The sequence below is a fragment of the Ceratotherium simum genome, chromosome 3 (genome assembly GCF_057802395.1).
Source record: "Ceratotherium simum simum isolate JZ-2026a chromosome 3, ASM5780239v1, whole genome shotgun sequence".
NCBI classification, from domain to species: domain Eukaryota; kingdom Metazoa; phylum Chordata; class Mammalia; order Perissodactyla; family Rhinocerotidae; genus Ceratotherium; species Ceratotherium simum.
This window is the reverse complement of record NC_141902.1, coordinates 12,011,167-12,244,307: the sequence shown is the minus strand read 5'-3', so window position 1 is coordinate 12,244,307 and position 233,141 is coordinate 12,011,167. Positions and strand designations below refer to the sequence as shown.

General features: G+C 39.1%; 2 protein-coding genes across 2 annotated transcripts; one reads left to right on the top strand and one right to left on the bottom strand.

Annotated features, from left to right (window-relative positions):
* Positions 1-5,175: 5,175 nt before the first annotated feature.
* On the bottom strand, positions 5,176-10,304 carry FOXA1 (forkhead box A1). Its single transcript, XM_004436387.3, has 2 exons — positions 10,192-10,304; positions 5,176-7,840 (listed from the first exon to the last, which is right to left on the bottom strand). Exons 1-2 carry the CDS (start codon positions 10,261-10,263, stop codon positions 6,503-6,505), a joined length of 1,410 nt encoding a protein of 469 aa, XP_004436444.2. The 5' UTR covers positions 10,264-10,304; the 3' UTR covers positions 5,176-6,502.
* A 26,402-nt stretch (positions 10,305-36,706) lies between these two features.
* TTC6 (tetratricopeptide repeat domain 6) lies at positions 36,707-226,006 on the top strand. Its single transcript, XM_087429089.1, has 31 exons — positions 36,707-37,612; positions 85,271-85,363; positions 92,473-92,682; positions 98,348-98,481; positions 104,100-104,294; positions 116,961-117,102; positions 127,628-127,732; positions 135,566-135,661; positions 137,768-137,842; positions 147,118-147,491; positions 153,075-153,537; positions 153,848-153,977; positions 154,865-155,037; positions 156,985-157,121; positions 175,571-175,740; positions 178,376-178,496; positions 179,910-180,060; positions 184,999-185,081; positions 186,090-186,166; positions 186,864-187,024; positions 191,770-191,904; positions 193,175-193,324; positions 194,153-194,293; positions 195,894-196,007; positions 199,057-199,176; positions 204,721-204,794; positions 211,910-212,120; positions 215,188-215,340; positions 216,189-216,359; positions 225,047-225,272; positions 225,720-226,006. The coding sequence occupies exons 1-31, from the start codon at positions 36,707-36,709 to the stop codon at positions 225,854-225,856; spliced, it is 5,628 nt and encodes a 1,875-aa protein (XP_087285215.1). The 3' UTR covers positions 225,857-226,006.
* Positions 226,007-233,141: the final 7,135 nt, after the last annotated feature.

Below are 233,141 nucleotides of genomic sequence, written 5' to 3'. Positions count from 1 at the left end.
CACGCAGTGAGGGTCTTCCGCCGGTGACTCGAGGACACCGCGCGGCGCGACCGGGCTCCGGGCGGGGCGGGGGCGGGGCGCGTGGGCAGACACAACCGGGGGCGCGCGGCCCGCTCGGCCAGTGGGGCAGTGTCTCCAGCGTCCGTGGCGTCCGGCGTCGCGGTCCGGAACCAGGAGAGCACTTCAGCATCAGCTCACCTTTTCTAAAAACTTGTGCGGGCACCTAAGTGTGCTTTCAGCGCCCTCAGCGTGAACTTTCCCCGCCTCGGTTCTCCTCCCGCACCTCCCACCCCGCCCGCCCGCCTCTGAACTCTTCGGCCCAAGGGTCAGCAGCTAGAGCTGTTCGCTTCCCTTCCCTCCTTCCCGGTCTCCAACCCCTCCACTCCTCCTCAGAGGATCCGGGTTATCCGCCCCATTAATATGTTAGCCAGGCATAACACAAAGGAAGCGCGTGTCAGCAGCAGGCGGTGTGACTCCAGGGACAGGCGAGGTAACCGGCGGTGTCGGGCGCCGCACGGCTCACTGCAGCCTGAGCTCGCGAGTCGGCCTCCAGCTCGGAAAGAGCGGTGGAGGACGCGGTGGGAGTTGGCGCTCGGGCTTGAGCAGCTGCTGGGTTGGGCCTTGGTAGCTGGGCTATGGGAGTGAAGCGCAAGGCTCCCAGGTGGGACCCAGAGCTAGGGGAACGTTCCCAAAACGCCCCCAGTCACCTGAATCGCCCAAAGAAAATCCGCTCTCCAGGAGTGCAGCCTCCTTCCTCCCTCGTACATAATGGGTCCTTAAAATTATAGAAACGAAACAAACCACCACAAAGCCCCTTACATTCTTTTCATTAAATTGCTTGTGTTTTACAGTGACAACTCCTTGGTGTGAGAGAGAGAAAAAAACTGACCTGGAACATGATTAGACAAGCAAAGGAGTAACTAAAATTTCACGGGAGAGAGGGCGAAGAAACTAAGGTTTCCAGTTGAATGCATTGTTCCCTATTTCCAGGCAATGCTTTAGGGGGTATTTCCAGGTTGTTTTTCTTGGTTTCAGGAATTAGAAAGAAAAAAAAGTCCCTGATGTGTAATCTTGAGAGGAGTTGAGGAGAGAAGTAGAAAGTCGACCCGAGGCAACCTCACAACTAGAACTCTGAGTCAGGCTTGTGTGGCACTGGCGGGGTTCTGAACTTGATCGCCACGTGACTTGACCAGCGTCCCAGCTGCATTCCGAGGTCCTCAAGCACTTATTCCATGTAAGCCTTTTACTTCCTGGATTTTGAGGGAGAACATTCTGCTTTTATACTCTAAATTGACTAGAACACAGAGAACCCTAAAATATCACGAAGTGGCATCTAAAAGGAGAGATGTTCCTGGCTTTCCGGGGCTGCAGAGGGGAGCTCACGCTCACCACGAGCTTCGCTCTTACACTGTGCAGTCACAGCTAGCATAATTGGAGAAATGAGGAAGTTAGATAGAAAAAGCAAGGTAGCAGGTGAGGATTTCCCCCTTGTCAGAGTCTTTAAAAATGTTTACAGTAGGAAAATGCATGCGTTTTGCAAGTTAAAATTGAACTGCATGGGTATTTTCCAGCACCATATTGCTTGCTAGAATGATGGCTAGAGAAAAAAACAGGTGAGGGTGCATCTGAACTGTCCAAAGTTCAAAGAACAGAGCTAGACTGGGAGCTAAAAAAGAGAAACACCAATGGAAACATATGGCCTCAAATTTAACTATTCGAAAGAAAAAAACCCAGAATATTTAAGGTACTCTGTAATTAAATGTTATTTGGATACACCAAATAGGATCATCAGTAGAAAATAAAACTTGATGAATGAGTACTGTTAAAAAAAACCTTCTATCTCCCCAAATGGATTCTCTTTTTAAATAGGAAGGTTGTAAAATCTTCTAAGTTGTTTCATTTTATTACATTCTTCCTCTCATGGGTTTCTGTTGATGCTAATGATTCTTTCATAGCTTGGGAAAATCGTCTTTCTGAATTTCAGTATAATTTAATTACATATTTAGCCCGAGGTAGCTTACAAATAATCACCTTTTTGCACATAATTATCTTGAAGTAATTAGACATTATCTTAATTCCATTTCGTTCCAAAACACATTACAATTCAAATAAGCAATTAAAATTTAATTTTTTAAGTAAAATATTTTTACAAATTTATTAAACATCTATTAAATAATTTAAGCAATTTTATCTTTTTCAACGAGTTTTTCCTCTTGACATATTGAGGTATCACATTAAAATACGTTATTGCTATATGTTCTACAGTATTACTGCTAAATCCACAGAAAACCAATTGATCTTGAGGAAAGGTTAATTAATTTGGGCTACAGGTCTCCTACTTTAGTCTGCATTGAAAGGAATTTGTATTGATTGCAGAAGTTTTTTGCGAAGAAATTTAATAAGCATTTTTGTGGAATTGAGATCAATTTTTTAAACTGCCAAAGCAACGAGGTTTTTAAATTTTGTCATTCCAGGAATTCTTTTCTTCTTTGGCTCACTCAAATCTGTTAGACTCCTGAGAAAAAATAATGTTTTTTAATACTTTCAGTGAAATCAGTCAGGTATCTAGCCTTTAGAAAATGAAAACAGAAGTTATTAGAGCTTTAATAGGATTCTGTTTGTTTAATCCCTCCTCCCATCATAATTTTCACCAGTTTATTCTGCTATGAGGGGAACATGAAGGGGCAATGGAAATTAAATTTTATCTTTGATTTCAACACTGTATTAGCCATCATGTAGAAAACACTGAGTTGCCTTCTACTTGGGAACACTTCTAAGTTGTGTAGTTTCTGCTGAATACAGCTGGTGAGCTTTTCTTCTTCCCTATCTATAGTTGTTTTCTCTTTATATCAATTCAGAAAATGTTTCAGGCCTGCAACAAGGTGAAAGTAACATTTGAAGTTCTCCTTCCCGGCGCAATACTCACTCCCGAAACATTTTTCTTTTTTCCTAAAATTTTTGCTCGGTGGTGTCGTCAGTGGATCGGAGGGCCTCCAGGGCTTTGCACTTGGGTCTGCAAGAAGGTTTGCCCTTCTCGCTCCCTCCCTCCCCCTCCAGAGCCCCCTCCCCCACCTCGGGCGAAATTCCTAAGAAAGCGAGCCCGGCGGACCGCGGCTGAGCGGTCAGCATCCCCTTTCCGGTCCTTGTCTCCTGGAGCATCCAAAGTGAAGAAATACAGAAACTGGAAGACGCAAAAGGGAGTGGGGGCGTCGCGGGAAGGCGGCGCGCTCCAGGAGGGTCCCAGCAGCCCTCCGAACCACAGCTGTTTTCGTCCTGGCCCCGGGCGCGGCGCCCCAGCCCGGCGTTCGGGCGTCTGTGTGTCCGGGTTTCCGAGGAAGGGATTACGCAGCGGGAGCAGCCGCGGCCGCGCGGGCCTCGGGGCCGCAGGAGCGGTAACGAGGCGCCTGGCCTTCTTTGTTGACTTTTAGGTCTCGGGCTCAACAGAAGATTTATTCGCTAGGAGGGGAAAATGCCCGAACAATGAAGAACTAACTGCACTTGTCACCTCGAGATGCTGGCGGTCCTGCTCGGCCCCCTGCCCCGGCAACCGGCGGCCCTGGCCCCAACCCGCGCGCGTCCTGCCGCGCGGGGCGCAGATCGCGTGGCCCGGAGGCGGCAGAGTCGCGTGGGAGGCCCACGAGGCGAGGCCCGCTCGCCCAGACCCACCAGTCTAGCTTTCCAGGCGGGTCTCCAAAGTGGCCGCGGCCCTAAGCACAGAAAAAGCCTCTGCCAAGTGAGAGAGCGAGAGCTAAGGCCGACTTAAACCTGGTGGCAGAAGGCAAGACATTGATATTGTTAACATGTTTAAAGAGAGGGAAGGGTACATCGTGGAATGGAACGCACGCAAGTTAGACGATTTAGGTTCAGTGGGGCCGGGTAAAATCGGAGGCCCAAGCTCATGCCTTTCTATTACATTTGGAATTCGCATTTGGCAACGTTTGTTTACCCGCTCTATAAGTATAAATAACTGTAGAGATTGGAAGCTTTTTCCTCTCTGGGACTTGAACGTCCTTCGAGGCCTCCAAATTAGGGTTTGAAATTACTCAAACCAGTCATTTCCCTCTCTTTCTTTCATTAGCTGAAGTGAGATCCGGAGTTTGGGATTTCTGGATTTTTCTCAAGTGCTGCATGGCATCCCTTCTCTCATCTGGGGGAGGCAATTACGCGATAATTAAGGGACTCACACAGCTCTTTTTATCTTGTCCGCCGTGTGGAGTGGGGCGATCAAAGTAAAGGCTGTCCAAGTTCAAACCCTGGCGAGGACTGCGTTCATACACAAGGGCTCAGTCAGGCCAGCCTTTGCTTGGGCTGGTGTTGTTATTGTTGATGTCAATCCGAACAAGACTTACAAAGAAATAGGTGGACTGGAAAGTGAGCCTACTATCAAAAGAGATTAATGATTTTGTGATCTCAAGCAACTGTGGGGGTGTGAAGTTGCATTAAAAAGCTTCTTAGAAGCCAAACAAATCATCAGCTTTAAGTTCTCGGGGGAAAAAATATTTTTAGAAACAATATTTTAAAAAATATCTTCACAAAATACAAAATAGCAGCTACCCTGCAATGTCGTGGTGGCACAAAACTTCCCCTGCAGGAGTGAATTAACTCACCTCCCCAGCCCCTCCAAAGCTGCCAGGATGGTTAAGTTTTGTTTCTCTTTTAATGGAAAGAGGGTTCAGGATTCTCTGTTGTAGACAGCTTAATTTTATTAGCCACATCTGATATTTTATTTTGACTCAAATACTTCTCAGAAAAGGGAAAATGATACATTGGGGAAGGGGGAAAGGTAGTTAAATTAATATTTGATTTCACTGTGGAAAGATTGAAAGAAAACACAGGAGGTTTAAGCCCATGTCAAAAATCGAAGTATTACTGGGAATAAAGCATCTTCAAAAATCTCAATTTTGGGGATATTAAATCAATTTATCTACCCACTTTTATTGAATTTCTTTAACTGCTTTTTACTAGCTACACGTTCATATAATAAACATAAACAAAACAATTTCGTTTTAGATTATTTTCCTTTTTGTCATTTATATTCTGTGCTGGACTTTGAAAAATATCATGTTCAGAATATCTATTTTGGATTTAATTAAGGAAAATAACAGAAATCTTTTTTGTTAACATTTGATTTATTTAAAGTCCTTAACTGCAATTGATCAAGAACATATTCCACGGCTTAAAATTTATCATTTTTTGTTATTTAAATCAAAATATTTTAATTACAATCACATTGATAAAAATTAACACTTTAATTTGTAATTTTAACCATCATTTAAAGCAATTTTAGCTGTAAAGAAAAAAAAAGAATAAACCATGCAATAAATTAACATTGAGAAAGCAAAGAAGAAGAAAAATGAAACCCGTCTGGCTATACTAACACCATGTCCAACTGTGAAAAGTGCATTAACACTGAATGAAACAAGCACACAATGGCAATAATTAAAATGGCCACAATCAATTGGATTTTGGAATTTTGGACAAAATTTTGAAATATGGCTCCCTATAATTTCTCTCTCCTCCAACATTGTAATATTCCCTTTTATCTGGAAAAAATATTCTTTAAACGGTATAGATACATAGAAGCTAATTTTATACATGTTATGTGACCTCAGAATAACATGACCATGGCACTCTGCAAAGCAAGGAGCAGAGTCATTGAGGAGGGCAATTTTGAGGAATTGATTCCCAGGGCTGTATGTGGGTGGAGAGGACAGGGGCGGGGGCATGTCTTTGTAACTTCTTGGTCAGGCAACTCCTGAAAATGTAAATGTATGTCACCTACCTGTTACCTCTATATGTTATATAAATATATGGAGGTTGTCTACATATCTGAGCATGTGCATAAGTCCATACATAATATATATGTATTTCATTTTAAGACATCTGCTATCTGAATGTATTGGAAATGTAAGCTGAAAAACAAATGGCTCTGACGTTTGTAATCCGTTTATGTTTTGCTGCATCACAGCGGTATTGTCCCTCAGTACTATTAACAGCCCCTGGTGTCTACTTGTTTCTTCAGCCTTTCAGTTCTTATGGTTTAGAGTATTGCCATAGACCTGTAAACTCGTGGAGGGGTCAGGTAGGGCGGGAAAAAAGCACAAACATATTTTACAAGCTTGACCATCTTTCTTTTTTTAAATAAACCCTGCACAGACTAGAATGTGTCTGGAGGGGAAAGAGGGAAGAAAGGGACAAGGGGCAAGGAAGTAGGAGGATTTTATATATACACTTGTGGATCATTCAACTTTGCAGGAAAACATTTTGCTGGTTTGGGGTTGGTTTTCTTTGTAATAATATACACAAGGTGTTATGAATAACAATAACAAAGTAACAGTCCTTCGCACTGGGGGAAAGATTGTGCACAAAAAATGAAATAAAAATAGTTGGGATTTTATTATGCTGTTGTCGGCTTGGTGTGTGTGGTTTTGTTTGCTGTTGATTTTTTTTTCCTCTCCTGCTACCAGCATGGCCACGCCAGACAAATCCCCAGTCCCGGGAGCTAGGAAGTATTTAGGACGGGTCTGGAATACACACCTTGGTAGTAGGCCGGCTCCAGGGCTGAGGGCTCGATGGGGCTCCTGGCGGCCACCGAGGCGCTGCCGAGCGGCAGGCTGGCGGGCAAGGCGGCGCCGTACGGCGAGTACTGTAGTGCCTGCTCGTAGGCTTTGAAGTCCAGCTTGTGCTGCTGCTCCGAGGAGGACATGAGGTTGTTGATGGAGAAGGGGTGGTTGAAGGAGTAGTGGGGGTCCCCTTTCAGGTGCAGCTGGGACTCGTGGGGTGCCAGGCCATGCGCCGGGTGGGAGGGGGGCACAGATACCAGCGCCCCGGGCCCGGAGCTGATCGGGGGTGCAGCCGAGGATGCTGGAGTCTTCAACTCCGAGGCGCCCCCTGTCGCCGTCGCCCCGCTGTGGTCCAGAGTCTGGGGGCTGACGGCGGGCCCGGGGGCCGGCGCGCCCTCTAGCTGGCCGGCCTTACCATGCACGCCCCGGTGGAGGGGCGAGTCGGCGCTGGGGTTGGCGGCGCTCGAGGGGTCCTTGCGGCTCTCGGGGCCGCCCTTGGCGCCGCCGCCGCCGCCGCCCCCGCCCCCGGACCCTGGCTGCTTCTCGCATTTGAAGCGCTTCTGGCGGCGCAAGTAACAGCCGTTCTCGAACATGTTGCCGGAGTCCGGGTGCAGCGTCCAGTAGGAGCCCTTGCCCGGCTTGTCCGGGGAGCGCGCCACTTTGACGAAGCAGTCGTTGAAGGAGAGCGAGTGGCGGATGGAGTTCTGCCAGCGCTGCTGGTTCTGCCGGTAGTAGGGGAAGAGGTCCATGATCCACTGGTAGATCTCGCTCAGCGTCAGCATCTTGCTGGGCGCCTGCTGGATGGCCATGGTGATGAGCGAGATGTACGAGTAGGGCGGCTTGGCGTGCGGGTAGCTGCGCTTGAAGGTCTTGGCGTCGCCGCCGCCAGCAGCGCGGCTGCGGCCCAGGTTGGACGGCGCGTACGCCATGGGGCTCATGCAGGGGTTCATGGCGGCCGCGTAGGGGCCCAGGCCGTTCATGGAGGCGGCCGGCTGCGCGCCCATGGCGCCCATGCCGCCCGGGCTCAGCGCCGTCCCCATGGCCGCCACGCCCGCCGCCGTCATGCTGTTCATGGCGCCCGCCGAGCCGCCCGGCATGCCGGCCACGGCGCCCGGGCTCAGGCCGGCGCCCAGGCCCGGGTTTGCGTAGGACATGTTGAACGAGGCTGGCGTCATGTTGCCGCTCGTGGTCATGGTGTTCATGGTCATGTAGGTGTTCATGGAGTTCATGGAGCCCAGGCCCGAGTTCATGTTGCTGCCCGGCACCGAGGAGTAGGCCTGCAGCGGGGACAGCGAGGGGAGAGGCCCCGAGGGGCGCGGTTAGCAGGGGCGCGGGCGGCCCACCGGCCCGGGCGAGCCCGGAGACCAGCGGAGAGCGTTTCTGCAAACACGGCACCCCCACCCGGGGCAAACCGTCAGGCGCCCTCCCCGGAACGAGCAAATGTCTTGCCCGGCAGGGGAAAAATCCTAGCGCGGCAGGCATGAAAGACGAGCGCTGCAGAAAATATGCCCCCAGGAAGATGTGTAATCGCCTTACACGCCAGGCTCACGGGCCAGCTTCTAGGACCCTCCATCGCCTCCTCCATCCACGCCAGGCAGTATCCGAGTCTCCACCTCAGACCAGCCTCGGCAAAGCGCCCTTTTGGTTAAAAGGAGTTAAAACTCCGAAAATAGAATTAATCTCTGACTCAACTGCTTATTCACTCTACCTTAAGGGTGAGGTGGGTTCCGTGGCGCAGCCCCCAGGGGCAGGCAACAGGGCACCAGCTCTGAGCCCATCTCGCCTAAGCCTGCCAGGCCCTGCTGACCGCCAAGCGGCCTCAGCTGTGCGGGGCGGCTGTTCAGCTCGCCCCGACAGAGCAAATCATGCATGCTATACGACCATCCATTTCCCAACAACTGCCTCTACTGCCTTAGCAGTTTTCTCCCAATGGTGATTTTTTTGTTGTTTATTATATGTACAAGTAGTGTTTTCCGTCTACTTGTAGCAACTGTAATATTAAAAGAGAAAGAAACTCAGAAGTTAAATGTTTTGGAAAAAAATTAAAAATAGATCCACAACAGGAGAAGGGGCAGGGAAGAGTGCATAATAATATCAATGCACTACGTACGTTTAACTGTAACATGACTTGACATGTAACGTCTTGAAGCCATTCAAAAACTTGGACTAATTTCATTGCCTATTTCTAGCCCCCTAATGTTTGAAAATGTTGGCGACACAATTTGGTGAAATCATCATCTGTTTTTTTCCCAATACTGATAAGTTGCCGCTGATCATTTCAAAGCCTGGATTTTGAAACTATATGAATAGTTTCAAGTACTTTAAAATTCCAAAATCAAAGTCTACTTATTTTCTCTTAATGCTATTCTACTTCCTATTTTTCAGCTTTCACCTGTAAGGAAACTCTTTCGAAAGGAGATTTAATTGACTGTATCTGAATTAAACGTGAGGAAGAGTTCTGAGCTCCTTTTTAAATCAACAGTAGGAGAAAACCCTTATCAACAGCAATTTGGGAATGCACTAGATGTGTTAAAAATACAGAGTCCAGAAATATAAAAACTACTTCTCTGATAATTAATGAAAATAATAATACCCTTAAATTTATGTTCATCATCAAATATGACTTCATTTGAAAACATACAAGATGAAAAAACAGATTTAACTAGGAACACACTCTGCTATGGTATGCAAATAAACTCGAGGTAAGTTTGTGAACACATATACACAAATCTAAATACATTCATTACCATGAAAATATCTCCTGATTCTAAATTTTTGTGTCCATGTCTTAAAGTATTTTTACTTTTGGTTTTCATTTTTTGTTTTCCTGTCTCCAAGATTATCCAAGGCAGTTTCAAAAAGCGTTTTCCATAGTGGTAAAGGTTTGGGGGTAATCGCCAGCTGTTTCCAGAGAAATACTTATAGTAGGTGGTGGTCCTGCCTGTACCTGGTTTTCCTCGGAATCCCTTTGTGCACATTGTAAAATAAACCACATGAATGTGCCACCAAGGGGACAATGAAGAGAAACAGGTTCTCCGCCCGGAGTGCTGGAGGAAAAGTCAGCTCGCACCAGCGCCACCCAGCGGTTCCAGAGAAGAATGAACACACTTCTCCCTAAACAGGGCTTTTGAAGAAGTTTTATAAAATTTCGGAATCGTTTCATTATTAAGACGCTCAATGTAGCTGCAGCGCGCTTTCATCAGAAGACTTCTGCAAATTCAGCCGCGGGAGGAAGGGGCCGCTCTGCCGGAGAACTCGCGCTTTCTCAGAGTTGCCTCCAACTGGTGCCGGCACCCGCCCGCCACCCCGCGCTACCCCGGCCCGGCTCCGGCTCCCGCTCTCCGCGGGGAAGAGGCAAGTGCTTCCCAGAGCCGGTGCCTTGAAACCCAGAGCTTCCTAAAACCCTCTCGCCGGCTCCGAGCGCCGGAGGCCAGTCTCCCCCGCGGGGCGGCAGATCTCGCTCCGAGGCCCGGCCGAGGCCGGGCCGGGGCCATCCCGGGTGGGCGGGCAGCGGTGGCACGGAGAGGGGCGCCCCCAGCCCGCCGCCTCCCGCCCTGCCTGGCGCCGCCTCGCCTGGCCTCCCCCGGCACGGGCTCCGGGAGCGTCCCGCCCGCTGCCCGCCTCTTACCTCCTGCGTGTCCGCGTAGTAGCTGTTCCAGTCGCTGCTCTCATGCCCTTCCATCTTCACAGTCCCTAACATCCTGGAGCCAGCCTGCCCGATGCAACCATCCAGCCCTGTGCGAAGCGACGGGCGGCCCGCGGCGCGGGGCGGGGGAGGGGAGCCGAGCGGCCGGAGTCTCCCGAGCGCCCGCGCCGCCCCAAGGCCACCCTAGCGAGGAGGAAGCCCGGCGCTGCGGGGCGCGGCGCGCGCGGCGGCGGCGGCGGCGGCGGCGGCGGGGGCGCGGCGGGCGGGGGCGGGCGGCGGCCGCGGAGCGCGGCGCCCGGGAGCGCCTCCGCGGGAAGTGAGCGGGCGGCCTCTGCGAGGCGAGTGCAGTTGAGCTGATGTGGATCTTACGTCGCTCGAGTGCCCACCTCCTCGTCCTCTCCCCATTTGTCCGCCGCACAAAGACGCTCGCACCTACAAAGCCCGAGGTGCACCTGCGAGGCGGCCGCCCGCCAGCCTGGCCGCCGCGCCTCCCGCCCCGCCGCGCCTCCGCCGCGCGCGCCCCCCGCGCCCCCTCCCGCCGCGCCCCCTCCCCCAAACCCGGCCCTCACTTTGTTTGCAAGGCAGCGTAATTGGTTTAAGCCCAGAGGCTGGGGGAAGAGGGAAATGGGGTGGGGGGTGTAACCCCCTTTGGAAGAGGAAAAAAGAAAAATAGGCGGGGCTGGGCGGGCTGGCGTGGGTTCTGAATGAGAACCGCGCAGCCGGAGAAGGGCAGGGGGCGGTGGCGTTGGAGCCCGGCTCGCGGGGCAGTGCGGGCTAAATGATCCCAGGATCCCTCCCCAGGGGGACCCACCGCCCTCCGGAGACCTGGGCTGCGGCCTCGGCCCGCGCCCCTGCTGCTCTTCTGCCCGCTTCCAGCCCCCACCCTCCTGATTCCTGACCTAAAGTTCAACCCCGGGAGACTGGAGTATACGATACCCCCCGCCCCGTCCCCCTACCCAACTTCAGGCTTGAAAAAGGAAAAAGCCCCACTTTTGTCCCGTCACTAGAAACTCGGCCATCTGAGTCAGCCGAACTAGTGACGTTAGGCCAATCCGGGCTCCTGGCTAGCAGAGAGGAGACGCTGCCACACACGAAACCCGTACCTGCGGCTAAGAGCAGGTGAGTCACAGCACCGTTTTATATCTTTATGACATAACTTTTTTTTTTTTTTCCGCCTCGGTCCGCTCTACTCCCTTGTCATCTGTAGCGATCACGAAGAGGAAGAAACTGAGAACAGATGTCTGTGTGATAGGGCAGGCGGACCAGAGGCGGGCCGTCCTCCCTCTGCCCAGCTCCTCCTCCCGCCCCCCTTCCGCAGCCTCGGGGACTGAGCTAGAGGCGACCGTCTGGTTTCTGATAGGGAAAGGTCAGGGGGAGGGGACATCTCCCTAAATACGCGCGTTAGCTGGGAGAGCCCGGGAGCGGGCGCGGGAATGCATTTGCTCGGCTAGAGAGGTGCCAGGGCGAAGCCATTGGTGGTCTCCGGCGGTGCGTGGTCCCATCTCTGACCTGCGGGGGCCGGGCTAGGACCCCAGGCGCTCCTAATCGGTCCTGGACATCGGTGGGAAGTTCTTCCTCAAGCCAAGCCTCTTGGCTCCCAGGAGGCCGTGGGTAGTGAATTGCCCATAAGTCCTGGGAAGGACCAACTGAAGTGACTGGGTGATAGACACTGAGTAGGTGATAGGTTGCGCGATGGTGCGTGTGTGTTTCTGAGTGTGTGTGAGTTTCTGAGTGAATGTGACCATGTGTATTTTTGAGTGTGTGTGTGACCATGTGTGTGCTGTAGCCTCTGTAGAACCACTAGGTTTCTTTAAGTAGCAATAAAATCTTTCTAAAATGACTAAGAATCGCAAAATATTCTTGTTTGGCAAAGTTTTAAAAATGTTATTAATCTCATTTTAAGAAATATGTTTTAACTTGTCTTCCAAACAGATACCTTTTTTCCCCCTGTGCTTTGTTCTTTTAAATCTTTCTTCCTTGAAATCTGGCAACAGAATCACGTTAAATCCTTGAACCAAACACATCTCTTAAATCAGCAGGGGAGCATGAGAGGGTGAAGATGTGCAGTTAAGGAAATAAAAAAGATAAAAGCATTGGATTACAATTCCTTTTTTTTTTTTTTAACAAAAAGGAGGGGAATGTCACATTGTAAGGAAAGGAATGAGAGTGAAATTAAATCCACCTGGAACTCAGTAGAGCAGGCGCCCTCCCCGACTGCAGCCTGCCCCTGTGGCTGCGAGTCAGTCCATCAGTTTGTGTAAATGTATCTGCAAATGTGTGGGTCTGCACATATGTCTCGGGGCGATAGTCAGAAACTAATTGTTTTGTGCAAAAGTTCCCATCAGCAGCGGGACCTTAGTTCCATTTGTAAAGTACCCGGATGCTTAGCTTCCTCAGCCTGATCCGGGGGGACTTTCAGTGCTAATGAGCTTCCTTGTTCCTTCCCGCCGTGCTCCTCCAACGCCCTCTTGGCTCTTCAACAACGTCGAGCATGACTAGGGTCTTTTCTACGGGTAGTGACAACTTAGAAATAGCTTCTCTGGTGCAAAAAAGCCAGTGCTTTAAGGGGAAAAAACTGCTTAAAGGGGGTCAATTAAAAAATCAAATATTCTTCCTCTTTTAACCCACTTCCCAAACCTACTAGGCCTCATCTTAAAAAAAGAAAAAAAAAGTCAACCTAAGGGGGAAAAAAAGCCCACTGTTCATAGCGGAATGGCCAAAGCGAAGTTTATCCAGGGCTTCTTCAAAGCCGCCTAAGACGGGTAGTGAAGAGTGGACTCGTCAGCTTTAGATCCAGCTTGGGGGTTCCCGGGTCCGCGGCCCCAGGAATTCCCGCGGTCACAGCGCCTCCTGTCGTGGGGAGGGAATGTTGAATCCTCCCGCAGGCGCCCCCAGCGAGCACCGCCAGGCGAGACTGGAACCCCGCACGCCTCCCTCAGCCAGAGATTTTGGTTCATGGAGCTGACTCCCAGAGGCCAAGAAGAAGGAAAGGTGGCAACTTGGTTAGCTCCCAGCCTCTCTCCATCTCAGTGGCGGTATTCCAGAACACCTAACAAATTTCAGAGTGAAGTTCTAGTGTACCCAGATGCCAGCCAGTCATTTCCCCGAGGTTTAAAAGCGAATCATCAGGTCCATGCCGGATCTTTGGTTTGGAAAATAAACAACAAATAAATAAAACAAAGCTGCTACCTCCGGGTTGCTGGCTGCTGCAGCCTGCCGGTTTCCAACCTCTTCTCCCAAATTGGCCCTGTCTTTACGCTTTGGGAAGACTGTGTTGCGCTTCCCGGGGAGCTAGCCCTATCTTCAGCCTCGGGGAGGCTGGGTGGACCTGAGGCAGGGGAGCTACGAGGGCAGCCTCGTGGCGGCTCTTGGGGCGTCCCGAGCCAACTCGTCCGGGCGAGGACGGGTCTGCGCGAGCGTGGGGTGGCCCAGGTGGCGGGGAAGGCAGGCTCCTCGGGCGGAGGAAGCCGGGGCGCTCAAGACGGTGGGGTGCGCGGGTACTCCAGTGGCAGAGGGCGTTGGAAGCGGCTCCGCCCTTCCCGGAAGCTTCTACGCCCTCGACGTCTGTTCCCGGTGCAGTCCGGCCGTGGGAGCGGGCGGCGCACGGCCCAGCCGGCACACTCGGCCACCTCCGCTTCCCTTCCACCATTACCCGGCTGCGATCCCCTCCCGCAGCTCTTCGCCGGGGCAAGGAGGAGCAGAGGGTGACGACGGCGAGAGACGGAAGGAAAGGCCAGGGGCTCGCGCCTCGGGCCCAGCAGGCTGCCTGTGGCGGCGCCGGGGTCCTTCCCGTTCAGCGGGACCGCGGGGTGGGCGGAGAGCAGGGCCGGGGCGCCGGGGCTCTGCGATGACCCTGGAGCCTCCCGAGGACTTCTCTTTCTCTGGTTCTCCCTAGTCTGTCCCCTCTCCCCGCTGACCCTATCCCCGACGGCGCTGTGGCCACGTCTCGGCCGCCGTGGGCACAGCCACGCTCCGGGCAGGGTGGTCCGAGCTCCTTCGCAGGCCCCCATCCGCCGCACAGAGAAGAAACTTAAATCCTCCGCCTGCGGGGAGAATCAGAAGCGACGAAGCTAAGACCTGGTGTCTTGATCGCGGTTCGAAGCGGACCCGGATCAGTTTAGCACCGAGGAAGGCCTGGGACGCTGGAAGCAACTGTTTGCACTTGCGCGTGCCTGGCCTTCGCCGGCCGAGGTGTGTGCCCGAGCTGGGGAAGGGCCGGCGCCCGAGAGGACAGCCCCCACCCCGTCCCCCACCCCGTCCCCAACTGCGGGAGTCGGCTGCCCGGCCTTCGGGGGGCCCCCGCCGCCCCAGTCTGAGGCAGGGGGCCGGGAGAGGAGAAGCACTGAAACAGACCTTCCTTCCTCTGCCCTTCCTTCTATCGTTAAATCATTAGTCAAGAAATTAATTGCCAACTCAGGAGGCGTCCTACCCGCACTAGGTAGGGCCCTGGGACCACCCAACCTGCCTTGTGGGCAGTGCCGTGCGGAGAGGTCTAAGGTTCCCGGCCGCACCCCGAGCCTGGACCAGCACAGACACAGAACCAGGGCTTTCACTTTACTGACAAAACGTTAATGTAAAATTTTAATACCAATTCTTCACCACTGGGTTTGTCCCTTCCCCTGCTGAGCCGCCGCCGGGTTTCTGAGCGGCCCCGGGCGCGGGCCTGGCTCGCCCGCAGCCGGATGTCGGAGCCGGAGCTGCTCTCCACCCGGCCTCGCCCGCAGGCGACAAAACCGTCCCTCTGGCCGTGAGCGAGAGCATCGCCTTGCCAAAATCAACTCGCATTTTAATGCATTCAAAAGAGAAACGTTGGGAAGGGCGACTGGCCCTCCAGGGCAATCACTAGCCTTGGAACGAAGGAAAAATTGTCCCCTCGGTCCCCACAGAAAACGGGAACCTCACTCCCTCGAGGCCGGGGCGGCGGACATGGTGTCCCCCGTCCTCCCGCCCCCCAGGCCTGGGTCCTCGCGGTCGTGGCGCGTCTCCAGGCAGCTGGGTTCCCCGAGTTACCGACTGCTTTATTCACATTGGTCAGCGCCAGCTTGGGGAAGCGCCCAGTCCCAGCTAGTCTCTCCTCACTCCTGCGCGCCTGCTGCGCCGTCTCTGCTCAGTGGTGCCCACACCTTCCTCTGGCTACTTGAACCCCCTATGGTTGGGGTCCTAGGGGAGGGACTGGAAATGCACGCTTCAGACACAGAGTTGGAAAATTAGTGAGAAACGTGACAAGCTTTAGGCCGGAGAACAGAAAGGGACTAGAGCGTCTGAGGCCCTACTGTGTGCCACACACTGGGCAGGGCGCTTTGAGATCACGGCGTTTCCCCCACCTGCTGCTCCGGGTGTACAAGAGCTGGGAGGCTCGAAGCCTGGGCGGGGGTAAGTCAGAACCTCGACTCCTCCCCAGGGCGGAAGCTCGCGCTAATGGGGAGCAGTGATGGAAACGGAGGGCCTCAGAAAACTGAACGAACATCATCTCTTGCCTCGAGGCTGCCAGCTTAAACCTAAATCCTTCCTGAACGTCGTTGAGTACTTAGCTTCTCAGTCCCTGAACCACCCCCTTCCAATACCACCCACCCAGCCGCCCCCGTCCCCGCCCCCGCACCCCACACAAACACCCAGAAGCTTTCCCACGGCCCCGCAGAAGGCCCTGGTAGTTTAACTTTGGCTATTCAAATGTGATTACCCTCAAATTTACGTAGTTCTATTTAACAGATGCTTTTGTAACAATCATATAAATCATATCCTACACATGGGAAAAAAAAGGTAAAAATGCATTCTAGCCAGGCTTTTTTCACTGTATTGACCTCCTGATTTTTTCCCCTAATTTTCCCTAATTTTAAAATTGTACTTTGGACTAACAAAAAGACTAACTTATCGGCATGCCTGGAGGGAGGTTACATTCATTATTTAAAATTAAAATTTGATTAGAGGACACTATTGAGTGGCTGCTTCTGGGACTTCCAGCAGCTGTTCCAGAGCTAATATCAGAGGAAAGTTTTGCTGTAAAAATAGTGTATTGGTTTGAAGTTGTTTGATTTTCCTTGTCCTGTGGGCCACAGAGAAAACCAGGACTTAACTCACATTGCAGGCTGGATGCTTCTAAATAGACACCCCAGGAAGAGGCCTCCTTGGCAGCTTTCTCTGTCACGTGGATACCAGCAAGATTTGCAGGTACTCTGGCCACATTCTGAATGCTGCCGGCCTGGCTGCCCCTTATAAATGGATTAAAGTAAGAAAAGGCAGCTGCCAACGTTGGGCACTACCTGTGGTGGCAAGCCCGGCACAGCCTCCCTGGGTCTGTGGTGAGGACTTTGCAGACCTCCCCAACCAGCTGAGCCCTGCCTTCCCTAGGTCCACACCTCGCTCTAGATTTCTGCCAGGCACTTCTCACTCCCTGACAGCAAATTCCATTTATGTCTTTTTCATTTTTTTTGTCTCCCCTACTGGACTAGAAGCTCTTTGAGGGTGGGGACCACAGTGGTCCCCATTGCCAGAGCAGAGCCTAGAGCAGGGTAGACATTCAATAAGGATTTGTTGACTCAATGAATTAACTGCCCCGATTCAGAGACTGGCCAGGCTGGCGTTACAGGGGAGAGGATGCTGGAATTCAGAAACCGTTTCCGCCAACTCCAAAGTCTCCGAGTGAGAGGAGGGGTCTCAGCCTGATGGGCTTGTGGAATGAATGGACTGATGGACAGATGCTTCTGGAAGAATGGCCAGGGTCTCAGAGCCCTGGGATTACTGGGCTTCCGGCCCCAGGGCATGACTTTCCCCCTGGCATCGATGCTTGATTTTAACACAAATCTTCAGGGTTACATGATCAAATCGGAAATGCCCACGCCTTACCAGTACCTGGACTTGGGCAGAATGAGGGCCGCTCTTGCCCATCTAGGGCCGTCAAGGTGTGACCCAAGGCAGAAAATACCCAGTGCAGAAAATACTGCACTTTTCTCTGCTGTGAAAAGGCAGCAGCCGCGCCTTTCAATAGCAATTATTGATTAACAGTTAAAGAACCCCATCAACTTTCCATCAAGCAAAATGTTTCACTAGGAGCTGTAAAGGAAACGTCCATGTTTAAATAGTGTGTTTAAATTGGCAAGCAAATGAAGCCGAGCCCACGCACGGAGAAGGCAAAGCCTGGCAGCAGAGCTCTCTGTTAGTCTGGGGTTGTGCGCCCGGGTTTCCAGCGCGAGGCGCTCTGCGTGCCCGCCCTGGCGCCGGGGGGCGCAGGGGGCACGCGGGCCGCGGGGCGCCTGCTGGGCCGGGTTTGCGCAACGAACGTCACAGGCAGGATCCTCCCGGGTGCCCGGCTCTCAGCGCGCCATGGCGGTGGCAGCGAGCTCGAAATTAACAAGCCTTTTCTTTAATTGCCTCCCTTCTTTAATTGTCTTTAGGATCCAAAGCATTTCGTTCCACATGCCTTCTCCGTGTGATGTAATGACTTTCTTAAAGGCCCACCAAACCTCTCAGAACCTGCCGTGTTGTTACAAGGTGTTAACTGGAGACCCCTCGTGTCACATTCTCCTCCTGAAGTTTTATTTGCATGAAAGCATGCGTGGGAGCCCTTGAGAGAGGAAGCACGTCTGCCTCCTTCTCTTCTGGGCTGCTGTCACTCGGGAAGCCACCTGGCAGCGCAATACCCCAGCCGCATCTGGTGTCCCTAATGTCCCATCCCCCTACCCCTCACCCGCAGCGGGCGATGTGGGGCTCGGCCAGGGCTCGGTTGCCGCCGGGTATCTGCGCCGCAAGCTACCTGCTTTCAGACCACGCTTACTTCTCCTGGCGGCTCTCCACCTTCTGAAACCCCATCACCGAGGCCCGGGCAAGGGGCTCAGAACTCAGGTCGAGCCTGATCCGCCTTGGAGACTTAGGGTGCTAGCAGATCTGGGGGAGGTTTGTTTTCTTTCAAACGCTTTCGATGATGCGGTCGGCGGGCTGGATCCCACTCTCCTCACCCCACTGGCCTCCTCCCACCAAAATGCCTTCCATTGTGAATCGCTGGTCTCCTCTGACCTCCTCATGACCCTCCCCTCACATCCCGCCAAGAGAAGTGGTTTCAATAAATGAAGCACAGTGCTCGGGTTGAAGGTCAGTTTACACTGGGGCAGAAGCTTCTACAACTCCTGCAGGTGCTGGAATGGGAATAACCCGGGGCCGGGCTGTAGTCCCAAGAAATGCGAGAGAGAGGAAGCAGGACTAGAAAGGATGAGAGGAGAGCAGGACAGGGTGTGGGGGGTGGGGGGTGGGGGCTGTGGTCAGGAGCTTGGCAGCGGTCCCACCGACCTGGAACTTGCTGGGGAACCCCGACAGATCCTTCGGGCCTCAGTTTCTTCCTTTTCCAAATGAGGAATTTGGACTGGACGCCCAGGTTCCGGCAGGCGTCAGTTGTAGGAACGAAGACTGGAGTGGCTGGGTGACAGCCAGACCTGATGACCCCACCCAAGGGAACCAGGACCTATGTGAACCTGGGAAGGGAACAGTTACGGCGATGGGGGTGAGGCGGTGGCTCTGTTCCCCCCGGGCAGCGAAGCATCTCTCCATCAGAGGCAGAAGATGGGAGAACAGGTACCACGAAGAAGTCCCCACCCTTTAGCTCTCGTTTTGTGATCTAGGTTTCCTGGTAAATTTTGGGCAAAAGACTTTCCCTTTCCACTTCCCAGCATCTCCCAAGACAGCAAGCCGCAGGAGAGAGAGCAGAGCCTGTCTTCCAATGTCCAATCCCAGGCAAAGCCTCCATAGCTGAGAGGCGGCACAGCGCTCTTCACACTCTCTTGGGCAGAGCTGGAGCCCCTGAGGCTGAGGGGCTCTGAGACTTAGTCTCTTTCCTTACACAAGCTCCAACCTGGCTTGTTCACGCATCTGACAAGGACATTAGGGTTTATGTTTGAGAGCACAGGATTTGGAATCAGATCTGGATTCCAATCTGTACTCTGCCGGAAACTTGCTCTCTCTGAGCCTCCGTTTTCTCAACTAAAATGGGCACGTTAGTACCTCCCTCACACCAGTTGAGTGCAGAGTAGGTGCACTAAATGGTAACAAAAACAAAGAGCCTTCGCAGAACTCTGGGAGACCGGGTGGTGCTGGATGCTGGAACACGTAGTGGCAGGTAATGCGGACCAGCAATCTAGGCGCCCTCGCCCCTCCCCTTGACAGGTCTTTTGCAGGTGGTCGCCGGCCCCGCACCCTGGACGTCGCGGTCCCTCTTGGCTACAATCTGCGAGGAGGAGGGAGTTCCCGTGTGGGGACTGAGCGCCTGGGCTAGCTGCGCTCGCCTCTCAGAGTCCATGGCGCCCCTGCCTAGAATCCCCTCTCAATCTCTCGACCCGCGGGGCTGCTCTCTGGGAAGTCGGCGACGGCAGAAGAAAAGCGTCACCTGAAGAGGGCCCGGAAACTGCGTCAGGCACAAGTTAAGGACCTTCTGGGAGGAGGCCCAAGGGGCGAAGAGATGAGAGGTCCTGCGCCTCCTGCCCCCTAGGCAGCATTGCCCGCCTAGAGCGGCAAGACAAACTGTCCTTCCCCTTCCCTTCCGTGAGAGGAGGGAGGTCCGTGTGCGTCTCCCCAGGGCCCCCGAGATGGTCCACCGGGCCCAGGCGCACTAGGTGAACTTGCATCATCGCCCTGGCTACCGCGACCTCAGGCAAGACCTGGGGCCTGGATCCAGGAAGCCGCCCTGTAGGAGAGGTGAGGGGAGCAAGTCTGGGCTTCCAGGAGGTGGTTCTGGCCTCAGCACCCTAACTTGGGGAGCACTGAGATGAGAAAGCAGGACTGCTGATTCTCCCAGACACATTCTCCTTTCTCCCTCGGATCCCCTTCTCCACTTCCCCTTTCACGGACAGAGTTAGAAGAAACCACTTAGGACTCATTTGGAGAAGTATTCCTTAAGATAGTTTCTAAAATCCTCAAAACCCAAGAGGATATTACTGCAAGGAAGCTTTAGTTGCTGTCTTCTAGAATTATTTGATATAGATTCCCTAAAATAGTGTTTCTTCCCGGGAGTCCAAGTCCATCTGAAATGAAGCAAGCACACCAGGCTTATGGTGCATCCTTCAAATATTAAAGACCCCAAACATTACCTTGCATGTGCAAGAAAGCTTAATGGGGTGCCAAGACTTAATTAAGACAAGCAATACAGTATATGAAAAGACCAAATCACAAAAGGGTCTGGCCAGATAGAGATCCATCTGCTGCGGTGAAGATTCATGAGTTGGTTAACCTCTCCTACTGAGGAGGCTTGGAAGAGCTGGAGTTTCGGGGTGAATCCCTGGGGCTCACAAGAACAGCAACCCACAAATTTCAGATAGGGCTTTGATGGGCTAAGAAGGTCCTGTGTACAAGGCTCTAATAAGTTTTTGAATTCTGCCTCACTTAGTAATCAGAACTAGGTGGATAAAATAAAATGTTTTCCTCACTGAAGAATAGAAAAACATCTTCAAAACATTAATTTTCCTTGGATTGGCATTGGGGGAGGTGCCTTCGTGAGAAGCGGGCTGGACACAGAGGTTTCAGGCAGTGAGGGCTCTCTGGCTAAACGCAGCTTCCGTTTTTACAGCTTACTTAGGGAGAGCTGTTAGTTTTTCTAAGCATAAACTGGGCATTGGTTCTCTAAGCTCAATGTTTAGGCTACAAAGCATATCCCACAGTCTTACATGCTTACCTTTAGAAAAGGAATGGTTCCGACCTCAAACTCAGCAAAATCTCGAGTGCATTACCGTACTTGGAGAACACCTAAGCAAAGCCCTTTGGAAGTGTGCAGTGTAACTGGAATGCCAAATACCAGCCACCACATCCAAGAAAAACAAATCCCTCATTCTCAGCCAGGTACACCTGCTTTGGACCAGGCTTATTAGTGTTATTTGTATCTTTTCTTTTCAAATGGATAGTTTTACTCACAGTTTTCTTTCTGCTCAGTGCTTGCTATTTTTATCTTACCTTAAAAACCCTGAGAGCAGGCCAGGCGCCAGACTTCTGAGACACCCCAGAGAAGGGTGATGACTGGTTTCCCAGGGGTCCATTCCTGAACTCCACAAGCTCAGATGTTAGAATCACGTCAGAGTTCCCTCAGGGTCAGGAGGGAAGCCTGGTGTATGTTAGTTAGGTCACCACGGGGAAAATAGGGTGAGCAGGGTGGGGATAAGCAATGCCAGGGGAGGACTCTAAGGCAGGGGAGGCTGCACAGTACATTTGTTCCTGTGGATTAAGCAGTACAAGGAACTTTGGTGGTGGATTTTGCTGGTTAGTCTGTTATTTTTCTGAGCCCCCTCCTCTGCCCTGTTCTCTGCCCCAGAGGCCAATCGCTGTGGGCCACATTGCCCAACTTTCCTTGCCTTTGGGCTTCCAGTTGGATTTGGCCAATGTGGGGGCAATGGTGCAGGAATGGAGGGCGGGAGGATAGAGCAGTAGGAGGATTTATTCCTCCTGCTTTCTCCCAGCCCTGGGGCTTTGTCCTTTATTGCCTCTCTGTGCCTACAGCTCCTGTCAGGCAGCCCCTCTTCCCAGCTTCAGCTCAGCTCTCACCTGGATCTGCTGACATCTCCTTTTTCCCCCTTTCCTCTTCAGATCAAAGTTGGTAACACCTTCCTGCTGTTGCTAGACCTTGAATGTCAGTTCTCTTTAACCCCACCCATACCTATGTAAATAGTTCTTTTAATTCTCTCTGCATCCCTCACGCCCCGCTTAGTTAGACCCTTTTGAGCATGCCATCTGTTTCCCATGGGGACCTGACTGATGAAGAGAGGAATGAAGACTCATGGAAGTGAAACACGACGTCTTCAATTCTTTCCAGAGGCATCTTCATTCTGTAACTCGTGGAAAGGCTCTACTCCTTCCTGTCACCATCTTGGAGTGCAGCTGTGAAGGCTCCAGGGTTTCTGTGGTGGCTGCTTTCTGCAGGCAAGGCTGCCTTTGGGTACAGTGGGTGAGCAAACTCTGAGTATATTTGCCACTTTAATTTGCTAATTTGCATTTGATATCATTGTTAAGGTAATTGATGTTAAAACCAAATATTGATAGTGTCCAAGTGTTTTTTGACCTTTGGTAAACTGACCTTTGCTGTAAACCAAGGACTGAGACTTTTGCTAGTGGTGAATTGTGTTAATATAATCAGACACTGAAGTAGGTCCAGTGAGCAAGGGAGATGTTTATGTGCATTCCCCAAGGCCTGAGCATCTGTGGTTTCCTCCTCTCTAGAAGGTTAAGTCTAGAGCACTGTTCTCTGCACACCTGTGTTCTGGCAACAACTCATACCTCTACAATTAGGAAAAGTTAATAAAAGTAGATTTCTAAGTCAAAACACATGTAAGTGTTTAAGGCTTTTGAGACATTTTGCTACACATCATCTAATGGCAACAGAAATCTACGAGTGATCCTGTTCCCACACTGCCATGCACGTACTCCATTACCAACCTTGTAATTTGATCAGGCAACAATTGCATACCATTGTTTTAATTTGCATTTCTGAGATGACTATTGAAGTTGGGTATTTTTAGATTTCTATTGGCCATAAATATTTCTTCTTTTGGGAACTGCCTGTTCACACCTTCTTTAGCCAATTTAAAATTTTGAGTGCTTGTCTTTTTCACCTGAAGAGTATTGATCCCCTGTCTGCCGTAAATATTGTGAGTTTCTCACCAGGCTTCTATTTGCATTATAATTTTGTTTACTTTTAAGTACATAGATGTTTTTTAAAAATATCCATCAATATTTTTATTTATAATTTCTGCTTTTTGTGGTTTAATGCTTACAGGTCTTATCTACACCTGCTCCTCTTGTATAACAAAACCTTTCATCCAGCTGGAATTTATTTTGCACAACATGAAGTGAAGATATAACTTTATTTATTTTCCAAATAGTTAGACCTTTGGGCAGGCCCTAATTGTGAGGAGCCTTGAATTCTCTTTGGAGAATTTTGTTTGGAATTTGTGAGGATACTCTGGAGGACTGGAAGCTGAATGTCACGTTGGGTCTTCCCTTACTTGCTATGCAGTGAACCAAAAGGGGGCTCCAAAACCAGATGACAAGAGGACTGGCAGGTGGTGGTTTGAGAGTGACAAAAACTAGATGAAATCATAGTGTTTCAATGATTGCGTGAGTAATTTTACGCTGCTCTTTTGAGTCTAATTCCTCTTTCTTTAAGATAGTACCAGGGGCCAGCCCAGTGGCACAAGCAGTTAAGTACGCACGCTCCGCTGTGGCGGCCCGGAGTTTGCCAGTTCGGATCCCAGGCTCACACTGATGCACGGCTTCGCAAGCCATGCTGTGGCGGGGTCCCATATAAAGTGGAGGAAGATGGGCACGGATGTTAGCCCAGGGCCAGTCTTCCTTAGCAAAAAAAAAAGAGGAGGACTGGCAGAGTTAGCACAGGGCTGATCTTCCTCACAAAAACAAAAACAAAAAAAGATGGCACCAAAAGTATTAACATTTTTCTTATGAAGGCATTACGATATTAACAATGAATCTGAAATGACTTTAGATCACTAACTACTATCCCTCCTCCTCTTCCTTCTTCTTCCTTTTCTCCTCTTTCCTTACCTTCTCTCCCTCCTTCCCTCTTTCCTTTCTTTTCCTTCTTTCCTTTCTTCCTTCCCTCCCTCTTTTTTCCTTTCTCTCTTCCTTCCTTCCTTTCTTCTTCCCTCCGTCCCTCCCTTCCTTCCTTCCTTCCTTCCTTCCCTTCCCTCCCTCCCCCCCCTTCCTTGAATACAGTTCCTTAAACAGCTTTAATTACTACCTAGGAGACCTAAGGTAAATCCTTAATCTCTTTGATGATGAGTACTTTTTCTATAAAATGAAGCTAATAGTATATAGCCCATGGATTATATTATCCTATGATATAGAGATCTGAATTCTTAGTCACTATTTTTGATTATAAAAAGTATTAAGGAACAAATATTTATTTATCATTTAAATTGTTTCCTGATCATATGATAGACATATTTCAAGGTTACATTAATTTTTAAATTTTTCCAGTTTAGGAACTTGGTCTATATGTCATCTTTGTGCAGCATCCAGGATGCTACCAAGAATAATTAGTCACTTCCCAAAGCACTTTGGTTATTTGCTTATTATTTTAATTAGCACAGAAAAGTAATTCACTTATTGTCTGAAGGGGTTACTCCCATGCTTAGAGTGAAGCTGCCCTCATGGAGCACCCACTGGGCAGTGGGATGTGATGTGGGTGCAGTGGAACTTCAGAGATGGCAAGTCTTCCTCTGTAGAATGCTCCTCATCTTGTGGGCATTCAGTAACCATCTTTGAACTCATTATGTTAGGGAGTAAAGCAACAAACCTTCGAGGTAAGGATATTATCTCCATTTTACAGATGAGGTTGCAGTAACCCGGAGAGGAAAGCAACTTGCCTGAGTAGCAAAGCTGGGTGTCCTTACCTGTCTGTGTGCCTTTAGAGTGGGAGCTTTTTCAGGGAGGCTGAGGGGGCCTGAGTGCATCCACCTGCTCTGAGGCCTAGCACCAGGGGACTGTGCAGCACAGAGCATCCTTTCATCTTGAACTTCTGGGACGCATGCTGCCCCCTTCCAGCATCTGGAGTCTCATGGAGGACTTCTGGAAGGTTTTATCTGCCACTTCCCTGATTTCATTTATTAGTTGCCTGACTATTTGGAGAGAGAGAGAGGTTGGTGGAGAGTAGAGGGATATAAACTAAACATTTGACGGCCTGCAAAGTGCCAGGCACTGAGCAAAGCACTGTCATCTAAACTACTTCCTCCAATTGGTTTTTCTTTTTGCTCTTTTACACAATGGTGAAATATAACACAGGAAAATCAACAAAATAGAAAACAGTGGCTTATCACAAAGGAAAAACTCAAGCAGCCATCACCAAGGTTAAGAAATAGAACAGTGCTAGTACCCCAAGACCCATCCTGTGCTGTTCACCCACTCACCATCACCTTCCCCCGCCCAACATGACTACTGTCTTGACTCTTAACGGTGATCACTCTCTTGTGTTTATTTGTAATATGTCAGCTGAGCATGCATCCATAAGCACTATAGTTTTTGCTGGCTTTGGTTTTAAACTTTATGTGAATGGAATGGTACAGCACGTACTCCTTCATGTCTGGTTTCCTAGCTCAACGTTGCATTTGTGAGAGATTTGTCTATGTTGTTCTTCACAGATGAAGTTTGTTCATTTCCTTCATATATAATATTGCATTATATGACTATACCACAATTAATTTATGCATCCTATTTGATGGACATTTGTGTTGTTACCACTTTTCAATTATTATGAACGAAACTGCTATGAATATTGGTGTACATGTTTCTTGGTGCATGTGTGCATGCATTTCTATTGGGAGTGGAATCACTGGGTCATAGGGTATGCATATATTCAACTTCAATAGGTAATGCCAGTTATTGCTTATTATAATCTTTCTTATCTTGGACATCAGAAACTCTGATTATGGCCGAATCCAGGATCTTTTTATTTTTTATTTTATTGTGGTCATAATGGTTTATAACATTGTGAAATTTCGGGTGTACATTATTATTTATCAGTTTCTATATAGATTGCATCTTGCTCACCACTAATAGCCCACTATCATCCGTCACCATGTATATGTGCCCTTTTACCCCTTTACTCACCCCCTTCCCTCTTCCCTTCTGGTAACCACTAATCTGTTCTCTTTTTCCACGCGATCATCTTCCACATATGAGTGAAATCATGTGGTGTTTGTCTTTCTCTGTCTGGCTTATTTCTTAAGCCAGAAATAAGCTTAAGATAAGAAATTTGTTAAGAAATAAACTTAACAAAATACCCTAAAGGTCCAGCCACATTGTTGCAAATGGGACAATTTTGTCTTTTTTATGGCTGGGTAGTATTCCATTGTATATATATACCACATCTTCTTTATCCATTCATCAGTTGATGAGCACTTGGATTGCTTCCACTTCTTGGCTATTGTGAATAATGCTGTAATGAACATAGGGGTGCATAAGTCTCTTTGAATTGTTGATTTCAGGTTCTTTGGATAAATACCCAGTAGTGGGCTAGGGGGATCATACGGTATTTCTATTTTTAATTTTTTGAGAAATCTCCATACTGTTTTCTATAGTGGCTGCACTAGTTTGCATTCCCACCAGCAGTGTATGAGGGTTCCCTTTTCTCCACATCCTCTCCAACATTTCTTCTTTTTTGTCTTGGTTATTCCAAATCCGGGATTTTAATAGAAACTCTCCAGAAGTCTGAATCTCATGCCTTTGATTTCAAGATTTTCTTTATGAGTTGGGGTCTAGGTGGGGAGCATGGAAAATACCCCCTGAAATGTACCCTTAACTGATATGTAGTGCGGACATATAGTTTAAAAACATGCCCCCCCCCCAAAAAAAAACGGGCTTCAAGTCTCTCGGTCCAGCATCATTGGTTTAAATCTAGAAAGAACAAGAGTGCCAAGTAAGCAGTTAGTCAAGATGGGCTAAAGCGGCGGATCTAGGCGACGCCGGTCCAAGAGACACTTTGGGACCAGGGTCTTCACCACCGAGAGAGCGCAGGCTGCTCAGCCTGGGTTTGGGGTCCAATTTCGAGGCCGCACTGCAGCTGGTCTCGCGGGGCAGAAACGCGCGGGCTGGGCGCCCACAGCCTGGAGGGATCCGCGGGGGCGGGGCGGGGACGGGCGCGCGGCTGGTTGCTGGGCAACCGAGCGCGTTCTTGCTTCCCGCCCACCAGGTCCCAGCCCACCCGGCCGCTCGGCCCCCGAAAGGCCGGTTGGATACTCGGCCGCGCGGCGGCGGTGCCAACCTTCCCGCCTCCCGAGTGGGAGCAGAGGCGTCCCCGGAGGAGGGTGAGAGGAGGCGGCGGGCGGGGCGCGGCGACTCCGTCGGGAGGTGTGGGAAGGAGATGCTGCGAGACGGGGGCGGGGCGGGGCAATCGTGGCCTCCTTCCGCCTCTCTCATCTGCGACCTCCGCGAAAAGCTGGGCGGAAGATAGGGCTCGGGGTGGAGAAGGGCTTGGGGCTGGAGAGCGCGGCTGAGGGGGAGCTGGGAGGAGGGAACACCTGGTGGAAGGGACAGATAGGTAGATTGTGACGACCAGCCTGTGGGGAAAGGAAAAGGCGTTAGGAAGGCAAAAGAGGGGGAGGCGTCGGGGGCTGTGGGGAAGGTGAAAGGTCACAGTGGAGGGAATTTAATTTCCGTCTCCCCTACCTTTTCTGCTATCCCTTGACAGGGGCTGGTTGTTTGGGGCAAACCTTAAACGCCATCAGGTGACCTCCCCCGCTGAGGTCAGTGTGTCTAATTTCGGAATAGGGAGCTGTTTCCTGAGTGTGGCCTTAAAGCTCTTTGGCGGGACCCTGTAGGCTTAGTGCAAGGAGTATTTGGCCTCGGAGGCCACGGGTCCACACGAGAGGACTGCGGACTACCATTGCAGGAGTTTAGAGGAGTTCAGTCGTTGTTCTTATTTTTAACATGCAAATATAAAAGCGTAAGAAATTGATTTTTTTCCTATTTGCAACTTTCTGGAGGTATGATTTACATTCAGTGAACTGCACAGAATGTCCGGTTTGTGTAACGAACAGGTGTTCAATTTGATGAATTTGGACAGATGTATACACCTTTGAAACAGTTACTTGAAGGTACCTGGACCTTTGCATTCCTCTGCCCCCTTTGCTGTCCACTCCTGCTCTCACCCCCTCCTACCGCCCCCAACCAACTACTGATCTGCTGTGTGACACTACAGAATAGGCTGCATTTTCCAGAATTTTATATAAGAAGTGGAAGTGTACAATATATACTCTTCTGTGTCTGGCTTCCTTTACTCAGGATTGTGGTTTGCCAGGACCTTTGCCTAGATTACTGTGGTTTTATAGCACTTTTGAAATTGGGTAGTGTAAGTTCTCTAACTCATTCTTTTTAAAAATCACTTTAGCTATTTTCATTCATTTGAATTTGTGTATACCTTTTAAAATCAGTTTGTAAATTCTATAAAAAAGCCTGCTGGAATTTTGTTTGGGATTGTGTGGAATCTATACATCTATTTGGGGAGAACTGCCATTTTAACAATATTGAGTCTTCCAGTTTACAAATATGGTTTATAAATTTATGTAGGTCTTTCATTTCTGTTAGCAATGTTTTGTAATTTTCAGTGTAGAGATTTTGGACATCTTCTGTTAGATTAATTCCTAAATATTTTATGTTTTTTTTTGGGGGGGCATTATTTTTCAATTGTTTGATGCTAGTATATAAAAATACAATTGGTTTTGTATGTTAACCTTGTATTGTACAACCTTGATAATTCACTCATTAGCACTAGTAATTGTTTTGCAGATTCCTTAGGATTTTTAACCTAAAAATTATGTCATCTGCGAATAGGGACAGTTTTACTTTTTCCTTTTCAATCTTCATTCCTTTTATTTCATTTCCTTGCCATATTGCAATGGCTAGGACCTCCAGTACAGTGTTGAATAGATGTGATAAGAGCTGAGGCATTTTTGCCTGGTTTTCATTTTAGGGGGAAACCAAAAATATAATGTTAGCTGTAAGTTTTAAAAAAATTCTCTTAGTCAGATTGAGGATGTTCTCTGATTCATAGTATGCCCAGACTTATTTATTTTTATCATGCATGGGTGTTGGATTTTTCAAATGATTTTCCACTATGTACTGAAATGATCATGTTTTTTCCTCTACTATATTCTGTTAATATTGTGAATTATATTGATTTTCAAATGTTAAATGAATTTTTCAACCCTGGGATAAACTCTATGTGATCAGGATATATTATCCTTTTTAAAAATATATTTTTAGATTTGATATTCTAATATTTTATTAAAGATTTTTGCATCTATGTTAATGAGGGGTATTGGTACATGATTTTTCTTTTTTAAAAAAATGATTTTGGGCCCCGCCTGGTGGCGTAGTGGTTAAGTTTGCACATTCAGCTCCTGCGGCCTGGTGTTTGCAGGTTTGGATCCTGGATGCGGACCTACTCACTGCTCATCAAGCCATGCTGAGGCAGTGTCCCACATAGAAGAACTAGACGGACCTACAACTAGGATATACAACTATGTACTGGGGCTTTGGGGAGAAAAAAAGAAAAAGAGGAAGATTGGCAACAGATGTTAGGGCCAATCTTCCTCAAAAAAAAAGAAAATAAAAAAATATAAAAATGATTTTGTCAGGTTGGTATTAGGGTTATGCAAGTCTCAGAAAATGAGTTCCTTTCTCCCCTATTTTCTGAAAACATTTGTGTAAGATTGGTGTTATTTCTTTTTTGAGTGTTTGAGAGAACCACCTTGGCCTGGAAGTTTCTTTGTGGTAAGACTTTTGGTAATGAATAGGTTTATTTAATATAGGACTATTCAGATTTCCTGTTTCTTATGTTAATTTTGGTAAGTTGCAATTTTCAGAGATTTGCCCATTTCATCTAAATTGTTGGATTTGTTGGCTTAAAGTTGTTTATCATATTCTTTTATTATCCTTTAATATCTTTAGGATCTGTAGTGAAAATCCTCTTTTCATTCTTCATATTGGTGATTTTTGTTCTCTCTCTTTTATTCTTGAACACCCTAGCTAGGAGATTTTAAAAACTTACTGATATTTTTTAAAGAACCAGCTCTTGGCTTTAATTTTCTTAATTATTTTTCTGTTTTCTATTTGATTGATTTATGTCCTTATACTTATATCCTTCTATTTAGTTTGAGTATACTTAACTCCTCTTTTTCTAGATTCTCAAGGTGGAATCTTAGGTTATTGATTTTAGACCTTTCTTCTTTCTGATTTAAGCATTTAAGCTGTACTTTTCCTTCTAATCACTGCTTTAGTGATTAGACACTCCTCTTTTTTGCCGAGGAAGATTGGCCCTGGGCTAACATCCGTACCCATCTTCCTCTACTTTATACGGGACGCCGCCGCAGCATGGCTTGACGAGCAGTGCATAGGTCCATGCCCAGGATCCAAACCTGTGAACGCCCCCCCGGGCCACTGAAGCAGAGCGCCCACTTAACCGCTATGCCACTCCGGCCAGCCCCTTGCCTTCATTTTTTTTAAAGAATATGCTTGCTAGATATATAATTCTGGGTTGACAGTTTTTTGTCTTTTAGCATGTTACAAATCTTGTTTTACTGTCTTTTGGTCTCAGTGGTGTTTGATGGAAACTCCATGGTCATTTGAATTGTTTCCTATAAATAATGTGCTGTTTTTCTCTGTCTGCTTTCAGTTTTTTATCTTTGTCTCTAGTTTCCAGCAGCTTACGTGTGGTTTTCTTTGACTTTATCCTGTTTGGAATGTACTGAGCTTCTTGAATCTATAAATTTATGTATTTCTCCACATTTTCAGATATCATTTCTTCAAATATTTTTTCCTCCCTATTCTCCCCTCTCCTTTTGGGATACAATTACCCATATGTTAGAGCTTTTGATATTGAGTCACAGGGCTCTGAGGCTTCTTTTTTTTCTTAAAGCTTTTTACTCTCTATTTTAAATATTGGATAATTTCTGTTGATTTATCTTCCAGTTCACAGATTCTTCTCTCTGACACCTCCATTCTGCTAGTCAAATTTTTATTTAAAATACTGTGTTTTTCAAATATAAAATTTCTGTTTATTTTTATTTCTCTGCTAATATTTTCTACTTTTTATTCATCTTGAGCATATTTTCCTTTACTTCATTGAGCATTGTTATAATAGCTGCCTTAAAGTCCTCGTTTAATAATTTCAGCATCTCTCAACTGGTATCTATTAATTATCTTTGCCCTTGAGAATGGGTCACATTTTTCTGGATCCTTTTATGCCAGGTATATTTTGGTTATATCCTGGGCATTGTGACTGTTTTGTTGTGTAGACTCTGGATTCTGTTATATCCCTCTGAAGAATGTTGATGTTTTTCATTCAGCAGGCAGTTCACCAGGTGTGACTCACTCTAAGCTCTAGCTCACTCTCTGTGTTGGAGGTTAAGTTCAGCTAAATCTCTGTTCAGCTCTTTAAGCCTTTGCCATGTTGCCTTGAGTTTGTCCCACATTTGCATACTTCAGAGGTCAGTGTAGACTTGTGAGGGGTTTAGACACAGAATTGGAGGAGTCCCTTCTCTGGCTCTTTCTCCTCTGGGATTTCTCTCTCACTCCTCGGTGATGGTTGTTGCCTGGGCTTTTTTCTCTGAGTCTTCTGGCCAGAATGAGGAAGGGCTTTCTATCAAAGTTTCTGCTACTTGTACTATGCCATTCTGCAGTATGGATGGCATTTAGGGAAAGGCCACAATAAGCTTGGAAACTCACCTCCATAAATTTTGACTCTCCTCCACAATCTGCCTGCTTTTGTTTACTTTTAAGAATCCTCGGGTAGTTGTTTTTTATATTTTATCTAGAGTTTATAAATTATTATTAGTGGGGGATTGGTCTGTAAGATGTGGAACTGCAACAAATTGCTTTTGAAATTGAGAGCCTGCAACATTTAACATGTCAAAAGCATGATAATAATAATAATTTTAAAAAATCCTTTCATTTTGCTATTTTGGCCATTTAAGCAATTAGATGAAGAAAGTCCAAGAAGGAAGGATAGAACATAGGAAGAAGAAAACGGCAGGGAGAATGTTTTGTTGTTTCATTACCTGTTCTGTATGCATGTATGTATGTATTTTTGTATGTGTATATCTATATTCACAAGGGGTATGGGCATACTCTAGGGACTGGGTTATAAAGAGTTGAATAAGTTGTTTTATAGTCATTGAAATTTCTGTGAGCTTCTGAATAGTTTAGAAGAAAGTCTTTTCTGAGATTGAAAACAGCTTTGCTCTACTTTCTATATCATTTTTAACTAGCACAATATAAGGGTTAGTTACTATTATTGATATTATTATTATGGATACTATTAGGATTAAAGGCAGCAAAAACAAGTATTATAGAAAGTGTGGAAAAATAGAAAAAATTACTATTATCCCATTTTCTTAGCAGAATTCTTCAAATGTTTGTATATGTCTTTTTAGACTTTTTCATAAATTATAATCAGTGCACAAACTGATCTCGTTTCTAACACTGATATTTCAAAAGCAAATATTGCTTTCAGAATCTTTTTATTTTCCTTGCAGTGCTAAAGGTTTTACTAGACGAGATGGACTGTGCTTGGGCTTAGGTGTTTCTGTTGGAACTTCAGTGTTGTGTATTGGAAGTTGATGTTGGTGTGAAATTTAGGAAGTGAATTGAGATAATATCTGGCCATGGACCAAAGAGAACATAAATCTTGCGCTTAATGGGTCACCCTTCCCACTGAGGGGACCATATACAGGAGGAGGTCAAGACCAGGTAATCCGTATAACCCTCTGGGGCTTTTGCTCCATTCCCAGTGTAATACTCTGATAAGCTAGGCCTAACATATGAAGGCCTCCTTTCTCTGTGTGAGGTGTTCGTGTAGCTTGGAAGCAAGTCGTTTGGTGGTCTGCTCTATTTATTTCTACTTTAGTTAGAATCTAGAACAGAGTTTTGGTTCTTCTGTTCCGATAGGGGGAGCAGCCACACCTGCATGAACCAGAGAGCAACCTAGCCCGGAGTCTAGAGAATTCACACAGATCGCCCTCCCTGGGCTTTAGCCATTTTTGACCAGAGAGCTCCCTCCTTACATCTGACCAGGCCAGGGAGGGGAGAGAAGGCTGGCTCTTGGCCCTTCTGACTACCTCACTGCTCAGGCATTGAGCCTCTTGGTAGAGGAGGAAGGAAAAAGCACAGAGTTCCAATAATTTGGAAAGAAGAGGAGAGTGAAATTACTGCTCAGGTTGCAAAGGTTTCAAGCACATTCTGTCCCATTTTAAAGTGTAGGGTAAACGTAATCAGCCTGGATTGTGAGTAGCAGGCTTGACATCTTATGTAGATTAATACTTTCTCCTTTTGGGACAGCTACATTATTTTCCCTTGAGTATCTCCAAACCAGAACTAGTCTCTTTGTTTTAATAAATTGCTACCAAGAAAAAGAGAACATGTTATTTTCTCCTGAGACTGGATATTTAAAAATCATTTTACATATTTTGTAGTGTTGAGGGGTGAGTGGGGGCAATAAAGGCACCAAGCTTTGATGGACTTGCCCATTTAGCATTGGGATACCACCTACCTTGAAAACACATAGAAGTTTCTGTCAAATTTAGAAGTTCTATTTCCTATTGGTTTGTTTTTACATGTAAGGAGCAACTTTCCTATGAAGACCTCAAGGGAATGTACTGAGAAACGTTAAACACTGAACACTTGTTAAACTGCAGTAGCAAACCAAGGGCCTGGGAGAAGTTGGGAAGGGAACACAAAGCAGGAACTAAGAAACAAAGGGAAGTGCAGTTGGGGGTTCTCATCAGGTGTCAATGTGTTTCTGGGCTCTGCTCTGTCCCAGTCACTACCTCTCACCCTTTTGTAGGAAGAATGCAGATGGTGTCACTATGAACGTATTACCACCTGTGCCAAGAATAACAGCCAAACACTGGGAGGAGCATTACACAGCATTTTTTAAATAAGCAAACTTCCTTCAGGGCTTTAGAAATCATTTCTAATGTTCATATACTGTGGCCTGGAAAAGAGGCAATGGATTATTATTTTCAATTTTTAGTATGAAATCTTGTTACAGAGAGCACTGAATTCTCCAAGGTCTAGTCAGTGGTGGAGCTGGGTAGAGAAAGAAGGTCTATTGATTCCCAGATGAGAGCTGTCATGTAGCAGGGTCTTGGGTCTGAGAACCAGCAGCGATATTTTACAGATTAAAAGCAATATGACTACATATATTTAGAAGCTAAAAAGAATGTTTTCTTCGTATTGCCCATATTACATGATAAATAAAGAAATCTAATTGTTAAAATAACAACTCTTTTATAAGCTGATATAAAGAAATTTAACCAAGAACTGTGGATAGGTGATAAGCAAAGAAATGCAAAGTAAAATAAAATATTTTCCACATTTAAGTCTTAAATCCATCATATTTTGGTGCATGGCACAAAATGAGGTGTGATTCTCCCTCCAAATAGTCAACCAATTGCCTTAGCACAATTTCTTGAATAATAATTCTTTTATCAGCAATTTAATGTTGTCTTTATAATATAAGCCATATTATTCTTAATTCTTTTGCTCACTCAGTCTACACATTGATTCTAACAGCAGTGTTTCAGTTTTAATTCTTACATCTGTGTAAGTTTTAATTATCTCATAGGACAGGTGCATCCTCATTTCCCTTTTCAAAATTTTGGCTAATCTACCCTGTTATTTCAGATGAATTCAGAATTAATTTTCAAAGTCCAGAATATCATTTTTAGATTTTAATTATGATGACATTAAACCAATACAATATTTCAAGAAGACCTGATATAATTAAAATATTTAGTTTTCTCACCAAAAAACATTAACTGTCTCTCTCTTTAGTTGAGTCTTTCTTTTATGTCCCTCAGTAAAATTTAAAAATTTTATTTTCCAGTTTCAGCACATTTCTTGTCATGTTTATTCCTAGATATTTACTCTTTTAAATAAATTATAACTGGAATTTTACCATTATGCTTTTGAATGGATCATTTTGGTGTAAAGGAAGTTATTGGTTTTTGTATAAATTTTTTTAACTTAAATGCCTTGCAGAACGCTGTTATAATTTTAAATAGTTTTTTAGTGCTTATGTTTTCTGGGCAGATAATCATATTTGCAAATAATAATGATATTCCATAGGTGTTTCTGCTTTACTATTTTATTTTATTTTCAAAGAACCTTGGGCTTGGATTTTCTAAGAAATAAATTAGTTTTTCCAATTCATTATTTTTTGCTTTATTTTCATTGTTTTACCCTTGTTTCTTGAAACTCTCTTCTTGGCTTCTGGGGAACTCCTGGGGAACTCCGCTCTCTTCATTTCCCTAGCTCTCCGCTTGCTCTTGCCTCTCCCACCTCCCGCAGGTGAGGTGCCAAAGAACCTGTCATTGGCCCTTCTCTCTTTATATTTTCTGTTAGTCCGGCTTTTGGTAATGACCTTAGAGCTCTCAAGATCTCAGAATCCAGTTATGATCATAGCTGGCCCTGCTGAATAGCAGAAGTTTTTTTTTTTTTTTAAAGTATGATAATACACATAACATAGAATTTACCATCTTAACATTTTTAATTGTACAGTTTAGTGAATAGCAGAAGCTTCATTATGCACTTGGTTATGACCAAGACTTCATCAAGGCAATCGGAAGTTCCTATTTTATGAAGAGGTGTTAATTGCTCCCATTTATTCCCAATCATTGGCCAGATCCTATCTCTTACCTTGTTATGTCTCTATTTTCACTCTGCTCCATTACCAAGAGGACACCTTAGGCACAAGCTCCGGAGACCCTTATTTGCCCTCCCTCCCTTTATTCTTTCTCCCACTCAATGTTAATATCCCCCAAGCACTAGATCTTATCAACCCACTTTTCTGTTAAAAGTTTTTAAGTGGTTCCCAGTAGCCGGCAGAAAAAGTACAAACATTTGGCATTCAACGCCTCAGGATCTCTCTGCAGCCCACCGTGTCTGATCACCTCTCTCCTTTCATACACTCTGCTCTAGCTCAGGTGACACATTGAGGGAAGTGTGCTGGGTGTGGGATGGAGACCCCAGGACCAGCTGAAGGAAGGGGAAACTGCCATCCTGCTACAGGAGTAGGGATTAGGCCCTTGCATTGCCAGAGGCTTCATTTTTTTTTTTCCCCCCAGAGAAACTGCAAATTTGGATTTTTATGTGCAAATCTCTCAATTTAAAATTGTTGGCTATGAATTAATATTTTTGAAAAAGTCAGCAATTGAAAAACATGTTTGTGGGCTGCATCCAGGTCACAGTCGATGGCCTCTATTCTCTCTTAGCAGGGTTACTTTAGATTTTCTATGCCTAGGCAGACTGTGGTCTCTCTTGCCTGGAAGTGAGACACTACATTATAGTCTAAAGAAATGTTAAAATAAATCCAACAGTGGTTTCGGAAACTTCCAGTGTAAACTGCTTTAAAAGTTTTTCACGGTTCCTGTGAAAAGGCCAGTTGCTGCTGTTAGTGCCATTGAGTGGATTTTGACTCCCAGGACCCTGTGGACAGCAGAGGGGAACCCTGCCTGGTCTTTTTGTGCCATCTTCTCACCTTCTGGCGCTCTATCAGACGATACTCCACTGCTATTCATAGGGTTTCCATGGCCAATTTTTTTGGAAGTGGGAGGCCAGGTCCTTCTTCCTAGTTTTTCTTATTTTGGAAGCCCCACTGAAACCTGTCGACCATGAGTGACCCTGCTGGTATTTGAAATTCCCCTGGCAGAGCCTTCAGCATCATGCAGCTGCCACAGTATGACAACTGACAGGTGGGAGGTGTGGGCCACTGTAGTAAGAGCACAGAATCTTAACTACTGACCAACCAGGGCTGCCTGAAAAGGCCAACAGTTGGATTTAAAACTATTATATATAAATTCTATAAACGACTACTACCCACTCCTTCCTCAGGAAGCACAGTGAGCATTCTACCATGATAAGTTTTTTTTTGAGCTGTAATTTTATTTATCAACAGAAGTTTTGTTTTAAAAAAAATATATATTAATATATTGTTATTTCACAGGACGAATTAGTCAAGATGTCCACGATTTCGAAGCACTTTGGACTGAAATACAAAGAAGAATCGTACATCTTTAAAGAGCTTGAGAAGGTTCGCCAGGAGACTAAAAGGGATTTCCTCCGATTCAAGCAGTTGGCCTCGGAGCCGGCCGGGGATGAAGACGGCGTCTGCGGCCGCCAGGCGCCCGGCCCGGCGCGGCCTGGGGCGCAGGAGGGCGTTGCCCGGCCTGGACCCCGGAAGCCATGGGGGTGCCCTCGGGCTAAAGGCGCTGCGGCCCCGCTGCAGGCGGCGCGCCCCCCGAGCGCGAGCGAGGCGGCCGCCCCCGGGAGGACGCGGCCCTTTCGGCCGCAGGCCTTCTACCTGCGGAGCTCGGCGTTCCTGCGGCAGCGGCCCCGCCGGCAGCCGCCGGCCATCGCCTCTGGCGCCGGCACGTCCAGGCCGGTGGTCCTGGGGCCGCCGCCGCACGCGCCCAGGGGGAGGCCCGAGGCGCGCCGAGGCCCGCGGAGCCCCCCGCCCGCGGGCTGCAGGCCGCGCGCCGCGACCCGGGAGGCGGCTCCGGCCGCAGAGGCCCCCAAGGCCCCGGAGAAGAGCAGCCCGGCCTCCGGCGAGGAGCGCGGCGCGGACGCGGCCGGCCGGCCGAGGCGAGTGAGGCTTCGCAGCCGCTTCCTGCGCGAGGGCTCGGCCGGCGAGCTGCGGGAGGCCGCCGGCTCGGTTTCCAGGCGGGGCCGCGAGAGCCCCCGCGAGAGCGCGCTGCCCGGCGAGGGGCGGGACGGCCCGCAGGCCCCCCAGCCCGCGCGCGCCGTGCCCGCCACCATCGAGGAGGTCATCGCCTCCCTGGAGTCCGAGGCCCAGCTGGCCTCCGACCAGACCGTCAGAGAGCTCATCCAGAGCGTCCTGGGCCCGAACTACGACCTCCAAATGGAAGTAGGTGATCCCGAAGGAGAGTAATATTGCTCCTGGGTAAATGCAGCCTTGGGAGACGTCACATCAGATATTTCAGTGCATGCTGTGTGTGATAAGCTAGACAAAACGCTGGGGTGTTGTTCAAGTTCTTTGAGTTCTGAAATTGAATTTTTGAATTTTCCATCGAGGGAGTGTGAGTGTATTCTCTTTTCAAAGTGAAAGAAACTGAGAGGTTACTTCAAAAACTGGTTCAAAGAACATTACTTGTAGACCTGAGTAATATATCACTGGTAACCTTTTCTTTCAAAGTCTTTGTGATTATTTAGTATTGAAATGACAGATGTTTTATATGAAAGACCCAGTCTTTTTCTGGTATAGCTTGGCATTATTAACAGTGAATTTATATCCTAAGAAGATCAATGTATTACCATCAAGAAGTTGAAAGAGTTGTGTAGTATTTCCAGTGAAAACCATTCTCTTAAAATATTTTTTAAAAATTTACTTTCTAGGCCTTCCCAATTATAGAGATTATTAGGTGATTGTTATGTGACAAGCGCCATGGGACACAGTTTATGTGCATTTTTGTCCTGATGACAATCCCCTCAGCTGGATACCCCTAAGAGCCCCATTTGACATGGGAGGCTTCCTATCTTTCATGAGGTTAAAGGATTGGCTCAGTGTCCTGCAACCAATGCATGGCAGAGCTGGGATTCCCCCCAGGCGGTCACACCCTGGAGATGACTGGACCTAGGCCAGGACTGTCCATCTCTTGATTGTGATATGTCCCTGGCAGGGAGCAAAACTAGATAGGGTCATAGTTTAAGATATTTTGTCCATTATACAGACTTTGCTCTGGCAGGGGCATTCAAAGGAAAAATAATAATATGGTAATCTGAGTACGGGGGGGGGGAGGGGGGGCAGAGAGAGAGAGAGAGAGAGGCATAGTCTTTAGTCTTTTTTGAGAATGGCAATGAGAATGACAGTAAGGGGGAAGAAGATTCTGTTACTGTTCTTGGCTGCAGCGCCAAACCTCTTGTTAATACACAGAATACTGCTGCCACATTATGTCTTGAAAATATTTTCAACCCCAGAATACACTCTTGGCTGTGATTTAAGGAATGTGATCATAAAACTCGTTACGGAAACAAAAACATGTAAGGACAAGAGTCCCCAGTGTCGCCTTTGACCCAATGTTTGTCAGCAGAGTAGGACAAATGTTTTTGACTAAGACCCACACCTCCCCACGCTTACTGAACGAGGTCAGTGTGACTGCTCAGGCCATTTCAAAATGGGTATTTCTCATTAGGTCTGTGGGTCTAACAGAAAAAGGAATCGGAGATGCGCACTGGAGAGCCTTAGCAGAGAGAACAAAGGCCTTGGTGTCTGCCCCTGTGAGGAGGAGCTCGATGACATAGTCAACGTACTTGACATGAAGAGGCGCCTGAGTTAGACACTGACTCTGAGTCCTGTCCAGTTGTGGAAAGTCACACTTTCAGAGCAAGGGCCCAGAAGACAGAGTATATTTTGAAGGGTTCACATAGAATAGAATATAAGAAGGGAAAGTATCGAATGACAAATGAACACTGGGACAGTGAATTCTGTTCTTTCTCATATTCCATTTCTCTTGTGTATCCTTTTCTGATTACTTGAATTGTTTTATGTAGGAGAGCGGCCTGGAGCATTAGAGTCAGGAGCCAGGGGCTCTAGCCCTGTTTTATAAGACTTGGCCAGTGCCAAATGTTTCAGTCCCATCCCTGCCTTCCATGATATTGATTTTTAGTGCAGCCCAGATTTCGTTCTTATTTTTTAAATTTTGCCTCCTCCTGCCCCAACAATTCCAGAAGATGGAGCTTTGCGTTATTTTGAATAAAAATGGTTTCAGAAGTTTTATTAGGGCGAGAAGGGAACAATGGGGAATTTGTTGCAATGGCTGTGGCTGGGTAGGTGAGAGAGAGCAATAAAAAGGCAAGTGTAAAAGTGGTCTCTAAATTATGATTTTAAAAATCTTAAGATTAGGAGCCAGCCTGGTGGTGCAGTGGTTAAGTGCACGCGTTCCACTTCGGCAGCCCGAGGGTTCGCAGGTTCCGATCCTGGGCGCACACCAACGCACCGCGTGTCAGGCCATGCTGTGGCGGCATCCCATATAAAGTAGAGGAAGATGGGCGTGGATGTTAGCCCAGGGCCAATCTTCCTTGGCAAAAAAAAGAGGAGGATTGGCATTGGATGTTAGCTCAGGGCTGATCTTCCTCTCACACACACACACACAAACTCTTAAGATTAGAATAAGGACATTTATTTTAAACATTTTATATAAACAACGTTCTCTCCAGGATAAGCCAGGAATATGGTTCTTCTCTTTAGACATCCTAATTTGTAGCCATACAGCAGTCTGGAGAGGGAAAGCCAAAGGGTAAGACAGTCTTGTCAGGGTGTGTTGTCTCTGTTCAGAGGTTGAGCAAGGCCATTCCAGACCCAGTGATCAGAGATCCACAAACAGTTACATAGGCCAGAAGGTGCACAGAATACCTGATGATTAAACTTAGCTATCAAATGTAGATCAGCCATGTAAACCAGGGTTTCTCAACCTTGGGACTATTGACATTTTGGGTTGGATAATTCTTTGTTGTCGATAGCTGTCATGTGAATTGTAGGATGTTTAGAATTATCCCTGGCCTCTACCCACTAGATGCCAGTAGCGTGATTCTCTTGCCTCCCCCCATCCCACGTTATGACAATCAAAATATCTCTAGATGTTGCCAAATGAGACCCTGGGGAGAAGGGCAAAATCACTCCTTCACTAACCCCCACCCATTGAGAACCACTAGCCCAAACAGAATGCATACACCATGGCAGGAGGAATAGAAATGTTATAAGGTCCTGTGTTTGTTTTACTGATGAGTTCAATATTATCACTGACAAAATACGTCCTAATTATATGAGACTGGAGTTCAGAGACTACCTTCCAGATGTTAATTGAGGATCAAGGAGCCAGCCCATCCTTGCTTCTTTCATGTGTAGTTGTTTTTGGCCATACAGCTCAAAAGGAAAATGGCTTAACATGACCTAGGAAGGGGAAATTCATGTTCCAAGGTCTCTTATAAACAAATAATGTATAGCTCACAAAAAAAGTTAACATTATAAAATTGATAATTTTAAAATTTATGCCTACTTCCACTTCAGGGAAGATGAAATAGATGTGCTTTTCTCTGTTCCTCCTGTTAAGTACAGCTAAGTACAAACCCTGGACATTATATATAAGACAAACATGAGAAGACTCCAAGAAGTGGAGAGAAGAATACAGACTGGCTAGGGACTTCAGGATCCGAGGATTCACGTAGTGATGAGTTCATAGGTTTTCTTTTTGCCTCATATCTCCCAGACTTGGAGCTAAAGAAACTGGCAACCTAAGAATGTCAATGGTTACAGAAAGAAAAAGCCCCAACAAAAGCCTGCTCTCTTTACCAAAGGATCAAGAAAGGGGCAGCCTAGCGAGACAAAACTTTTAGACAATAACTGCGCTATTCTAGTCAAACGTGGAAGAAAAACGTATGGCCCCATCCCCACCCCTACTGGCCAAGGCTGGAGGTGGGGGCTAGATTTTCAGTCTCACTAGGCTGTAACAAGGTACCCCATCACCCCTGAGGTGATGTCAGTGGAGAGTCAGGACTTTCAATGCTGCCCAGCAGTAAAGAGGCTATGGTGGTGTCCCTGCGGTGTCACTGGAGGCCATGTGGGGAACAGTAATGAGACACTCATATCCCTCCCAACCAGGAGGGCATCATGTGGGATGATGTGGGAGCCAGAACTCCTACTCCCACCCAGCAATAACAAGGAGGCCCCCACCCCTGGTGTCAACAGAGACTGAGTTGGGAACCCAAACTGCTATCCCTACCTGGCAATAATGAGGCAGCTCCTGCCTCCCTCTACTGTCCCTGCTAGAGCAGCAGCAGAGGAAGCCAGCTAAAACAGAAAGTTTAAATAAGATCCAGACTCCCATAGCGTAATATCCAAAAAGTCCAGGTTTCAATAGAAAAATCACTTGTCATACCAGGAACCAGGAGCACTTAGCCTTGAAAGAAAAAGAAAGACCGTCAATACCAACATTGATTGGACAGAGATGTTAAACTTAGCTGACAAGTGTTTTAAAGTGGCCCTCAAAAAAAAAAAAAAAAAAAAAGGCTTCAATGAGCACACTTGAAACAATGAAAGAATAGAAAGTCTTAGCAGAGCAATAGAAAGTCTCAGTAAAGAAACAGAACATATAAAGAGGAATCAAAGGAAATTTTTAGAACTGAAAAATACAATAACAAATAAAAACGCAATGGATAGCTCAACAGCTGAATGGAGAGGACAGTGGAAACAATCAGTGAACTTGAAGATGGAATACAATTTACTCAATCTAAACAATAGAGAGACAATAGATGGAGGAAAAAAATGAATAGAGCCTCAGGGACTGTGGGACTATAACAAAAGATCTAACCTTCATGTCATTGAAGTCCTTGAAACAGAGGGAATCCCAAACCAAAGAAACCCACACCAAAACACATAATAGTCAAACTTTTGAAAATTAAAGGAAAAGAAAAATCTTGAATGCAGTGAGAGAGAAACAGCGTGTTGACTATACGCGAACACAATTTGAATGACAGTGGATTTCTCATCAGAAACCACAGATGCCCGAAGGAATGACAACTTTTTTCAAGTGCTGAAAGAAAAGAACTGTCCATCCAGAAGTCTGTATTCAGTGAAATTATTCTTCAAGAATGAAGAGGATATTGAGACATTCTCAGATAAAAGAAAGCTAAGAGAATTTGTCGCTTGCAGTTCTACCCCAAAAGGATGGCTATAGGAAGTTCTCTAAACAGAAAGGAACGATTGGGACAAGGACTCTTGGAACAACAGGAAGGAAGAAAGAACACAAAACAAAAACTATGGATAAATACAATGGACTTTCCTTCTCCTGAGCTTTCTAAATTGTGTTTGATGGTTGATGCTAAAATTATAACACTGTCTGATGTGATTCTAAATGTACATAGAGGAAATATTTAAGACAATTATAAATAGGGGAAAGTAAACAGACGTAAAGGGAGGTAAGGTTTCTATGCTTCACTCTAATTGGAAAATGACAATACCAGTTGATTGTGATAAGTTGTGTATATATAATGTAATACCTGGAGGGACGACTAAAAAAGTGTGCAAAGAGATTCACTCAAAAAACACTATAGATAAATTAAAATAGAATTCTAAAAAATATTATGTAACTCATAGGAAGGCAGGTAAAATTAAACAGAGAAACAAACAAACAAAAAACAGAGAGAACAAAAAGAAAACAAAAAATAAAGTGACACCCTGAAACTCTAACATATCAGTAACTACATTAAATATAAATGGTCTAAATGTGCCAATTGAAAGAGATTGACAAATGGATTAAATACATAACCCAATTATATATTGTCTACAAGAAACTTACTTCCAATGTAATGATATAGGCAGATTGAAAGTAAAGGATGTGTATCAGGCATACGTTAATCAAAAGAAAGCAGGAGTGGCTATATTAATTTCAGATAGAGTAGACTTGAGAACAAAGAAAATTACCAGAGACACAAAGGGTGTTATAATATGATAAAAGGGTCAACCCACCAAGAAGACAAAGCAGTCCTAAATGTGTGTGTACCAAACGACAGAGCTGGTAAATATGTGAATTAAAACTGAAAGGAGAAATAGACAAATCTACAATTATGGTTGAAGACTTCAACACCCTTCTTTCAACAATTGATGGAAAACTAGACAGAAATTCCCCAAGGATATAGAACTCAACAACACCATCAACCATCAAGGTCTAATCTACATTTATGGAACATTGCACTGAACAAGAGCAGAATGCACATTCTTATCAACTGTCCGTGGAACATATACTAAGACCATATCTGCATTGTAAAAATGAACTTCAATGAATTTAAGGAATTCAAATCATACAGAGTATATTCCCTGACCATGATGAAGTCAAACTAGAAATTAATAACAAAATGATAATAGGAAAATCTCCAAACACTTGGAAACTAAACAATACAGTTCTAAATAACCCATAGGTCAATGAGGAAGTCTCAGGGAAATAAAAAAAATTGAACTAAATTAAAATAAAAATACAACATATCAAAATTTATAGGACACAGGTAAAGCAGTGCACTTATCCTAGAGAAATGAAAACTTAAGTCCAAACGGAGACCTGAGATGAGTGTTCATAGCATTTTTTATTACTTAGTAACCAAAAACTAGAAACAACCCCAATGTCCTTCAAGGGATAAATGGATATGTTACTTAGCAGTAAAAAGAAATGAAGTGGTGATACCTGCAACAACTTGGATGAATCGCCAGAAAATTATGCTCAGCCAAAAAAGCCATTCTCTAAACAATAGATACTGTATACTTCCATTTGTACAATGTTCTCAAAATTATAGGAATGGAGAACAGATTTGTGGCTGCCAGGGATTAAGGAACAGGTTTGGGATAGGGGAGAGTGGGAGGGAAGTGTGTGGCTTTCGAAAGGCAACATGTGAAATCCTTGTGGTGATGGAAACATTTTGTATCCTGACTGTATCAGTGCCAGTATCCTGGTTGTGATATTCTATTAAAGTTTTGCACAATATTACCATTAGGGAAAGCTGGGTAAAGGGTACGTGGGATATCTCTGTATTATTTGTTACAACTGAATTTGAATCTACAATTATTTCAAAATAAAAATTTTAATTTAAAATGTTAGCAGATTCCTTATTAAAGTGTATGCTTCTTTTTACAAGTTATAAGAAGAAACATAAGGAAACAATAGTATGTTCTCTTCTAGGCCCTCCTTCCAGCCCTGGTGGTCTAGTGGTTAAGGTTTGGTGCTCTCACTGCTGCAGCCTGGGTTCATTTCCCAGTCAGGAAACCACACCACTTGTCTGTCAGTTGTCGTACTCTGGTGGCTGTGTGTTGCTTTGTTGTGGAAAGCTATGCTACCAGTATTACAAATGCCAGCAGGGTCACCCATGGTGGACAGGTTTCAGTGGAGCTTCCAGACTAAGACAGACCAGGAGGAAGGATTCGAAAAAATTGGCCGTGAAAATGTTGTGAATAGCAGTGGAACATTGTCTGATAGAGTGCCAGAAGGTGAGAGGATGGTGCACAAAAACCAGGCCGAGTTCCACTCTGCTGTACACAGGGGCACTAGGAGTTGGAATCCACTCAACAGCACCAACAACAAACGCCCTCCTTAACTCCCCAACAGTAACCAGTACTTGTTGTTTGTCCTTCTACACTTACCTTAATTCTTTAGTACAAATGTGTACACATATATACACACACACACAGGGTTTTTTTCTTTACCAAAATAAGAACATATGGTACACATTATCTTGCAACTTACTTTTTCACGCCTGTCAATGGACATATATCAATATGTATAGCTTCTAATTTATTCTTTGAAATAGTTGCATATTATTCCATAGTATTGAAACATTTCCTTGGCTCTTTGCTTTTCAAATTTCATCTTTCCCTATCCTAGGAACAAATTTTTGCTCATTAGAGGTCTAAATCAGGGAACCTACTGAGATCTGGGCAAAGACAAGCAATCTATATTGTTTGAATGATGCCAGTACACTTGGGAGGGACCAGTTTGGGCAAACCTTTTCTATTGAGAATGACAGACACATTGATTACACTTTTCTCTCACACATTCCTTTTGTACAGTACTTTATTGTCCTCATAGATGTAACCGCTTCAGCTGGTACATGATATAATGATTAAGACATTTCTTGATTTACAGTTTTTTTTTCTGTGAAGTTTTAAAATCTGTCGGATAACATTTGCATACTTTCAACAAATACAAAATGTTTATGTATTTAGTTTTCATTCATTTTTAAAAGATGGAAAATAAGATATTTGTATTAGTTCTTGAAGGAAAATTCCTATTCCTTTAGCCGGTTTCTTGTGGTAATGATTTTGAACCAAGCTAGAAGTTGTTCCTTGAAAATAAAGTTATTCTTTGTTGGATACAAGTGCAATTTATTTTCCACGAGAATTTTTTTCCAAGATTGAAACACAGAGTTACTTAAAAAATGAAATGCTAATTTATTGTAGAATTCAGATGTATTATTTTCTGATTCTTAGTACAGATGCTGCCCAGCAATGATATTTTTTCTTTTGCCTGTTTGTATCGTAAAGTCCCTGAATTTGGATTATAAATGACAACTGCATTTGGATCTTGAAATTGATCCATTTTCACATATACCAGTGTTTAAGCACATGTGAGGTAAAGTGAAGAATTTTTAAAAGTTGGCAAAATAATTGCTTTTTCAGGCTATTTCATGTACAATTATTTGAATATTTAGGATAAAGACATTTCCCCTCCATGAATTGTTATTTCAATACATAACTCAATTTCAACTTTGATTTCCTAATGTAGACCTTTTTTTTTTTTTTTTTTTTTGGCTGAGGAAGATTAGCCCTGAGCTAACATCTGTGCCAAAAGTCCTCCATTTCTTTTTTTGTGTGTGTAGGACACTGCCACAGATGACTGGTGAGTGGAGTAGGTCTGCGCCCGGGATCCAAACCTGCACACGCGGGCCGCCGAAGTGGAGCGTGTGGAACTTTAACCACTCGGCCATGGGCCAGGCTCTGTAGACCTTTTTAATGCTTTTAAATTGTAAGGATTGGTCCAAGGGCCTAGAATCTCCTTCACTGGGAGGTGAGGTGGGCACTAGCTGAAAAACTGCATATTTAAAATCCAGCACTAATCGCCACCTTAACATTGTAGAGTTTTAGTCCACTTTGAGGGTAATTTTTGTAATATCTTTAAGTCATGGTTTTCATCTGTTTTGTGTAAAACGAGAGGAAAGAGTTTATACAATTTAAAACAGTTTTTTAAAATGTAAAGTTGATATCAGGGTTTAGAATAATATGGCTACCTTGACAGCAGATTGAACCAACTGAATATCCCAGTTAGGTTACATAGTGACTTATTGTACATGGGAAGCTGTTTATTTTTTATTATTGCAAAGTACAGTATTTGGTTGCGATTTAAGTCAGTCATTCTGTAGCTGTAAACAGCCTGAAGCTAGGCAGCTGTATTCTTTACAATGCTTGTTTTAAAGCATGGTAGGTAAACATGTGGGTTTTAAGGATGGATAGATAAACAGTTTTGACAGTAAAATCAAAATCTTGAGAACTAGCCAACCACAATCATGTTTAAGCATCTCTCATCCCAAATGAAAGCAGGACGATAGACTGTGCAGCACATTTTCTAGTTGTGCTGAATATATATTTCTGTTTTGGGGGAATATTCTTTTACAAGTACCTGGTTTCCTTAGCCCACTGCAAAGTGCACTGAATCTTGGTCTCACCTTGGTGGAGAAGGATGGCTTGACAAAATCAGCCATATTTATTATCTGTATGAGTTTTTATGAGAATAGTAGGAGAAAGGTTAATTTCTTAGTTTATTGCATTAAAACTAAAAATAATAAATTATCATTTAATAAATTTTCTTTGAGATATTTTACTTTGTATTCTTGTTATATGGAAGAGAACTTTCAGAGTTCTGGTGATAAATTTTTCCATAGTGTTTCCTTATCCTCATTTTTCATTAAAATAGTTTCTGGAGCTGGGAGGTAACCTAGCTAACTTTGTATTATAGATAACAAAACTGAGACCTAATGAGAGAAAGTCACTTTTGCAAGACCATACAGCTAATTAGCATAATTGGGACCAGAACCCATTTAGTTCTTCTGACAGCCAGACCAGAACTGTTTTTGTTGTTATTATGTCATGTTGGTGGCACTTCCTGTCTCTCTTTCCCCGCATCTTCCCTTCCTGTCTTCTCTCACTGTCTTAAGATCTAGACCCCAGGTATCCAGAAGTATTTCTCACTGTGACTTCTCCCCTCTCAGATCTCTGTGATGACTCTGCATTAGTGGGAGGACCATCACACTGTCTGTCCTGGGGTGGCCACCCATAGCCCTTTGCTGGTGACTTCTGAGCTAGCACAGTTAGGCCTGGGGAAGTTCAGCAATAAACAAGAATTTGCTTCTCACAGAGCCCTGTGGTGGTGTTAGAGATGGTGGGTGTGGAATGGGACTTGGGCTGGGCACCTAAGATACCACATTGTGTCATAAAGTAAAGCTACAGGTGGGACGAATTACAGGTAGTGATGACCTTAGTAGTTGGTTATATGATCACTAACCAGTTATATTCAGTCAAGTATCACTGATTCTGCCAACTTAGCTTGCTGTTAATATGAATAAAAGATAAAATCATTATCTGCCATCTTTCATGTCAGATAAAGGCAGACTTACCCACTTCTACTTCATCTTATTAGTTTTATTTTATTTTGAGATCTATGAGCTATTCTCAGAGTGAAGAAATACCCACAAGTACTTTCTCTTCTTAACCCAACAGGTATAGGTTATGAGTCACCATCCTTTTGGGGAAGAAGAGCTACTTTTGACATACTTGAAATCTTATTATCTGTGGTGGGTTGGGGTCTTGTTGAGAATCCTCGACTTGAGAGAATAGAATGTGTCAGTGGCCTTAGCAAGAACTCCCAAAAGCCAGAAGGAAGAGCCAATGCTTTGGATGTTATCTAAGTAAGGCTGCAGGATTGCTGTGCTCACGTGGTTAACAGTGAGTCGGCAGACTGGTCATCCAGTTTGACCAGTCTTGGTAACAAGTAACATCCCCTGCATCTTCCACTCCTTCCTCACTTTTTAAATTGGTAGTCTATCTTCTCTTTAAATCTCACAGATAATACAGTAAATAAAATTCCTTTCCTGTGCTTGGCTTACTAAAAATTTATTAGGCACACAGAAGAAGATTATAATAAATCCAGACCTCATCATTTCAGCCAGATTTCCCCTCAAGAACATCTCCAGTCTCAAGCTCTTCATCTCTTAATCATCAGAAATAGGGTTCAGAAGAAATGAAAGATTGAGACAGCTGAGACACTTTTCATTGTTCTGATTTCATTATGCTGTTGAGACCTGCCTAGATGTACAGTCTTTGACAATCAATTATTACTCTGGAAAGTGATTATTAAACAGTTCACTGAATTATGGCTTTTTATGCATGACTCTGTGCTATTGCTCTTTAGGGTTAAGTGAAAAAGCTTATTAAATATCCATTTACAAAGGAATCTTTGAAAATGCCATATGGAATGCATAATTCATATAGGCTGTCACAATGCCAAATCAGTTTAGCTAAATATCAAGTAACAAGGAAATGAGAGTAAGTGGCAGCCCTAATAGAACTAGTTCTGAGCAGCTGATGAGTGCAGATAATCAGAAAACCCAAAATAATAGTGACTTAGACAAGATGGAAGTTTATTTTTCTTTTGTAAAAAGGTCATGTAGAAGGTAATGTAGGACTGATATGGTGTTTTGCAGAGTCAGGGATCCAGGATCCTGCCATCTTATTGCTTCACTGACTGTGACCCTCATTCCTAAGGTCATCTCAAGGTTTAGTATGACTGGTCCAGCCATCACATCTGCATTCCAGCCAGCAGGAAGGCTTTAAACGAGAAAAGATTGTATTTGAAGTTTCCCACTACTTCTGCGTATATTTCACTAGCCAGAACTTAGTCACATGACCACATCTAGCCAGAAAAGAGGATGAAAATGAAGTCACTATTCTGGGCAGCTGTGTGCCAAGGTTCACCTTCTATTACTGTGGAATACGATAGATACTGGGGCAGTTTCTATCATTGTCTCCACACGTCATGCACCTTCTGTGAGACTTTTGTGGCTCAGAGAGTTATTCTCTCTTCCAGCGAAGGTTCAGTGAACACCTACAATGTTTAGCATTGTACTAGGCACTAAGAATTGAAAGATTTTGTATGTGACACAATTTTTAGCTTTAAGCAGTTAGGTAATAGCAGACATTGGAAAATGGTGGAGAAAGCCCTGGGATTGCAGTTCGATGACCTAGATAGGGGTCTTTGATTTGTAATTTATTTGTTCCTTAAAATTATTGGTCCCTCAGTTTGTTCATCTGTGCAGTAGAGTTAATAATACCTTAAAATACCATGAGAATAAAATGATATTAAATAAGACAACACGTGCTAAATATACTGCATTTTTTAAAGGTTCTTAGTACATACTTCTACATTGCCTCCCAGTAAAGCTGAACCACCTACATTCCCACGAACAGTGAATACCAGTTGGTTTCCCTACATCCTCACTAGTACTTTTCGGTTGCGGAAACCTTTCTTCAAAAGAAATATTCAATGAACGTTCAATATCCCAAACATTTAATAGCGTGACAGCAGTGTCTCAGTTGGCAATGAGGGACCTGGAACCTACCTGCTGGATTCAGGCTCCTACCAGCACATCCTTTGGCCCTTAAGACATTCATCTATCCATTCAGTTTTATTGGGTGCCTATTGTGTCTGGCACTGTACCAGACACTAGAAAACAGCAACGGAAAAATGAAGTCCCTGCTTTCTTGGGGCTTACATTCTAGAGAGAGGAGGCAGAGAGAACGAATCAGTAATGTCTCAGGTTGCAATAAGTGACATGAAGAATAATGCAGGATAAGAGACAGAGAGTGCGATGAGGTGGAGAGAGATTTAAATCAGACGGTCAGGAAAGGACTGTAAGAGAACATGGCATTTGAACAGAGGTCTGCAGGAAGTGATGGAGTGAGCCATGCAATTCATGTATGGTGGAAGATCATTCCAGGCAGAGGGAAGAAACATTGCAAACTCGCACGGCAGGAATGTTCTTGTGGTGTTTCAGGAACAGCAAGGTGGGGGGCTTTCAACCGGGAGTATGGTAGGAGATAAAGTCAGAGAGAACCCAAGAGGCAGATCCGCAGGGCGGTGGTTCTCAATACAATCAGCTCCAGAACTCCCTTCTTATTGAATATGCTTTGCCCCTTTTTCTATCCTAAAATAATAGATAATTATCATCTTCCTACCCATGCAATGTCAAAAATTAATATAATGCCCTATTGTAACATAAAGGAAAAATGAGAGTAATTTATAATTAAATTATAATTGTAAATGACTAAATCGGAAGACATAATGAGGTTGTTAGCTGCTTTTGTCTACTGATAATGAATGTGCTTTGGGTAGGAATATAAGCAGCCATCATTTTCTGTATACAAATGACCAGAAAATGAAGAAGCAGTTCAGGTGGCACTAGAATACACACTAGGATAAATAATAGCAGACTAGACTTAAGTGTATAGGATGAGAGACAATGGGAAGCAACCTTAATGAAGTAGGGACATATGCTACAACCAGTTAAAGACTTTTGAAATGGAGAAAATGAGCTAGGCCTCTTTATAAGGGTAGTGTCAAAATAAATCCCTGTTGTGACGTGGGGCAGAGTGACAAAGTGTCAAAAATCCCCCTATGTCTCCCAACTTGCAATCCCAGCATATGTCAGGACACATTCAGTCTCTGGAACTTAAAAAGACCTTAGAAGCCATATCTTTTGATAGATGATGAGACTACAGGATGGACTGGAAAAAAGAAAGAGAAATACAAGAAGGCATGGAGAAAGAGCCTCTGTGGACAATTTGAGAGTAAAATAAAAATAACAGGCCATTCAAAATTAAATACGTAACTTCAAAATGTAATTTTCATGACAAATTTATCATCATTTTGCTAAAAGTATTTAAAAATTATACTGATTGACAATAATATATATTTCAAACTTTGCCTTTATTAGTTAAATATTTATTATTCCTGTGTTTCACACATCTTTGCTAAATTAATTATGTTTGGTTCTAAGTTTACGAAATGAACTTCGTATATCCTCTGCACATAATTATATGCAACTGCTACCAGTGCAGAAGGAAACAGGTGTGTTGTTGGTGAATAAACTGCTACTAGCAGCATTGCCTTTAGTTGACTTGATATTCTAAAATGGTAAGGAACTCTTGTTCAAATTCCCAAGAAAACAAGGTACGATCTTCCTTCAATTTATGCAGTAGTCACATTCCTGGAAAATATAGTGTGGGTTAAATGAGTGGAATATTTTGTGTTTAAATATATAAAATAGAGTTAGATTCTGGTCATAGATATTTATAAAATGTTTTTCACTGACATGAAAGACTTTCCAGACATCTGCAATTTATGCAGGATGTGGGACATTTCTTTGTTTTGTGGGACTGTCCTGTGAACTGCAAGATGTCTGCTATATCCCTGGTCCTTCCTTGCCCACTAAATGCAGGTAGCACTTTCCCATTGTAACAACCAAAAATGCTGCCCCCACCCCTCAGGCAATTTATAAATGTCCCCTAGGGAGCAGTATTGTCCCTGCTGAGAATCACTAACGTGTAGAGTCTTGTAGGCCATGGTAAGAATTTGGGATTTCACTCTGAGTGACATGGGAAAGCATTGGAGGGTTTTGAGCAGAGGTATGACATGATCTGACCTTGTTTTAAAATGATCATCTGACTACTATGTGGATGATAGATTATAGCGGGAGGAATGGAGGAGGAAGGAACACCTATTAGGTGCCTATTGCAATAATCCAGATGAGAGATGATGGTGGCTTGGGCCAACTATGGTGATAGTGGTGGAAATGAGGTGAGAAATGGCCTGGTTTAGCATATGTGTTTAGCATTTGCTTATGGGTTGAATGTGTGGAGACAAGAGTCAAGAATGATTCTATGGTTTTTGGTGAGTGAAGCTAACTAGTAGAAAAATGAAAACTATAGTTTTCATTTTTTGAGATGGTGAAGACCAAGGGTGAGCCAGGTTGTGGGGTTGATTCTGCATATGGTAAGTTTGAAGTGCGTAATATACTTCGAAGTGGAGGTGTTGAATAGGCAGTTAGTTATAATTCTAGGGTTCAGGGGGAGCTTAGGGCTAGAAAGATTGGGAATCATCAGTGATCAGATGGTATTTGAATTCGTTAAACTGGAAGAGAAGGGGAAGAGTGTAGCTGGAAAGGAGAAGAAAGCTAGGAACTAAGAGCCTGGGGGCACGTCATTTGTTTAGAGGCAGAGAGAAGAGGTAGAATGAACAAAAGAAACTGATAAGGAGAGCCAGGTGTAGGGGAAAAACCAGAAGGTGTATAGTGTCTTGGAAACCATACTTTGAAGAAAGTATTTCCGGAATGATGCAGTAACTGTCAAATCCTGCTAAGTCAAGTAAGATGAGGACTGTAATGTTTAACCATAGCGTTATAACTATAACATTTAACATATACACACACATACCTACCTTACAGATTTTATTGCTCTTGTGAATGGGTTGTCTTTTCTATTTACATTTTCAAATTGTTTATTACCATATTGGTTTTAATATGTTGATTAAGTATCCCATAACCTCTCTGAACTCTCTTATTGGTTCTAATAGTTTGCCTGTAGAATTTCTTGTTTAATAAAATTGGTGTTTAATGAAAGTAATGATAGAGCATCGATGTTTTATTCCTGACTTTAAAACAAAGGTTTGGTTCTTAGTCTCGCCACGAAGTACGATGTTTACTATAGCTTTTTGATAGACATCCTTGATTAGGTTCACTTCCTTTCTCAGCTTGCTAAGAATTTTTTTCATGAATGAGTGTTGAATTTTGTTGAATACTTTTTCCATTTCTACAGAGCTAATCGTACCTTTTCTCCGTAATCTGTTATTGTGATGTACTAGTCCATCTGAACTATCCTTCCATTCTGGGAAAAACGTTCTTGGTTACGTTACAGTATGTTTTAATACGCAGAGGATTTCTATTAGGGTTTTGCACTTGTGTTCATACGTGAGATTGGTGTACACTTTTTTTCTTGTACTGTTCTTGTTCATTTTTGGTATCAAGGTTGTACTGGCTGCATAAATTGGATGTGTTTTTAACCTTTTATTTTCTTTGAGAACAGTTTGTGTAAGAGAGGGATTATTTGCTCCTTGCAAGTTTGGTCATTTTCACCTGTAAGGTTGTCTGGGCTGGAGTCTTGGGTAAAGAGAGATTTTTTTTTATTACCTCAGTTTCTTTAGTGATTATTAATTTATTCAGGCTTTCAGTTCCCTTCCTCTCCCTAGGTCAATTCTGTGACATGCATTTCTAGACAATAGTTCTTTTTATCCAAGTTTCCCTGTATTTATTGGCATGAAGTTATTCATAGATTATTTCTTCTTATTCTGAGGCTTAGTCTTTTGATTTTGTAGCTGTGGAGTCTGTCTCAGCATGTAGTGCATATGAATCTCAGTCTCCAAACACAGATGTGCAAGAAAAATGTTTATTTCTCTAGAACTCAATTTAGTCTTTATTTGGAGTTCCCATTCCATCAGGATCACAGAAATTTGATCTTAGGCAATTTGGGGATTCCCCTCCCCATCCCTGGGATATTTACAGAGTTCCTTAAGGTCACGTGCCATGCTGACCTCTGCTGAGACCTCCATACTTCCATCTGGTAGTCCACTTAGGGCTTGTTGGGAAAGGGAGTCTTGTGCATGCAGTCTTTTGACCCTCACTTGTCATTTGAGAAGGGGCCTAGAGCCTGGAACACCTCCTTCCCAAGAGATAAAGAGTCCTCACACTTTGTGCTGGGTTTGTAGCCTTGTGTGGGAATATCTTTACCTGTTTTAGACTCACTGTGCGCTTCTTTGTTGTGCTTAAGTGTGTGTGTCATATGGTGCCTGGCCAGCCCCACTACTATATTTGTCCCCTGCAGGGAGGGGACGGGGCCCTTCGTTCTGCAGCACAGGAGGGGTGTGTGAAGGCCAGTGGTCTTGTGTCAGCTGTTTGGAGGGACCTGCTGGCCATGGCGGACCAGCAGCCCATACTGAAGCTGATCTTTCTCTGTCTCTTCTTTATGTAACGTTGTTCCATTCAGTGCTTGACTGTGTTGTGTTTTCCTTGGCAACTCCAATACTAAGATGCAGTGGGCAGAAGTGTTTGGACTTCTACTATTGAGGATAGGCAACAGATACCACTTGCTCGACAGGTCTCCTGTCCATCGTCAGTCCACACAGGTCCTTGCTGAGTTGCCCCTTGTTCCCATCTCTAAGGCTCCTTCAGTTTCCCCAGCTCTCACATCATGTTTGCCATTCTTGGGCATATAGAAGTCATTTTGCTGTACTCAAGCCATGCTGGGGCCTGGTAAACTCTGCGAAATTGTATAGTGGGAACGTTGAGGACCATCTGTCTCCGCATTCTCACATGGCCATTTCTTCTCTGGGGTCTCGCTGCTTCTTGGATTCTGCATGGGAAGGGGTCCCAGATCTTTTCTGCTCTGCATTCCCACAAACACATCTCCTTGTTTTCTTTGGGTCTAGCCCTGGGGAGCTGGGTTCAATCCCCTATCCCAGGGACCCAGCAGCATCTATGTTTTCATCACCTCCCCACCAACTTCCTCTGCCCCTGGAATTCTATTCTTCTCTAGCTGCAGAGGGAGGAAATGTTACTCAAACAAGCTCATCTTGTTTTCTCCCAAGTCATTGTCCTGTGTTCTTCTGTTCCACAAGATTCCCAGGTTTTTGAAACCTGAAAGCCAGAAAGTCTCTTGTTTTATCACTTTATGTTCTGTGATTGCACCTTTTACCTGAGGCCATGAGCCCTGGATGGCCAAGCTGAGTAAAGGGAGAATGTTGGGTGTGTGGGTTGGAGGGAAACGTCAGCAGATACTTCACAACTATCTCTTCAGACCCTTTATTGGACAGATGAGGAGCCAGAGTCTCAGAGAAGTAACTGATTTGCCAAGGCCACATACAGTGAGTGGTGGGGCAGAGAGACCAGACTCCAAACGCTTCGCCTGCCACTCCTGTGCTCTTTGACGTTCTACATTGTCCAACAGGTATTTGAAACACTTGTGGAGTTTGGGTTCTACAACCCAATATATATTTCACCTCGATTTTTAAATACATTGTAACTGCCATCATGAGGGTCCCTTAGCAAATGAATCATTTTAGATGCTGAATTTTCTTAATAAGTATGGGTCAGTCCTTGAAGGACAAATATGCCCTTTTTAATGTTTACTCTTTCAGTAGAGACATTTTCTAAAATCTGTTGTGCTTTTTCCCCCTTGTAAAAGCAGGTGTGACTTGTTGCTCCTTGCATTCCCGTACCTGGCTCTGGTATGCCCTAGCGAAGGCGCTGGGTTGATCCTTTTCTTGAGGACAAAGGACACATTTAGGATGTCCGTTCCTTATTCTGTGCTGTAATATAGTGATGCCTAAGGTCTTATTGGGTGTGAAGTGTTTGCCCCACACCCTAGATTCAGCTGTGCTCTGAGCTCTTTTGTTTTCTTTTTATAATTTTGTTTCCTCCTTCCCATTAGGCTGACAGCTGCCTCTGCTGTGTAGTCAGTATTTCAGTATGCTGTAAGGAGCCCCTCTCCCACAGCTCTCTTCCTAATATCTTATTTCTATTCTGCCCTAGGCTTCGAAACTAGGTAAATAAGCCTGGTAATATTGTTTGTGGAGTGAGAGTAAACAGCCTCTGAGGGAGGGCCTCAGAAGCTTTCCTATGGGAAAGTGTGTGAGCTGACATCTCCTTTGCCTGTTCTAAGGCCTTTTTCGCTTACATCCTGCTTCCTGTCTCTGCCAGATCCGTGAGGTTGCAGGATGTCTGCACACTGAACAGGTGACAAATAACTGCTTTTTTTTCTCTTTCTTTTTTTATTGATTCAGAGATACTGTAAAAATATTTTGCATTTGAATAAGCCATGTTCTTAGCAGAGAGCTATTAACTAGATATGTTGCAAATCAGAATAAAAAATAAAAACCGTAGAACCACAGAATACCTTTGGGCGATTTGATTATTTAAGATGCAAACTATACTGCTGACCTTGGGGGCTTTTTGAACCACAGCTGTCAGTTTAAACAAAACTCCAAACCTAATTAAACTTTTGTTGGATGGGGCACTAGTTTGAGAACTGGTTGGACAGCTTTTAAGACTTAATGACGCACTTCTTCACCTGACAACACGTAGAAATACTAATAGTATATTTTTTAAGGCTAACCATAACGTCTTAGTGTTATCACTTTCTGGAAAGCAAAGAACAATTTCCTGCCCACAGGTTAATTGTAATATTTGCAGATTTTCTTCTCGTAGTTGTTTTTTTGTAAAATTGAGGTGAAGCTATTTTTTCCAGGCTCCTCTCCTCCTTCCTTTCCCCTCTCCTCTTTTCTTTTTTTTCCTCTCATTCTTTCTTGCTCTCTCTCTCACTCTCAATACAATTTATAAATTGTTCCTAGTTTCCTGTCAGTATGCATTTGACTATTTAAATAAACATAGTCAGCCTTTTCAATATTCACTTGGCCCTTAGAAACAACTGAATCTTTATATTTTTTTTCATCCACGATTCACTTTTGGGTCATTTATGAAAAAATTGAATTTTCCTTTCATAAATATTTATCAAGTGCCTTCAAGGCACCAAATATTAGGGAGATTATAATATATATATATATAAAAATAAATATATCAACATAAAAGGAACATTTCTGCATGTGAGTTGTTTAGTATGACTCTAGTATAGAGGGCAAGGTTGGGGTCAAGCCAGGGTGGCTACAGAGGCTGGAGGGAGATAAAGCTGGAGAGGTCAGCTTGTGGCCATGGGAAGGAGTTTGTGTTTGATTCTGATGGCATAGGATTGCCACTGAAGGATTTTAAGTGGGGGAATGACATGATACAACGAATGTTTTAGAAAGATCATTCTGGCAGCAGTGCCAACATGGACTGGTGGGCAGCAAGAGTTAGAGGCTGAAGCCTTAATCCAGAAAGAAATGAAGAGTGTCTGAATTAAAGCAGGGCAGAGTGTCTGGAAAGCATGGCACAAATGAAACAGACAGCAAGTGATATTCAGGTGACGGACTCGGAATTTGGTGATGGTGATGACAGTAGGCCATTAGGTTGAACTGTGTGAAACTGATATTTTTCAAGGTAAAAAATGATCAAATCAGGGGCCGGCCTGGTGGCGTAGTGGTTAAGTTCAAGCGCTCTGCTTCAGCGGCCCGGGGTTCTCGAGTTTGGATCCCAGGATTGGACCTACTCACTGCTCATCAAGCTATGCTGTGGTGGCATCCCATATACCATATACAAAACAGAGAAAGATTGGTAGGGATGTTAGCTCAGGAACAAGCTTCCTCAAGCAAAAAGAGGAAGTTTGGCAACAGATGTTGGCTCAGGGACAATCTTGCTCACCAAAAAAAAGATCAAATCAGCAATTTCATATGGTTCAACTCAATTTAATCCATTACAGCAGATTGAGGAGTGATAGTGAGGACCTGATTAGAAAATAATTTGAAGTAAGACTGGCTGTGATAGAAAGAAAAGAAATTGGACTATAGCTGTAAGAGGTTGTATAAAGATTTTCTTTGAAAGGATGTTTATATGCTGAGGGGAAAGACCTAGGAGAGAGAGAGATTGAAGATACAAGAAGCTATGTATTTAATGTTATTGTTTATTTTATTGCTTTATTTTTTGTTTTATTTTAATTTTTATTATTATTATTTTTTTTGTGAGGATGATCAGCCCCGAGCTAACATCCATGCCAATCCTCCTCTTTTTGCTGGGAAAGACTGGCCCTGATCTAACATCCATGCCCATCTTCCTCCACTTTATGTGGGAGGCCGCCACAGCATGGCCTGACAAGTGGTGCGTCGGTGCGTGCCCAGGATCCGAACCTGTGCCGCCAGCAGCGGTGCACACGCACTTAACCACTACACCACGGGGCTGGCCCCCTTTTGGTGAGGAAGATTGGCCCTGAGCTAAAACCTGTTGTCAACAATCCTCTTTTTGCTTGAGGAAGATTGGCCCTGAGCTAACATCTGTGCCAGTCTTCCTCTATCTTGTACGTGGGTCGCCACCACAGCATGGCTTGATGAGTGGTGTGTAGGTGTGCAACTGGGATCCAAACCAGTGAACCCTGGGTCGCTGAAGTGGAGTGCATGAACTTAACCACTACACCACTGGGCTAGCCCTGTTTTATTTTTGATTTAATTTTTATTTTGGTCAAAGTAATACACAAACAGTTTAAAAAGTCATATAGTATTACTAGGCTTATAACAACAGTTCCTTGTCAAACCTCTCCATACCTCCCACTCCTACTCCCCATAAACAACTACTTTGCAACCGTTTAGCTATGTCATCTTATATATATCTTTATATTTCTGAATCATGTTTTTTTTGTGTGTGTGTGTGAGGAAGACTGGCCCTGAGCTAACATCTGCCAATCCTCCTCTTTTTGCTGAGGAAGACTGGCCCTGGGCTAACATCCATGCCCATCTTCCTCCACTTTATATGGGACGCTGCCACAGCATGGCTTGACAAGCAGTGCGTCGGTGTGTGCCCGGGATCCGAACCGGCGAACCCTGGGCTGCTGCAGTGGAGCACGCGCACTTAACCGCTTCTGCCACCGGGCCGGCCTCTGAATCAAGTTTTAATGCTGCTAGTTTCTGATTTTCTTCCATATTAGACAGCATCTCTTTATTTCATACTATGGAATATGACCATTTAGCGCTTTTACTACCACTCACCCCCACCAATGTTACATACACGTTCCTTTCCTACCTTCTCAATATAGTTAATCATAATTTTTGGTATTTGCAATATTATATTTAGGAAGATATCATAGGTAACGTTTCCTTTCTTGAGTAACTGCTTTTTCCTAGAGTTGATGATTGCAAATTTTTTTTCCCCTCAATTACTTAGTTTTCTATGTAAACATCACTAATTTATCCCTAAGCTCTTTGATAACAAGTATAAATGTCCTCTTGTCACGCTCAGACACATCAGATAATCTCTCATGTTCTTCTTTTAAGAGCTCTTTGATTTCAGGATCAGTTGCTCTCTGGGCTGCCACTTTGCTGCGGCCCTGGCATTTGCCTTCATCATCTGTTGATTGGATCCCATATTTTCCTCTTTCTTGATTTATTAACTCCCAGGAAAGGATACATGGGACGTACATTTTTTTTAAGATCTCACTTCTGAACATTTCTTTATTTTACCTTCACTTAAAATAATAGTTTGGCTGGTCATAGAATACTAGGTTGGAAATAATTTAACTCAGAATTTTGGAAGCATCACTCCATCTTCTAACCTCTGTGGTTGCAGGTGAGAAATCCAATGACGTTCTCATTTCTGTTCCTTTTTAGTGACCTTTTGTTTCCCCTCTCTAAAAGCTTTTTACTCTGTGTTTTATGGAATTTCACAACGAAATGACTCAATGTGGTTCTTTCTCATTCGTTGTGGTGAGCCCTCAGCAGCACTTTCACCATAAAAACTCATATCCTCCAGTTCTGGGAAATTCTCTTTTACAATTTCTTTTAAAATATGTTCCCCTCTGTTTTCTTAATTCTCTCCTCTTGGATCTCCTATTATTTGGATGTTGGTCCTCCAGAATGATTCTCTTATTTTTATATATTTCTCTTCTATTTTCCTCCTCGTTGTCTCCTCTTTGTACTGGGAGAATTTTCTCAATTTTAGCTTCTTTCTTTGTATTCAAGTATTCCTTCTTGCCAGCGTTTTTATTTTCAGCACTTTCTGTCTTTTGCTCTGGTGGGAGAGGGAGTTATTTGGCTGTGTGGAGGGGGATCAAGGGAGGCTGTTTTCAGCCTCACTTGCCCCCTCACTTTTGGAGATTGGTACTCCCACTTCCTCAATCTTTGTGAGGTTCTATAGTATGACTCGTTTTGCTTCTGGGCTTTCATTTTTGTAAACTGTGGTCACATTTCATGGAGAGTTTTGATAAAATAATAAGAAAATAATTTATAAGACATTCTGTTGTCAGTTTATCAATATTTATTGTTGTTTTTAATGTGCACCTTTATTTATTTGTTTGTATACTGGCAACTTACTATATGCATTACAGTAGTAAAACACAAGAATAAATAACTGTCTTGTAGAATACATTTTGAGGTTCTTACTGTCTATCAAATCACATCCAAAGTAAACTTCCTTTAATATATTTGTTCCAAATTAGAAGAATGTTTATTTCAAGTAATGTCTTCTTATGGTTAAATCTTGTCTAAGATAATTCTTTCTATAGATGCTTTTTAGAAATCCTCTTATTTTTGAGAAGATTTTAAATATAACTTTAAGAAAACAGAAGTCGGAACTGATAGAATTGCCACTCAGAGAGTAAAGCAGCTCAGGGATAAATAATTTTTCTCCTTTTTATTTAGCCTTATGAATTTAAGAGAAAATATATAGTTGGTATCCAGCTAAAGTTAAATTAGCTTAAATAACAGTACTCCCAGAAATATGGGTAAGTCAGGTACTTGAGTCATTGAAAAATTTTTTCTAGTCCGTAGGGAACGATGCTAGATTTTATAGTTGACTGTAATCTACTAATGTTAATCTGGAGATTATACTTTCCCATTTACCAATTTGTTCCTTAAGTAATTTCTAAATTCATACTAAGTGTATGACTTCATTACCCTGTGGACGAGTTTGGGAACACTATGAGTAAGCTGTTTTGGCTGCTCTTAGGGTGTGTGTTACGGTTACTGCCACTGAATCCCCCCTCCATCCCCCCAGCTCTTAAACCACTTGCTTGTCTAGTGTAGCAGGCCCAGAGGTTTTAACATAAAGAGTGGAAAAGCAGGAGTCATGGCGAAATACCACCCCTGAATTTTGATATGTAAAGATAAATAGTTACGATAAAACATAAATTGGCAAATACGTTTATCTAAGTAGAGAAACTGAATGATACCCAGAAGAGCAAAGACTAAAAGAGAAAAGAAATCAAAGTACAAAATGGATAGTTTTTCATATTAATTCTTTTATTTTCACTTTAACATTCTGCATTTTAAGCTATTTCCAACAATTTTAAAATAAAACTTTATGTTTTAATTTCTATATTGCTACTTAGCTACATGCTACTAATATGAGTCATGGTATCTTGAATTTGTAGAGAATGAAGAGCCAGTCAGGTTTAATCTTTCCTTCCAGAACTACCTTTGTGTCAATTTGAAGGAACTTGGCTTTCCCTTGAACTGTTTGCTACATCTATAATGAAGACGTGATATTCCTATTCTAGATTTTTATTTTCCTAACAGCTCCTCCGAGCCTTGTTCAGCATGACTCAGCATTGTGAAGGGGCCCCAAACACTTTGAATAGAGACCAACAAAAGATAATAAAGTAATGAAATGAGACTGTTTCCCAGGAAATGCAAAGACAAACATTAATCTGACACTGCCACCGCTCAATATTTCATTCACAGGCATTCATAAGGGACTTTGCTACAAAATCACTCCTCTTTGGATTTCACAGTTGAAGGCTGCATATCTTCTGACTCTTAACCACCTTTCTTGAGTTCAATTTGTTGGTTTTTTTTTAAATCTGTAAAGTTGGCATGATAATAGCAACTACCACATGGGTGTGTTGTGAGAACTAGATGAAATAATGTTTGTAAAGTGTTCCCCAGTGCCTGGCACACTGTAAGTGCTTGGTGATTGTCCACGTACATTCTCTTGCTTATCTCTTGTCAAGTATCTAGGCTTTGGAGGTGAGTTGGATTTTTTGGAAACAACCAAATGTCATTTAAAGCAATGTCTTGGTGACATTGGGTGAATACTTTGACTGGAGTAAAGCTACTCTGGGTCAAAAATCCAGGTGTAGCAATGAAGAAGAAGAAAAACTTTCTTATGTGGATGGCAAACTGTCTCTGGAGGCAGTTCCAAAAATTACAGAAGTATGTATAGAACTTCCAAAATGGACTCCTTTAAAGCAGTTGGCCACCTCAAGGAATCAAAGAAGACTAAGATGTTGGCCAGCCTAAATCTAATCATGAAACATCTTCGCCTGTGCTACGGGTAGATGAACTGGTCAGGGATGTCAGTGCATGTATATCGATGAGGTTTGATTTGAGAGGATTACCCTGACTGTAGTGTGATGAATGAATGGCTGTGGTGGGAGGTAGTTAGCCTAGTTGTGCGTTATAATAGTTAAGATGCTACAGTGGGGATTCTGGAGATATTTAGGCAGCAATTTAATGATTTGGTGATGAATGGATTTGAGAGGTAAGGGAGAAGAGAGATGTCAAGGATGGCTCTTCCTTTCTGGCATTGCACCTTGGGTGTGCATTCTGGACATAAGGAAAACCAGAAGACAGCCAGCTTCTTGAAATCTGTAAAGACTAGAGGTGATTGATTATAAAACCACCTTCTAATTGGATAGAATGTCATAAATGCTAAATAGAAGTACAAATAACGTGTTGTGGGAACAGTGAATTCTGAGTGAACATTCAAAGAGGAGACGCATTTTAATAAAAAATTATTTTCAAAAGGTTTGGAAGGTTTGGAAGCTTTCTAATAAAAAAAGAAACATTCCTTTCTTCCCCCCCAACCCCCCCGCCCCCCCAATATCTTACTTATCTACCTATGCTACCTGGAAGAAACCACCAGGAGGGTGTTTGGGAAGAGAATTTCTGATGGAGGGACAAGCATAAGCAAGGACGCTGAGCCAAGAAAGGGCCCGGTGTATTTGGGAAACTAAGTGTTGCATTGTGAATGATTTTTTGAACGATCTATAAAGAAAAATAAAAAGATTATTCGTATGCTTCATGAATTGAAAATTATTTAATACATTGCTTGTCATCAAGTAGATTTTTCACAGATATCAATTTTGTAAAATATTATTTTGGTTAATAAAAATCTTGTCAAGTTAAAGTGGAAGGGAAAAGTAGAATGGCTGCTTCTTAGGCTTACACTTGATGACATTAATTTTGAGAGGAGATCCCAATTTATCTTGTTTTTCAGACAATATGGTATGTAATGAGGTGATAAAATCAGTGTAACCCATATAATTCCACGTAAGGAGATAGCTTGATTTCTTTGACATGTACCAACTCTTAAAACTATTTGTTTTGTCTGAAATTCCAGAGTGAAAAATTCGTTCCTCTCGTCCTCTTTACAGATGCATTTTTCCCACAGAGTGGTGATTGCTTATCACTTATCAGTCTTTTACATCAGGGTCACCAAACTTCTCGATAAAGGACTAGAGAGTAAATCGTTTTAGCTTTGTGGGCTAGGAGGCAAAATCAAATATTGTATGTAGGCACTTATATAGTGAGAGAAAACAAATTTCCACAAATATTTATTGATGAAATTAAAAATGTCATTAATGGACACTGAAATTTGAATTAATATAATTTTCTTTTATCATGAAATATTACTCTTCTATTGTTTTTTTTAACCATTTAAAAATGTAAAAACCATTCTTAGCTCATGGGGCAAATAGAAACAGCTGGCTGGCCGGATCTGGTCAATGGGCCATCCTTTGCCAACTCTTGAGTTACATTATATTGTGAAAGAGGCTGCCAGTCATTTTATGTGATCATGTTTTCCTCTTTTGCACAAAAGAGAGAAGGTGAGGACGTTGGCTATTGTTACTTGAAAGTGTGTGTGTTGGGGGCCTCTGGTGGGGGTACTTTAGGTTTGTCTAGTCTGTTTTTAGAAAAGCCCTGAATAAGTAAATGTCTGAAAAAGTTTTTATTTCACCTTCATTTTTGAAATGTATGTAAAATGAAATTATTATGGAAATTCATGACATTTTTGAGAATTATCTGTGCTTCCACTCTAAAATTTAGATCTTGGTCTCACAAAACTGTAATCATTGTCTGGCACAGTTAGAGTTTATTTTTCTTTGAAATATAAATTTCATGATGGCTAATTACCAATATTTACAAGTTGATTTCAAGGGTTAATCTGAATCCTTAATTCTCTTACTCATATTATCCACCTGAAACTTTTTTACTTTATTAGTTATGCCAATTACTTCAGACATGATGTTCCTGGTATTAACATAGATAATGGTTTGAGAAAACAGTGGCATTTCTGCCACTGTTGCCTGTCTGAAAATCAAAGAATTGCCCATGATAAAAGTTAATGTGGAGTTTCATCTTATGAGGGGGTTAGGTTCCCAAATCAGGACTAGGATTGAAAATGATGAACAATCAAAGTTACCCTTGAACATCTCGAAGGAAAAGGGGCTGTGTGAGATGGACTACACAGTCTTCTAGCAAGCCCAGGGGAGCTGGGCTGAGCCCAAGATGACCTGGCTAGTTAATGTTCCGAGGCGGTACATCTCCTTAAAACCAGAATTGCACTCCATGGGTGAGTTGCTCATACTCCAAGGCTGCACCAGGAGCTGGGACTGACCTAGGCACTGGCGGAGTCAAGCTTGTCATCTCATGCACATGCCAGAGCCTCAATTTAAATAGATTACGTCTTTTCCTTCCCCTACTCCGGGTGTATATAGTTGAATCTATGGGAGCTTAATGAATATGTGATTACAAAACAATTTACAAATGAAATGAATTCTAAATGTAAATTTGTTTATAGATCAGCCCATCTACTTATACTGTAACTTAACAAAAGCAGTGATCTCCGGTGTCCCAGAGAGTCCTGGGGTCCTGTGGAGTGGAGGAGGAGTGGGCAGGGCTCTGGCCCTTCCAGCACTCTCCATCAGCCTCACCTAACTGCAACTTTCTCTATTGATCTGCTTTATGTGGTGGACCTCCAAGTATGAGTTTGTTTGACAAAAGGATCCTCATTAAAAAAAGTTGACAGCCACTGATTTAAAGTGTATATCCAATACTCTTAATTCTCCAGTGCCTAGCACCACACATGGCAGTTTTCTCGAGCCATGTGGGCAGAGTGCCTGTTCAGGCCACTGGGGAGACTTCTTGCTTCTCTTAGGCGGTGGGTCTTTTGTCATATTGCTCGTGGGGTGCCCTGTCAGGGGGCAGAGGCTCCCTTAGGAGAAAAGGGGAAAGACACCCCCAAAACTTGTTTGCTCTCAATCTGATAAGTCCCCTCCCCACTCTAGACCAGATACTACTCATATCTTCTGAGGGGTATGGGGGAAGGACGATTACTCAACCCCTGTCCTGGTAATGTCCCCTGCAGCTCAGGGCTCCCAGGGTTCCAAAGTTACACTGTGGTGGTGCCAGGGCTGCATTATCACTTTCATGGGCCCTAGGAACTTTTGCCTTTGGGGCACCTTCTGCCATAAAAAAAATTTAAAAATTATATTTTATGACTGTGTTTGTATAAAGATAAATATCCTCCAGGCTGGATTCATTATTACATGTTCATTATTATTATATTTATTTTTTTTCTGATTTTAAAAGAAATTAAAATGAAAATATTTTTGTAGGTCCTTAAAGTATCACGTGCCACAGGTACTGTACCTGCGAGTCTACTGATAAGTCAGCCGTGGTTAGGGCAGGGGATTGAGTTGGGCGAGAGGATTCTTCATCTCTTAGTAGGACAGTGTTAATTAATTCTTTCATTGTTTACTTATAGCACCCATCCTCGTTTTCTGTTGTGTGCCCCCCTCCCCTCCCCCAATCACATACCTATTGTGTATCAGACGTGAGTCCCACTGGGCTGGACCAGGAGACAGATCTGAGAGACAGAACTGTCACCTCTCTGAGAAGACCAAGGCTTTCTTGTGGAGTTTTGTTCATCATGCCTAGCTCCTTCATTCTTTGGGTTTTTTTCTCCAAGTGACTCTCCATATTCACGGAAATGAGATATTTGAAAGTCTGTCCCATCAGACTTTGCCAGACATGCCCAAACACATCTGAATCTCATTTAGACTCTAGATGGGGCTCCCCCATATTTCAAAAACTTGAGGGTTATTTTTATTAATCTTTTCCTTTGATCTGTAAGAATGTGAATGGAGAGTGAGAATTAATCAAGAATATTCTTTTAAACCTCCTTATTTCCACTGACTGTGCCTTAAGTCAGGCCCTCATCAGCTTTCACCTGGATCCTTGCAACAGCTTCAGGACCAACTTCCAGTTTTTACCTCACTGAAGTTAATTCATCAGACACTTGTATTATGTTATTTTCTCACTAAAAATTTGTCTGGGTCCTTACTGACCACAGGATAGAGTCCAACTCCAAAGCATAGATAGCATAGAGAGTCCTTCATCACTTGAACTTACTAGCCTCATACTTTTCTCTTGCTATCTAATGTCATTCACCAGTTGTGTCAGTCATCTAATGCTGGGTAACAAACAACTCCCCAAACCTGGTGGCTTAAAAAAATATTATAGCTCTTACATCTGTGGATTGGCTGGAGTCAGCTGATCTAGGCTGGGCTTGCATGTGTGTCTGTGGATCAGTTGGCCTTTTCATGTATCAGTGAATCAGCTGAAGACTTTAGCTGGGGCAGCTCTGCTCCATGTGTCTCCTCTCTGGGGCCAACATCTAAACTAGGCACATCCATGCATGTTTTTACCCTGGAACCATTGATTTGACCAGGCATGCTTTTCTCATAGTGGTGGCAGAAGCTCAAGAGAGCAACATGCAAGACCTCTTGAGCTCTAGCCTTGGAATTGGCACATCATTACTCCTGCCTTAAAGCAAGTCACATAGAGGAATCAAGAGTCAAGAGGTAGGAAAATATACTTTGTCTCTTGATGGGAAAACTGAAAGGTCACATAGCAAAAGATGTGGATAGAGTGAGAAGTGAAGAATCGAGGCCATTACTGTGATTTACCACCCCAGCCATCCACTGCACTTTTAAAACTTCCTGTACACACCATGTCTGTTTAGGAAAGGGATGGTAAGGATTCATTTTGAGCCATTGTGTCATGAGGAAGCCCTGAAAGTCTATTCTTGCTAAAACTATTATGATGCTCCTTGCTTCTTGATCCTGTGACCCCTTTGGTCCCTCTCCTTCTGATTGTGTGTCTTGCCAGCCTTTCAGTGCCTCCTATGTGACAAGAGTCTGTTTATGATGCTCTCAACTGAGAATCTTGATTGAATTTCTTGATGACTTGAATAAGCACCTTGCTTCTGCGCAGAGATGAACTTTCTTGCTTCAGGAATTCACAAAGTAGGAGGGAAATGGCAGACAAGTACAAGTTCTCACAACTTCATATAAACCAAATTAATAGAGTAATTTCCCTTTTGAATTGGAACCTGGCTGTCAGCAAAGCCATTTTAGAGAATCAAGTAAGCACATACAATCATAGGATTCATCTCAATCTCTTGGAAGTAGACCTGGGGTTAGGGAGTGAGGGAGCCAATATGAAGGTACCTTCCATCCTCTCCTTGCTTATCTGTAGTAAGTGGCGTGTGTGTGTCTCCCCCAGGGAAGAGAAAGGACCTGAAAATTTGCCCAAGGAGGCTTTTTCCACATGGAATGCCCTTTGTGTCCATTGGACACATTTAGTTTCTATCTTTCTCTTATGGCCCATTTTAAGAAATACTGCCTTCTATTCTAAATCTATTTAATCTGCTCCCTCCTTGCCCCAACTCCATAGTACAAATTTACTTTCTGCCTCTCTTATGACACGTATTGTTGTTATTTGTGTACATACCAATATATATGTTTGTCTAGGCTGTGAATACATAAGTGATCATAATTGAGTCTTACTCATCTTTCTATTTCCACTCCAAGATCCATATGAGAAAAGTTTGGAAGAGCTGGAATTTAGTATAGAGAAGAGATAACTGAAGGCTGATTATTAATGCTCCTTTATGGATGATATTAGTCATTCTTTATCTTAACTAAGGAAGGAGTATACATTGCCTAAAATATAAACATAGATTACATGTTATTTATAGATTTGTGTTACTCAGGGGACTTACAGAATTTCCCTCATTGATTTTGTTTAATAATAAGACAAAGAATTGTGTTCTTGGTGTGGGTTTATCACACATCCTGCTTCTAGTAAGCTCTTTAATTATTTGTGATTCTGTAGTTTTCACAAATGCTGTAGCAATGGTGCATGGGGTGTGTCTTATAAAGTTGCTGACATATGTAATGAAATGTTAGATGATAATATTTCATAATGAATGGGATAATTATGTGAGACAAAGAAGGGCATCTTAAGTATCACCCAGTATATATTGCTAATGCACATACCTATTGTTTTGCTTAAGCATCTGGCACAAAATGTTTCACTTTTTAATAGATTTTCTTAAACAATACATATCTTTTAAAAAGGCTAAGAAAATTATGCAATAACATGTAATAAGGAAGAAAACACATACTTACCTAAATAAATAATAATTATGTGATTTTGAGATCATAGGTTCTCTAGGAAATGCCATGAAATATCCAAAGAGCTTGAGTTTTGCCTTTAGGACCTCTTTTAGTTAGTTATTTCTTTGTAACAAATCACCCCAAAACTTAGCAGTTTAAAATAATGAACATTTATGATTTCATATAGTTTCTGAGGGTCAGAAATCTAGGAGCAGCTTAGATGACTCTGGCTTGAGGTCTCTCATGGGGTTGTGGTCAAGATCATATTGGGGGCTGCTGTTATGTGAAGGCTTGTTTGGGACCAGAGGATCTGCCTCCAGGATACCTCAATTACAATTTAGTGCAATTTAGTGCTGGGTGTTGCCAGGAGACCTCAATTCCTCACCATGTGGACCTTTCCATACAACTGCTTGAGTGTCCTCATGACATGGCAAGTGGCTTCCCCCGGAGCGAGGGATCTAAGAGAGAGCAAGGTGAAGTTAGAGTATCTTTTATGACATAACCACACACTGTCATTTCCGCTATATCTTATTGATTACACAGGTCAACCCTATTCACCAAGGAGAGGACTACTCAGGGGAGTGAATAGCAGGAGGTGGAAATCACTGGGGATCATCTTCGACACTGACTACCAGAGCCTTTTCTTAATAAGATCTGCAAATGGCACTACAAATGTTTTTGCTGAATATTGGTATAGGTTAACTGTATTAACTGGCTGAGTTTTATTTTAGTTAAAATATTTTGAATTATTTTTACAATGGGAAACATTTAAGACAATTAATTGAACTTATTATTTGATTTAGGGACAGCAAAAACTGGGTGAGTTTTTCAGATTTATTATCATTTGAGAAGCCATAACAAATATGTTTTCACCCTTCTTCCATGTGTGTCTCGAAAGTTTTAGTTTTATAGATTCACGTTGACCAAAAAAACAAAAGAGGTATAAGAACTTTCAAAATGAATCGACACAGGCACATAATGATTTTCAGTGGTCTTATATTAAGATATGAAGTGAGAATTGCTGTTGTCCCTTCCCTCTTCTCCTGGCCCCCAGCCCAAGAACCCAGCTCTCACCCAAATTTATTTTTCAATGTCATAAGTGGAACTGGTGCATTTTCTGATGTTTATACTCATCTTCATTTCTCTCTATAAACTGAATTCCTAGTGAACTTAGAGCCTGTCCATAATAATTTATCTTGACTGGGTACATTGCTTTGCAATTAAAAAAACATTATTTCTAGTCTGTTGCTTTCGTCTCTCTAACTAGATGGTGAACTTCTTGGGGAAAAGAATTTTGCCTTGTATTTCTCTTGGATTCCTAACTCTGAAGTGCTGTAGCACAGTGCTGCTCACATAACTGGTCATAACTCACTCAACAGTTGGGCTTAGTTCAAAGGAATGTCATACACGTTCCTGTATGTATGTAAAGATACAGCAGATACTGTGACCTAGAAGCAGGCATATTAACTCACATTTACCTATAGGCTTCTGAAAGGAAAAGCCCAAACTTTGTGTTGTCTTCTTTGGTGTGAATGTCAAGGAGTCAAGGATAGTGCATTGTCTCACCATAGGCAAGATCATGTTCTGGAAATATTTTTCTGATTGTATCTGTTTTAGACGACCTGTATTAAACAAGCTTTTCATGAATGCTTCGATAATTTCTTTCTAAAAGTACTACGTTGTTTTATGGTGTAGGGTACCAATAAGAAAAGTGATATAAAAAGAGGAAATCTACTTGAAATACAGTGATTCTGGAAATATTTTGTTTTTTGAACAGGCTTAAAGGATGAACTGTATTCTGTTAGGACTTTATGGAAAAGTTACCATGCATATTTAGGTATAGACAGTGTCTGTAGCAATTTTGATGTTTCAATTTATATGGCAGCCATTCAAGTTCTGTTTTTTTCAAATCATATTTTTTTTTTTCCAAATCATATTTTTTAGAACTGACAGTTTACTGAATTCAAGGTCTAGCCATCCAGAACAATCATATAAAATGTTTAATTAAAAAAAAAGGTCAAATGTGGTTAAGAATGAACGCAGAGCAGCCCTGACACGTTCTTGTGCCTGTAAGCAGGATTCTACAGGTCAATGCCAGCAGGGTTTTGCCTGCGGGAAGCAAGAGAAAGTCAACGCAAATCAGGGCAGTTTCTCGAGAAAATAACCTGTGTGGACAAGTATTTGTTTAGAGCCATAAAAATGTCTTTTCTTTCCTTCTTTCTGAAAATTGAACTTCATAGTAAGTTATTTAAAGGCAGTGCACCTTGAATAAGGGCTGATGAAACCATAAAAGGGTATGTGTTAGAAACACTCTTTTGACCCATATCTTTGCAGCCAGCGTCATTTGGGGAGAACCTGGATTGCATGAGGAAGAGTGAAGGAAAGTTGCTCTCCCCACTTCTTTTAAAGACGATTGAAAAAATCCTGGGCCTGCCTGACAAGCCAGAGGAACACTGCTGCTTCTGTTGCTGGTCCATCTGCTTGAAGCGGTCGAGGGGAAAGACCATGGACTCTATTTTGAATACAACACACACACTTTGGGGCTCAAAGCTCTGGTTTCAGTGTCTATGAAATTTGGGCTTCCTTCAGACTTTATTCATTTTTCAAGTTCCTTCCAGCCCTGACATTTTGGATTCTGTTAGATGCCACAGGTAGAGACTGCCCTGTGTAACACATGAAGAATGTATCCAGGATCGTGAAGCTGAACTGTTCACGGCTTTATAAATTTTTGAGTATTTAAAAATTTGTTTAACACTGTGCCAGACCCTGTGAAAGATGTAGAAATATACTACTCATCATAGTTTCTGACTCAGTTAGGGAGACAAGATAGAATTAATACGTGTTAGGCAAAATACTAATTATATTTCTTTAAAAAATTCTCTTTGATTTTCTTCTTAGTCCCAAATCCAAGATTTCTGATCCAAGGCAATTTTTATATCTCAGTAAAGCTTTTTAGTTTTCCTCACATTTCTTAAGGCACTGTTTGGTAGTTTATATTTTTTGTTGCTTTTGTGATTTTATTCCTTTTTTAATTTTCTAAATTTGGTTTTTGTGAATTGATTTTCTGTCTAAATTACCTTGTTCTTAATGCTTTTGCAATAGATTCTTTGGGGTTTCTAGGCATATGGTCATAGCCTCTTCAAATAACAGTAATTTGGTTAAATCATTTCTTATAATTATATGTTTTATTTCTGTTTCATATCTAGAATTTTCAGTATAATATCAAATGATGGTGACAATAGGCATCCTTATTTTGCTTTTTATTTTAATGTGAATAGTAATAGCTATTATTATATATAAGATATTTTCTCTGTTCATGTATTATCTCATTTATTCCTCACAATAAATATATGATGTATATACTATGATTATCCCCATTTTACAAAACTGAGGCCCAGAGAGACTAAGTAACTTGTTCAAGTCTGCCCTAAAGCGACTGAGTCAAGATTGGAATCCAAGCAGTCCAGCTATAGAGTGTGCGCGCTCAACCAGTTTATCATGCTGCCGTCCATGTGATTTTTATTTGAGACTACCATGGAGATGACTATTTGTTTTTTTATTTGACTTATAAATTAACGAATTTCCTAATGTTAAATGAAGCACTTTTTTTACCCTTACCTGTTACCTCCACATCCATTTATGTGTCTTTGTTACTAAAATTTAGATCCAACACTAACAAAATTATTGTCAATAAATCATTACTTTTTACATTACATGTCTGTTTTAAAATGTCAAATGTGAATAGTCTATGAATTTAGTAGAATACAGACAAACAAAAATAAGTCCTTTTGTCATTGGGCAATGTCTTATAACTATCAAGCATAAATTTTACTGCTATACTAGTAAAAATGTCAAAAGAGCAGGAAATATTTCCAAGTGCTCATCACATCTAATTACTTTTTTCTTTACATTGAGGTCAAATTCACACAATGTAAGATTAGCCATCTTAAAGTGCACAATTCAGTGGCATCTAATACATTCACAATGGTGAACAACCATCATATCCATCTGGGTCCAAAATGGTTTCATCACCTCAAAAGGATACCCCACACACATTAAGCAGTCACTCCTCATCCACCAACCCCCCCTGCAGCCCCTGGCAACCAGTAGTTGGCTTTCTGTTTCTATAGATTTACCTATTCTGAATGTTTCATATAAATAGAATCATGCAATATAAGACTTTTCATAATTAGCATAATGTTTTTGAGGTTCATCCACGTTGTAGCATGTATCAGTACTTTATTTCTTCTTTTGGCCGGATAATATTCCATTGTATGTATATGCCACATTTTGTTTATCCATTCATCAATTGATGGACATTTGGGTTGTTTCTACCTTTTGGCTATTGTGAATAGTGTTACTGTGAACATTGATGTACAAATATCTGTTTGAATACCTGCTTTCAGTTCTTTTGGGCATATTCTTAAAAGTGGAAATGCTGGGTCATATGGTAATTCTAAGTTTAAGTTTTTAAGTAACCACCAAACCTTTCCACAGTGGCTGCACCATTTACATTCCCATCAGCAATATACAAGAGTTCCAATTTTTCCACATCCTTGTCAACTCTTGTTATTGTCTTTTTTTCCCCCTTTTATAGCCATCTTAGTGGGCGTGCAGTGGTATTTCATTGTGATTTTGATTTGTTTCCCTAATGACTAAAGATGTTTAACATCTTTTCTTGTGCTTATTGGCTATTTGTATATCTTTGGAGAAATGTCTATTCAAGTCCTTTGCCCATTTTTTTCTGACTGTGTAAAAATGAAAATTTATTGTCTGTTTTCTCTACTGTGATTCCCTTCTCACTTTCACCAAACAAATCACAGGGTTTTCTAAAGCAGAGAGCTAGTGCTACAACTCCCAGAAAATTCTTGTTGCATGTTACTGTCAAGACTGTGCCAAAGGAAAGAATATTAGACAGTTTTCTGCTGCGTGGTGACATTAATGATGAACAAATGATTCTGAGAGGAAAAACACACTTGTATGAAAAATGCTAAAGTCATTGACACTAAACAATGATTAGTAATAGGACCAAGGTCTGAAAGACTGGGGTCGTCAAGATAGTTACAATGTCCTGAGGGAGGGAGGGAAATTCTTAAGCTGAATAATCAGGACAGCTCCTTTGATTCCCTCCTCCTGCTTTTCTCAACTTAAAAACCACTAGTTTTATTGGCAAAGAGTATTAATAACTTCAAAGCCAGGAGTCCTTTGCTCATTTTTTAATTGAGTTTTTTGTTTTTGTTGAGTTCTAAGAGTTCTTTTTATATTCTGGATACTAGACCTTTATCAGATAAGTGATTTGCAAATATTTTCTCATATTCTGTAGAATGTGAGAATGTAGTGTCTTTTCACTTTTTGATGCACAAAAATTTTTAATTTTGATGAAGTACAATTTATCTATTTTGCTTTTGTTGCTCATGCTTTTGGTGTCATTTCTAAGAATCTGTTGACAAATCCAAGGTCATGAATATTTACCCTTATATTTTCTTCTAAGAGTTTTATAGTTTATAGCTCTTACGTTTAGGTGTTTGATAAATTTTGAGTGAATTTTTTTATATCATGTGAGATAGGGGGCCAACTTAATTTTTTTGAATGTTGATATACAGTTGTCCCAAGCACTATTTAAAGAGACTGTTTATTCTCTATTGAATGATCCTGGCACCCTTGTCAAAAAATCAATTGACCTTAGTTGGATGAGTTTATTTCAGGACTTTCAGTTTTATTCCATTGATTTAGATGTCTATAGTTACGCTAGTATCACAGTTTTGATTACTGTAGCTAGATAGTAACTTTTGAAATAGGGAAGTTTGAGTCTGCCAACTTTATTTTTCATTTTCAAGATTGTTTTGCCTATTCACGGTTCCTTTCAATTCCATATGAATTTTAAGATTGGCTTTTCTATTTCTGCAGAAAAAGGCCTTTGGGATTTTTGATAGGGATTGGTTAAATTTGTAAATTACTTTGGAGAGTCTTGCCACCTCAACAAGATTAAGTCTTCTAATCTATGAACATGGAACGTCTTTCCTTTTATTTAGGTCTTCTTTAATTTCTTTCAGCAATGTTTTGTACAAGTCATGTGCCTCCTTGGTTAAATTTTTTCAAGTATTTTATTCTCAATGATGCTATTGTAAATGGAATTGTCTTCTTAATTTCATTTTTAGATTGTTCATTGCTAATGTATAGAAATTCAATACTTTTAAAATATATTTATCTTGTACCTGCAACTTTGATGAATTTGTTTATTAACTGTAACTTTTTTTTTAATGTTGGTATTCTTTATGGTTTTCTATATATAAGATCATGTCATCTGTGAATAAAGATAATTTTACTTCTTCTTGTCCAATTTTGATGTCTTTTATTTCTTTTTCTTGCCTAATTGCTCTGACTAGAACTTCCAGTACTATGTTGAAGAGAAGTGGTGAAATGGAGCATCCTTGTCTTATTCTTAATAGTAGGGGGAAAACTTTCAGTCTTTCACTGTTGAGGATAATGTTAGCTCTGGACTTTTCATAAATATCCTTTATCAGGTTGAGGAAGTCTCCTTCTATTCCCAGTTTTTTGAGTTTTTTTTTTTTTAATTATGAAAGGATGGTGGATTTTGTTAAATCCTTTTTCTGCATCAATTGAGATGATCTTGTGGGTTTTTTTTTTTTTTACCTTTTATTCTATTAATGGGGTGTATTACATTGATTGATTTTTGTACGTTGAACCATCCTTGCATTCCTGTGATAAATCCCATTTGGTTGTGTCCTATAATCATAGTAATTTGCTGCTGGTTCAGTTTGCTAATAATTTATTGAGGATTTTTATGCCTATATTTATAAGGAAAATAGTCTATAATTTTCTTTTCTTGTAATGTCTTTATCTGCCTTTGGTATTAGGGTTTTGCTGGCCTCATAGAATAAGTTAGGGAGTGTTCCCTTCTCTTCTATTTTTTGGAAAAGTTTGAGAGAGATTGATGTTAATTCCTCTTTAAATATTTGTTGGAATTCACCCTTGAAGCCATCTGGTCCTGGACTTTTCTTTCTTGGGATGTTTTTGATTACTGATTCAATCTATTTACTTGTTATGGGTCTGATCAACTTTTCTGTTTTTTCTTGGGTCAGTTTTAGTAGTTTAAATGTCTTTTTAAATGTAATTCTTGACATTTGCTCTCAGTTCTATGAGGCATTTTAAAATTATTTAGACTATTGCTTGTATTTAAATGGTTTCATTACATACCACTTTTACTTATTTATTTTTATACTTTAGCTTCCCATTTTGGAGCCCTTACAATCATGCATCACTTACCAATGGGGATATGTTCTGAGAAATACATCATGAGGTGACTTTGTTGTTGTGCAAACATCATAGATGTACTGAAGGGAAACAAAATGTGTCTCTTTAACATGAAGATTATTTTAGGCTGATTATTTTTAAGAAATAAAAGACTCAGAAAGTTTTTCTTGTTACCTCCCCATTAACTGCCTAAAAGAATTCAGATTAAAAAGCCTCTCTCAGGAAGCGAGCTATCACCTTAGCATAACATGAACCAGGTGGTAGACAGGGAAGAACCTAGAAAAGCCTGTTTGCTGGGTTCCCTTCTGTGTTCTTCTGTTTCTGTGTGGCCAGACGAATACTTGTTTTCCAAACATTTGCTCCTTTTCACCTACCTGTGAATTACCTTCCTTCCCTTTGAAGTCCCTGACATCCTCTGTGCCCCCAACATTGTATTTTGTCTTTAACTGACTATGGTTTTTAAGGTGAGGGCTTCAGTCATTTTGGTGAGTTACTCAGTTTTCCTGGGTTTCTCCTGTGTATACATGTTATTAAACTTTTGTTTGTTTTTCTCCTGTTAATCTGTTTTGTGTCAATTTAATTCTTAGACCAGCCAGAAGAATCTGGAAGGGTAGAGAAAAATTTCTTGCTCCCCTACAGTACTTACACAAACCTAGATGGTAGAGCCTACTACACACCTAGGCTATATTGTACTAATCTTATGGGACCACTGTCATATATGTGGTCCATTGTTGACCGAAACGTTGTTATGTGGTGCTTGACTGTAATTGTATCTTCAAATAATTTTTCCAAAAGGTAAGCTCATGTGTGGTGTTTTCTGAGCTGAATATGTCTGTGATCCCCACGGAAAAGGAGACATGCAGAGTTCTGAGCCAAGAAGGGAGGATGTCCCTGGTCTCTACTTGGTGTAAGCTCATTGTCAAGGAGTTCTTTGTGTCTCTCAGCCTCTTGGAGTTACCTGTGAAAAGTGTTCCTTCAGCTTTTACCTGTAGAAACTTCTTAGGACCAAGGGCCAGTGTCTGAGACAGATTCCACTGTCTTCCTAATCCACCCTACTTTCCCACTGTTGTTTGGCTGAAACCCTTTCTGCATTTCCTGCCCAAATTGACCATTGGGAGCTCCGCCCACTAGGTCATGATTTGCTTTGAGAATATGTCAGAATACTTTTTTTTTTTTTGTGAGGAAGACCAGCCCTGAGCTACCATCCAATGCCAATCCTTCTCTTTTTGCTGAGGAAGATTGGCCCTGGGCTAACATTCGTGTCCATCTTCCTCTGCTTTATATGGGACACTGCCACAGCATGGCTTGACAAGCGGTGCGTCGGTGTGTGCCCTGGATCCAAACCTGCGAACCCTGGGCCACCTAAGCGGAGCGCGCGCACTTAACCGCTTGCACCACTGGGCTGGGCCCCAGAATACCTTTTTTTGGGCACAAACTCAGACATCTACTATATTCTAATTAAATGTTTTACAAAATATGTTTAGTGTGCTTTTATTTTCACTGATTTTTTTCCTGGAATATGACAATAGTAACCCTTTTAACTTACCCACCCCCCTCCCCTTTTTTTGGAATCAGTTACATCTTTTTCTATCAAGCTACTGACTTTTGCTTGTATTTCATTTACTTTTGTCTTCAGGAACATCAATTATCTCTGTATTGTCTCTCTATTTTCTCTCTCTGATTTTATCACTATCTTCCCATTGCATACCCCCCTCCCCTTTGGTCATTTTCCTCTATATTTTGGAAGATCTTATCATTTGTCTTCTATCTTATGATTTAATTTTCTTCATGAACATATTAAGAACTCTGCTTTTTAATATATATTTAAATACTTTAATACTATTATTGCAGTTTATTTTCCTTTAAACCTTCTTATTTGATTTCATTTAAGTTTTGTTTTCATCTAGCTGTTTTTTCAACTCATTCTCTTTACTCTACATAAATTTCTGTATGTTTTGATAGAATTCATATCTTCTTGGATCTTTTGAGCACATCACATAGTTTATTTAAAACGTATTCCTTTGAGATTTCAGGTGTTGTCTCCTTTGTCTTATCTTGCAATGGTTTTTTCATAGGCCTTACGTTGCCTTTTTCTCTTTATTCATGAACTGAATATGTTCTGTAAAGTTTAGATGTTTATGAACTGAATGGATTTGTGGACACACTTTACCCTGCACTGTTTCCTAGAGCCCCATCTCTTGGGTAGGTTAACTTGTCTAGCTCTGAGTCTCATTCCCTGCCTCCATCAAGCTTTCACTGTGGAATCTCTATTTCACTGTGTTGGCATCTTCAGTACCAATGGTGTGTTTTTCACAAATGTTGAACTAATGAAAACCATGAAAAACTATAGGTTTCTTTTTGTTTTGTTTTGATTCCCTCATTTATTTTACTATATATTTTTTACTTATTTTCTTAGTGGATACCTTTGGGATTACAATTAATGTCTTAACTTATAAGAATCTGGTCCAGATTCGTACCAACTTAATTTCAATAATGTACAAAAAATTTTGCTCCTATATAGCTCTGTTCTCCCTCTCTTTGTGATGCTATTGTCATACAAATTATGTGTTTATACATTATGTGTCCATCAACACGTATTTATAATTATTGCTTTATGCATTTGTCTTTTAAATCAGATAGGAGGAAAAAGAGTTATAAACAAAAAATTCATTAATATTGTCTTTTGTATTTACCTGTTTAGTTGCTTTCACTGAGTCATACTTTCTTGTTTCTTTGCATATCTCATTTTCTTTTTATAAACTGGACATTTAAAATAATATAATGTGATAATTGTGGAAGTCAGAGCCTCCTTTTCCCACAGGGCTCGTTATTGCTGTTTGCTGTCGTTGTTCCTGTTTTTATTGTTGTCTTTTACAAAAATTTACTGACTGGCTTGAACTAATTTTGTAAAGTCTATATTCTTTGTTGTGTGTGGCCACTGAAGTCTCTGCTCGGTTAGCTTAATGGTCAGGTAAAGATTGAACATAGATTTCCTTGAGTGCCTGCAACCAATATCTCTCAGTTTTGCTGAGGAGTTCTTTTGTGTGTTGGGACACACCTTCAGTGCTCAGGCAGGCAGTTTACAACTCTATGTTAGCCCTCACTTTTAGATTGCCTAGAGCTTCAAGGTCAGCCAGAGGTGAAAACTTAGAGTTTTTAGATCTTCTCTGAGCATGTCCACTGCCCTTGGCATGGACATCAATGTATTGTAAGCACCTGACAGTTAGCTTTTTTGATCGTAATGTAAGTGTCTGACATTAAGCTTTTGATTGCCAAGGCATCTGCTTCACAGACATCCATCGTGAACAAACACATTTCCAGCTACAAAATAGATAAAGATCTAGGCTGCCCCACCCATGAAATTCCCCTTTTTGGAAAGCTCTGGTTGACCCGGATAACTGACTATTTGACTGACTGTTTGCTTTTTCCTTCCTGCGCTTTAATTCCTACTCTTATGTTTTAAATTCACCAATAAAGGGTGAACCCGTGGAACCCTGGGCTCCCACCCTCAACCCCAATAGAGGCAGACTTCCACGTCTGTGCTCTCTCTCTACCTGCAACTTTGCTGTGTGGCCCTGGGCGTACCAGGTGCTCTCCAGGACTTGTGAGTAATAAACCTTGTCTTTTCAAAGTTCCTTGATGGTCGTTGCTGAGGTGTGTCTTGTAATCATTGTAAGAACCACAAGGGGGCCAGCCCCGTGGCTTAGCGGTTAAGTGTGCACACTCCACTACTGGCGGCCCGGGTTCGGATCCTGGGTGCGCACCGATGCACCGCTTCTCCAGCCATGCTGAGGCCGCGTCCCACATACAGCAACTAGAAGGATGTGCAACTATGACATACAACTATCTACTGGGGCTTTGAGGAGGAAAAGGGAAAAAAAGGAGGAGGGTGGGCAATAGATGTTAGCGCAGGGCCGGTCTCCCTCAGCAAAAAGAGGAGGATTAGCATGGATGTTAGCTCAGGGCTGAACCTCCTCACACACACAAAAGAAAGAACCACAAGGCCTGGTCCAGCCACAATGTTGGCTCTGGTTGGGGAAATGTCTGTGGGGGCTTGCCACAAATAGTATAGGCCCAGGGGAGTGCCCCAGGCATTTCTAACCAACAGCGTTACTATTGATAGGCTGAGACTAACCCAAAACAATCAACCTATACATTCACAGGGCCTAAAGTCACTAAAATATTTATTTTATTTTTATCTTTATTTTTCAAGGCTACTACTTAGCTGGACAGCAGAGCATGGGAGAAGGGCAAGTTAAAACACTAAATAACTTGCTGTTCCTACTGAGATTCATTAGTCTTTACTGAATAAGTGCTCCCTGGGTTGCTATAAGCTTTTCAACAATAAATTGTGAGACATGCAAATAAACAAGAAACCATGGCCCATACACAGGAAAAAAGCAGTTAAACGAAACTGTCCTTGAAGAAACCCAGGCATCGGACTTACTAGACAAATACTTAAAGTTTTCATATATTTTTGTCTTATTTTATTGGGTGTTTTAGAGAGGCTATTTTTGGCTATTCTGATGCCATTTTAACCTGGCTTTTTCTGCTCAACATAATGTTTTTGAGATTCATTCATTTCATTGCTTATATTAGTGGCTCATTTTTATTGTGAGAATGTGATCTTAACTGGTTATTGCCAGTGTGAAATTTTATTTATTGAATTTACTAGATGTACTTATTACTTCTATTTTGGTCTGGTAGTTTTTCAGTTGAGTTTCTTTCTTCCACCATATTTGGTCACATAATCTATTAATAGTGTCATTTTGGTCTTCTTTCTTATGTTATTTTTACAACTTATTATTTTTTTTCTTGTTGTATTGGGTCAGATCTGTTTAACGTTTTATTATGAAATACATTGTTTGATGCAGAATTCAGCAAATATCTCTTGTGGGGTTAAGCAAGTTTTCTTCTATTTCTAGTTACCTTTTACTCAGAAATAGGTGTTGAATTTTATTGATGATTTTCTTCAGCAGTTATTGAGATGATCATGTGAATCTCCATGTTAAACTGTTAATCTCATAGACTAGCAATGAATTATCCATGTGATTCTGGGAAAAATTTACTTGGTCAAGATGTATTGTTCCCAAATATGCTGATTAATTTCATTTGCAAATATTTTAACTGGGATTCTTGCATTTATGTTCAAGTGAGGTAAACTATAGGTTTCTTTATTAAGATACTTTTCTTCATCTTTGACATTGTTATGTTACCCACATAAAATATATTGAGAAATTTCTTTGAGGTATTTTTATTGTAAAATATTTCAATTATAGAACAAGTACTCATCATTCAGATTTTTCAAAATTTAATATTTTGTCATATTCACTTCAGATTGTTTAAATAAGTGAAAAATTACAAGTAAAGTAGAGGCCCCGTTTGTACCTCTTTCCAATAATTCCCTCCCTCCTTCAATGTGAACAATATCCTGAATTTGGTGTTCATTATTATCATGTTTTTATACTTTAATCTAATATCGTTTTCCTTCCACTTGAAGAATTTCCTTTAACATTCTTGTAACGCAGGTTTGATGGCAATACATTTTTTTCACCTTTTGTTTGCTGAAAAAGTATTTTGTGTTTGATTTTGAAAGATATTTTTGCTGGATATAGAATTCTTTGTAGACAGTTATTTTCTTTTAGCACAGGTACAATAAACGTGTTGCTTCATTGTCTTCTGGCTTGCATAGTTCTGGCAAGAAGCCTGCAGTATTAGTTAGTGGTAATTATTCACCAGTAATTCTTTGTTTCTTTGTACTTAATGTTTCTCTGGATGCTTATAAGATTTTTTTTCTTTATTACTGGTTTTCATTACTTTGATTATAATGTACTTGGCACATTTTGTGTTTTCTGCTTGTAGTTCATGGAGCTTCTTGCATCAGGGTGTTTATAGTTGTCATGAAATTTGGAAAATTTTTGGCCATTTTTTTGTACAGAGATTGTCTGCTCCCTCCATACCCTGCTTTCTGGGACTCTAATTAAATATATGTTAGACTAAGTATTCGTTTTGTTTCAGTTTTTATTTCTCTCTGTGATTCATTTTGTATGGTTTCTATTGCTATGTCTTCAAGTTAACTGGTATTTTCTTCTACAATGTCTTCTTTGCTGTTAATGCCATTCAGTGAAATTTTTATTTCAGATAATGTATGTTTTATCTGAGGTTTAATCTTGTTCTTTTGCTTGGAACATATTCCTCTGTTTCTTCATTTTGCTTGACTCTTTGTGTTGGTTTCTATGCATTAGATGAAATAGTCACCCCTCCCAGTCTTGAAGGAATGGCCTCATGTGGGAGATGAACCTTGTTGTTCAACCCTTCCCTAGCTTGTGGTTGGCTCTCAAACCTTTGTGATTGTCCAAGCAGCCTATTTTATTTTTAATAGCTCCCAATGTTGAGGATATGCCAAGACCAGTCATTGTCCCAAAGGGGAGGATCTCAGTCAGCACCTAGATTCAGGCTGATTGGAAGTCAGACTCTCAGGCAGTAGCTTTTAAATAATGCAAATATATAGAGTCCTGTGGGACTACAAGTGTAAGCCCTGGTGGCCACTAGAGCCTGGCAATGTAGAGATGTCCTCTGGCAGCAACCACAAAAATCAGGGCACCAGAGGAAGGTATAAATTCCTTTCTGGAAGATACCAGCCAGCTGGAGCGAGGCAGAGAGAGCAGAAACTATGTCCACCAGTCTCCTGCGCCAGCAGGAAACTACGTTCCCTGAGAGCGCCTCTGTAGGAGGTCTCTGTAAGTGCGCCAGACTGGAAGCCTGCCCCTTAGGCCAAAGCTCCTGGACAAGCAAATAGGCCTGTTTCTTAGAACGACTTGGGTGTGCTTCAGTCTGCTGTCTGTGCAGTGCCCTGGGGGTGGCAGTCTGCCAAGAACTGACTCTCTGGTTGTGACAATCCCATGGGACCCAGGAACGCAGAGCCTCCAGAGCCTCCAGAGCCTCCAGAGCCAGGCAATCTAGGGGCATCCCCTGAGTGGCAGCTGCAACAACTGGGTCACCAGAAATAAAAACTGGAGCACCAGATGCATGTGGAAGCTCCCCTGTGGGAGATATTGGCGCTCTGGAGCGTGGCAGAGGGAGAGTGTGAAGACAGCACCCACTGGCTGGGGGGAGGCAGAGGGGGAGTGCAAAGAGGGCACCGGCTGAACAAAGAAAAAAAGAAAAAGAAAGAAGAAAGAGGGAAAGAAAGAAAGAAAAAGAAGAGAAATTAAAAAAAAAAAAGATGGTGCCCACCAGCCTCCATCCCCAGAGAGTATCCCAGCAGGCCCCTGCCCCTCAGACCAATGCTTTAAAATTAGGAAATGAGTTTCTTTCACATAAAGTCTGGCACTTTTCAAAGGGCTGCTCCTGCGCTGGGCCCTAGGGCGGGTGATTCTGCGCACCAGCCCTTTAAGAGCCGTTTCTCAGTTGGCCACGGCCCCTGGGGTCTCATGGGCACAAGCTCTGTTGGTCTTCAGATGTTTTGGGGACTTGTTTCTTCGGTGCTGGTCTTAAAAGTTGGGGTGCCCGATGTGGAGTATAAACCCTTCCCTCCTCAGGGAGAAGCTCCAGCTTTTGAGGTCCCTCCCGGCTGTGGGCCACTGTGCGTAGGGTAAGATTTATGGTAAGATTGTGTCTCAGCCTTTCCTACCCATTTCAGTGTGGTTTCCCATGTCGTAAAGGGGTCATTCTGCCGATTTTTAGGTTTTTTCCCGAGGAAATTGTTCCATATATAGCTGTAGATTCGGTTTATCCATGGGAGGAGGTGAGTTCAGGAACTTCCTACCTCGCCATCAGGAACTGGAACTCCATAATATATATTTTATCTAGACGCTCCATTTGATTCTGTTTTCATATTTTACATTTGCTCCTCATTACATTTACATCTTTGAACATTTATAGTATTTCTATTAGAAGTTTCAAGATCTTTATCTGATAATTCCAGCATCTCTGTCATTTCTGGGTCTTTTTCTAGTGATTTTTCTCCTGATTATGTGTCACATATTCATGCTTCTTCATATGACTAGCAACATTTGATTGGGTGCTGAACAATGTGAATTTTACATTGTAGAGTACTGGATTTTATTGTCTGTCTTTGTAAAGGGTTGGAGTTTGTTCTAATAGATCAGCTCCATCTTTTCAAGTATTATTTTAAAGTGTTGTTAAAGTCCAGAGAAGCCTTTACTCTAAGGCTAATTGAGCGCTACTACTAATGTATGATCTTTTTGAGGTTTATAATGAATATACCATGTATTCAGCATGTCTAGTGGGAGATCTAATGATTCCCAGTATGTCTGAGCTCTGGGAATTGTGGCTTACAGCAATTTGGTAATTGTTTTTTCCCCTGGCAGTTTTTCTCTGTGTGGGTTCATGGGTTTCCGTTGCTGGAGCCGATTGGTATTCAGCCAAAGACTCAAGAACCGGATGCAGATTTCTGGAGCTCTTTCTCTAATCAGCTCTCTCTTCTCCATACTGTGCCTTACAAAATCTTTGTGTTATCCTCACTCTGTTCTATCTCTTCAACTCAGTGAGACCCGTGGGCTCTGTGTGTTTTCCCCGTCCTTTTGTTGTGGTCTGGAAATTGTGTAAGGCAGAAATCTGGGGAGATTTAGCTCTTAACCGTTTTTGTTTCCATTCTCTTCGTCATTATATTCTTGCACTGCCTGTGGTCCATTCCTAAAAGAGTTGTTCTTATATTTTGTTCAGTTTTATAGTTATTTATGACAAGAGGGCAGAAGTAGAAGGCAGGGCCTCAGTTGGATCTTTTTAATGAAGCAAAGAAAAGGTAGAAAAGTAGAGTTTTAAAGCACGATGAATGTTCATGTCTTGCTGTTGACATTACTAAAAGGCTAGAGGAGAAAGACGCCTTAAAAATTCGTGTAGCTGAATGCCTATTTTAAAGATGAAAACTGAGGTGAAGGGAAGCAAAATAACTTGCGCGTTGATGTCTAGTCTGTGACTTTACAGTTTGGGCAGAACCTGGGTCACTTTATTCCTGTTCACTGTTAGACATTGCAGTGTGCTATCTTCTTACCACTTCAACTGAGTAGAGAGTATATCATAGCAATTAGCATTGGTAATGATAAAAATGACACTAACAGTTATACCCATTAAAATTTTAAGTATATTCATATTTCTTCTTGCTCTTGGTTAAACTAAATTTTAGTTTTGATTTTATCTTTCTTGTGCAGTCATTGAATAGCGGTGTTTTACAATATCTGATTTAATTTTACCTAATTGTCCTATTAAATTAGGACATGATGATATATCTATAGAGGTTAATAATTTAAAAAGCCATGAAATTGGAATAATAGACAAAACATTTTTGTTGTATCTTTTGTCTCCTGTATTTCTTATTTACTGCATAATATTGAATAGTTTATATTTCTCTTTCATACATTCCTCATTTACTGCCTTATATTGACTCACATTTTGCTGCATTTAATGATATGCCTCAATGATTTTTTAAATTGTCATTGTTTTAATTTTTTCTTTTCCTCTTTCAAGGATATTTCTTCAATGGGAAAAATGTACTGGCACAAAACATCTCAAGGGCAAGCAGAACAAGGATTACAGATAAGTATTGAGGAAGCTCAAATGGTAATCTTTAATAAAAATCCTCCTTGCTTATATTGAAGTAATAGTCTGCCTCCTGTTGCTTGAATGTTTATCTAGAGTGTTAAAAAAAATCTCCTCTGATTTATTTTAGAGATGTGTTTGACTGTAAGCTCATCTAATTGAATACCACATTGGGAGTCTTGGCTGTTTTAGCTCACTGTTGCTGCTTATCAGAGACTTTCTGAGCTACGGCCTGAAACTCTTTTCAGAAGGGAAAGATTTTAACAATTCCTTTGGTCCAGAGACATTCAGGTCTAGAAGATAGTTGGAGAATTATTAAGAGTTATTAGTTTCTAAGAAAACATCACCTTTTCTTTATTTAGCTAGAAGAATTGTGAAGAGCATTGACAAGGGGAGAATTTTGTAGAGAAACAGGGACAATTGGTGACAGAAGTTTGTTTCAGAAATAAAGCTTCCTTTTCATCCATCATTGGCAAAATACTTACGGGATTCAAAGCAATCTGGAACAGTCCCTGTGAATGTGAAATGTCTCCCTGTGTATAGAAATCTACCTTTACGTAACAAATGATGGCATGATGATCAATTCCTTTACTAAGAATTTGTAAAATGATATCGTTAAATAGCAAGCTCCTTTAGTTCCTGAAAATATACATAAAAACTCAGATCACCCTTCACTTTAAGGATGACATATCATATTTAGAAAACATACAGAATCTTCTCTTTTCACAAAAACCATGGATCTTATGATGTTAGAGTTACCACAAATGGTTGAACTACCGGAGTTTGAGATGCTTCTGGGTTGAGATCATGTCTTTTTCCCCTTTGTATTCTCATCACCTGCTTCAGGACCCAGCATGTATGGCACTAATAGCCACTCAGTAAAGGTGTGTGGATAAATCCACAAAGGTGTTGAAGCCTTACCACATGTGCTTTGGGCTTAAGGCTGATGTCTAGGGTAGCTGCGTCTAGGAGACGCCATTTACAGGTAGACATCAAAACCTCTGACCTCTAAACTTCTGGTAGGTATAGTAAACAAAGATCAGTTAGGTTTAGAAAAATAGAAATCTTCTTTAATAGAATAAACTTGACTTAATGCCATTCACTACATATTCATGTAAAGTATAAGAAAAGATACCATTTTGAGGGAAACTATGATAAATGCCACTTATCAGGTACCTAGCCTAGGCATCATCTTAATTATTTAAAATAATTTTTTTTTTTTTTGTGAGGAAGATCAGCCCTGTGCTAACATCTGCCAGTCCTCTTCTTTTTTTGCTGAGGAAGACTGGCCCTGGGCCAACATCCGTGCCCATGTTCCTCCACTTTATATGGGACGCTGCCACAGCATGGCTTGCCAAGCGGTGCGTCGGTGTGCGCCTGGGATCCGAACCGGGGAACCCGAGGCCGCCGCAGCAGAGCACGAGCACTTAACTGCTTGCGCCACCGGGCCGGCCCCTATTTAGTGAAACTGTCACTATTTGCAGATGACATGATTTGATATATAGAAAACCCTAAAGAATCCACCAGAAAACTTTTAGAAGTAATAAACGAATATGGTCAAGTTGCAGGATACAAAATCAACATACAAAAATCAGTTGCATTTCTGTACACTAACAACGAAGTAGCAGAAAGAGAAATTAAGAATACCATCCCATTTACAATTGCAACAAAAAGAATAAAATACCTAGGAATAAACTTAACCAAAGAGGTGAAAGATCTGTACACCGAAAACTATAAAACATTTCTGAAAGAAATTGAAGAAGACACAAAGAAATGGAAAGATATTCCGTGCTCTTGGATTGGAAGAATTAACATAGTTAAGATGTCCATACTTCCTAAAGCCATCTATAGATTCAATGCAATCTCTATCAAAGTTCCAACAACATTTTTCACAGAAATAGAACAAAGAATCCTAAAATTTATATGGAACAACAAAAGACCCCGAATAGCTAAAGGAATCCTGAGAAAAAAGAACAAAGCTGGAGGTATCACACTCCCTGATTTCAAAATATACTACAAAGCTATAGTAACCAAAACAGCATGGTACTGGCACAAAAACAGACACACAGATCAATGGAATAGAATCGAAAGCCCAGAAATAAACCCACACATCTATGGACAGCTAATCTTTGACAAAGGAGCCAAGAACATACAATGGCGAAAAGAAAGTCTCTTCAACAAATGGTGTTGGGAAAACTGGATAGCCATATGCAAAAAAATGAAAGTAGACCCTTACCTTACACCATACACAAAAATCAACTCCAAATGGATTAAAGACTTGAATGTAAGACCTGAAACTGTGAAAGTTCTAGAAGAAAACATAGGCAGTACGCTCTTCGACATCGGTCTTAGCAACATCTTTTCAAACACCACGTCTGACCGGGCAAGAGAAACAATAGAAAAAATAAACAAATGGGACTACATCAAACTAAAAAGCTTCTGCACAGCAAAGGAAACCATCAACAAAACGAAAAGACAACCTAACAATTGGGAGAAGATATTTGCAAACCATACATCTGATAAGGGCTTAATCTCCAAAATATATAAAGAACTCATGCAACTCAACAAAAAAACTACCAACCCAATTAAAAAATGGGCAAAAGACCTGAACAGACATTTCTCCAAAGAAGATATACAGATGGCCAACAGACACATGAAAAGATGTTCAAAATCACTAACCATCAGGGAAATGCAAATCAAAACTACAATGAGATATCACCTCACGCCCGTCAGAATGGCTATAATTAACAAGACAGGAAACAACATGTGTTGGAGAGGTTGTGGAGAGAAGGGAACTCTCATACACTGCTGGTGGGAGTGCAAACTGGTGCAGCCACTATGGAAAACAGTATGGAGATTCCTCAAAAAATCAAGGATAGAACTACCATATGATCCAGCTATTCCACTGTTGGGTATTTATCCAAAGAACTTGAAAACACCAATTTGCAAAGGTACATGCACCCCTGTGTTCATTGCAGCCTTATTCACGATAGCCAAGACTTGGAAGCAACCTAAGTGCCCATCAAGGGACGAATGGATAAAGAAGCTGTGGTATATATACACAATGGAATACTACTCAGCCATAAGAAATGATGAAATCCAGCCATTTGTGACAACATGGATGGACATTGAGGGTATAATGCAAAGTGAAATAAGTCAGAGGGAGAAGGTCAAATACCGTATGATTTCCTTCATTAAGTAGTAGATAATAACAACAATAAACAAACACATAGGGACAGAGATTGGATTGGTGGTTACCAGAGGGGAAGGGGGGGAGGGAGGAGGGTGAAAGGGATAATTCAGCACATGTGTGTGGTGATGGGTTGTAATTAGTATTTTGGTGGTGAACATGATGTAATCTATGCAGAAATAGAAGTACAATGATGTACACCTGAAATTTTTACAATGTCATAAACCAATGTTACTGCAATAAACAAAAAATTAAAAATAAATAAAAAAAATAAAATAAAATAAAATAAAAATTTAAAAGCAAATATTGATTTCTTTGTAATTCTGTGGGAAGCATAGCCTCAGCTTTGGCATTTACAAGCAATCGCTGGACCTCTTCTGGCCACTGGCTTTTTGTGAGGAAGCTACTACTTCCTTGGAGGTGAAATACCTTTTAACTTGATACGTGACCATGCTAGAAAGGCTCCTCTGTAGTATCTTTCATTCCAGACACATTTTTTTGGGTGCCTACTCTGTGCCAGAGATTAGAACTCTATCTGTCCATCCTACCTGTTCCTTAGACTTCTAGAAGGTTCTTGAGCTGAAATTTGTCTGGGCAGTACTGGCCAGCATGCTCCCACTCCAAAAGGACCTGTTTTTTCTAAGTGGCACCCAACACTCTACCCTCAGATCAGGGCAGCCTCAGGTGTGAACATCTCAATGCCACAGGCCAGAAGTCTCTTAGTTCTTTGATGCAACTTATTTTCTTTTTAAAAAAGAGCATTCGTAATGAGATGTCTTTTCTTTTGGGGTACCCTCCATTTTATTTATTTATTTATTTATTTTTTAAATGATTTTATTTATTTATTTTTTCCCCCAAAGCCCCAGTAGATAGTTGTATGTCATAGCTGCACATCCTTCCAGTTGCTGTATGTGGGACGCGGCCTCAGCATGGCCGGAGAAGCGGCGCGTCAGTGTGCGCCCGGGATCTGAACCTGGGCCGCCAGCAGCAGAGCGCGCACACTTAACCACCAAGCCACGGGGCCGGCCCCCTCCATTTTAAATGTAATAGTTTTGAACCATGATAGAGAATGATGTCCTCCCATACTTATCAAAAAAGTCAAAGAATTCCTTCATTCCTTTTCCTATTATGTGGCATGCATTGTTTTAGGCATGGTTGATACAGATAGAAAAGACAGTTCTTACCCTTGAGGAGCTCATTGTATGGAGTAGACCAATATATAAAGAGACAGAGTATAATACTGTGCAATAAATATTCTAATAGAGACTAATTACGTAGTAGAGAAAAAGTTGATATAATTTCTTTTCATTTATTTATTTGTTCGCTCACTCACAAATAATTGCTGAGGGTCTACAATGTGCTAAATGCTTGAGATATAAAAGATAAGTGGGAGACAATTTGTTTTTAACTTTATAGTTTTAAAGTACTCAAACTTTTTGGTCTCAGGATGCCTTTACACTCTTAAAAAATATTTTAAAGACCCAAAAGAGTTTTTGTTTATGTGGATTATATCAACCAATATTTACCATACTAAAAATTAAAACTGAGGAAAATATAAAATATTTGTTCATTCATTTAAAATAATAACCAGCCAATTACATATTAACATAAAACTATTTTTTAGGAAAAAACAGTCTCTAAAACAAAACAATTTAGTGAGAAGGGTAGGATTGTCTTACATTTTTTGCAAATCTCTTTAATATCTGGTTTAATAGAGAGAGTCCCATATCTGCTTCTGCATTCAATCTGTTGTAAATGTTCTTTTGATTGAAGTATGTTGAGTAAGTCTGGTCTCATACAGATTAGAAAGGGAGTCATATTTTAATAGACTTTTTACATAGTTATGGATACTCTTCTTTGTTAATATACCAAAAGTCCACAAGTGGTAATTTCTTAAAGATTGGTTGCAATGGGGAATCTGAAACCAGATAAATGAATTTATTATATATTATTATATTAAAATTCATTGATCTACCTTGTTCTTTGAAGGATCTTTTACTCCTGCATGATTTTGTAATCTAATTCATTAATCATTTGAAAAGTATTAGTTCACTGTTTTACCCACCAATGATTTTCCATCATCAGTACAAATGTTGACACAGTGAAAAAGGCAAATAAGCCTTAGTACTATTATAAAAACAGTTTTGACATTGCAGATCCCCTGAAAGGGTCTTGCAGACTGTCAGAACTTGTGGACCACACTTTGAGAACCACTAGTCTGTTGAATGTAGGAGAAAGAGGGTAAGAGAGTACAATTTGGAATCAGGTTGTCCAGGTTCAAACACAGCTCTGCTACTTACTCTCAGTGTGACCTTGGGCACGTTGCTTAACTTCTCTAAGCCTCAGTTTCTTCATGCATAAAATGGGGTTACAAACAGTTCCTACTTCATGGAGTTGTGATGAAGATTAAAATTAAATGAGATAATGCTCATATACGTTGATGACTATGACAGTGATTACTCAGAGAATTGTAATACAGTGTGATACATGCTAAAATAGAGGCAGGGCACAGAGTAGTGAGAGGATCAGGGAAGGCTTTGTGGAGGAGGGGAGGCTGGGCAGAGTCCTAAAGAGGATCATTTGCAGCTGGAGGAATACCGTTTCCCTCTCCTCCAGCTTTTCTTCCTCCATTTTCTATTTTGGAGGGTGGTGCCTTCATCTATTCAGTCTCCCAAACCAGAACCCTGGGAGAGTGTGTTGAGGAAGCCAGGAGCAGAGAAATTCAAAAGAAAGGGAGTGATTAACAGTGCCAAAACTATGGAACGCAAAATGAATGTTTGTCATGGGTGGACAGTATGGGGCTCATAACACACATTACCCCAGAGTATCTGTTCTGCCATTTTATGAAAAGGATTTTATTAATCCCTTTTAACCAATGAGGAAAATGAGACTAAAAAGGGTTAAGTAACTTGACCAAGATCACACATCTATTAATTGACAGATCCAGGTTTTGAATTAAGTCTCATTTGGTTACAAAGCTCTTACTCTTTCCATAACACCATCAGTAGCTTTATAAAAACACCAGCTCCAGATTAAAGTTTCATTTTACAAACTTAAATTTCTTGGTTTGGCCATCCCTTTTTGCATAACAAAGAAACTTATATAGTATTTGGTACTGTATGCCATCTTAACCTTTTATTTTATTTATTAGCAAATGAGTGTGTCCAAGAATAAAGTGATACAATTGCATTTTCAAGTCATTTTCTAGAATTCAGACTTTTATGTAAATCAGACTGGTTTTATCATCTGCTAACTTGAGGCAAAAATTAGCCTCAATCCAAGTTTTGACTGCCAGTGCTCCATAATCCCAAATAATCTTGGTTTAAAACTGAGTAATACCCAAATATGGCTATAAAGATACTCTCTTGAAGACTTGGTGAGATACAGATTAAGTCAGTGAGACATTTTTAAGGAACACAAAGCAGGTGTCGGAATGATATTTTGTGAGAATTTTTCATTTGGGCTTGGGATGGAGCTGGGGTGTCTGAGTGGTCTTCTTGAGACCTCTGGGTCAGCTCTTCTCTGAGGACCTGAAGTCAGGCTTCTGGAAGAGCATCATGCCGGCAGGAATCCCATTTCTCAGGACCAGAGAACCTCAGGTTGGGCAGAGGTCAGATGTTTCAGTGGGCCTTGACTCTGTGAATGTGTGGTGGGGTCAGATTGGAGCCTTCTTATTTCTTTAGAGTTGGTGTCTAATAACTGTGGGGTAGCTATATTTTCTGAGACAAGGGCTGAAGAAAATAATTTGCCAACCTTTGCACTTTTCTTAAGTCAATTTGAGTTACTTTTTCTAAATCTTCCGAGAAAACTTACTACCTCTGCTTAATTTCAATCATGCATTTCACAATCATTTTGTTGTCAGAGAGAAAACATTGCGTGACTTTAAACTTTGGAAGGACCAATAAAAAGAGCATTCTTGTACACTTACGTTTTCCAACAGACTGTGCTTGAGGAACTTCCTGAAGCTGTATCAAGTATTTTCCAGGTTGAACAAGAGGATACATCAGAATGGGGCGTCTTAGAAGCAGAAAGCCTACTATTTAAACCTCAGGAAACTTTGGAAGTTCAGCCAGCAGATGACTCAAGTAAACGTTTGGAAGATGAGCAGCCTACCGGTGATTCAGAAGTGGCCAAAAGAATGTCATTAAAGGTAAAACACTATTTATGTTGGAAGCAGAGTTATGAGAATTGAGGATGTGTAGGTGTGAAGAAATGGCCCAGCCAAGGGCCAAGGCATGGGGGCGGGTTCACCCTGAAAAAAGGGCCTCAGGTGTGCAAATTGCTTATTTGGGAAAAGGGGACATCTGTTTTGTGAAGGCTTTTAGTCTCAAGCCTAACTGCAACTCTGGGGAGAGAAGACAGATTTTTAAGGAGGGAAAGAAGTTCAGAGCTTTCAGAAATTGACCTGAGAGTTTTCCCGTTACCATCAAGGGAGTCAGGCACTGTAGACCAGGGACCAGGACCGGGTGTGTAGCTTTTGTAACTTTGCCCCGTTTAAGTTTGTCCTAACCCCTGAGTCTTTTCCTATTGTGAGAGTGTTTCCCAGATTCATTTTATTTATGTATAACTTAAATAATTTTTACCATATTTGCATATCACCTTACTACTGTTTACTTAGTACTTTTCCTTAATTCGAGTCACTTTTTGACTTAAATATGTTTATTTAAAAATAGACACACTATTATTAGGATTTAAAAAAAAGCCACTTTTCCCTGAACCACAGCTATTATCTTGATTATCACCAGGGATCCTCCCTCTGACTGATTCAAATGGATACCACTTCTTGCGCAGACAACCTTCCTGGTCAATACCTCTCCTTTTGGGTCCCCCTCTCCCCACCAATGACCATGTTCCTACTATGCTTTACCCTAGTCAACTGGCCATTAACAGTTCTTCAACTTTTGCCCCAAACTCCCAACTCTGAAACCTTGCATTTATCCGTGACCTTCCCCTTCCCTTGCCTTTCACGTATAATCAGTCACCAAGGCCTAGATTCCTCCTAAACATTATTGCTTATAATTTTGTTCTTCTCTTTTCTGCTTGCTGCCATCATAGTCTGGATCCTGGTGACCTTATCCCTGGATTAGTACAGTTGCCTCCTGATTTTTCATTTCTCAAGCCCTACTTTCTTAGGCTCATCCTGCATGACACTAGCATATTGATCTTCTGAGAATAATAGGTAATAAGGAAGGTCCACAAGTCATAGTTGCCCAGAGAAAATCCACCACTGCCATCAGGGGGAACGGACTTATGCTGTGATTGGTGACCGACTCCTTCAGAAGTCATGCTGTCTTTTTTTTGTGTGTGTGTGAGGGAGATCAGCCCTGAGCTAACATCTGTGCTAATCCTCCTCTTTGTGCTGAGGAAGACCGGCTCTGAGCTAACATCTATTGCCAATCCTCCTCCTTTTTTTCTTCCCCAAAGCCCCAGTAGATAGTTGTATGTCGTAGTTGCACATCCTTCCAGTTGCTGCATGTGGGATGTGGCCTCAGCATGGCCAGAGAAGTGGTGCGTTGGTGCGCGCCCGGGATCCGAACCTGGGCCGCCATCAGCGGAGCGTGTGCACTTAACCACTAAGCCACCGGGCCGGCCTCATGCTGTCTTTTTCAAGCATGCACTTGGGGTATGTGAAGCCTGTCAAGGCTAAGTGAATCCACTCATTGCTAACTACTCCAGGTGAATCCTGTGTATTAGGCTGACACCTTCTAGGTGTGGAGACCTTAGAAAGCATCTTTAAAGACTATAGCATCTTGATGAAAAAGTGTTAGGCTGATGGGCACAGGTGGTGTTTTCATCTATTCTTCTACCTGGACATTGGAACTTTGGAAATAAAATGTGTGCATGAGAGGCAAATGGTTAGCTACTAAATGTGTCAAAGAATGAAACGAATTTTCTGGACAGTGGTTTAACCACCACGGCCTGTCAGGGACTTAAATCCGTCGTTAGAGAAGTCCCATAATGTTAATTCTTTTGGTTTGTTGTGGCTGCTATTAAATATTATTAAAAATTATGCAAAATTATTTAATTTTGGTAAAAAGAGGCAGTCCTTTCCTAAAGTAGCTAGAATTTGTTGAGTGTTTACCATGTACCAGCCACTTTGCAAAGTGTTTTACATATATCTTATTTTTTCCTAATAACAACCCTATTATTACCCTCATTTTATAGTTGAAAAAACTGAGTCATAGAGAAGATAAATAACTTGCCCAAGTACAAACATCTAGTTGAGTTATAGAGGCAGGACTTGAACTGAGGTGGTTTAATTCTGGAACCTTCACTCTTTACCATTCTGCAACACTTCCCTTTCATAACAATTAACAGTATGAGAACACAGACTCACAGCTGCAATTTGACTAGGGATGGAGTGTCCCTCACAAAACTAGGAGGAATGGTTTGATGAGAGAGACTTGGAGAATGGGTTAAGAGGGCTCTAAACTGAAACCAGAGTGTTTTAAGGGGAGGAGAAGAGAATGCCTGATAAGACTTTATGGTTTATTGTTGTGGGATATTGTGGGACACATCAGAAATGCTATAGAAAATAGCACTGGAAGTCTTCCTATGACTTATCCCACCAAATCTTCACCAAATATCTTATATTTATTTATTTGTATTAACATCTTAAGATCAGTTATTATCCATGAACTTTACCCTGTTTGGACATTTGAGGCCATAAAGTTATTCTCGAGCATCTCTGGCACAGGAATGAGGAATAATATATTCCAGCAAGCCAGACCAGATTGGGGGGATAAGAAGACCTCTTTTGACCTAGCTAATAGAATTAGCACAGAGGTGTGACAAAGGAGCAATGCAGGACTTCCACTGCTCAGATGTATGCCAGAGGTCTCATTCAGCAAAAAAGTAGAGAATTGGTCAGTCCTTACTTTATTGACCATTTCTACTCTTAGAAGCTCAATAGTGTAATAAAAGTTATTAGGACTCTAGTCTAAGTCGTGACCAACAAAAAGAAAAATTAGATAATGGCGACTCTGTGAAGAAATGACTGACACAAGAGCCCATGAGTGGATTGTTGAGCATTTTAGGAGGGAAAAAGGTCAAAAGTCTGTAAAAAATATGGATATCACATGTCCTGAGATTCTCAATGGAAGGAAGTTTAAGAAATGTGGGATGCCCTAAATTTTCTCAAAACAATTATGAGTGATCTATTGCATTCAAAGTTTTAAAAATATACAAAATATGAAAGAAGAAATACATATCCCTAGATAAACATGAAAGTGGCATGTGGCTATAACAATTATATCAAGAAGGGCTAAGATCCAGAATGGGTTGAGGCCTGTGAATAAGCTAAGAATAAAAAAGTATTTTTTTCATGTTAGTTTTGGAGCAAAGAGAGAAAAAAGGAAGGATAACCCCGTCATTATGGATGAATACTGTGATGACAACAGATGACAGAGCAGCCTTAATTTATTTTTGGAAAAACGTTGAGGTTTTAAATAAACTGAAAGATGACAAAGAGAAAAGGAAGCTGATAAACTCATACTTTGCTTCTCTTAAATCTGACAAGGAGAATGATCTTTAGTTTAGAAAGAAGAAAAAAAGAATTGATAAAAGAAACTTGAAGCCCAAGATTGGTAAAAGATTTTAAGAGTTAACTTAGACACCTGATCCCGTGGGCTCAGGTAGATAGGTTTCAGCCTATTGTGCCCCTGTCAGTAGCAGCTTTGAGGAGCTGCTGCAGTGGGAGAGGTGCTAGAAGCCTGGAGACTAGCGACTGCAAATCTGAATTTTATTTTTTTTAAGGGTAAGTGTTATGCTTTCTGTAATATATGCATTGATCTTGGACAAAACTCTGGAATGATTAAATGAATCATTAAAAGAATTGTGTTTGAACATTTATAAAAGGAAGCGATAATCACTTGGAGCCAGCAGAGTTCCCTAAGGACAAGCCATGGAAGACCAACCTTATTTCATTTTCTAGAATTACTAGACTGAACATCAGAAAAGTGTTAGCCCTGGAGTTCAACACAAGAGTATCATGTGAAGAGCCTGGCATACAAGAAAACTCAATAAACTTGAGATACTCTTATTACCCTTGGGGTTTCTGCAATCCATTCATGAACGCCTCCCAACAACAGTTTTGCAGACAAGACTGCAGTCAGGGTACCAGCTAGATGGATTTGTAACTGGTTATGCAAAGGATGCACAATTAGTCATGAAAGTCCCTAGCAGACTGCAATAGGGCTGCATCTAGTTCAGCAGATTTCCTAATAATTTTGATGAGAATATGGAAGATTTACTGATCAGATTTGCAGATAACATCCAAATGTGACTGGTAAGATTTGGTTGGTCAGACCTCAGATGAAATTTAATTGGGATAAATGTGTGTATGATTCTGCCTTCAGGTCCACAAACTAAGTGCATAGATATGGGATGACATGACTTAAAGCAATTGTGAAAAAGACTTCAGGGTTTTAGGCTATAATTTAGTGTTGTGATAGGAAGACAAGTGCAGTCATAGTTGGCGTTGATTGACAAATACCATAAAAGAGGATCGTCTTTCTCCTGGTTGATCTGATCATGTCACACCTCAAATATTGTGTTCAGATCTGGGTGTCCAAACCTGGGAGAGATACTGACAAATTGGAGACTGGAGGAGAGCATTCAAGATGACAAAGCACAATACTTCAAAACAATGTCGTGTAAGGTAGAGTCGAGGGAACTGGGGATGCTTATCTAGGGGAAAAACAGGCCCAGGGGAGTCAACTGTATTCAAATATTTGTCTGTCAAATGGAAGAGAGCCAGATTGTGGCTGTATGATCCTGAGGTTTGAATTGAGATTAGTGGATGAAAGTTGTTAGGTTCAATAATAAAAAAACAAACAAAAATTCTAACAACTGGAAGAGTTTCAAAGAGAAAGTGGCTGCCTTTGGATGTATCCAAGTCCTCTCTTCCTGATCCTGTTCAAGTCAGGATGGATGGAGACACTGTAGAGGAAATTCAAACATTAACTGGATGGTGAGATGGAATGCTCTGTACTCTGAGCTTTCCTTATTCATCATCGCTTCCTTACCCAAGACATTGCAGTAGCTCTAACCTTACTACTGCAGCGAGTCCAAACCCTCTACCTAAATTTATAAGAACCTCCCCGTATCTGGCCTCCTTCTACTTATTCAACCATATCTCTCTGCTTTCCTCAAGGAAAGCCTCTCTGCTTTATTCCTTAAATCCAGTCTCAAAAATATACAGAGCAACCCATAGAGGAAAACATCTTTCGATGAACTATTGCTGTGAACACTGCAAATTTTCTAAGCAATCTAGGAAAACAATACTCCCAAAGTCTATAATGATTAAAAGACAATTATTTAAGAGACAAAAATGCATTTGATCTTTCCCAAGTAGTAGAAATAGAAAACAGTACAATTGTAGGAAGTACAAATTGGTAAACATTGCTCAAAGTAGTTATATAGGGCATTAAAGTTCGCTTTGGCTTGTGCTTGCAACCACCAGTCATGCCAAATTCTGAGAGACTAAGGGTAAGTTCTATGAAAAATACCAATCCAGAAGAGTAGATTTATGGAAGGACAAAACCTTATATTTCTTCTTTAATAGTTTTAAGGCAATAAATAAAATTTATAAGTAAATATGGTGCTAATATTTTTATTGCTATAAAGGTGTATATGTAAAAGTTTAGGAATGAATTTAGAGGAAAATATCAGCTTACCTTTAGGATTTCTATTCTCTTATAAAATATACATAGCAATTAAGAGTTTAAATATAAGTTGGACTGTTAAATACGAGAGAAAGATCTAGCTCTCAGTTAACAACTTTCCTTAACAGCACACTTTATGTTTTTTTAAAGGTGAAATCATCAGAATTGTTGCAAATCAGAGGAAAAGAAGTTAAGCGGACACGAAAAAGTAAAGTAGGAATTCCAAAACAGAGACAAAGGAAGTCTCCAAAACCCCTGTGGGATCAAAAACTACCTAAAAAAAAGTAACTTCCTTAACTTTACAAATGTCACCATCTGAAGAGAAGTTTTCAGTAGCATTTATACCTTAAAATGCATTTTTAAAGGAAAATTAAATGTTTTAGGAATTCATGTGTGAGATCGAAGTTAAATCTCACAGGAAGAGTTTGTGGCAGATAATACAATTAGGATACATAGGCTGTACTCCATACTCCACACTTCTTTATATTCTTGTTTTTGACCAAGGTACTTAGTTTAATGACATAACAGTAGCTAGAATAAAAATAGCTCTTTGTGAGACAAAAGAAAATTGTGTTAACATGTTAGATTTGACATTTTTGGTCACTGTAATGCCTAATTTGCATTAACTGCTTATTATATTGCTTAATTTTGTTATGATAAAATAAAATAAAAGATAACCCAACACAAAACATCCATAGGCCAGTCGGTTTGGTAATTTAGATGGTCTTATTTTTCTCTACTATCATGTTCTGTTTCATCCCCCTCCTATGTTTTTAATAGAGTTTCTTATTACACAGGGGTACAACCACAGCTTTGAATAATAGTTTGTAAATGCAATTTAGATTTATGATTTACCTTTTGCCATTCACCTTGTTGAAACTGATTTTCTCCTTATTTCACCACTCGGTTTTTATGGGTTGGTTTATTCTAGATTCTTCTTCGTTTAACTCTTTATGGGGGCTTAAAGAAGCTTTAATTATTAGCTTTTGTTGTTGCTTAGGGCACTGAAAGGTGTGCTAGACACGCAAGACAACCTTTTTACGGCCAGCCTAAACTTTGTAAATGGATATTACTCACAATTTAGTAGCTGAGAATAGACTCATGGGAAAAGAATTCCAAAGTTTATGAAAGAGTCAAATTGGCATTTAAGTGACCCTGTACATGCCATTGCTTATCTGCATTGCTTGAAGCTCATTTAGTTAGCAAGATTATGTATTAAAACAAATAGCGACAGCAGACAACAAGTATTTTACCTTCAATAAATAGTTACTGTCAGATTATCAATGAAGCAGAAACTTCTTGATTTTTTTTTTCTAAAAACCTTGCCTTTAGTGCATTAAGCAAAGTAGCGTGGCCACACACAGAGTCAGAGTCTTTTCTTTTTTATGTCTTAGTGTTTCAAAGAATGACAAATCGTCCTGTTTAAGGAGAGGGTGCTGTAAAAACACACAGCCTTTCCTAAGCATGCCAAAAATATTTGTAGATCTTTTTGATATATATAGTACTGTGTTAATTCATTAGAGCCGAAGTCAGAAATTTCCATTAGAGAGAAATAAGAATGAGATGCAGAGGAATAAAAATCTGATATTTAAAAAAATTGTATAGTAAAAGAGAATTTTGGAAAAATGTTTCTGAAATCTTTTATTCACTGCTCTTTTTTCCTTAATCAATTTTTTACCTAACTTTTCTCACCAGTGACTAGCCCCCAAATTAAATTATTTTCTTGGCAATTTAGGTATCTCTTGAAAACGTAGTGTTATTTAGTTCAATAACCAAGGGATACTCACTGGCAGATCTATTTTATTAGAGAATGATGGGAACATAGGAATTTCAGATGGGTTGTGATGCTTTTTTAAGGAAAAAAAGTCTGTAATGTAATCTCAAGTACATTCCACTAGCCAGGACCTGTCCCAGACAGAATGATGATGTAGGCGAGCTTGACATCAGAGCTCACCTTTTTCTCCCTTCTTTTTTTCAGTCCTTTCTTAGGAACCCAGAGTGCCTGGGATCCCTGGGTTTTTGGCCACCCACTTTCACTCCACCAGTTAGGTCTCTGTCTCAGGCATTTCCAAATTCTTTAAATTTACCTCTCTTTTTCTCCCCCACACTCAAACATGTGTAAATTTAATGTCCTGATCTTGTTGGGCCCTGTGCTGTTTTGGAAATGAGATAAACTGCTCTCTTTCAGTGATTCAAGAATGTACATATCATGCCTAGCAATGCGTTAGGTGCTGTGCAGTGAAAATTACTAACGACAGCAATAAAAATAAAACAAGCATTTCTTGAGAGTTCCACAGACCAGGAACTGTTATTGATATCAATTCTTACAAAGGCAAGGGTTAGGGATTTCTATTCTCATTTTATAGAACACCTTCAGAGAAGCCAATGATACAGTTTGCAAGAGTTAGAACTGAGATTCTGATCGAGGCCCAGCCAACTCCAAAGTCTGTACTCTTTATATGACGCTACTCTCCAGACACACGGAGCAGTAGGTGGACAGACCAGCGTTAACCCATTAGATAAAGGGTCAGAATGGGCGGCACAAGAATAGGGCAATGTATAAAAAGAGGTATTTGTAAAAAAGAAAAAAAAAAGTAAATTTTGCAGGGAAGTTTATCCTGGAGATATTGTTTGAAGGATGTTTAGACATGGACAAAAGGACAAAAGGATAGGCAGCATTCTATCCCTAACTGAAGGAACAGACAGGTCTTGCTGGCCTTGTGATTTTTCCTGGAGACTGATAAGAATAGCTAACATCTGCCATGTAAGAGATACTCTTCTGAATGCATTCAGTCCTCTCTTTCTTACAGCAACTTTATCCAGGATGCACCAATGTTGTTATTGCCAACTTACTGAGGCATAGAGAAATTGACTTGCTGATGGCCAAGTGATAATTTTAAACAGGATTGGAACATAGGCAGTCTGACTTCAGATTCTGTACTCTTGACCACTATGCTAGAAATAGGGCCAGATGCGAGGAGGAGAGGACTTAGGAGAGAGGAGTTTAGGTGGATGCAGCAAGCAACAAAGAACCATTGTACTGGGTAAAGGAGTATGTAAGAAGATCAAAGTGGTAGTGTTACCAATTTCGCCTCACTCCGGTGGGACTCCAACCCACATTTGGAGGAGCTCTGAGGAGGAGCCTGGGGGTGGGCCTCATACCCACAAGCCATCCCTTCCGCAGAGGGTTTTTCCCTGTTTGGTGTTGCTGATTTGAAACGAAACCGAAGGTGAGTGTTCAACAGCACAAGCTTTTATTCAATGGCCAAAGAATGGAGAAGTGGGAACTATGTTCACAAATCAACTTCTCAGCTCCTGGGATGATTAGGCAGCTGTTATAAGGGATCTAGGCAAGGAAGGGGAGGAACATTCACAGTTATTTGGGGAAATGGGCAGGCTTTTCTGGGGAGCAAGGGTGCCACCTCATTTCTTTCCTCATTTAGTTATATCCTGCCATTGCCATGGCAATTGTAAACTGTCATGGCGCCAGTGGGTGTGTTATGTAGCATGGTAATGTATTACAGTGAGCATATAATGAGTTGTGGGGTCTACGTCAGGTGAAGTCAGACTGCCATGTTGCCTTCAACTGGTTTTAACTGGTTTCAACTATATGTCTCAGCCACCTCCTCCTTCCTCTCATTGTGGTTTCCCGTAAGCTAAAGAGAACGTGTTAGGCTTGTTCTGAGCAGGGTTATGGTTAATGTCTTATGAGGCTAGGGGGTCGGGGTAACAGTAGAATTTTGCAGGGTGTATTGAAGAAGGGAAGAGACAGAGAGTGCAGTGCTCAACCCAACTGGCAGACCCTTGCTAATGCAGGCTGAGGTGCTGAGGACCTTGACTGGAGTGTGTTGGAAGTGAGGAGGGAGAAAGAACACACGAGCAACTCCATGCAGGGGAGAAGCTGAGTTTTTCACTGGACATGTAGGTGAAGAAAAGGCAGTTGAAGATGGCTCCAGCATTCTGTGTCTATCTTTTTTTTTAATTTTTAATTTTAATTAATTTATTTTTTCCCCCCAAAGCCCCAGTAGATAGTTGTATGTCATTGTTGCACATCCTTCTAGTTGCTGTACGTGGGACGCGGCCTCAGCATGGCCAGAGAAGCGGTGCGTCAGTGCTCACGCGGGATCCGAACCCGGGCCTCCAGTAGCGGAGGGCGTGCACTTAACCGCTAAGCCACGGGGCCGGCCCCAAGCGTTCTGTATCTTGAAGATGAGGAATCTAGATGAGATAGTGACACCCAAGGTGAGATTTGGGTGCTCTCAGCACAGAGGAAATAGCTGAAACACGGAAGATGATTTTTCCATGTAGAAAGAGAAGTTCAAACTTTGGAAGTCATACCCAGTTTGGGAGATGGAGAAAGAAAGTTAAACTATGGTGACTTGGGGAGGTAAACGGAAAGCTGAAATAGTGCGGGCTTAAGTAGGCTCATGGAGGAAGAACAGTTTCAAGAAGGATCATCAATACTGTCAGCTGTGGCTTGGAGGTCATAGAGAACACGATCTAAAGTTGATTTGATTTGATTTGATGGAAAAGCCATCATTTGGTTAATGTTAAGAGTATAGCTTTAGGAGGGAGGTAGGGATGGAGTAGCACTGGATAGGAGCCACTTCCACCTCAGGGGTCATTAACAGGCATTAATAGGAAAACAATTTGGCTTATAGTCAGCAGTGTTGTGTTTAGATCCTAGTAGCCAGTCACTAATTTTGCAACCTATCCAAAATAAGCCTTCTCCAAAATAAGGATAGTAATACCTCTCATATAGGTTTATTGTGGGAGTTAGAGAAAATGTTTGTAAATCACCTAGCCAGAGTCTGGTACATAGTAGGTGCTCAGTAGGTATTTGTTGCTTGGATGGCAAGTGACCCTGGGGGTTAGGAAAGCAGATCTTCATGCCCTCTTCTCTCCTTTGGAAAGGCAGAAGAGAGGCAAGTTCTAGCACAGTGGGAAGGAAGACGCCACATTAACTTAGAGAGGGTTCCGTTGATGCTAGTTAATGAATAAAGTACCTTATTCTCCTTCTTCAGGAACATTAGCATCTGAGCAGAGTAGCAAAGGAGAAATGCATGATGGTTGCATATGGTGTCACCAACTGAGTTACAGAACTTAGGAGAGGAGAGGTTTGGGGTGGAATGATAACGAGTTTGCTTTTAGACCTGTTGATTCTGAAATATCTGTAAGACATGTAGATTGAGATCTTCAGCAGGCGGTTGGATATATGATTTTGACGATCTGGCCAATGGTCTGAAATTGTGATATTAAATTTGTTATAAAGCATTATTACAGTTTTTTAGATTGATATCTTAATAGTTTATAACATTGTGAAATTTTGGTTGTACATTATCGTTTGTCAGTCACCATATAAATACCTCCCTTCACCCCTTGTGTCCACGCCCCAACCCTTTTGCCCCTAGTAACCATCATACAGGTTCTCTCTGTCCGTGTGTTGGTTTATATTCCACATATGAGTGAAATCACTCGGTGTTTGTCTTTCTTTCTCTAGCTTATTTTGGTTAACATAATACCCTCCAGGTCCATCCATGTTGTTGCAAATGGGATGATTTTGTCTTTTTTTTATGGCTGAGTAGTAGTCCATTGTATATATATATACCACATCTTCTTTATCCAATCATCAGTCAAGGGACACTTGGGTTGCTTCCACTTCTTGGCTATAGAGAATAATGTTGCAGTGAACATAGGGGTGCATAAGCCTCTTTGGATTGTTGATTTCAGGTTCCTTGGACAGATACCCAGTAGTGGGATAGCTGGATCACAGGGTTTTAAATCTGTTCTCCTACATTTCTATTCCTTTGTAGAGCCTGAACTAAACTGTCAATATAAATGTGTTCTATATCTAAAGACCACAAAATGATAAAAGAAACCCCTTTTCTTTTCTCTGCTGCAGAATTCCACAAGACTGCTCCACTCCTACCCTTCACAATCTGTGCGCCACTGTCCCAGCCCGGGAGCTGCCCGTTGACCTGCGCCTGGCTTCTCGAGTATATCATACAGCCGACAAGAAAGGTCACCGTCCTCTGCGGGGAATATTTGTAACCTCTTTCTCAGGCAATCCCTTGACAGATGAAGAACAAAGAGACAGGTAAGAGTTCCACTGGTAGTTTTGCTTTAAAATTGATTTAAACTGTCAAAGACATTCTGCCTTTGAGATTTAGATTTTGGAGACTTGATTCTGTTCTTGGACACTAGAGAGGAGCAGTTTTCATCCTTTTCCATTCCTTCCCAGGACGTACACTGTCTAGGTCAGTGTCTTCATTTCCTGCCGTTATTTACGTGAACCATGCCCTGTCGTAAGGTAACTTTAGTTTAGTGGTTTATAGTTTCCAAAGAGTGTCACATACATTGTCTCATTTGTTCTTCATTACAACCCTGTGGAGTACAGATGTGGAAATCGAGGCTCATAAAAATCAAGCAACTTTGCCAGGCTCATACCACTAAAAAGATCACAGATTTGGGAGCTGAAGCCAGTCTTTTAGATTTTACCATCATTGGGCATACTTGGGTCCAGTGACCGTGAACAAAAGTCAGTGCCTCTGGAGTTTCTTCCATTTCTCCTTGTGTCTCACTTTCCTTTGGAATCTGAGTATTCTTTTGTGGAGGGTATATCATTTATAGCATCCTCAAAAGACAGGAGAGAGGAGAAGGGGCTAACATTTATTTAGCAGTAACTATATTCCTAGCACTGTGCTGTGTGCTTTGCATCTTTCCTATTGAAATATTCAACTGTAAGGGAGAAGTCGTAATTTCTGATTTATTCATGAAGAAACTTAGCCTCCATAATATCAGGATACTTGCCCAAGTTCTTATCTCTGGATAGTGATTAGAATCCAGATGTGTCTAACTTAGTTTTTCTCAAACTTTTTTTCATTATCACCTCCTTAAGGAGGCTTTTTAGACATTTTTTTCCTAATTGCCCCTCCCCAGTAAATTGTAATACCCCAGATATACTGTACATCTGTTTATGGCACTGTATCTGTGTTTTATACATAAAAAGACTTACCTTTTATCGCCCCCCCCAAGGCACCAATTTTCACCCCCTTGGGGGTGATATCACTTGCTCATTGAGAACACCTTTCAGAAGAACTGGTGGAAATCCTGAAAAATCATCTATTGCACGTTTTAAGAATATTAAAAATATTAACTATTAAGATAAATTTAAGGAGAAATATTTTCAGTATTATATTTTAACTCGTCTAGATAAATGAGAATAATATTTTAAAAGATCACTTTTACTTATACTATCACAAAATTATTGGTTACTTACCATTCTTTTCATGGTATGTTCTGAGCCCATTTCCTCAAACTTGACTTGTAGTAAAAATTCTAATCCTTTACTGTATTCTTTCGTGGTTTTAAAGCATCTGGTTTCCCTCTGTTTAGTAATCACAATGAGATTCAATTTGAATCCCTAAAGAAGGTCATTCTCATGTTTATTTTCTATTTAGGCAAAAAATTTTTTTTTAGGATTTCTCTTATTCATAATTTTATACATCTAAGTCTTTCAGTTTTAATTTATCCAGTCAGTTTGCTAAGTTTTTGAAAAAAATTATACATGAAGAATGTTAGAAATTTCAAAACTGTTCCAGTATCTCTGGTAGAAAATAGCAGTTGGTGTGACATTCTTTGGCATGTCTTTTAAAAGCCTAAAGCTGAGAGTATAAAGACAAATGTAATCTAGGAGTCATGAAACTACTATTTTGAGTCATTTCCATGAGCACTCTGCAAGCCACGCATCATTTTGAGGATTTACAGCTTCTTTTATTCGTGCAAAGTGTTAAAAATTCTGTTTTCTTTCCAGTTCTAAAATTTTTTTTCTTCAAGTAGATCTCACTTTCTTTTTCCAAGAGAGTCAATAAATGTTCTATTTGATGATGCTAATTCTTGGCAATTTGTTCCTAAGTACCAAATAAGAAGTTAATTTAGGTACTGAATATTTAATTCTCTGGCATCCATCTCTTGAGGATTACCTTGCTAAACATAGCTTAACCTTTTCAAAATATATCTGTCTGCTGAGCCTACAAGTTTGGAGAAATGTATAATTTTTTCTGCTCTAATAAGTGTTCTCAAAAAAAGTAACTGTAAACACAAAATGAATATCCTTTTACTTGGTGGCTTTTTGGTTTTTCTGTGCAATCAACAGTTAACTACAAAGCATAATAATACTTGTGGTTATACAGTTTAATGATTTCCTAATTCTGCATATAGTAATTGTTACTTGTGCCAAACACCAAGGATATTTCAGTGGAATAGCATGGGTACATAGTTAAGTTTATATAAAATACCAATGTACTATTCAAACTTATGTTTATTTTGCTAAACAGCAATTTTGATGAGAACTATAAAAATATTCCATATTGATCATATTTTTACTTTTAAAATTTCTGTACTGTAAAGAGAAGTTTATAGGCCTTTGGTTAGAATTCTTAGCATGGAATTTTATATTTTACGTTTTAAAATAGGGGAAATCATTAGAAGTATTTAAATACAGATTAATGTTAACAGTTTGGTGAACAGCCTTCTGAACATCTCTTGTATGTACATGTGTTTAAACTCTACATGGCATTCTATAGACTGAATTTTTTCACTCAAGATTATGTGTGAACATTTAAATTATTTCATAATATTCACTAACTTAACCAAACTGCAATGTAAGAATATTCCTAAGTGTGGCATTATTTATTAAATTTTTTGGCTAAAAAATTTTGATGCATATTCCTGGCTTTTTCTCCACAAAAAGTATACCAACTTATACTCTTATCAACAATTTATGACACAGTTCATTTCCTTTCACCCTTGAGAAACTACTAATTGTCAGTCTTCTTGATTTTCCTGATCTGATGAGAAAAAATATCTCTTTTTTTATTCATTTCTAGTAGGGTTGAGCATATTTTTAGATGTCTCTTGGCTATTTGCTCTTCTCCTTTTGAGAATTACCAATTCATATTGTGTTGAGTCATCATTCATCTTTCTCTTATTGATTTATAAGTGATCTTTTTATATTAAAGGTTTTAATTATTTGTCATATACATTGTAGACTTTTTTTTACTTTGTTGTTTGCTTTACAGTTTTGTTTATGATGTCTTGGTGCTATACAGAAGTTTTAATTTTATGTAGTAAAACTGGCAATCATTTTCTTTATGTGTTCTAGACTTGGTGTCATTCTTAGGGCTTTTCTATATTTAAATTTAAATGTATTCTCTCATAAATTTTATGGCTCTCTTTTAAAAAAATAAATCTTTGATCTACCTGTAATTAATTTGATAATAAGAATAAGCATTGTTATTTTCCCCAAATGACTAGCCAATTGCACAATATCATTTATTCAATAAATCCTCTTTTCCTCACTAATTCGAAATGCCAAGTTTTCACACCTTAAATTCCAGTGTGTTATTGAGTCTATTTATGAACTTGTATTCTATTTCACTGATTTGTCTATGTAAAATTGCTTGTGTATTTTGTTAATCCATCATCAGTAGAGAGTTGGCAAAAATACTATCCTACAAACCTTGGCTGACCTTCTCAAGTCAGGTACCCCGTATAGCTGGCTTCCTGGTGTAAGCAGGGCTTCAGCTATAGATTCCAGACCTAACCCTCAACTCAGCTTCAAATTACAAGGAAATTTCTAGTCACATTAAAAAAAATGTGGACAGACTGTTAGTTCTGTCCGTTAAGACAGGAGCAACTACTACAACAACAACAACAGGAAAACCAAAGGTTAAGTGTCAGAATTCAATGTTTAATTTGATTTATTATTTTGTTACAAAATAGTAGTAAAAATACAATATTTTAGCAAAGATGCAAGAAAATGCACAAAAAACCCCTCCCAGTTACTCAAAATCTTGCCATCCAGCGATATTACTGTTTACGCTCTTAAATATATGATTCCTGACTTTTCTGTATGCAAATAATAAATCATATAGAACAAAACTGGGATAATGCTATGTACATATTGTTTTGTAACCCGATTTTTAACACTCATTATGTTTTATATATCTTTCCACTTCAAGAAATACAGATCTGAATAATCACTTAAGTCAATCAACAAATATTTTTTTGTGTACCCGCTATGTGGCAGTCGTAGAATTAGGCACTAGGAAGCATCAGCAAACAAGAGAAATATAATCCCTACCCTTGGGGAACTTGGAGGCTAGCAGAGAAGAAAGGTGGTGAATCAATTATGGTGAATGTGACAATTAATATGGAGACACGCAGAGTGCTAAGGAAACATGTAAGAAGAGTTCCTGATTAGCTGGGGAGGTTTAAGGAACTGACATTTAAATTGAAACCCGAAGAATGAATGGAAGATAGCTAGGAGGAGGGGAAAGAATGCTTTTTAGATTCTTGCTACTCAAAAGTGTGGTCCACAGACTAGCAACATCAACTTCAGCTGGGAATGTGTTAGAAAGGCAGATGATTCATATACACATTGAAGATTCAGAGTCTCTTCTGTGGACAGTTGGAACCCATCTGAGAGTTGGAAAGAAGTCCAGCATGAGAGAACAGTGATAGAGTCGAGGCTGGACAGGAGGCGGGAAGTCAGTCATGTAGGATTTTATATATGCCCTGCATGTGTATGTGAGGGTGTGTGTGTGACCTTTTGGGGGACAGATTCTTTTTTTTTTTTTCTCTAATGTGAAATTTTTGTTGTACATTATTGTTTGTCAGTCACCATATAAATGCATCCCTTCACCCCTCGTACCCACCCTCCACCCCCCTTGCCCCTGGTAACCACCAAACAGTTCTCTCTGTCCATGTGTTAGTTTATCTTTGGGGGAGAGATTCTTATTCACAGTGTATTGGGAAGCCATTGATGGGTTTTTTTGAGGAAGAATGACATGATCAGATTTGCTTTAAGATATCACGGTCCTCATCTTGACTTCTCAGTAGCATTTGACACAGTTGATCACTGGCTCTTCCTTAAAACACTTTTATCCCTTGTGTTTCAGGACCGCTTTCTCTCTTGGTTCTCCTCCTGCCTCCCTGGCTATGCCTTCTCAGTCTCTCTCGCTGGTGTCTTCTCGTCTGTTGATTTCAAAACATTGGAGTGCCAAGGGCTTGTCCTAGGACATATTTCCCCTCTACCTACACTCTCAAGGTGATCTTATCCAGTACTATGGCTTTAAATACCACCTATTTGCTGATGACTGTCATTTACTAAGATAAATGGATAAGGATGTTCATTGTGTCACTTTTTGTAATAACTAAAAACTGGAAACAACCTAAGTGTCCATCAGTAGAAGAGTTTTTATCGGGCATCCAATGATGGGATGCATTGTACTCGAGATAAAGAATGAGGTAGAGATCTGTGTAAAAGGAGATAGAACTAAATATATAAACAGATATGTGACTATATACAAACAAATTTTTTTGTATGTGGGAAGAAATTCAAGAAACTGTTAACTGTGGTCCTTCTGTTTTCATTGTAGATTGTACACTAAATCCATAAAAAGTGAAACTCTACTTTGTCTTATTTTTTGCCTTATCTATATGGTATCTATTTGCCCTTTCTTTTATTTTTAATCTTTCTTAGTTGTGTCCCTTGTAGATTGCATAGACTTGAATATTTTTTAAACCAATTAGAAATGTATTTTCCCATAATAGGTTGGATCACTGCATATTCATTTATTGTCATATTGGATGTACTTGGCATTATTCTTGTCATCTTATTTTGTATTCTCTTTCTCTTTTTTGCTTCTTTGCTATTTCCTATAATCTGTCATATTTGTCAACATTTGTCTTTTTTGTTTATATCATTATCTGATATCACTTTTTCTGTTTTATTTTGAGTTGTGTTTCCATTCTATTTATTGGTGCATTTCTTCAGGAATATCAATTATCCATATGTTGGATCTTCATTATCTATCCTTTACATTTATCGTCTCTTTGATTACATTCATCTCTCAAACCTCTGTTCCACATCAATGGTTTTATTTTCTGAGGTGTAAATTTAAAAAATTCCTTCTGATTGCCATTTTAATAGTGCTATGGCATTTTTCTTATTCTTTCTTAAATCTATCAATCTCTTAAGAAAAGTCTAAGTCGTGTCTTATCTGAACTTTTGTTACTTGTTTTGTGAAAGCATTTAAAAAATTTTCTTGCCAAAACAAAGCAAATCTTTTCTAAGATATTTTTTGATTTCTATAATAAATCTTTTTCAAAACGATGTTCTTCATATAAATTTTTGATTGCTATATATTTTTCTTATACTTTGCAGACTCTTCATAGAACTTGTATTGGATTTTTCTGTGTACTTACCTTTGAATGAAGATAGGTCGTTTCTGGCTGCCCAAAGTTAGTACTGAATAGATTTACCTGGCATTTCTTGGCTATTCATCTTGGAGGCATTAGAATACTACTTTTAGATCTTAAGTAGGAGAAACAGAAGATGCAGGTTTATGTTACTAATTTAGTTATTCAGAATCCTGAAAGGTGTTGGGAGTGGGATGGGGCAGGATCTGAAAACTTTGCCTCTATAATTTTTCTCTGTGATTATTAAAACTATTGTACTAGAGGCTGACCTTTTCCTATTGGTTTTTCTATATGATAAAGATTATTCTAGGCTTTTTTCTGGGCAAGCACGTATATTACATATACATACATCTTACAAAAATGACGTTAAAGATGTTGTTTTGACAGTTTATATTCCTTTAAGGATTTTTATTTTAAAACTGAAAGACAGGCACATGAGTAATTGTTTTGACTTACTATTTCTACTTCTTATAGTTTACAAATCAACTATACAAACTGTGCTTTTATTCGAAAGATTTTATTCAAACTCTCCAAATAGGATAGTGATATTTGAATAGGAAAACAGAAAATTATCTAATAGAAAATGCATTGAAATGCATTTATTATATAATTCAGCATTAACAACAACTCTATATAGTAGATGAAATCATTCCATTTCCCAAACGAAGAAGATGCAGTTCAGAGATTAAGTAACTAGTCCGTATATAAGTCCATATATGGTAAAAGCTAGGACTCAGACCCAGGTGTCTCTGATTTTAAATGTGGTTTGCATTATATCCCACTGGTTTTTTTTTTTTTAATGTGAGGAAGATTGTCCTGAGCTAACATCCGTTGCCAATCTTTCTCTTTTTGCTTGAGGAAGATTGTTGCTGAGCTAACACCTGTGCTGATCTTCCTCTATTTTGTATGTGGGACACCACCACAGCATGGCTTGATGAGTGGTGTGTAGGTCTGTGCCTGGGATCCAAACCCACGAACCCTGGGCCACCAAAGCGGAGCGCACAAATGGAACCATTATGCCTCCAGAGATTATATCCCACTGTTTTGTGAACTTGTGAAAGACCCTTTCATTTCTTTCTTGTATACCTTGTTCTGAATACTCACTTTCATTTTATTTTCAGAACCAATCCTGATATAAGCTAGGAAGTATCTGACAAGCTCTAGTTGAATAAACTGAGATAAGCATATTTTCCTCACCCTTGGTGGTTTATATTTGACCCATTGTGACCCAATTTTGGAAGCAGGTTTCTGATTATATTAGAGTGGGGGTTCTATCTTATATTGCTTGTTCCCTTTTAGGAATAGAAATCCTGTTTCTGAGTCCTCAGCCAGGTCTGGGGCCTTGCCTAACTGTGGGAGATGTCCCTGGTGTTAATTACTTAATTGCTGAAAGCTTTTGCTGAATACTGCCTGGTTTTGTATTCCCCATCCCTGGTTGCCCCCACTAGAATGTGCTATTGTCCCATGCTAGGCCTTTCTGATGCCACTTGTAGTGCCCCACCACCTGTGGTCTATTGCACTGCATTTGAAATATTGTGTTGTGTCTTCTGGTCTACATTTCCTTCCAGTGTGGGTATCTGGGGCTGACTTTCCCCCACCATCCCCATCTCCTGCATCGTCTGCCATTCCTCCATGGTCAAGTCTAATCCTGGCCCCATCCGCATCCCTTACTGGGTCTTGTTCCTTGCTGCATAGTCTAGGCAATGACCCAAGACATTATGCCAAAGAGCATAAGACTTAATCCCTGTTTGAAGTCTGGCTGGTGATAGGTGTGACAGAAGCACATATATCAGAGCTGTAAGAGACCTTAGCCTTCCCCTAGCCTAACCTTCTCATATTGTGGATGAGGAAACTGAGGCAAAATTTTACACCCCAAATCACGGTTGGTGGCAGAGTTAGAACTAGAAACAATAGTAACCTCAATTAGATTTCTATTATATCTATTTTCAACAAATATTCCATATACCTAAGTAAGCCTTAAACATATTTTAAAAAGTAGATTGGAAAGACAAAAAGTTATTTCAGTATGCACTATCAATGTTTGATAAGATATTAGATTAGTACATTTTTGTTTTTATACAGATATACACCCAAAAAGGAATTACTTGGAAATTTATCTGATTTCATAACTGCCAATATATGAAAGCTGGAATTTTTTTTAAAGCAAAGCAATGTCATTCCACCAGATGTCACTGTTTGCATGTAGCAATGGAGTTACAATGATTAAAAATAAAATTCCCCCCAATCATATTTTGTAAAAAAAAATTCTATATAGTTATACTCTTATTCTTCTTTAGATTTATTATTTTATTAAGACTACAATCCCTGAATTTTTGAAAGTATTTATTACCTTTGCTCCAGATTTTAAAGATTATACTAAAGAAAATTATTTGTAGATTAGCATCTTCAAGAAGATGAACTCCTAAAGTGTTTTCTAGACCTAGGAACTTGCTTTTCAAACAACATTCTTTGTAAGTTACTGTTTTCTACATTGTGGATTGTGACCCAATAAGTGGGTTGTGAAATCAATTTAGTGGCTTGCTGCAAACACTTAAAAAAAATGTCTGGAATAGTATTACTTTGGCTAAACTTTTATACATGAGCACTCTTAAAATTTCCCTGCGAAGCCTCACCCAGGTTTGGTACTCCAGGAAGCAAGGGAAATTTGCTAAGGAAGAGATAGGGAAGATGTGATGGGGAAACTTCTCTGTTAGAGTACCACCAAGCAAGGGGAGAGTGTTGCCGGAGGGAGAATGCTTCTCCAAGCTTCACAGGGTGGAACTCACGGTCCACCCTGTGAAGTGAGCTCACAGTCACTTTTGTGGAACTCACAGAAGATGTGTGCAGAGATGTTTTATGAGTGTTCTCAGCTTAGAGCAAAGGTTTTCCAAACTTCTTTGACAGCAACCTACAATGAGAAGTACATTTTATATCTCTGGCGCCATGGGAGACTGATGTTGACTGGGAAGGAGGTTTGAACTCACTCGGAGAGAGGTGGGCTTGTTTCCTTATTCAATCCCCTCAGTGATAATAGCAATAATGATTGTAATATCAACAACTTACTGGGCATGTAGTATGTTCAAACTCTTCACACATATTATACCTAAGCATTAGACCCTGAAAGACCCGATCACCGTTGCCATTCATAGACGAGGAAACTGACACTTAGGAGGGAAAAGTGACATACTGGATATAGCGCCCCACGTGGCCAAACTGGGGCTTAAATCCTGGTGTTCAACTTCATTCCAAAGACTAGCTCTTCCCACTATATCAGTGATTTTTAGGTTTCCCCTGAGGATAAGGACCACCTGGAGTGTTTTATAAGTGTATCAATTCTCAGGCTCTATCGTGAACCTACTGAATTAGAATCTCCAGAGGAGGGATCTGGAAAGCTGTAGATTTAATAAGCATCCTGGGATATACTTATTATCAGGCTGTTTTGGGAAAGATTGTAGTACGTCAGTGGTTCTCGAACTTCAGTATGCATTTGAATCACCTGCAGGGCTGGTTAAAACACAGGTGGGGCTCTGCCCCACACCCAGAGGTTCTGATTCATTGCGTGTGATGGGGCTCAAGAATTTGCACTTCTAGCAAGTTCCTATGTGATGATAATGATGCTGGTTAGGGAACACACTTTGAGAACCACTGCGGTATATCTTGCTGACCCACGGTTCTCAGTTCCCCAGGATAGGTCTGGGACAAGCTTTGGCTGTGGGACTTTTCTTGGTCAGCCAAAATTCAACAATACTTATTCAGTACCTACTACATTTGCATCCATATGAGACAGAAAATGAATAAGAATCACTTTTCCCCCTAAACCAGCCTATGATCTACTGTGGAAAAGATATACAGAATAAAGTATAGTATATTTTATAATGAAAGAGCAGATCAAATGCAGCAGGAAAACTGGGGAGGTAATGATGAATTTTGAATGGGCAGGGGGCATTTGTAAAGGTCTCACGGAGAGGTTGAATCTGAAAGCCTGTTTTAATCATTTCCATAATCACACTGTACTGTAACTTGGTTTGCCTGTCTCCTTTATTGCCCCCATAGTAGTCTCAGCACTTAGGACACCTTTTGCAAAGTGAATGCAGTTGGACAGGGTGTTAGGGGAGGGAAGTAGGATTGGTAGGGTAGATGGTGCCCAGACTGTGGAGGACCCTGACTGCCAGGCTCAGGAGAGGGGCAGTCAGGGTCAGGTTTGGAGAGGGGGTGACTGATGACACCTCTGGCAGGGGTATATAGCATGGATTGGAGGAGGGAGAGTCTGGAGGTAAGGGACCAGCAAAGACGTTATCATGGGACTCAGGTGAGAGAAAATGTAATGGCAGGAGAGACATTCTGGAGGCTGAAGGAACAGGGCAAGTCATTACTGTTGGGAGTGACAGAGAGGTTGGAGATGAAGAGATTTCAGTCTGAACCACTGAGATGGTGGTGTTTTCCAAAGAGTAGAACTCTAGAAAGGATTGGTTCTTTTCTCTGGAAATCAAAATCTGGAGAAAAATTTCAAAGTCAGTGATTCATCTTTGTCATACAGGAACAGTTGCTAACTTTGGTAGCCTTTCTGCTAAGGCCCATTCATGTCTGCTAGAGCTATGCACTCTAAAATGTCCAGTGACTTCTTTCACTTTCCTTCCAACCAACCACAATTTCTGTTTCTTTAGTGAGCTATTGGAACATGAAAGGGCAAAAGACAATAAGATGTGAATGACTCTTACTACCTTGTTTTTGGCTTAGGGTCAGGTAAAAACACAGCAGTGCCTCAAAGTAGCTTCTTAAGTCACCCTCTCCTCCCTGATCTTAGAAATAATTTACTGATCTTGATGTATGTAGTCTCCTGGCTCATTATTCTAGCCAATAGACCTTACCCTATTCTTTTGTTTTCCCTGGATATATCAGTCAAAATTTAGTTGCAGAAAACCAAAATATTTTTGGCTATTTTAAGCAAAAAGTGATTTAGTAATGGGAATTCAATGCTTACAAAGTCAATGGAAAGATTGGAAAAATGGGCCCTAGGTAGGGAGGGCTTACAGAGATGACTCACACAGCATGCTTAACTGGCTGCCAAGGTTGCTGCTCCTTCTGGCATAGTCCAGAAGGCGGGAAATCTGGAAGACAATGCTGGCAACATAGCACCTTAGCTGAGAGTCAGGGATCACGTGGTCTCTACTGTCAACACTTTTGACTCTGAAGCCACACTATGTCTGTTTGATATGCTCACTAGCAAAAAAAAAAAAAAAAAAAAAGGCAACCTATAAAAGAAGTAACTGGAACACTGCTACAGAAGAACTCAACGTTGCCTTGACTGCTTGCCAACAGAAACATCAGAACCTTCTTCCTTCCAAGTTGTATGTGAGTGCATCTGCTTAGCGTATCCTAAATCACATTGAGGACACTGGCTGCAGGAAAGTTTTTACGTCTCCATCCTCAGCAGGAAAGCATATTAGAAGGAGGGTGGATTTTATGTCGAGTAGCAGTCTACTGTATTCACTGTGTTGGGAGTTGAGCTTTATTTTCTACTCGAATTCAGATGTTGACTGGGTGAGATAGGAAGATTTTTTACATGACTCTACTTTGGCAAAGCCCTACCTTCTCCAGCCAGGCTCTGGGTGGGCCTGTTTTTTAAGAGCTGGTATGATGGGATCTGAGGGTTTCGGCATATTATGAAGTAATTAAAGTCAGTTGGGTGTGTGTGTGCTTAGTCTTCACATTTGGTGGCTCATAAAATGATTGTCTGTTTATATAATGGTATACCAAAAAGCTAGAGGGAACACTGACTCTAGATACTGCCATGTGAAATTGACATTGTTATATAGTCTGTGTAGGGCCAATTTATACTCATTTATATTTCTTTTACAGTAAGTGCTGCAGCACAAAAGTTTATTTTCAAGCAGTCTGTAAGTCAGGCATTAATGACACGTTTTGCCTTCAAATTTTGATTTACCTCATCTTTTTGATTTAATTAAGGCTTTTGTTGATAGGCTTTGAACCTCCTATATATATCCTTATATATATATACAGTCTGTAGCCTAACAGGGAAGACCTGATGCTGTAACAGTTCTCTCTTCCTCCTGGAAAGATATAAATCAAGAAGAGAAAACTTTAACGTGAGAAGGCAGTTCTGTTTAGGCTGACGCTTTGCCTCAGTCTAAGAAATGAAACCGTTTCCCGTGAGCTTGGAGTGGGGAGCAGGTTAGTGATCAGAGGGGAGAGAATTTTTACCTCTTTTATAATCAGGCTTTCATAGGGTGAGTCTATGATTCCAATATAATAAACAAAACCATCATAAATCTCACTACTGAAATGTATTCAGAACCAAACATGAATTATTTTTAAATTATTTCCTGTTTTGGATAATCTGACTTCTGCACAGTTTCTGTTTGGTACAGATATCAAACGTCAATTTGTTTATTTCAGTAGACATATGAAATGAGAGCAAACATCTTTTGCTTTATCAATGACTTAAAAAACAAATTTATTTTTTTTAATCACACTGCAGAATACTGCAAGGAATTCCTGCTATGGGTGACAATCAAGAATATGTTGCTGTCCTTCCAACAACACCAGGGATACCGCCTGGATTGGCACCAGACGCTAGACAGCATGCTCACAAACCAGACCTACAACTCTTGGGAGAGGAAGTAAGAATTTCCTATAGTATTAGTTTTCCCTACCTCACAAGTTCTCAAACTTTTTGGTTTCAGGACCCTTTTTACACTCTTAAAAATTATTGAGGACCTCAATAATTATTTATGTGGGTTATATCTATTGAAATTTAAAATTTTGAAAATTAAAACTGAGAAAATGCCAAGATGTTTGTTTTTTATTAAATTTTATTTAATTTATTTAATATAACATATATATTTAAATAAATATATATTATTAAATAAATAAATATATATAAATAATAAATATTATATATTTAATATAATACAAAATAATTTAACTAATATAAAATTTTATTAAAATTAATAAAGTCATATATGTTAATATACATAATATACTTTTATAAAAAATAATAATTTTTTTACACAAAATATTTGGTGTGAAAACTAGGGCTTTTTTCTTTTTTGCAAATCTCTTTAATGTCAGCTAAATTCTTTTGTCTGCTTCTGCACTCTATTTTGTGGTGGTCTGTTTTTGTTGAAATATATAAGGCAAATTCTGGTCCCACACAGATTTGTAGTTGGAAAAAGAAAGATTATTTTAATAGCTTTTTAACATAATTATGGATATTTTCCAAAACTTATCAAGTGTTAGTTTCCTGAAAGTTAGTTGTGAGACTTCCGCTTCTGGGGAAGATAGAGCAGAAGTACTTTTCCCTGTTCTTCCTGCTAAGCACAACCAAGCCCCTGGACGTTGTAAACGTAAGAAGCCTCTGAAAGGTGGAGAGAATGAGGCACACACACCAGGAACCTTGGGACCCAAGAAATGATGTGGTGCTGAGTCAGTTCCTTCGGTTTTCTTTTTTGCTTCATATAACTTATACTGGGATCTGAAAAATTGGTAACCTAGAAACAAAAATAGGTAAAGACAAAAAAAAGTCCCAATAAAAGCCTGCTCTCTCTAGCCAAAGAACCAGGGAAGAGGCAGCCCAGCAAGACAGGAAACTTTTATTTATTTATTTATTTATTTATTTATTTATTTATTTATTTATTTATTTTTGTGAGGAGATCAGACCTATGCTAACATCTGCCAATCCTCCTCTTTTTTGTTTTTTTGCTGAAGAAGACTGGCCCCGGGCTAACATCCGTGCCCACTTTCCTCCACTTTATATGGGACGCCGCCACAGCATGGCTTGACAAACAGTGCGACAGTGCGTGCCCAGAATCCAAACCAGCGAACCCCGGGCCACCGCAGCGGAGCGCGCACACTTAACTGCTTGCGCCACCGGGCCAGCCCCGACAGGAAACTTTTAGACCATAAACTCTCTACTCTAGACAAACACCACAGAAAAACCTGTGGCCCCATACTCACTCCCACCAGTAGAGGCCTAGTGGGAAATCTAGACTTTTACTCTTGCCAGAGTGTAATGAGGCACTCTAACACTCCTGCGAGGGTGGCGTCAGAGAAGGCTGAGTGTGGAGCTGGGACTTTCATCTTAACAGAGTAATGATGAGGTTTCCCCTCCATGGTATCAGTTGAGACCACATGGAGATCCTGGACTTTCATCTCCACGTAGCAATAATGAGCCACTCCTCTCCCTCCCACTCTGGTGGTATCAGAGAAGGCCTAGTGGAGTGTCAGCTAAAATAGGTCTAAAAAAGATCCAGAGTCTCATAGCATGATACTGAAAATATCCAAATTTCAATTGAAAATCACTAATGATACAAAGACCTAGGAAAATCTCAAACTGAATGTAAAAGACAATCAATAGACGCCAGCACTGGGATGACAGAGATATTAGAATTATCTGACAAAGATTTGAAAGCCACTATCATAAAAATTCTTCAATGAGCAATTATGAACACACTTGAAACAAATTTTTAAATTTGTTTAAAATAGAAATAGAAAGTCTTAGTAAACAAATTTAAGATATAGAGCAGAAACATGAAAATTTTAGAATTGAAAAATATAACTGAAATAAAAATCTCAGTGGATGGGCTCAAAGGGAGAATGGAAGAGACAGGAAAGAATCAGTGAACTTGAAGGTAGAACAATAGAATTTATCCAGTCTGAACAACAAACAGAAATAGACTAAAAATGAAAGTTAACAGAGCCTCAAGGATCTGTGGGAATATAACAAAAGATCTAACATTTGTGTTATTGCAGTCCTGGAAGGAGAAGAAAAAAAAGAGGGGTGACTGAAAAGATATTAGAAGAAATAATGGCTGAAAAATTCCCCAATTTAGCAAAAGACTTAAACGTATTCAGGACGCTGAGCAAACTCCGAGGAGGAAAAATCCAAAGAACTCTGTACCAAGCCACATAACAGTCAAACTTCTGAAAACTAATGCTAAAGAAAAAACCTTGAAAGCCGCCAGAGAGAAACAATGTGTGACCTACAGGAGAAAAACAATTTGAATGGCAGTGGATTTCCTCAGAAACTGTGGAAGCCAGAAGTCAGTGGCAGAACATTTTTCAAGTGCGGAAAGAAAAGAACTATGATTCCAGAGTCCTATATCCAGAGAAAATATCCTTCAGGAATGAAGGGGAGGGCCGGCTCCGTGGCTTGGCGGTTAAGTGCGCGCGCTCTGATGCTGGAGGCCCGGGTTCGGATCCCGGGAGCGCCCAGAGGCACCACTTCTCCGTCCAACGTGAGGCCGGGTCCCACGTGCAGCAACTAGAAGGATGTGAACCTATGACATACGGCTATCTACTGGGGCTTTGGGGGGAAAAAACTGAATAAATAAAATCTTTAAAAAAAAAAAAAAAAAAAAGGAATGAAGGGGAATCAAGACATTTTCAGATGAAAGGAAACTGAGAGAATTTGTCTCCAGAAGACCTACCCTAAAAGAATGGCAAGAAGAAGTTCTCTAAACAGGAATAAAATGATGAAAGAAGAAAGCTTGGAATATCTAGAAGGAATGAAAACACGTAAAGCAAAAATATGGGTAAATGCAGTAGAGTTTCCTTCTCCTTTTGAATTTTCTGAGTTATGTTTGTCAGTTGAAGCAAAAATTATCATATTGTTAAATGTAATTAAGGAAATGTTTAAGACAATTATATTATAAATGGAGAAGGATAAAGAGACATACAGGGAGGCAAGATTTCTACACCTCACTTGAACTGGTAAAATGATGACATCAGTAAACTTTAATAAGTTATGTTTATATAATGTAATACCTAGAGCAAAGCTAAAGAGCTGTACAGAGAGATACACTCAAAAATATCATAGATAAATAAAAGTGGAATTCTAAAATATGTCCAAGTAACAGGAAGGCAGGAAAAAGAAAACAGAGAAACAAAACAAAGCAGAGAGAATAAACAGAAAACAAAAAATGAAATGGCAGACGAAATTCCTAACTTAAATGTAAATGGTCTAAATATACCAGGTAAGTAACAGAGATTGCAGAGTGGATTAAAATACATGGCCCAACTATATAGTGTCTACAAGAAACTGACTCCCAATGTAATGATATAGGGATGTTGAAAGTAAAAGGGTAAAAAAAGATATACATGCAAACATTAATCAAAGAAAGCAGGAGTGGCTATATTAATATCAGATAAAGTAGACTTCCAAGCAAATAAAGTTATCAGAGACAGAGAGAGGCATTATATTATGATAAAAGTGTCAATCCACCAGGAAGAAATTACAATCTTAAAAAGTGTATGCACCAAACAACAGAACTACAAAATATGTGAAGCAAAAACTGATAGAACTGAAAGGAGAAATAGGCAATTCCACGATTATAGTTGGAAATTTAACCCCTCTCTAAATAGTTGATAGAACACGTAGACAGAAAATCAGCAAGGATATAGAAGAATTCAACAACTCCATCAACCAACAGGATCTAATTGAAATTTATAGAACACTACACCCAACAAGAGCAGAATACACATTCTTTTTATGTTCCAACGGAATGTATACCAAGATAGAGCAAATCCAAAATGGAATCAAACTAAAGATCAATATCAAAGATAACAGAAAAATCTCCAAATGATTGGAATCAAAACAATACATTTATAAGTAATCCATGGGTTAAAAAGGAAATCTCAAGGGATTTGGGAAAAAACATTGAAAATCAATTGAACTGAATTAAAATGAAAAAAAAAAAAATCAAAATTTGTGGAACACGGCTAAGCCAGTGCAGAGAGAGAAATTTATAGCACTAAATGCTTATAATAGAAAAGAGAAAGTATCAAATCAATAATTTAAGCTCCCATCTCAAGAACCTAGAAAAAGAAGAGCAAAATAAACCCAAAGCAAGCAGAAGGAAGTAATAATAAAGAGCAGAAATCAATGAAATTGAAAACAGAAAAACAATAGAGAAAATCAATGAAACAAGGAGCTAGGTCTTTGAAAAGATTAATAAAATTGATCTCTAGCAAGACTGAAAAGGAAAAAAAAGAGAAACAACTTAAGTTACCAATGTTAGAAATGATACAGGAGCTATCACTACAGATGCTTGCAGACATCAAAAGAATAATAAGGGAATACTGTGAACAACTTTACACATATAAATTTGACAACTTAGATGAAACGGAGCAATTCCTCAAAAAACACCAACTACCACAACTAACTCAATATGAAATAGATATTTAAATAGCCCTATAACTATTAAGGAAGTTGAATTCTTTTTTTTCAATTTTTTATTGAGGTCATAATGGTTTATAACATTGTGTAATTTCAGGTGTACATTGTTATTTATCAGTTTCTGTATAGACTGCATCGTACTCACCACCAATATTCTAATTTTTGTCCATCACCATACATATGCGCCCCTTTACCCCTTTACCCCTTTCGCCCAACCCCCCACCCCTGGAAATTGAATTCTTAATTTGGAAAACTCTCCTCTCAGCCCTCTGGAAAACAGTTTGGCAGGTTTATTTATTTTTTAAACTGAACATGCAACTACTACTCAGCAATAAAAAGGAATGAATTATTGATACATGCGACTTACAAGGGTGAATCTTCAGAGAATTATGCTGAGAAAAACCAATTCTAAAAGATTACATACTGTATGATTTCATTATATAACATTCTTGAAATGAGAAAATTATGGAAATGAAGAACAGATTAATAGTTTCCAGGGTTTCAGGATGGGGACAGGGGTGAGAGTGTCTGTAACAGGACAGCATGAGGGATCATTGTGATGACGGAAATGTTGTCTTGACTGTATCAATGTCGATATTTCGTTTGTGATATTGTACTATAATTTTGCAAGATGTTACCTTTGAGGTAAACTGGGTAAAAGAGAAACTTAGTTAAAAAGAGAATATTAAATGATAATGTGTACAGCTAGAAGAGAATGTATTAAAGGATCATTTGTATAGCTAAAAAGGTTTGTTGCAATTGAAATCTGAAACCATATCAATGACTTTTTCATACCTCATTAAAATCTATTGGTTTATTTTGTACTTTGAATGGATTTTATACCTGTTCATGATTTTGTAACATCATGTGTTGGTTATTTGGAAAATATTGTTCACCAAGTTATGTAGATCTTCAAATGTTGACACATTTCACTATATATATTATCAAAATATCTTATTTTTAATATTATCAGAAAAATGTTTTAGTATTAGGAACCTGGCAAGCTCGTGATGAAGGACACAAATTTTCCAAAATTCTAGTTTTTGCTAAAAGCTTACATTTTTTAATGGCCACAAATACTCTCCATGGTTTTATTTGAAATGACAAGTTTGCTTCATTCATTTTTCAAGAAAATACTTGCCACATACTCAAGTCTGAATAACCATAGTTTGGTGTTTGTCCTTTCAAATAAAAATGATGGCAAATTCAGTTCACAACTCAAGCAATAGCACATGTGCTTTTCCTCAAAACCACGATCCTACCTCACTGTGGCCACAGAGACCCTTAATGTGTACTTCTCCTTCAGTCACATTGAGTATTAAAAAGATGTGTACTTAAAAATTGGGATTCAATAAAATTAACAATTTTTCTTGCTTCCTGCCAGGCATTTTTAGGGTGCCGCCGCCTTAATTCATGCTAAGGCACAATTGGTTTTACCCAATACATTTTTTTACACTATCAGTGCAAATTTCAACACAGTGAAAAAGGTCAATAGCCTCTTAGTATTGTTAAAGAAATAGTTTTCAAGTGTGGAAAGGTCTTGAAAAGTCCCTGAAAAAGTTCTTGAGGCTCTCCAGTGTCTCAGACCATATTTTAAAAACTATTGTTTGTCCTTATGTTTCATGTATATGAAGCTTAATTTACCCCTGACACAAATTTGCGTTCTCTCTCTCTTTTAGTGAACAGAATGTCCTGAGCTTGGTCTTCAGAGTGAACAGGAGTTATTATATTGTGTTGTAAACACATAGTAACCGTAGGGGCTGTGCAGGTACTGTTGTATGAAATTAACCTGGGTTGCTTTATAGTTAGTAATTCAGTTTGCTGTGCAATCTCTACCCTTTTGTCAGGTTCTAGCAGCCACCAACACTGCTGTTTCTAACCATTTTCCTCTGTCTCCTTTTAGAAAGTTCTGAGCATTGCTGGTGAAACAATTTACCATGACAAGTGTTTATTCACTAGTTTAATTTGATAAATTCAGTCCTGAAGTTGCCTCCGTGTTTCTTCTTGAGAGCAAAGTACTGCTGTTAGCGATAGATTTTCCTCTCTTCCCACTTGGAGGCTTGTATCCTGCTTACTTCTAGGGGAATGATTTTATTCTGGATGCTTAAACTGCTGGAAGTCTATCTACTGCATGAAAGAAGTTATTGTATTGTACGTGACATATCATTTGATTACCTGAAATCTTAATTTCTGGGTGATCTTTGGGAGAAGAATTGTCAGCTGAGTTTGGAAGAGTTTATTCGTTTTTTAGCAAGGACTTCTTGGCTCTAGGTCTGTACAGCAGAAAGGGATGCAGTGTGCCCAGCAAAACAGAGGATGAGTGAGATGGAAACATGATTTTGAACACTTATGTTCGACAAATTAACCTGGCAACTGCAAAATCCGCTTTCTCTGAATACTCTGTTGGTAGATAGGAAGCACGTGATCAAGTGTACGGCATAGTTGAAGTATATCTGACTAGAAATAAAAGTGGTCAAAACTCAGCGTCACCTTATCATTGTGACTCTATTTATTGTGTTTGGGTCTTTGTATTTACTCTTGAAAATTTGTGTAACACCCACGCTCCAAGAGATGTCACTGTTAAGGTTTCATAGTTAATGCTAGAATAATGCTTGTGAGCTAATGCTCTAAAATCATTTGAGCTCATTTTTCTGGTGAAAGAAGTCTTTTTGGGGAAAATGCATAGTCCAATTAAATATTATTAAAAGTCAATGAAAATATTAAAGAAAACATAATTACCAATAGCACCATGGATTCAAACAGTTATTGTTTTAAAAATCTTACCACATTTTCTTCCAGCTCTTGTCATGAGTGACTGATTAATTTTTTACCTCCAACTATTTTTAAAAATTATATTTTCTTATATTGTTTGCTTTGTTATTTTCCTATTATTTTATTGAAATAAACTTCATTTTTTGGAATAGTTTTAGACTTACAGAAAAATTAAAGACAATATGATGTTTCCCATATATCACACACCCTGTTTCCCCTATCATTAATATAATAGTGGGTTCAATAGTGGCCCCAAAAGGTATGTCCAAGTCCTAATCCACAGTACTTATGAATGTGACCTTATTTAGAAGTAGGGGTTTTGCAGATGTAATTAAGAATCTTGGGATGGATCATCCTGGATTTAGGGTGGGCCCTAAATCCAATAGGACTGGTGTCCTTATAAGAGGACAATGCCACGTGAACACACAGACACACAGGGAAGAAGGCTGTGTGACAATAGAGACAGAGATTGGAATGATGCAGCTGCAAGCCAAGGAATGCCAAGGATTGCTGGCAACCACCAGAAGCTAGGAAGAGGCAAGGAAGGATTCTTAGCTAGAGCCTTCAGAGGAAGCATGGACCTTGATTTTGGATTTCTAGTCTCCAAGACTGTGAGAGAATACATTTCTGTTGTTTTAAGCCATACAGTGGTGGTTTGTTATGGCAGCCCCCCGGGAAATGAATACATCTTACAGTTGTATGGTACATTTGTTAAGATCAATGAACCAATGTTTATACATCATTAATAACTAAGATCCATACTTCATTCAGATTTCCTTAGTTTTTATGCAATGTTCATTTTCTGTTCCAGGATGCCATCCAAGATACCACATTACATTTAGTTGTCTCCTTAGGCTTCTCTTGGCTGTGACAGTTGCTGAGACTTTCCTTGTTTTTGATGACCTTGACAGTTTTGGGGAGTACTGGTCAGGTATCTTGTAGAATGTCCCCCAGTTGGGATTTACCTGATGTGGTTTTAGGAGGGAGACCACTAAGGTGAAGTGCCATTCTCATCACATCATATCAAGGGTACATCTTATCAACGTGACTTATCACTGTTGGTGTTAATCCTGATCACCTGGCAAAGGTAGTGTTTGCCAAGTTTCTTCTTTGTCAAGTTTCTCTTTTTTTCCAACATTTTCCATACTCTACTCTTTGGAAGGAAGTCACTGTGTGCAGCTTACACTTAAGTAATGTGGAGTTATGCTCCACCTCCTTGAGGGTAGAGTATATACAAAAATTGATTTGAATTCATCTGTGTAGGAGATTTGTCTATTCTTCCCATTTATTTATTTATTCAATTATTTATTTATATCAATATGACTCATGGGTATTTATGTTATACTTAGAGTTGTAATCCAATACTGCTTTATTATTATTATTATTTTGCTAAAATTGTTCTAGCTTTGGTCATTGAGACCTCCTTCAGTTGGCTGCTATGTCCCTTTGACATACCCTATCATTGTGGGATTTTTTTTTTTATGACTTTCTTAATTTCTGGCAATACAAGATGCTCCTGGCTCATGTTGTGTTTTTCCTGCCCCAGTCCATAGAATAAGCCATTTTCCACAAGAAGGCCTGGTTCCCTTTACTAGAGAATGTAATTAGAAACCAAGATGTGGGCATTGGTGTGCTTGTTGCTACCGGGGCATTGCTGCTTCTAGGCCTTCTCAGCTGACACAGCAAGGAAATATATGTGTGTATACTAACTCCTGTAAATATGCATATTTAAAAATATTTCTGTATGTAACCATGTGTGTCTAAATTAAGCTAAACGTGAGTTCATATTGATGTCTTCCACTCTAATCCATCACCACATGGATCCTTCCAGCCTCCTCACTTATGTTAAAACTCCTACTCCAACCATGACAAACCTGGCTCCTACCATCCTCCATCCATTTACTTAATTGTTCAGTTCCAGTATAGAAGTATTCATGCATAGAAGTGTCAGAATTATTAGCCTATATTCCTGTGGGATACAACTTTATCAACTAAAGTGCAGTGCTATGTATAGTTTCTTTTGCCTTTAGTTTTACATACTGCTTTCATTTCCAAAGTTCCTAAAGTCAGCAACTTTTCCCCCACCCCCTTCAGTGAGGTTGTTTCAGACATTTATAATACAGCTAGATTGTTTTGTTACATTCTGCATTCCATCCTGGGTTTCCTCTTGATCTCCTAAATGATATTTTAAAATTTGCATGCTTTAAGGTTCAGTCTTTGTGCTGCAAAGCTCAATAGGTTTTGACAAATGCACAATGTCATATAGCCACAATTCCAGTATCGTACAGAATAGTTTCACCTCCCTAAAAATTCCCCTATACCTGATTAATTTTTATTTGGAAAAAGTTTAAAGAAACAAATAAATAAATACAGAAACTAAACTAAAAAACACAAGGGGAAGTGTTATCAAGAATTTATGTTAACGTTTTCTCATACTTGTTTCAGATTTTCTAAAATAAAAGAAAATTTAAAAGTAATTTAAGTCCTATTGTACTTCTTCCTAATTCCATTTCTCTCCCCTCCTCCTTATCCAAAGGCAATTACTGTTACACCTGTGGTCTTTCATGATTTTATACTTTAATAAATGTATTTGTGACCTTAAACAATAAATACTATAGATTCATTTATATAAATGACATTATTTTGTATGCATCTTCCTAAAACTTGCTTATTTTACTGTCAATACTAAGCTTCTAAAATCCATCTATGGTATGTAATTTTTGTTCTTGAATGGCTTTATAGTGTTTAGTTATGTGAATATACCACATTTTATTCATCTGTTTCTCTATTAATGGACATTTAGATTGGACTTTGTTTTTTGCCATTTCATCTGCTGTATGAGCATCCTTGTACATATCTCTTCATGAACACGTGTAAGAATTTCCTTAGAATACATAGCTGGAAGTGAAAATTGCTGGATCACGTGGCATGCACATTTTCTGTTTTACTAGAAATGGCCATTTTGCCTCCAGTGTGGTTCTCTAATTTCCCCACATCCTTGGCATCACTTGGAATTGCCAACTTTACATTTTTGCTAATCTGATGGCTATGAAAAGTTCTCTTCCCAAGACCTTCAGAGGCTGTAGAACCAATCACTTCCATTTCTGGGCAACTAGAAGCCATTTTGACAGGAGCTTGGGTTTTTACCCTAGGTACGATTTGATAGTTTCTAACAGCCTTTTATGTTATTTTCAAAGGTGTCTGCTTACCCAGGGTTTACGAAGTTGTTTTGGAATCTAACTTCACCCAAATTCTCTGTTCCAGTATCTGTCATGAAGGAAACTCTGTATCCGAAATATGAGGTAATATACCGAATGACTTTTCTCTATGGTTGTCGTTCATAGTTTAATTGTCTGATTATGACATTGAATTTTACTGGACAGTTGTGTAAATTGTCAGACAACTATTGCCATAATTAAGAATGATTGGATGGCGCTATAGAAATTCATATATAATAAATAATTATAGTATGTATGTATTATATGTATGTGCATAAATACACATATACTTATTAGCCCATACTTATACATGTATACTTATATATATATATTTATAAAAAATGTTGTACTTATCCATGTTACTTTAGCCAGTCAAGAAGAATATTCTGTTTTCTTTTTGAAGGATGTTTTGTTTGACTGAGGTGCCGAGATATAAAGCTACTTGGGTTGTTTAGAAGATCTTCATGGTATTTTCATTTGCTTTTAAAAGTGTATTTTTAGTTAATTTAGTGTTAAAAAATTTTAACACTACCCAATACAATTGTTAATTTTTTTCTTCTTCCCTTAAAGAGTGTTCACTTGCTCTCATTTTATTTTATACTGATTATTTTAAAAATTAGAAAGATCAAGAGAAGAAAACCCAAATCATCTATTATTCTTCTTCCTCAAGACAATTACTGCCCCCTTTTTGGTCCATTTTATTTCATCCTTAAAAATTCTTCCTCCTCTTCCTTATCTTCTTTTCTTTCACCCTTTCCCCTCTTTTCTTCTTTATTTTTTTCGTCTTAAAATACTTCTGTGGGGCCGGCCCCATGGCGTAGTGGTTAAGTGTGCGCGCTCCGCTGCTGGCAGCCCGGCTTAGACCCCAGGCGCGCACCGAGGCACCACTTCTCAGGCCACGCTGTGGCGGCGTCCCATATAAAGTGGAGGAAGATGGGCACAGATGTTAGCCCAAGGCCGGTCTTCCTCAGCAAAAAGAGGAGGATTGGCATGGATGTTAGCTCAGGGCTGATCTTTGTCACACACATACACAAAAAATAAAATAAAATAATTCTGTGATGAACATCATTGTGCATAAATTTTTAATGATATTTAGGATTATTTTATTTGCACAGGATTTTAGGCAGCTTATTAGAACACATATATCAGAGAAAGATAAAACAAAAAAGTTAAAGAAATTATGGGGAAAGCATAACAAGGGTAATAGCATAATAAAGTCAGAGGTAAGATTAAATCAAATAAATTCTATTCATATATGCTGTTGTTGCTTGAAATGGCGTCATTAATTTACCTCTTAGTTTTTCTGCAACCAAGGCAGGAATGGAATCACATTTATATTTGACCTACTGATACTACGTGTGTGGAATGTTAATACTGAAACACCCTTATATTTCTTGGATTACTTGATTGTGGTGTATTATTCTTAAATAGCATGTTGAATTCTGATAGGCAATATTTTATTTTTATTTTTAATATATACTCATAGTGAACTATGTATGTAGTATATTTTTTTCCTCTTTTGTACTCTGCTATCAGGGTTATTCTTGCTTCATAAAGTTAATTGGGTAGCATTTCATCTTTTTTAATATTCTGGAATTGATACAAGGAATAATCTTGAAAATTTGGAAGAACTCATTGGAAACGTGAGCCATTTGGGAAGGTAATTGTTTGACAATTAAAAATTTTTCCTTTCTAATTCTTGGGTTATTCATGTTTACTATTTTTTCTTGAGTTAATTGGTAACGTGTATTCTTACAGAAAGCCATCTATTCGATTGAAATGTATAAGTTATATGCGGAGTGTGTATATATTCTCTGTTCAGTTTTAATCTCCATTTCTAATGTTGCATCATTTTCTTTCAGATTTCTAGTGATATTTTTGAGATTTTTTTCTTCTCTAGGATAGAATTTTTGGCAATTAGTTTAATTTTTTTGGTTTTTTCTCATTTGTTTTCAATTACAAATGTTTTAGTCTCTACTTGTCAAACTACTATTTTCACACCAGTATAAAACCATCTGTTTAATTTTTTTAACAAAGTTTATGATGTATGATCCTCTAGCTGTTAGATGCCATGGCCGGTCAGCCAGAAAAACAAATGAGTTCAACCTACTAACTTTGACCAAAAAACTTTTGGGTTTGTTATTAATTCAACTTTTGCCCCTCTGAATTTTTTTTGCTTCTGTCTTTGAAAATGTTTTGGTTATTGGCTTCCTGCTTTCCATAAAATGTTGACATTTCTTTTTGGCATTTTTCTAATTTCTTGCACTGAAAGTTTAATTAATTTCTTTATCTTCTTTTTAAGTAATATAAATACTTCATAATTTTCTTCTGTGTAAGCCTTTGATCTTATTTCATACATTTTTATAGTGTGTTCATTTATTTTCTAGATAATTTCTATTGTAGTTTTCATTATCTTTTTGATACATTACTTATACGGGAAATTTTTTTTAAACTTTTTTGACTTGGAATTATTTTGTTTAAATTTTATTCTTAACCCTTATTAACATAAGAAAATATATTCTTTAGAATACCAATTTCTTGGAATTTATTGATATTTGCTTTGTGGTGTACTGGATGTACCAATAGTATTTGTTAATTCAATGGTGTTATATGCAGTGACCATTGTTACATTGTGGCAGCACTAAGCAGAGCACAGGCTTCGCAATTATACGCTCTTGGATTTGAATTCCACTTAGTTCCTGGATAACCTCGTACTAGTATCTTAGCCTCTTGAAGTCTCAGTTTATTTTGTATGTAGAGTGGGTGTTCTGAGGATTTAATGAGAGACTATATAATGTATTGCCTGATGCATAGTAAGTGCTCAATTAATAATAGATATAGCTGTTGTATTGTTATATTCCATTCTCCTATGGCATATTTCTTTCCTTTGATCTAAAAAACACTGGTTGGAATTTTTCAGTGCAGTTATGTTTTGTCCATTTCTCCAAGTGTTACTGACAGTTCTTACTTTATGTGAGTAGAAGCTGTTTTGTCTTTATTATGAATTCAGCACTGTTTATTCTTTATTATCGATTTTAGATGACCCACTTTGGCCGAGTTAACGCTAGCATTCCACTCTAATATGGCCAACCCTGTGTTCTTTTCTGTTTGTGTTCGGGAATATTTTCATTTTACTCCTGTCTTTGTTGTGTTTTTTGTTTGTTTGTTTTAAATGAGCCGTATAAGAAGCATATGGTTAATTTGGTCTTACTAGTCTTATTTTGTGGTTTCTGTCTTTTAAAAATTTTCTTTCTATTCTGTCTTTTGTTAAATTACCATTATTTTCTTTAGCAGTATTATTGTCTGTGCCGTTTTCAAAGTGGCCGGGCCTATTAAAATCACTTAAGAACTTGTATGAGTAGTATATGAATGCTTTCTTGTGGAAAAAACTCAAACAATAAAGACGTGTATGGCATAAAGAGCGCTCCCCACCTTGAACGCTGTCCTTCCCCAGTTCTCTTCTCCCTGAAGTTAATCATTGTTAAATGCATTGTGTGTATCGTTTCAGACATTTTCATTTTCATTTATGTAATGTAGGCGTATGCAAGTTAATGTTTTTACGTATGTGGAGTCATGTAATCTATATTTTTCTGCATCTCTATTTTTTTCACTTAAAAGATATTTGAACATATATCTTTGCACACATATATATTTTTCTATTTGGAATTCCTGGCTAAAGTGTATATGTAACTCAAATCTTGGAAGATTATGGTGTATATTTGCATTTCTTTCTTTTTAGTGTAGTATAGATTTTTCATTTACATAAGAAAATAATATGTTTTTTTTGGAAAAAGATGCCATGTGCTAAAATAAAGTTAATAACATAAGGCATATGAAAAGATTGCCTTAATGTAAAAGATTGGCAAATATTAATTTGTGTAAGTACGTGTGGCACCCATGAAAATGTGATGCTCACATCTCCTTCAAGAGAATCTGTTGAGAGGAGCATACTTGACTGCTAGCCTCCAACTGCTGTCCTGTAGATCTACCACGGTGTTCCCTCCAAGGCTCTTCTTCCTCTGGGCTGCTCCCGGCCAGTGCCTGAGCACAAGGGGCTTGCCAGAGCTGACCCATTCCTGCTTGATGTGGGATTGTTTTAACAGGCAGCTTTGGCTCAGGGACTTTCCATCTGCCTAGCTGACTCTTTCTCGGAACTTCTCTGTGGTCTGAAGCTCTTCCTACCCAATCCTTCCTTTCTCTTCCCCTTTCACAGGTGTCACACCTACATCATGGTCTGAAGGCCCCTTCTACCTACTGCTGCTTCTCTTTTTATGCTCCACTGGTAGCATCTGCTCCTAACTGAACTGACACAGTAGGAGAGCCTGTAACATGAGTGCAATGTTTTCCAAACTACTGTATTATGTTTCTAAAGTATGGGCATGTATTTTTCCATCTTTGTATATAGGAAAGTATGAATATGGGGAATTGAGAGTGGGCAGAATTGTCTGAACAAAGTCTGAATTGTAGCAAGAATAAGAAGGATTGGTTAGAACTGGTGATGATGGAGTAATCCATTAGAAAGATGTTCTAAAAGTAAATCGATACTGGTGGTTGTTCACACCCAATGACCAGAAGAAAAAGGATCCAACGGGACTTTCTGGCACAAAAAGAGGGCCCAAGACACTTTCCATGCGCCATAACTGGAATCAGACCTTTGTTCAAAGACTCCTGGTTCCTGTGAATGGGAAATGGTATTTAGATACAAAGATCTGTGTGCCCTACTTTTTTAAAAGCAAATTTAACCTATTTATATATATATATTATGATTATTGATATTTTTTGTTTTATCTTGCCATTTAATTTATGTTTTTATAGACTCTGACTTTTGTTTGTTTTATATTCTCCTTTTATTCCCTTTCTTAAATTTATCTTTGTTGTTCCTTTTTTAAAAAAATGCAGTGGTCTGGATATAATATATTCTGATTTTATTTTTATTTTTTCAACTATCTGGATAAATTGTGTTTTATCATCCCTATTTTGGAAGTTATATATATTATTTCTTATTCCTATGGTGGTTTCTCTAGAATATTCATCTTTACCTTTAATCAATATCTTTAATCTATATCTAATGTTAATCAATACCTTTATACACCTGCAGGAAAATGCAATGACTTTAAAACCTTTTAATTCCATTTACCCCTTCTTGATTTAATATGTTCTTACTTTGATATATTTTTAGATTCTTATCTTTTAAAACTCCCAAAACATTATTATTATCATTTTATGCAATATTCCTTATATTTTACCCATGTATTTATCTCTCCCTCTCTCTTTTTTTCCCTAGCATCTCAGACCTTTCTGTCTGAAATCATTTTACCCTTTGCCTAAAGTATATCCTTTAGAATTTGCTTTAAGGGAAGTGGGAGGTCTGCAATCGGTGGAAACCCTTGTTTTTCTTTGTTTCAGATATCTTAATATTACCCCATTCTTGAGGGATATTTTACCTGGGTATGGTATATGTGGTAAATGTTTTCTTTTAGCACACTAATGTTGTTCCACTATTTTCTGGTGTCTGCTATTGCTGTCGAGAAGTGAATCTTAAGTGCAAGTCCTTTGAAGTTAATTAACTCTCTGCTTCCCTGAAAACTGGCTACTTTGAAGTTTTTCTCTTTCTTCCCTAAGTTCCACTATGATGTGTCTAGTTGCAGGTTTCTTTTTATTTATCACAATTTGGAATCATTGGGATTTTTGCATCTGTGGTTTGATGTCTTTCATCAGCTATGGAAAATTTTTAGTTATTATCTCTTCAAATTTTGCCTCTGTCCGTTCTCTCTTTCATTTTCTGGGACTTTAATCACATGTATTTCTTTTTTCTCTTGATATTGGACTCTGGGCTATTTCTTTTGATCTATATTATAGTTCAGGTTCATAATTCTTTCCTCAGTTGTTTCTAATATACTGTTAAACTTGTTCACAGTATTTTTAAATTTGGTTTTGTATTTTTCTTTTTAGAATTTGTATTTTTTTCTCTAAATCTATTACATTCTGGTGTTTTATTTCTTTGTGTACCTGTCTGTCTTTAAATGTTTATCACCATATTTAAAACATTATTTTTAGGAAACATTTGAGACCTAGAATGACAGTTCCTTTCTCCAGAGAAAATTTTTTGTCAGAACCTGGTATCTTTACCACTCAGAGACAGCCTTAATCTAAGGTTGAGGCTTGAGTTTCTTGACCTCATGATAGAGCCCAGGCTGAAGGTCTACACAAAGGTTGATTTACTTCCATTCACTCTTAATCTGAGGGTGTAACCCTGAGGGTGTAACATCTGTGTAGCCTTAGATACTTGTATATTTTGTATATATTTAATATTATATTTGTGTATAAATAACTCAGGTAGACTCTGGGCTTCGATTTCTGTCACCCTTACCCCAAGAAGCTGCCAATCTGCAGCTCAGATTTGCAGCAGCTTTGGCAAACATCCTGAGAACAAAAGCATCGTTGAATACTGGGCTTACCGTTCCAAGTTCTTGCCTTTTCTTAGATTTTGGCCCTGTATCTCTTCATCATCTTGTTAGCTCTTTGATGCTTTGAAGATTATGTTTTTCATGTTACATGTAGCTTTCTGCCCTCAGCAAAATTACTTAGCCTGCCAAAATTAGAAGCAGAAGTCATAATTGACTTTTAAGGTAGCAAAACTATTTCCACTTCCATCTGCATCCCAGCTTTTATTGCATGCATACCAGTTTCAGCAATATCCCTGGAGTAGAGAAGGAGGATTTTTACATCAGATGTCGTGTAAGCAGTGCTTGCATTCTCAAGGCACATTAGCTTGGGCAGTATCTTGGCAGGTTCCAGCATACGTACCATGTTCTCTTTTTAAAAAGCAACTATTGATCATTAGGAAGTTCTGCTGTTTTGATATCTGTAAAATACAGTATTAAGGTTTTTGTCCTTGTTATTGTTAAAAGCATTATTTTTAATATGTAATAGCTGCTATTCCATCATATTTGAGTATTTTGTGTAGGCATATGACAAAATAATTCCAAAATCTTGTGTTTCACATACTTTGTCTTTGAAGAATAGTGGTGCAAGTGACCAAGTATCTTTCTGCTGCGTCCAGTAATTCTCTTACCTTACATTGTGCTATAGCTGCTATATGAAAATACAACAGAAGAGGATGAACAAAACTTCAGTGCTGGTGCTTCCTAAATTACCCATAGCCTTCTCCATATCTGCTCCAATCTCAGTAATAATTACATGATACTTTTAAAATCTGATTTCCTATTGAATAAATATTTTTTGAATTTGAAATGTTAGTTGTTTGAGACCTGAAAATTTCAGCAAATAAAGCAGCGACATGATTTAATTCATCATGAATCCCCCAGGCTATCAAACTGAGATCTTCTAGTTATTTCTATGTATCCAAATCACTGATTACAAGATAGAGAAGTAGCACGTTTAATAGTAATCCTAATCATTGCAGCAGTTTACCCTTACAGTAATAAATATACATATATAACTTAATTAACTCATAGAGTTTGAATTATAAAGTGTTTGAGGAGATTTTCATTCCAATTAACATTTAGAATGCTTACTTATATTTGGCAGTGAGTAGTTATGTATTGACAATAAATCCAAATGATATGTATTATTCATAATCCTGATGTTGATATGCTGAATAGATTCAGTGCTAACCTGTGAGATCACAGGCTTGGTGATTGCTACTAAGACTAGGGATGCCAGAAATAATGTGGAAGTATCCATTTGGCTAAAGGCCAATGCTAAAGCCAAATTGTGGGTTTTAGCCAAATACTAAGGCTGTAGCTGGACTTTGATGCATCTCTGGTTTTCTACAATTCTAACTTTCTATACATTTCTCTTTTGGTAATAATGTTGTACTATGAAGCAACAGTGATAATAGGCTTTTAAAAGTATTCCACTATATAATTTGAAACTATTATCATTTTATCATAGAGTGTTCAAGCAAGCAGAATTTTAACTGAGAAATTTTCATCTGAAAGCAAGGAAAGTGTCGTTGCTTTAAATCAGTATAGCAGAAGAAGTTCTAGGGTATGTATAATTTTTATTCTGCTAGTCTATAATTTTTTCTGCCTACAGCTCAAATATTATTTCTAGTAATTCTGGAAATTATTTCTTAATGCTTCCTCATTCCGGGAAATGCCTCAAAACATTCCCTGGTGTCTTTGCCGAGGACACATTTCCTCTTTTTCAAATATTTTGTCTTAATGACACTCAAAAGATATTATTTACTAATCAATAGCAGGATATCTTCTGTGAGTTTTCCTAAAATTTCTGGTTTGCACTCATTTATCACTTCTTGCCTAGGTCTTAAATGATCAAAGTAACATGTTAATGAATCTTTTCACCAAATGGGGGAATTGTTTATGGCCATGAAACAGAGAATTCTGTAAATGGTGACTAGACTCATGCTTATGACTTTATTATCATTACAGTGCATCCAAATAAGCTAATTAAACAATAAACACAATCAGAGAGAAAAGAGATAGTGATCGAGAGAAGAAGAAAGGTATGAAAATAAAAGTGGCTAAATAAAATGCCCTGAATTTTATGGGAGACAAACAAGAAGCAGTTTGTTTTTCTCTCCTTCGTGCCCTCAGCCCTCTCCTTCCCCTAATGATGTTTTGGGATGCTGAGTGCCACACAGTAGAGAGTATTGGTGCCCTGAGACAATCAAATCTCTATTCTAGTAGGATAACCAGGTTAAATATGTGTCTATGCCCCCTTCCTTGTTCCCCATGCAGTCAGGTAATACTTTTCTTTTGGAGGGGATAATGTTTCTATTTAATATAGATCACTCTTTTGCTATTTTCCTTGTAGCACTTACTAAATATTTGTCCTTATGTACGTTTGATCTTTTTATTCCTCACCAGCCTGGGGTCATATCATTCTTGTTCACTGTTTTATCTGTAGCACCTAGAGCAGTGAGCATCACATAAAAGAATTGAACCAGCGAATGGCATTTTCTAGTTTGGAATGCCATTTGCACTTTCTAAACTATTGTGGTAGCACTGCTTTATACCTACCTGTCAGATATTCCCATTTTTAGTAACCGCTTCTTCCAATCCATCCTCCCTACTGCCCCCTGCTATATTCTGAAAACACAAGAATGATTATGTCACTCATGTCTCAACAAACTGAGTAACCCCACCTACCAAATAAAGTCAGAGAGCTCACTAAGCCTCATGACCTGGCCTCAACTCTATTTTCTATCCTCCCTCCCGTTATATCTCTGCTTCCATGTAACCTCACGTACCTGTGTTCTGCCTGCACCAGAGTGCTTGGGGACTAAAATCCCCTGCACTGTGACACTTCGCTGTTCTTGCTAAGCCTCTTCCATTGGCCTGGGACGTTCTCAACCCTTTCTCAGTCTGTGGAAATGTCTCTACCTTTCACAGGCCAGCCCTGAGGCTACCTCTTCAAGCCAGTCTATCCAAGTTCCTTCCCATTGAGAATTGCCCTCTCCCTCTCCCTTGCTCTCTTTACACCTGATTACACCTGATTCACACCATCCTTAGTCATTGCCACAGCTGCTTTGGATAGTAGTTATTTCTTTATGTCTTTCCACCATTATACTGCTGGAGGACATAGAACATGTCATTTTTTTTTTTTTTTGTACTTTCTACTCTATCCAGTAGATAGTAGTACTTCCCAACTCTTTTAATTTAGTAGCTCTCATAATAAGTGATAATATTTGTGTGGTCCTGTGGAGTAAAAGGTCCTGTGGAGTAAAATGATTAGAGGTGACTATTCAGGGGACAGTAGCTGCTCCAAGTCCTGTTAGTGCAGCCCCAGGGCTAAGGGGATTATGGCTCACCATATCTGTGCCACATTCACACCAACCTGTGCCACTTGTACCCACCAGAAAGCTTTGGTAAGTGTTTATTATATTAAGTTGCATTTTTAAAAATAAGATAGTTTATATTATTAGGCACTTTTCTAAATTAATTTATGGATTTTAAGTTCTGCTCCATTCTGTGAAGTCAGTGAAATGAGTAAGAACCTGTATTTTAATTAGTATTTCTGCATTTCATTAATTAACCTAAACAGTTATCCTTAGCCAACTGTCATATGATATTTTAGTTTACCGAATAATATCTATAGTCGATAGATATTTATCATTTGATTATTTCACAGGTTTTTTTCCTAAGAAAATCTGCATCATTTGAAAATATCCAAAAATGTTTCAGCACACAATCTCCACAATTAAAGGTATGATAAATTTTCAGTTTTTATTATTCAAAAGAAATGTTTATATTTCTAGTAATAATCACGACCTATGCTTTTTTGTTTGCTTTCCTGAAATCACGCAGTCAGTTGATTCATCCAGTCATCCAGAGTTGACTGAAAGTTTGGATTGGAGTGGGCATTTGGTAGACCCTGTAAGATTGTGATTGGGGTGCCAATTTAAGATTTTCAATAGCTCTTGGAGGTGTCTCATATTCGTAGTTTGACTTTACCTGGCATATTATAAATGAAGTCACTTATTAACCTAGACTTGCATTGGGCTTGCAGTTTTAAAGCATTTTCATGGACACTCATCCAGTTTGATCTTGAACTTTACAATCTCATGATGAGAAGGAAAGTGAGATAGATATTATCCTTGTTTTATACTTGAAACAGCAAAGATCAGAAAGTGGTAAATGGCAGAGCTAGAACTTAAACCTGCACCTCTTCTTAGCAAAGGCAACGTACTTTCCTCTGCACCAAGACTCCACAGGCCTCCTTGAGCAGCTGGGGCTTTCCTTCAGTGCATTGGCCTCCAGCTCCCAGCTTTTGTTTTCTCTCTGGAATATGACATCTTCCTTGATTCTCCACATTACTTGCTTCTAACTTGCTTTTTACCGGTTTAACTTTAGCCTGCTTCCTATTTCATTTCTGACATTCTTCTTTCATACTGACTTTTTCATCCTCTGTTTTATATCCCTGTACACTGACACTATCCTAAAGATTTTTTTATTGATATATAATTGACATATAACATTATATTAGTTTCAGGTGTACAACATAATAATTCAATATTTGTATATATTGCAAAATGATCACCACAGCAAGTTTAGTTAACCTCCATCACCACACACAGTTACACATTTTGTGTCTTGTGATGAGAACTTTTAAGATCTATTCTTTTAGCAACTTTCAAATATACAATAAAGTATTTTAATTATAGTCATCGTGTTGTATGTTACATCCCCGGGACTTATTTATTTTATAACTGAAAGTTTGTGCCTTTTGACTGCCATCACCCATTTCGTCTATCCCCCACTCCCCACCTCTGGCAACCACCAATCTGTCTGTCTTTCTCTTATTTACTTATTGACTTATTTATTTCACTTAGCAAAATGTCCTCAAGGTCCATCGATGTTGTCACAAATGACAGGATTTCATTCTTTTCTGTGGCTGAAAAATATCCCATTGTTGTGTGTGTGTGTGTGTATAACATTGTATATGTATATAACATATATATAACATTGTATACATATAACATATATAACACTGTATATATATGTATATGTGTATATACGTATATACACATATACATGTACGTATATACACATATACATAGCCTATATATGTAACATTGTGTGTGTGTGTGTGTATATGTATCACATTTTCTTTATCCATTCATCCATTGATGGGCACTTAACGTTGTTTCCATTTCTTGGCTATTGTGAATAATGCTGCAGTGTACATAGGAGTGCAGATATCTCTTTGAGATCCTTATTTCATTTCCTTTGGATATGCCTGAAAGTGAGATTGCTGGATTATATAGTAGTTCTATTTTTACTTTTTTTTTTTGTGAGGAAGACTGGCTCTTAGCTAACATCCATTGCCAATCCTCCTCTTTTTGCTGAGGATGATTAGCCCTGAACTAACATCTATGCCCATCTGCCTCTATTTTGTATGTGGCATGCGGGCACAGCATGGCTTGATGAGCAGTGTGTTGGTCTGCACCTGGGATCCGAACCTGTGAACCCCAGGCCACTGAAGCAGAGCACACAAACTTAACCACTATGCCACCAGGCCAGCCCCTCTATTTTTAATTTTTTAATTTTTTGAGGATCTTCCATAGTGTTTCCATAGTTGCTGCACCAATTTACATTCCCACAAACAGTGCACACGCGTTCCTTTTTCTCTACAGCCTTGCCAACACTTGATGTCTCTTGTCTTTTTGATAATAGCCATTCCAACAGATGTGAGGTGCTATCTCCTTGTGGTTTTTATTTGCATTTCCCTGATGATTAGCGATGTTGAGCATCTTTTCATGAATCTGTTGGCCATTTGTATGCCTTCTTTGGAAAGATCTCTATTCAGTTTCTCTGCTCATTTTTTTTTTTTTTAAACAACACCCACCTTTTATTTATTTATTTAGGTGAGAAAGATTGGCCCTGAGCTAACATCTGCTGCCTATCTTCCTCTTTTTGCTTGAGGAAGATTGTCCCTGAGCTAACATCTGTGCCAGTCTTCATCTATTTTGTATGTGGGACGTATGTGGGACCACAGCATGGCTTGATGAGCGGTGTGTAGGTCCACACCCAGGATACAAACCCATGAACCCCAGACCACCGAAGTGGAGTGTTCAAACTTAACCACTACGTGACCATCCTCTGCCCATTTTTTAATCATATTGTTTGGGTTTTTTGCTATTGAGTTGTAAGAGTCCGTATATGTTTTGGATATTAACCCCTCATCAAATAGATGGTTTGCAAATATTTTCTCCCATTCTGTAGGTTGCCTTTTCATTTTGCTGATTGTTTATTTTACCGTGTAGAAGCTTTTTAGTTCAATTTAGCCCCAGTTGTTTATTTTTGCTTTGTTGCTTGCACTTTTTGTGGCATATCCGAAAAATCATCACCAAGACCAATATCAAGGACCTTTTCCCTGTACTTTCTTCTAGTAGTTTTACAATTTCAGTTTGTATGTTTAAGTCTTTAATCCATTTTGAGTTAATTTTTGTGAGTAGTGTAAGATAGGGGTCCAATTTCATTCTTTTACGTGTGAATATTCAGTTTTCTTGGCACAATTTATTGAAGAAACTATCCCTTCCCCATTGAGTATTCTTAGCTCCCTTGTCAAATATTAGTTGGCTGTATGTGCATGGGATAATTTCTGGGCTCTTGATTCTGTGCCGTTGGTCTATGTGTCTGTCATACCACTGCTATAGTGTTTTGATTACTATAGCTTTGTGATAAAGTTTGAAATCAGGAAGTGTGATGCCTCCACCTTTGTTCTTCTTTCTCAGGATTGCTTTGACTATTTGGGGTTTTTCATGGTTCCATACAAATTTTAGGATTGTTTTTTCTATTTCAGTGAAAAATGCTATTGGAATTTTGATAGGGATTGTATTGAATCTATAGATGGCTTTGGGTAGAACGGACATTTTATTTATTTAAATTTTAAAATTTTTTTGTTTATTGCAGTAACATTGGTTTATAACATTGTATAAATTTCAGGCGTACATCGTTATACTTCTATTTCTGCATAGATTACATCATGTTCACCACCCAAATACTAAGTACAACCCATCACCACACACATGTGCCGAATTATCCCTTTTGCCCTCCTCCCTCCCCCCTTCCCCTCTGGTAACCACCAATCCAATCTCTGTCTCTATGTGTTTGTTTATTGTTGTTATTATCTACTACTTAATGAAGGAAATCATACGGTATTCGACCTTCTCCCTCTGACTTATTTCACTTTGCATAATACCCTCAATGTCCATCCATGTTGTCACAAATGGCTGGATTTCATCGTTTCTTATGGCTGAGTAGTATTCCATTGTGTATATATACCACATCTTCTTTATCCATTCGTCCCTTGATGGGCACTTAGGTTGCTTCCAAGTCTTGGCTATTGTGAATAACGCTGCAATGAACACAAGGGTGCATGTATCTTTACGCATTGGTGTTTTCAAGTTCTTTGGATAAATACCCAACAGTGGAATAGCTGGATCATATGGTAGTTCTATCCTTGATTTTTTGAGGAATCTCCATACTGTTTCCCATAGTGGCTGCACCAGTTTGCACTACCACCAGCAGTGTATGAGAGTTCCCTTCTCTCCACATCCTCTCCAACACATGTTGTTTCCTGTCTTGTTAATTATAGCCATTCTGACGGGTGTGAGGTGATATCTCATTGTAGTTTTGATTTGCATTTCCCTGATAGTTAATGATTTTGAACATCTTTTCATGTGTCTGTTGGCCATCTGTATATCTTCTTTGGAGAAATGTCTGTTCAGGTCTTTTGCCCATTTTTTAATTGGGTTGGTAGTTTTTTTGTTGTTGAGATGCATCAGTTCTTTGTATATTTTGGAGATTAAACCCTTATCAGATGTATGGTTTGCAAATATCTTCTCCCACTTGTTAGGTTGTCTTTTTGTTTTGTTGATGGTTTCCTTTGCTGTGCAGAAGCTTTTTAGTTTGATGTAGTCCCATTTGTTTATTTTTTCTATTGTTTCTCTTGCCCGGTCAGACATGGTGCTTGAAAATATGTTGCTAAGACTGATGTCGAAGAGTGTACTGCCTATGTTTTCTTCTAGAAGTTTCATAGTTTCAGGTCTTACATTCAAGTCTTTAATCCATTTGGAGTTAATTTTTGTGTATGGTGTAAGGTAAGGGTCTACTTTCATTTTTTTGCATGTGGCTGTCCAGTTTTCCCAACACCATTTGTTGAAGAGACTTTCTTTTCTCCATTGTATGTTCTTGGCTCCTTTGTCAAAGATTAGTTGTCCATAGATGTGTGGGTTTATTTCTGGGCTTTCGATTCTATTCCATTGATCTGTGTGTCTGTTTTTGTGCCAGTACCATGCTGTTTTGGTTACTATAGCTTTGTAGTATATTTTGAAATCAGGGAGTGTGATACCTCCAGCTTTGTTCTTTTTTCTCAGGATTCTTCTACTTATTCGGGGTCTTCTGTTGTTCCAAATAAATTTTAGGATTCTTTGTTCTATTTCTGTGAAAAATGTTGTTGGAACTTTGATAGGGATTGCATTGAATCTATAGATGGCTTTAGGAAGTATGAACATCTTAACTATGTTAATGCTTCCAATCCAAGAGCATGGAATATCTTTCCATTTCTTTGTGTCTTCTTCAATTTCTTTTAGCAATGTTTTATAGTTTTCCATGTACAGCTCTTTCACCTCTTTGGTTAAGTTTATTCCTAGGTATTTTATTCTTTTTGTTGCAATTGTAAATGGGATTGTATTCTTAATTTCTCTTTCTGCTACTTCGTTGTTAGTGTATAGAAATGCAACTGATTTTTGTATGTTGATTTTGTATCCTGCAACTTTACCATATTCGTTTATTACTTCTAAAAGTTTTCTGGTGGATTCTTTAGGGTTTTCTATATATACAATCATGTCATCTGCAAATAGTGACAGTTTCACTTCTTCCTTTCCAATTTGGATCCCTTTTATTTCTTTCTCTTGCCTGATTGCTCTGGCTAGGACTTCCAGTACTATGTTAAATAGGAGTGGTGACAGTGGGCATCCTTGTCTGGTTCCTGTTCTTAGAGGGATAGGTTTCAGTTTTTCACCATTGGGGATGATATTAGCTGTGGGTTTCTCATATATGGTCTTTATTATGTTGAGGTACTTTCCTTCTATACCCATTTTATTCAGAGTTTTTATCATAAGTGGATGCTGTATCTTGTCAAATGCTTTCTCTGCATCTATTGAGATGATCGTGTGATTTTTATTCTTCATATTATTAATGTGGTGTATCACGTTGATTGATTTGCGAATGTTAAACCATCCCTGCATCCCTGGAATAAATCCCACTTGATCATGGTGTATAATCTTTTTAATGTATTGTTGTATGCGATTTGCTAGTATTTTGTTGAGGATTTTTGCATCGATGTTCATCAGTGATATTGGCCTGTAGTTTCCCTTTTTTGTGCTGTCCTTGTCTGGTTTTGGTATCAGGGTAATGTCGGCTTCACAGAATGAGTGACGGAGCTTCCCCCCCTCCTCAATTGTTTGGAAGAGTTTGAGAAGGATAGGTATTAAGTCTTCTTTGAATGTTTGGTAGAATTCACCAGGGAAGCCGTCTGGTCCTGGACTTTTATTTTGGGGGAGGTTTTTGATTACTGTTTCAATCTCCTTACTGGTGATTGGTTTATTCAAATTCTCTACTTCTTCTTGATCCAGTTTTGGAAGGTTGTATGATTCTAAGAATTTATCCATTTCTTCCAGGTTGTCGAATTGGTTGGCATATAGCTTTTCATAGTATTCTCTTATAATCTTTTGTATTTCTGAGGTGTCTGTTGTAATTTCTCCTCTTTCATTTCTGATTTTACTTATTTGTACCTTCTCTCTTTTTTTCCTGGTGAGTCTAGCTAAAGGTTTGTCAATTTTGTTGATCTTTTCAAAGAACCAGCTCTTGTTTTTATTAATTTTTTCTATTGTTTTTTTGGTCTCTATTTCATTTATTTCTGCTCTGATTTTTATTATTTCCCTTCTTCTACTGATTTTGGGCTTTGTTTGTTCTTCTTTTTCCAGTTCCTTTAGGTGCATTGTTAGATTGTTTATTTGAGATTTTTCTTGTTTGTTGAGATAGGCCTGTATTGCTATAAACTTCCCTCTTAGAACCGCTTTTGCTGTATCCCATAAATTCTGGCATGTCGTATTTTCATTTTCATTTGTCTCCAGGTATTTTTTGATTTCTTCTAGAACGGACATTTTAAAATATTAATTCTTCTGACTCATGAATATGAGATATCTTTGCATTTATTTGTGTCTTCAGTTTCTTTCATCATTGTAATTTTCTGTGTACAAATACTTCCCCTCTTTGATTAAATTTATCCCTAAGTATTTTATTGTTTTTGATGCTATTGTAACTGGGATTACTTTCCTTATTTCTTTTTCAAATACTCATTGTTAGTGTATAGAAACGCAACTGATTTTTGTATGTTGATTTTGTATCATGCAACTTTACTGAATTCATTGATTAGTTCTAATAATTTTTTGGTAGAATCTTTGGAGTTTGGTCTTTATAAGATCATATCATTTGCAAATAGAGACAATTTTACTTCTTCCTTTCTGATTTGGATGCCGTTTTTCCTTTTGCTTTCCTAATTGCTTTCGCTAGGACTTCCAGTACTATGTTGAGTAAAAGTGGACGAGTAAGTACTCTTGACTTATTCCTGATCTTAGGGGGAAAGATTTCAACCTTTCACCATTGAGTATGATGTTAACTGTGGGCTTGTCATACGTGACCTTTATTATGTTGAGGTACATTCCTTCTATACCAAATCTATTGAGAGTTTTTATCATGAAAGGATGTTGAATTTTTTCAGATGCTTTTTCTGTATCTATCGAGATAATCATATGATATTTATCTTTCATTCTATTAATGTGATGTATCACATTTATTGATTTGTGTATGTTGAACCATCCTTGCATCCAAGGGATAAACCCTCGTGATCAGGTTGTATGACCCTTTTAATGTGTTGTTGAATTCAGTTTGCTAGTATTTTCTTGAGAATTTTTGCATCTATATTCATCAGGGATATTGGCCTGTAGTTTTCTTTTCTTGTAATAAATATATATAATGGAATATTAACTGTAAAAAAGAAGGAAATCTTGCCTTTTGTGACAATATGGATGGATCTTGTGTCATTATGCTAAATGACAGAGAAGGATAAATACTGTCTGTTCTCACTCATATGAGGAATCTAAAGAAGCTGAACTTATAGAAACATGGAGTAGAATAGTGGTTGCCAGGGCTAGTGGGGGAGGGAAAGAATGGGGAGATGTTAGTCAAAGGGTTCAAACTTCCAGCTATGAGATAAATAAATTCCGGAGATCTAATGTACAGCATGGTGACTATAATGAACCATATCATACTATATACTTGAAAGTCGTTAAGAGAGTAGATCTTAAATGTTATCACCACACAAAAACAATGGTAATGATGTGAGAGGATAGAGGTGTTAACTAACCTTATTGTGATAATCATTTCACAATATATACTTGTGTCATATCATCACATTGTATATCTCAAACTTACATATGTTATGTGTCAATAATCTCTCAATAAAGCTGGAAAAAAACCCCAAACCCATTCTGGTATCTTTGCTTTATGGTTATAGGTTTTGTCAGTGATTCCTTCCTGAGTGTTCTGCAGAGCTGCATGTGGTTTCTCTGCATAATCCATATCTAGTCAGCAAGTGGGGAATGAGTATCTTATGTTCTACTTTTTTTTAGGCACATGCTTTTTTGATATATACATATGTGTTTATATTTATTGATATATACACCTACATGTAACATATAGTCTATGTATTTCTCTATCCTCTTTGCTAATTACATATTGAGTTACGTGTTTCTTGAGATAGAGGGAAGTATAGTAAGTAATGGAGGGTCAATATCTCTATTGCACTTTAGTACATCTTGAAGTATATAACTAGCTTGTATGAAATTGTTATGTTTGGAATTTGGGCCTAAATTCACTATAAAGAAAAACATCTCTATAACGAATTATTTTTTAGCAAAATTAAATGCAGTTAATTTGTTGATAGTGGCTCAATAGTCAGGAACTAGTCTCAAAGGATTGGAACTAGTCTATCTTTTATTAGTAATGAGTGTTGTTAGAGTTTCAAGTACTAATGAATAATTATTGCAAATTATTTACAGTTATTCATGTGTTATAATATTAATATTATTATTAAAAGTTAAGTTGATTGATCGGGCCTGCCTGGTGGCGCAGTGGTTAAGTGCTCATGCTCTGCGCCACTTCTTCAGAGTACCAGGGTTTGCAAGTTCGGATCCTGGGTGCACAACAATGCACTGCTTGTCAAGCCATGCTGTGGCAGCGTCCCATATAAAGTAGAGGAAGATGGGCATGGATGTTAGCCCAGGGCCAATCTTCCTCATCAAAAAAAAAAAAAGTTAAGTTGATTCTTTAATGACTAGATCAAATAAATTTTAGGCTGGAATTCTGTTACTTAAGCTTGTAAATATTGAATTGAAAATTATTGTAAAGAATATTTGAATACTGTCATATAGAAATTCAATGTTGTTAAAGTTCTTTTGAAAACAGACTGACAAATTGATTTTATAGCATAAAGCATTTTAATAATTTGTGCCCATTCTACCAATAGGATAAGGTATTCTAATAATTTTTGCCCATTCTACCAACTTTTTTGCCTTGAAAGTAAAAGCAGAGCTTGTACTTTATTTGGATATGTAAAAAGCATTCTCTTTTAATTAAGAATATGTAAAATCACAATTAATGCATATTTACTTTATAGTGTTATTTTTATGTAGCTAACAAAATGTCCTGTGACCAACCAAATTATTGTATTTTGCTTTAACTAACCCACTATTAACTTTATAAGCTGACTTTTGAAAAATGTCAAGAATACGATTTAAAATTTTTCAATAGTGACCGAACTACATTAATAGTAATTGTAGCTAAATTATTTTTAAACGTAGCAACTAAATTGATTTTATATTTTTTCTGCCTCTTTGTATCCTTATTAATAAGAGAGTAAAATCTGCGGTTGAATTGAGAAAGGAGGAGGCTGTAGCTCCACTAGAGATTAAGGACGACGTGCAAAGCAATATAAATGAGGTGATATTTCAGAAAGGAAGGGAGTTGGAGCGTCGGATGACTGAGCAAAATGAAACCGAGGAACCCATCCCTGTGAAAGAAAATATAGATACCATCTTAGATAACATTCAGAACAAACACGGTTTGAGAGATCTCTCTCTCTCTCTCATTGAAGCATCTAGAAAAGCTGGCATTAGTTACATTGTTTATCCCAAGAAAAAGAAGATGAAATGGAAGAAAGGATTGAAACTCAGCAAACTTACGACTGTGTATGAGGAGTTATCCAAGCCTCCAAAAATGCTTACAAGGTCTTGTTTAATCAATAGTTCTTATAGTTTAAGTAATGTATTGTGGTTTTGACCCTAACATCGTAATTTCACTCATTGGAGTTATTCTTTTATTCAGCACTGAAAATATGCTGAACTCTTAGATAAATGGCAATCTCTTAAATTTTGATATTGGATATTTAATAATAAAAACATGTGAATGGTTCAAACTATAAGTTAAAGGTGGGGCTGATTTAAGGACATGAAGTAAGACTAAGTCAATTTGATGGCTAAATGAAATCTTTCAGTAGATAGAAATAAAATCTACCAAGTTATTTTCCTGAAATGATTTAGCACCAGAAAACAAACTCCTGCTCCAGACAAACACCACCTATTGAAAAGTTGAAATAGATTGTTGGAATTTAACTGTTTTAAAATTTTAAACTATTGTATTGAGTAATAAATCTAGATAGACAAGCTGTTTTTTTTTTGTATATTTTGTGCCCTTATTGAGGCCTCATCATACAGAAATAATTAATTTTTCTCCTTTCTTGGAGGTAATAGTATCTAGCGTGTTTAAAAATATGGAGGTACCTAAAATAACAACAACTGAAATTCCAGGTATGTTCATATTTAAGTGCTCAGGACATAACTGTCTTATAACCCAAGTGTTGTGCAAAATAGGTTCCAAAAAGCTCTGGGCTTTATTTGTTTTTAGATATCCCTAGATGACAAGAAACTATTAAACTTAAGCCCTTTTGAACAGTAAAGACTTTCCTGGTGATAAGAGAGTCATAAATGTTTTGTTCATTTTATTGTTATAAATATCTACTGGTTCTGAAGAAGGGTTAATTATATCATGGTGGGGAGACATTGTCCCTTAGAAGACTGGGGAATAACTGTGTGTAAGTGTGAGGGCCAGAGTGGAACAGAGACCAACCCTAGTGGAGAATGCCATTCCAATCCTGGATTCTCTGCACGTTACTTGTGCTTAAGTTTCCCCTGCAACAAATATAATACCTAAAACGTTTTTTGTTAGCTCATCTTTAGAAGACTGGTAGATTTTTCTAAGTTGACAAATGTTTTAGATCAGAACTAGAAATTTGCTTATACATTTTTGATACATTTTCTGATTTCAAAGTATTATGAATCTTCACCATCCTGGAAAAGATAATACACAGCACCACTTTGGCCATGACCTAAGTGACCTCTATCTATATAAAGGATGTAAGCAGATGAAACAGTACTTCAGTGGGGTGTTTTACTGCTTACTGACCTTTTATCATTTTAATTATACAGTTTCACCATTTAAAGAGATTTATTTGCCTTCTAACAACTGAATTTGAAATTTGTATATACTGCCAACAGGTGTAACAGGATCCATAGGATAAGCCTTTTGGTGGAGGCAATACAACAAACTGTGGGAGTATTTATCTAAGACAACACATTAATACAGAGTTCCTAACTTCTTTTTTTTAAAAAAATCTGAATTTAAACTAATTTACCACAAAAGTGTAGCTCTGAAATAATTGCTATTTTAAAACAAGTTTATGGAGCAGCTATAAAAATGATTTTATTCCTATAGTTTGAGATCTTTTTTCACTAATCTTAAGTTGGGTAACACAAAAATATTCTTTTTACCATTTTATATCCGAGCTTTAAGCTTGTTTAATCACACTCTTTCTGGCTGGCTTCCTTAACTGGTTAGAAGCAGACTGCGTACGTACTCGTATATCAAGTCAGATCTTGACTGTGGAGAGTAACTCCTACTGAAGGCCGTTTGAGCTGATTAAGGACCCAGACCCATGCATTTCCTCCAGTCCCTTTACTATAGCTTACCCCTGTTGCCTCCCCCCTCAGCTAGGTCATGGCAGGGTGCCATGTGTCTACAATAACTTTGCAGCTTCACCGTTTCTCTGGAAGTTTCCCTTGGCTTTGGTCTCTGAGCCCAATATTGATGGACTAGCCAGTGAGGGACTTGCAGAGACCTTCCTCAGCAGCTCACTGATGCAGCAGTAAGCTGTGCTTATTGGTGGTTCCTGGCCCACCTTGGCTCCCTTGTACCCATTGCCTTCCCTCTTACCTGGACTTCTGTCAATTGCCAGCCTCTTGGATCTCTGCCAGTGTTCTGTCTTCCAGGGTTGAGTAACACACTTGGTCTGAGATCCAGGCCAGCCCTTTTGCTAATGGCTCTCCATCCCTGTGGATATATCGCCTTGTGCCCCTTTCTGGGATAACTGACCTTAGCCCTGACTTCCACTATCAAAACTTCCAAACTTGACCAGCTCCTGAAAGCAAATCTGTAGTCTCAGTCCTGGTTTTGTTGGCCCATCCTTCTGCCACTACATTTCCAAGAGAGGCAGAATTTATCGTCTCCCAAGCAGGAGATGACGTAGTTTCCTTAGTGTCACTAACCTGTAATTTCCCTGGTAGTCTTTTTGGTATACTATCTTGGTGGATGGTGGTAAGGAATGGAATGGGGGCAGTTCCAGAGATTTCCACTTGACCTCACTACCATTATCTCCTTCACTGTATAGTTTATGTTATTAAGTTGATTCATTCCCACTACACATTATGGGGCTAGGGAAATTATCGTGGGATGAGTCCATGTCTTACTAGATCTACTGTTAGATGGTTTCAGGCCAGAATTATTTATGTCACTTGACCTTCATAATTCCCTAATTTGATTGATGGACTTCAGTGGCATTCACAGTGGGTATCTGTGGATCAGCATAAGTTTAGAGGCAGTATCTACTAATCCCTAGAAGGTTTCGGTATTTTCACTTTCTCAAACTTTTGAAAGCTTTTGGGAAAAATTCACTGAATACACCTATGCCACATTGCAAGATCCTTCCTCAGTGGGACCTGGCCTGGCCTTCGTGTCAAGTGAGCAGTTTTAGACTGTGAACTGGCTTAGGTCTGAGAGCTGGGTAAGAGGTTGTGAACCCCTACTATAGCTGGTTAGACCTATGCCCAGAAGACCTAGAAGTTTTTCACCTATGTAAGTCAAAGAACACCTTAGCAGGCTGCCCATCTATCTCATTTCTAAGGACCTGTAGTCATTTAGTTATTGCCACAGATCCTTGTGGGTTAAGATTCTGTGATTGCCATTCTGTCCCTGTGGTTTATTGTGGTAATTGTGTCCACCAAATCCAGCTAATACACCAGAAATCTGTGTTTAACAAGTCTTCTAGGTGACTCTGATGCATGCTAAAGTTTGAGAATCACTCAGAATATGCCAGGGAAGTTCTAGCCAAGGCTGCACTGGCTAGGGCTAGCAGCCACCCGTCCAAGGCCACCTATATGGAGGAGGTATGTGGGGAACTGAGGGACTCTAGTAGGTGTAGCTCCACGAGAGGGTTCAGGAGGTCACAGCTGAGTGATTTGGGGAAGTGCATAAATCAGATCTGATATAGTGTATGAGGCAATGTCACAGTGTCGTCATTGAAAGATATTTATGCAGGAGAGAGTTGAGTCTCTCAGACTGGGGAATCTGACAATCCCTCAGTCAGTCAGTCTCCTCCATCAAGGGAAGATGAGTGGATTTGGAGATTCAAAATTCTCAGCCTCATTCAGCCTGCTCAAATGTTCGTATCCACTATTTTAGTTTCATCCTCCTTTCCTAGTAGCTTCATTACCTTGGTGTTCAAGGGTTAGGGGATTTGGGCATTTAGTAGGTACTGGAGCTTCTCTTTTCGTCTGAAAGAAGTCAAATGATTCCACAATGTTTGTAATCATTAATGTTGTCCTAGTGACTAAGTGATAGCTGCTTGGTCTCCCAATGCCTTGCCTTCCACCTGAACGTCGCCCCCTGCTAACACTGGGGATAATTTGAGAAGTTTTGATACCATCACATACCATGGATTACTTGCATCCTATTTTATCCCAGCAAGAAGTTTATCCCAGGATCCTTTTGTGTGTGTATTTCGTGGGTCCACCTCTGGTACCAATTACTTTATCAGTCCAGGTCTGGGTAGTAAACAGACAGCACTCTCAATCTAGGATAATTCTAGGAAAGCATAATAAAGGGGCAATTTACAAAGATGTCAGGGCATAGGGTAACCACAAATGATAATGTAGTATCCTGGGGCTAGAAATAATAGAACCATTTTCTGTCCCTAAGTCTGAGAGGCCAAAAAGAGGGAGTGATTACTAGACCCTGAAATAAAAGAGTTGTATAGAAAGGATTTCCTTGAAAGAAGCAGTGATCTTTGGTCGCATATTCTTTGGTCAAGGATCATAGCCAGTTTGAGGCAACCCTTCAGGAAGGAGCCAGAAGAATAAATACCTTGACTTCACTCTCCTCCCTCCCTCTTCAAGGTTCCTAATAGTACATACTCTATTAGAAAACAGAGAGCAAGGGATCTTGTGAATGTAGTCTGTACAGATTAGTGCCCCAGGGCAGAGAGCAAGGTAGAGAAGGGTAGAGATGAATGTGGAGGTGGAAACAAAGCATATCTGGCACAGAAGGCTTTTCTAAAGTGACATTTGATCAGAAATATGAATTGAGAAGAAGCCATGAGAAAGAGCCAGCCAGTCAGAAGAGCTGGAAATGCAATAGCTTTCAGGCTTTCTTTTGGATGATATGGCTGGAAAACTGGGAAAGGAGAGTAGTGTTACCGGAGATATATGCTGGGGCCTCATCATGTAGAGCCTTGTAGACCATGGAGGAAAGCTTGATTTGCATTCTGGGTACTAGGGGAAGCTCTTAGAGGGAGTGACATGATCTGATTTACAGTTGTTCAAAAAAAAAAAAAAAACAAACATGCTGGCTGCCATGTGGAGAATGGATGAGATGAAGGACAAGAGCAGAAGCAGAGAATTAAGAAGTTATTGTACTCTAGGCAAAAGAGATATAGCAGCTTGCACTAGAATGTGGAGAGGAGTGGAGAGTGTCTCAAAGTCAGGGAAGAGAAGGATGCTGACTTTTCTCATTTTTATTCCCCGAATGTTTAGAATTAGGTCTTTCTCCTAGTACACACTCAGTAAATATTATTGGAATGATGGGGTTTAAATTTGTTTTCTTCCAATAGAATGTGTTTATTCTATCTCATGTGACTAGTACAGTACCAGCCATATGGTGAATGTCACTGAATGAAAACTGTGTGGAAAATGGAGAATTTGAGGAGGATAATCCTAGAAATGTAGCATTTGAGGGCTTATTAGGTATTATCTAATTTGATAAAGAAGGGTGAAGTCTGGGATGTTTCCTTGGTAGACTGCTATGTAGTCAAATATTTCCTTCTTCCTGCTTCCTCAACCTATCCAACCTCTTGGATGGCATTTCCTTTCTCATATTGAGTTTTGTCTCCTCAATTCTCCATTGTAATTCCTCTGGTTGGGGGTGGGAGTATAAATTAAACCTGAAAGGAGCGCTGATCCCTTGTTTCTACTCTAGGGAGAATATATCTTAATAACAATCTTCTGCTTTCATAAACTCTACAGAGATTCTTCATATGGTGTTACAATTTTAAAGAATGAACAGGAAGACTTGGGTTGCATAAAAGTAGCATGTAATTTTATTTCAATAACAGAGAAATAGTAATTTTGTTTTTGGGTGAGTTGACATTGATTATAAAAATAATTATATTTCTGTAATATGAAAGTCACTCTCTTAAAACCTAGATCAACGTCTCATGGAATCCTTCCTGGACAGAAGAAATATTTGCTCAAAGTTCCATTACATGAACGTCCACTTCCATGTCCCAGCCTACCTTTGTGTTTAAATTTTGACAAATTTGTCCAAAGTAAGGGAGGAATTCCAGAAAATAGCGACCCTCGAACATGGGCTCTTGGTATGTTCTCTAAGTATAAACGTCAGAAGACAACTACAAGAGAGAAAGTTGTTAAAATATCTGTTCCTAAAGACTTATCTGAAGGAGTGAAAGAACCACCAAAACTAGAACTGAGTGATTCTTTGAAGTCTGATCTTCCTCTAGAGGTTGTTAAACATTATGAATCCGAAGTGGAGATCTTGACTGAAGAAATAAATAATAAGAAAAAATACCCTGCATTTTCATATTGTAGGCGTGGAGCTATTTATAGGAAACTGGGAAAGTTACAGAGTGCCATGAATGATCTACAGGAAGTAAGTTTTAGTTAATCAAAATAACAATATTAACAATTTACACTTGCTTATAATTATATAGTTAATTTTTACTAGAATTTTGAACAATGAATAGTTGTAGTATACATGTGGCATTGTGAAAATATAATTATTGGCATTTTCAAATAATTAGTATTAGAAACACTAGATTTAGTTTGTCAGATTGAGAGGTACTGTTTTATACTATACACATACAAAGCCTTTGGGATCAATAATGTTTGAAAAATTTATTTGATAGGTTATCTTCCTTTAATAAATCAATTTTAATTGAATTTATACATATATTTTCTAGGCTATACTCTTGGAGCCATTGTTTCTCAATGCCTATTGGCACCGACATTTCATTTATCTTTTCCAAGACAAAATTAATGAAGCTTTGGATGACTTGAATTATATAAATAAACATAATAAAAATAATGCAGGTAGGTTATCTTTGCAGGCAGTTATATTATTTATATATTTACTTAAGCTTTGATCATTTAGTGGTATTATAAAGATACATAAATCAATAGATAAAAGTCTCCAAATGTGGTTGTGACATTCCTAAGTTAAATTTACTCTTGATATTGTCAACTTAGGACTTCTGTGATCTTATATTGTTTTCAAAATACTCATCATGATTTGAAATGTTAATGTACTTGGTATACATTACAATAAATTGGTTTCTTACTGCTCATCCCACAAGAAGAATATGAACTTAAAAATTTTAGTATAGAAGTGATTCACAAATCTTTCCTTGACCCCACATATCTCTGAATTAGAGTTGTAGTGTTCCTAAGACTTCTCGGTTGGATGAAATCTATATGCTTGCTCTTATGTACCATCCTGTAACCAACTTGAATGACTAAACATGGACCTTTTTGGGAATGAGAAATTTTGTACTCATCTTTGTATCCCCAGCATCTAAAACATACCGCTAGAATATAACGTGAGCTTAATAAATGTTTTTTTGATCTATACTGATGTCTGTAAAAGTCCATAAAATTTTGTGCTATCAAAATCTAACTTTTTATTGTGAACATTAAAAGATTATGAAACATTTCAGACATACAAAAAGGTAAAAGGTAATTTTTGTCACTTCAAATTGAAATTGAAAATGCTTCTAACAATAAATGAGTATCTATCCTGCCTTTGAGAATAAATTTTGCATTGTTGAAGTGAAAAAAAAACCTTGCTTAAATGGTTAAGAAAGTATAATAAAGATTATTCTAAGACTACATTTTTGGAGAAAGAGGGATTACTCTTTTAAAATTTTCATAGTTAATGGAAGGACTGTAACACTAAAATTTACCTTTTTAATTTTCTTTAGAGGCATATTTGTCAAAGGCAGAAATTTTCAGGAGAAAAAAAGACGTTACTTTGGCAATTCTAAACTACACCCAGGCAATTAAGTGTAAGCCCACGGATGCTGATCTGTATTTCAGGAGGGGTGAGATGCATGAAATAGCAAACAAAATATTGGCCATTGATGACTTTTCTAAAGTAAGCTCTATCAATATAATGCTGCCATTGATGTATTTTACATCATTGATATTCTCATCCTAATATAGAAATTGTTGATTCTTTCATATATGTTATATAATCAAAATTAAATCATTATAGGTTAGGACCTAGAGCGTTCATTACTGGAATTGATATTAACACCATGTCGATGGTTTTTTTAATTATTAGTGAATGAATGGATTTATGTCAAAGAGTTGGATGTGGGAGCATTGAGATAGCTCTGAGGGGGCTTGACTTTTCCAGCTATCGCCTCTTGAACAGTGAAACAGTGGTTAAAGAAACCTTTGAAAATTGTTTCTTCCCTTCAAACAATAGAGAAAATCGTTTTCTACTTCTTAACTCTTGAGACATAGCTGATTCTCTTCTGCAGCAAGCCCATTTGCTCTCAAAGAAGCTATGCTCACTGGCCCATTCATTCATTCATTCACTCACAAATATGTGTTGACTAAGGCACTGTATAATGTACTGGATAAATGTTGGTGAATGAAACAGACATGTTTCCTGCTTACATGGAGCCTGTAGTTTAAAGGACTGATATTAAAGAAATAAATACCTACGTAAATATATAATTACAGATTATGATAAGTGCTGTGAAGCAAATAGAGATGATGGGGGTAATTTATATTTGGTTGGGGGATATCAGGGAATTCCCTTGAGGAAGTGAACTTGTGGCTAAACTGTACTTTGAAGCTAAAGTCAGGCAAAATATTCCCCCGACTGCAGCAGAATCGTAACTTTGATCTCCTTACTTTTCACTCTAAATTCTCAGCTCTTAACACAAATGAGAATTTAGAAGTTATTTAAATAATTTAGCTTTCCATGTTGCCAACTGCCCTGTTTCTTTTTCTTTTTTGAGGAAGATTGGCCCTGAGGTAACATCTGTTGCCAATCTTCCTTTTTTTGCTTGAGGAAGATGGTCGCTGAGCTACTATCTGTGCTGATCTTCCTCTATTTTTTGTATGTGGGACGCTGCCGCAGCATGGCTTGATGAGCAGTGTGTAGGTACTCCCCTGAGATCCAAACCTGCGAACCCCGGGCCAGAGCGTGTGGACTTAACAACACTACACCGCCAGGCCTGCCCCTACCCTGTTTCTTAATCCGTGATAGCCACAGACTTGAGGTTCTTTTGCTTCCAGAGAATATTGTAAGTTTTGGTAACTTCTGGTCTAGAAGTGACCAAAAATCTCTTTTGAAGATATTGAGATTATCTCTTCTGTTCCTTTCCTCCAACTGGCACCAATAGTTTAAAAATTGACAAACGCAGCAACTGGAGGTCAAACAAGCTTCAAAATCTTTATGGTTTTTTTTTTTCTGTTTTAAAATACTTGCTAATCTTTGTGCTTCAATTTTCCCCCCACTATCAATAGGCAAGGAGCTTTACAACTGAGTATACAATGACTTAATCTGTTCGCTCTATTGCGTTGTATGTCAATGTGAAATGAATGAACCATGCCAATACCAGTTCTTTCTTTCCACCATGTTAGGGACTAGATTAATCCATACTTGACTTGATTGAATCAGCCTGATGTGGTCTAATATGTATCATCTTTAATTGGGATAAAATGCTGTGATAGATCCAGTATAACCCCACTCTAGTTGAATAATTCACTTATGAAGTTTTATCGGTAAAAATTTTAGTGAGAAAAAGCCTTGGCTTCTTGTATATGCTGTTTGTTTTTTGTTTTTCTCTCAGAAAACCTCCCCTTTCTAGAATTTGATGATAAATGGACTTTCTAAAGACATAATCTTTAAATGCAAATCTGAAAGTTTGGGCATCTAAAAGTAGTTTGCTGTTATGTAATCTGAAGTTAAAAATGTGGTTGTGGTCCATTTAATTTCCTATGGGATTATATACTTGACTTACTTTTTTTTTGTTAATTATGTGATATGTTTTTGTGCTTCCCCCAACCCCCTGACCCCATGTAGTGTATTTTTTATGATCCCAAAAGAACAGATGCCTTATTGAAACGTGGGATGTTTTACTATGAAAATGAAAACTGGATTGCAGCCACACAAGATTTCACAGCATTGTTAAATATAGATCCCCAAAATTCTCAAGCAAGGTGAGAATTATTTTAGATGTACTTTTGAAATTATTATTATTTTTGAAATACGTTGTCAGGAAAGAACATTACTTGAAATACATCAGACAGCCCTTTAAAAATAGTGAATCAATTTTCAGTGCTACCAGTGAGTGAAAATCTTTACCTGCACCCTAATTGTAGTAGGTAATTTGTAAATAATAATAAATGTAAAAATAAATGTAAATTTGTAAATAATAGTAACGAAATGATAATTTAGAGTTGTTTCATTTGCATTTCCTAAATATTAGTTACATTATAAATTTTTTGAATATTGACCTATATTTTTTTCCTTGAATTTCTTTTCCCTATGCTGTGTATTCATTAAGTACAGAGAACTGTTCATGTAGGTTTCCGTGACATCTTATTGCAACTTGGATATTAAACTTTGTCCTTTCACCTTCATTGTGCATAATACAGCTCTCATTTTGTTGCTTTTCTTTTAATCTAAGTTTTGTTTTGAAGAGGTTTAAAAATGTATGTGTATCCATACCTGCTCATCTTTTCACTCACAATTTTTGTTCAATGTTAAAGTTTTTTATAGTAAAATAAAGCAGGGGTCAAGAGAAGGGTACAGAGGGCCGGCCCGGTCGCATAGCAGTTAAGTTCACGTGTTCCGCTTCAGTGGCCCGGGGTTTGCCGGTTCGGATCCTGGGTGCGGACCTACTCACTGCTCATCAAGCCATGCTGAGGTGGCGTCCCACACAGAAGAGCTACAACTCTACAGCTATGATACACAACTATGTACTGGGGCTTTGGGAAGAAAAAAGAAAAAGAAAGATTGACAACAGATGTTAGTGCAGGGCCAATCTTCCTCAAAAAAAACCAAAAAGATGAAGAAAAGTATACAGAGCCGGCCCCATGGCATAGTGGTTAAGTTTGGTGTGCTCCACTTCAGTGGCCTGGGTTCTCAGGTTTGGATCCCAGAGATGGACCTACACCACTAGTCAACCATGCTGTGGTAGTGACCCATATACAAAATAGAGGAGGATTGGCACAGATGTTAGCTCAGGGCTAATCTCCTCAAAGCAAAAAAAGAGAAAGGTTGGCAACAGATGTTAGCCCTGGGTGAATCTTCCTCAGCAAAAAAAAAAGAAAAATACAAAATACAAATGTACAGATTAATGACTTATGACAATGCAAATACTTGTGTAACCATCATGAGGTCAAGAAACATTTCCAGCATCCTGGAGTCCTCCTTGTGCCTTTGCCTCCCCTGGAAGGTAACTGCTGTCCTTTTCTTTTAATCACTTCCCTGTAGTTCTGTATAGTTTCTTCACATAAGTATGTGTCTCTAAACATTAACTGTTTAGTTTTGCCCATTTTTTTGAACTTTATGTAAATAGAACTATACAGTAGTATTCTTTCATATCTAGCTTCTTTCACTGAATATTAGGTACTATTGCATTTGGCTCTAGCTTGCTCATTTTATATTTTGTACTCAGTTACATGAATATATTACAATTTGCTTATCCATCCTACTGTTGATGGACATTTGAGTGTTTCTAGTTTTGGTGATTGTGAATACTGTTTCCTTCAACATTCTTTTTTTTTTTTTTTGTGAGGAAGATTAGCCCTGAGCTAACATCCTTTGCCAATCCTCTTCTTTTTGCTGAGGAAGATTGGCCTTGGGCTAACATCCGTGCCCGTCTTCCTCTGGCCCATCCAACCACCACAGCATGGCTTGACAAGCAGCACGTTGGTATGCGCCTGGGATCCGAATTTGCAAACCACGGGCTGCCGAAGCAGAGCATTCGCACTTAACCACTACGCCACGGGGCCAGACTCAACCTTCAACATTCTTGTGCATATCTCTTGGTATACACTTATACGTACTTCTGTCGGATGTACAACTAGGAGTGGAATATCGGGTTCATAGGGTATACAAGTGTTCAGCTGTAGGGCCAAACTAATTTTCCAAAGTGGTTATACTAACAGCAGTGCGTGCGGGTTCCACACAGCACTAGGTATTATTATGACTTTCGAATTTTAGCATCCTAGTGGGCATGTAGTACTGTCTCATTGGGTTTGGATTTTCATTTTCTTAGTTACTAACATGATTGTGCATTTTTCATATGTTTATTAACCATTTGGATTTCCTTTTTGTCATCCATGTCTTTTGCGTTTCTGTTTTATTTCTCATTAATTTGTATGAATTCTTACATATACTTGACATGGGCCCTTTCTTGGTTATATTTGTGGCAATTTTTTTTTCCCATTCTGCATTGTTTTACACTCCTTAAATATTGTCTTTTGGTCAACAGAGTTCTTAAATGTAATATAGTCTGATTTATCAACCTTTTTCTTTAAGGTTAGTGCTTTTTGTATTCTTTAAGAAAGTTTTTTCATATTCTTGTGTCATGTAGATATTCTCCTATTTGATCTTCTAGAAGGTTTATTGTTTTGTTTTTAAAATTAGATTTACAATATACCTGGAGGCAATTTTTGTATATAATATGAAGCAGGCACCAAATTTCATTTTTCCATATGTAATTTTCCCAGCAACATTTAATAGGAAGGCTATCCCTTCACCATTGCTTTGCAGTGTTAGCTTTGTAGAAAATGAAGATCCATTTATGGATGGATCTATTTCTGAGTCCCTTTTTCTACTTTTTTGCCTTTTTATCTATCCTTGCATCAATACTATACTGTCTTAAATACTATAGTTTCGTAATGTCTTAAAATCCAGTAGAACAATTCTTTTGGTCTTTCAAAATTTTCAGAGATTTCTTTGACTTTTTGCATTTCCAAATATATTGGGTTGAAATATATGAAAATTGACTTCTTTGTAGATCAAAATAGTCAAATTTCACAATTTCATATGGTTTAACCTAATAGAATCAGCATGTCAACTTCCATGGTAACTCCTCTGTGTTTTGATTGGGATTGCAGTGAGTTTATAGACCAGTAGGGGGAAAACTGATGTCCTGACAATATTGAGTCTTTTCATCTATGCACATGTACATCCTTCCATTTCTTTAGATCTTCATTCCTTTTGCTCAAACCATATTTCATGGTTTCTGTAAAGAAGCCTTATTGCACATCTTTTGCTTGATTTATTCCTAGATATTTGGTATTGCTTAGTGTTATCTTAGGTACTATTCTAGTATAATTTTATTTTTAACTTTTTGTTACTGGTAGATAGAAATACAATTGATAAATGTATATTGATCTGTAATATAGCATTCTTGTTAAACTTATGAAATGTAATAATCTATCTATGGATTCTTTTGGATTTGCTCCATATGCAAACATATCATCTGTAAAACATATTAGTTTTATTTTCCAGTCTTTACACCTTTCGCCCCATTCTTTCCTTATTGTGTTCTTGAACAGGAATGTGATAAGAGGCATCCTTATCTTGTTCCCAATCTCAAAGGGAAAGATGTCAACATTTTACTATTAGATATTATGTCTAATTTTCTTTTGGCTAATATATGCATGTTATATATTTTTTCCATCTCTTATTTTTAACTTTCTATACTATTTTGTTTTAAAAATGTCTCTTGAAAATGGCATGTAATAGAGTTTTGTTTTTTAACCAGTATGACAATGTTTGTCTTTTAATTGTCATATTTGGTCCATTTGTATTTTTCCCCTGCATCTATCATCTTCTATCTAGAATAATTTTGCTTCCGTATTTCCGTTTACTTTAGGGCCAATCTGCTGGTAACAAATCATCTGAATTTTTGTTTGTTTGAAAATATCTTTATTTATTATTTATTATTAACCTTTGTTCTTAAAGGTTATCTCTGCTTTTCTGCTCAGAATGGAATCTTAGGTTGGCACTTGATTTTCTTTTAGCACTTTGAATATATTTCAATGCAGTGTCATTGAGATTGTTTTTTTAGTGGGGAAATCAGTGGTCAGTCAGTGCCTTTGAAGGTAATGTGTCTTTTTCCTCTGGTTGCTTTTACACTTTCCTCATTGTCTTAGGTTTCAGCAGTTTTGCTCTGTTGTGCATGGGAGTGATTTTACTTATTGTGTTTATGGTTCGTAGAATTTCATGAATTTGTGGTTTCAAGTCTTCAGTAGTTTTGAAAAATTATCAGCCATTGTCTTGTCCAATATCGCTTCTGGCACATTCTTTCCTTTTCTTCTGTGATTCTAATTGTGTGTATGTTAGGCCTTCTCACTGTTCTTAGGTCTCATACCATCCCTTCTGTATCTTCCAGTTTTTCGTCTCTCTCTGATTCATTTTGGGTATTTTCTTCTGACCTCTCTTCTAGTTCATTAATTCTCTCCAACTGTGTCCAATATGTGATTTAGCTCCTCCATTGCTTTCTTAATTCCAGTCATACTTTTCAGGTATAGATTTTTCATTTTGTTCTTTTTAAAAGGTTCCAGTTCTTGGCCAAAGTTCTCAATTTTGTCTTGTATGTTCTTGAACATTATAGACACAGTTATTTAAAAATGTGTGTGGCATCTCCAATGTATATATAGCTCCTATAGGTTTATTTCTATTATCTCTCATTTAAAAACATCTTTTTATCAAGGTATAATTGACATATAACAGTACATTGGTTTCAGGTGTACAATATAATGATTTGATATTTGTATACATTGTGAAATGAATCTCACAGTGAGTCTAGTTGTCCACATATCACCATACAATTAACTTTTAGGATTTACTCTATTGGCAACTTTCAAGTATTCTCTACAATATTATCAACTATAGTCACCAGGCTGTACTTTACACCCCCATGACTTATTTATTTTATGACTGGAAGTTTGTATCTCTTGACCCCCTTCACCCGTTTCCTACAGGCCCCAACCTTCATCCACTCTGGCAACCACCATTCTGTTCTCTGTATCTATGATTTTGGTTTTGTTTTGTTTTCTTTGTTCATTTGCTTTTTTTTTTGTAGATTCCAGATGTAAGTGAAATCATATAGTATTTGTCTTTCTCTGTCTGACTTATTTCACTTAGCATGATTCTCTCAAGGTCCATCCATGTTGTCACAAATGGCAAGATTTAATTCTTTTTTATGGTTTAGTAGTATTCCACTGTATATGTACCACATCTTCTTTATCCATTTCTCCACTGATGGACACTTAGGTTGTTTCCATATCTTGGCTATTGTAAATAATGCTGCAATGAACATAGGGGTGCAAATATCTTTTCAAATTAGTACTTTTGTTTTCTTCAGATAATACCCAGAAGTGGAATTGCGGGATCATATGGTAGTTCTATTTTTCATTTTTTGAGGAAGCTGTGTACTGTTTTCCATAATGGCTGCACCAGTTTACATTGTCACCAACACTGCGTGAGAGTTCCCTTTTCTCCACACTCTTGCCAACACTTGTTATTTCCTGTCTTTTTGATAATAGCCATTCTAATAGGTGTGAGGTGGTATCTCATTGTGGTTTTGATCTGCATTTGCCTGATGATTAGTAATGTTGAGCATCTTTTCTTGTGCCTGTTGGCCATCTGTGTGTCTTCTTTGGAAAAATGTCTACTCAGATCCTTTGTCCATTTTTTAATTGGATTGTTTGTTTTTTTTGTTATTGAGTTGTATGAATTCTTGATATATTTTCGATATTAACTCCTTTTCAGGTATATCATTTGCAAATATTTTCTCCCATCTGGTAGGCTGTCTTTTCATCTTGTTGATGGTTTCCTTTGCTGTGCAGAAAGAAGCTTTTTAGTCCAATGTAGTCCCACTTGTTTAATTTTGCTGTTGTTGCCTTTGCTTTTGGAGTCAGATCCAAAAATTCATTGCCAAGATCGATGTCAAGGAGCGTACTGCCTGTGTTTTCTTCTAGGAGTTTTATGGTTTCAGGTGTTACATTCAAGTCTTCAATCCCTTTTGAGTTAGTTTTTGTGTGTGGTGTAAGATAGTGGTCTAGTTTCATTTGTACTCTCTCTCATTTTTCCTAGATTTGACTCATGTAGTTTTTTCTTCCTTGTGTACCTGGTTATTTTTGATTGTATGTTTATCATTACATTTGAAAAATTGTTTTTTGAAAAAATCAAAGGCCTAGAATGATGTTATCTTCCTCTAGAGAGGATTTATGCTGACTTTCCACGGGAGCCTGAAGGCACTAGAAATCCAGGATCTCCCCTTAGTCTGTTTTCATGGATTGAGAGGATTCAAAGCTGAGCTGCAGCTCCATAGGGCCCTGTCTATTTCCAGTTTATCTTTACTCCTTAGACGTTGCTCTTTGTGGTTGCAACCTACAAGGAGTGGAGATTCAGCAAGGCCTGTCCCTCTTGATAAGTCCTAGACTCCAATGCCAGCCATTAACCCTGTGAAGCTGTCAATATCACCAAGCCTGTCACCTGTCTCCTACAAGACAGGCAAATAGCCTCATTGGAAAAGCAGCTTCAAAAGCCTGGCTAATCTCCTTTGATCTCCATCCTCTCTCATATCCTTGCCTGGTAATTTTTTACTTTCTTGTAGCTCTCCCATATTTTCTACCATGTATTGTTCATATTTTGCATATCTTTCATAGCTGTCATCAGTAGGAGGATTGGTTTGAATTACCTGTTCTTTCATTACTGGTAGCAGAAATCTTCACTTATAATATTTTCTATTGCCTCAATAGTAAAATCGATAATTTCTACTCAGAGTTGGGAAAACTTAATAATTCAATTTCTTTGTTTTTTAATTCTTTTTGAACAAGAAGTTAATTTTTTCTTATAGAAACAGCACATTTCCATGGGGAATGTTTGAAAAAAATGTGAAAATATAAAGAAGAAGTTAAAAATAAAGAAATAGAATAAATTCTTAGCTTTAGAATTACTGAGTTAAAAGGTATGGATATTTTTAATATTCTTAATAATTATTACCAAGTTGACATCTGAAATGTTGTCCCAATCTACACTGTCACTATCATTAAGGGCAGGGTCCATTTCCCAATACCTTTACCAATACTGGGTATTCTATTTTTATAGTCATTTATAAGTTAAATTAGTCTGATAGATTAAAATAATATTTCACTGTTTACATTTCTGTAAGGCTGAAATAAAAATATATTTATTGACCTTTTGAATAATTTTTCTTTTATTAGTCTTAGTTATATATTTTTTCAATTTAGATATCATCAATTTTTGCACTTTGTGTGCATTTTTCTATGTATACAGTGTTTGTCACTTGCCTCATTAAAATTTGTGTATTAATTTTTTAATATAAAGAATGTAAAAATTGTACACAGCCAAATTTATTAGTCTTTTTCTATCAGTTTCTTCCTTTGCTCTTAAGTTTAGAAATTTATTCTCTATTTTGAGATCAGATTAACAATTCGCCTACAGCTTTATCTAATTGTATTAAAGTTTAGTTTTAAAAAATTGCAAGCTGTAATCCATATAGACTTTGTTTTGATGTATATTGTGAGGTAGGGATAACTCTTTGCAAATAGAGAATGAACTATCCAATACTATTTGTTGAATACTCCTTTCACCATTGATTGGACATGCTAATTTTTCACATTAATTGCATACATATATGATGATACTTTTTTCTGTTCCATTGATGTGTCTTCCTATTCTTATATTAATATGTCGTTTTAATTATTTCAGGGAATGCCCCTTCATTAGTCTTTTTTTGTGTATATTTTCCTGGCTTACTTACCATTTTTTCCCTTCCAAGTGAACTTTAGAATCACTTTCTTAAAAATATTTTAAAACATTAAAAAAATTTCAATCAAATATTTGTAAATTTACAATAATAAGTTGTATCCTGTACATTTTAGGATAAGTTCCAGTTGCAGGTTTTTTTTTTTTTTTGGTGAGGAAGATTGGCCCTGAGCTAACATCTGTTGCCAATCTTCCGTTTTTTGCTTGAGGAAGATTGTCCCTGAGCTAACATCTGTGCCAATCTTCCTTTATTTTGTATGTAGGATGCCACCACAGCACGGCTTGATGAGTAGTGTGTAGGTCCATGCCCAGGGTCTGAACCTGCGAATCCTAGGCTGCCGAAGTGGAGCATGCAAAATTAATCACTCTGCCACTGGGCCAGCCCCCAGTCACAGTTTTTCTTAAATCTGTTTTTTCTTGTATGAATGAGGTAGTTTTTCATAACATTTTATAAGTAGTTGTTGCTGTTAATTAGGAGAGTAATGTTGTTTTGAATATTGAATAATTGACCACCTTAAATAACTCCCTTCTAAGTACGAAACATTTTTTGTTGATACTAATAGATTTTATATGTATACAAGCCCATTATATTCAAGTAATGTTAATTTTGTCCCTGAAATTTTAAAATTTATACTTCCAAACTCTTTTTTTTTTGAAGTAAAATTCACCACTCACTATTTAAAAGCGTACGATTTAGTGGCTGTTGGTACATTTACAATTTGTATTTCATTTCAGAATATTTTTGTTCTTTCTTTTTTTTAGACTTTATTTCTTAGAGCAGTTTTAGGTTTACAACAAAATTGAGAGGAAGGTACAAATATTTCCCATATATCCTCTGCCCCTACACATGTAGCCTCTCCCATTATCAACATCACTCACAAGAATTACACATTTTTTACCAAGGATGAACCTACATTGACACATCATAATCACTCAAAATCCATAGTTTACCTAAGGGTTCACTTTTGGTGTTGTACATTCTATGGGTTAGGACAAATGTGTAATGACATATATCCATCATTATAATTTCATACAGAGTATTTTCACTGCCCTAAAACTCCTCTATGCTCTGTCTATTCCTCTCTCCTCTCTACCAACACCATCCCTAGCAACCATGGATCTTTTTATTGTTTCCATAGTTTTGCCTTTTCCAGAATGTCATGTAATTGGAATCATACAATATGTAGCCTTCTCACATTGGCTTCATTCACTTAGTAATATGCATTTAAGTTTCCTCCATGTCTTTTCATGGCTTGATAGCTCATTCCTTTTTAATACTGAATAATATTCCATTATCTGGCTATACTACAGTTTATTTATTCATTCACCTACTGAAGGACATCTTGGTTGCTTCCAGGTTTCGGCAATTATGACTAAAGCTGCTATAAACATCTGTGTGCAAGTTTTTTTGTGAAAAACATAGTTTTCAACTCCTTTGGATAAATACCAGAGTGTGATTGCTGGATGGCGTGGTAAGAGTATGTTCAGTTTTATAAGAAACCACCAAATGGTCTTCCAAAGTGGCTGTACCATTTTGCATCCCCATCAGCAATGTATGAGAGTTCCTGTTGCTCCATATCCTTGTCAGCATTTGGTGTTGTCGAAGTTCCAGATTTTGGCCATTCTAATAGGTGTCTAGTGGTATCTCATTGTTGTTTTAATTTGCATTTCCCTGATGGCATATGATATAGAGAATCTTTGCATATACTTATTTGCAATTGTATATCTTCTTTAGTGATGTATCTGTCAAGGTCTTTGACCTATTTTTTAATCTGGATGTTTGTTTTCTTATTCTTGAGTTTTAAGAGTTCTTTGTACATTTTTGGTAACGGTCCTTTATCATATGTGTTTTTTGCAAATATTTTCTCCCAGTCTGTGGCTTGTCTTTTAATTTTCTTGATATTGTCTATCATGGAGCAGAAGTTTTTAATTTTAATGAATTCCAGCTTATCAATTATTTCCTTCATGGATTATGTCTTTAGTGTTGTATCTAAAAAGGCAGCACCATGCCCAAGGTCATTGAGGTTTTTCCTATGTTATCTTCTAGGAGTTTTATAGTTTTGCATTTTTCATTTAGGTCTATTATCCATTTAGGTCTATTATCCATTTGAGTGAAGAATGTAAGGTCTGTCTAGATTAAATTTTTTTTTTTTTTGCATGTGAGTGTCTGATTGTTCCAGCACCATTTGTTGAAGGGACTATCTTTGCTCCATTGTATTGTTTTTGCTCCTTTGTCAAAGATAAGTTGAGTGTATTTATGTGGGTTTATTTCTGGGCTCTCTCTTCTGTTTCATTGATCTATTTGTATAGATCTTTTCTTTCACCAGTTCCACAGTGTCTTGATTACTGTAGCTTCACAGTTAAGTCTTGAAGTGGGGCAGCATCAGTTCTCCAACTTTGTTCTTCTCCTTCAATATTGTGTTGGTTATTCTGGGTCTTTTGCCTCTCCATATGAACTTTAGAATCAATCTGTCAGTATCCATAAAATAACTTGCTGAATTTTTATTTGGATTGTATTGACTCTGTTACCAGACCAGAGTGGGTCTGCTTCTTGGTGAGTTGAAATCAAAGTCTTCATCAGAAGTAGTTGTCACACAAAGTAAAATTTTATTTGCAGCATGCAGCAACTAAAGGAGACCAGAGGGAATAATTTCACACAGCTGTGGCTCCCCAAGCAAAGGGAAAGTGGTGCCTTTATTTGGGGTAGAGAATGAATATTCAAAAGGGAAGTTTTGTCGTCACATGTAGAGGTGGGTATAAGCTTGTGCAGGCATAGTCTGAAATCATGTTTTCACATACATCACATGTTATGTTAATAAGGTTCAAACTGCTCCTGGGGCAGTGAGCTTAGCATTATAATGAGGCAAAGCTTACTCTTGTACACTTTGCCTATCTGCTCAGGCATCACTTTTGCGATTGGGGTTTGGACTGGTTCAGGGTGGTTGGTGTTTAGATCTTCCTCCTGGAACATAGCTGAAACCAACAACCTCAAGGACGTTAGAGAAAGAAACACTTGCACTTTTCAGCAAGACAAGAGAAATAGGTCAGACAAGACAAGAGAAATAGATCAGAGTCTGTGGCTGGTGACAAATCTATAGAGCAAGTCGGGAAGAACTGACATCTTGACAATATTGAGTCTTCCTATCTATGAATATGGAATACCTCTCCATTTATTTGGTTCTTCTTTGTTTTCATTCATCAGAGTTTTGTAGTTTTCCTCATATAGATCTTGTATGTAATCTTGTACATATTTTGTTAGGTTTATACCTAAGTATAATGTGCTAATGTAAATGGTATTGTATTTTTAATTTCAATTTCCACTTGTTCATTGTTGGTATATAGAAAAGCAATTGAATTTTGTATATTAACCTTGTATCCTGAAGCCTTGCTATAAGTTATTAGTCCCGGGAGTTTTTTGTTGAGTCTTTTGGAATTTGTACATAGATAATCATGTCATCTGTGAACAAAGACAGTTTTATGTCTTCCTTTCCAATCTGTATACTTTTTATTTCCTTTTCTTGCCTTTTGCATTAGCAAGGACTTCCAGTATGATGTTGAAAGTGAGTGGTGAGAGGGGACACCCTTGTCTTGTATCTGATCTTCATGGGAAAGCTTTGAATTTTTCACCATTGTGTGTTAGCTCTAGGTTTTTTATAGATAGTCTGTGAAGTTGAGAAAGTTCCCTTCTATTCCTAGTATACTGAACGTTTTTATCATGAGTGGGTGCTGGATTTGTCAGATGCTTTCCTTGCACCTAGTTACAGAATATTTTCATCTCCCCAAAAGGAAACTTCCTACTCATTTAAGTAGTCACCCCCATAACTCCCTGTGCCCAGCTTCTGGCAATACTAATCTGTTTTCAGTTTTTCTGGATTTGCCTATTATGGATATTTCATATAAATGGAATCATATAATATGTGACCTTTTGTGTCTGACTTCTTTCACTCAGCATGATGTTTTCAAGGTTCATTCATGCTGTAGCATGAATCAGTACTTCATTTTTTATGGCTGAATAATATTCCATTATATCAATACATCACATTATGTTTATCTATTCATTAGTTGATGGATGTTTGGATTGTTTCCACCTTTTGGCAATTGTGAATAATGCTGCTATGAACGTGGGTGTACAGGTTTTTATTTGAACACCTCTTTTCAGTTCTCTTGGGTATATACCCAGCAGTGGAATGGTGGGTCATATGGTAATTCTATGTTTAACTTTTTGAGGAACCGCCAGGTTGTTTTCCAAAATGGCTGGCTGCACTAGTTTTTCATTATCACCAGGAATGCACAAGGGTTCCAATTTTCCACATTCTCATCAACCTTTGTTATTTTCCATTTTTCTGAATATAGACACCCTAGTGGGTGTGAAGTGATATCTCATTGTGGGTTTGATATGCATTTCCCTAATACTTAATTATGTTGAGCATCTTTTCACATGCTTATTGGCCATTTGTGTATCTTCTTTGGAGAAATGTCTATTCAATTCCTTTGTCCAATTTTTTGAATTGAGTTGTTTGGCTTTTTGCTGTTGAGTTGTAAGAGTTCTTTATGTATTCTGAACACTAGACTGTTATCGGAGATATCATTTGCAAATATTTTCTTCCATTCAGTGGGTTGTCTTTTAGTTTTCTTGATGCACAAAAGTTTAAAATTTTGATAAAGTACAGTTTATCTATTTTTTCCTTTGTTGTTTGTGCTTTTTGGTGTCATATCTAAGAAAACATTGACAAATCTAAGGTCATGAAGATTTGCCCTTAGGTTTTCTTCTAAGGGTTTTATAGTTTCAGCTTTTACATTTAGTACTTTGGTGCATTTTTAGTTAATTTTTGTATATGTTGTGAGGTAAATGTCCAACTTCATTCTTCTACATACTTGTCCCAGAGCCATTTGTCAAAGAAATTATTCTTTTTTCATTGTATGGTCTTGGCACCCTTGTCAAAATCAATTGACCATAAATGGGTAGGTTTATTTCTAGACTCTTGATTGTATTCCATTGACCTATATGTCTATCCTTATTCTAGTACCACACTGTTTTGATTATAGTAGCTTTGTATTAAATTTTGAACCAGGGAAATGTGAGTCCTTAAACTTTGTTCCTTTTCAGGATTGTTTTGGCTATTTGGCATATTTGCATTTCCATATGAATTTTAGTCTCAGCTTTTCCATTGTTCAAAAAGGACAGTTGGGATTTTGATAGAAATTACATTGAATCTATAAATCACTTTGGGGACTATTGCCATCTTAACAATGTTGTCTTTCATTCATGAACATGAGATATCTTTTTTTTAATGTCGTCTTTAAATTCTTTCAGCAATGTTTTATAGTTTTCAGTGTACAAGTCCTATACCTCCTTTGTTAAATTTATTCCTAAATATTTAATTTTTTTTGATGCTATTGTAAATGGAACTGTTTTCTTAGTTTCCTTTAATTACAACTGATTTTTATATGTTGATTTTGTATCTTGCAATTCTATTGAATTCATTTATTAACTTTAATAGTTTATCTGTGGATTCTTTAGGATTTTTATATGTAAGATTATGTGATCTATAAGTGGAGATAGTTTCACTTCTTACCTTCTAATTTGGATGCCTTTTGTTTATTTATTTTTCTTGCTTATTTTCTTGTTTAATTACTCTTTCTAAAGCTTCCAGTACAATGTTGAATAAAAGTGGGGAAAGTGGATATCTTTATCTCATTCCTGATCTTAGGGAGAAATCTTTCAGTCTTTCACCACTGAGTATGTTAACTGTGGGTTTTCCACAAATGTCCTTTATTATGTTGAGAATGTTCCCTTCTATTCCTAGTTTATTGAGTGTTTTTATCATGGAAAGGTGTTGGATTTTGTGAGGTACTTTTTCTGCATCAATTGAGATGATCATGTGGTTTTTTTCCCCCATCATTCTCTTTATGTAGTGTATTAAATTGATTTATTTACGTGTGTTGAATCACTTTTGTGTTACTAGGATAAATTTCACTTGTTCATAGTATATAATCCTTTTAATATGCTGTTGCATTCAGTTTGCCAGTATTTTGTTAAGAATTTTGTATCTATATTCATAAGAGATATTGGTCTGTGGGTTTCTTTTCTTGTGATGTCTTTGTCTGGCTTTGATATCAGGGTAATGCCTCTCCAGCTCTCTTTTGGTTACTATTCATATGGAATATCTTTTTCCTTCCATTCACTTTCAACCTGTTTGTGTCTTTGCATCTAAATTGTGTCTCCTGTACACAGCATATGGCTGATTATGTTATTCAAAAAATCCATTCTGGTAATATCTGCCTTTTAATTGGAAAGTTTAATACATTTACATTTAGTGTAATTACTGGTAAGGAAATACTAACTCTGCCATTTTGCTATATGATTTCTATATGTATTATATATTTTTTGTTCCTCAATTCCATCATTACTGCCTTCTTTTGTGTTTAATTAATTTTTTTCTAGTGTACCATTTTGAGTCCCTTTTCATTTCTTTTATTGTATATTATTGTTATTTTCTTAGTGTTTGCCCTGAGATTACAATTAAAATGATAATTTATAACAATCTAATTAGACTTTAATAGCAATTTAGTTTCAATAGTATACGAAAACTTTGCTGTTCTATATGTAGCTCCACCTCCCAGCTTCATGTTGTTATTGTCACGAATTACATCTTTCTACATTATATATCCATTAACAGAGATTTGTAATCATTGCTATATGCGTTTGTTTTTTAAGTAACATAGGAAAGAAAGAGGAGTTAAAAACAAAAAATGCTATAATACTGGCTTTTGTATTTACCTTTTGTTACATTTACTGGTGTTCTTTATTTCTTCTTATGGTTTCAAGTTACTGTCTGGTGTCTTTCATTTCAGCCTTAGGGACTTCTTTTAGCATTTTTTGTAATGCAGGTCTACTAGCAACAAACACCCTCAGTTTTTGTTTATTTGGGAATGTTTTAAATTCTTCTTCAGTTTTGAGGGATAGTTTGCCAGATACAGAATTCTTGGTTGATAATTTTTTCTTTCAGCACTTTAAATATGCCATCCCACTGTCTTCTGGCCTCTATAATTTCTGATGAGAAATCAGCTGTTAATCTTATTGAGGATCACATGTACATGATGAGTTGCTTCTCTTTTGCTGCTTTCAGGATTCTCTTTTTGTCTTTTGACAGGTTGATTATAAGGTGTCTCTGTGTGGATCTCTTGGAGTTTATCCTACATGGCGTCTCCGAGCTTCTTGGATGTAGAGATTCATTTCTTTCGTTAAGTTTAGGAATCTTTCAGCCATTACTTTCTAAAATGTTATTTCTCCCCCTTTTACTATCTCCTTTCCTTCTGCAACTTACAACAAATGCATATGTTGGTATGTTTAATGGTGTTCCATAGGTCTCCCAGGTTTATTTATTTATTTTTTCTTTCTGCTTCTCAGACTGGATAATCTGAATTGACCTAACTTCAAGTCTACCGAGTCTTTTTTTGCCTACTCAAATCTGTTGTTAAAACCCTATAGTTAATTTTTCATTTCAGTTTTTGTACTTTTTGACTCCAGAATTTCTATTTGGTTCCTTTTTTATAATTTATCTATCTATCTATCAATCAATTTCTATCTATCAGTATCTTATTGATATTCTCTATGTGTTGAGACATCATTCTCTTAGTTTCCTTTAGTTCTTTGTCTATGGTTGTCTTTAGCTCTTTGAGCATATTTTAAGACAGTTGATTTAAAGTCTTTGTCTAGTAAGTCCAATGTCTGGGCTTCCTCAGGGACAGTTTCTATTAATTTCTTTTTGTCCTGTGAATGGGCCGTACTTTCTTGGTCCTTTGCATTACTTGTAATTTTTTATTGAAAAGTAGATACTTTGACTATTATAATGTGGCAGCTTGGGATATTAGATTCACTCTCTCCCCTCCCAGGGTTTGTTGTCACTGCTTCTTGTCATTCATATTGTTTGTTTGGTGACTTTTCTGAACTGATTTTGTAACGTCAATATTCTATATCACGTGTGGCCACTGAAGTCTTTGTTCTGTTAACTCAGTTGTTGGCTAGTGATTTGACTGAGATTTCCTTAAACTCCTGTAGCCAAACAACAACAAGAAAAACTTCTCTCAATCTTTGCAGATTGACTCTGTGTTGGGGTGCTCCTTCAGTGCTTACCCAACAGTTACAACTTCAATGTCTTAGCTTTCACTTCCTGCTTGCATGGAGCCTGAATCAACCAGATTCAAGTGAGAGCTTAGGTTCTTCTTAGGTCTTTTCTGTGCATGCTTCCAGCCTTGGGCTTGCATATGGCCTTCTAGATTTCCCAGAATACATGGAAACTTTTCAAAACCCTCATTCCCCCAGGTATCTCCTTCTTTAGCTTCTTCCTTCCCAGGCTTTTTGGTCTGTCTATTGTTTGTCTCAGCTGTCATCCTGTGCCCCAGGTGGCAGCAGTTAATACATTTACCTTTAAATGCTTTTGATAGATACCATCCAGGAAGCTCAAAGGCAGACAAAACAAAGGGAAATCCTTTGAGCCAGTCTTTCAGTGATCCACCAGACAGGTCAAAACACACAGCCATAATTCTTTGAGAATAAGGTTTGTATTGCTCCCTCTTGTACTAGCAACCTTCACCAGAAATGCAGGTTGCCATCCTCAAGGCCACCATGGAGCTGGGAAGTGGGGGAGGGTAATAGGGTAAGTTAGAACACTATAGAGCTCTCTTACCAAAATTCATCAGTTTTTCCACCTTTGTTAAGCATTCCCTTGGTTGTTGTAAGTTTTTAATTAGATCTCCGAGTTCCAAAAAAGTTAATTTTGACAGTTTTTGCCAGCTTATTCATTTCTCTTTGTGGAAGGATGGAGTTTTAGAGTTCTCTATTCCACCATTTTTGGTCTGCCCTACTCTCCCAACTCATTTTATCATTGTATTCACTTTAACTTAACAATAATTTTAGTTATAATAGGAATTGTCATCTTTTGAATTTAGTGAAAATGCCTTTGGTTTTTACCAAAAAGCATCATAGTTGTAATCTTGGAGCCATTTATTTTTTAATTATTTCAAGAGAGTATCCTTTTATTCTTATTTAATTTTTTTTCTTGTGATCTACTTATAAGATGCTCATATTACTAGGCTTTCTAATTTTGAAAGGTAAATGCCTCTTGGCCATCATGTATTTTTAGATGGAATATTATTAAACTATACTGAATTCTCTTTGTCTTTACTTATTTAAGAATTTTTATCTATATTCTTAGTAAGATTAGTCACTAGTTTTGGAGTCTGATTTTGATTTTAGGATTTGGCTACTTTCTCAAGATAAATTAAGCGTTCCACTTATTTCTTTTCTTAGAAACAAGTCCTTTAGGATTGGATAATTTTGGTTCTTTGAAAGTTTAAAATAACTCACTTCTAAAATTATCCCAGCTTAGAGCCTTTTGAAGGGAGGGCAAACTTTTTTGAAACTCTATCAAAATTCTTTCCTAGTTATTGGTCTATTCTGGTTGTCTACTTCTTCTTGAGTTAAAGGGGTACTACCTTTAGGTAGGAAGGCATCAAATTAATTGGAGAGGAACAAAAGGTCAATTCAAGCTATTGTAAGATAGTGCTACCTTATGGACGGCCATATAGGCCATTTTAAAGAATTTGACCTTATCCCATTGTCGATAGGGGGCTGTTGAGAGTTTTTGAGAAAAGAGATCTTTATTGTCTGATGATCGAATCTGATCACTCTAGAGCTAGGAAGTGGGTAAAATAGTAACCCAGGTGTGAGTTGATGAGGGTCTGAAGTATCGAGGCAGTAGAAATGAAAGAAGGAACAGATGCAAAAGTCAGTGTGTTTGAAGAATTGGCATGACTTAATGGCATCCTACAAAAATATTACTAAAGGTTTATTCTGTAAGATTTTAAGTTCAGAATCATATATATGCTGAAAAATAGTAATATTCTTTAGCAATCAGAAATAAAAATAAATTTAAAATTCCTATATTCAATAGAAAATACATAAGATATTTCTTAAAGATAGGGTAAAAATTACTTTTTTCCAGGATAAAATAGCCTGAGTCTCAGGATGCTTAGTGCTTTTGAAAGACTCTCTTACCAATCTGCTAACGTACTGGCTGCATGCTTTTCTCCAGATTACCATGGCTTTTGTAATCTAACTTCCTTGGACATCTATTTATCCTCCTCCTGGATTTATTTTAACTTCTTCAGAGCAAGCAACCTACTAGCTTATTCTTCCTATTTTTCCTTAATTGTCTTCCTTATTTTATTTCTAAAAACTAATTTGCTTTACATTATTAAATGATCAAAAATGAGATTTTCTGGAATTGATATAGGTCAATAATAATTTCAAAATCAAAGTCAGAAGGTAATGGAGACAGAATCCAATTCACACAACTGATGCAATAGTTTCATCCATAATAGAGCAGCCTCCCATTTATTTGGGTGTATCTTCAGTGCCAGAGAAAAATCCCATAACAGCTCTACTCACTGAGGCCCATTTCCTTCAAAATGGATTATTTGTTTTTTCCAGAGAACAATCTTGTATAAATTAGAGCCTAACATTTTGGGTACTCAATAAATAATAAAAATAAATAAATCTGATCTTTATTTTATTGACCCATCTCTCTGATAAATGTAAGAAATATAATAAAATTAGTAAGCGTGTAATGAATATATAGCATATAATTATATATACAAAAAGTATAATTGATTATTTATGAAAGGTTTATATTCCTTTCGCTGTCAACATCATGACTAAACACTTGGGAAGCAAGGAGAAATGATCACGAATTGTTATTCAAGTATAAAATTAGTCGTATACATATACCAAAAAAAGAAAATGTGTATTTCGCAATACCTATTAAAATCATTTTTTTTCTTTCACTAGGACACGCCGAGGGAGAGCATATTTTAAACGGCACTTATATAAGCAAGCAACTCAAGATCTTTCCATTGCAATTCACTTAGATCCCAATAACTGGTTGGCCTTGTATTATAGAGCCTGCTTATTTAGAAAGAGCAACCCTTGCAGAGCGCTGCAGGACTACAGCGTTTCAGGTACTTTGTCTTCAACTGCATGTAGATGGGAATTTGATCTGAGCTTCAGCAGCTCACTTCCTTGGAGTGGGACATTAATGTGGGATGACTATTGTGATATGTATATTATTACGTAATGATGTATATTTTCTTATATATTAATATCTATTTATGTAGTATGTATGTTCATATATACTTACAAGCTACAATGGTTTAGCTAAGTGTTACTCATATGCCTTTTATTGTGTGTGAGTGTGTGTATTTACGTGTGTGTGTAACTGTGGCAAAGGAAGAATATCATATCAAAGAAATCTCTTTTCATATATTGAGTTCTGAGGATATTTCTGGAAATCCAGGTCTATTTCCCAGTCAGCTTGCTAAAATGACAGTAAATTATCCTCATGGGCTGTGTCCTACTCCATAGGCCCAGTCCATGGATTAGTCAAATTCGGTGTTTTTTAACCCTCAAACTGAAAATGGGCTTTGAGAATCCTCAGTAGATAGAGGACGCCAGCAGGTAAAAGCGGCCATTTCCCCCTGGCCCTCTATTGGTGCATTCCTGGTATAGGAATACGCTCAGCAATTCTGGGCGTAGAGTAAGTGCTCAGTAATAAGTTAGCCCATCCTGGCCAGCAAATTCCAGCCAGAGCCCAGCACTCCAACATGGCTGTAATTTGCAACCTGGGTGCAAAGTGCTAAAATTTCATCATTCTAGATGAGACAGTATCTAGTCTAACTGAGACAACTAACACTCTTCCAAAGAGAATACATTACTCCTCAGGGAAGGCAATCCCAGAAGATTGTTACTTGATGTCTCTATGTCCACTTGCCTTCTGAAGTCACCCTTCCCATGAATTTTTAAATAAAATAACCTAAATCCTATTCTATGTGCTGAGAGGAGTCTAGTGCCCTCCCTTCTATTTCCAAGGATTCTTGGAAGAGAAAACTAAGGATTCTTGTTGAATTCTCTTGTAATCTTTGCATCTCATTTCTTTGCATCTCATTTCTGCTCTCTGATTGATTCTTCACTTTTGCTCACCCACTCACTTCTTGTGGCTGCTGTCTGTTATTGAAAGTTTTACGGTTCAAAGGATAAAGTTAGCACAGATGATTTAAAATTGGAGGTCAAACACCCTATTTGTCTAGCTCTGTCAGCCCTGTCCATCTGCCGTCCGGCCGAACCCCTTTCTCCCTGGTCCTCTTTAAGGACCTCTTTCTCATATTCTCCTCTTCTCCAAGTTTTGGGCCTCTCACCCCCTCTTTTCTCGGCTATCACAATAATACAAAATCCTTGTTATTTGATTATTAAGAGTAGATCAGCTTGATTTTGGCCTGAATCCTGTTCTATAGACTAGCCTAAGGAGTTTTATCTTCCACAATCAAAAAGGACCTTCAAGATATTTTTCTAAGCTAAGATTAATATCTAACATTTGTTGGGCATTTTACTACTTGCCAAGTACTATTCTAAATGCTACATATGGAGTGTATCAATTAATATTCAGAATAATGGTATGAGGTAGGTACTCGTATCATCCCCATTTTACTGATGAGAAAACTGAGGCACAGAGAGGTTAAATAATTCTAATATTTTTTTCCTTAAGAAGAATTTTTCCATTTTTCTAGGGCAACCATCAAAACTGCAGCTGACTTTCTCCTTGCTAGGCAATCATACTATGAACTGAGGAGTCAGATCGCCTTCAAGTGATTATTTACTTAATCTGGGTGATCACTGCTTACTTTAGATGTACTTCCCAAAATCTAGTGCTGTGAATATTTGTGTCCCAGACTGTGAGCATTATGCACATTTTTGGCAAAACTTTCCCTTTTTAGCCAGAATGGGCTTCAGAGGCTTAGAAGACATGGATCAAATGTTGTGGAAAACCCATCTAATTCACTAGCATGTTCTTGAAAGTGAAGGGGGAATCAGTAAGTGAGGAGACATGAGCTGACTCTAGACTGGTTACTGATGAAAGCCACACACCTGGAGTTCTGAGAGGGTCTTCTTTCTGCTGCATCTTCTGTTAGTCAGGGCATGCGTAGTCAAGGTACCTGCCTTAACTCCACCATCCGCTTGTCTTGGAGCAGCCTCTTTGAGCTGCCTGACCTGGTTTGTGTGTGTAAACCTGACCTCTGCTGTCTGCCCATCTGGACTTGTACCAGAGCCTGTTCTTCGGCCAGTAGCAATGCCATCCTGTCTTCCTGAGAATAACAGGCCATCAGGGGCAAGGGCACCCTTCTGACTGCAATCCACTGGAGTGAGTCAGAAGTTAGATTCTAGGCCCATCTCTGCCATTGACTTGCAGCATGACCATGGTCAGTGTACCCAGTGGTTTTGAACCTTAATCTCTTCATCTGTAGAGTGAGTGGACTATCCTATATTACCACCGGGATTTCTTCCAGCTCTAATGAGTTTGTGAACCATGATAGCCACATTGTTACTTATAAACAAATACATTTTTATGTGAATACTATTTTTCATTCTCCAAATAAGAAGAAGTAGAATGCTTCTACAATGAGTAGAAGCGCTCATTGCAGATATGTTTTATTCTATGTAATGTTAAAAAAATAAGAATAGCAGTAGGAAGGGTATAGACTAAAACATAACTCAGATACATTTGTTCAGAACCTGAATAAGAGATATACTTTTATTTTTAAGCTCTCATAAATGATGGAGATGAGAATCTCAGCTGTTTTCTACATCGGGGCATACTCTATGCAGATCTAAAACTTTGGTTGCTGGCAATTTGTGACTTCGAAACTGTTATTTCTCTAGACAGGTGCGTTTTCCTTTTCATTCTTACTGATTTCACTTTCGTATAAAATTAAGAAAAAAACAGAATAAAGGGAAAAGCTTTTCCCTCTCATCATTAATAACCTTGTAAAAATGAGACAATTATAAAGTCATCCTAGAATTAGAACACTAATTCTAGAGATTAGATTACTTCTAAAATAAGACCTGTTCTCAACGTCTGTTTGCCTCAGATGCTTTTGCAAATTTTAGAGATTGAACTGGTTTGAGAGGAGTTAAATCCATGAATAACAAAATCCACAAGTTACTAAGAACAGCTTGGGGATGCCCAGGTTAGACCTTTTTGAAGTTAGCTTCATGGAAAGCTGTAATCAAGTTTTAAAATAATGACAAAACATTCTGCTTGCTATATCATTGCTATGCAGACCATATGACTCAATAGGAGGAAACCCTCTATTTAGATTTTCTGACTTCATTTTGCTTAGTAAAGTGAAAGAAAAAAACCAATAACATTTAGAACACAGATTCAGGAAGAAACACAGACTGAAAGTTACACATACTAGTCAGAAAGCTAAGCTGCAAAACACAGAATTTAATTAAATAATTCCCCTTCTTTCCAATGGAGCATTCATTAAAATGGAATGTGTCAGAAAGAGTAACAAATCATGCCAGTTCCATGCCAACCAGCCTACTGTTTACTTAGCTTATCCAAGGTAAACTGAGTTTGACTCAGGGAAGTCATGGAGCATGGCTCCATAATGACCACAATGGTTTTCTTTTGGATATTTTTGGGTCAGGAAGGTAAAGAAAAGAGTTCCAGTTACAAAAAACCAAAAAGTGGGCAGTGGGAACTTTGGTGTCTTTTAGGCAAAGGGTCACGGCTTCTATGATGTTGAGCTGTAGGATGTGTATTTTGAAATAGAGGCATCAAACAAGGTAATTTCTAAGGACATTTCTGTATTGAAAGTTGTTTGATTTTAAGAGAGAAAAACAACATTTATTTGATATAGAAAAGAGGCTGGGTTAATACCTAAGTGGAGAGGATTTTTAACCCCAAGCCTCAAGAACATTACTGTTTCTGTTACTCATGGCGAATATAACATAGCCTGAGGTAAAAACTTTTGAATTGAGGAAAACTAAGTTTGTAATTCAAGATAAGTCAAGATTAGGTCAAGGAAGGGTAAAGTATTGCTAGGAGTCGAGGAAACTTCAGGAATTCTGATCCTAGCACAGACTACAAATGTTGATTCCCTACTAAGGATTTGATAAAGGTGTTTATCATTTTTAGTAGAGAGTTAACTAGTTTACTTTGCCTTAGTAAAACATTAAAAAAAAACCCTGATATATATTGATGTACGTATTTCATTAGGTTCATCCATAATTGGAGAACATTTGGAATAATTAAAATGTCTAACAAGATTTTGCTTTCTCATTTTTTTAGAACTGTTATTTTGGCTTATATAAATATTGGCCTCATACATCTGCTACAGTTGGATAACTACATTGAAGCCATTTGGCATTTTTCTGAGGCTATTAAACTTGATCCTTTATATATTCAAAGCTATATTTGTCGAGCAGAAACCTATTATAAGGTACTTAAGATTTGATTTTTAAAAAAAGTTTTATTTTTTTGAACTATTAGAAATAATCAACAACTATAGCAAAGTTGCAGGGTACAAAATCAATCTACAAAAATCAGTTGCATTTCTGTATGTTAATAATGAACTAACAGAAAGAGAGCTCAAAAAGATAATACCATTTACAATTGCATCAAAAAGAATAAAATACCTAGGAATAAATCTTACCAAGGAGGTGAATGACCTATACAATGAGAACTACAAGACATTATTGAAAGAAATCGATGATGACATAAAGAAATGGAAAGATATCCCATGCACGTGGATTGGAAGAATAAACATAGTTAAAATATCTATATTATCTAAAGCAATCTACAGATTCAATGCAATCCCAATCAGAAGCCCAATGACATTCTTCACGGAAATAGAAAAAAGAATACTAAAATTTATATGGGGCAACAAAAGACCCCGAATAGCTAAAGCAATCCTAAGAAAAAAGAACAAAGCAGGAGGCATCACAATCCATGACTTCACAACATACCACAAAGCAATAGTAATCAAAACAGCATGGTACTGGTACAAAAACAGACACACAGATCAATGGAACAGAATTGAAAGCCCAGAGATAAAACCACACATATATGGACAGCTAATTTTCGACAAAGGAGCTAAGAACATACAATGGAGAAAAGAAAGTCTCTTCAATAAATGGTGTTGGGAAAACTGGACAGCCACATGCAAAAGAATGAAAGTGGACCATCTGCTATCACTATTCACAAAAATTAACTCAAAATGGATCAAAGACTTGAAGGTGAGACCTGAAACTATAAAACTCATAGAAGAAAATGTAGGCAACACACTATTTGACATTGGTCATAAAGGAATCTTTTCAGATGACATACCTACCCAGACTAGAGAAACTAAAGAAAAAATAAACAAGTGGGACTTTATCAGATTAAAGAGCTTCTATAAGACAAACAAAACCAGAATCAAGATGAACAGACAACCCACCAGCTGGGAGAGAATATTTGCAAAACATGCATCTGACAAGGGGTTGATCTCCATAATATATAAAGAACTCACACAACTGAACAACAAAAAAACAAACAACCCCATCAAAAAATGGGCAGAGGAAATGAACAGACCCTTCTCCAAAGAAGATATACAGATGGCCAATAGGCACATGAAAAGATGTTCAACATCACTAATCATCAGGGAAATGCAAATCAAAACAACACTAAGATATAACCTCACGCCTGTTAGAATGGCTATAATCACCAAGACAAAAAACAATAAATGTTGGAGAGGATGTGGAGAAACAGGAACCCTCATACACAGCTGGTGGGAATGCAAACTGGTGCAGCCTCTATGGAAAATGGTATGGAGATTCCTCAAAGAATTAAAAATAGAGATGCCCTATGATCCAGCCATCCCACTACTGGGAATCTATCCAACAAACCTGAAATCAACAACCCAAAGAGGCTTATGCACCCCTATGTTCATTACAGCATTATTCACCATAGCCAAGAAGTGGAAGCAACCTGAGTGTCGCTCGACTGATGATTGGATCAAGAAAATGTGGTGTATATATATACAATGGAATACTACTCAGCCATAAAAAAAGACAAAATCGTCCCATTTGCAACAACATGGATGGGCCTGGAGGGTATTATGTTAAGTGAAATAAGCCAGAAAGAGAAAGACAAACACTGTATGATCTCACTCATATGTGGAATATAAACCAACACATGGACAGAGAAAACTGTATTGTGGTTACCAGGGGCAATGGGGGTGGGGGGTGGGCACAAGGGGTGAAGGGAGTCATATATATGGTGACGGACAAACAAAAATGTACAACCCAAAATGTCACAATGTTAAAAACTATTAAAACATCAATTAAAAAAAAAAGTTTTGGGCCTGCCCCGTGGCTTAGCGGTTAAGTGTGCGCGCTCTGCTATTAGCGGCCCGGGTTCGGATCCCGGGCGTGCACCGATGCACTGCTTCTCCGGCCATGCTGAGGCCGCGTCCCACATACAGCAGCTAGAGGGATGTGCAACTATGATGTACAACTGTCTACTGGGGCTTTGCGGAAAAAAAGGAGGAGGATTGGCAATAGATGTTAGCTCAGAGCCGGTCTTCCTTAGCAAAAAGAGGAGGATTAGCATGGATGTTAGCTCAGGGCTGATCTTCCTCACCAAAAAAAAAAAGATTAAAAAAAAAAAAAAGTGAACCGTAAAGTCCTACACAAAGAAAAAATAAAAAAAAAATAAAAAAAAAGTTTTATTTTTGGATATTTGTTCAATATAATTTAAAATATATTAATGTATTCTTTTTCAGCTAATTACAGAGACTAATGAATTTATAAGCAATAAATATTACATAGATATAGTTAACTATAATTACTTTCTTATAAAGCCTCTACTGATGAGGTGTGAATTTTTGTCTTTCATTTTTTTTAATAATAGCTGTTTTTGCCTTATTTACAAGAGCAATGTATATTTATTGCAGGTAATATATGTATGCAAATAAGAATAAATTAAAAACCATCCATAATTTCACTCTCTAGAGATAACTACTACTAACATTTTGGAGTCTATTGGTTTTGTGTGTATGTGTGTGTATGAGTGAGTAGGTGGGTTCGTAGAATGGGATCCTTGCGTAGAACAGGATCCTACTCACTCATACTTTCCTTTAAATTTTGTTAAATTTTACAATTTATTTAAATAAAAACATATAATATATCCTTAGTGTAACAAATTCAAACAATACAATAAATAGTAAAAGTTCTCCCTGACTCCAACCAAATTTGACTTTCCAGAGATAAACGCTGTTAACTGTTGTCTCTGCGTTTCAAAGTAGATATCCCTTTCCTCAACTGCACCGCTACCCGGCCCTCCATGGCACTGCCATTTCTCACCAGGAGTGTTGCCACAGCCTCCTGGGCTTCTTGCTTCTGTTCTTTACTCCTTTCTGATGGATTTTCAACACAGCAGCCTTAGTGATCTTGTTAAAACATGTCAGATTATTTCACTTCTCTGTCCAAAACCCTTCAATAGCTTCCCTTTGCACTCAGAATAAAAGCCAAATCCTGCAAAATCCAAAAGTCTGCTAGAGCCCATGTGAGCTGGCTCCTCACTACCTTCCTGCCCTCTTCTCCTGCAGTCCTCTAGTCACATTAGTTTCAGTCAGGATAGGCTAGGTTATGCTGTGGAAAAACAACAACAACAACAAACAACAACAGACAAGACTTCAAAATCACTGTCTTAAAATAACAGAGGTTTATTTCTTGCTCACACTGTGTGTCCACTGAGAGTTGGCTGGAGGCTCAGTTCTCCATTGTCTACATCTCAGGACCCAGTGTGACTAGAGTCCCATGATGATGGAGGTAGAAGATCCAGGGAAGTTGTAGTATTGTCCCCAGTGAAAATTTGCTCATGAGCGCTGTTGGGGAAGGGATGGGAAGGGTGTGTGGTCCTTTTGCTTAACTCCTTGTTGATGGAGCTGAGGCCTTCTGGGGAAGTTGGAATTTCCTCTTAGCATACTTAGGAACCAAAGCACCAGCATAATATCAGGGTGTAAGGACATATATTCAAAGACTGATTGTTCTGAGAGGCAAAACAGTAATGGATGAATAAATTGTGTTACATTCACACCATAGAATATTATGTAGTCAATAAAAAGAATAATTAAAACTAGTCTAGCTGAGTTTGAGGGATTTCCATTAGATACTGCTGAGTAAGAAAAGCAAGATTCAGTAAAGTGTAAAGTATGTATAATATGATCCCATGTAAATAAGACAATTACCAATCAAACTCTTTGTATATATATAGAATAATAATATGCCTACTGTGTGGGTTCAGCCTCCAGAGTGAGCCCAATCTAAGGCCACCTGGAGAAGTCCAACCACGGGACACCTGGTAAAGATCAGGGTGAGCCTCCTTCTTTTCCAGCCGGGGTTTCCTCAGTGCATAGATCTATATGGTTGTAACAGGTGGAGCCATGGAGACATGTGACTAGATGGTTTGTTAATTACACCAACCCCAGCAGGTTCAGCTTGAGAAGCAACAGGCCTGAAGTTCCAGAGAAATTCTTAAACTTACTTAAACACATATCAAACTCCCCCATTTTGGTTTCCCTCTTTTGACTCCCTCCACTATTTTCTCTAAACAGTTTGTACCATTTCAACAGACACTGCCTACTTCCTGGCACAAATTAGTTTTGTGCCTTCTCCTCTTTGCATCGCCATGTCAGCATAGTAAGAGGAGTGCTTGATTGTCCCGGGTTCATTTTGCTGGGATCTGTGTAGTCCTCCTTTTGTAATATCCCCAATGATAGTAGATTTTTGTCCCCAGATTTGTACAAATCCAGATTATGCTTCTGAGACCAGTATTAAGGAAAGAATCAAGGTTTACTTTTCATTATATGTTGATTTGGAACAGATGTCTTTTTTCATCATTCTTGTATTTGTTTTATTCATTCATTTACTTAATAATTTAAGTGCAAGCCTGTTTTACCTCCCTTATTTTTAAGTGGAATTGACTTTTACTTTTTATTTTACCCTCCTTTGCTAGTTTATTGACATGGATAAAGTCTGGTGAAAAACTTGTTTTAGTTGATAGAGAGAGACTGAAAAACTAAACAAAAAAGGAAAACAAAATGGAATGTATGATGTAATCACATTTATGTAAAATTATATATATGTAATATATATAATTCATTGTATATATAATCATTCTTCAAAATTAAAGATAAATGGTTTTAAAAAACTGACTTTGCATCAAAACTTTTTGTTCTAATTTTCTTTATTCTGTTTGCTTTGATGATTCTTAAGAAAAACATGTGTATTAGGAGATGTTCCTGCAAAGTTTCTGTATTGAAGGTGGGAGGGGATAAATATCAGAAAGGGCGCAAGCAATATTACTCTGACTTAAGTTTCTGCTTATCACTCGGCAGTTGCATAAACTGAAAAAGGCAGTAAGAGAGTTGTCTCGCGCAATCCACCTTCAGCCAGATGGAATCCAATTGTATATAATCAGGTACGTGCATAGAAACAGAATTCTTCTTGGGTAACTGAGCCTCTGAGGTGGCTGTTGAGATCTTTAGTTCTCTCTTGATCCTTCCAGCCTCCTCATTTTACATTTACTCTCCCAGCAATGGCCATCTCCTAACCATCAAGTCAGATGTAGTGATTGTTTTTGTTAATTTATATATAAGATATATATATATATATAATAGGTGCATTAGTTCCTAAGTATGCTCGGAGGAAATTTCAACTTCCCCAGAAGGCCTCAGCTCATCATGTATATATAAGATAATTTATGATATAAGATAACCAGAGCTTTCCCTTTGCTCTATCCTTGCATTTAAGTTCTTAGAGACCTTTTTAGATTACTGGTTATATAGTAATCACATAGCTCATGTAAGTTAGGTAACATGTTTTGGACATTTGTTTGTGTCCACAGAGGTACCAAATGTAAACCTCAGCTGATTCGGTGGAAAAAACCCCCAGCACATTGAATTGTATTTCAAATGCAGTAGAGCTTGCTATAAAGGGACCCGTTGCAGGTTATAAGTTATCCCTACCAAAAATATGTTATTATCTCTAACGTGGGACATGGACTCATAGACATGGGCAAATGGACTGGAACAATGCTGTCTGATAAGGGCTTGCTTTGTCTGTTAACTCTTGAACCATATTTTAGCAATTTGTGTAAATACTTTCCCCCTTTCATGTCCCTTGGAGTATGTCTATCTTTTAAAAATTTCTCAGCAACAGAGTAAAGCATTTTAAATACAGATAATTGCAAAAAGATTTTAGTAGTTTCCTTTCAGCCTCACATTTCCTAAATTGTTTTCTCACCACATCTCCATGCTATTTAGACTATGTAAAATGTGTATAATTTTCACATAGTTTTTATCATGCATATGTAAGTATGAATGAATGTATTGTAATTGTAAAATTTTAAGTAACTTGTTATAGGAAACTTTATTTTAAAAAAATTATTTTTAACTATTTAGAGTTGAAAAGGTATTATTTCTTCCAGAGGCCAATATCTTCTTATGATGAAATGCTACGATCTTGCAAAGTTCACTATTTATCAAATTGCAGAAATGAACAAAGGTAAATATAATTAATGAAAAATTATAATTGTCAATTTAAAAAGAAATATCTCTTTAAAATTTTGATACTATTTGTGATAGCTATGTACAGATAGCACGAAAGGGTCACTTGAAAGTCAAAGCTAGATTGTGAAACTTTAAAACTTCAGCCTCACATGTATGTAATCAATTAGTAAAATGCTCCATAACACAGGGAATTTTGTGAGGGGGATTATTATAAGAAACACTAGGCTGTCACTGCTACATTTTGTTTTGCAGGGAAAGGTTCACCCTAAGGTAACATCTGTTGCCAATTTTTCTCTTTCTTTCTTTTTCTCCCTCCAGAAAGCCCCAGTACATAGTTGTATATTCTAGTTGTAAGTCCTTCTAGTTTTTCTATGTGAGCCACTGCCACAGCATGGCAACTGACAGACAGGTGGTGTGGTTTCGTGACTGGGAAACCAACTCGGGCTGCTGAAGCAGTGAGAGCGCTGAACTTTAATAACTAGGCCGTCAGGGGTGGCTCACACTTCTACCTTTTTTGTTTGTAATTGGGAGGTCTTATTATTTGTTGGTAGCAAATAGATTTTAGTATCATATTGATTTGTTAATTCATATTATAAAGGTAGATTATTGAATTGCTTGACTTCCTTAAAATAATTCTATTCTATATTCTAGATCCTTGGCAAAGGTATTGCTAAACTTTCCTTTCCTTGTAGGTCTCCTTAAGTTGAGTCCCATACAGCAAGCACTCATTTATTCATTCTGTGAGAACCATGACAAGGCCATCCAGGTCCTGGATGGGATCACTTTGAACAAGCCCGAGATCACCGTGTATACACTATTAGCAAAAGCCCAAATGAAGGCCAAGAGAAGAAAGGTGAAAAGTCTTCAGTAATGTTCAATAAACCTATTAATGGAAAATTTATATTGTGCTAGAATAACTGCTTATTTTTTTACAAAACTAAATTATACCATTTATTTGTTGATTTTTCTGTTAATTAACATTTGGGTTATTTCCTTTTATTTATTTTTTCCTCTTAAGAGTAGAGCTGCTATAAATATTCTTTTTCATGTCTTCTGTTAACACAGGGAGTAGTTTCCCAGGATAGACTCCTGGGAGTGGGATTGCTGGTACGGAGAATTGGAATGTTTAATTTTCAAGAAAATGACACATTGTTCCATTGGGTTGTACCAATTTAGTCTCCCACTTGCAGTGTATGAGTGTTCCTATTGATCTGCATCTTCTACAATAATTAGTGTTGTCACACTATTTTTCTCAATTTGGTGGATAAAAATCTGATGTCTCATTGTGGTCTTAATTCACATTTCTCTGTTTGAGTAAATCATTTTAGGTGTTTGTTAGCCACCCATATTTCCTGTTCTATCAATTTCCTGTACACATTTTTTTGCTTGTTTTTTCCCTCTTGTTCTTATCAATTTTAGTCATTTAAAAAGATTAATTCTGTATATTAATCCTTGGTGAGTTATACGTGTGCCACATATTTTCTTGAAATTTGTGGCTGGTCTTTTAATTTTCTTTATGGTGTCTTTTGATGAATAGAGGTTCTTAATTTTAATGTAGTCAAATATATCTGTTTATGTCGTGACATTAAAAAAAAATCTTGTTTAAGAAGCCCTTCCTTAGCCAAGGTCATAAAGATATTCTCCTATATTTTTTTCTAAAGGTTTAAAAGTTTTGCTTTTTCCATTTAAGACCTTACTGTATTTTGAGTTGATTTTTCTGAGTGTGAGATAGTGATAAAATTTCAATTTTCCCCATATAGATATTCAAATATTCCAGTATCATTTATTGAAATGTTCTCCTTAACCCAAAGATTTGAAGTGCCACATCTATCATACCATAAGTTTTCATGTATGTGTGGATCTGATTTTGGGCTCTCTACCAATTTTTCTGTCCCTGGCCCGGTAGTACGATGTCTTAATTGCTAAGCTTTATCGTAACTCTTGGTATCTGGTAGAGCAAGTCCCTACACCATATTCTTCTCCAGGAAATTCCTGGTTAGTCTTGGACCTTTACTCTTCCATATACATTTTAAATTCAGCTTGTCATGATCCATCAAAAACCCCGTTGGAATTTTGATTGAATTGTATTGAATCCCTAGATTATTTTAGGGAGAACAGACACCTTTCTGATAGTGAATTCCTTTTAGGAATACTCTTATATTTACCTTAATCTCCCCCCTGTGCCCTGGTTGCTCTGCTAGAAACCTGGGGTCACCTTTGATTGTCCCCTTCCACTCAAGTGATGTTCTCTTGGTTCCACTTTCTAAATATCTCTCAAATCCACTTCCTTTCTCTATTTCTACAGTCATTCTCCTAGTCCAAACATATTTTTATTTTGCTTGAGTTAGAGCAACAGTGTTGCACTCTTCCAAGCTTTTATCTATACAGCAGCTGCAATACTATTGTCAGAATGTATCTATGCCTTACCTGCAAGACCCTCCAGAGCCTCCTGAGGAGACTTTTCAAAATAGTGAAGGACAGAGACCTGGACATCTGGCTAGAGGAGGAAGCAGGGGAAAGTGAAGATGTGTTCATTTTAATTTAAATGAGATAGAAGACTTTATGGACTCAAGGAGACAGTGCAGAGGCAGATAGCCGAAAAAGGAAGGAAATAACAGGTTGTGCTCAGGGGAGAGAAGGAACTGGGGTCAGGGACACAGCTTGAGGAGTTAGCTCTGAAAAGGAGAAGAAAGGAAACCATTCAAAGACAGGAGAGAAAAAGATGGAAGTGGAGGAAGATATAGATACATCGAAAAGTAAAAAAGAGGGAAATTGAGATGGTGATGGTTTTTTTCTATGGCAAGGTCATGTGCTGAGTGTGAGGATGGGAGGATGAATGTTGAGAGTGAGGATGGGAGGATGGATGTTGAGAGTGAGGATGGGAGGATGGGTGTTGAGAGTGAGGATGGGAGGATGGATGTTGAGAGTGAGGATGGAAGGATGGGTGTTGAGACAGGATGGGAGGATGGATGTTGAGAGTGAGGATGGGAGGATGGTTGTTGAGAGTGAGGATGGGAGGATGGATGTTGAGAGTGAGGATGGGAGGATGGATGTTGAGAGTGAGGATGGGAGGATGGATGTTGAGAGTGAGGATGGGAGGATGGGTGTTGAGAGTGAGGATGGGAGGATGGATGTTGAGAGTGAGGATGGGAGGATGTTGTTGAGAGTGAGGATGGGAGGATGGATGTTGAGAGTGAGGATGGAAGGATGGGTGTTGAGACAGGATGGGAGGATGGATGTTGAGAGTGAGGATGGGAGGATGGATGTTGAGAGTGAGGATGGGAGGATGGGTGTTGAGAGGAGGATGAGAGGATGGATGTTGAGAGTGAGGATGGGAGGATGGGTGTTGAGAGTGAGGATGGGAGGATGGGTGTTGAGAGTGAGGATGGGAGGATGGATGTTGAGAGTGAGGATGGGAGGATGTTGTTGAGAGTGAGGATGGGAGGATGGATGTTGAGAGTGAGGATGGAAGGATGGGTGTTGAGACAGGATGGGAGGATGGATGTTGAGAGTGAGGATGGGAGGATGGATGTTGAGAGTGAGGATGGGAGGATGGGTGTTGAGAGTGAGGATGAGAGGATGGATGTTGAGAGTGAGGATGGGAGGATGGGTGTTGAGAGTGAGGATGGGAGGATGGGTGTTGAGAGTGAGGATGGGAGGATGGTTGTTGAGAGTGAGGATGGAAGGATGCGTGTTGAGACAGGATGGGAGGATGGATGTTGAGAGTGAGGATGGGAGGATGTTGTTGAGAGTGAGGATGAGAGGATGGATGTTGAGAGTGAGGATGGAAGGATGGGTGTTGAGAACAGGATGGGAGGATGGATGTTGAGAGTGAGGATGGGAGGATGGGTGTTGAGAATGAGGATGGGAGGATGGGTGTTGAGAGTGAGGATGGGAGGATGGGTGTTGAGAGTGAGGATGGGAGGATGGGTGTTGAGAGGAGGATGGGAGGATGGGTGTTGAGAGTGAGGATGGGAGGATGGGTGTTGAGAGAGGAGGATGGGAGGATGGGTGTTGAGAGTGAGGATGGGAGGATGGAGTGTTGAGAGTGAGGATGGGAGGATGGGTGTTGAGAGTGAGGATGGGAGGATGGGTGTTGAGAGTGAGGATGGGAGGATGGGTGTTGAGAGTGAGGATGGGGGATGGATGTTGAGAGTGAGGATGGGGATGGATGTTGAGACTGAGGATGGGAGGATGGGTGTTGAGACTGAGGATGGGAGGATGGATGTTGAGAGTGAGGATGGAAGGATGAGTGTTGAGACAGGATGGGAGGATGGATGTTGAGAGTGAGGATGGGAGGATGCGTGTTGAGACAGGATGGGAGGATGGATGTTGAGAGTGAGGATGGGAGGATGTTGTTGAGAGTGAGGATGAGAGGATGGATGTTGAGAGTGAGGATGGAAGGATGGGTGTTGAGACAGGATGGGAGGATGGATGTTGAGAGTGAGGATGGGAGGATGGGTGTTGAGAATGAGGATGGGAGGATGGGTGTTGAGAGTGAGGATGGGAGGATGGGTGTTGAGAGTGAGGATGGGAGGATGGGTGTTGAGAGTGAGGATGGGAGGATGGGTGTTGAGAGTGAGGATGGGGGATGGATGTTGAGAGTGAGGATGGGGATGGATGTTGAGAGTGAGGATGGGAGGATGGGTGTTGAGACTGAGGATGGGAGGATGGATGTTGAGAGTGAGGATGGAAGGATGAGTGTTGAGACAGGATGGGAGGATGGATGTTGAGAGTGAGGATGGGAGGATGGTTGTTGAGAGTGAGGATGGGAGGATGAATGTTGAGAGTGAGGCTGGGAGGATGGATGTTGAGACAGGATGGAAGGATGGATGTTGAGGTGGGCTATAAACATGCAGAGTAAATGCTGCAGGGGGACACAAAGGACACTTAGCGTACCCAAGTTAAATCTCATTTTTTCTTTAGCAATTTAATATAATTAAGAAATGGGCTAAAAAGTCACAAGTGTTTGTCTTTCTGTGTATATATATACATTGATTAAGTAATTATGAAAAGGCATTCCTATCTGGAAAATTGAAAATTTTTTTCATTAATGAGTTTCAACTATTTTGACTAGGTAGTCTAAATAGGTGATTTTTGATGTTAGTTTATTTCCTGGTGTCAGTGCAACCCCATTAAGAGCACAGCAGGACAAAATAAAGGTTGATTAAAACCCCATCAGACCTTATCATTGGAGATCTTTTACTACCTAATAGCTGCCCAATATTCCCTTCAGGAAATTACTAGGAAATTGGCCATAAACTAGTCTGTAAACTTAAGTCTGTTTTAAGAATACAAGAAAATATCCTTTAGAATTTAGAAATTATAGTTCCAAAAGTCCATGTGCGTGAGCCTGCTTAAGCACCAGCTGGTAGGGCAGGCCCCGGTGTGGGACTCGCTGCCGTCGGACTCTGCGCGGGGCCTCTTGTCGCGCCCCGACAAGATCTGAGCCTTTACCGGGCCTCTGTGTCCTCATGGGGAATGAGAGTGGGGCAGTGTGCTCAGGATTCCTTCTGACATTTAAGGCTGTTATATTAAATGAAAATGAGACAGAGACATTCTCCCCGACCAGTTTTTTTTTTTTTTTTACCGTTACAGGAAGCTATGAGAATGCTTAAAAAGGCGTTGGAAGTTTTTTCTCATTCTGATAAAGGACCAAATGCCGTAGCGGCTTCAGCAGACTGTCTGTATAACTTGGGTCTTTGTTACATGGAGGAAGGCAACTTACAAATGGTATTTTGTGTATTTAGGAGCATAGGTTATTTGTGATTTTAGAAATTGCTTGCATTCAGATCCATTTCTGAAGCCACCTATGCGGTGAGTGACTAGACCCAAGCTACTTGGAAAGCTTGGCTTCTTAAGTCTGCACACTGCAATACTACTACATGATTTTATTTATTCAACACATTTTATTTGATGCTTGTTTGTTAAAAATATTCTAAAGACTAATGTGTATTTCCCACCAAAACAATAAATCTAACTGTAAGAAATTATTATAGCAAAATAATTTCATCACATTAATATGAATTTACTTATTAAATTCTAAGTACCTTAAATTGAGTGCTTCAGTATAATGTAGAGTAAACGGAAAATGATTAGGACACTGATTTATCTTATTGACAACTGAACAATTCAAATCAGATTGAAATTGGTTATTAAGATAGCCAGGTTCATTGAAAACTGGTTGATTCAGTTGTTATGTATTTATCCAGTATTAGGCTATCTTACACAATTTTCCACTTCAGAATTGTCAATGATATGATAAATATGTAAAATAATGGATATTTTCCAATGGCTAATGTTGGATATTCCACAAAATTGTCAAATGATATGATAAATATGTAAAATAATTAATATTTTCCAATGGCTAATGTTGGATATTCCACAACTCCATCTCCACACACACACACCATTTCAGTACTTATATTCATAGAGGTGAACAGTGTCCAAAACTTGCATCTCCATAGCCTTGAAAAAGAGTTGCATTTGATTAGTTGTTCCATAAAGAAATTCCAATAAATATAAGGTTAATTACAAATCTTCTCATGTCCTTAGCACTTTCAAACAAACAGAGCAAACTCAGCTTTGCTTTACAATGTTGAGAAAAATTTTGTATTTCTGTTGTTCTGAAATTTCATAGTATCCGCTATGGTTCTTGGACGCTCATGGAATAAAATGTACTGGTTGTGATTTCTTTGAAGAAACACAATATGAAGAATAACACTTAAAATTACACCTCCAAAAGTATTGTAATCTAACAACATGGATTATGTAGACATTAGTCTGGGAGTAAGGGGACCTGTAAATTATAATAATAAACCTGACTTGTTCATAAATATAACTTTTCTTTGCTCCACAAGGTTCTCTGGGAGAAATGTATTTAAAATCACCAAAAAAGAGGGAAAACTTTTCAACAATAGTTATATACTGTAATTTATTAACATTTTAAATTAATATATTCTACTCACTAAATGATTTTCTTTTTAACAATATACTCTTCTAGGCTTTTGATTCTTTTACAAAAGCTGTGAAAGCAAATCCTGATTTTGCAGAAGGATTTTATCAACGTGGGCTTTGTAAGGTAAAACTCCACAAGGATAACTCGATTCTGGATTTTAATCGTGCAATTACCCTCAATCCAAAACATTACCAGGTACTTAAATGAACAAGTGCAGTGATTTGGAGAGTGTGTTAAATTTGCTAAAACTATTAAATCCTCTATATGTTGTTGTTATTAGTTAGCAACAATTGATTACTTATACCTACTTTTCAGCTAACTATAATAATCCATTTTGATAATCCATACATCTGTATTTCCCCTTGAACTAAAAATATTATTTCCAGCAGGGATATTATATACGTAAAAGTGCTTTGTGAATTGTGATGTATATAAATATTGTTAATATTTTGATGAAGCTGTTAATAATTATAATTTTGTATACTATAAAATTGTTTTGCTAACACATTTATTCCTGTCTTATAAGAGACTATGGAGACAACACAAAATTCAATAGGTGAAGCTTGATTGGATCCTGATTTTAAAAGTCTATGAAATTTGAATATGGAATAAATATTACATGACTTTAGGGAAATACTATTAATTTTCTTAGATATATAATGGTAGTGTGGTTGTGTAGGAGAATGTCTTTTTCACAGGAGATGCATACTGGAAGGCTTGGGGTGAAGCATAATGATGTCTACAACTTAGTTTCAAATATGTCAGAAAAAAAAAGATACAACAAATATTACAAAAGGTTAATAATTATTGAATCCAGGTGGTAGGCATATGGGTGCTCATTGTACTATTCTTTCAATTATTCTGTGTGTTTGAAATTTTTTCTAATAAAAGAGAGTGGGAAAAAAGACTATTTTATACTATTTTGGGTGGCATAGATTTGTGCAAACTACCATATATTTTGGTAGAATTGATGCTTTTACTAAGACATCCGTTCCTGCTTTCCTCCTCTCTTTCTCTGAAAAGGCATATTTAAGCCGAGTAGCCTTCTATGGTCTGAAAGGCAGATACTCCAAAGCGATCTTGAATTGTAATGAGGCCATCAAAATTTATCCTCAGAGTGTGCGTGCCTACATCTACCGAGGAGTCCTGAAATACTACAACAAGGTAGGGCGATTTCCTGCCTTGTTCCCTGAAATTTGAGAGTGGGCGGATGCTCCCATGCCGAGTGGGGACGCACTGCCCTTTCTTTTCTCTGAGAGGAGAATCACCGTGGACCTGGTATTAACTGCTGAGCTACATACAGCACTTTACACTCACACATCAAAGGGGATTTCAGTCCGTAGTTTTTCACAACATAGTGATGTTTATTTTTGACATATACATTTTAAATAGCCTTATAATTTATTTTTATTAAGAAAGTAGTGTATATTCATTGTAGAGAATTTGGAAAATACAGTAATAAATAAAGGAGAAGATTAAAATCACCTATTATCCCAATGTCAAATGAAAATTCCTGGGAGCATTTTGGTGCATTTGCATTGTCATTTTTTTTCTTCTAATAATATATGATACATATTTTCCAAAATTGGGATTATGCTGCTTATATAATTTCTGTTGTGCCTTGCTTCTTGCACTTAATCTTTGAAGATACCAGTCTTAATTACTACATAAGATTCACCATAGTTTATTGTTAACTACTTTTTTTGTGTGTGTGAGGAAGATCAGCCCTGAGCTAACATCCATGCTAATCCTCCTCTTTTTGCTGAGGAAGACTGGCACTGAGCTAACATCTATTGCCAATCCTCCTCCTTTTTTTTCCCCAAAGCCCCACTAGATAGTTGTATGTCATAGTTGCATATCCTTCTAGTTGCTGTATGTGGGATGAGGCCTCAGCTTGGCCAGAGAAGCGGTGCGTTGGTGCGCACCTGGGATCCGAACCTGGGCTGCCGGTAGCGGAGCGTGCGCACTTAACCACTAAGCCACGGGGCCGGCCCCTTAACTACTTTATTGTTGGACATTTGAGTTGTTTTAAATTTTTTACTGTTTTAAATAATACAGTTATACACACTGAGCACAAAATCATTGCTTGAGTTTATGATTGATTTCTAAACAGAAATTACTGGATCTGAGGGTGTGAGCAGCACCATTGATATCTGATGCTATATGGAATACTTTGTTTCTCTCTACTATTCTTTTCTGACCTTTCTTTGTAGCTATTTCATATGAAATATTTTGCAAATAATACCTTAAAGCAAAGGTAAGTCCTTGCATTACCTGTTAATTCCATGAAAATTACTATCTATAGAAATGGATGATCTAGGGTATCAGAGGAGCATCAGAGAGGGAGCAAAAGAGAACGTGGGTAGAAAACATGACGATTATGTGATGTGAGGGTACAAGCGACAGAAGCAAACAGGCTCTGGTGAATGTGTGCTGGGTGAATGTGACTTGCTTCTCTCTTGCCAATAAGATGTATAATTTTCTCCTTGCTGTATAGCAACATTGGCTATGAGATAATCGTCTAAATTAAAGTTGTTTATATATTCAATTTTATTTGCAGGTAAGAGAAACTCGAATAATTATTCCTACCAAGAGATCTTCTTAGTTAATTCTGGGAAGGATTAGCTTGATTATCTTAATTTCATGGATGATACACAGAATGGTTAAATGAGTGTGCAAAAACTCTGATAGAATCAAGTATTTTACAATTAAATTTTAGTCCATTATGATTAACCCTTCTCACCTAATTATTTTTTCTTTGTAGACCTATAAGCTGGCCATTACAGATTTGACTACAGCCATCAACATGGACAAGAACAGTTACATAGCCTTTTATAACCGAGCCTTATGTTACACCAAGATAAGTGAACTTCGAATGGTAAGACGCCCAGTTTAGTAAAAACACTATCAAGCATTTGTAAACACATGTAAAGCGTGTATAAAGTATTTCCTTATTATTTCTGTTATAATTTTGAAAAATAATTCCTGTGGAATTACAGACACACCAAAACCTTGAGAAACCAAAGAACCATTTCAAAGAATACTTAATTTCTTTGTTAGTGCTCACTAAATTTTCTTAAACAATATCTGCAACGCCAAATGAAAAATTAATTTTACAATGCTTTTATAAGCATTGAAAGGCATATATAAATTAAAATACATTACGTAATTCTCACTTGACTAAATGTTTCTACTGATACACACTGCCTGCAGAATTTTTAAGCAGTGAACCCCAGCAATACTGTTGCTTCAGAATCTCAACATTGGCTAGAACAGTATGTTGAGGTATTTTTTGTACAGTGCTCAAATCACAGACACAGCAGCGGGTTTGAGTGATGGTTTCCAACTCCAGGACCAGGGACCAGGATTGCCTGTGCATCTCGAAGCCCTAACTGACGGCCACAGCACACCTTTTTCTCTAGCTGTCCTCATCCAGCTTCTACCTGTGCAACCCCTCTTCTTATTTGCTAATCTTGCACCTCTCCTCCCTCCGTCTGTCGGTTTGGTCCTTTTTCAGTCAAGATTCCTCACCGGCCAGCTGGTCTGTGGTCTCAGTGCTCTGGCCACCCTCTTGCTTCTCTTTCTCAGTTGTCCACTTGCCTCCCTTCCTTGTTTCTATCCACTTCCACCGTCAATGAAGCCTTCCTGAAGAAGCACACATCACGTTCCTGCTGTTCTGTGTGGACACACTCCCTCAATCTCCTTGAAATTTGGACAGTTAAATCTGTTTAAAACATTTAGAGATTTAGAAATTTATTTGCTGTGGAAGAGAAGTTGAGAAACATTGTTTCTACCTAAGAGAATGTAAAATTCCTAGTAACCAGACTATCAGGTTTCCTCCAGAAATGTTGACAAATGAATAACTAATTTTTAACAAAGGAGTTGTTAAGATTCTAGGAGCTAATTAAAGGGTCATTTATCAGAGTAACCTGCACAGCAGGCGTCTTTGACGACCCCCCTCCCCACCCCCACTCCTGCCTTTTCTGGGTAACTCTGAGGCTGCACACAATGGGCTAGGTGGGGGCAGGGAACTTCCATTTTTGTTATCTCTGATAGGTAACAGAGCCACTGCTCTATGAATAAGGAAAAGGAAAAACTACCTAAATAGAGACCTAACTGGAAAAATAATGTATTGGCTATTTTAGAGCTGCCACGTACCCAACGCATTTCATCCAATCAACTCATTTTACAGATGAGGAAATGGAAGTAGGGAGAGGTTAGAAACACATCTAAGTCACACAGGGAGTAGACCTCTATTGGTGTTCCCAGGTTTGTTTGCTTCTGGTTAACAGTCTTTAGGTGGCTTTGTAAAACCAGCTGACATCCAGCTTGTGGACCGGATGTCACTTAACAGTGTCACCTCCTCCCTCTTTATCTACCTCCACCTGTTTCTCAGCATTCCTGACTGAGAGTACCCAAGAAACTTTCTGCAGAAAATGAACTAAGGCATTCTCCCAAGATATGCCTTCATAAAAATTAAGAAAAGGTGAATTCTGGTTCCTACCACTCCATACTAATAAAAATAATAACAGTTACCACTTACTTAGGGCTATTGTGTGACAGGCACTGGGCTAACCGCTTTCCCAGCATACCATCAAAATATCTTTAAGTGGACCCTTACAACAAGGTGATGAATTATTAATATCCCAATTTTGCAGATGAAGAAATTGAGGCTTAGTGTTAAGTAACTTTCCCAAGACTGAAAAGCTAGTAATAATAGCAGAGGCATGATACAAATCCCGCTCATTGACCTTCATGGAGTCTCATTTCCCAGCCTTCGTTTCCTCTTGTGTCACATATTCAGCTGTTTAGTGAGTCTCTAAGGCATCTGACAGGTTTCACATTCTGCGATTCTGTGAAAGAAAAAGTACCAACTTTCTTGTTTTGTTCTGTTTTTACAAGTATTATGAATTATTTTTACAGCCCTGACCATGTTTATTTATAATTAGGCCACAATGTACGTTATAGAATCTTTAATTGTACAATTCTTTTAGACACTTGAGTCCCTAATCATGAAACACTGGAGGAGGACCAATGAGCACATAGTAAAATACTATTTATTTGCATTTTCTGTTAGCCTGTGTTATAGGCATGTAAGATTTGGCCCTTTTCTAATGAAACCATATGGCTCTTTTGGACAAAATATGCAGTAGGAAAACCAGTTAAGAGATTCAGCTGCAACTCAAATTTGGGATGCTCCTAGTACCTGGTGTAGAGTAGATGACCAGTAAAAACTTGTTTATTCACTGAATGAAGAGAAAAGATAAAAGTAATGGAGAAAGTTGATTAATTTTCAGCTTAGACTAATATCTTAAAAAAGCGAGTATACCTATCAAAATATTTTGAAGTAATTTTCCAACAAGTGCTTATTTGTTAATTAAGATCCATTTTCATTGATTCATGGTTTGTTCATTCAACAAAAGTTTATTGAATGCCTATTATGGGCAGGCACGGTGCTCATTACTGGCTTTACAGTGGTGGACAAAATGGATAAGCTCTGCCTCCATAAAACTTAGGTTTCAGTGAGGAAAACAATAAAACGCTAAAAAGAAATTAAATTTCAGAAGGTAACAAGTGCTCTGTTTTAATATCGACAGTCATTTGGTGAAAGTAAGGGGTGGGGGAAGGGTGTCGGGTCCCCCCTTCCCACCACAGACAATAAAAATGCTTAGGATGATTCACAGATGACATGTGAGGTGCAGGCACAGTGCGTACCACTTACTAAAAAGTGGTAGCATCCATAATATTTAGTTCAGGGGACCCTTTAAATGTAACAAATGATTATTTTTGGCCATAAACTAGAAGTCAAATTAAAGAACTAAATATGAGGTCTTAGTTTGGGCATAAACACATTTGTGCATGTGTGGCCAATGTAGTAAGGCTCTAAGGAGGTGAATCCAGGCTGTCAGTGAGTGTTTTATTTTTAGGCATTAACAGATTATGGAATTGTGCTTCTTCTTGATGCTGGAGAAACTGTGACGTTAAATACCTTCATTAATCGTGGACTCCTCTACGTAGAACTCGGGCAGCACAGTTTTGCATTAGAGGTAAAACTTCCTGTTTCCTTGTAAAAACAAACCCACTTGATTTTGCAGGTTCATCTCGAAAATAGTGAGCAAGTTTTTCTTGATGTCAAATGTCAATATTAATGAGCAGTAACTCAGCTTTAGGAAGAACTGTATTGAAATACTTTGACTACTAGAATCTTAGCAGAAAAAGTGTATTTTTACTTTGTTTTGATTACAGATAAATAGCCAATATGTAAAAAAAATGTTTCTGATTTGATGAAATATCAAGGCTATCACCTCCCCCAGGGGAGTATCTTGACGACACACAAAATTCAAATATTTGGCAAATAAATGATTTATGTATCATTTACTTTGTTGCTCGGTGCTCTTTCTCATTCACAATTTTCCTCATTCCCCTTGAAAATATATCAAAATAAATCTGCTTTTTTTTTCACATAGGGCAGAAAATAGCTGCTCAAAATAGGCTACTGAGAATAGGTTTTTAAATTAGTGGGAACAGGCGCTTGGAACGGCAGTAGAAGAGAATATCTGTAATGTATCAAAAAGAAACAGGAGGCTTAAAATGTATTTCTTTATTGAAAATTAAGCAAAATTCATATTCTCATTTATTTTTATCTTATTTGTATTCCAACTTTGGAATTAAGATTAAGAGATACACGGGGGCCGGCCCGGTGGTGCAGCGGTTAAGTGCTCGCGCTCCGCTGCTGGCGGCTCGAGTTCAGATCCCAGGTTCGGATCCGGGGTGCGCACTGACGCACCGTTTGTCAGGCCATGCTGTGGCAGCATCCCACATAAAGTGGAGGAAGATAGGCATGGATGTTAGCTCAGGGCCAGTCTTCCTCAGCAAAAAGAGGAGGATTGGTATGGATGTTAGCTCAGGGCTGATCTTCCTCACACACACACAAAAAAGATTAAGAGATACAAGGCAAAAATTAAATAGCAATTTGAAGTTTGCAGTTAAATAATGGTAGTTTTGCTTGTTTGTTTCTGAGGAACCATGACAGAACATTATGTCATGGAGTGTTTCCTATTTTGTTAACCTCCAAAGATGGCTTGTATGATTTTTTTGACTTCTGGAGTCCTCTTTTGAGATTCTGCCCTACAGAATTACTTATTATTAAGGAAGTGTCTGAGAAACTTTATTCTAGGCAATTTACACTATGATGAAATGTAATTTCAAGAGTTGAACTCCTTTAGGTTTTGGTTTTGAGTTGAACCATTTGGAATTCCCTCACATGAGGAGAGCTAAAGAACTTCTTTGTTTGGAGTAGGCAAGAAAGCTGTGGAACTCTGGGCACCAGTGTTGGATGGATAAAGGGAGGAAATGGGGATTGAGAGCAAAGGACCTCAGCTGTTGGTGAATTAAATGCAGGGCCTGTGTTGTCTACCAAGTAAATACTTATTGAGTACTTCACAAAAACATTAACTCTATATTTATTGCATACTTGCTACCTACCAGATTCTCAACGACACTGCACAATTTATGATTGTAACTTATAGAAGAGGAAGCTGACATTCAAAAGAGGTTAAAGTCTTTCAGCCAGAAAGTACTGGGGTAGTATGTGAACTCAGGTCTCACTTGATTCCAAATCCTATGTTCTTTCAGACAAGACAAGGTACTGACATTGAAGATATGGAGATAAATAAGACAGATTTCCAGTCCTCGAGGAGCCCATAGTCTAATGGGAATCATTCTTGACCCCTCTCTTTCCTCACACCTCACATCTAACTCATGAGCAAGTCCAGTCAGCTCTACCCTTAAAGCATATCTGAATTCGGTCATTTCTCATTTTTGCCACTACTATTCTCCTATTTCAAGCCTCCACCCTCTCTCCCTGGACTGTAGCAGGAGCTTCCTAACTGGCCTCGCTGCTTCTGCTTGTGTCCCTCTACTTGCTGTTCTCCACACAGCAGCCAGAGAGACCTCTTCAAAACATGAAGCAGATCAAGTTACACCCTCCAATGACTTCCTGTCACTCTTAGAATAAAATCTGAACTCTTGACTATGGCTGGTTCTGACCCTCCGTGTTCTGACTGCTGCTCACTGATCTGACTTCATCGTCAAACATTCTTCTTCTCTCCTCTCAGCTCACTCCACTCTGACCGTTTGCTATTGCCCGGAAATGCCAGGCTTCCTTCCTGCCTCAGGCTCCTCACACAAGCTATTCTCTATGCATAGAACACTCTTCCTACTGATCTGTGTATGGCTGATGCCCTCCTTTCATTTCAGATCTCTCCTCAAATGTAACTTCCTGAGTGAAAAAGACAGTAGATTAATTAAAATGGAACTTTAAAAAAAATTAAAATAATCCAAAATAAGTCTGGGAAGGGAAAACAAAGGAACAGAAAATGGAGGAGAACAGCAGAAAACAAATAAAATGGTAGACTTACACCCAACCATATCAGCAGTTACATTTAATGAAATGGTCAAAATATACCAATTAAGATAATGGGAATGTCAGATTGGAATTTTTAAAAAGCCCCGACTATATTCTGGCTATAAGAAACACACTTTAAATATAATGATATAGATAGGTAAGAGTAAAAGACTGGAAAAACATATGCCCTGCAAACACTAATTAGAAGCAAAAAAACAAACTTTTATCTATGTAAAGTAAAAAAATTAATTTGAAAAATTAAAAACAAAAGAAGCAAGCAGAGGAAGAACTAAGGAAGGAATACAAGACTGAATAATAAGAGAGCTAGAGGAAGAACCAAGAGAGGGCAGAGTCGTAACACCTACCCAGGGGAAAATTGTTCGTGGGAATGATTCATTAACAGAGAGGTCAAATCAGACGAGTGCTGAAAACATCTAGTGGAGGGATAGTTGTGTGCCTGCTACAGGCACAGCTTGACTGGGAAGCAGAGCAGCAGGTAGACGGGCCTTGGTCAGGAAGTTAACGGTTAAGCTTGTTGGATTGAGAACATCTGTTTATCTCTTTGTCCTCTTGAAAACCTACCAGGACGACAGTAAAGGAATAAAAAAGATATAGTTCCACAAGGTTAAAGATAGTGGAGAAGAGATGTTCAGGCAACATGCCATATTTTAATGCCTCAAACTTAAATATGAACAGGTAGCCAAGGATCCTACACTTGAGGGAAGTAAAATAGAAACTAAAACAAACGAATTGTCCTAGGTATACAGGGATGGTGGGAGAAGGAGAGGGGTGTGGAGTGATGGTGTAAGATAGCTAAATTCTGTCCTACGTTGGAAGTGACATGAGGTAATACTCATGTTATTTAGAAATTTGAAGGTAAACAGCAGAAGAAATAACAGCAAGATGTAAAAACGATTGCCTTTAAGGAGTGAGAGTCAGGGATAAGGAGAAATAGAGCAGGGGATCACTGTAAGCATTGTAAGTTTTCCAGTTTTATTAGAACCTGTCACTGTATACATGAGCTACTTTGATAAGAATAAAAATAATGTCTTTAGAGGCAGTTCACAAATTACAAAATAAAACTGGCCTTATTAAATAACACGAATAGTAAGAAGTTGATGGAATTTGGGGATGTGGAGACAGTGAGTGTTGACTGTGCTTTCAAGGAGATTCGTAGTGACAGGAACTAGAAAGACATGGCCGTGTGTAGTTGGCGGGCAGGGGGAGTTGAGGGAAGGCGTGTTAAATAGGGGCAGTGAGACAAGACACAGAAGACAGCAGGAATATGATGCAGCAAGTTTCCAGAGGAGATGGGAAGCAGAGAGGTAAAGAGCCCACCCTCTGACACAGAAAGGAAGACAGTGTGGGTGAAGGTCCTTACAAATAAACTCATCAGCCGAGGGAATGAGAGTCGAGGGAATTGGCTTTGTGTATGAGTGACATCGTGTGGTGTGTTATTTATGATCTTCATATTAGAGAAAAATCAATGCAGAAGAGAAAAATCATAAAAATTATGATTAGCTTTATTCTAAGTAATGCTAATAGTCATCATTTATGTCCATGGCTGATAATTAATGCCTAATTACCATGTAGTATAATAATGACTATGTATATAGAGACAAGTTGATTTTTGTAAGTTTTATCTGATTACAAAACTAACATTGGTGTTCTCAGCCTTTTAATTTAGTGATCACTCCTCACAACTCCCAACATTAATGGGAATATTTGTAATAAATCTCATTTTACTTGCAAGTTCGCTTCCATTTTAGCTAAACAATCCTCTTAAAGGAGTTATCTTGTAGCATATTTGATTATATTATACAATCAATTTCTTATTTTCTTCCAAATAGTTCCATTTAGTATACAAATATGCTTCAGGAATCTAAGTGGAGAGTCCACAGTCACAGATTGGTCTGTGACTGACACCTTCCTCCTCCAGTAGGGTACCAGAGCGCTCAGCTTGGCCCTCCTACTCCCGCTGCCGCCCCTAGTATTTGCAGAAAACTCATTCTAGCCCCATAAGACAGCCAGCTTCCTCCCTCTGATACAGCCAGGGAAGGTCTGTGGAAGGAGGAGGAGGAGGGGGAGGGGAAGCGGAGGGGGAGGCACAGGGAGACTGTTATGGTCAGCTCCTCTCCAGTTGGGTGGAAACCAGAACTCTGTCACTTGCCCTTTAAGGCTGTAGAGTGCCAGTGTCCCAGTCTCCAGGAAGGGAGTCGGAGGGATTTCCTTTGTCACCCAGAGGAGGTTACAGTACTCCCTACTGTTTAGCTTGGTCAAGTGAGGTTACAACCACAATGGCCCATGAAAATTCCTGCTGAAGCTGTCCTTTGGGAAAAAGCAGAGCCCTTGCAGTTGACATGATATTTTGATATGTAGATATTTATTTAAATATTTTATTAATTGCAGCTTAGTGATGTTCTTATTTTGCTTCAGGTCCCAAACATTTTTGTAGGGCTTTGTAAAGCTTGTGAGCTTCAGACTCTGTGTCTCTGGTGCCTAACAGAGGACAGTGTCTGGGGCCACAGGGGCAAGAGCTCTTGCATACTGAGCACTTTTAATTCTCTTAAACAACCTCTTCCCCACGGCCATTTGAGTCCATCCCAATTGACCTCCCTAACTTCAAATCTTGGGATCAGGGTTTCCATTGCTCCCTCTCGGGAGGTCTCTGGGATCTCTAGGCAAAACAGTAGACTTCTTCCTGGAAGTTCGGATTCCAAAGGTAGGAACAGCCTTGGCCAATCCACTCAAAAGGCCCAGTTACACCCTTTCCCTGGGTCCAGGGTACCTATTTGTCCTATAGTCACATCAAGCCAAAGGTTCTCTCAGGTGAATTTCCATTTCCACCTGGATGGGAAAGTCTCTGGTGGCATTCACTGGAAAAATAAATAAATAAATAAAAAGAAAGTAAATGAGGTGCCTCATTGCACATAGCAGGTAAAAGCTCAGGAAAAGTGGAGACCAGTAACACACGATTCTGAGCGAGTTTTCAGTTACGGGTTTCCTCTGATCCATCCATTGTCACTAGATGTGGTGCTAAAGGGAAGAAATAAGGTTTCAGGAAGATGTATATTTTAATGCTTGTGTTAAGTATATTCATGGCAGACTCAAAGTTAGAAGGAAGTTTAAGAAAGCACAAAAGATCATGTCGCAAAATTAATACAAGTTTATAAAACTGTTTCAGGACTTTAAACAGGCTGCACTGATAAGCAAGACTAACGTGAGCCTTTTTCAAGCCACTGCCATTTGCCATCACAGGTATGGAGTGCGATTGACGCAGAAGTGAAAGCAACTCCTCGTGCATAAGAGTGGGGAGCTCACCTGTGTGTGTCGTTATCTTCTATCTTCTATATTTTAGCTAAGTCAGCGAGTAAAAACCTGCATCACAGATTTGGGGGTGTCCATCTGATCCAAGCCCATTTACCGGGAAAGGACCTTGGTAATATACAGAATAAAATTATGCGTAGCTTGAAATATCTAAGAATAAAATCAAGTAATTTATTTTGTTCGTAAAATGGAACTTTTAAAAAGCCTGTTTCCTGGAAAAGAGGGTGATTTCAAAAAATAATATATTTTCAGGAAATTTTGCCTTTCGAAAACATTTCTAAATCTAAAACCGATTAAAACAATACCAGTAAATATCTGCATAATACAAGAAAACCTACAAAAACATATTACTTAAAAAATTATTACCTGTTTCTGGGACTACTGTAAAAACAAGTAAGTTATAGGAGGGGAGAAAAGAACAGTTACATGAGGCTGAATACAGAGGATGATCAGTTTAAAAGTTACTCTGAGATACTCTTAGAGTATAGGAGATTCGTTTTGATAATGATAATGTTTACATTTCTGCATATACATCTGACATATAAATATTAATTTCTGGTCATCTTACTTTTAAAAGCATAGAGATTCAGCACGGGATGATTTTAATGTGGGATAAAATGTATTTGGTTAAGTGATAGTTTACAGCATTATTTTTCATGAGAGGAACAATAGCAGTTAACTGGAGGAGGAAATTAGGATGGTAGACTAGGTTGTGTCAATATCCAGTTTAGACCATAGAACATAGTTTGAATTGTTTAGGAAGTCGACATTCTTCTTTTCTCCTTGTAGGACGTTGATAATACGGCTACATTTCCCTAGGAGAGTTAGATTTTTAATTTCATGAATATAGTAATATAATACCTGGGACTTGTGAGGGTGTCTTTGGGTTAAAAGGCCTAAACTGGCACAGACAGCAAAACGTAGTCTCACCACTGTCTACTTTAATCCAGCAACCTGTGTACAATCCATCTCTTTAAGTCATGGTCATTCTTAAAAAGAGATGGAATAACGACAACTCATGTTTGTTTTGGGGGTGAGTGCAGATCAAAACTGTCTGAGCTCACTGCATTCTCTTAAAACTCGAAACAGACTCCAAAATTTCTCTCAACCTCATTCCTGTGTTTAGCAACCATTAGAGTCAGTGAATTTCTCTGTGTGTCGGCTCCCGGTCTCTTTTATGAAATGTAATCACTGGGTATATATGGCCGAGCCTCCTTAAGCTGATACTGCTTTGCAATTCCAAATAACCAACTTTTATCAGCCGACTAGAATCTCTATTGTCCTTTAATAAAAGTTGAATTTAAATCAACAGTAAAGCCCTGATCACCCACAGTTCCAATTCCACGTGTTTTGAGTTTTAACAGTTTTACTGACTTTAACAATAAGGAATGTTTAGTGATTGGTTATATGTATTTCAGGAAAAATATTTTTGCTTTTCAAGGTGTACTATAATGTTCTTATACCACAGCAGCATGTTCTATAAGTATTGAGATTTGCCACTGGCGTCTTAAAGCGGAGAAAGGAAAGATTTTCCCATTTGGAAAATTTTTAAAAAAGAATAAATCTTTAAATTTTAGGGCTTTGATCTTTGAACTCGTAGGGTTGCAGACTTCTGAAGTATGCCTTTGTGTATCTCTGGTTCTCGCTCTTGTGGTTGCTAGGAGACAACATTCCTCAGGCTGAATATCCTACTTGTTGCCCAGTTTGGTCACTGAGAGTGTGACGGTAGAGTTAATTTTTAGATCTCTTTGAGAAAGCCACCTTCAGATTAAAAAAAAATTATGTCACAGAGGGAGAGCCTGATTACTCAGAATTACATATCCCATTCACTTTTTACTTCAGCATGTTTGTTTTACTATTCTTATATTTGCATACAATACTTTTGAATCTTTGACTCTGCAAGCCACATTCTTTAGTTTTGGGAGGTATTTATGATTTATTTGCACAGCTCAGTAGTGCACATCTGGTCACGTATGTGGTTAATTTGGAAAATGCAGTGGGCCTTTGTGTCCACGGCCTCTCCTGCAAGCTTAGCACAGGATCCGTAATGAGAATCATGCACCTCTCTCAGTGATTACATTATTTTAGATTTATACAAACTCATTTTATTTTAGTAAAGCTAATTTGATATACTTTTATATTTGTGGTAGTTGATGCTTAACAATTGATGTCTCCATGAACACGTATCCAGATACAACACAGATACTCGGCCACATTTTTCCACTGTCCAAATGCTGTGTGATTGTTAACAAGAGCTTCAATCTGTAGGACACTGTGGGATATGCACATCTTGATTTTCAGTCATTATCAGCTTTGAAGAGCTTGCTAGGTGGCTTTCAAGGTCCCTTTCCAGCATTAAGGTTTAATGATTATTGACTTAGTCTGAACAGACTAGCTCATTAAACATTAGGTCTGATAACTAGATAGGTATAGAAAAATAGCTTCGATCCATTGCCTCATTTTTTTTTCTTTTTAAATTGGTTAGTCTATACAAAGGGTGAGATTATATTTTATAAACCATATATCGGCATATGTACTCACAAAGGATTTTTAATCTTCCTGTGGGTAAGAGGTTTAGCAGTGTGTATAATGCAATTTGGATGTCTGTAGACTAGGAGCATTTCAATGATTTATGGGAAAAATATGAGAGAACTGGGACTGCCATGGAAATTTAAGTTTACATGGTCACCATAGGTATGCATCATAAGTAAACAGTTCACTGCTCATAGGTAGAAATACTGAGCACAACAAAACCTGTCAACTAAATGAATTTTATACAAAATTACTACTGTCTAGTTATTCTTTTTGAGGTCACATTGATTTTTGACATTATACAAATTTCAGATATGTATCATTGTACTTTGACTTCTGTGTGGATTGCATCGTGTTCACCACCAAAAGTCTAGTTGTGATCCATAGCCATACACACGTGCCCCTTTACCCCTTTCGCCCTTCCGCCACTCCACTCCCCTCTGGGAACTGCTAATCTGTTCTTATCTATGTGTTTGTTTGTTTGTTTATGTTCCACCTATAAGTAAAGTCATTCAGTAATTGTCTTTCACTGTCTGACATTTCATTTAGCATAATACCCTCGGGGTTCATCCATGTTGTCACAAATGGCAAGATTTCATCTTTTTTATGGCTGTATAGTATTCTATCGTATATATATACCACATCTTCTTTATCCATTCATCCATTGATGGGCACTTGGGTTGCTTCCAAGTCTTGGCTATTGTGAATAATGCTGCAATGAACATAGGGGTGCATATATCTTTTCAAATTAGTGTTTTCATGTTCTTTGGATAAATACCCAGAAGTGGAATAGCTGGATCATATGGTATTTCTTTTTCAATTTTTTGAGAAATCTCCATACTGTTTTCTATGGTGGCTGCACCAATTTACATTCCCACCGGCAGTGTACGAGCATTCCTTTTTCTCCATGTCTTCTCCAATGCTTGTTATTTCTTGTCTTTTTAATAATACCATTCTGACAGGTGTGAGGTGATATCTCATTGTAGTTTTGAGTTGAATTTCCCTAATAATTAGTGATGTTGAACATCTTTTCATGGGTCTGTTGGCCATCTGTATATCTTCTTTGGAGAAATGTATGTTCATATCCTCTGCCCATTTTTTGATCGGGTTTTTTGTTGTTGTTGTTGTTGTTGAGTTGTATGAGTTCTTTATATATTTTGGAAACTAACCCCTTGTTGCATATATTATTTGCAAATATTTTCTCCCGGTTGGTGGATTGTCTTTTCGTTTTGTTCATGGTTTACTTTGCCTTGCAGAAGCTTTTTAGTCTGATGTAGTCTCATTTGTTAATTTTTTCTTTTGTTTTCCTTGCTTGAGTAGCCATGGTATTCGAAAAGATGCTGCCAAGACTGATGTCAAAGAGTGTACTGCCTTTATTTTCTTCTAGGAGGTTTATAGTTTCAGGTCTTACGTTCAAGTCTTTAATCCATTTTGAGTTAATTTTTGTGTATGGTGCAAGGTAATGGTCTACTTTCATTTTTTTTGCATGTGGCTGTTCAGTTTTCCCAGCATCATTTATTGAAGAGACTTTCCTTTCTCCATTGTATTGGCTCCTTTGCTGAAGATTAACTGACCATAGATGTGTGGTTTTATTTCTGGGCTCTCAATTCTGTTGCATTAATGCGTGTGTCTGTTTTTCTGTCAGTGCCATGCTGTTTTGATTACTACAGCTTTGTAGAATATTTTGAAATCAGGGAGTGTGATACCTCCAGCTTTGTTCTTTTTTCTCAGGATTGCTTTGGCTTGTTTAATTATTCTTGATAAAGAGTACGTTATCTAGCATTATTTCTGTAATACAGTGAGAAAGCAGCTACAAGCATTGTGAATCTATATTTAGTGAACTTTTACTTCTCAAATAGTGCCAGTGATTAGGAGAGAAGCACAATTTCATTTTGAACTATTTGAGGGAAGTGAGCCTGTGTTTTCTTATTAAGAATCCACAGAGCGAACACAGAAGATAACGACTGGCTCGTGTACGTGCATGTTGACCTTCGCCTGTCTGTAACGTCAGAAGCCAAGCCTTCCTGGGGCTTTACTGTGGATTCTTGTATGATCTTCTGGCAGAACACTTGATGTACCACTTTTGAGTAGTGTTTGCCAAAATATGGAGCAAACATCATGAGTACCTCAATTATTTTTAATGGCGTGCACAAGCATTAAAAATATATTTTTTAAATTTATGAATTGTTTATTTCTAGAATTTTCCATTTAATATTTTTGGACCACTGTTGACCACGGGTAATTGAAACCATGGAAAGTGAAACCTCAGATAAGGGGGGACTACTGTACTCATTGGCTGTTTGACCTTTGCTTCCTTCCTGGAAAATGTCCTGTTTGGTTGGGCCTCCTGTCATTCCTTCCTACTGATTTTCGTGGCCTCTTCCCAAAGCTAGAAACTTAGTCAATGTCACTTATTTGGTACTTTCTCAGTTGTCCTTTGCCTTTTGGTTTTGTTTATGGTGTAACTCCTTTTTAAAGCCTACAGGATTTCTTACTTTTGCTTTAACTCAAATTAATCACAAACGCCAGAAGGCATAAAGGAAAATATTGATAACTCAACTCCATAAAAATCAAGGCCTTCTCGCATCCTAAACTCATGTTTTTTTCTGGTACTTTTAGGATTTTATTTTTTATGTTAAAATTTTGATCCATCTGGAATTTGTAGAGTAAGGTGGGAATCCGACTTTATTTCTTTGTGAATGGCCAGTTGTCAGTTGTTCCGTGATTGTTAGTTAATCCTTCCTCTCTCTCACTTGACAGTATTAAAAAATATTGAATCACATTGTGAGAAACTGAATTGCTTTTCAGTTTCAAACTGAATTCTTTCTCAAACCTGAATACATCCAGGAGAAAGTCTTAGCTAAGAGCTAGTCTTGAACATCTTTCCAACACTGTGCGAGATGGTGCAGCCCTCAGGTTCAGTGTTCTGCAGACTACAGTATCCAGCTCCAAAAGTTATTTATTTTTATGATTGCCTTCTGTTTATGGGATGAGACATTGATTTTTATTTATGGTATTGAAATTAAGTTGTCTTTTAAAACCGAGTTAGTTAAGTAAAAATGTGATTTGACTTCAAGAAAAATCTTCAGTGAATGATACTGCAGGTGGGGCAGCTGTCGAGAAGGAGGGGCTGAAGTCTGGGAGACAGTCTTCTGAGAGATATTGTTGAATAGTATCTAGGAGATGATAGTGTCTAGAACGGTTACCCTGGGTTCCATGTATTTTATAAAGGAAAAATCAGCATAGTGATGCATCTCGTTAAATTTTGAAACCTTTTTGAGAAGTAATGAAAAGAATGGAAGGAAGATAATAATCTATATTGGGTGCAGGTCTGTGTGCTAAGTGTTTTTCACATGCTCTCATGTGATCCTCATAACAACCTAGAAAGTGTAGTATTAATTTGCATGTTCGGGCTTAGCTCTGAACTCCACGCCTTTCCTCTGACTGCGCTGTTGAGACACCAGCTCTCGTGCACCAACTGCAAGTGTGTTAAAGTTGAGGAACTTGCAGTAGAGACGACTGTGCGGAAAAGCATGGCGTTTGGAGTATGGTTTACCTGAGTCTAAATCCCAGATATTTACTCTGTGCAACCTTAGTATGCTATTTACTGTGTTATTTACTAGGTGCAAACTTTTCTGAGCCATTCTCTTTTAATCTGTAAAATGTAGAAAATTACAACTAGTTTAGAGTTGTTGGAAGGATTAAGTGGGATAGCATATGTAAAGCACTTTGCGCAACACCTGGAAAGTTACTCAAGGTTAGCTCCCTCATTCTATTTTTTAAAACATTTCTAGACTTTCTCCATGTTAATTGAGATTAAGTATAATTAGATAATTATAAGTATAATTAGATATGCACGTGAGATGGAAAAGCGACTCTCTCTGCCCATGAACAAATACTTGATTCCCTCGACAGCCATCACGCCACCAAAGAGAATGATTAGGAGAGAAGCAGAGTTATCATTTAGTCACATGTATTCACCAGTTAATAAATAAAATGCATTTTACTTCTTTTTCTCCTCTCCTCTCCACAAACAAAGGGCCTGCTCTCATAGAAGATCTGAAGTGAGGACTTCCATGTAATGAAAATGTGGTTCCTTTCATTGTATAGGGAAATATTAAATACATATATGTAAATTTATTTTAATCTGATTTAAATAGTGCATTTCATCAATAATAGCACATATTTTTCTATATTGGCCACTGATAGCTGTTAAAAACAGGTTCAGAAACACCATTCAGACTTTTATAATTCTGAAAAAACCTCTAGAACAGCATCCCAGCATATTCTGCTATAAAAATGGCTCTCACCTCCCCCTCCCCTTTTGCCAAAATCTTCAAAGAATCTGTCAGACTTCCTTAGGTCTCATGGACTTATGTACCTACTTTCTGTGAGGGACAATAAAAATGAAAGGTTTTTTATAAGGGTCGATGCAAATCTTTATGAAAAAGTTATATACAGGAAAGCACTTAGAAAATTCCCCAGAAAGCATCAATATTTTCATTTGTTTTCAGAAATAAAGAGTTTGAAGAAGCCGTCAATTTCTTCACCTGGGCTCTTAAAATGAATCCACATTTTCTGGATGCTTACACTGGACGGGGCAATTCTTACATGGAGTATGGTCATGAGGAAGCCAGCAAACAAGCACAGAGGGACTTCCTGCGAGCGTTGCATTTTAATCCAACGTCCGCAAAAGCCAGAATCAGTTTAGGCTATAATTTGCAGGTAATATTATATAACTACGTTTTGGGCCACGAAAGCACTTTTTGGACAAGAGATAGAATGTATTTGGCCCTTTGCTGGCGATGGGGATCCGTATTATTTCTTTGATTATGAACATTTTGCTTTCGCTTACTGTGTGAGTATTCAGAGCAGCAGTGGGAAGCAGGGGTTTCCTTCATCACAGGGAGCCGCCTGGGGAGCTCGTCTGGGGAGCTGGTGTGCTGGTGAGACCAGGATCTTTGGAACCTGAGTTTCCTTAATGCCTGCACCCCTCCCTCCCCTGACCCCCAACACACTTATGGACAACTTCTAAATTTGCCCAATGAGTTTCACATAAGAGTCTGGCTAACCTTCATTTCACCAGCTTGTATCTGGGCTCCACAGGTTCTGTCCTGTTGAATTAGTGAGAAGCTGAAGGGAATAAACAGTGTATGAAAGTTTTGAAGTGGACTCCAGCCATCTGATGGCTCAGATGAGCACTGTACAGGGACTTCTGAAGTCAGGTCATCTTCCAGAAGGCAGTGAATTAGAACATCTTGGGAAGGCAAGAGACCAGGCATTTGTCCTTCCAGCGAGATGGAAGAGGGCTCCTCTGTGTGTGGCTACGCCGGTCTCTGAGTGATTTCTGGAACACTCTGACCTGACCCATGCACTCACCAACCTATCTGCACTAACTTGCACTAATAAAAGATGTAGTGACATTTTTGGAATACAGTGCTAAATGTGCTATATTCACGGAAAGGAACTGAGTAATCAAATCTTCTTTTTATCCCTTTTAATAGTCCAAAATTTAAACAATGGGCAAAAAAAAAGTATGTTAAAATTATTGTAACGTGCAGAAATTCCTGTTAATAATCTGCCATTAAAGTTGATTTTTTTTTCATTTAAAAATTAGTGAGTTTGACTGATCTAAGACTAATATTGAAGGTGATTGTTGGGATTGGTGGTTATATGAGGTATGCTCAAGAACTTATTAATAAGGGAAATTAGACTGCCTTCTGAGAGTTAAACATAAAATTAGCCATTACTGGAGCACAGTAGAAATTTGCAAAGTCAATTTAAAGAGACAGGATGACTGCCAAAGCAGCCAGAACCTGCAATACAATAAAATGTGTTAATGTCATCATTCATTGCATTCAGAAGGCATTTCCTGAGCACCTAATATAGGACAGGAACTGCTCTAGGCCTGGGGATACGGCAGTGAACAAAATATACTTGGTTCTTCATGTAGAGTGTACTACCTAGTGGAAAGATGAGCATCAAGCAATCATATGAATAATTATTTAGTTGTAGTCATGATAAGTGCAACAAAGGAAAAGGATGGGTTTTAGGACAGCTTGTAATAAGGGAACCTAGCTTTGTTTGAGGGATAAGGGAGGGCTTTCTGAGAAATTAACATTTAAATTGAGGTGTGAAAGACTAGGAATTAGTCAGAGGTAGGAGTTGGGGCTAGGACAGTGTTCCAGACAGAGAGAACAGCCCATTAGCAAGTCTTGTGAGAAAGAGACAGAGGACCCAAGTGAATGGAGTGTTATGACCAAGGGGAGAGTGACGTGGGATGAGGCTGGAGAACTGAATAATGACTAGAGGTGAAGGCCTTGTAGGCCAGTTAAAAATATGAATATCTGGGGCCGGCCCAGTGGCATGGTGGTTGGGTTTGCGTGCTCCGCTTCGGCGGCCCAGGGTTCGTGGGTTTGGATCCCGGGTGCAGACATACACACCGCTTACCAGGCCATGCTGTGGCGGTGTCCCATACAAAGTAGAGGAAGATGGGCACGGATGTTAGCCCAGGGCCAATCTTCCTCACCAAAAACAAAAAAAAAAGCGTGAATATCACTCACCAGAACAGTGACATCAGGTTTGCATTTTTATGAAGATCTCACTGGATATTAGCAGCCTGAAAGAGGACTGACAAACACATCAGTATGAGGAAGGATTGAGTCAGGAAAGGAAGGACTGAAAAAGCAGAGTTAGAGGGGCCCATCCAAGTCCTGTTCAGGAGAAAGAGTGACCATTTGTTCAACGAATACAGATTCTCCTACCATGTGTCTAGCACTAGGGATCTAGAAGTGAGCAAAACAGATGTTGTCAGGAAGAGAGGATGGAAATAATCTTATTGTGAGGCTGTTTGCAGTTTAATGGTCTAATAACTCAGTCTCAATTTGCCTGATTTCTTGTTTATCAAACAAATTTGTGATGATGATGTTGAGTTCCACATAATTTACGCTGAGGGAAAAGATTTGCTGGTTAAAAAACTGTGTCTAGTTATCTTATTAGTTACATTTCTTATTACTTTCATCCAAGAGTCACTGGGCTCAGCTTGGTTTATGTGAGTCAGCTTCTGAGATTCTGACAAGTTGGGATTTTGAGCCCACAAGAATAAAGGACAGACCCAGGACCGTGCTGAATTTTTCATCTCACTGCCTTCCTGTGATGAGGTATTTAGTTACCAGCTGGTCTTCTCAGGAAATACTCTGACACTGTTCTATTAACAGTGCCCTCTTCTGCCCTTTTTTCTTGTTTTCTGGTTGGCGCTAAGGTTGGTATGAATAGATGGTTGGTAGATTTGCATGCATTTTCCATGGAATGTGTATAGTGATCCTAAAATTCCAGATGCTGGTACAATTCATCAAAATAGATTTTATGCCATTAGTTTATTCAGTTATTGATTCAACACATATTTATTTTGTTACGTATATATTATATATAATTGGAGATTCACTGTCAAATAAACACAGTCCCTGCCTGTGTGTGTGGAGCTCAATGTAAACGTTGTGATGATTGTCAGAAGCATTGGTGTGTCACATGGTGGCTATGATTTTATGGTGTCCGAGATTGGTATAAGAGGTGACTCTGACAATTAGATTTATTTTAATTAATTAAAATTCAGCATAAATATTCAGAGGTCAGTTGAATGCAGTACAGCCTACTTCCTTGTTTAACATATCTTTAGATGTAGCACAATATAAATATGTCCTTACTAAAGGTTTTATTTGATGAAGTTAGAATCATAAACATTTGTCATGTTATGGACTATTTGCTACTTCATGTAAGTGGAAAATTATTTTAGGCCCAAGGAAAATTCCAGAAAGCTTGGAACCACTTTACCATTGCCATAGAAGTTGATCCAAAGAGCTACCTAGCCTATGAAGGAAGAGCTGTGGTCTGTCTTCAGATGCGTGATAATTTTGCTGCAATTCAGGATATTAATGCTGCCATAAAGGTAAAAATCCACTTAGATTATATTATCATTAGCATAAATTAACACCATCAATGAATAGAGTCAAGTAAGAAGTTTTCTATTACTTTTTTAAAGTGACTTGTAGAGAAAATAATGTTTGTGTTTTTTTCCCAGGAGATTTCAGGAGTAAAGAGTTATTATGGCTTGCCAATTTTATAACCTAAGTATGTTTAAAATTCAAAAAACAAATTCCTGATAAATATTGATTCCTCTCAGTAAATGCCATTTGTAGTTTCATGGAACATCAGTATTATTTTGTAATAAAAAAAAGAAGGCAAAAAATAATGTTCTGGGTTTGAAGGAACTAAAGAAAGAATAAAGTAAACCTCAAGATTATTTTGTAGTGAAATGGCAAATAAAAATCTCAGGTTTTGTTTACAGTGACAGAAAATCCTCCTCTTTTCTTCTAGATTTTTGATTTTGTTTCTGTAGATTCGGGTAGATATTGTAATCTTTGAGATGAGAAAAAGGAAAGAACTGAAAGATAACAGCAACTACATAGGACAAATAAACATGTTAACTATTCAATTTCTCTCCAGCTTAACAGAGCTAAACAGTTAAGCTTTTCTCTCTGTGTCTGTTCCTTGGAAAGGAGCCGAGTAAAGCACTAAGATTATTTATTTTATTGCAACCAACTCAACAAAGTGTTGACATTGAACCAACTTCATACAGAGTCCTTTCTCAAAATATTTGCTCTAATGGGGTTTCACCTGCACTATAAAATTACTAGTTTCCCACAAGTAGATTTCATAACATTCATTTTTGCAGAACATGAAATCGGAGATAAATACTATTCCCAGATGCTAAATACTCATACTATTATACTGCAGATCAATACTACAGCAGAATTCTTAACAAATCGTGGTGTGATTCACGAGTTTATGGGTCAACAACAGAACGCAATGAAAGACTATCAAGCTGCAATTTCTCTAAACCCCGAGTACTCGCTGGCTTACTTTAATGCAGGAAATATCTACTTTCACCACAGGCAGTTTTCCCAGGTAGTGTGAGTTTTTCTTAACATTTCCTTTATGACACTAAGTGCTTTCTTTGTTATACATAGTTTCAAAATGCAATCTTTACATCTGGCTAATCATTCATTAGCTCTTCTTTAAAAAAAATGTTCCTTTCTTAAGAATGTTTATAATTTTTTATTAAATGTTTACACCTCTATGGATTTATTCTTCCTCATTGTCACCAACCATTCAACACCTGTGCAGGTAACATTGTTTGGGACATCCCCAAGGGCAGCAATCGCCTTGATATCCACTGTCGCCATCCTCCAGCCTGGAATCCCCTGCTCTCTGAGCCCACTTAGCCAAATCTCCGGCTTCCTTCAAGACCCTCTTTCATGATGTGATTATCTAACTTGTCTTAGTTTCTACCTTTTCTAAATTATAGTCACGTGAGCACTTAACTGGGAGTAGGGAGATATGGATGTTACTTTTGGTTTTGTGACCTCTTAATCTCCTTGGATCTCAATTCATAATGTCCGAAATAAAAGTATAGATGATTTTTTTTATATTTTGAATTTGTTTTATTTGAACTGTAACATGTAATACATCTACAGAATTCAAACTTTAATTTTCGCTTTTTATCTATATTCATTCTTTTGTTCTTTTTCTTCAATTTATCTTGTTCTTTGTCTATCTTTTTGAGCCAGAAGCTTAATTCATTTCTTGTCTCCCTTTTGTTTCTATTGTGATAAGTTGTTTAGGTTATGCCTTTTCCCCAAGTAGTGCTGTTAGCAATATCCTATGTATTTTGGTCTGTAATGATTTTATTTTTGTTTGTTTTCCCAAAATATTGCACCTGAAATTTTATTTCCCTTTGACTAAAGACTAAATTGATAGGGAATTTAAAATGTCCAGATGGAAGGGCTTTTCTATTTTCTAATTTGGGGATTTATTGAGTTTTAATGTGGTCTAGTATATGGCAACTTTTTTTGTGTGATGAAGGTCGGCCCTGAGCTAACACCTGTTGCCAATCCTCCTCTTTTTGCTTTAGGAAGATTGGCCCTCAGCTAAGATCTGTGCCAGTCTTCTCCTATTTTGTATGTGGGTTGCTGCCACAGCATGGCTTGATGAGTGGTGTACGTCTGTGCCTGGGATTCAAACCCACAAACCTGGGCTGCTGAAGCAGAGCACACTGAACTTAACCACTATGCCACTGGGTCAGCCCTGCAACGTTTTTTTTTTAAATATTCCAGGGGCCTTTGCAAAGAAGAGTTTCTACTATCAGGATATAGAGTTAAAAATATATGTATAAGATCTACTTTATTAATTATGTTTTTAATTAGCCTATATCCATACTTTTTTTCCATTTGGTTTATCTTAGACTGAGAAAGGTTTATTCCAGTATCCTAGAATTAGTGTGGCCCTATATAGTTTTCTTTACATCTCCTGTAATTTCTGCCTTATGAAAATTGCCACTACATTATTTCATGTGTAGATACACAATGTGAATTGTAGCCTTCAGCATTACAAATGCCCTTCTTTGTTTCTTTCAATGTTCTTTGGAATAAATCCTCCTTTATCTGATAGGAGGATCGGGTCCTCTGGTTTCATTAGGTTTGCTTGTGCTGATATTCCTTTGCCCTTCCTTTTACTTTCAGTGTTGAGAATCCTTTGTTTTAGGTGTCTCTTTATATGGCATATGGTTGGATTTTGCTTTAGATTCTGATTTGAAAATATTTGTTTACCTTTTAATAGGTGGGTTAAGCTCAGTTACATTTTGGCATGATCAATATGTTTGATCTTAGTTCCATTATTTTACATCATATTTTCTGTTTACATGTATTTAAAATATTTTATTCTGTGGTCTGTTTTATGTAATTTTTTCAGAGCTTTTTTAATATCTAGGAAGGTTTACAGTTTTGCTCTAGTGATTACCTTTATAAAAATACTTTTATACCCTCAGTTCCTTATTTCTTTAATTTCTTTACTGTGAATAACAATAAAATTACCCTCTAATCTCTTCCTCCCTTACTCCTCCTTTTCATCTGTTAGTCAATTTTAGTTAATAGAATTCTCTTTATGAAAAATGTTTATATTTGTGTTCTCAAATATGCTTGAGCTTATTGTGTCCACTTACTTTCCACTGTCTCTCTGTTCTCCCATTTTATTATGTTTCACGATTCCTACACTGCCAGAGGACTTAATACTTGCCTATTATTTTGTTACCCTTATTTCACATTTTTGTCCTAGTTCTCCAGTTAAGTATATTCAGTTCTGATCACCAGGCTTTTTGCCAAAGTTTCCCTCCCAGCCAGTCATTTCCTGGTTGTCTGAAATCAGTCCTCCAGTAGAGTCCTGAGAAAGGGCTCATGAGAACAATGGTCCTTGAAGTTTTTCATGCTCAGAGCCATTTGCCTGTATCCCTTATATCTTAGGACAGCATGGCTGGGCTTAAAATTCTTGACTCACTTTTTCTTTTCTTGAGTGTCTTGTAAGTATTGTTTTACTGTTTTCTGGTGTTATATGCAGGTGTGAAAGAGCCTGATGCAAACTTGATTTTTGTTCTTTTGTCAGTGACTTCTTTTTGTCAGGATAATCAAAGATTTTTTTTTTAAGTAAATAGTTTTACCAAGGTATGCCTTAGAGTTGACCATTTGGGATCAAAGTTATCAAGTACACAGTGTGCATTTTCAATATGTAGATTTCAGAAAATTTTTTTTCAATTCAGTGTAAAAATTCTTTTCTGTTTCATTGTTTTGATTTTCTTCACTGAGAATGAATACCAATTACTATATATAGGATGTCTTTTGACTTCTATATACCAATTATTTTTTCTCAAATGTTTTTTATCTCTTAATTTGTGTTTCCTTTTCTTTGCCTTCCCACATCTCTCTTCTGAATCTTTACTGTGTTTTCTGAAATATCTTTTATCCCCTTGTGGACCTTATAATTCAGGTTTCTTTTCTATTTTTTTTTTTAGTTCTATCCATTTCAATGTCATATCTTCCTTGCCGCCTCTTTGCTGAGATCCTTTAATTCTGATATATTTTTTTCTTAAATGCAATTGCTTCCTTAACAATTTTTTTCTAGTTCATTTTGAAATGTATATAATAATTTTTATCTACATTGTAGCAATACTTTCTTTCTGGGGAATTTTTATGATCTTTCCAGAAATTAAGCTGTTATTTTTCATCCTTGTTTTTACAATGAAGGCAGGCAAATTACTTTTCTGTTACTCATGTTTGAATGAGATAAATTTTTTTGCTGGACTGAAAGCAGAGATTCTTGTGGGAAACAGGCTGACGTGCCATGGTAACTTTCCAAGTTGGGCTCCCTCTGTTGCTATAGGAAAGGACTTTACAATATGTCCCCTCTAGCTTAGCCTGGTTTGGGAAGGCTTATACCACAAGCTCTGTGTTTCTCAGAACTTTTCACAGCCCTTGCCTTCTAAGGCAACGTACTCATTTAAAAAAGTTGTTTTTATCACTTGCCTTTTCTGAAACCCGTCACTTCTGTATTCTCCTCTGCCACCCAACACTGTCACCATACCCCTCAATAAAATGTTCTTTAGGGCACCTTTGTATGCCGAGAGGCTATGTTTCTTGTCTGTATTTTGCTAGAAAAGCTCAGCAAATGTTTCCTGGTTCCACTTAGCTCTTCATTCTTTCAGTTTCTACATATTTATGATGTCCCCGCCATGTGCTGGGCATTAATAAAGACCCTGAGGATACAGAGCTGAACGAGATAAGGAAGGCTTCTTTTCTGATGTAGCTTACATTTTATTGGAGGAAGAAATAGAAAATGAACAAGAAAATATTAGTAGTGATACATGTCTAATGCAGTCTCATGGAAGCATTATTATATCAGTATCAGCATATGTGTGGGACTATATGGGATTATCTGGGAGATAGTACAGGTGGAGAGAAAAGGTTTAAGGAGCCAGCTGTGAGGTGATACCAATATTTAGAAGTAAAGCAGGGAGGAGATGCCAGAAAGTAGACTGAGAAGGGAACATCCAGTCAGGATGATGGGAAGAAAAGCAGGAGAGAATGGTATCCCCTTGAGAATAAGTACTTTAAGAGGGGAAAAGTGTCCTGTGTCAGACGCTGCTGAGAGGGCAGGGAAGAGGAGGATGGAGAAAGTCACTGATGACTTTGGCAAGAACAGTGTTGGAGTAGCAGTGGAGACAGAGCCTGGAATGGAAAGGGTTGTGGAGAAAATGTAAGGTGAAGAATTAGACAGTTCAACTGGTTCAAGAAATTCTTCTGTGAAGAGGAGCAGTGACATGGGGGTAATACCTACAGTGGGTAAGGAGTTCTTATTTTTTATTTTTTTAAATACGAGGGATATCGATTCATGCTCCTATGTTAATGAAAGGATCTAGTAGAAAGGGAGAAACATGCTCCTACGTTAATGAAAGGATCTAGTAGAAAGGGAGAAATTGTTGGTGTAGGAGAGGGTGGCAGGGATAATTAGGATCAAAATCTTTGAGAATTTGATGAGGTTAAAGTTTGGAAGTTGCAGGGGTGGCTTCTGAAGGGAGCAGGACACCCTGTCCATTACATCATGAGGGAAGGCAGAGTTGGGGCCCAGTGGAATGAAGATTGGTAGATTTCGATAGTAGGCATTCCTATCAATTATGTTTTCTCCTTGGAACATGAGTATCAGTTATCAGTTAAAAGTGAAGATGGACAGTTAAAAAGGGGGATGAGGTGGCTAGCAGTTTTGAGGAGAAAAGAGAAAATGTGAAATAATTGTTTTAGAGAGTGGTAGGGTGAACACACTAGGGAAATGCAGTAGGTAACCCTACTGGTAATCCTACCAGGCAACATTAAGTTCTCATTTTAGGTTGTGGTTATGAATTGAAAGTGAGATCTTGACTCTATGCTGCTTTGTATAGAATTCTTTCTATACAGATTCAATACTGCCTTGGGCCACTCCACAATGTTTCTGTGTGTTGATCTCTTATCTCCTTACTCCAATTAGATTGTAAGCTCTTTAGGGCCAGGAGTCATACTCTGCCCTCTTCTCCCTACATTTCCTTCCTCAGAAAGCCTGACTATACCCATGGCCTTATACTACATGTCAGCCTGCACCTTTCTTCTGAGCTCCTAACTCAAGTATATCACCAGTCGCTAAAACTGGATATTTTACAAATGCAGTAGAGCCAAAACTGAATTGATCCTCTACCCCAGTTGACCTCTTCTTGGTAAAAACCCTTTCTCGATTCAAGATATCATCTTCTATAACATCACCTGAGTAAAAATGTCAGCGTCAACCATAACTTCCTCTTCCTCACCTCCTTCCTCTAGTCAGTCATCTCATCTTGTTGGTTTTGCTTCTTAATTTTTTCTCAACCACCTCCCCTCCATTCTGTTCCTACTGCCACTGCCTTAGTTGAGCTCTTGTTCTCTCCCAAGTTAGATCATGACCCTAACAGCTTGCTGATGCCTGTGATGAGCCTGATTGACCTCAGTGGCAAAGCTAGAAGCTGGGACAGAGAATTCTCGAAGGTATGATTCTGTAAGGCATGAGTGAGATTGTTGTAGCTCAGACCTCAGTGGACAGCTGGGAGGTTAATGTTTTCCCAGGCTGACAATCCAGGGTCAATTGCCTTAAACTTCATCAGGCTCAGAATCACTCTCTGGCTGGATCCTAGCAACGTTTCTCTGCGTTGCAGAGTTAGTCAATGAGATTAAGTCAAATGCAATGCTTAGGGCAATTTTCTGTTTCCATAAATGTTTAAGATCCTCATGAGAGGGAGACCCTCACCTTCTAAACTTGTTTGTCTTTAATAACTCTGTGGGCCTCATGTACACAACTATTTGGTTAGATCTAAAGTGTAGTTTGATCTTTGATTTTTTTTTTTTTTTTTTTTTTAGTATGGCTCTATTTCCCCCAAACCGGGGACACAACAGCTGGGCAAATATTTCATCTAAAATGTATCCTGTCCTCTGTCTTGAGATCCTGGATGCACAGGCTTCACAGGGCACACTCCCTCCAGAGACAAGCAGACTTCGAGAGCAGTCATTCAGCTATTTGAGGATGCTCCAGGCCTCTTTGTGGAGAAAATTCTTCTGTTCCCTGCACCCTCTCCCCTTTGTTTCTGACTACACAGGAAGGGAGATTAAGGGGCAGGCGAAAGGGTCCTCCAATAGATACAAGAATCTCTAGAGGGTTAAAACATGTATGTGCTCTAGCTTCTTTTATTGTTAGTTAGTGACTTAATGATTTTAAACTATATTTGGATGACCCACGTCCATGCATCATGAACTACAGGTAACTTTTTAAAAGGCAGTCTGCTTTCTAATTAAGTATAGATATGAGGGCATTGGACCAATGGTGAAAAACTCAAAGCTGTCCATTGTGGCAGGTGTCTGTGGCCTCATTGTTAATACTCCTATCCTGCAAGTAACCTCATTAAATTTATAGGCTTTCATTTTCGAAGTAATATACTTTGGAGCTATAATAGAAAGTTACAGTGTTCACCGTTAGGCACATTATCGTGTTTTACTGAGTTCTTCCATCTTAGCAGAGGTAGGCATTTGCTCCCACCTGTTTGAAGTCATGCTTTTGTGATGTAGAATAGTGTGGCCTTTATTGATCCATCATTTATTGATGAATTAAAATGAAGCCTAAATTGCTTTTTGAAGAAAGTCTAGGCCCTGCTTGGAGTTACTCCCTTGCCTCATTTCTGATGATTGTGAGTCTGATGAACTTCTGTTCAGGAGTGAATTCTCTTTAAGCTCTTCACAGAAGGATGTCAATTCTGCTGGCTTCTTAATTGATCCTTAAACTGCACTTATCTGCAGCATCGAATAGTTCCATCCAGGGATGACATGGGTTACACAGTCTTATGTGCCCTGTGACGCCTACACAAGGCAGAGGCAGCAATGTTCATGGAGTATTAACTGAGGGTTGTGTTGTCTCTCCATCTGTAGACACTGGGAAAAAATGGTATATCAATAATAATTGATTGAGTCTTATGATATTCTGGATGTCATTCTCAGTACTTTACATTTTACCTCACTTAATCCTCAAAGCAACACTGGAGGCAGAGTTCTATTTGTTACCTCCATTTTACAGATGAGAAAATTGAGGCAAAAAGAGCTTTAGTTACTCACTCAAAGAGATATTAAGTGGTGGAGCCAGGATTTGAACCTAGCAGTCTGGCTTCATGGTCTGGGCTCCTGGCCACCATGGTATCTGTGTTTCATTTCACCCACAATGGAAGTGAACTGAAGGCAGATCCCTGGGAAACACAGGGAAAAATAGTTCAGGGAAGGAGACTGAGAGAAAATGGTCAGAGAGGTGGGAGAACAGCCGAGGAGACACCTTGTCCCAGGGACAGAGAGAGTTTAAAAAGGAAGGGGAGATCAAGAGTGTTCATGCCACAGAAATGTCATCAAAGACAAGACCTGAACAAGAGCAGAACTCAGAGAACAGGGGAGGTAGTGGAAGCAGCGTTGTGGCGTGTTGGCAAGAACTGTGTGGTGGGGAACTGGAGAAGGCAAACTGTATTGTCAAAAATGACCTTTCCTTTAAGGTAGGTTTTAAAGTAGGAGCCAAATTTTCATCCATCATGGAGTTAGAGAAGAGATTCCTACCTTGAGTAGTAGGATGTCGAATCAGCATCTGAAGCTATTTGTGGTGAAGGACCAGTTTTTTAAAAAAATTTCCAATTTATTGTTGATGAATACATTGCTAAGACATGGTAAAAATGAGTTAGCAGAAATATGTTCCTGGGCCGGCCCTGTGGCTTGGTGGTTAAGTGCGTGCGCTGCGATGCTGGTGGCCCAGGTTCGGATCCCGGATGCGCATCGAGGCACCACTTCTCCGTCCATCCTGAGGCCGAGTCCCACATACAGCAACTAGAAGGATGTACAGCTATGACATACAACTATCTACTGGGGCTTTGGGGGGAAAAAAATAAAATAAATAAAATCTTTAAAAAAAAAAAAAAGAAATATGTTCCTGTGCTGGGGTGTCACAGCGCTGTCAAAATGCTGTAGAAGTTACTGACAATTTCCTCTCAGTTTCTGTCCTTACCTCCTTGCAAACGAGGACCCGTAAGCAAACGATTCTTGGACCAAGACCCTAGTACCGGTCTCCAGACCACACTTGGAAGGGTCCTTTCTAGCTCCGTGACGAGTAACGAATAATCCAGAGCCTTTGATCTTCTTGACAAGCCGATTTTTTTCTCTCTCTCTTCCTTCTTCATAACTTTTCATAGTGTAACTGAGTTTTTATCCCTTTTTGGTATGGTTTAGAACCTTATTTTGAAAATTCACTTATCCCTTTAGCTCTTTAGATACTTTGCTTTTAGATGAAAAATATTAATTTTCTTACGTATTTTATCTTCTTGTCGTGACCTTCTTTTCTAATTGATATTTTACCTTTTTCTGGTGCAGTTCAGGGCTGTGGGATCTGAGGGGTGGGTCATGGAGCATTTCACCTGAGCCAGAAGGAGTGCTTTATCACTGATGGAATCTAGATTTGCTCACACATGGGGATAACAAAAAGCAGACCAACTTTTGGTCGGTTTTATTATTGTATCTTACATTGTCTCCAGACAATGCCCCTCCTTATCATTGGTACTCGGGATGAAATCCTTCCACTGCCCCCTTGGTACATCACTGACCTTAATATTAAATTAAGAGTAAAAGTGCTTCAACTTGTTGGATAGCTGCCAATTAAAATATTCAAATTATCATTATCTTCGAATTTTATAGGCCAGTGACTACTTCTCAAAGGCTTTAAAGTTTGATCCAGAAAATGAATGTGCTACCATGAATCGAGCTATTGCAAATACAATATTAAAGAAATACAAAGAAGCAAAAGAAGATTTTGCAAATGTAGTGAAAAGCTGTCCCTCTTGGGCTGCAGTATATTCTAACAGAGCACACTTCTACTGTTGTTTAAAGCAATATGAGCTAGCTGAGGAAGACCTAAGTAAAGGTATGTTCTTTTTGTAATTGTTTGGGTAAGATTACAGTGGTTGTTGTGGGTTTTTTTTAGACAACAAAAGATGAAAATCATCAGGTCTATTTGGGTAAACTTACAGAAGAATTAATGTTTTTATAGATCATATCTTTAATGTAATCAATATAGATTCCTTTGTGTCATAACTTAAAGCACAGTGAGCTGAAATATAGAAAACTATTAGGGAAACCATCCACAAACAATGCCAGCCTTGCAAAGAAAGACATTGTATTGTGTTTCCCCAAGTTAGTTTTCTTACAAAGATTCAATATTTTTAATTTAACTAAATACTTACTTACATTTGAAGAAAAATGTTTTCAAATAAGTAATACTAAAGTTCTTACAAAATTTTTATTTTTTAAAAAATGAGACTATTTTCCAGTGCTGGCATAAAACATATCTTGAAATGTTTTTCTTTCACAGCCCTGTCTTTGAAGCCTAATGATGCTCTCCTCTATCGTCTTAGAGCAGAAGTTCGTGGTAAAATCGGTCTGACTGAGGAAGCTATGGCTGACTACAACCAAGCGCTTGATCTGCAGGAACACGCCTCAGTGACCTAATTACATAGACCGTGGTTTCTGTGGTAGTTTACACAGCTCTTCTTCCAGAAATTGAGACTGACTTGTTGTTTAAAAGGTGGCACTATCTTCATTATTGTATTCATTATATTTTGTTATCTGTGTAACCCTTTAATGCATTTTAACAATATATTTATGTCCTATATTAATTATAAAACTTTTAGGTCATTTTCTGCATATTTGGAATAACTAAAAACTGAATTTCTTCATGGGTGCAGAATTTAAATAAGAATGTTTCTTAAGGAATATTAACACAAAATATTTTCTTTAAAGTAAAATAATTCCTTTTGAAATAATACTTAATGATTGTAGAAAAAGTGTCATCGACCTTTTCATCAATACCTACTCATAATATATGTAACAGTGTCCAGATTAAAAAAAAATAAATGTAGAGCTGATGACTATAAAGAGGTTGAAATCAAGTACGTTTCCTCTCTCTTCTTTAAACAGTGTCTCTCCAGGCCTGCATTCTTCCGACTACTCATCTTCCACCAGATACACACGGTTCTCTTTCACAGGTTGCCTCCAGCATCTATGAAGATTTTGAGCATCCCATTTCCTTGAGATAGTTCCCTTTGCCTCTTTACTGCAAATTTCACAAACATATATAAAAAATTTGTATGCATTTAAAATTAGTGCTTCATAGAAGTTGATGAGTACAAATAAAACAGCTAAAAATTCTTTATAGAATGTCTCTGAGGGATCCTTAAGTGAACCAGAAAACTCCCTTCCATTATCTCACTGATAAGGAGGTTTCACACAGATTTGCTTCACTCGGTTTGTTTTCCTTCTTTGGTTCATTCCTCCCGTCTGTCCCCAGCTCCTCAGAGACCTGTTTTCGCTGAGATCAGCCATTTTGGAAAGAAGACCTGTATCCACTCAGCTTCCTTTGTTTTTAGTTTGATCTACCAGATTTTCACAATAGGAAGCTGATTTTAATTTGTGCGCCACTGTGGGGATGCTCCATGCTCTTTCAGAATAATTTTCTTGACATGATGTGTGTGGGTCCATGTGAGGACTGGGTCATCCCTAGTGAGTTATTTCAGTGGGTGAATCAGCCACAATTAAAAAGCCGCTTCAGATCATCTTGCCCTCATCTGCCTCCAGAGCCTTTAGTTCTAGCCCCGGCCACAGAGGAAGTCCAGACCAACCTCCTGCACCCACAGACAGCCGTCGCCTGCTGCCGCAGCGGCACGTGGCTCGCCCACCGCCCTGGGGCGTCTCCGCTAATGCTGAGGCGCTGGGGGCTGCGGGATTCTCTCAGTGCTCCTGGCCCCCCCGCCCCCCATGCACCGCGGATGTGCAGGACCTAAGTCCCTGTCACATGAACCTTCGCCGATGGGGGAAGGGAACTAGCAGATGGGCTCTTCCCCCTTCCATCGCTTGGAGGAGTGTCCTGAGACGCTCGGTTCGCACAGCCTCCTGGAGGGGGTCCTGGGAGAGAAAGCAATCAGGGTGAGCTTCCTGGCGGCCAACTTCGCCACGGACCCGCACCGCGTACTGGCGCTTCTGTCCTCCCCGCCTCGCTCCCTCTTGTCACCGCTCCTGCCCTCCTGGGTTTGCGCTTCTTGATAAAGTCCTAGCACAGAAGCATCTGCCTCTGGCTCTGCTTTCTGGGGCAACCTAGGCGAAGACAGTAATATTTTTTTTTCTGATTACACACAAATGCCTGTAACGTGAGGCAGGAATGATACAAACCAAGAGCCACGAGAGCATAACAGAGCAAACCACATCTAACTTGCTAAAATGCTCCACGTCCGCGGCACCCACCTGTTCTGTATGCACTGAGCATCCTACTGCGCGCACCTGCCATTTTCCACCGCAGGCGTGTCTCAGTCTACACACGGGCCAAGCAGGAACTGCAGGGGAGCTCGGGTCACTAGGAGCAGCCTTCAGCGAGACAGGTGGGACCTGTAGCATAAACACGTTAGCTTTCTTCCTTTTGGGGGGTTCCTCTGCCTGACTTCACTGGTCGGCTGCCCGCCCCCCCCCCCCCCCCCCCCGTTGCCCACCATATGACCTCCTCGATACATATCTTTTGTTAGCTTTTCCTTTCCTTGCCTCACTCCCTCCTCCCCGACACAAGCTCCCTGGGACCTCCTCCCAAATAAACCCCTTGCACTCAAATCCTTGTCTCAGGATCGGCTTCTGGAGGAATAGAGTCTAAGACAGCGTCAGCCTGGGTCCTGAGCGGGGAAGTGCCCGTGGGCAGAGGTGTTGAATAGTAAGGCCCTCCATACAGACAGTGTCAGGACAGAGAGGCGGAAGTGGGAAAACAGAAAAGCATGTTTGGAGAGTGGCTGGGGCAGATTTGTTGTGAGAGAATTGTGGGCGGAAAACATGGTCATGTATTCAGTCAGACATGGAGAATCCTTAATGCTGGATAAAGGAGTCAAAACACAATGCAAAGAGTTAAGACTTAACTGTGTGTGTGAGAGAAAGTAGGGGTGAGGCAGGGGGTGTATCACCTTCACTCCCTTTCTCTCCCTCCATCCTCCCTTTAGTGGACTGGGGGTATTCTCACATCACCAAAGAAAAGTTGGGTGTATGAAATTGATTAATAGTCTCCAGAGAGAGGTTTGCTCTGCCCTGTATGTGCTCCACTCTGTCTCCGACTGAGTCAGATCTTCTCTGACAGAGAAGATCCAAGGCAGGTGAAGGGAGAGACAGCAGGTTGGAGAGAGGATGGAGACCAAGAGAGAAAGTGACTTCCAGAAGGCCACCGGAGCTGAATCAGGCACTGAGGATCCAAGGGAAGAGGAGAGAGGTGTCTAGATTCCATCCTTTTCTAATTAGCTTTGTGCAGTGGGACCCCTTCAGCAGATGCCCTGAGCCTCTGTGCTTCCACCATGGTAAGACTTGGTGATCAGGCTTCATTTATTTACAATCGTGTGCGGGCACACACACAGGACTACTGATGGTTATCTCTGGGAGATAAAACTGGAGGGAGAAAAGGATAGGGAGAGTTTTACTTTTCTTTTTCACATCAAGATGGAAGAAGAGTGGTCGGATTATAGATGGCTTTTACTTTCAATTTTATGCATTTCTGTAAGTTGCAGGTTTTTTTGTTAATTATATTTTTTTCTCTGCTAGATCATAACCTCTGAGACGGGGGACTGTCTTTTTTCGGTGGTACTGTATCCCCAGTACCTATACTGCCTGGCAAATTACAGATGCTCAAGATGTATTTGGTAAATATGAACCAAATTACAACCACGATGAATCTATATTCCTGTGTAGCCGTGGTAGCAGAGTGTTTGCTTGTCACGTGTTCCTTCATACTTCTCGTGTGCCTTCCATAAGACAGAGCCTGGAAAGCTAAGAGTCGTGTCTCCCCAGTGCCTGGCAGCCAGAGTTCCTGATGCGATTTAGTTTCTGCCAATCTGATGCAATCCTCTGAGACTGAACTAAGGCTGCATCTGCAAAGCATCCTTCTGCTCGTAGGCTCTGGGTGGCTCTAGAGTAGAGCTGTCAGATTTAGCAAATAAAATACAGGACACCTGGTTAAATTTGAATTTCAGATAGAGGAGGAGTAATTCAGGGCTCCTAGTTAAACACATGACACTGAGTTAAATTCGAGTTTCAGACCAACAGTGATTTTTTTTAGAACAAGTAGAACAATGTCCTGTCTATTGTATAGGACACACTTATAATAGAAATTATTTGTTCTTGATCTGAAATTCAAATTTAAATGGGCATTCCTTATCTCATCTAGCGACTCCACTCTGCAGCCAACCATCATGGCCCTGGCTTCCTGACCCTGGATGGATGTACATTTTCCTGGAGCCAACAGCTGCTGTGCCCATTTCTTGATTTCCCACCTTCTTCTTGATGGCAGAGCAGCCTCTCCCCAGGTTTGGCCATTTTTGTGTTGCTGTTCTGATGGCCCAGCCTAGAAACTGCTCCTGTAGATCTTCCAACAATGATGTGAGCACCCATTTCTTTGCATGAAATCTCTTTCTGCTTAAAATTACAAGAATGGCTTCTGTTATTTATAATTGAACTCTGACTGATATTATTTCTAAGATTTTTAAAATTAAAAAAAAATTTTTTTTTGGTGAGGAAAACTGTCCCTGAGCTAACATCCATTGCCAAACCTCCTCTTTTTGCTTGAGGAAGATTGTCCCTGAGCTAATATCTGTGCCAATTTTCCTCCATTTTTGCATGTGGGTTGTCACCACAGCATGGCCTGATGATTGGTATGTAGGTCCATGCCCAGGATCTGAACCTGCGAACCCTGGACTGCTGAAGCAAAGTGTGCAAACTCAACCACTGTGCCACCCGGCTGGTCCCTCCAAGTTTTTTTTTTTTTTTTTTTTGGTGAGGAAGATTAGCCCTGAGCTAACATCTATTACCAATCCTCCTCTTTTTGCTGAGGAAGATTGCCCTGGGCTAATGTCCGTGCCCATCTTCATCTACTTTATATGTGGGATGCCTGCCACAGCATGGCTTGAGGAGCGGTGCATAGGTCCGCACCCGGGAACTGAACCTGTGAACGCTAGCCCCAAGGTGGAGCGTGATAACTTAGCCACTACGCCACTGGGCTGGCCCCCACTAAGATTTTTTTAAAAACTAATTTAGGGCTTTTCTTCCCTCATGAATGGAGTAAGAGTAATAGCATCTTTTCTGCAATGAGGTATTTATAGTTTGGTCATAGGCAGTAGATAAAAATAATAACTATGATAATGATGATTTTTAGCACTTACTTTAAGCAAGGTATAGTGTCCCATGCCTCACCTACATTGTCTCTACTTTCTCAACAGCCTTGTAAGGTAGTAGGTGTCATTAGACTACGAAACCGAGGCTCAGAGGATCGAGTTACCTGATCAGCTAGTCACACAGCTAGTGAACAGTGGAGCTGAGAGTCAACCCCTCTTCTAGTTTAAAAGCCTCTGCACCTGCTGCTCCTTCTCACCCAGAGAGAAATAAAACAAGATAAACTCATAGGCTGTTAAACTGTCTTTATCATAATGACATTAAAGCTCTTTGCCTGCCTAATGAGCATTCTTGCAGAAAAAGGATTTCGAGTCTTTTCTTCAACACTTCTTTTGTCCTGGCATATTTATGTATCTATATCTTTGTCTATGTCTATGTATCTATGTGTCTGTGTATCTGACCTAGCCCTGGACAAAAAAGCCATAGTAGATTATCCTGAGCTTTTAATTTGAAATGCAGTCCATGTGCATATCTTACATTTTATCTTTAATAGTTAAGGCCAGATAGGAATGACAGTAGAAAGGTCAGCATGTAGGCAGTAAGAAAGGGAAGAAAAAGGAAATTACCATTTGTTAAAAATCTACTGTGTACCAGAAACCCAGCTATGGCTTAAGGACGTTTTCATTTCACCACCATCGACGAGGCAGGTCTTAGCATTCCCGTTTTACGGAAGGAAAATATGAGGTACAGGAAGGGAAACGGTCAGTTTAGAGCACCCCCAGTATAATGATGTCACCCAAACTTTGTTTCACTTTTATTTATTCAACATATTTCTTTAAATTGACTAGTGAATTTATTTAAATTTGAATTTAAAGAAAACTGAATTGAATTTATTTAAAAAGTAGGAATTTGTAAAAATAAATGCATAACTATTGAAAAGTTTGTCCGTGTTCTACCTAAAATCATCGTTTTTTATGCCAGTGTTACTCATATGACACTTAGGGAAACATTTTACTCCATGGTCTTATTGCTTGATGGGTGCAGCTGGGAGAGCAGTCAGGGTGAGGGAGAGAAGAACACAGGACGCCTGTTGAGATGGGTGAGGGAGGGAGAATGAGAAAGCAGCAGAACTTCGTTGATGCCTGATCCGGCAGCTCAGAGCCAGAAGCAATAGTCTTGTGTTTTGAGAGTCTCAGTTGACATTCTTAGCGTGTTGTAACAGGATCTTACTCCCAGAGGTTCTCCAATGGCATAAAAATGTTTTGTTAGTCAGTGTGTTAGAATCATTGATTTCCAAAAATAACAGGCACCTTATGACCATCCACTATGGATTCCAATGTTCAACCTCTCTTCTCCCCACCCATCTTTGCCTGGCTGATTTATTCTTAGGAAGAAATTCCTTCCCCTAACCAGGAGGTGGCTTATATCTTTTTGCTCTCCACTTCCACAGCACTGCTGCCTACTCTTTTGCAACACCCTTTATATCTGTATAGCCTTGTTTAATGGCTGTCTTGCCCACTAGATCAGAAACTCTACGAGGGCAAGGATGAGGTCTGCTTGTTCACCATTGTATCACCAACGCTTATCACAGCTCCTGGCACATAGCAGGTGCTTCATAAATATCTGATGAAGTTCCTTAAATAAAATGCAGGTCTGGACACTCATAATGCAGGGCATTATGACCCAACACTCTACAGATATATGTTTTACTATTCATGTCTATGACAAAGTGAGCATCCTGTGAGATTCTAGGCAAGCCCAGAATCTTCAAAGGTCCAAGCAATAACAGCATGCATTGTCAGTGCTGTTCTTATTGAACATTTCCTGTGAGTAGAGAGGTCCTTAGTGTCCTCTTTGGCTTTCACAATGCCTCACTTACACACACACACACACACACACACACACACAGACACACAGACACACACACACGGCACCCTTAGGACTACAAGATAAGATTAATAACCTTAGAAAATGAAATCAGGAAAAATCAAGATGTAATGAATGAGATCAGTCTGCTGTGAAAATAACAAGAAAGTAGCTGATAAATAGCTCTGTCAAGGTGATGAGGGGGAATGTCTAAAGTCATGATGCATCAACCTCTCAAGCTAATCATTGTAATTTGTATAATTGGATGATACAATGACATAATCAAGCTCTAATCCAATCAAGTATAGTGAATAAGAGACTATAACAAATTTTTAATTACTACCCTTCCTTAAGAAAGTTTGCACTAATCGAGGGGGCATAGTGTGTACTGAACTTAGAATGGGGGTAGGGAATGGTCAGAGTGCAAACATTTATATGTGTGTTCCTGGCTCTGTCTGCTGAACTGGTGGTTTAAAGAGTGGACAGGCACGTTTTGATCTTTTGACTTCTTATTAGTTAGCAAATTCCCATAAAGTGAATGGAGCATGCCATTGTCTTAGCTTCAATCCACTAAACCATTAAGGCAATTCAACTCCATGTACTTCTTTTCTTTCTGACTCTATTCTAGCCAAGAAATCTTCTAGTGATAATTTGGCTTTCCATATGGACATGGAGAACAATACTTACAGGATAATTCCATTTTATCCTAAAATTATACATATGCAGAATATACTTATTATATTTT

Coding starts and splice junctions, on each gene's coding strand:
- FOXA1 (XM_004436387.3), bottom strand. CDS start 10,263: ATGTTAGGGACTGTGAAGATGGAAGGGCATGAGAGCAGCGACTGGAAC. Junction 7,841..10,191: donor ACTACGCGGACACGCAGGAG/GTAAGAGGCGGG, acceptor TCCCCGCTGCAG/GCCTACTCCTCGGTGCCGGG.
- TTC6 (XM_087429089.1), top strand. CDS start 36,707: ATGTCCACGATTTCGAAGCACTTTGGACTGAAATACAAAGAAGAATCG. Junction 135,662..137,767: donor ATAGCAGAAGAAGTTCTAGG/GTATGTATAATT, acceptor ATTATTTCACAG/GTTTTTTTCCTAAGAAAATC. Junction 225,273..225,719: donor TGAGGAAGACCTAAGTAAAG/GTATGTTCTTTT, acceptor TTTCTTTCACAG/CCCTGTCTTTGAAGCCTAAT.